This window comes from Perissodus microlepis, chromosome 22 (assembly GCF_051167445.1).
Source record: "Perissodus microlepis isolate ML-2025 ecotype Zambia chromosome 22, ASM5116744v1, whole genome shotgun sequence".
Lineage (NCBI taxonomy): Eukaryota > Metazoa > Chordata > Actinopteri > Cichliformes > Cichlidae > Perissodus > Perissodus microlepis.
This window is the reverse complement of record NC_140481.1, coordinates 14,064,647-14,353,004: the sequence shown is the minus strand read 5'-3', so window position 1 is coordinate 14,353,004 and position 288,358 is coordinate 14,064,647. Positions and strand designations below refer to the sequence as shown.

Sequence of the window (288,358 nt, the reverse complement as noted above, 5' to 3'; positions counted from 1 at the left end):
TTTTTTTCCACAAATACTTAAATTCAGTTCAATTTTATTTTATTTATATAGCACCGATTCAAAAAAGCAGTTGCCTTTATACATGCGCTTTACATTGTAAGGTAAAGACCCTGTAATGAGACGCCCTGTGAGCTAGCACTTGGCGACAGTGGGAAAGAAAAACTCCTTTTTAACAGGAAGAGCCAGGCTCAGGGAGGGGCAGCCGTCTGCTACAACCAGATGGATGGAGAGGAGAAGGAGAGTTTAAAACTAGAAATGTTATCTCAGTGAAAATCTGAGAAGACATTAAAGTCAGGCGGTATGGCAGGAAACAGACATGCATTCAAGATTCAAAGCCTACCATCATTTTTCACGTTCATTTGTTTGCTTTTTTCTTCATGCAGATTCGATCATTTTTTTAGAAGCACGCCAGCTTCAAAGCAATTTCTTCTTTTTAATCCAACAGAAAGAATAAATAAGAAACCAAGGCAGGGCCTGGGGCTATTTCTGATTACAGACAGGTACGAACCTTTTGAGAAATAACAGCAGTTATTTCTCAAAAGGAAGCTGTCTTTTCTTTTTCTCCTTCTGGTAGTGCACTTACTTTAATTTATAGTTAAACTGTGAGTCCCCACCCACGTTATTGTTTTCTTTTTATAGCTGTGATTTATAAATGCAGGCTAAACGATTTGTGTTTCTTTTTCTGACGTTGTTTTCTGACATATGTAGGGTGCCAACATGAGAGTTTACTGCTTTAACGTGAACAGTAAAAGTACGTCAGTGGAAATTTTAAAATAACAGCCAAATTAACATCTAAGCAAGACGTTAATGGAGTAAACATAATGATCTTATACACAAACGATCTGAAAACATTTGAATATGACAGATTCACTGGAGGAAAACTGAGAGTATATATGTTTCTCTCTTTGTGTCTGATGCCAGTTGAGGCCTGTCCTCTCCAGCTGAGAGCTTCTATCTACTCTCAAACCCCTCCAAGGCAGACCGCCTCCACTCTCTCCTCGGGGTTACTCCGGTCACTAAAACAGAGTCATGCTGAAATGAGCTTCAAACAACTTTGTGATAGTAATCAAGGCCCGCTTAAAAAAGATGACTGAAAATAGAAAAAGTAGCAAAAGACTGACTGCAGTGCCGTGAACACCTGGACATTTTCTTTCATAGTTCACACTACACACTATTTCTTCCTCCTGTTGTTTCAGGGCATTGCATTTTTTTTTCACACGTGCCTTTTTTTACCTCAGTATGTTGAGTTGGCAGTAATATACTATTTTTAACAGTCACCTCTTAGTTTCCTGAAGTAAAACAGATGTTAAATATCTCATGTATTTCACAGCAGATAAACAACAAATGAGCTGCATCCTGAGCAGCAAAACTGAAGTTTCGAGTCATTGGTGTGCTGCTTAACCACTCGTTATCACTTGTTACCCAGCTGTCTGCTTTGTTCAGTTTTTCTCCGTCTTTCTTCCTTTGACATTGTCTCTATGACTGCTTGTGCAAGGGGAAGGTTCCCGTTGAGCAATCAAAGTTTACATTTCAAAGCTTTATTTAAGCAAATGAGAAGCAAAAACATCAGACATGTCCTCTTCATCCCACTGCTTCTTCCAAGTCGTGCAACGGACACGTGGAAGAATTTTCTGGTCATTGTGAAGTTTTTTTGGGTTCAGCTGCAGAAGGGGGAAAAAAAGAAAGGCAAAAAGTGGAGTTGACTTTAGAGGAGGGACAAGTGAAGACATTCAGACTCCACCTCAGCATTATGACTGGGTGCAGGACGTCATCTGGTCTTTAAACTGAACTGGGTGAAGAGCGGAGGTGTGGACACACCCTGAAGCTGTAAAAACCATGTTTAAGTATCACAAAAAAGAACCACAGTGGGAGACAAAAGGAGTGACGGCAAATATATGAAAGTATATTTGTGAAGTGATTAACTGAAACATATACAGTGTGTTTAAAGTGCAATGCAGTACAATAAAGCTTAAATGCAAAAATAGAGTGTGTATAATTGAAAATCATTATTTAGTATGATTTCAACACAGCCTGGACTCTGTTGGACAGCTTCATTTCTTTAAGTATTCTTTAGGAATAGATCGCCGGGTTTCATGAAGGACATTTCAAAGCTCCTCTTGGGATCATTGTCATGGTAACAGGATGAAAGCTATTGCCTGTCGGAAGCTTTCCAGATGACATTGCATGGTGGATCAAAATCTGATGGTCTGCATTCATAATTCCATCATTTTTGATGGAAGATCCCCAAAACCCCAACATTTGGCTCAAATACAACCCCGAATCATGACGGAGCCTCCATCGTGTAGAAACTCACTGTTGCACCTCTCTCCTGACCTCCTGTGTATATATTGACGACAAACTGAACTTGTATATGACAAATTATACAAGCCTGGTTCTTAATTTATTTGTCTTTTGGCACAACTTCCTCAGTTTCCTCAAACTTTTTAAGGGCACACACATCATGCTGTGCTATGGAAAGCTTTCTCCTAATAGCGCTTTGTTAGTGCAAAAATACTTTAAAAAAAAAAAAAAAAAATACTGTTTAATTCTTGTCAATATGTTTTATCACTAGCATAGATTTTCATATATTCAATAAAAGAAATGGGAACAAATATATGTTTTTGTTACAAGCTGCTAGAAACAAAGTCCCCAATGATAAATTTAAAATTGGTTCTTTGCTAATTTGTCTGTTATGTGTAGACACAGCATTGGTTCCTCCCTGGTGTTAGGTGCCTTTTTTTCTCCACAGTGTTCGGTGGTTTAAAAAACTAATGGTATTTCAATGAAAATGCTCAGGTATGAGGACTGGCCTGAAAATCAGTGAAACAGCAGCCAATGTCCAGAAGCCTGGAAAGCCTGAAAAATGGCAACAAAGTCTGGTTCTTTCTTAGTAAAATATAGAGAAACAAAGGTTTGCAAAAAGACTTTCCAAGAACACAATTATAATATTATAATGTGTTATAATATAACAAAATTATAATGTTATGTGTATTAGAGAGAGAGAGAGGAAAGAGAAACAAGCCCATACCTGTCATATGTAAACTCTGGAATGACTGGGAGATGATGAGTTGGGACCACCACAATGTTTCAGCACATGCTCTTATCCAATAATGATACTTTAAAACAAGAGCTGTCTGTCAGAGAAAAGTGCAAGACTCAGGAGATGCAGAACAATTGAGCAAACGTCTTAATGTCAGTAATCTGTTAAAATGTGTATATTAGTTTACCATCTGAAGACTGAAAGGCAAACATTTCAGGTTCATTGCTGAAAGTTGAGGTGACTTCAGAGTCACCTCTGGTAGGTCCAACAGTGTGACACAGAGACCCAGGGAATGTTGATCTCCACTCGTGCATATAGCCTAAGTCTAAGGTTGTTTGACCAGCTGTGGTCAACCTGAGTCGTTTCCTGTGTTTCAGCTCTAATTTGAGCATAATTGTCCTATTTTTAATAAATAATCTGTTAAGAGACATAATACATGAGTTTCTTGCATGACAAGGGAAGTTCCGGAGTTAGCTGAGGCTTTGTCTTCTACATCATCAGCAAAAATAAAAGCTTTTCTAAATAAGATACCATGTTTTTGAAATACTTCATAACTTTTGGAAATGATCTTAACAGCCTCCTTCATAAAATGTAGAAAACAAAATATATAGGCCTAAATAAAAAGTCATAGCCATCATCTGATTGGCTCACCTTGGCATGATATCTGGAGACAGAAACAACAGTCTATATTTTTGCAGAAAAGAAAGCAGGAAACAAACAAGCGAAGAAGGTCTGAGTATCATGAACCAGAGACATCAAGAAAGGAATGGGGGGTTTTTTTGGTTTGTTTTTTTAAAAACAGGAGAATTACTTGAGGAAGGGTTGGAAATTTAAGTGAAAAGTGAATAAGAGGCCTGGAAGTAGTGAGGAGGAAAGAAGAGGCTGTAGATTTTAACCAGATGCAGAAGTCAGTGGACATCAGCCAACAGGCATGTACTAATGCTTCAGCTATGTCACGGGCCGCCTGCTCTACCCTTAAACCTCCTCCCTTTCCTTCACTCCCTCTCTCAGTTTTTTTTAACCTCCCTCTCTCTCCTTAACCTCTTTCTCTCAGCTTCTCCAGACTCTTCGTTTTCCCCTCTTCCTCCCCACTCCTCTCTACCATACCAGCAGCCAGTGATTCATACAGAATAAACTGATGTTTGGCAAAGGTGGAAGATGGGCACTCCATGCAATAAACACTGGTCATCATTTTCGTCTAATCTCAATAATAAATAGGGCCACAAATTTAAAGGATGGTGGCTTTGAAAGGCAACAACTGGGTTGATATAATCCGACCTACAGTCTATAACTTTAGTCTAACTGTGAGTTTGAATAGGCGCACAGGGCTGCAATTTGCTATGATGGTGATTTTCCACTGAGCACTCAAGAAACGAGAGCAAGAGACACATAAGGTGGGGGGATCCAGTGAGAAAGACAGAGAGAGTGGGAGGGACTAGACAAAGGAAAGTGGAAAAAAAAACATCTGTAATTCTCAAATGGAATTTCTTCCATCATGAGCCAAACCTCCAAATGCAACCAGCAGAGGAGGTCAACACACACACATGCACTAGCTACATTTGGTAGCTCTAACTGCCTACATACACAATCAGTGCAGACAACTTTGAATGCTTAAATTAGGAAGACACCAAAAATATATAAGTTACTTTTGAAGATGCTTTTTTTATGTTAGACATTAGCAAAAGCTATTCATGCTAAGGACTAAATAGAGAAGATGTTTTCACCTGATGTCCCTTTTCTTTTTTAGAGCGAATAAAGCTTCACCTCATGCAGCATGTGGTATCATCATCAGGCCCGTTGAAATGGCCAGGCCAGCAGGGGGGTACGGACTTTACTAATGACTTTAATGTGGGAAAGACAGCCCCTGCCACTTTAAGACTCATGTGCCCTCCACACAGCTCCATAAGGATGTAATGGGTTCCAGGTGCCGGTGGGAATGCATGGTGGGAACGTACAGGAGTGCATGCACATACAAAGAAACACTGGAAAAAACAAAAAGAACAAGTTCAACACTCACGTAAATTATTATGTGTTAAGTAAATCCAAGTAAATTCACTTTGAGGGCGATTCGATGTGCAAACTAGCACATATTATTGCAGATATTATACAAAAATATGTTTTCTTCCTGCAGTATGAAAAAAGGGGACTTTATTCCATAAAGAGTAATATATTGGAGACTGCACAGGAAACATAAAACACTTCAAGCTGAGCTACAAGCTACTACGGACTCCTAACTGTGCATTCACAGCTAGCTAACATGTTAGCTCTTATTCTTCACTCTTAGCCAGAACGGTGCGATTCATTTCACAGCATAACTACAGCAGAGTGGGATTTATTAATCTAATGTTCTTCCCCAGATTTTCTTTACAGCACATGACAAGGAAAAAACTGATGCTACTCTACTTTCACGTCAGCCTGCGTAGCTTTAAAAGCTGCTCTGTGTGGTAGTGTTGCCCAAACCGCAAACCAGCATGAAGCCAGGTTGTCTGCAAGGACTGTAATAAACATGCTCAGTGAGCCACTAACTTCCAAACAAACTACCTGTACTCACAGCCGCTCAGCAGGAACTCACCTGGGGCTTTCCTGATCCAAGCCACATTTTCACCAATTAGTGAACTCTTTTCATTATTACCCCAGATCCAGTGTTATAAATGGACCTGGGCAGCTGTGGCTCAGTAGGTAGGTAGTCTTCTATGAATGATCCTTGGATCCTCCAACCTGCATGTTGAAGTAGGTGAATGAGGCTGGTAGTAAGAAAGCGCTACGAGTGCTCAAATCGAGTAGAAAAGCACTACATCAGTCCAGGATTTTACTGTTTTATTGACATTGGATGCACTTTTGTTATTATTTTTGCAGGTAGTGCAAGAAGAAGCAACAAGTACAATTTTATCTATTAACACAAACTTATCGTACTCAGTGAAGCAGCTGGGGCTCTCTTGTTAGTGTTACATCAGGTGCAGTCAGGTTTAACTTGCTATAGGTTGGAGAAACTTTATGCTGAGGCATCAGATTGGCCTCCTGCTGTCATGTCAAAAAGATACCACCCTAAAACATCTGTAGAATAAACCCAACCTCAGTCCAAACCTCACATCTCTTAGCTCTGAGACAAACCAGTGGGAATCCATATTAAGCACCAACAACGGAGCTTTAAAGCTGTATCTCTAAGCCTGTATCACAGGATGCAGCAAACTGTTCCTTACAGTTCAGTTTTCCACGTTTTTTTCTCTCCTTTTGTTTGGCTCTGTGCAGTGTTTTCTCTGGACAGCACACCCTAACATTTGGTCTGTGATCCACAATCATGGATCTAGACAAGCTGCGCTGCAGGCAGAGAAGAAAAGACAGCGAGATTATGACAGAGACTGGAGGATCAGGAGGAGGAGGAGGAGGAGAAGTGATGATGTGGAGCTTGAGAAACCAGAATATAGTCAGTGAGGACGAGTTTTACATTTTTAAGAGCGAGAAGGAAAAGGAATGAGCATGCTGCTGTGGGGTGGGGGTGGGGGTGGGGGGGTGTCTTCATTTAGATGTATAATTGAGAAAAATATTTATAAAGTTATAAGTTATGGATACCAGAATGAATTGAAAAGTATTTTTAATTAGTTTTGTTACAAAAAAATTAAATACAAAGTTATTTGCTTGACTTCAATTAAAGCATATCCCACATAGTTGAAATTCACCTCAGAGTTTGTCATTGATTAAGAACTGAATAGCAAGACTTCATCAAAATAATAATGAGCTCACTCCTTACTCTTGTTCATGTATGGTCTGATCTTCCTCTCCATTATCTCAGCTGCAGGCTTCCGCCTTCTGCTACTGGCAGCACAGGGGTCTTAATGTTTAGGCTCCTCCTGCTATGACTAATAAGAGGTCTGGAGAAAATGCCAACATGCCCAGAAACTGCATATTTGCAGCTAACTTCCATAGCTTGTAAAACACATCCCTTACCAAGCAAACATTTTACTAATACTTTGTCATAAAGTTTTAACATTATCACATAGAAGTGAAGTCAGAGCTGTGATGTACATCTAAAGATTCAGTCACACTTAAGTAAAATTGGGACCAGTAGTTGTCTGGTGATTGGAATGAATCCTTTTGCATTTGGCAAACAATTGCAAGTTGTTGCAGGGACCGACGGGTCATGCAAATGTTGGACATGCAATAACTTCTGGATGACCACTTTTGCCTGTTCTCCTGGTGAGAGGCGGCTTGTCTCCAAAGCACGACGGTCTCAGACAGACTGGCAAAGTAACTGCCTTCTAAAATATAAATGTTATCCTGGTTTATGTAGTAAAGCTTGTTCTGATTATGTTAATTAAAAAATAAAACTTAGAAGAACGTGTCTATGCAAAGTAAATAAAGTGTCAAAATTGCCTCCTATTATTTCTACCTTGGGGGGAAAATGCAATTTGAGATAATGATGTTTTATGGAATTAGGTAGTTTTATCCACCGAAAACATGCTGTGTTATTAAGAATGGCTTTTAGCACTAACAGGTTTTTCCTGCTGCTGAGTAGTCTCCCAGCCTCAGCTGAAGTTTTCCTCTGATGCAGCCCTCCTCCCTCTGGCCCAGTCGGTGGAAAAAATGACACAGCAGCAGAATAAAATGCACGAGGTGAAGTTAGTCTCAGGAAGAATTATCAAACGGGGACAAAGAAGATCTCAGAACACAACTTTGATTTTCAGGAGTTGTTCAGAAAACATGCAGCAGTATATCCACTAAACAGACCTCAGAGATTTAGGTACAGCTCAGTCTTTACTCTGACCCAGAGCCATCAGTGTGGAGTTTGCAGTTTGTATGTGCCCAGAGTGTTCATTTACTATTACCTTTACTGCCTAATGCTACAAACCTTAAGTTATAAAGTGTATAAATGTAGATTAGTACCTTAGGTTAAAGCTTCTCTCAGTACTTTATCTGTCCTAAATGATAAACTAGTAGCTTCATGTCTCCTCTTCAAGTTGCTGTTTTATCTTTCTCTTCCAAGGGGACGAGTCAAACATCTAAAGTCAGAAAGCACAGTAAAGGAAGCACTTTCCTGTGACTGTACTTCTTTTTGGCCTCAGGGCCATGTCAGTTTACTACAAAATGGGGAAGTTTAAAAGGCTCTTACCAAGCATCCACCAGGTGTTTTTTTGTGGCAGGTGGAGGTGGCAGAAAGTTCAAGCAGTCGTTTAACCCAGCAAGACAAGGTGCTGCTGTAGTGGCTGACTATGTGTAGACACACCAGATGTTTATGTGACACACTTAATTTCATCACATTAAAGGCTTCAAGGCAACAGTCATTTTTGATATAGTGCTTTTGTAAAAGAGTCCATAGCGTGCGTTTGATATTTAAGCAACACTGGCTTTGAAGCAGCTGTTGTGGATTTCGATTTCTCGGTTTTCATTTGTAGTTTTTAGGTGTTTGCAGTTCATTTGTTATGTGAATAATTAACCAGTTTGTTTGTTTGGGGGTTTTTTTGTTGGTTGGTTTGTTGTTTTTTACATTTTTTTTTTTGTTGTTGTTTTTTGAGAGGGTAAAAGCTCTGTGTGGGGGGCAAAAGTGGATGAAATGGAGTCTCAAAACCAAAGGCTATCACACACTAAGTCATCAGACAACAAATAATGACTGCTCAGCCTTAAACCCAATATTCTCTGCCAAAGGTTAGGATGCAGTTTTCACAGGACTCTGTGCAGTTCCAAAAAATCCTCCCAAAGTTAGACTGTGCAATGTTTAGAGAAACTGCAAAAAAACTGAAGAGCTATATCTCTGACTCCACAACTCTCAGTTAGCATGTTAAATATTCAACCAGAGTCAACCATGAACTCCTCTCCAACAAAGTATTTTTAAAGTCAGTTGTGAGGCCATCTGTCCAACAGGTAAAGCTAAAAGGCCAAAACTGAGTCATGCAGTATCACAATGATCCCAAGCACAGCAGCCAGTCTACATCAGACTGGCTGGAAAAGGAAAGAAACAAGGTGTAAGAATGGCCAAACCTCACCCTGCTTGAAATGCTGTAGTTTAGAGTTGTGCATGAACATATGCCCACAAAGATCAATGAACTGAGACAATATTATAAAGAGGAGTGAACCAAAATTCTTCCAGAACAACTTTTAGAGACCGATAAAGTCATACTAAAAATGATTACTGCTAAAGGTGTTAGCAGCTGCTACAAGCTGTTGAATTATGGGGGGTACTTTTTTTGACACAACTGTATTTCTAATGTATCTTTGGTTATTTTTAAGTTTCCATTCAAGCTGCAATTGCTAATTAGGCAGCATTTTTTATCTTCATCATTTTGCCTTTTAACTCTATAAGATCCAACTGTTTTGTAGCCAATTCTCCTTTCTTCCGATCTGTGAAATCATTCAAGTGCGGAGGAGGTCTGGAGGAGTCGTTTTACGTCCTTGTTGTCACTCTGACTGCAGCAATCGCAAAGTGAAGCCAGGCTCTGAGGTTCCCTTTGACTAAACTCAAAGGCTGCAAATCTGAAAGCTAACGGATTTTTTTTTAATCTTTTTTTTTTATATAAGTGTACAATACCATCACTAAAACCAATTTTTATCAGAGTCACACCACAGCATCTGTCTGCACCTGCAGACTTTCAATTTTGCACTTTTCATTCTGTTCCTTCTGAGACTGAAATGCCACAATTTTCATTTGAAGAAGCAGATGCAGTGAAATGTGCTAAATTACCTTAAATACCTCTTTTGCCTTTCACAAGACATGGTAGGTTTGAGGTCAGGCATGAAGGGGCAGGCATATGTGGTCCTTAAAGAACTTTTGGGTGGGGTTTTTCTTTTCTTCCTAAAGTTTGACCCAGGTCTATTTGACCCTGCAAGAACACCATTTTTAGTGTCCTGAAATCTTAGAGAAGAGAGAAATAAAGAAAAGAAAAGAAAAGAAAAGAAAAGAAAAGAAAAGAAAAGAAAAGAAAAGAAAAGAAAAGAAAAGAAAAGAAAAGAAAAGAAAAACGCTTTATTATTGTGGCATGTGGACCTGGGAGGAAACAACACTTTTCCATACTGGGGGGGAAAAAAAGAACTGCAGATTCCTTCCTCAAGAAAACGCCGCCAGTCGATGTCTATCATACTAAAATAAAACTGCATGAACCAGAGCAATCTGAAAGAGGTGGAGCTAATACGGGGAGCTGATGGGAGGAGTTATAAAAATCTGAGGTCTCTGATTTCCATTGGTGTTAATAGTTTTTTTTCTCTCTCTTTCTTTGAATGTAAAACTCTGTCATTAACTGAACACCAGCACTTTTCAGTTGGTGCTTTGCTAACTGATAAATGCAGTGTTAGTTTTATCCTGCAGTAAACAAGACTCTGTGTTTTGTCTTTATATGCTATGTTTCATTTTTGAAAAGAATGAATATGTCTGGAGATCATTGTCTCTCTTTTCTCTCTGTGTCAGCCTGGGCTTTCAGTGCATTTTCCCAGATGTGTAATGATATATGGCTGTGCTGAACTTGCCCCTACCCAGCCAGAGAGAAAGAGAGAGAGAGAGAGAGAGAGAGAGAGAGAGAGCGCATGTGTGAGGGGGTAGAGAGAAACTCCAGACAGCTGAACTCACTTAGATGTGTTCCTCATGTGTGCTGTAATATGGAAAAGATTTCAGTTCTCTCCCTTCAGCTCACCAAAACTGAGCTCAGCTTAACCCTTTAGCAGCCAGCGCACTCCAACTTCACTGAAGCGGGTTTAGTCTCTGCTTAATGCAAGTCCTTTATAATCAGCGCTATCTATGCCCACTCTGTACTTACCAAGCTACTTGTGCTAATGAATAGCCTGCCATATAAAGTATTTATATGGCAAGCACAACAACGTTGGAAATTTGAACAATATCAAAAGATAAAGTCTTCTTTGAAGAAGAACTAAAGAAAAAATGATGACCTTCTTAATGTATATACACATTTAATCTGACTGGCAGAGCTGTCATGTTTACATAGATAATACCATGTAATCTATCATCTTAATTTTGCATTTTAACATGCTAACATTAGCCATCCTGCAAGATGAGCTATTTCACTGATAGTGATTTGACTGACTAACTGATACTGCATTCCAGACTCAGACAAATGAATAATGTCCATCTTTGACAAAACAAAAATGAAATACTGATATCAGGTTAATAATACACATGATATAATACGATAATAATACTGTAACTATCTGGCTCTAGTAATTATCTGGTTGACAGCCCAACATTGCAGGTAGCAGCAATGTTACCCACCTATAGAGTCTGTAAAAGATGGATGTAGCTATTAGGATATTGCCCATTGTTTTGTTAAGTCCTATTTTCAACCCTTGAGATCAAAGACATTCAGTACAACTACTCAATTTTCAAGATGAGTGTTTTCACCATCACCATCATGCTGTTTTCAAACCAGATGTGATGAGAGAGTGGCCGGTCTACCTGTGAAATCAGATGCTTGTTAAGTAAAACTAACTTGGACAGTTCTCCTTTCTGCTTGACCTGGACTGACAAACTGGACAATGTTCTATTCAGTTTGACACAAGATGAGATCAGATGAGAGGGGAGTTTGCTCATAGACTTCTATAGGACCAGAAGACAGAATGCAGTTTTAAGGGACTCCCAAGCTAGCTTCATTCAGACCGAAAGCTTCACTGCATGGACAAAAGTACTAGGTCACCTGCTCATTTTATCTAGAGAAGCTACAATGACTTGGGAACCCTACCATTCAAAGGCATAACATACATTTTCACTGCTATGCAGATGATAACCAGCTTTATCTATCAAGGATATCAGATAACAAACATCAATTAGTTAAACTGCAGGAATGTCTTAAAGACACGAAGACCTGAGTGACCTCTAATTTCCTGCTTCTCAATTCAGTCCCTGACTCCTCCAGTCTGCATGCCCAAGTATCCTTGAGCAAGATACCCAACCTCTAGTGTGAGTGTGCATTAGAAAATGCTTAACATGGACAAAAAGCATGAATAATTCTGTGATTGGCTGAATGCGACTTACACTAGAAAGCACTTTGAGTGCTTAGCTGAGTAAAAAAGGCACTATACAAGCAATAGTCCATTTACCGTATTTTCTCCATGTGCGAAATTGAAAAATAACTCTGAGAATATACTGCCACTTCATTTTCTTTCTGGTAGTTTCTATCATATTGAACCAAATCTGCACATGCAAAATTTGTGGTTTTTATATATTCACATATGGCTATAAAAATATGTTTAAAATATCCTGCAAATGTCATATACGTTTAATAACTTTGTATCATTCTCACTTTTAAAAAGTAAATGCTATAATGTTACATTAGCTAAGATAGAACTAATTAATAACTGTTTTAGTGCCAAAGCAGACTAGACGATGTTCTCATACAGTAACTGAAACCTTTTGTATTAATAAACTAAAAAAAAAAAAATCCCATGTTTATTTAAACTTCTAAAGAAGAAACTAAATATACTGACATTAACTTGCTTTACTCTTGTATGAGATGGACTTTTTTTTCCCTCCTCTCAAACCACGGCCCAGCTCTATCTAGCAATTAACTGCCTGCCGTGGACTCTGGTGACATTGTGTGGGGATATTTCTGTCACGTTTATTATGCGTTTGCTGACCAGACTGTGAGTCATGTGGACATGCAGGCAAATCTAACCATGTGTTAGTCCCAGCCAAGGGAGGTGCCCTACTTTGATTTTTATCCTCTTGCCTTCTATTTTTTAAGCACTTCTCACATTCCTTCTCATGTCTTCAGCTCTTTCTGTGACAGAAAGTTTTCAGAGGCAGCTGCTTTGTTAAAAAGTCTTTGTTTTTTTATGTGTATTAAGTGAAAGAACCATTCCTTCTGACTCATCTGCTCAACCATACTCACTTGTGTTTCCTGACACATATTTATGCTCTCACACCACCACCACCTCCAAATCCAGCTCTTTGATAACCCCACCTCCTTGTAGTTAAGGTCTAAAATGTCAAGAAATATATTCCAGTGGAAAACAGCCTGCAGATGTGGTAACCTGAGGGAGTGAAGTCAGACAGGGAGGAAGAGACACAAAAGCAGTGGTGGCAGTGAAAGCAGGAGAAAAGAGAGGTAGGAGGGAATACAGCAAAGGACGGAGAAGAAAGGGAAGGAGTGTTAAATATACAGAGACACATCACAAACTTGGCTGAGGTGTTATATAATTTAAAGCACTTGAAGTGTATGACTGCTCCTTGGTCTGTCTGTTACTTCTCCCCACCGCCCCCCGGTTCCTTCCTCTGTTACATTTACAAAGTCAGTCAGCGGGGTTAGTAATGCCAGTGGCTTCAGCATTCTGATATGTGCTCGGGCCTGTCGAGCCAACGGGAGCACTTACAGACTCACGCAAATGTTTGCTGTGAGGAGAACAGTGAAGAAAGCTGCTGCAGACAATAAATGTGGACTTTTTTTGCTAGTTCACGTTGCTGATGTTTGTATGATCTGTGAAGAACATGCAAACATGTTGTCTGGAAGGTCAGAGGCTGTTTCCCGCTGTTACCAAGTCCTGTTCTTGTTGATGCCTACTAATCTCATTAAAACCTTTGAAATGTGCAAGCAAACACTCTTAAATCCCAGAAGACTTTATCTCATTCTTTTAGGTTATGATGGCAGATGTGAAGTTAAAAAATACACACAACAAGTCAAACTTCAATTTAGTTGGATTCAGTTCATTTTTATTTATATAGCACCAAATCACAACAACATTAGCCTCGAAGTGGTTTATATAGTCAGGTAAAGAGGCTATAATAACAGAGCAAAAACAGACATTTCTATTGGTTGATATGGTGCAATCAGCACCCACGATTGGATTTGAAGTGAGATGATGTGACGTTTGAGAACACAACTGTTGTACTTAATACACTGAATTATCCTGTGCATCAGCTGACTTGGGTAAACACTGCTGTGGCCCCAAACACTCAGGTAGGTAGACATATTGCTTCTTTAAAGTTTTACATTTTTAACTGGAAAGTTAATTTTCTAATGGCCTCCAAAGCCTCTGTACCCCTCCATTCATGTTTTAAACTGCTTATCCAACTTAAAGTCTCAGTGTTTTCTAGCTGTTACAGGAGCAAAGTCGAGGTGCACAGGTTGCCGGTCTATCACAGGGCTATGTACAACATTTCTGATCAATTTTATTTTATACAAAATAAAGAAAATGTGCTTTTAAAAGAAAAGTAAAGGATGTGTCTAATTCAGGGTCACGGTGGGTTTGGAAAAAAGGTGCTGCAGACAGTCCCAGCTGTCACAGGGTGAGAGGTGGGGTACACTCTGGACAGGTCACCAGTCTATCAAGTATCAGAGAGGAGAACATGCAAACTCCACATGAAAAGGCCCCAGCTGGCCTCTTTGCTTTGAGGCTACGGTGCTTACCACCCCACCATCATGCCACCCAAGATATTTGTAAGTTAGCCCAAACTTTTGGAAGGTCGGTGCCTTGATCCCTGCCTGCTCAGGTTTCCCGGCTGCATGCCTAACTATCCTTGAGAAGATAGGTGCAGGTTGCTCAAAGCATTCAGTGGAGTGTGAATGTTAAATAAAAAGCACTTAGTTGTACAAAAAAGTGCTTAAACGAATGCGTGAATAAGGCACGTTATATAAAGTGCTTTGATTGCTCAAATCGAGTAGAAAAGCACTATGTAAGAACCAGTCCTTTTACCATCATGGCTTCCCTGTGATTGGGACACTTCTTGAGAGTAGGTTTGGATGATACTCTAATGACATATTGCATGAAAATAGCAAGAAACAAGAAGCAATCAGAGAGCACAAACTTTCAAGGCACCTCACTCTCTGGCCAGGATTTACTTTTTAGGGAATAGTATTGTACTTTTAAACTTACTTTAAATCATGGGCAGTAAAAATAACATATTCTGGGTTCAACTTGAAAGAAAGTAAAAGTGAGATCAGAAGTCAAGTATCACTCCACATTTGGATGCAAACTATATAGTGATATTTAGAATCCACACATACATGTTTCATTTACTAAATGCTGCTAACAGAGACAAAGTCAGTAGAATTTTATCCATAGTTGAAACTTGAACTAAAAACTTGAACGCTCTATCTTATTTGACCTTAAACGAAGAGGTGATATTCTGAATCTCCACATATCACACCCCATGTGTTGTCAAATCAAACAACAGGCATAGGAAATATAGTTTTAAACATAACATCATTATTACTTTGACTTTCAGATCAATCTGTTGGCCTTGGAGGAGAGGTCAGAGGTCAAATGTGACATGACATTTTAAATCTTTCGGTGCGTTCTATACGTTGGCAATGTACATCGGACTTGCAAAAATTATATCTTCTACGCTGTAAGGCTGTTTGTCCGTTTCTGACCAATAATTATTGGCTATTATTAAATGATATCCCTACAAAGTATTTTTCAGAATTCATCAAACTTTTTAAGCTTTATAGCTTAAAAGCTTTTCACCTTTATTCTGTCTGTAAACTTTGTTTCATTTACAGACATAATGACACACACTATCAAAAACATAATCTCCTTGTCCATGGTAATAAAGGGGCATTTAAAATAAATCTGGTTTTCACTTGAGGCCAAATTTTTATATTGTGCTTGCAAAAGTATTCGGCCCCCTTGAACTTTCCCACATTTTGTCACATTACAACCACAAACATGAATCAATTTTATTGGAATTCCACGTGAAAGACCAACACAAAGTGGTGTACACGTGAGAAGTGGAACGAAAATCATACATGATTCCAAACATTTTTTACAAATAAATAACTGAAAAGTGGGGTGTGCGTAATTATTCAGCCCCCTTTGGTCTGAGTGCAGTCAGTTGCCCATAGACATTACCTGATGAGTGCTAATGACTAAATAGAGTGCACCTGTGTGTAATCTAATGTCAGTACAAATACAGCTGCTCTGTGATGGCCTCAGAGTCCGTAGAACGCACCAGACAGGTCAGGGATGAAGTTATTGAGAAATTTAAAGCAGGCTTAGGCTACAAAAAGATTTCCCAAGCCTTGAACATCCCACGGAGCACTGTTCAAGCGATCATTCAGAAATGGAAGGAGGATGGCACAACTGTAAACCTACCAAGACAAGGCCGTCCACCTAAACTCACAGGCCGGACAAGGAGAGCGCTGATCAGAAATGCAGCCAAGAGGCCCATGGTGACTCTGGACGAGCTGCAGAAATCTACAGCTCAGGTGGGGGAATCTGTCCATAGGACAACTATTAGTTGTGCACTGCACAAAGTTGGCCTTTATGGAAGAGTGGCAAGAAGAAAGCCATTGTTAACAGAAAAACCTAAGAAGTCCCGTTTGCAGTTTGCCACAAGCCATGTGGGGGACACAGCAAACATGTGGAAGGTGCTCTGGTCAGATGAGACCAAAATGGAACTTTTTGGCCAAAATGCAAAACGCTATGTGTGGTGGAAAACTAACACTGCACATCACTCTGAACACACCATCCCCACTGTCAAATATGGTGGTGGCAGCATCATGCTCTGGGGGAGCTTCTCTTCAGCAGGGACAGGGAAGCTGGTCAGAGTTGATGGGAAGATGGATGGAGCCAAATACAGGACAATCTTGGAAGAAAACCTCTTGGAGTCTGCAGAAGACTTGAGACTCGGGCGGAGGTTCACCTTCCAGCAGGACGACGACCCTAAACATAAAGCCAGGGCAACAATGGAAAGGTTTAAAACAAAACATATCCATGTGTTAGAATGGCCCAGTCAAAGTCCAGATCTAAATCCAATCGAGAAGATCTGAAAACTGCTGTTCACAAACGCTGTCCATCTAATCTGACTGAGCTGGAGCTGTTTTGCAAAGAAGAATGGGCAAAGATTTCAGTCTCTAGATGTGCAAAGCTGGTAGAGACATATCCTAAAAGACTGGCAGCTGTAATTGCAGCAAAAGGTGGTTCTACAAAGTATTGACTCAGGGGGCTGAATAATTACACACACCCCACTTTTCAGTTATTTATTTGTAAAAAATGTTTGGAATCATGTATGATTTTCGTTCCACTTCTCACGTGTACACCACTTTGTGTTGGTCTTTCACGGGGTAATTCCAATAAAATTGATTCATGTTTGTGGCTGTAATGTGACAAAATGTGGAAAAGGTCAAGGGGGCCAAATACTTTTGCAAGCCACTGTAGCATATTTTGCATTTTCATTATTTACTCCGTTTAATGCAATAGAAAATATCATAAACCTTCAGTGGTTTTTTTTGTTTTGGTTTGATTTGGTGTTTTTTGGAAGATGTCCTTCTGTTTCATGAGTTTACTTCACCTTTCTTATCTGCAAGCATCACTAACAGCTCCACTGGAAACTGGTGGAAATATCTAACTTGGCATTGTCCAAAAGATCAAAACCCCTACAGAGACAGAAAATGTACACAATATTAATTCACTGAACCGCTGCTGGTGTTAAATCATATTTGGACTGACTCTGGTTAGCTCCTCTCATAGTAAAACTTACAAAAAAAAGCCTAGTGAAGAAGAAATTTAGCAGTGGATGATTGGAGGTGTCAGGATATAAGGAAGCTAATGCTTTACTTATTCCAATTATATCGTCCCATTGTTTAAGTCAAAATTCTCTGTTGACCTAGAGCTTTTAGTTCAAGTTCAGCTGAGTTTGATCCGGTTCAGTTTTTCCTTCAATGCTCTTGTGTGCAGAAAACGAAAAAGAAGTGCCTGGAATATACGCTGTAATTTAAAAACCTCAGCCGCCCCTGCATGTCTGCTGGTGTGCATATGTATTGTGTGTGTGTGTGTGTGTAATCAATGTACTGCTTAATTAGTGCTCATATTGCTGTGTATTTCTATCACAGAGGACAGCGTTTACCATCACTCTCTGTTTCCCTTAATCTGAAATGTTATTTGCATCTTTCCTCACAGAGATGACTCTGTCGTGTCTCCCTCTGCTTCAGTGAGTTAAAGAAGTGTGTGTGTGTGTGTGTGTGTGTGTGTGTGTGTGTGTGTGCATTTCTGCATGTGTGTCTGCCGCTCCTCTTTAATTACCGACTCTCTCTTTTTCTCTGCACCGTTGCTAAACTTCCTGCTGGTGTCTGAGTGTGTGGGCAACATGCCAATGACAGTCTTTTCATTTCACAGAATAGGGTGGCATGGTAGTGCAGTGGTTACCCCTGTCTCCTCACAGCAAGTCGGTCCCACGTTTGAATCCTGGACGGCGCATCTCTGCGTGGAGTTTGCTCCGGGTTCTTCCTGCAGTCCAAACACATGCAGTTAGCTGAGAATTCCAACTGACTGTGCGTGTGACACAATCTCATAGCCCCGTGTTGGTGTTCTTACTGCATTATCTTAATAATGTTAGTCCAGGATCAACATTTCAGCTGACCAGTGACGTTGTTGTGAAGTCATAGCTTTGCAATGTGGGTAAAAGATTTATTCGTTTTTTTAAAATGCTTTTGTTTATATAAAACTCTCTTCTGGAACAAATGGTAAACATTTCAAGTGTTTTCTTTATTCATTTATAAAATATAATAAATATGAAGCTTTGTTTGCTGTTAGCCACATTAACTCTGGTGCTGTTTTTCTTGCAGCTTGGGATTCAGTATCTTGAGTACTTTGACCTGCAGACTGGAGCAAACCAACAACCTCTGATAATGCTAGACCTCTCCTCTAGAGCCACCCACAAAAGTATTAGATTTCTATTTAGATCTGGAAGGTCCCTGTTTGATCATCTCCCCATGAATCATGTGTTGCGGCGTGCACAATCGCTAGATTTCATTGTAATTGTATAAGAAACGTCCTTTCGCAGCAGTCGAGCATTAGCATGAGTTTCTGCATAGGTTCCTGTGTTAATATTTTATTTCTGTGGCACTACACATCGCTCCTTTAAAGTCTTGTTGTTGTCATATTTAATAAAAATCCTGTCCTTTGACTCTAATCTACTGTCATGGTGTTTCAGTTTTATAGACTAATGCTGAAATCCCTCTCAGATTTAGTGTGGGATATTTTTATATAACAACCATCCTGCTCAAAACTTTTCTAAGGTGTACATGAATATCTTTCATTTTTTGTCTCCAAGTGTTATCAGGTGGTCTCTATAATCTGGTGTTCTGCAATCAGGAATGCAATAGTTCAATCTTGATGCACAAGATAGCAAATCTTTGCACTAATCTCATTGATCTTGTGCAGTTTTCCTTATCCGCTGGCTGACAGGTAGGCAGCCAACCCTGACACGACAAAATGTACTTACACTTACATCAGGAGTGAAATATGACACACATTGACCAAACCCAGTGAGGAAACTACTGAAACAGCCAATCAGAGTGAGGCACAGCTGGAGAAGTCTGTCTGCAGGCCCGGCTGGCAGCACTGTAGGAGACAGAAGAGGAGCAGAAGATTCAAAATGGCTGAAGATTTTTTCTTTTTTTACACATCTCCAAGAGGAATACATCAAATCTGGCTTGAGTTCAATTCATGTTCAAATTTTGCCACAAAGGCATTTTTGCTCAAATAGGCTTCATTTTACTTGAAAAGTGTTCTCTCAGCTAGTTACCACTGCATAATTTACATGCTGCCCTGCCCGTGACCCTCACAGAGATTTTCTTTTTCTTTTATTTTTATAATCTTCAAATAAATGTTTCCAAAAAATGACATTTTGAAAGCAAATACAATGCATATATTTGCAGGAGTGGCCTGCAAATATGATCAGCTGTTTCTCTTGGAGCATGGCTGTACAGAGAGAAAAAAGGCTGATGATGTGGAGCTTGGGAGCCATCTTTGATTTCCTACGCAGACTGTCTGCTCCTCTCCAGCTACTTGGGATCCTCAGCAAACATGAGAACGTAACTCTGCAGTGAGTGGGAGGCCTGCCATCTTTAAAACATATTTGATCTCTCTTTCTCCCTCTGTCTCTCTACTGCCCCACCTCTTCTTCTTCTTTGCTGTCTTTCTATCTCTGCGGTGTACATTGAATAAATAAAGAGTTAAGGTGAGGTTGTCGGAAGTGTCCAACAGTTACTTTAAAAAAATAAAAAAACACAAATCTGCTGCATAAGGGGAATACGGATAACACGTCGGAGAAGAGGAAAGGAAGAGGCCAGAGGAGTGCACTCTAACAGAACTGTACCAGGATGTAACCTGGTGCGTTCTTAGTATTGCACTGAATGACCAAACAAGCATTTTAATGCACAGACAGAGAGAATGGAGTAGAGTACAGGTATAAAACTCTATCATAAAGCTCATATCTAATAATGTCTAACATAACAAAGATACCCCCTCCCCCTCCACCCACTGGTCTGTGAATTGTGAACTTGTTTAAACCTGGATTTCATGATTGCTTTTGGCCATAGGATAAAGTGTTGTGCACTTTGCTTAATCAAATGGACAGTGAATGTGTGGCATGAGGCAGTGTGAGGGCCACGCTGAGTGTTGTTGGAGTGGCAGTAGAGTAGATGACATGTCTGGTCATGTGGGCAGGTAAGAGCTGCTCAGAGAGGGAGAAAGGGAAAGAGGGGTTGAAACTAGAGTTCTCCTCCTCCTCACACCTGTCTTTTGTCAGCCTGAAGCTGCAGAATAGTGTGTTTGCATTATATGTGAAGCCTGCCACTGACAGGCTTTCGCTGAGTGAATGCTTGAGTGCTTTTGGTTTATTATGAAAACTCTGAGAAGAAAATGGATTTTTTTTGTCAGTTTTACTTTGAAAGGCAATGGAAATTTGAAGTTGAAATGCTTGGTGGGTGTGCAAAAATGAATCATGACGCAAACTTTTTCTTTTTTGGGCAGTGTGACAGCTTGGTAGATGGAAACAACACAAGGGAAAAAAAAGGAAAAGTGAAAACAATGTAAAATGAAGGTATCATACAACTATTTCTCGATAAATCGGTGAGTGTAAAGAGGCAAATAAAACTCCGTTCCAATTAAACTCCAACATGAAAAGATAACACAAAACCCTCTCTCCCTCTAAGTTAAGTTTGTTTCTGTAGAATGCAGCGCAGAAACGAAGGACTCTGATCTAGTTGGTGCCAAATGATGCCCGCCAACGCGCCCCTGAAATGTGCCCATAATTTACGCACAGAAATCTCAAGTTGAATCTCCTGCGCCCGCACCTCTTAGCGCAGAGACAGCACGGATTCCCTGCAGCCCGTAAAAAAAGAGGGGAAAAGTAGGCCTTCATCTCCCTTTTAAACCTCGACGCTGTCCACGTCCTCAAAAAGAATGGATCTAATTAAAACGTTGCACTCGTCATCATCGCCAAAGCGTTGCCAAACGGGTTCTGGTGGAGAGGAGGCAGGGAGATGTAGCACCACATGACTAAGTCTGAGCTGCGGAGGGATGGAAGTTAGATTGGGTTTCTCTTCTCTCATTGGCCGGTGGGCTGACTTTTGACACGCAGACCAGGGACCCTCCTGTCGTATAAATAAGCCTGATGGGACTTTATTATTCTAGCATCACGGCAGCAGGTTTCTGCTAAGTTTGGAGTTACTCGTGTCACCACAACTGTATGTCTGCCTGAAGGTGGTTTAAAAACAGGGGCTCAGCAGCACAAGGAGTCTGCATGTCTGCTTAGACATGCTCAGCTTTGTGGATACCCGGATTCTGTTGCTGCTTGCAGTAACTTCATACCTAGCATCATGTCAATGTAAGTTTGAATATCTGCTCTTTTTTCTTCTGTGATGGATATTTTTTTTTCTTGAGGATCTTGGCTTTTGTTTGGGACTTACATCGAGGTCAAGCCGAAGACAGCTTTAAGCCCTGCTGAATAAAACTCAACGGATTGAGCTCATGCAGAGGATTCTTCACTTTTTCCAAGGACCCAGTTATCATGATTTGATTAGTTTCCGTAAAGGGAAAGAGAGAGAAAGAGAAAAGAAAGTTTTGTTCCTTTAAAAGAGGAACGTCTAGAGGTTTTTTTTTTAGTTGTAATGCATGTGAAGTTAATGAAATGAGTCGAAATGTAGGTTTTCTTTCAGGAATAGGATGAAAAGCTTTTGTTGGGGCGTTGTACACATTGTTCCATCCAGACGTCCAGGGAATGAGCTTTATTATAGGAAACTCTAATGTCTCCCCCTGGTGGTCATGGGTGCAAACATCTACTCGCCACCATCTGCGTTATCTCCAACCCCCATTTATAAAACTAAAGCAGAAATGACACTAAACGATAACACGTTTTCTCTTATAATTACATTTAGATTCTTAAAGTACTTTTTGAGCAGCCTACCTTGCAGTTAATGGCAGTATAGTTCAGCATACATTTAACATACAAGGGTTTATAGATTAAAAGATGATTATACAGGTAACACATCATGACAAATTTGGCATTATTATATTACATGAAATGGGCAAATAAATAGTCTCACATCCCTTTTCAACCGCCAAGTGCGCCACCTCGTGGTCCAGATAGGATATAACGTGTTAGAGTTCACGGGGAGGTCCCAGCTGTGCCAACCTCTAACCGTAACCAGCTGGTCCAGAGTCGTGGAGAGCAGCTGCAACACAGTGCAGAAGAGAGACGCAAAACACAAGGCACCATTATAGAATGAAGTCACCAGTTTTTAAACAACCCTTTAAAAAAAACAGAGAAAAATCACACATTATAATATTTTTGCAGCAAAAGCAGTAAGACAGGAGTAATTAATACATTCTTATCACAAATCATGTAGGTCTTGTCTTCTATGTTGTAGCAGGCCAACTATTCATTTCCCTAGGGCATAAGCGACCTGTCCAGGCTTGCTCGCAGCTGGAGCGTGAACATGTGGAATGCTCCAACAATGACATTCACATTCATTACCGACAGTTTGACAAAGTTTGCTGTGATTCGCAAACTGTGCAGGCATGGCCCTCAGCTACACTTTTAAGAGAGGCTGAGACATGTTATGCAGCGAGTAAAACATGCAGGAAGGATGCTTATTTTAGGCCTGAACAGAAGCGTCTGCTCAGCATTTACAGACACACCCGATCAGCGTAGTGTAAAAAGCCCCCGACTGTGTGACACATTGAAAGAAAAAGAAAAGCACTGTTTGAAAAGTCACTTTTTCTAGTTTTGAATGTACTGACTTGAACACAGTCTCCAGAATTTTTTAAACCTGAAATAACACACTCAGCATTTTAATATGAAGATCTTAGGCAGATTCAACCATGAAGCATTAAGTAGAAGATGAAAACTGCTTTGTTTCTTTTTCAGGTTTTGCCCTAAAATTATTATGTTCTAACGGCGTATTCCCTTTTTCTCTCCCTGCCCCCCTCTTCTGCCTCTCCCTCCTCATCCTCATCTCTACAATGCCACAGTTGCGGTTAGTACACGTGCATGCTACCATGAAAACAACATACCTTAAAGTTTTTTCCGTTTTTCTTCCACAATCTCTGAAACAGCCCGTGAATGAAGGTCTCTGTCGTCTTTTAACCATTCAAGCAATCTGAACTATGGCAGAGGAGTGCCGTTAGGAATTTCAGACCCTGAGCTGAGTTATTTCTTGCAGTTTTCTCCCTTCCTGTCCATGAATAGGTGAGGGTCCTATTGGCTTAAGTTTGTGTCAATGAAAGCTAAAACCACAGGGCTGAGGCACCCATGGGGCCTGGTACAAAGGACCTTTTCTGAGGACAGCAGTGAGGAGCCAGAGAGGGAGGTTTGCCCCTATAACAGCTGGCTTTGGCTCCGTTTGGAGTCTCCCTCTGATCCTGATTTAAGATTGAATTTGGGAATTCTTCTGCTCATAGCTGAGATTGCCTGAAACTAAGCACCCACTGCATTTGGTGTTTACAGCTTCACCACGTCCAGGCACACTGTGCATGGTGTGGTTGTGGTAACGTGATAGCTGTTCCATGGACTAACATGCTCATACTCCTGAGTGATTGTCCAGTCTGGGTTTGGATGTTTCATTTTGTTGCCTCTCAGCATCTCTGATGTGAGCATGTTGACCACATGCACACTGTCCTCCTGAGTTCTCACATTAGTTTATCTGCACGAGCGTGATTGACATGTCACTGTGACAGCACGTCTGCACGCTGCATTATTTTAGAACAATGGCCAGACGTCATTACAGTCACACACAAGAATAGAAGGCAATAATCTGAATGAGTGGGATTGCCAGCTCATTAAATTGTTGCATGGAACCCTGAAAAGACTGAAAAGATCTTCTATTTATCTTAATCGAGGCAATAATGCATAATGTTGGACCTCTGGCTTGTTTGAATTGTGTCTAAGATGCATGAAGCATAGTTTATATTAGGAAAGTTCAAATGCCACCTTCATGATGACTGGTTCAATCACTCAGTTTTTCTGTTTTCTTTTGTTGCCCTTTATTTTTCTTGACTTGCTTATCCTCTGAGGATACAAGAAATCCCAGATTGTTTTAAATTACAGTTTAAGTCCAGGTTGCATGCATCTGGTTTTCAGATCAGAAGCGGTGGCCCGCTTTAGTGTGGGGATAGTTTTGAAATGAAATGCTATTGAAGTAACAAACTGAGGCCATCTGCTCCATGTTTTTGGTCTGACTGAGTGACTTTTGTGCCGCAGGGTCCTGGAGGAGCGAAAGGACCTCGAGGTGACCGGGTAAGCAGATGCAAAACTGCTCTGTCTGTGATAAACACGCTAACATGCCACTGAAGTATTTGATCATTTACACTCATGAGGCATCTTTGGCAACGTTTTTGTCAACATCACCTGACCTGTTAACCTTGGCAGGCCACACCCCTTTGTTTACATTTCCAATGGCACTATTTTTCTTAATTGTAACATATGAGAATGCCTCTGATATCTTTGATACGAAAGTGTGGCAGACTTATTCACTGATTTATTTTTACAATTTAAAATGCCTTAATTTTTTCAAAATAAGAGCTTGCGAGATAAAAACAGACAAGCGTCGCCTCCTTAAATCTCAGCAGCTCATCGTTCAATAATAACAGTGTTTACCAACTCATGTCATCTCTGTTTTACAGGGTCCTCCCGGCCCAAATGGAAAAGATGGTTTACCCGGACTTCCTGGCCCCGCTGGCCCCCCTGGTCCCCCTGGACTTGGAGGAGTAAGTAGAGAATAAACAGCCTGCGTAGATGGTGTTTACTGCAAATGTGCTCTAAATAATGCTGATAAAGCATCTTTGAGGAAAAAATGACAAGCCGTTCATAGGAAACAAACATGAAACCAGCCGTAAAAAGCGTATAGCTTCTTTTATTTTTTTGACCTCTGGTTGCCCCTCTCTGTCTCCTTAATTAACCCTGTAACCTTTGACCTTTTTGTCATTTATCCATTTTGGATCAAGGCGTTTTAAAAAAAGAGATACCACATGCCTGGTTACCACTCATTTTGCTCATTTTGTCTGTGTTTAATCCATAAAGCTGCTCGGTGGTAACTTTAGTGTTTTAAGAAACTCTTCAGGTGAATAAAGCGCATGTTTGCAGTAGTCTGTGGCTGCTGATTGTGAGACAAGTTTGAACTACAGGAACTACTGGAACTGGAAATCTGAATTACTTCAGTCTTAATGCCCTTTTGCTATAGAAAAGTGTTTATTATGCATACATAAGTATTAATCTGTGCTTTCTTCTGTTCAACAGAACTTTGCTGCTCAGTACGATGGTGTAAAAGCCCCTGATCCTGGCCCTGGACCCATGGTGAGGACCCCTCTCTTCATTGCCACACAACAACACTAGCCCATATGTCACAAAAACTAATATTTTTACATATATAATTTGGGATGACTACAGTGCATGGAAAGTTTCGTGTATTTCACGTGTTTAAATTTTGATTTCAGTCACCACAAAATGTTTTAATGACAATCTAACTGAGAGCTGATGATTGATGGTTTACTTCTTTTCTTCTTTTCAGGGTTTGATGGGACCAAGAGGCCCTCCCGGACCTCCTGGAGCTTCTGTAAGTATAAATATGTGCGAAAATTAAACCTATACAACTGTCTTTTTAAAGATTTTTATGACTAAATGCTGCATCTCCTCTCATTCAACAGGGACCTCAGGGACACACAGGACACGCTGGTGAGCCTGGAGAGCCCGGACAGGCCGTAAGATCATCCTCCTAAACATTTACACTTCTTTCAATGTCAATTTAAAAGTTCATCCTGGAGATCTTAATCCTCTGGTTTTCTTTCCCAGGGCGCTGTTGGTCCTCGTGGCCCTCCTGGACCTCCTGGCAAAGCTGGAGAAGATGTACGTACACATTAGTGTAACTACTGTTCAAAATGCAAAATAATTTTTGTTGCCACTCTTCTGTGAATGTTTTGCGAGTGGCTGCAGTAGTTTTTTGTTGTGGCCTAAAGTCTATTTCATTGATTCACAGGGTAACAATGGCAGACCTGGCAAGCCCGGAGACAGAGGTGTCCCCGGCCCTCAGGTAAGAGATTTGCACCACGATAACCACAAATAGATATAAGCAAGAGATGGATTTGCAGATGTGAAGTACTTAATATGTTCTTTGTGTTTGATTTGCAGGGTGCTCGTGGATTCCCTGGAACCCCTGGACTTCCAGGAATGAAGGGACACAGAGTGAGTGCTGATTTTTTTCCCCTCTGCTTTAACTTTACCCGATCCTTTGTGGACACCTGAGAGCTCAAACAAAGTGCTAAAAAGAAGAAAGTGGAGGTGGAGACACACCTGTGCTCCTTAGAAATTGGACTTAAGTTATATAGAGCATCGTAATTACCTCCACAGGGAGTGATTATGGACCTAACCTCCTGAATTCCTAATGGATGCCTTGAAGTTCTTAGCCTGTTAACATAACTGGATTGCAAAAGTGCTTCACGGAAAGGTGTTAGGTATTGAACATTTCCTTCCTATGATGGATGGAGACAGATGCAAAGCTTTCTATAACCCATGTTTGATTTTATAAATAGCTTTTTTAAGACGTTTTTTAATGTCTCCTATAATATAACCCCTGTTGGACTCTTTTCCTTGTTCTGTTTTATCTCTGGAGCAGTGCGCTACAATTTGAATCTATTATCCTTCTCACATGTTGATCTAAACGGTTATATTTATTTATAATTATATAACATTTCTCATATCTTCACCTGCCTTCATCACTGTGCTCCTGTGTTTCAGGGATACACTGGCCTGGATGGACGCAAGGGAGAGCCCGGTGGTGCTGGCCCCAAGGTAAGGCGACAACTAGCTGCTCTATGGATGTATCAAAAAATAAAAACTGTAATTCTTAATAGTTCCCAGTTAATTATTAGTGATAAATTTGAAAATGTTTAGACACATTCCTCATCGTACCATTTTCCCTCCCATAGGGCGAGCCTGGTGCTCATGGAGCTGCTGGAAGCCCTGGACTTGCTGTGAGTTTGAGATTCACCTTTCATGCACAAAAGCTTTAGTAAAGGCATCTGACTTGGATGTTTGTGACTGTTTGCGTCAGTCAGCATCATGTTCATGGGATGATAATGATGCTGTGGTATAAAAACCTGTACAGGTGATAATTGTAGGGAACTGTCTTGCCTTCAGGGAGCTCGTGGTCTTCCTGGTGAGAGAGGCCGCCCCGGCCCTGCTGGCCCTGCTGGTGCTCGTGGTGCTGATGGCAATGTTGGACCTACTGGCCCTGCTGTGAGTACACACACACTTATAACCCCTTTATCGGTGTTAGAGTGAGAAGATACCACTGAGATGCTTTTTCCTGATTGGACTTCAGCCTGTCTTCATATATAAATCACGATGAATACTGTAATGTGCCATCCTGCCAAGTCAGAAAAGGTTCATTCTTAAATTTTGGACTTTATTATGTGTTCCTGCTTTTCCTTTATTCAGGGACCCCTCGGTGCTGCTGGACCCCCAGGATTTCCCGGTGGCCCCGGCCCCAAGGTGAGTGTGATGCCACTTCCTGTTGCCTCTCAGAGAGGTTCACGATTAGGGTGAAAAAAGGCAGTTTTTATTGCTGTATAGGACAAGTACAACCAGTGCCTGCAAGCTCCTGCCCAATCACATATTCTTATATAGTATCCCCCAGGGGAATCAACAATAAGCCCTGAACTATTAATGTTTTTCATTTAAACAGTCATTTTGACTGTTAGTACTGCAAACCAAAACAAATACTTAATGCTGCTTAAGCTGCTTTAACTATAAAACCAACAACCACTAGGTAATATCGGCACACTGTTTGATTGTGGATGTATTTGTGCTGCTGACAGGGAGAGACCGGACCCGTGGGAGCTACTGGCCCATCTGGACCTCAGGGATCTAGAGGCGAGCCCGGACCCAATGGTGCTGTTGGCCCCGTTGGTCCCTCTGTAAGTATACAAGGTTGTTTCCATCAAGGTCACTCTCCGGTCACGTGTAACCACTGTTTCTGTTATCAATCTTTTACTTGACTCTGAGTCCTATAATTTAGTCATGATTTTAGGGAAGATTGGTGTCATGTTAACATGATCAGTTGAAAATGTGTTTTCTTTAAATAAAATGACTTGACTTTTTTTTCTTGTTCTTTCTCTCCAGGGTAACCCTGGTGCTAATGGCCTGAATGGAGCTAAGGGAGCTGCTGTAAGTATCTGACTTGAGCCAAAAGTGCATACAAATTTCCAGGGTCACACCAAGCTATCTTTATTTTGATACGGTTTGATATAATAGGATGCTATGCTGACCTGTTGACCATACCTGTTGTTTAGGGCACCCCTGGTGTTGCCGGAGCTCCTGGCTTCCCTGGACCAAGAGGAGGACCCGGACCACAGGGACCTCAGGGTGCTGCTGGACCTAGAGGCCTGGGTGTGAGTACACAAGAAACAAAATAGCCACCTGGAAACATTCTCTGTCCTTACGCCCCAGTACTGTCATAATTGTTCACAGATGATTGCTCTTTTGATTAACTGTGTCTCTTTATCTGTCTATTTTAGGGAGATCCTGGTGTTCAGGGTATAAAGGGAGATACTGGTCCCAAAGGAGAACCTGTAAGTTTATGTCCTTATCATCATTTAGAATTTGATCCAAATAAATCTGAAAACCTCTCTGTTGCACATTTAATGACCGTTTTGCTATGTTGTTTCCCTCAGGGTAACTCTGGACCTCAGGGAGCCCCTGGACCTCAGGGTGAGGAGGGCAAGAGAGGACCCACTGGTGAGCTTGGTGCTACTGGACTTGCTGGTGCCCGTGGAGCTAGAGTGAGTCCCATCATCTTTAATAGTTTGAGCCATAAATGTACTACAGCCGGAGACATTTTACTGGGATCAGCCATTAATTCTCATTTGACTCCTTTAGGGTGCTCCTGGCAGCCGTGGCATGCCTGGTGGTGAGGGAAGAACTGGCCCTGTTGTAAGTATTCAGTGATTAAAAAAACTCTTTTTTGCTTGAAATACAGGCAACATTAAGTCTCATAATTTGTCTCATCTGCCCTTTTCATAGGGTATGCCTGGTGCCCGTGGTGCTTCTGGTGCTGCTGGACCTCGTGGACCCCCTGGAGATGCTGGCCGTGCTGGTGAGCCTGGCCCAGCTGGTCTCAGGGTGAGCTTTTTACTAAATCCTGTTCTTGAATGGTTGTAATTCACAGTTTCAGGAAGTTACAGAGACACCTCAAAGTGCAAGTGCATATTTGGCAGTTGTAGTTTTAAAAAAAAATATGGAGCTAATATGGAGATGGAAAAAACTCTGAATTTCTAAAGTGAAAGTCTTCATTTCAAGTCTTAATTTTGTAAGAAATTATTAAGTGTTAGATTTACATGAAAACCCTGGATATTCACTGAGAATTTACTTACAAACGTCCATGATTAAAAGAAAAAAAACACAGGGCTTCACCTTACAAGATTATATAAACCTCATAATGTGTAGACGCAGAGTATCATGCCTGCCTGCCTAATCAAGTTGTAGTTGCAAAGTCTTAACTTTCTATGCAAATTTCCATAAGAAAACTTTAATGGAAAATTCATGGCAGCTATTATTGTCCACAGGGTCTCCCAGGAAGCCCTGGAAGCTCCGGACCCCCAGGAAAGGAGGGACCCTCTGTAAGTAAACCTCAATTTTATTTCATCTATTGTTCCTACTGTTTTTTTTACAGTAAATATAATTTCCTTCTGCAATCTTTGTTTGTCGCTCCAGGGTCCTTCTGGACAAGATGGCCGCAGTGGACCTCCAGGCCCAAGTGGACCTAGAGGCCTGTCCGGAAACATTGGTTTCCCTGGACCCAAAGGACCTTCTGTAAGCCTTTTTTTTTTCAAGAATTAAACATGGAACTATATCCTTCTTTGTTTTTCAAGTTAACCTAAATCTGTACTTATTAACTTACTAACTGCTTTTTGTTTTAGGGTGAGCCTGGCAAGCCTGGAGAGAGGGGAGCCACTGGCCCCACTGGACTGAGAGTAAGTCACAAATGTTATAATATATAAAACTTGAATTTAATTTGGTAATGGCTTCAGTAGTTAAAAGGCATCACTCTCTTTATCCTTGTGTCTAGGGAACCCCTGGACCTGATGGCAACAATGGAGCCACTGGTGCTACTGGACCTGCTGTGCGTGATCTTATGTGCAGCGCATGAGTAGATCTTGATGAATAAAAGCCACTGCATCGTCTTTGTCTTCGACTCTGATAACTTGTCTCTTTCTCTCTACAGGGAGGACCTGGTGAGAAGGGAGAGCAGGGACCTTCTGGTGCTCCTGGCTTCCAGGTTTTGATCCATAATTTTCTCTAAATATAGAAAAATGGTGCATGATTTTACAGCCATTTTAAGCTGATTGCTAAAATTTTTGATGCAATTGGAGCTGATGTAGAGTCTTGATATTTTCAGGGTCTGCCTGGACCCGCTGGAACTGCTGGTGAGGCTGGCAAGGCTGGAGACAGAGTAAGTATTTGGAAAACTGTAGTGAAAGCAGCATTATTGAAAGTGAAGTCCATGTCTAACCAAACAAAAATGCCTCTGTAGGGTATTCCAGGAGAGCCAGGACCTGCTGGAGCTGCTGGTGGCAAGGTGAGATCACCTGTCAGTGACATTGTTTTCCAAAACAAATGCAGCAATATAGGATTTTTACACATTAGCAAAGCCTGTCAAAAGTGCATATGTGTCCAGGTCTATGTGCACCAAATGAATCAAGACCCTTTAATATGTTGTAGGCTTTTCAAACCTTTAAATCTATTGCTATAAAAACATACTCAGAATCACATATAGAGAACACAAATTAAAATATGCATGTCTGTTTCTCCAGGGAGAGCGTGGTAACCCTGGTGCTGCTGGATCTGCTGGACCTCAGGGACCAATTGGAGCCCGTGGACCTGCTGGAGCCCCTGGAGCTGATGGTGGCAAGGTAAGACAGTTCTATTTTTACAGAAATTGATGGAACTTCTGAACATATGTCATGAAACCTGACAGTTCATAGACGTTCTCTGGCCTGTCACGGAATGGTCTTTAAAATGCACTTTCACAGCAATTTCCAGCACTGCTTACTGATCAAAATCCCACTGTTTATGCAGTGATAGCTCTGAGAAACTTTAAAAATGAAGAGTTATGTGATAATAAAATCTGTATATAGCTGGAAAATTGAAAACATCAATATTTATGTTGTTCAAATATGAACCCAAGTTTATCCTCTTTGTTTCCAGGGAGAGCCTGGTCCTGCTGGAGCTGCTGGTGCACCTGGACATCAGGGAGCCGGTGGCATGCCCGGAGAGCGTGGAGGTGCTGGTACTCCTGGACCCAAGGGAGAGAAGGTAAAGTTCTAGAAATCTGCCACCAGCAAATAAAATGGGTGTAAATGAGGGAGTATTGTTTCTTTGCTGTTGTGCGTCTTACACCCTCTTCCCCTCTCCCAAGGGAGAGAATGGACACAAAGGCCCTGACGGCAATCCTGGCAGAGATGGTCCCCGTGTAAGTAAAACTCTCCCGTCTTTGTTAGTATGCTTAATGTAAAAACTTTACACATTTATTTCCTCAATTTGAGTGTGTCAGTCAGTGATCTCAGTGTGCTCTCCTCACTTAATCTAGGGTCTGCAAGGACCTGCTGGACCTCCAGGACCCACTGGAGCCAACGGTGATAAGGTAAGTTGATAAAATAGTTGCCATTAAATAAATAATAGAAAGAAACCACCAAATGTAATGTTTTTAGATTTGTTCTATAATGCAAACAAACTTTGTTTGATTGGGGTTTTTTAATATTTAATTCATTTTTACGGTATTTAAAAAATGAATGCCAGCAAAAGTATTGAACATAACTCATCCACTGTAGGACCAGTTACCTTAAATAAAAAGCCATTTGCAGACGTTCACACCACTTTCATAATTTTATTGCTCAGTACCTTTATGTGGGACATCCCACCCCTCTAAAACAGAAATTTTAAGTAGCCAAAACACTGTTATGACTAAAGCTAGAACCTCAACACCGCCATCTAATGGCTATCATGCAAAATAACAGCAATGAGTAACCTGCAATGAAATGTAAGATGACAGTGGTTAACCTAAAAATAATGCAGAAAACAAGTATTCATATTTATTACTGGCATTTAAATATTTATTTAAATCAAAATATATGAATTTGCAAGTATTTTTTAAATTTGTTTTCCTGAGTGTTTGTGTATGTTGTTCTATAAACACAACCAACAGAGCCAAGAGTACAGTAACAAAATTCTTTAAGAATGAAAATGCTGACTATTTAGAGCATTCTTATAATATATTGCATATTGAAGTATATTCCTATTAGCTATCTCGGCTTTCTGCATAATGGAGCGTGACAAGTCAGTGGATGCTTGGAACAACTGTAAGCTAATAAAATGTTTCCTGTTCTCTCTTCCAGGGTGAGGGTGGTTCCTTCGGACCTGCCGGCCCAGCTGGACCTCGTGGACCCTCTGTGAGTAGCTGCTGATCACTCCTTGTTCCACTAGCTTACATTTGCGTTCAAACATCTCATAGCAGAACCTGGCAAAACACAAGCTTCCATCTTTTAGTTTGAACAGTCTTTTTGACCCCACTGCTTGTTGTCCACAGGGCGAACGTGGAGAGGTTGGACCCGCTGGAGGTCCTGGATTCGCTGGCCCCCCTGTAAGTCCATTTTGAAATTCAGTACCCCATTCCCCATGTCATGTTCAATAGATAAAGATTAGCCAATACTTACATACCACAACCACGCTTGCTACAGGGTGCTGATGGTCAACCTGGAGCAAGAGGAGAGCGTGGACCTTCAGGAGGAAAGGGAGAAGTTGGCCCCTCTGGCCTCGCTGGACCTGCTGGACAGTCTGGACCTGCTGTAAGTACCACTTTCACCGGACATATACACACACAAACACGCATCCAGCAAAGCTAAACAAATTGAGAGAGAGATCTAACATGATTTCACTGATTTAGCATTACCAGGCATCTATGAGAGTGTTCACTGTGGGATAAAATCAACAGCTATTTCAAAATACTGTTTATGTTTATAGATTAGAGGTGAGCAGTCTTGATATGACACTGAGTTTGATTTCTTCTTCCGGTATCTAGGGTCCTGCTGGCCCTGGTGGACCTCCTGGTGCTCGTGGAGACAATGGACCTTCTGTGAGTATTCAAACATACAAATAAACAGCTTTACCAGCCACACACGACACTCTCATGAATGCACTCATTAACTCTGTGGGCTTAAAAGCAACCATAGCATGCAGTGAGTAGGAGTTCCAATCAAAGCTGTTAGGAACTTAAAAAAAAAGGCAACATTAAAACATGAGATTAAGCCACTTATCAGTTATTTCTTGTACTGCCCTTTTTAAAATGTTTATATTTTTTAATATAAGCCCAAATAGGAACTAGTTTGTACTAGTGAGTCAATATTGTGTGCATTTGTGTAAATTTATGCACGTAACCGCACAGTATCACTGTTTTAACTTAGCAGACTTTGTCAGCTTTTGATCTGTTCATTTTCCAGTGTTTCCTCTAAATCACTCAAATGTATCTTAATGGTAACACCAAAGGCAATTTTATTCATACAGCACATTTCGCTACATGTAAAATCAATCTGCTTGCCATTAAAGATAAAAACACAAAAAAGCCTTTTATCTTTGGAATGACTTAAGGAAATAAAAACAATAAAACAAATTGTACAAAGACATATAATATAAGTTAGCATGCACACACGCACAAACATACACACTCATACAGTGTAAGTGTAAGCCTGTAAGAGGTTTTTAGTCCATTTTTGAATGTAGGCACAGGTGTAACTGACCTCAGGTCAGGGGTCAGGTTGTTTTTGAAGAGCATCACATTAACTGAAAGCAACCTCGGCACTCATTTATATCTCATTCTGGGACCAGTTAAAAGATTACCTGAGAGGTACGACTGGTTTATAGACACTAAACAAGTCAAAGATGTGTTGGAGGACCAAACCAAAGAGCTTTATGAACTCATAGATTTTAACGGTAATTTCATGTTAAACTCAAAACCAATAAAGTGACTTCAGTATTAGGGTATTATGTTCACATTTGCGTGTACATGTAAGGCTCTGGCTGCTGCATTCTGAACGAATATAAGTAGTTATACTGATAATTCTGATAGTTCTGCAAATAGAGCGTTACAGCAGTCTAACCTGTTTGATATGAATGAATGGATCATATCCTCGAAGTCAGTTTGAGAGAAGTATTTTCTAACTTTTGATCAATTTAGGTGGCAGAAAGCAGTCCTGGTGACCTTATTAACATGACTATCAAAACTGAGATAACTGTCCAAAATAATGCTCAGGGTTCTAACCTGCTCGCTGTGTTTGAGAAAAAGCGGTGATAAATATTAACAGATTTTCCATCTTGAATTTTAGACCAACAACAAATATTTCCATCTAGTTTCTGCTCAGTTCAGAAAGGTTTCTAGACAACCAGCAAATAATGTCATCAAAATCCATCTTATGGATTTGAAGAACTGCTGATTGAATTTTGTATTTGTGCAGATCTAAAACTATGTGTATCGTGTCTTAACTCTCAGCCCATCTACACACACAAACATAGACACAACAAACATTTTGAATGACCTCCGCTTAACCACTGTGTGTGTTTCTGGTCAGGGTCTGACTGGTTTCCCTGGTGCTGCCGGCAGAGTTGGTGCTGCTGGTCCTGTTGTAAGTATGGATTTTGCATTTACTAATAAATTACATTTTAGTAATAACCTCAAACATACAAACTGACTTGACATGACCCCTCGTTCCTTCTCTTCCCCTCTCAGGGTATTGTTGGACCCCCTGGCCCCGCTGGTAACTCTGGTAAGGATGGACCTCGTGGTCCTCGTGGTGATGCTGGTCCCTCTGGTCCTTCTGGAGAGTCCGGAATGATTGGACCATCTGGTCTTGCTGGAGAGAAGGGACCCTCTGGAGAGTCTGGCCCCCCTGTAAGTTATAGCCCTCTTGAAATTGCGGTGCACTGAAACTTTGAGGACACTTTAGTGGCATCCATGCTTATACCGCTGATGTGCATATATAGATCTTAAGAACTGCATCCTCAGCTCTTTAATGTGTGACTGATGATGTATTTTAGGGTCCTCCTGGTGCTCCTGGATCTTCTGGTCCTCTTGGACTTCAGGGATTCGTTGGTCTGCCTGGTTCTAGAGGAGATCGTGGTACACCTGGTGCTGCTGGTGGTGTGGTAAGTAGAAACTAGTTCTGATTATACCACGAAAAAAAATTACCTGTTTGATGAACCACTGAATGTGTATTATCATTCAGAAAGTGTTGGTCACTTCAAACCATGGACAACAAATTTTAAATATGCATGGACAACAGTGCTAGTCCAGACGACAGACCATAATTTCCATTTTGGAGGATGTCTCAGAAAGACCACATGCACTTTTGATAATGGGAAGATCCCTCGTCCCCAAAAGTCTGAACGTACACAGCATCCATGTTATTGGTTGACTATATTTGACCCACTGATTTTCTCTGTGTCATATCCCAGGGAGAGCCTGGTAGAGTTGGACCTGCTGGTCCCCCTGGAGCCCGTGGAGTCCCTGGCAACATTGGCCTGCCTGGTATGACCGGACCCCAGGGAGAGGCTGGACGTGAGGTAAAGACTTGTAACCCCTACTACCGATCTATGAATGATTTATAGAGAGTGCTAAAATAATATAATTGTGTGTTCTGTATTTTCTGTGATATATTTGCTTTAAAAAAATCACATAACATTTTAAAATAGTAAGCCTGTTAAACCTTTATATAAACTTCTCTGTTCTTTACAATCCACAGGGCAACACTGGTAACGATGGACCTCCTGGTCGTCCTGGTGCTGCTGGATTGAAGGTAATGCCCTGTCGTGTACCTTAAGCCATTATCATGCACAGAACACACATATATATATATATATATATATATATACTATGTTTTAACCAACTTCCACCATGACCCACCGTGCTTAGGGAGACCGTGGTGAGCCTGGATCTGCTGGCGCCATGGGACTTGCTGGTGCCCCTGGACCTGCTGGACCCACTGGAGCTGCCGGCAGACCTGGAAACCGTGGAGAGGCTGTAAATATTCTAATCATTAAATTCCCAATATAAGCAAAATTGTTTACTGGGTACTTTTATCTACAATCGTCTGCTTGTTTCACTTTTTTTCCTGTCCCTAGGGCCCATCAGGTTCATCTGGAGCTGTTGGCCCCGCTGGAGCTAGAGGTGCCCCTGTAAGTATAATACACTAGCAAAGCAAATGAAATTACAAAAGGAATGCACCACAATATGTTTAAGCCTGTGTCTTTGTTCAATGTAGGGACCTGCTGGACCTCGTGGTGAGAAGGGAGTTGCTGGAGACAGGGGAGAGAGAGGCATGAAGGGTCTGCGTGGACATCCTGGTCTCCAGGGAATGCCTGGACCTTCTGTGAGTGGCTGCACAGCAGCATAATGCACAAGAACTGTATGAATACTCAGCCCCATTATGCTCATAAACAATGCTTCAATACAGATTCCAGTAGCATTTGCAGGGCAATGTAATCATGGAGAGGAAAGACTTGTTGTCACTAAAATGCCACTGAGTGATGTGTTTTCTTTTACCACAGGGACCTTCCGGTGACACTGGCGCTGCTGGAGCTCATGGACCTTCTGGACCCAGAGTGAGTAGAATCCCAGCAGCTTGCTTATTTTTTTTCTTCTACATGCATCGAAGATCATCTGTGCATGCCCTATTGAAAAGTTTCACCGTTAGTGAGAAATAAGTGTATGTGGCTCCTAGCTCCTAGCCACTCCTACCCACATACACTCCTGCTATTTTTGACAGAGCACCCTTAATTTGTAGATTAATAAAAACACAAATGTTTGACTGTGTGATGTGATTTCTTTAGGGACCTGCTGGACCCCATGGACCCGTTGGTAAGGATGGCAGACCTGGTGGCCATGGTACTATGGGTGCTCCTGGTCCTCGTGGACCCAATGGATACACCGGACCAGTGGTAAGTTGTCCTTTATATCAACAGCTTCATCACCTTCTTAAATACTGCAACTTTTATTTTGCACACTGGACAGTTTAGTGCTATTACAGAACTGTTCTTTACACATCACTCCATTGTCTTATCCATGTTAGGGTCCTCCCGGACCTCCCGGTCTGCCTGGACCTCCCGGCCCTGCTGGTGGTGGATACGATGTCTCCGGAGGATATGATGAGTACAGAGCTGACCAGCCTGCTCTGAGAGCCAAGGACTACGAGGTCGATGCCACCATCAAGTCTCTCAACACTCAGATCGAGAACCTGCTCACCCCTGAGGGATCCAGGAAGAACCCTGCCCGCACCTGCCGTGACATCAAGCTCAGCCACCCTGACTGGAGCAGCGGTAAGCTTGGCTTCAGCTCCTGAAAATAATAGCAAAGTGCCACTGTTACTATGTTCTGAAGCATTTACAGAGGCCATGCGTGTAACTGACCTACTCCAGTTAATGCGACTCTCTGCTTTTCCTGAAGGATTCTACTGGATCGACCCCAACCAGGGCTGCACCAACGATGCCATCAAGGTCTTCTGCGACTTCACCACCCGTGAGACCTGCATCTACGCCCACCCTGAGAGCATCGCCCGCAAGAACTGGTACAGAAGCACCGAGAACAAGAAGCACGTCTGGTTCGGTGAGACCATCAACGGTGGCACTGAGGTGAGAGAGCAGGCAACTTGCTTCATGTGAAATGAAAACAAGCTTAACCTCTACAGGAAACACTCACTGGTTCTTTCCTTCCTGCAGTTCACCTACAACGATGAGACCCTCAGCCCCCAGAGCATGGCCACCCAGCTGGCCTTCATGCGCCTGCTGTCCAACCAGGCCAGCCAGAACATCACCTACCACTGCAAGAACAGCGTTGCCTACATGGACGGTGAGAGCGGCAGCCTGAAGAAGGCCGTGGTACTCCAGGGCTCCAACGATGTGGAGCTGAGAGCTGAGGGCAACAGCCGCTTCACCTTCTCCGTGCTAGAGGACGGCTGCACTGTGAGTAGCATTGCTGTTACGTTTCAGTCTGCTTCGCAGCTTTGTGACTTGTGTTGTTAAACCTCTGCTCCAATACTCAACCTCTCTTTTCCTCCGATTTACACCTGCAGACACACACTGGTGAGTGGAGCAAGACAGTGATCGAGTACAGAACAAATAAACCATCTCGCCTCCCCATCCTCGACATTGCACCTTTGGACATTGGTGGAGCTGATCAGGAGTTTGGTTTGGACATTGGCCCAGTCTGTTTCAAATAAATAGACTCATGATAAATTAACACCGGAAAAAAAAGAGAGGAAGAACGAAAAAAACAAAAACAAAATCTCTGCCCTTCTATCTGTGTTCGTTTTTTTTTTTTTTATACTGAATGCTGATTTCTCTCTGCGCATCCACTTGCTTACGATGGGCAACTATCGGAGAGGACTGAACGGACTGATCGGAGCGTTGGTGCAATGCAAAATAAATACAGCAACCCAAAGGGACGCGGGAATACACCTTGTTGTGGGACATCATGTCATCCTTTTGTAAAAAATAAAAGAAGTGTAATAAAAACGCTGAAAGTATGCATCACTTTGTGGTCTTTGTATATCTTCCAAAGAGGAGGTTTAAAACCACAATTTCCATGAAAAAAGGTTTAAACTACCTCATGCCTGTACCTAAAGAAAATACTATTACCAAAACCTGGGTCCACAACGAGATGTTATGACTTCTAATGCTTCAAGCTTTGTCCCGTATCGGAAGGTGCTCGGTTACTTGAAGCAAAGATCTATGGTGCTAATATGCAGCTGTGGAGCAAACCACTTTTTTAAACTGTATTATTTTGTATTGACCTTTGAGGAGTCTTGCAATCTTCCCCTGATATTCCTCCATTCTAAGCAGGTGGAATGAGTCTAAACCTGATGTCTTGTTTGGGTTTTTATTCTTTTGTTTTCTTTTTTTCTAGATTTTATTTTTCTTTGTTTGTTTTTTTTTCCTTCAGGCTTTTTCACTCTTCCAATCCCACACCCAGTGTTCATTCTGACAGCACATAATTCATCTCGTTCTGAATGGGTTTTTTAAGGCGGCCTCTCTCTCAAAAAATGACACAACAAAGTCTATTGTACCTATTTTGTATATGTGAGATGTTTAAATAAATTGTGAAAATTTCTGAAATAAAGCATGTCCAATGTTCCAAAACACACTACGCAGTGACTTAAGTGCTTTCGTGTTTTAAGGACACCGATGAAGGTGTGTCACTGTACTTTGGTTCTAGTTTGGCTGATGATTTACATATCACTGACTTTAAACATCTTCCTATTGTGGAAGCACAGCAGTGTCCTCGTTCACATCCCCCACCTTTTTTTTTTTTTTTACCTTGCTTTCCAACGGTACATTCAATTTTAATGTACAGTAAATTTCTGTTTACACTGTCCATGCCAATGTGTGATTACTAAAGTGCATTGTTCCTTGTAAATATGCATCCTCTCATGTTGCTTTTTTTCCTTGCATAATACAGCTTTTGCATCCAAATAAATCTCTGTGATTTGGATTCAAGGCTTGCAGTCATGCGTGAACATAGGCATAAGTCAGTCTCAGTTAAGAATACGGCAGTTCTGGAGATAAGTAGGTGTTTCACTCAGGGTGATGGCGTATGAGATCAGCTGCAACACCTTCTGCAACCACTAGAAGGCAGTGTGGCGTGCATTTACGAGAGTATCTGCTTCATGTCCAGTTCATTTAGGCTATGTCCACACGTACACGGGTATTTATGTCCTACGGACACTTCAAATACCTGTAGGTGGCAAGGTTATTATAGTTAACTAAATTTGAGGACGGAAAGAGATCGCAAAAAGAGGGAGAGAGAGACGGGTGAGTCAGCCGAGGACAGTCTGGGCAACTTGGAGGCATTAAGTTGATTGTGAATTCCTCTGTATGCCAAAGTATTCTAGAGTCAAATATGAAGCCATCAGTCTGACATCTGAAGCCTGGCCAAACGTGGGACATAATAAAAGGCCAGTGACCCCCAAAGCACAGAAGCAAATCTACAGCAGAATGGCTGAAAAAGAATTTTTTTTAAAAAAATGTTGTGTTGCAACTGCCCGGTCAAAAGTCCAGACTTCAACCTGACTGAAATGCTGTGGCAGGCATTTAACAGAGCTGCGCACAGAGCTGTGTAGATAATCGTTGGAGCAAAAAGACAACAACAAAAAGCAAACAAAGAAAAAAGAAACAAAAAAAACAAAAACTTAGCTGTGCACAGGGCTGGACTGGGACAAAAAATCGGAAGCGCATTTTGACTAGAGACCGGCCCACCAGGTATTATAGGAAAAACCATAAATCCTTTGAATGAAAACAAACGCTGTTGTCACAGTGATGTACACTGTCTTGTTGGTATATATGTATCTTAAACTTAAACCTACACCATCCTCCCTATTCTGGTATTCTAAACAGTACCCGAAAGTAGACTGCTTGGTCGAGTTAACCTCCTGAACACATGGTGAAAACCTGAAATTAAGACAGAGAAGACTAGAGGTGAGACATGATCATTACTGATTACTGATGACAGATTTAGATATATTTTCATAAACCATTCATTTGCCACATCAATAAACAGCATGGCAGGGCAAAATATTTTTTCTAACATGGCAACCTTTAATAAGTGAAAGGAGATAGACAGACAGGTGAGAAAGAATAAAACTTAATTGACTTTTTGATGGCATTTTACACCCAGTACTGGTACAGAATCTAGAAAATGTGGGAAAATACTGGCATCATATACAGTACTTAGCTACTTCTGAAGAAATTATGATGGGACCCTAAAAAAAATTACTATGTACAATAATGGATTTCTATACATTTTACATCAGATGAAAACATTTGTTGTAAGATTCAGATAATTATTTGTTAAAAGCCAGACATTTTAAATGAGAATAAGAAAGAAAAGTATTTTATTTGTGCCCCCCTTTCCCTGTTAATGCCCTACCTGCCCCCTGGCAAAACTTTGCTAGACCCGCCCCTGCACAGTTACCAGCTGTCAGCTACTTAGAAAAGGATCCTGGTGTTATTTGTGCCTCAGAAACAGTTCATAACTTCCCTTCAACTCATTCATGTCACCTAAAAGGTAAACCTGTTTCTCCATCACCTGTTCAGCTCTGATGATTCAGTAAGGACATCTCCTGGTTTCATCTTCATGTTTCCCTCTCACCAGATAACCAAACCGATATCATGACCAGCAGCTTTTACAGCTGTGGCTCCAGCAAACATCAGCTGATACTAGAAATTAATATTAAATAAATTCTAACAACAGCTGATCAAGCTTAAACGTGCTGCTGTTGTTTAGCGCAACATCCGCCGGTTTCATGTTTCTGACGCAAAGTGGGCGATAAACAAACAAGAGAGAAAAGCCGATCAGCTGATCATTGATCAGTTTCATGATTGAAGTAGAAACAGGAGAGGGAGGGTGAGAGGATGAGAGAAGAAGAGGCAGCTGTGCAGCAAAGACACAGAATAAATCCAGCTTTGTGTCCGGGACAAACTGTGTTCCTTTTCACCTCAATACAAAACGTGTAATATTTTCTCTGAATACGAGAAGATTCTGTTTTTTACGGGACGGTTGGAAACTCTAATAACTAACCTTATAAATAAAATAAGATAAAACAAGTTCAACATCAGTAACATCAAAGCACCCGCCCAGCAGTATATAAACTCCGTCATGCTAGTTAGTACACAGTACAAGTTATTGTAACTGACTGTAAAAAGTCAGCATAACGAAAATAAACTCCACCTAAACTTGGTTTATATCTGACCCAGATAGACTGCAGGTCATAACTTCTTACCTGAAGTTCAGTTCACCGCCTCGGGTCTCTGCTCCTTCTGCCTTTCCGTCATCCACCTGCCAGCGTGTTGCATCTGCTGGCCTCCACCACTTGCTAATGTTACTGAATCTGTGGAAGCTCGGCAATAGCCACCACCAAACAACTGAGTTATTTTTACACATCTCCCAGCATCTGGCCAATCCACCACCTTTCAGTGTTTATACTGTTACGGAAAAAAAACAAAAAACCCATCGGCCCACCGGGCAAATGCCCGGTATGCCCGATGGCCAGTCCAGCTATGGCTGTGCATCAAATTGGCGACCTGTCTGGGACGGCCCACAACTCTGATAAGGATAAGCGGAAGAGAATGGATGGGTGGAAAGAAAAGAAAACTGTTGTTGGGCCAGTTTTGTCTCCTTTGTTGTTCTGTCCATGAGATTCAGAGATAGAAAATGTGCAGTGGAACAAATTCAAAGTGAACCTGAAGCTGCATGTAATACTGTAAATTAAACTTGTGTCATTTTTATCAGATATGATTAAATTCCTGCTTTCATCAATGTAAGGTAAAGGTAATTCAACAACGTTCATAAGCATGTGTGCCTACAGTGGCACACCATTATGTCGCACCTTTGAAATTGTCTGGTTTTCTGCCTGAACTGGCTACATACTCTGAATACATTTACACCTGATCTTCAGTTTCCCCAGAAACCCGAAGAAGATCAGGAGACTCAGATGTAAGATTTAGAAATATTTACCATGTTCTCAGATTCTTTGAAACCTTTCTATTCAGTAGAGAGACCTCTTGTTAAGAACCCTATCACGAGTCACCCAAATTTTACTGAGCTGCCCCCTGATGCTCAGACACCCTGTTATCACCTCATCAAAGTTGTTTTTAACTTGATGATGACAGCAGAACACTCCACCCTGTAGTCATACAATAAAAATAAGATGTTTGAGAATGGAGTGGCACTGAAATTCACTGCTAACAGGAAGCTACGTGTACAAGATAAACCGGCTTCATCTTTATCAGCTACAATTAAAAATCCTGCTTTCATGAGCAGCTAAAGACAATGAAATCATAAATGGCAGGTGGATTCCGTGTTGTTTCTTCTGCCAGTGCAATCCTGCAGCTGCGTTCACACCTTGGATGTTATTAACTTCTTAGTGTTCATGAGTATTGCAGGTGGCCAGATCGATCCAAATATCGATATAATCAATGCCAACGCTGGTATTGCATCAATACTAGCGTGATGGACTTAATACTTTGTTTCTAACCTCTAAGTTCAGTATGTAGCTCACTGAATTGTAGTAAAGTCGCTATTTTTTGGAAATAAAAACATATATTGTGCATATTGGGTATGCTGTGCAAGTCACAGTTATTTAGTGATCATTAATATGTGTTTAGAATTTACTTGATAGGTTAAAAAGTACCTGTAGGAGTATTAGTACTAGCAATACTGGCCCTGTAGTTACTTGGTATCGATCTACAGCAAAATCTGCACTACAGAGCCACTTTGATACTCTCTAATTTAAAAAAAAACAAACAAAACCCTAAACTTGATGTCTGGTTTTTGTTTGAACCCATTACTACTACTTCTTCTTTTACTCTTCCACACAGTCAACTGTGTGTAAAAGTGTGTATAAATAAATGTAACAGGTTTGACACACCTGCACAATCATGGATACATGCAGTTAAGCCGGTTTACTTACATGCAGTGCATGACACCTTAACAGCCCGTCCCTTCACCCTAAACTACAGGTTAATTATTAATTTTTTTTGCAAAGCCACGCCTTCTTCCAACAGCGCAAACTAATAAACCACTGTTTTCAATCTACCTGATGACAGTGCGCCTTTGCTTTCCTAAAAGTTACCATCTCCAAATTCCTGCTTTTGCTTTTGATCATTCCGGCATAAAACTTTTTTTTTCTTTTTTTTCTTCTTTTTTACAGACACCCGAAAGAAACGATTTGCCTCACCATAATATTATTAATAATAATTTTTGTTGACAAATTTAGACCCGCTGGAAGGTCTCCTTGAACCGCACCTGACTCATTAAGCAGCAGTGATGGAGGAGAAGGAGGCGGTGTGCCGGGGAGTGGAGCTGGCATATGGTGAGCTGAGCGGAGCGCCGCCGCCGCGAGACTGCACAGCTGCCTGTTGTCATGGAGGAGCAAAGATGGCGGTCCTGGCCTATAGCCTGGGCAAACGCGAAATAAATCAACATTTTACCATAAAAAACGCGAAACTGATATCGCTGGTTGCTGTTCTTTTACTCCTCGTGTTTCACGCTGCTTCGCGGTATTACGAAGGTGAGTGCTGCTTTTATTTGATCAACTTAATGTGGATGCGGCCACTGGAAACACTTGACATTGCTACTGGTAGCTAGGTAGCTGCTTGCATGTCAGCGCTTTTCTTAGCTACTGGGCTCCGTGCTTTTGTCACGGGATGCTTTCTAGATGTTAAAGTTATCGCCTGAAAACGTGCGTGCCGCAAATAGGTGGTTTCACGCACTAAGTCCACAAAGGAAGCGTGAATTTGACCCGACTTTATCCAGCTGGTTAGCTGCTAACACTGCCAATAGCTGTGTTTACATGTTGCTGACGTTCCTGCTGCAAGAAACGCTTTATTGCTGCTGGAAAAGCCCTGGAAAGGTTCGTGGAAGTGTATTTGATCTGCACCTGGAGACCAATGTCATGTAAATACGCCCGACATGGTGTTTAGCTAGCTTCCTGAATAAATGCACTGTCGGTAAGACTGGCCACAAATTTGCCTGTCGCCCTGCTCACAACTTCAAAAACTCTAGATTTGCTGCTTTGTGATAACATTGTAGCTGCACGTTTCTTTGTTCCAGGGCTGTAACTTGCATATGCATAGTGCACTGGATGTATCAGTAAAGGGTTTGCTCATAAATTGGTTGACAAACAGTGACACGTCCTCAGAGTATAGAGTTGGACTATGAATAAATAAAGCAGTCCCATTTACATGTACGTCGTACCTAGGCTGCTCAGTGTGGACGTCACCCACGAAAAGGTTAGGGAGCAGAGTGTGCTGTGAGCAGCTGCTTTGGCTGAGAATGATGTTGCATGCTGGTCTGCCCACCTTTCATGTTCGCCTGTTTCTGTGGATTGATTCAGCTGCAGATGGCTCCATTCATTTTACGAACAAATGAATAGCTGGAGAGATTTATGCTCGAGCTAGATCGCTGATGGCTTCATTTTGCACTGTGGCCCCTGCCAGAGCCGTGTATTGTATGGTCCTTTTGACAGCACAGAATGAAAAGCCAGGGCACTATTGAGGCAGCAGGTTTCTGTCATAGTCGAGCGAAACTGTGAGTGAAAGCGAGATTTTGTTTGTTTCGCCTCATCAGAAAGTTCTGTGTCTTGCCTCCAGGAGGGGACTCGTGTGAATGGCTGCTGTCCAGAGGACGTTACTTGGGGGAGGATGTATGGCAGCCTTATGGCTGCATGATGCACAAGTACAAAAGAATGTGAGTCACACCACCTCTGAAGTTATTACACTGTATGTTTGGGATAAAGATTTAAATGTGTGGCAGTGATGTTGTGAGTTTTTGTCAGTCACTAAGGGTTTGTGGGTAATTTCAACTAAGGACTTTAGGATAAAAGATCGCTCATTGACAAATAAAGGACAAAAACATTATTCACCTCAGTAAATAAATGTTTTTTTATCTGTGCTTGGCCCTCACCAACCTTTTATGTTTTACAGTGAAGCCAAAACCTGCCTCTCTGAAAAGCGGGTAGCCTTTGTTGGCGATTCGCGAATCAGGCAGCTGTTTTACTCCTTCATCAAAATTATCAACCCTGAACGAAAAGAAGAGGGGATTAAGGTAATAATGAGAAACTGCACTGTTCAAGCCCAGGGTTTTTCTCACAATGGTGATGGTACACGCCAAACAGATCTACAGATATGAGGCACAAAGATATGCTTTAACTCACTCTGCCCATTGCTTCCAGGGAAGTTTATAAACTGACTAAAAATATTTCAACCTCAAAATGGAAGTCTCTCTTCCATCACAGATGTCTCTAAATTCTGACTGATCAAGGCTGCAACCTAAATCTAATTAGAAGAGCAGACTAAGATTCATGCGTACCTATCGTGGCTGCTTTGAAGTCTGTGTGTCTTCCTTGAGAACTTTGACAGTCAGCTCTAATAAATAACCAGACCATCAGGACTAAATAAAAATGCAGTTTGACTAGTCATTCATATTTATGTGGCTTAATTGTGGCTTCTAAAAGCAATAGTTACTTTGCTCCTCCTTACTTCTCTCAAATAATTTAACTTCAGACTATGAATTTTATGTTAGAAAAAATCACCCTGCAGACTTGTCAAATAAATAGTCATTTTTATGAAAAGATGGAAGTACTTTAAAGCTTGATATAGATGGCATTGTGGAAATGCGATGTTTAAAAAGGTTAAAGTCGAGTGGCTTGCACAGAAACTCAACAAGATAAATGAAGCTATGGGATAACCCTATAGCTATACAGTACTAACTGTTTTGGTCTCAAGCTGGGACAAAGCATCACTGACTGTATGTCACACTTCCTCTCTCTGTCCACTTCCTAACATCTGAAGCATGAGGACATTTCCTTTGAAGACAAGAGCTACTCTATTAAAGTGGTGAGCTATTTATTTATATTTATATTCCTGGTTTTAACATGTTCTCGGTTTATGTTTTTTTTCTTCTAAACACTCTGGCACAAGATTTCTTTTCAAACTTCGTCTTTGTGTTTAGGACTTTCTGTGGTACCCCGAGGCAAATAATTCAATGAAGGAACGCTTGATATCATGGACACATGTGAGTAACAGTAGCAAGTGGGGGAAATTGCGAATCAAGTGCCGCTCGTAAACTTAAGTGCGGTGTCCCTTTTGCTTTGCAGGAAGGTTCAGCAAAGCCAGATGTTCTCGTCCTCGGAGCTGCCACGGTAACCTGCGTAAATGCCTGCATGTTTTATATGAGACAAGTGTGACGTGGTGGCTGCCGATAGTTATGTCAGTCCTGACTGTTTATCCATTTACACAGTGGTCCATCAAGTTGCACAGTGGCAGCAGTGAGGCCCTCCAGCAGTACAAAGTCAACTTGACTGCAATTGTGGGGCAGCTGGAGAAGCTGGCTGAGCATGGGGAGGTCTACTGGGTGCTGCAAGGTGTGCTCAGCTTCAGCCACTCACACAATACAAGATCTTTTTATGATCATAGACAGGCTTCTAAAGTATGAGGCATGACTGGAAAATATTAAGACTCATTTGGTGTTAACATACAGAGGAATTAATAGTTTCCAATCCGCACACACGCCTAATAAATTTGCAGCTGTACTTCACATCTGTTTGTTAAACATTTTCCATTTTTAACTTTTTGATTGTTAGAATTTACTTCAAACAACAAACAGGCAAAATAAATAAGGTGCCACACTGACATCTCTGAACCTCCTACTTAGCATTTCGCACTCAATAGTCATTTCCCACGTTGCACAATGGTTGTTCACTTCATGTTTCCATGCATGGACCCTCTTGATTAAACCCCTTCTGCAGATCCAGTAAATGAAGAGGTGTTAAGTGAGAACAGGAAAATGATCACCAACCAGCAGCTGGAGCTGTACAATGAAGCAGCAGTGGATGTGCTCAACAGCAGCAAGCGTAATGGCAGATCTCGGGTCAGACTGGTGGCTGCTTCCCGTCAGGCTGCGCTGGAAACCATCATCAAGTCAGATGATGGTTTGCACCTGCCTGAGAGCACCAGGAGTGTGGTAAGTTAATTAATGAGTGCAGCTTTAGTGTGGTTATTTTATCGGTACCTTGATTAGTACTCACTTCCCCTTCACCTCTCCTTTTAACCATCCTGGCAGGGAGCCATGATCCTCATGAACTCTGTGTGCAACAAAATACTGAGGCCCATCGACGGTTCATGCTGTCAGACGTTACGAGCCCCTAACTTGCTCCAGAAACTGTCGGCTCTTTTCTTCCTTGGCTCAGCCGTGGTCATCATGGTCTTCCACATCCTTGGCAACAATCGCCACCGCCGACACGTGCCCCCTGATGTGGAGAGCCTAGAGGAGAAGAAGCCAGCCACTGCAGCTGTTCCCCCCGGCCCAAAAGCACCTTTTCAGGCTCTCTGCAGGATGGGCGTCATCATGGGCTATTTTTACCTTTGTGACAGGGCAGATGTGTTCATGAAAGAGCAGAAGTTTTACACGCACTCCACGTTCTTCATCCCTCTCATCTACATATTTGTACTGGGAGTGTTTTACAGTGACAACAGCAAGGAGGTGAGACCGTGCTTCTCAGTAAAGTTTTGTTTTTGTATAACAGTCTCTAAATAATCTCACCTTTTTTTTTTTCTTTTTTTTTTCTTTTTTTTTGCTTCCACGCAGGCAAAATTACTCAACCGAGAACAAACAGACGAGTGGAAAGGCTGGATGCAGCTCGTCATCCTCATCTATCACATATCTGGAGCGAGCGCCGTGAGTCCCAATTATGTCTACAAAAATCAGTTTGTGAGTCTCCTGCTGTGTATGCTGATGTCTGAAGAGCCTGATGGTTATTTTTCTGTCTTTCAGTTCATCCCAGTGTACATGCATGTGCGGGTGTTGGTGGCAGCGTACCTATTTCAAACTGGCTATGGACACTTTTCGTTTTTTTGGCTCAAAGGAGACTTTGGACTTTACAGAGTGTGCCAGGTTAGGGGTGCTGTCAGTTATACTTTAACTTTATATTCTTATTGACATTTGTTTCTCAGTCATAGCAGACATCATGCACATGAGGTGTAAAAGAGAAGTTCTGTCCATAAAAAGAAAAACAATTGGACGATTTTCCAGTGCGCTGCTATTTTTGGGGGGGATCACCTCTGCTCTGATTGCATGCATGTGACATCTTTGATGTCTCAGACTTGTGCAAACTTACATCAGCTCTCAAACTTTCAAGTAGTAAAGTACTTTGGTCACCCAAAGACCAAACGGCAGTGAAAGAAACCTCAATGTTCAAGACCAAAGGCGGTGCATAAGGACAACAACATGCATAGAGTTATGCACCATGACCTTTTCCTCTAGATTCAGACTGTGGTATCCTGCAGGAGAACATTCATCACTCATAATCTGCCTGACACGCCACGCATTGAACACTCACCTACACAAAAACAGTCCTTGTCCTCCACTCCACACTGGCTCCCTGTGACTTTAGATCTCGTCACCAAAATAAAACTTAAGTTGAAGTGTTGGTGTTTCCACTCTGTGGTCAAAACTAGGGATTCAGTGACTGAGTGATTTTTAAAAATGGCAGCTGTGACAATAACATTATGATTGTTATTACAGAATAATTTGGGTTCAGATAAATAGTGTGATTTTTGGGTATCTGCTTAGGTGTTTGTGTCATATTCATTCACAGGTGCTTTTCCGTCTGAACTTCCTGGTGTTGGTGCTGTGTGTGGTAATGGACCGACCGTACCAGTTCTATTACTTTGTTCCCTTGGTCACATTCTGGTTTGTTGTCATCTACACCACAATGGCTATGTGGCCTCAGATCCTTCAGAAGACGGCTAACAGTAGGTGTCAAATTACTGACCTTTATATACTCCGCTCAGTCGTGTCCTGCACTGTGTGAATAAATACAGTTGATTAATTCATGTCATAAGAGCAAGCAGCAGGGTTGCGTTTCATATGTCTTCTTTGTTGGACAGGTAGTGGCGTGTGGCATTTTGGGGTCTTGGCAAAGTTACTGGGCCTCCTGATGTTCATCTGCTTTTTTGCCTTTTCACAGGTGGGTCAGCTGAAATCGTTCTTAAGTGTAACTCTACTTTCTTTTAATTGCATATTTAAGTTTAAGAGATGTAAATGGTCACATGTCCTAAGTTGTTCACGCAGCACCATATTGACCACTAAGCTGTGCTATGATTTATTTTATTTATTTTTTAAATCAGATGTTTACTCCATTTTTAAAATGCTACTTGTTTTATGTAATTTCTGTGTTTTGCATTATGACACCAGGGCATTTTTGAGCGCGTCTTCTCTGTGTGGCCCATCTCTAAGCTCTTCGAGCTGAATGGCAGCATCCACGAGTGGTGGTTCAGATGGAAGCTGGACCGATTTGTAAGTCAAATGTGTTTCCTCAAGGTGCAGCCAGGCTTTTGTCCACTTGTGTTACAGATGACAGAACACCCCCCCCTTTTTTTTTTTTTTTTTTAAATAAAATTAGTTACCCAAGTGATAACAAATTTTCTGGCCTTTGCTGTAATCTTTTAATGTGTTGACACTCTTCTGCAGGCGGTGATACATGGCATGTTATTTGCCTTCATCTATCTGGTGCTGCAGAAGCGTCAGGTGCTGTCAGAGGGAAAAGGAGAGACTCTCTTCTCTGCCAAGATTTCCAACTTTCTCCTCTTCCTCTCTGTTGTCTCCTTCATAGTAAGTCTGCATTTCACATATGTTGGGTCTTACCAAAATACCCGTGCTGAGCGTTAGTTCTTTATTTAGATCAGTTATCATCTGTTACATAATTCTTCTAATCTAATGCTAAATATTTATTTTTTAAAATGTAGACTTCTTTCTTTGTATATTTATGTGTATTTATGTGTATACTTATGTGACAAAGCCTTGGAAAGTTCTTGTTGTATTAACTGGAGATTACAGTATCAGCTTGGTAACGTGTGAGTTACCAAAACTTACTGGCTGTTTGGTAAAACGTGGCACTTAAAATCTTCTCCACATAATTCTAGACTTACTCAATATGGGCAAGCAGCTGCAAAACCAAAACCGAGTGCAACGAGATGCATCCCTATATCTCTGTGGTCCAGGTACAGTTTTTATCTGTCCTTATCTTTGTTTCTTTGGCTTTTCACACATGAAGTGTTGGTGCGATCAAGTCTGAAAGTTTCTCTGAGTCCGATTAGTTGTTACTGCTGGAAATCCTGCATTTGATTTTGGGTTAAGAGGTGGCACCTGGAGGTAGGACGGATGACGCTAAGGCCTTAAATGCCTCATTCTCACATTAGCTCAGATGAACAATATACAGAGTTTATGCTAAAAAGCTGGAAGGTTAAAGACTGTTTAATGTCTGAACTGTTTGGGACGTCTGCGCTTTCGCCCACTGTTCTGTGTTGATTGGCTAATTCACATGTTTGCAAACAACCCTGACACCAGGGGTCCGTTCTTCGTACCTCGCTTACTACATCCAACATCAAATGACACATCCAAGATCAAATCATCGCGCCAACTTTGAGCTCGCTATTCCGGTTCTCCGAACACACCTGTTGTTGACGATTAGTACAGCTGGATGAAGTAATGTGAGATCACTGGGTGGCTTAAAAGGGGCTACGCATCGATAGTAGAAACATTGATCGGCAACCCTTTGATTGGTCGGCGAAAATGTCGAAGGAGCGCGCTCAGTATTTTTCGGCAGCAGAGCAAGAACTCTTGATTGAGGGATTTCAGGAGTTTCAAAATTTAATTAAAACGCAAGGGAACACTGCAAAGGCTGCAAAAGCAAGGAGAGAGGGCTGGCAGAAAGTTGCTGACAAATTAAACTCGTAAGTAATTTAATAATAATAATAATGGATTGGATTTATATAGCGCTTTTCAAGGCACCCAAAGCGCTTTACAATGCCACTATTCATTCACTCTCACATTCACACACTGGTGGAGGCAAGCTACGGTTGTAGCCACAGCTGCCCTGGGGCAGACTGACAGAAGCGAGGCTGCCATATCGCGCCATCGGCCCCTCTGGCCAACACCAGTAGGCGGTAGGGTAAATTTATTATATTATATTACATTATATCCTCTTTCACATTAGAGCCACAACAGGACCCACTAGAACATGGGAACAAGTAAAAGTGAAATATAAGAATATTCTACAGAATGGTAATATTTATCACTTATATTGCTTTTAGTCTCTTGAAAAGAGACCCTGAAATAATCTGTTTGTTTGTTTATAACAGCAACCAAGAAAAGGGCAGAGCAAAAAAAGACAGGTGGTGGTCCTGCACCCGCTCGTCAACAAGTTGGTTAAGTAAATAATACCCTCACGGGAAAATCGATATCTCTCTATGAGCACACTGTCGCGCTGAGCTAAAGGATCCTGTCTATCCCGCAATATACGCTGAATTCTGAAAACTCTCCTTATCAATCTTGCACCTTCCGCAATGGGTTGCTCGCGTACAAACGGACAGGACATGGCTGCGACAGACTTCCCAAATCCACCTTCGCTTTTATAGCCGTGGTCTCTCATCTTGATTACACGAAGTAATTTACTATTACTACTCTAAAATATGAATTACATCTGAAATAATCAAATACATGAAATAGAATGATTAATAGTACATTTCCCTTTTTTTAGGAAATGACCTGTATGTATCTGTATGAAATCAATAAAAGAATCAAATACTGCATTATCTTTAGTTACATTGATAATATTTATTTATGGAAAAACAGTGGAAAAATATCGCTGTTGCTTTCGTATAAATGAAGCGGACATACCTGAGTGGCCGCGATCTAATCCTGTTTACATAAAATAAGCCTGCTCCCAAGCAGGTTTACGCTTACGGATCTGTTGCTATGACAGCAAGTCCCGGATGAGCTTCGGAGAACCGAACGATCCAAGATCACGCGAAATCGTCAACAATCAAATCCAGCTAACTTACTTAGCGAGGTACGAAGAACGGACCCCAGAGGCCTGCACTGTGATGTTTCATGCATGTAACTTCAGGGTATATTGCCTCGAGAACCTGCACCGCAAACAAGATTAGAGATCATCAGGTGTGAAATCACTGTCTGCTGATCAATCAGTTCTCTGGAAAATAGCATCACCATTCCTGTGCGCCATCAGTAGAAAGGTCTAAAGTTTTCTAATAGTGTCTAATGTCTTTGCCTTTCTCTGATCAGTAAGAAATATAAATTATTAGAGGCAACTTTTTTATTTTATTTTTTTCTGTTGTCTAATTTAAAATTCATTCTTTTACTTTTATTCTTTACTTGCTCTCAAACATCACTGATGTTGCAGCTGAGAGAATAAAAGCTAAAGGTGTCTTTTAAAGATTCAATCCTGGATTAACTGACTAACTAGCTTTGTGTCTGACTGCTTATCATGCCTCCCAGTGTTAGGCAAAGTGAATCCAGATAATGGAAAGATAACCTGGATATGAGGAGCTATATTCGTAGTATTGGCCCATGTCATCTGAGTCATGAAGTTAAATTTACTACTTAACATGATTTCATGACAGTCTGATATGATTGTGAGACCAAGCCTAATAGCTCACCATGTTATCTACAGTCAATTCACACTGGAAAAGATATGTTTTCTACATATATTGCCACCATTACAATATTTAACCATTCATCTGTTTACACCACTTTAGTGTTTACAGTTCTTCGACATGCTTGGCCTGCTACTTTTTTAGCGATAAGTAGGGCTGTTTGATATAACGATATATATGGGATGACGATATAAAAACGTCTATCGTTTCATTTTATGCTATCGTTTGTTTCGTGGTGTCACAAAATAAACTCTTTATGGCAATATTTTTTCATCGTTTTGATGGTCACTGTAGTGGCTATATTAATTTCTTAAAGTTCTCTCTTTCTCTTATATTTTATATAACCACACTACGGACGGAAAAGCGCCTGTTTTTATGTGTTGTGGTTAGCAACAATGACGGTAAAACCATCGCGTGTCAGCTTGTTTATGTTCCACATAAACCTTTCACAATAAAGCTCAAGATCCTGTTGAGACTTTTCAAAATAAACTGAATCACGTGAAAGAGCAGATTATTTACGGATGAGAAGTAAAAAAGAGCCGCCAGGTGCTAATAAATAGACCTTAGACTCAAACGTTAGAACAGGCTTTTCCCCGCAGCACGCCGTGTAATAAATACTCACAAAGAAAACGGCGGCCGTTACAACTTATGTCTAAAAATGTATAGTTTCATACATCTGTTAAAACACTCGACTCCAGCTACATGACGCGCAGCTGGAAACACTTCCCGCAAGTCGAGATTCACAGAATTTACAGAAAATGTTACACTTTTGTGATTTATATCGTTATCGGACGATAGAATTCTTATATCAGGATATGAGATTTTGGTCATATCGCACAGCCCTAGTGATGAGCATGATTTACCTGTTGTAACATCACGCTTGGATTCCTGAAAATGTCTGTGATCTGTTTTGTGGGCAGATTTTGGCCTTCATTCTCATCAGGAACATTCCTGGCTATGCCCGTTCTATATATAGCTCATTCTTTGCATGGTTTGGAAAGATCTCCTTAGAGGTAAGGTTCTCCTTGCTTTAGAGTCACAGTTAGCAATATAACCCTTAAATAAATCTCCAATCACAAAAGACTAGAGTCTTATGAGAGGTGTTTTTTAAAACCATGCTTTTTGTGTCCCACAGCTTTTCATTTGCCAGTACCACATATGGCTTGCAGCTGACACCAAGGGGATTTTGGTCCTCATCCCAGGAAACCCCTCCCTCAACATTTTGGTTAGCACCTTCATCTTTGTTTGTGTGGCTCATGAGATTTCCCTCATCACCAACGACCTGGCCCAGGTGGTCATCCCCAAAGACAGCATGGCTCTGCTGAAGAGACTGGGGGCCATGGGGATTCTCAGTTTCGTTATACTGCTGGTGTCCAGGGCTGGCCAGCCCACACCTGGCGCCTGATGGACACCTCCTGAGGGGATCTGGGGGAGGGGCGGGAGACCCACTAAGACCCTGCTGAGATTGAAGTGAGGTACAGATGGAAGTCAGGAGGCAGCCTTGTGTTTTAGCTACTGGTGAGACGATGTTGGCAGCGGTGACCCTTGGGAGAACAAAGTCTGTCCGCTGGCCACATTTAGCAGAGTCCGTACTTTTCTGACTGCTGTGAAAGTCACACACTGAAGAAAAGACAAATGCCCAACAGAGAAGGAGTCACTCCTTTAACAGCAAAGTCCAAATTGTGGGAAAGGAGTTTTTAAAAAAAAAAAAAAAAAAAAAAAAAAAAAAACAATGAAATGTTTACAATATCTGGTTTCAGGATTTCGGAAATGCAGAATCTAAAAAAAGAAAGCACGACGTCCTCATTTTAAGACTCATGCCTGCTGCATTTGGCAGCGTCGCGTCTGTTTAGCCAAACGCTGATAATACGTTTTTGTTACATGCAGAACTTCCTGTAAATCGCTTTGGGAGGGATCACCTGGCACACACTCCGTCCATGTTGTGCAGTAGCAGCTGAAGGGGGGATTTCACTCAGGTGGATCCATAACCTGCATATTCAGATAGCTACTCTTTTACAACAAATGCGTTAAATTGTGCTGCATTTTTATCGTCAACATTACGTTGTACAGTATTCCTGGTGACTTCAAACTGCGTCAGATATCTAAATATGAGATATATGGACCAACGACTGGCTCGGATGATCAAAGAGTGACTAGAGTCAGAAAACTTGGAGTGCAATGGTTAATATGTTGGAATATCCTTCGACGTGTTTTTGCTGTGTTTTATTTTTTTTCTTTTGTTTTTTTGTGCATAATTTTGCTGAAAGGCTGTGGTCACCTGCTGTAGCGCTGAAATTCTATGTGACATGTACAGTATTTAATGATTTAAATTAAGTTTATATTTTATACGGTTTTTTGGAGGGAGGGTGGGGCAGGTGGGGGCTGGCTTTGTTTTATTTTATTTTATACTCTGCGACTGCTGTTTGTGACGGAAGTGTTCTATAGACAATTTTGTACCCATCCCAGACCCTCATAGACAATTACCTGATGGTGAGGTTGATCCTTTTAGCCGTCTTGTCTCATCTGTAGCTTACTTCCTAGTCGGTGTATATTTGTACAGTAGTGACAGATTTATTTTATACAGCATTGCTTCAGCAGTAATTTCGGTCTGTTATTGTTTTTTAATGTCCATTGAAACATGCCTCATACCTCTGGCAGAAAGTGTACCAAGTTTCACATGCTGTTCTAAGCAAACTGCTGGGTGACAAATGAAAGGAAAACCTTTGACCTCTGCAGAAAGGGGATGTGGTGGCTCTGAAAGGCTGCAGGGGGCGCTGTAAATCAACTTACAAGTTGTTTTGAATAACCGCCTTTTAAACCAATGATAAAATTTGTCCCTATGGGAGTGGTTTCTCCCACAAGCAATATGACCCCCCCCCCCCCCCCCCCCCCCCCCCTTATAGTCACCTGAGCTCAACCTAACTTACATAGCCTGAGAGATTTTTATTTTTTAACTTTTTTTCCTTTCCTACTGATCTTGGATTTTGCTCCACATACCTCCTTCAAAGTACAAGATGATAGAAATTATGTTTACCCAACGCCTCACTAAGACACTTTATTTATTTTTTTATTTCCATTAAATTGTTACCCATCTGTTTTTCTTGAGCTGCCACAGCCACTGAACTTTGTAGTCAGTGAATGAGTGACTGAAGTGATGTCTTAGTGATGCCTTTTAAACAGACTGTGTGGTGTTTTGTTTTGGGGGGTTTTCCCAGTGGCTTATACCTACGGTACATCTTCAGATGAAGACTTACATCTGTGATGCAGCTGTGATCATAAACTTCCATCTTTTAGGCACTTTGTATGGGGGGCCACAACCACATCATTTAGAAACCACTAGGTAATGCACTGAGTGAGCTGACATTACTGTTAAGGAAAAATGTCGTACATTTCATCAGGCGGTGTCTGTCCCCTTTTGTCCTGGCAAACATGTGAGGGGGAGATGATTTTTATTTTAAGATCTGCTTTTTCCCCCCTTCTATTTACTTGTTGAGGTAATATTCAGCGTTTAACGTTGAGTTTAGCACAGTGCCAGTGCACTTACTCAATGCACTTTTTTTTTCTTTTTCTTTTTTCTTTTTTTGGCTCAATCAAATGTCGTTTGCAGATTTATGACAATATAACGTAAGATGTATTGCAAATGAATTTTTTTTATTTCAGCTGCCATCAGGTAGAAAACATTAAGTCATCCTCTATTCATTTATGGAACAATTTGCGCAAAATGCGCAGCTTTCATCTTTCTTTCTGGTTGTTTGGGTTCTGTTCTCAAACTGAGAGAGCCAAGTAAATGTTTAATTTTTAACCACTCAGCACCTCATTGTACAGATAAGAATGGCATATAGATGTTTCCATTCTCTTTGGTGTGTAAAGTTTACTGATCTGTATGATGGTTTGGGGTTTTTTCTCATCTATTAGTGAACAACCACGATACAGTAAATTTGGTTAATGTATCGGGCCTTAATTGATCTCTTTGGTCATGTAAAAGCAACAACTATTTATACCCCGTGTAGGGCCTCTCTTGAACTATATTACATGTATTAAAAAAAATTGTGATGTCTTAAAAAAAATGTGAAATGTATCCATATTATTTATAAATGCCTTTATTCTGTTGTACATTAAGAATATCTTCATAAAAATGTGCTGTTTTGGCTTCTTTTAGTGGATGGAGTGGGAAGGGGGTGTTTTTTCTTGTTTTCCACTGGGACAGAAAGTTATTTTGAAAGAGTTTATTATCATGTGACACATTGAACAAATGTTCTAACACATGGCGACGAAAGCATTTCAATATAAAACACCCTCACGCCCCGAGAGGTCCGCTGGGCAAAGCAGTATGACATACATATTAATCACACTTTAAACATTTAAACGGATATTCCAAAATATTCTAAGTTATCTTTATAATCGGCTAAGCTCTTCGGGTCTTTTTCACACTCATTAGTCAAGGTGCAAGTGCGCAAGTGGACGATAAAATTTTCACTGCTAACACATGCAGGTTGGCACAAATTTTAGGACAAAGGAAGAGGGGCAGCTGCAACACTGGTGCCTCTGGTCATAAATTCAGAGCTTCAGCCACCTTTCTCTCCTCAGGAATACCATTTACCTGGAACACAGTGAAAGCAACAGCTGAACCACAGAGACGTGACAAAACTTCCAGAAATCTAACAATAAATACAGATGTAAGCAGCAATGCTTGGGATCCAAGAAGACTGCACACACTTTTAGTGCTTATTGTTCGCTGGTAACTGATGCATGCTATTGACAACTTGGACTGACAGTTTGTACCCTGCCTGGTCCCTTCCTACAGTAGCTGACTTGCAAGCATAATAATTTTATGCTCTGTCTAATTTAAAGGCCTGCAAAAGCATCACGCTCCGTTAGTTGCAGGTGTTAAATAGCTTATTAAAGCATGACCTGACATTTAGCAAAATAAAAATGCCTAACTACAATGAGACACTGCGCATCACGGTAGACTGATCATGTTTTGAAGTTTATAACCTCAACTTGAGATTAACAAAGTCCACAGAGGATGCTCACTTAATTTTTAGATAATTGGTCCAAGAATTTCAGAGGAGAAATTAGAATTTTACTCCAGACCATATTCTGTTTGAGATAACTGCAAAAGTTTAAACTTATTATTACAGTGCCACCTATGGATACAGTTCAAACTTTTCACAGATGATGCTCACTTAATTTTTGGACAATTGGTCCAGAATTTCAGAGGGGAAATTAGAATTTTACTTCAGACCACTCTCTCAAGAGTAATGTCTCCTGGATTTTGCAACACAACCATTTTTAGCATGGTGAAATAAATATGGAGAAGATGAAAAATCTGAACATTTACAGTTTTTCCTGCAGCTTCTCTGCTTGGATCCCAAATTATCTCAGCTTTAAATCACGAACAGCCGGCAGCACCTACCTCCAGCCTTCGAAATGTTGACATGACATAGTTATCTCCTTTGTTAGCAGTGAACAGAGAGAGGATTCGGTTAGTGCATCATGCAGCTGATACCCGTGCTCACAGGAGGGCGCTCACACCCCAGCGTCACCATTAGTCGGCTCATGCAGCAGATGATAACGGTGCAGTGATGCAGAAGGAACAGACTGAAGTTATAAGAAACTATGAAGCCAAGTGGTTTTATATGGATTCACATTATTGATGCCAGTATAGTCCAAGAACTGAATTTAGTGAGAAGTAATATAAAGGCAAGCGAATTGTAAGTCATTTTTACTGTGAAGGTGCTTAAACCTTCAGAGGCATGCTTTACTGCATTTGAAGTCCTGATGAACATTCGGCAAGAGAGAGTGTGTTACCAATAGCAGACATCCAGGTATGCTGACTCTATGCTATGAGCTGCTGTTAAACATCTGTCATTTCAAAGAATTCCTGGAAATATACTCCTGACATATGTTCCTGAAAGTTCTAACCATTCAGCTGCTTCATATTACAAGACGGCTGTCTTAAGATTCTCACCTGATGGCCGCTGCTGTGGTATCGTAATCTGGTTTTGCAGATTCCTGAAATCATAAACAACAATATTATGCCAAAGCATGTTATAAAAATGTTTGGGGTTTTTTTTTGTTAGTTTCAAGCCCATTAGGAGAAATCATGGGACAGCTTGAAGCTCTTAAGCTCTAGTTGTACTTTCCAAAGGCCTGACTTGCTTTCTGTAGCTATAGTTGTAAACACCACATAGTTGGAAAGTGTTTGAAACAACATGGCATTGTTCCAACTTTTCCATTTAACACATATAAGCCTCATATCTGCATCTGCTAATGAGTGTGGGCGTATGTGTGGCTGTACTTAGTCATCCATCCGTCTTATGCTTCCCACCAAATCCCTGAACTCACGCCTGTGTCTGCATCAGCGGCATGCTGGTGGTCTCGTAGTTGTCGGGGTGGATGGGTGGAACCACCTCGCCGCTGACTGGGTTGAAGACGGGCAGCGTAGAGAGCGGCCAGGAGATCTCCCTGTTCTTTGACATGCTCCTCAGCTCCTTGGTGGACTTCTGGATGGAGCTGTGGTGAACCAGCTGGATGCTGGAGGAGGGGAGAAGCAGTGAATTTGTATTGCAGCACGTTTCTGTGTCATGGGTAGGGGGTTGTCTCATCAAAGCTTAAGTGATGTGCACTCAAGTTTGTGCATGCACAAACAGAACTATAACATCCAACCTCACCTACTGCTGTTCTTTTTTTCTTTTTTGGGGTTTGTTTTCCATTTGTTTGAATTAAATTTTAGGTGTAATGCTGAGTACATAGTTCTGATAATCCTACAGCTGGTCATTACATTTTTTTCAGCAGCCCACTGAATGAATGGATGCCAATGCCAACGCACGTATGAGCGTATGAATGGACATGAAACAGCCATGAATGACAACATAAATGACCAAAACTGCAAACCAAAAACAGAGGGGGAGGGAACAGAAATAAAATTTAAAAGAAGAACACAGGAGAGGTAAAACACTTACTCTGGTGTTTGCATGTTTCTTTTTTCCCTAGAAACAAAACAAAATGGATGAATTAAATACTAATATTAATAGGTAAAGCAACATCTGCACACAAGTGAATGAATGGATTGTTGGATAAAGACAAGGTGGACATGATGTGGAACACTGAGTGAAAAAATAAAAAGGGGAGAGGAGGCACACGTCTATCCCAGCCTGTAAACGATGGATGAGGATGACTGATCATCCATGTTGTGGCTATGCTTCAAAACATCAAGATGCAGATGACAAGAGTCACAGAGACCCGAGACAAACACTGATGAGGAACTTAACTACTGCATGGTAATGACAAGCTCCAGTTAAAGTCCAGATTTCCACTCTTTTTCAGTTATCCTACAGCTAACTGAGCTTTTCAGGCTTATTTTTGCTGTCTCTCATATGGTTCTCGTACACTTTTGGCTGCTTATTGGGGTATTTGGTGCAAAATTTGCATAGAAATGTTAAGACCGAGCACACTTACACCCCTTCCCGCCTGCAGCACATAGTGTAGCCGAGGATGAAGAAGAGAACTAGCGCCACGGCGGAGGGAACAGCCAGCGTGACGAGGAAGTCGGAAAAGTAGTCCCGGCTTTTCAGAGACTCGGACGGGGGTTTGTATTCCCCGAATTCAGGCAGGATCCCTGTTCCGGGTTCGGGACGTGTAACGTAAACTGGGACTACTTTGTTGATGTCAACCTTAAAAGAAAAAAAACAAAGACATAAAGATCAATTAGAGGTTGCATACTTTCAGTGCATTTTAATGCATTTTTTGTGAATTTGTTGGAACGCATCCTCACCAGAGAAATCTTACACCAGTCGATGTGAAACTGAGCTCGGAACTTCTTGTCACAGCTGATGACGGGCTCCATCTCCTGACTGCAGCGCAGCTGGTTATGTGGGCTTTCCACCTCCCGCAGGCACGACGAGAAGGGAACATCAGCACCGACCATCACATAGACGCTAGAGGAGAGAAGAGAAGAAGAAGATGGAGTCTAATTTTACAAGTTTATGCTGAGGTTTGTAATAATCAAGTGTTCTCTCCTGCTGAGTGCTCTGCTAGACGCTTTCAAGTTCCAGCGTAAATCTTTGATGAACAACTTATGGCAGCTCATGTTGGCTATTCCCATCTGAGTTAAAGGAACTGACAGCATATCGGTGTAGACGGCTACGTGCTTTCATCTAATTTACAGAAAACTGAGGATCCCCAAAGCCCCAATTAAATTAATGTTAACATAATGTGAGTGGGCTGAAAATACTGTTGATTTGTTTGATTTAGAGAGGTGAAGGAGTCACTTATGGAGAGATTTGGCACAGACGAGCTGAACCGAGTAGAGCTAAATCTTATCCTTGAATCCTTGTAAAGGAAAATATGTAAGTAGGGGGTTACTTTAAAAAAAAAAAAAAATCACAAATGTTTTCTGTTTCTGTTCAGATGAGACCCACGTCCAGATCCTCACCCTTCTTTTAAGTTGTTAATAGGTAGCGGCACCCGGCCACCGCGGTCCAGTGCCGAGGTAATGTTGATGGCATTCAGCCGCTCGGGCTGCCAAACGTTCTTCACCGCTCCCAGGAAGTCTCCCAGCACCTCACTGGCCAGCATCTCCTCCACATTCATATTTTTGATGTAGAACTCTGCTTGGTAAGGTAGGGGGAACTCTGTGCATAGAGACAAAGACACAGTCAGAGAGAAAGACTTAAAGAGGTTAAAGGCAGCAGGCTGAGGTAACAGTAGCTGACACTGATTTTTACCAGTCTGTCCACCGGACACTGCTTTGCCTGCGCTGCCTTGTTATGACTCTGCTTCCTTCGGGGGCCAGATGGCAGATGACATCACAGCACAGGGAGAGTGATGTTACATTAGCAGTTTGAACAGCTGCTGAGCGTTCCCCCTGACTCAGTTCATACTGTACTGCCTGTACTGTGATGGGTCAATATGGCAGTGAGCAAATCTACAGAAGCGCAGGTGCAGAGATGCTCTCCACAGCAATACAATGAAAACTCAAACTGAGGTAGGATTGTGTGGGGTTTTCACCATGACTGACTGAAGTGGACACTTCACTAGAACTATACAGTCCTTCAAGTATCCTTTCAAGACATTATGATCTTATTAGGGCTGCCACAAACGATTATTTTGATAGTCGACTAGTTACCGATTATTTTTGCGATTAGTCGACTAATGGACGTACAGCTTATTGCACCAGCATGCATCTGCTCTTATATAACTATCATTAGCTTACAGCTTTAAGTGTTTAAGGTATGTGCTAACTAAAAATAAAGACAAGATGATAGTTTATCAAATTTTAATGAAATTTGCAGATTGTTTCGGTGAAGTTTAATAAACTCCTTGCTATCTAAAATATAACAGGACACTGGAGTATATTCTCGAGCATCTCACATTTCTGATAATCAGTTGTCTGCTTGATGTTTATTCAGCTATGTAAAAAATATAACTTTAATATCAGCCAAACCGATTTACTCAGGAACAAATAAAATACTAAAAAAAAGGCAAACAATAACATTTGTAAGTTATCTAAGTGACCTATATATGTTTAACCTGAGTAGCGAAAGACAGCGGTGAGTTTGAAAACGATTTGCCGGGTGTCCGGTGTTCTCACGGGCTATAGTGAGCCTTGCCCCCGGCTAGCTATCGAGCTAGTGGGTAACAGACATCTCCGAAAACGTCGGAGCGCTTTTGAAAATATGTGGTGTCTTGATAAACTGAACAGATATTTGAGGTTTACACAGCTACATTCTCGCCTGAAAATATGCTAAACGTTTATTTTGTGACCCAGAAAGAACTAGAAAAATTTGCATTTCCTGCGAAAATGCTGTGTGGATGCCTTAACGCTGAAGATGTCTGCTGAAAAAAGCTGAAAAAGTTGAAAAAAAAAAAAAAAAAAAAAAGATTGCCCTGAGCAGGATTCGAACCTGGCACTTCTGGTCTCAAGGCTGCTACTCATCTCACTGCGCCAAACTCTTTCTCATAAAGAAGAGGTGGAGAGACTGACAATTGTGATGAGATGAGCAGAAGCGGCTGAGAATTGTGCTGATAAGAGGTGAAAAGGCTGAAAACTTTGCAGAAAAGAGGTGAATCAGCAGAATTTCTGCTGAAAAGTGGTAAAGAATTAAAAAGTTGCGCTGAAAAGAGATGAATCAGCAGAATTTCTGCTGAAAAGATTTCAATTAGCAGAATTTCTGCTGAAAAGAGTTTTTTCTGAAAACAGCTGAGATTTGTGCTAATAAGAGGTGAAAAGGCTGAAAATTTTTCAGAAGAGGTGAATAAGCAGAATTTGGGCATAAAGGAGGTGAAAATTCTGCTGAAAAGAGTTCAATCAGCAGAATTTCTGCTGAAAAGAGTTTTTTTCTGAAAACAGCAGAAAAAACTGAAAATTTTGCTGAAAAGAGTTCAATCAGCAGAATTTCTGCTGAAAAGAGTTTTTATCTGAAAACAGCAGAAAAAACTGAAAACTTTGCAGAAAAGAGTTCAATCAGCAGAATTTCTGCTGAAAAGAGTTTTTTTCTGAAAACAGCAGAAAAAACTGAAAATTTTGCTGAAAAGAGTTCAATCAGCAGAATTTCTGCTGAAAAGCTTAAAATTCTAATGAAAACAGCAGAAGAGGCTGAGATTTGTGCTGATAAGAGGTGAAAATGCTGAACCAATCAGAGGTACTGCTTCTGTCTGCTTCATCAGGCTGTGTACTTGTATGTATTTCTGCCATAGACTGTTAACAAGAATCTGAGGTCCATATTAGAAAAGCTGCTAAAATCATAAAACTTTGCAGAATTGTAATAAATTATCAATATGAATTACAGGTCTGTGATGGTGTATCAATTTGTAGTGAAAAAAACATGTGGGCCAAGGTGGAATCGAACCCACGAACTTCGGTCTGAAGATCCGTTTCATTACCAATCGCGCCACTGGGAAAGAGAGCAGGAGCCTGGAAAACAGGGTGATGAGCAGTCAGAATTAGATCGCGGTGAGAGGCGAAAATCGCCGTTTTTTGAAGAAACGGCTTCATTTTCGGAGTTTGAAAAATGAGAGGAGGACAGATTTCCACCCCTCAAACAAACGTAATTTATGGCTCAACGGTAAGATGACTGTAAAAACTGCTTCGACCTTGAGTGTCAGCACTGTCTTTAGATGAATTGGCACAAGCCTCATGTCTTAACTTTGCTTTGTTAAGGAGATATGACGATTTGAAAATGCCTCTCATTAGAGAGTTCCAGCTGTGATTTTGAACAAAGTCCCCATTCACTTTCTATGGAGAGTTTTCAGACATTGTGTTGCTCTGAGGCGATTTGATAAAAATCTGTAACTTCCACAACAGTGATAGTGACATTTTCTGAAAGCCAGCAAAAATACCTACGTTTTGATGTATAATTTGTGGAAGTTGAGTGGAAATTCAGCGAGTAGCAAGAAGTTGTTTGGACATGAAGAGAAAATTCGCAAAGTTTCACTGTCCACTCTGAGTTAATTGCATAGCAACCATAGCAACACATGTATTTTCTGAAAAATCACAAAGCTGCAACTGAAAACTTAAAGAGGCATTAAATGAAAACGGTAACAGATATGAAAAAGCTGAATCACACAGGAATAGCCCAATCATTTGAGAACGTTTTAAAGTTTGAATGGAGTTTCTAGGTGAAAGTATGAGGAAGTAGTTAAGTTTCAAAGACAAGCAAGTTTTAGCAGAATTGTGGAAGTTTCCCATTCATTTCAATGGGACAAATTAAAGGAAAAAAGTGTAATATTTAAAAAAGTATAATAGTAATAAACACCAAAAGTCATAGCGCACATTAGCAGAAAGAGCAGAACAGTTTAGAGTTTGAACGGAGAAAATCGGCTGAAAACTGAGGGAGTAGTTAAGTGCCAAAAAGTGTACGGAAGCAACTAGAATAAAATAGTGGAATAAAGAGAAACAGGAACTCAATAGTGTGGCCCTTGAGGGCATCCACACAATAATAACAGTAATATTAAAACTAACTAGCTGCCGCCATTGTTGGAAACTGAGCTGGGCCGCACTATGAATTCTGGGACACAGCTTCTTCTTCTTCTTCGGGGTTTAACGGCAGCTGGCATCCTTGTACATGCAGTGCTGCCATCTTCTGTTTCAGTCCGTTATTACACTCTTAAATCCTACTACTTATTCCTGCGTCTTTTGGGATCTTACAAAGCTTCAAACGACGCGTCGACTATTAAATCAGTCGTCGACGATTTTGATAGTCGACGTAATCGTGACTAGTCGACTAATCGTGGCAGCCCTAGATCTTATCACATAACCTTCATCCGCAGATTTTGACAAGTTGGCATGAAATTGACTTATCTTATTAAAGCTTCAGAACAGCTACTCAGTGCAGTGATGTTACTTTATCGTCTGCTGTATTTACATTCAAAGACCAACGATGAACTTTTGGTTGTGCTTGATAAAAGTAATCAAAGACAACATTTTCTCTTAAGGGAAGCTCATTACACAGTCCAAGTACTGAGTGTGCTTCCAGGATTTAATCAGCGAAGCTGCGCAGTCTGATCTCAGTTTGCTTTAAGCTCTTATGTACAAGTTCCTCTTACCTTCTGCAGCCTTGATGTTTATGACCAAGTTGTGCCGCGCTGTCTCAAAAGTGCGCCTGTTATAGGCAGTAATCTGTAGGACACAGAGGTGAAGGTTTAAGCCCAGATCAGTCCAGCTTATAAGGCAGCAGCTCTCCGGACAAGGCGGAGCTAGATACACGACCCGGGTTCTGTACCCAGCTGAGGCGCCGTTAAACACTTTAAGCCTTTTGGGAAAAGAATTTGTACAGTAGCTTATGGGAAAGCATAACAAGTATAAAGGAATTTAAGTCTAGCATCTCTAAGAGTAACATAGTACTACGTCACTTACAAACACATATGCAAATCAGCTGGGCTCAGTGAAATAAATTCCAACTCATCCTTGGACTAAAACTTGACAGATTTCATTGAATGTTTTAAATTTGCTCAAGACTTTTGGCACAAAAACAAGCAGTCACTTTCCATAGTTGAAATAAGCAGCAGCACAAATTACTTAATCTCCACTCTTTTCACTTTGAAAACAATCCAACCACCCACCTCTATGACAGTGGGCTTGCCAATGTGCTCTGCAGTGGGAGAACCGTAGAGCACTCCGTCACTATGTGGGGTCCTTTGGATATATCGTAGCCAGCCCGGCCTGTCGGGGTAGCCCTTCAGGTTGGTGTTGAAAGTGATCGGATCGTTGCTGGGGTCACCTGCAGACAGAGCAGTGGAACGGTAAGTGGGCCAATAACATTTCGACCACTTTGCTGCATTATGAAATAAGCAGCGCTCTATGGAGTTTATATGCAATCACCACCTCTACAAATGTTTCAGATGTATTTAGATATTCAGATATATTGATGATATACTATACAAACATGATAATAACATGCTTTTGATCACAGTGTGAACGTGACAGCGTTATACCTGATTTTGGGTAAGGAGGAAACTCTCCTTTGAAATACTCCCTCTCCAGAACGTGGACGAACAACACGCCTGCAGACGGGTAGACATTACGGTCTGCGTGCGACCTCGACAGGATGGTGACCACTGAAACACACATTTTAAAGACAACAGAAGTAAGCAGAACATTTCCTGTATGCGTACTATTCATCAATAAAGTGGACCTTGGTGCTTTTTCATATTTTGGTACACACAATAAACACGATGTCCAAATGTTTTTGTGTAGACTGTCATATCTATTTTATTTATAGCCTTAACCACATTTAAACAACAAAAATTGACCCAAAGTCATTTTGAGACAAACGCATTTGAATATATTTAGTTGAAAATGAGCACAAAAAGTCCACTTTAATGTCCTGCCAGCAACAGCAAATGGAAAAAAAGAGAAAATGTTAAACTAGTTTAAACGTGAAATCAATAAGTGTTTGCGGTGATCTATTCTATCCGTTTCTCTTGCCTGGCATCTGCATTCTTGTAAAGGTAGAAGCATTCACTTCCCACAAACGTCAACAAGTGTGAAGAGAAAAACTCAGATTATTGCTCAGACAGACTACAGCTCTGTAAATAAGAGGTGCTTAACAAAACCAGTTAAAGAAAGGAAAAGCGTCTGAGGTACTGTGAGTGAAAGCAGCAGTAATGAGAGTCACTCAGATTGTATGAGTTCTTTTAACGCCCTCCCCCCCACTTGATCTCCATTGTGCTGTCTTTTTAGCCCCTGCTCCGTTTCAAACACAAACATTTAGTCTTTATTTGTGAAGGGCATCACTAGGGAAATGGTAGCCCCTTAACAAAAATTTACACAATGTAAGACCGGGGGTGATTTACCCATTTCTCTCCCTCTCTCTCTCCCTCCTTTTGTGTCTTTCTCTTTCATTACTTCCTCCTCTCTTGCTTCATCTTTTTTTGCTTGTGCACCTCACGGCTTTTTTTTAGCACAGAGTTTTCTTTTTTTCTCTCTCTCGCTCTCTCTTTCCGTTCTCGATTTTTGCCTTCTCTGTGCCACAGTGGGTGGGAACTCAATTTTTAATCACCATGGGAGACTGAGGCCGAGTGTATGAGGAAGAAGAAGAAGAGGGGGAGGAGGGCTTGCAAAGACGGCGGAAGGGAGACTGGACTGGAGATCTGTGCTATGAAGTGCCAGAGAGGGAGAGAGAGGGGGTTTGAACTGTTCTTGCCCGCGGACATGTAACTCCAGACACATTAAGCAACTAGGTAAAAGCCTGGGTAAAGTCTCTATGTACATATGTGCCTTCCCACGGGCAAAGAGTGGCTGGTTTTCCCAAGTTTTACAACCCTTTCTAATCTGCTAATGAACCCAGCATTTTCTATCATTAGCATCATAATATTAAGTACTCTTCTCCTTCTACACTGAACACAGGCTGACTTTCAAGGAGAATGCACTGAAGAGAGTAATATCAGGATTTACATTTTAATTCATGTCAATGAGAAGGGGAAGTGAGCATTAGATGCAGTTAATTAATAAACCCTCAGCATCTACAAGTACACCAGTGAGACACTGCAACTCTAAAGACATAAAACTGTCCCACATGTATGTTAAACCCTCCTACAGCTGTGGTCAGTGACAGAGATGCTGAACTGACCATGTGTCTACAGCCCCCAAGGGCTCAGTCACGGCAAGATACAATCAATAGCATTTAGCGGCTGCTAAATGTGGTGTTAGACGAACAACCTGAGGTCGTATCCACCACATCTCTTTTCAAGAAAACCACCTGGGCATGACTAATCTGTGCGATGGCTCTTCTCACCGCAACCGCTGCACCCATCGCATTAGGATCTGGGTTAGTCTGAGACCAAAAATAAACCATCATTCAGTCTCAGCAGACCGCTTACTCGCTGATGACTTCGGTCGATCCTCAAAGCTGAATGCACGCCCTCGGATTCTATTATGTGACACATTGGGCCTCATTAATTCTCCGCCACACAAAGGACCACTTTCAGACCATGCCGGTCAAGGTCAAATCCTGGCTACGCTGCTTTAGTCCGAGCCCAAAACTGGATGTGCTGTGAACATTTGCAAGAGATTCGGAGATGGGAGACGTAGGACATTCGAACAGCCTCAAGAAAAAACGAAGTGTTTTAACCTACTGATATTAAACCTTTTCATCCAACAACAAAGATTTAGGGATGAAGACAATTTTATTTTTTAGTCAGTGAAGCTTAAGTATGTTTCAATGCAGCAGCTACCACTTATGGCTCAGCCAGTTTAAGTAGAGATCACTAACTAAGCTACACCGAGGATTTGCTAATAGCATCAGATCTGCTTATTTGCAGCAGGATGACTTTCTGCCAGGCCTTCTTGAGTTGATGACCAGCAGCACTTCCACCGTACACCAATACATCACCAATTTAAGGTTAATGGTAAACTGTCCACTGCTTAATAACCCAGCAGTTTCAGTTGGAGGACAAAGGTAGTGAGGCAAGATGTGCATGACAACACATATAAGAAGCTAGATTTTCCCAACAAGAGAAATGTTGCACTACCGTCTATATTCTCTATGAATTGCTTAAAATCATTCAAACACTGCTTTTTAACTTTTTAACCCACATGCCGTCATACCATAGTAGATGCTCGACAGGCCTTAGGGGTGGTGGAAATAACTAACCAACTTTATGATTTTCTGGGCTGACCTTAGACTGGGATAATGTCACGACTGACATTGGATTAGTTAAAAATGCCATTGGCAACGTGAAGAAAAGTAAACCTCCCTCCTTCAATTGGCTCCAGCTAACTGAGGCCTCAAACTAGATGAGAGACAACAGAAGGGTGTCCTTTAGTTCTGTTGAGTCAGCTTCATGTGCACATGTAGTCTGGGTCATGAGGAATGCATGTGCTCCTTTGGTGTTTAGCGGGCAAGCCCAGAAAACAAGGATCGCTACTGTTGTAGTATTCTGCCAACAGAGTCTGAGAATCGACCTGTTCTCAGACATGGAAGTGAAAGTCGCTGCTGGTGTCACAACAAGCAGAAGTCAACGGATAAAGACAAGGGCGGGCAAGAAACCACCGGTTCCATCCTCTCGCGCTCAATAAATGTAAGTAAATAAAAAAATGTATCTACAGTGCTCATTAGCTTTAAATCAGTGCTGCAAAGTATCGACATCACGTTAAGCAGAATAAATATTGCTTTCTGTAATAGTTAATGATTTAGGAGGAATTCTAATTCTAGCAAGGACAAGGTTTAGATGACGTTCAAATTCATTAAAGTGCAGCTACAGCAGAAGAAAGTGGGCCAAGTCTGGGGGACAGCAGACAACTCAAAACAATAATGCCAGTATTAATGGGGAACCAGCTGAGCGTGTCACTGTGTTATGACCGAGGGGAGGGGGAGGGGGACAGCGGGTCAACACATGACGTGCACCACTGCACACACCCACTCACCGTCTCTGGACACGGCTGCTCTCTGCTTCAAGGCCACGGATTGCTCCACACGGACATTTCTCCCGTGTAAAGCGCTGTGTTTCGTGTCATAGGCATGCACAGTGCAAACTACTGGATCAATGGATAAAAGCATGAATGGAACAAGTTTCTTTTTTTTAGCAGCAATTTAAACAACAACACCCAGTTTTTAAAGCACTCTGACAAAAACCTGATTCAGTCTGTTGCACCCGTCCAGCATTAATTAAAGCCTGTTGTCATAGTTATTGTTTTAGAGGAGTTTGAAATATTTTCTAAAATATTAACGTAGGCGTTTTTCACAAAATGTTAAAACCAATCTAGACAAAGTACAAAACAAAATGTAAGCATATTGACTTGACAACAAATACTGCACTACAGACTGCCGCATTTATATAAAGCGGGATCGCCAGGCTGAATTTAATGTGGCTTGTTGGAGAGGTGGAATATGGTCAGAGAAGAAGCCACTAGATTTCAGTGCAGATCCTGACACTATCTTGAAAATTGCACAACAGGACACTAGCCTTTGTAAAGGATTAGCTCTCAGTTTGAAAGCCCTTCCGCTTTCAAACTCAATAGCACTTCTCTATTTATGAGTATTAAGTCTCTGTGTATAAAGCTATAGTGTGTTTTGACTGTGGAGTAAAATATCCCACTCTCTTCATGTTAGTTAACACTATAGTAACAGTGCTGTGAATGGGCCCCTTAATTTTGACGTTTTATCAAAGCCTGAAAAAACAAACTGGTCAACAAGTGTTTTGCTACTGGGATTCTTTTGCCTGCACTTTAACAAATTCTACTTGCTATTTTCCAAATCTGAAAACTGTTTTCATGTGGAATGTCTCATTTCCTTTTTTAGTTATAATATCGCAAGTATTTGACAACTAGAGACAACTGGACTGAAAAGGGCGATGCATTTGGTTTCAAGAAAAGTGAAGCCAAAATTAAGGAAGGTGTTTTTGTCTGTCCTGAAATCCATCAACTGGTGCTTGAGGATGAGTTCAAAAGGAAGCAAGCATGGGAAGCATTCGTCCAGGTTGTTAAGAATTTTCTATTATCCTGATTTTGAGGATAACATGTTGAAATGTACTAGAACGTCACTAAAGACGCACTTGTTACATTCTCATCCTGACAAAATCCACGTGATGTTGTCGGTAAAAATCCTCCCTCTCTTTTTCAATTCTTTCGCCTTTCATAACTACATGGGAATCTGCCCAGCCCGAGACCCACCACCAGTCCCCTCTGAGTGCTTTCCCAAACCGCAGTCTCAGTACATGCTCATGCCATGTGCCATTACCCTGACATATGCCCCGTGGCAGCTGGGACAGGCTGGATGGATGGATATTAAAATTGTCATCATCAGGGTTAAAAAAAAAAAAAGCAAAATAAAGAGCTGGTCTTAAGTTCCCAGTAGCAAAAAGAATGACGTATATATGCAGACCAGTGTTATAGCAGTAAACTGGGCCACTGAGATGACATTATCCATTACTCAGCACTTCTTTTGATAACTAATTGTTATCAAAAGGCACTTTTTAACAACATTTGCTGATTCCAGGCTATCCTGATATGGAAATCTAATGTATATTTTTCTTTTAAGATTGTAACCACAATAATATCTCAGGCTTAGGTCAGTGATTGAACCTTACATCTTTCATGGAGGTGGGACTCATTGCAGAGACTGTATAGGCTATAAGTACCTAATAAAGTGGCAGCTATGAGTGTGCAGACTTTTAGGAGCAGTGTATTGAAATAAACGAACCTATTCCCTACATTAAATTTTGGATAACCTGAGCTGCTAAACTATCAGGAGCTAGGTAATTAGGCATTCATAACACACCTGTTCTACATAAACAGGCCTGCGCTAAGAGGGGAAAAAAGGCTGAAATAACGACCGACAAGAAACACAGCTAGCAAGAGAAACGTTGTTACTAACAGCTGGAAATGTAAGGTACCGTAGAGAACACAATTTGTCACTAAGTGCACTGTGAAAATCCATAACGTGTAACGGTCTAGCTGTCAAATTGGTAGCCATTTTTTCCTCTTGTCTCCTCCTCAGCCTCTTGGAAAAAAAAATGCTCAACGGCAGCGAGCTAACTGGCTAGCTAACTAGCTCGGATACTTCACCGGAGCCGAACCGTTTTCAAAGATGTCGGGATATTTCCGAGTTCAGTCGATACGTACCCGTACCAAGCCATACCGCGACAGCTGCGGCGGACATGGTGCAAATCATCTCCCCGAATCTTTACATTAAACAGGACCGCTTTGTCTAATCGCCACTGGGTTTGACAGCCATAATAATAAGCATCCTGCAGCATTCCTCCCTCCGCCTCCTCCTGCCTTCACTGGAAAACACAGCAGGACCGCTCATTGGCTGAACATCTGGATGGAAAAACATGGTAAAACATGATGAGAATCGGAATATAGGAGCGCCACGCCTTTACCAAATGTTTCTGTGTGATACTCTCGGAGCGGTTAGATTATATCTGGCTGCTTGCAAGGAGTGGCTGCCTCTGTGTGTGTGCTTTGCTGTTTATCTGTCTGCTTCTTGTATTCAGACTGATGGGATTTGTCATAATAAAGCATTCCTCCCACTAAAATCCACAGTTTTTAGTGTTTTGGGGGGTTGATTTATTCTTGGATCAGGACTTGCAAACACAGATACACCCTCTTAAAAACATGCAAGTCACCTCAGCAGTGCTTGACCTCCTGTGCACAGCTGTAAGCAGCAGAGGCATGTTTGGAAAGTCCTGCTCCAATCTGTCCAGCCTCCCCCCCTGTAGAGACAGTCCAAGCAGACAGATGGTCATGTTTTGGCCCCCTTGGCTCCCAATCATATCTACTAAAGGAGCCTTAATTCAACCCCCCCACGCTTCCCTTGATGTCAGCTCCCACTGAGAGGGCACTTTGATATTGCAGAATAGCCTCCTAATTCTGGCTAACATACTAGCAGTGGTCACTGGGATGCTTCTTGATTGATAAATTCGTATTTGTGACTGGTTTCTTGGCTTTCTCAGTGGCGATAAACATGATGCCATCCATCCTCTGTGTTCTGCAGTTCCTGGCTGTTTTCTTCTTCCACCCTCCCCTTTTATCCCCTTAAGATTATTTTTAGGTTGCTTAGCAACATCTTCTCATAGCCAGTGTTTGGACTGGGTATGAATGTATCACAACAACCACTATAGGTCTGTGGATGTACGATGATGCTTAGAAATGGAGGAAAGCGCAGAATTTGTGACTTGGAGAGAAGCTAAGGCTCCAGTGTGTCTAATTTGACACTGACTTAGACTGATTTCTGTCCAATCCGGTTCTTTTTGGCGTAGCAGTGAACATCAGTTTAAATTGTAATTGCCCTCAATTGGCTTGTTTTGAACAGTGGGGGGAAAAATGCAAAATCCTCTCGTCAGCAGTGGTGGGTGTTTAGTAAATGTATGCACTGCACAAGCTCTAATTCTCTGTGTTTCTTGTAATGCCAAAGCATAAGACTTGTTTTTAATGCACTTTCTAAATTCAAAACTGATGTAGGCCTATTGAAAATTCATCTGAAGTGTGAAGTGTCCCAAATCAACTTATAACAGTTCATGTTCTAATCTGCGACTCACATTTGTATTAACCGAGTAAGGTTTGGTTAAATGTTGATTGAACAAGCAAATGTTTTTCCTCAGAAGGCCTCATCCAAATTCGTACACAGCTTGTGCTTTCATAAAGTTAGAAGAAACAATGCCGTCTATTATAACATAACAACAGCAATTATGTAACTTGGTGCTGTTTGTAAAAATAATCACACATTTGGATGTTTACAAAGCTTCCTTTTCTCTAGCGCTTCATCACATGAATTAAGTCCTGTGCTTTCGGTGGGGTCTGTTGACTGTATGCAACCCAGGCAGCTAGTTTTTCTTTTTTTTTACCCTGATCTTCTTTAATGGGGCTTAAAAAATGAATGCTCAGGAATTAATTCAGGAGAGAGACGACTAACTAAAGAGATCATTGCAATTTTAATGTAGTTCCTCATGGTGGATGTGTGAGATGGTGCTCAGAGCTGTTTGATTAAAATGCCCCCTTATACATTTCTCCAGTCAGACTGACTTAAAAGCTGCATGTGTATTTATAGTAATACAAGCGATGGACAAAACAGTTTAAGGGTTTCTTCAAATTCTGCCATCAGACTGAACTTTGAGTGAAATCCAACTTCACTTGTTTTTGTTTGTTTTTTTTTCTCTAAACTTAGCCCCCCAGGTAAACTCCTCAAGGCCACTTTGTGGTCCTCGAACCACATTTTGGAAACCCTTATTTGAACGCGCATCACACAGTCAGAGTGGTCCTTGACCCTCTCTACCCCACCCAAATCCCACTGATGAACCAGTGAAGTTACAGTTGCTGTGTGTTGGTATTTATGCCAGACTGCAGCTCGCTGAAACCCCCTCCGCGCAGCAGATTATCGGACCAAACCATTGCTGCACTTCAGGTTTTAACACCTGTCACATGAGGCTTTACATTCGCAAATCGCCGGCTATCGCTGCAGCTAAGCGAGTTCAGTTTGCCACACTGCAGACGGACATCGGACTCTGCCGTCCTGCAAATGCTGCCACAGTGCAGCTCTCAGTGAGATGAGCTTCCCAAATTGCACCGACACCCCCATTGTGCGACTGGCAGCATCACCCACTGCCTGCAATGCAATGGCGTTATAGCGGCTCTAGTTATGTCCAAACGTTTCTAGTGGCGAGTCCGCTCCGGGCTGGCTTTTTACGAGCTCGGAATAGAAATGTTATTTTCGATAGCTTTTGCAAGCAGACCATCCGCATTTCTCGCAAGTTTCCCCTCTGGATTACAGTTTATGTGTGCGGCGCGTCCAGCGAAGCCGGAGCCATGAATGTAAGTCTGACTCTTTTGTTTTTGTAACAGTGAAGCAACCTCGATGTTATCTGAGGTTAACTTGTGTTTATTTTGCAATTATTGAGAAAGGTTAGAGGTTGATGTCGCGGAAATTTGCAGTTGGAAGAATGTAAATAAATACGCGTGAAACGGTGTCAGAAGGGGGGGAAACCTGAGCTGTCATGTACTGTGCGGTGTGGCTGATGTGCGCCTGTTTGTCTGATCCCACTGACACCGATCCCAATGTTCACAAGCCTTAATTTATATTTCACCTCTCACGTTATCGTCCTCATTATCTTCCTGCGTAAAATCCTCAGAGGGTGCAAAGCACAAGATGATCCCCAAGTTCAGATTAATTATTGTTGTTGTTATTATTTTAACGCAAGCATTTCACATAGGTGTTAACACTGAGCTGCAAGAGTCCAGCATAGTGAATATTAAATACTGAGCCAGGACGTTTAGTTTTCAGGCACCGCTGCTGTTGCTGATGCATCTATAGCATCCAGGCTGCGGGTTACAGCACAACTTAGGTTAATGGATTCTGTGTCCCAGATGGACCTTATTTTTTTATTTAATAATGTATTTTTATCCCAGCTTTACTGTGTCATGTTTCATTTCACTCTCTGTGGCGTGCATTTCCAAAAAGGATTAAACATTAACGGATGTAGGTGTATATTTAACTACTACCAGCCGACTACCCTGCTCTAACCCTGTATTATTGCAAATGTGGGCCTTTCATGTTTCTTTTTTTTCTATTGGATGGTATCAACACACATGGTTGAGTGCATCCAGCAACATTTTTCAGCTTGGGAGCTGACATTTAGAAGCCACAACCATAATGTCAGTTATGGTTTAGAGAGTTGAAGGATGTCTTAGTGTACAAGGGTCACAGCTTCATATGGAAAACAGAGGGTGGGGGAGATAACGGAAAGAGAGCAAGAAAAGAAGAAGGAACCAACCATGTTTCCTAGAGCATAGCACCATTTTAAACAAAAAGAAGCACTAATCAAAGGATTTATTATCTGAGAGGGTTAACAGCGCAGCTCTTCCGTGATGCTAAACACAGCATCTTTGGAGGCCCTTTAGAGTCCGATTGGCTTTTATAACTGCAGTAGTTCTCTTGTACTGAGAGCTTTTACTGCACACATAAGTATCTGTAATTCGTTTTGCCCTCATGTGTCTGAAGAGTGTTGCTGATGGTAAAAATGACTTTTTTCATGCTTTTTAACCATCATTCTGATCATGAAGTTCCACTGATAAAAGGAGGCACTTTGACTCCATGTGGTATTGTGAGCCTGTTTACTCGACAAAACCATTTTTCTATCTTTATAACATCTCCTTTCATCTTTACAGGTATGAATGGGCCTAAAAGAACTATAACAACAGCTGGATCAGACCGAGTGGCACTACTAGTAGAACAAGATACCTCACTTCGGTGCTCTAATGCGGCCAAGGCAATGCTGACATCTCCTCTGAATCCAAAGGCATCATCATGCTGAAAACGGAGGCCTCGGGGGAGAGGACCAGCCTCCGGAGTGCCTCCCCCCACCGTAACGCCTACCGGGCTGAGTTTCAGGCACTCAAGAAGGCCTTTGACCAGCCTCGGCTTGATGGAGACTCAAAGCCCAAAGACCTCGAGCGGGTGAAACAACCGAGGGGACGCCAGTATGGCACACACGTCAGTCGCATTAAGGACATGTTCATGCAAATGGGGTCAGAGAATGCAGCTGCTAAGACTAGGGGTCGTGATGAATCCTCACCACAAAAGCTGGTGAAGCCCACGAACTTCGTCAATAAGGCTGATGGATCAGTGATAAAACTCCAGCATTCCTCATCAGCAGAAAGGATTGGAGGTGCCGGGGCAAAGTTTTCCGAAACCAGAAAGCTATTTGAACAACAGTCACGCGACCAGTCCCAATCACCAGTCTTTCCCTACGGCCGTGATAAAAGGGGTTCCCATGAGCACCTCGATGACTGGCGAGGGGCGAGGTCCAACCGAGGCAGTACAGACTCCTTGGATTCTCTGTGCTCCAGAACAGAGGCATCCTCACCAACTGTCAGCCAACTCAGTGCTGTTTTTGAAAACGCTGACCACCACAACCAGGGAGTTTCATACAGAGGAGTCAGCAGACGAGCCCTCTACTCACCTGACGGATTCCAGCGCCATGGCGGAGACGTCAGTGAGGATGATTCTCTTCGACAATCTCCAGTTCGTGGAACCTACCGGAACAGGATAGGGGGCAAGTTACCCACATCCTCGTCTTCGGAGGACCTCCTGAGCCCGAGTCCTGGAGTAGAGCGCAAACAAGATGCTCCACAAAAGGAAGAAACCCAAGACAAAGCTGGAGAGGCTACAGCGGGAGAAGGACAACGTTTTTCTGGTGCTTCCACCAATGGAAACCAGATTAATGGTTCTTGTGAAGAAGAGGAAAAACCGCAGGACACAACAAAACAAACTGAGGATCTAGGAACCTCCAAATCCTCGAAACCTACACATGGTGCTGTAATTACAAACAAAGCTTTAGAGGATACCACTCACGAGTCGCTGCCGACCACCAGGGAAAGCCAAGAGGACAGAGATGCTTCAAAGGAAGAAAAATCTTCCAAGGACCAGCTGGACGAGCCTGATGAGGAATACACTGGGAATGAGCGGGTGATTTTTAACGCAGATGGGGACGCCTGTTACCAGGGTTGGGGGGAAAGTTGCACGGATCCCGAGGATGACCTCTACGGTGACGATGACGAGGACATCGTCTACGACCCGGGGTCCGATCTGACAGAGATTCCTGGTCTGGCGGAAGAAAACAAAGAGGACATCCCTCCGAAGAGGAAGATTCGCTTCAGCAGTGCTCCTATTACAGTAAGCCGAATGCTGCACAAAAGTGTTGTGAAAGCCGAAATTGTGTAAACACATTTGAACGTAATCCGGCATAAAAGCATTTGTGCAGTGCTTATCAAAAGTACGTTAAAACAACAGAGAGCTAATAGTTTAGAGTATTCAGAGCTTTCTTTTTATGGCCTTGTATTTATAGTTACCACTGAACTACTCTTTGTGGTTAGCTTTGTTGTTTGAACACATGAGGTTCATGAGGTTATGCAAACATGACAAATGACATGACCCTAGTTGACTTTTTTCATTTGGCATTTTCTTCCTTTAGTGTATACTGGGTTAGGTAAAATATCACATTATTGGACGCTATAGGTGTTGAAGGTTGTGGCCATTTTGTGATGCTAGGGTCAAAGCATTTGATGTTCATGAGCACAACATCTATGCATGTGTTAGTCATGCTGGTTCTGCACCCACACAATTTTCACACTGTGTTTGTTTTTTTGTTTTTTTATCTTTCGGAGCCTCTTTGCTCAGGGAGTTGTTTGTGAAACTATGGAGTCTTCACATATCTGTGAAATGCACTGTATATTCAGCACACAGTGGACCCGTAGTGTCTGTATTTGTGTATGTGTGGTTTTGGTTAACCTTGATGTGTTATGCAAGGTTACAGTAGACATAGCTAAAGATTACATGCATTTTTACCATTGATCCCACTCTGCTTTCACAGTGGATAGAATTATAGAAAATCTCGTTTTTGCTAATGGAAAATGGTTATTGTTTCTGTAGACAGTGACTTCTTCTCCAGTAAATAGAATTATCTGTACTATGGTATTTGTTTTATCTGCAGTGGAGAATTTTGCTGTTTTCAGTATTGAGTTGGGCACAATGCAGCCAGTGTTGCTTGTGGATTGGGGAGATGGATTTGGGAGATTATGGAAAATATTTTTCCTTCTTTATCCTCAAGTATTTAGAATCAATTAGCAATGTGGCTTTTGTTACCAGTTTTATCTTCTTAATTCAATTTGTCATACAAATATATATATATTCATATTTTAAGCTTTCTTAAACTCACAGTCATGATTGAGAGATTTAGTTCTTGTATGTAAATCTAACTCAAGCTAATGCAAACATTCCACAGGTTTATAACCACGTTATAATGAACCAGAACAATTAGTCCAGTTATTCTTTGGAGAAAAACGTGATGTTAGCTCACTAATTACCGTGTGCTGTCTCTGAAAAGTTGGTCCTTTTGCTCTTTTCTCTTCTTTCCTCTCAGGTTTCATCACACATGCAAGCATTTCCATGATGGAAATTAATTGAAATTAAAATAATATGATAATAGGTTTATATTTAATTATTATATATATGTGTGTGTGTGAGAAGAAAAAAATGGCATTGCTTTTTTCAACTTGCACTTTCACTAACCAGTAAGTGACGAGTAAATAGAGTAAATACATTAAACAGCTTGTTCTCGTATTCAGGTTGAAGAGGCGTAGAATATGCACTGTTGTTGGCTTTAACTTCAAGGCTTCTGTTTCCCGTGAAAAGGACTGACGCTCATTCATCATATGGAATATTCAAGAGAGAAGCTGCCCCCGACCCCACAAAGACGCACACACACAATTAAACATGCGCCCCTCCCACTTTTCCATCATACGCCCCACCTCCTCTCAGTACACGAGAAACAAACAGCGTTCTGTCTTTTGTTCATCTCTCTGTAAACTGAAAGAGACAAAGCTGTTTTCTCAGCCCCCAGCCCCACACGAGTCCAGCTTGACCCCTGTGGGAGAAGAGGGTCTTACAGCCGTCTAATAATCTAATACATAATGTTCCCTCTATTTGTGTAATACTGCTTAGACCTGCCCATCAAGTCATTTCAATGGACCTGCTTATAAAATCTTTAATTTTTAAAAAAAAAAATCGTCGTAGTAGCTACAGAGAATAGATGACACGCAGTCAATTTTCAGTGTTTGTGAATATGCAGAGTGAGTTAAGAGCAGCTGCAAAAAAGTATATTGTATCAATCTCTGTGAAGCCGGGAAAGCAGGGTCTGTTTTCCAGTTCCGCTTAAGTCCGGAAAAAGGATTTGTGAATTGCCATGAAATTTACACCAGATATTCATGTCTGGCTTTGGATAATGACTTTAGTGATATCCCCGAAAAAGTCTAAGTGTGTTCAGTTGGTGTATTAACAAGTATTCTCAGACGAGTGGTATTCATCCTCAGATTTCTTTTGTATTTTTCATAATGAATAACTTATCATGCTACAATTTTGAGTGCTATAACAGTAAACAAGGCAAACATCATGCCGTTAGCATGAAGTTTGCTGTGTCCACAGTAAGTACCGCCTCACGGAGTTGCCTCCATGGCTGCAAAGTCTAGCTGTTACATCCTCACTGCCCCAGTGAGAAATGGCTGCTTTGAGCTATCCAAGGCGAACACAGTGACCCACAGAAGAAAATCAGGTCTCATGTTCATTGAAGTGTAGGTGGTTTTATCCTTGACGTTCGAAACTGTGGTTGGGTTGTCCAGTCTGCAGACAGACTTCTGTATTAAAGTAGATCCAGTTTTCTAATGCACTAATCCACTGCTGTGTGTTCTTTGCAACTGGTGTCATGTTGAGGATATAATGGAGACATAGGAATGTAACTAAGGTTCTTTTAATTTTTGATGGCTGCCTGGGGGTGACTGATCTCAACCAGTGTTCACTTCACCTTCTTAGTCCTCTCAGGCTTGAAATGTTCAAGCCTTGACTAGATGTAGACCCCAAAAGCTCAAACATATGTTGATTTTTCCTTTTCATGAGTGCATTTTCTTTCCCTGTTTTGTTGAACTGCACCCCATGAGTTCAACAGAAGTCTTTGACCTCTGTGTGCTGTCTGCTTTGTCAGTTTCCTCTTGTTTACCACTCGTCTGAACGAAGGGCGTTTATATCACCTTTTGATGACATTTTTTCTGCCTTTAGAGGAATTGCATTTTCATTACTTGCAACACTGCAATATCCTAATATAACTAAACAGATGTGGTGAGTAGAGCACTAGTTAAATGGCCACTGAAGCATCTGTGTAATCACCCACTCCATTCTGCATGCTGTCTGTTACTGGATCTACATTTTGTCCATTGCTTCTGTACCTCGAGTGGAATGATAGCACAAGTCTGACTCAGAGCTTTAATCTTTACGATGGATGTGTGTCGCTCCTTTTATGTGTTGCAAAAGTGTTTGTAGATGCATTTTTCTGGGTGCCTTTTACCCTATTTTGAAAGATGTATAGTCTACAGCATAAAAAGGATGGTTATGTTCAGTATAAACATCTGTGTGTTTCTTGATGAGCACTATAAATATGGAGCTTTTATTTTATGTTTTCAAAAGGATAAGGCATATACATGAAATAATTGGCGTTCTCTGGCTCATTTGCCTCCAACTGATATGTTCGTACTTGCAGATTAGATCCTTCTGCAAACATTTGGTTGCAAAAACCACCTACACACGTTTTCTCTGCGTACTATTGCCGTGTGCATTTTGCAGGCAAAACCAATTCACACACTCATCTTGTACTTTACTGAAGCATGAAAGAACATAAAGACAAAGTTGCTGATGCTGAAAAACTGAGAAAATACACAACTTACGCTGTCGCGGTGCCATTCATCAGGCATGCAAGGAATTAAGAGAGGGTTATTTCTCTTGAGAATTTTGGAGCTCATTTATCTGCCCTTAATACAGTGCATGACAGTGGAGGCTCCAGACTTTTTGTCACGATGTAATTTCTGCCCTAGTCCTCCCTCGTGTATTTGACAGTTTGTCCAACAATGTTGTTATTCAGACAGATCAACAGAAAACATGCGTAACCCCAAAAACATCCTTATCTAGAGCATCAACTAATGCAGTCTTGTAAGACCATTTCAAATTAGATGGCCTGTTGCCAGGAGCTTTGCTTTCTGACCATGTTTTCTGATAGAGAGGATTACTCTACTTTAGTGCAATCTGTCTTTCTGAGTGATGATATACTGTATGTGTAACAGCATTGCTTGAATTTTGGATCCAGCACTGACATGGATTTAGGAATTTGTAAATACAATTTAAGTCTCAAGTCTCAAGACTTAACCAGCACTGCTACAGCTTAATCTTCCTCAGTATAGTCTTGTGCTTTAGTGGATGTCTTTTTAACCAAAATTCAATTTTTATGATACTGTGGAATTTAGTGGTACCCCTCATTTCTTTATATTTTGCTAGGAAAATGGGAAATATGTGCAGCGACTTTGAAAGACATACATGGAAAGACAGGAGCTTAAACAAAGCTTGAAAGTCAGTATTTGGTCTGACTACTTTTATTCTTCACCATAGCCTGAACTCAGAAAGCTTCTTTCAGTAGTCTTCAAGAATTGACATTCAAAGCTCTTCTGTGGATGCTGGCTGATTTTCTTCCATTCTCAAGATGATCCCACACTGCTGCAATAATGTTGCAGTCTGGGCTCCAGGGATGCTAATTTGTGACTGATAGTGTTCCACTGTGCAGGTATGCTTTTACTGCGCTGGCAGTGTGTTTCAGCGAAGCTTCAGTGAACAGTAGATGGATCAGCTGAAGAGCCAGAAGCTTCTCTCGGGTCCAGCGTCAGGTCTTTACTGGATTTTTCCCCCGTTCTTAAGGACCTGACTTTCAGAAACCGTCATCTGCTTTTTTAGGCCTGACACTTCTTCTTCTCCAGTTTCCCCAGTTTTTTAAGGACACATTGCACATCATGCTGAGATATACAAAGTTTACACCTAACAGCTCTTTGTAATCATTTTGCAAAAATACCATTTTGCACCTGTCAAACTGTTTTATCTTTGACATTTTTCATAGAATCAACTAAAGAAATTTGAACAAATTATTTTGTGACAGGATGCTAATAAAGTGCTTAAAAATACCATTTTAATTTGGTTCTTTGCTAAGCTGTCTGTTATGTGTAGACACAGAACTGGTTCATCCTTTAGGTTGCAGACCTTTTTTAAATCTTGAATGATTCATAGATCCAAATTAAGTGACTTAACCAACAAAAAACATGCTCGGGTACTAGGACTGAACAGAAAATGAGTTAAAAAGCAGCCAATGTCTAAAAACAAAGTTTGAAAGACCTTCAAAAAAGCCTGGAAAATAATTGCTCAACCTCACTTAATACATTAGGAAAAGAAAAGAAAAGAAAATTCTGGCTCCTTGGAAGCAAAATATAAAAAAATGGAGGGTGTCTCAAGTGTTTTGCCCAGTACTTTAAGTTCATTTATTTCCAAAACAGGAATGAGTCAAAGTACAAAAATATAACTGATAATCCAGCTGATGACTGGTACTAAAAGGTTTTCTGGTAGGTCTCTTGTTTCTGTGCACATCTCAGCTGTAGCATGCCTCAGATTTCTTCTTATGCCCTAAACTCTGTTGCATTTCTACGTAGCTGGGTAAAGCTGTAACTAAACCAGAGTTACAAAAATGTTACATGTTACAAAGTATCAAAACCTATATGAAAATATGTATCAAGCAGTGTTTTTTTTACTTATTTTATTCAAACCAAGCTGTCCAGTGAAGTACTGTTTTTCTTTAGCAGTTATGCTGTCAATAGAAAAACAATCATGACTCCCTTCCTCTCTTACCTCTGACAGGAACAACTACTCTTGACTCGGATGTTGGGCATGCGTGTATCTTGTGCGTGCCTGTAGCTTAGTCACTCCATTATTAATGCAGTTGTGTTTTTGTTTGCTTGTTTCGGTGCCACCCGATCCTCCCTGGGGGATGCATTTTTAATGATCCGGGAAAGGCGAGACGTGCCTTGCGGGTTTTTGAGGCTGGTCATTTGCCACACGGCAGACTGTGTCATGAACTATCAACCAACCCCCCACCTACCCAATCTGGCCACGTGCTAATGATATTACCAGTGCGCTGTCAGTTTTTATTGCTGAAAAAAAAAAAAGCTGTAGAGACCACAGCATCTCAGTGACACAATGTTCTCAGCGTTTGCTAAGCTCGTGTTTAGGAAGGTTCAGACCGGCGCACCATCACCATGTGCTTGTTTATAGTGAGTCAGAAACAAGATTGAGATCTGCTGATACAAACAAAATCAACCCTATAAACCATTTTTGTCCCTTTCTAAGATAATTTTAGGGTTCTGTGCTTCATTCACAGCAGTCCAGATCACACAGACTGGTTATTATGATTCGTAGAAATCCAGTCCCACTCTCTGCACAGTCATTATCGCAGTCTAATGAATTACATAGCATAGCAAGTGGGCATGTGCTGTAACAAGCAACATGTTGTGTTACTTCTAATCTCTTCCTCCCTCTCGTTGTATATGATAATATGCACTCGTTTTAAGCTAGTTCTTCTGTCTAGTTTCCCTTTAGGTTTGTCTCCTGTCCTGTAGTTGGCCCTTGACTCAGGTGTTGGTGGGAGTAGCGGCCCCCTGTAGTATTGTGCAGTAGCCGATAGAAAGGAAAAGCAAGCCCGCTGTAGATACAGCAGATGAAAAATCAGCTTTTTAAAACGACAACACAAATCTAAAGTTTTGCCCTCCTGTATGAACAGTGTGTGTGCGTCTGTTTTGTATGCAGAAGCGGTGTCTAAAGTTAAAAAAAGAAACGCTGACTTATGTGATTGTGGCATTCCCTGTCAGTGTCACTTCCCCAGATGAGGGAGGATATATGTCAAGAAGATAGAGAGGCTGGCCTTGAATTGACTGTAAATCCCTGTATGTTCTCACCTCTCTTCATATAGAGTTGTATACTGAATGTTTATGTTTCCTCCTCTCTTTTCTCGCTCCCTGTTCTTCCCATCCCCACCTCTTTATTGCTGTCAGTCTGAGTCTGACATTCATTTATTTCCACCATCAGCGACTGTCTTGTCCCCTCAGTATCCAGACACTTTCTTCAGCACCTGTCAGTTCTCCAGCCTGGCGTCGTGCGAATGTGTCTGTGTGGGTGGCCACAGGTAGAAGTAATGGAATGCAAATACGCTGAGGTGTCGCAGCAGAGAAGACTATGAGTTTTGTGAGTGTGTGTGTGTGTGAGAAAGAAAAAGAGAGAGAGCCAGGCTGTAGTTTATCCACCGCAGGGTTTGTTGGGTTCATGCCACACCAGTAAGAACATTTCTCCTGGGTTTTCCAGCCTCGTCTTGCCCTGGGCAGCGTCCACTGTCTGGAAGACGCAGGGCGGGTGGCAGCATTGGCACCAATTCACCAAAGGCCCAGTTTAATACCATCAGAGGCTTTTCGCCGTGACTGGGCGCCATGCCGTGCCATCTTAGGCAAGGACTCAAACAGCCCTGGAGCAAATTACCCCTAGCATCACCCACTCCTCAGCTTTTTTTTTCCATCTTCTTTTCTTTATTTCTCTATTATTGCCTGTTCACTGTTCAATAGCCTCAGTGTCTGCTGCTGCTCTAAACCATGAATCATATGAGTCATTCGGTTTCTCTCTCTTTCTCGTGGATATAGTCTTTCTTTTTTATTTACTGTGGCTCCAGTCTCAGCATCTTAAAGATTCCAGTCTCAGTATTATCCCTTGGCTGATCTGCGGTCATCATAGGAGCTATTAGGCCAACCCAACAGCTATCCTTACAGACCAGCTGAGGTGGCTGACAGGTATCATTTAGCAGCAAAAACCAATGTCTTGGATGTTGATTGAGTATATATGAACTACCGCCCTTTTCATTAGTGGATGACTCCCTGTCATGTGTGTATGCTTGCGTCTACACATCTGTGTGTGTGCAATGGCCTTTTAATCTAAAGCCTACATGAATACCATTCATATTGTTAGGAATCTGTATTCATGTACTTGCATTTGAATCTGCATAAGCGCTCAAATACAAGGACAGAACGAGGCTCTTCTACTAAGTAAGAGGCCTCAGCTTTATCGCTTTAGATTTCCCAAGCATCTGCAGTGTCCGGGCGTCTGCAGCAGCATCCACAGATGACTGTAAAACCGTATTTCAGAGTCAAAGTATACTCCCTTATCCTGATGCGAGGACAGGAGAAAAGATAACAAGAGTGCCTGCCCAAGCAGAACCGCTGCAGAGTCTGCACATAACCGCCAGTTGTTCTGTTGCTGGAGGTTTGTTAACCGGCAAAATACAGAAACGCGCGTGTGTTTGATTTCACAGGGCGTTGATCAGTGCGTTGTACAGATGAAGGTTAAGTCTAAGAAAAGAGGGGATAAGAGACGTCATTTGATACAGTTAAGAATGATAGATTGTACTTTGCGGTTTGTATTCCAGATCTTAGAGAAGGGATTATATCTGCCTGTGTATTTTATGTTGATGAATGAGTTTGTGGGAGGATAAGCACTGACACTGGGAGAATTGTGAAAGGTGATGTTTTCTGGCTCCGTGGACTATCTTCATACAGACCATTCACATCACCATCAGCAAGCAGCATAACACAGAGTCAAGGAGATTTATAGCTGTTCCAGAATGTAAACTTCTGTCGTGGTTTTTTTGTTTTTGACCCGAGCACGGTGTTAAGCTTGACAGAAACTGCAGGCAGCATAGATGAATATATTTACATGTAAATGGCCGTGTTGTGTTAAAACCTTCAAAAGCTGGCTCCATTTCCAAGGGAGAACCACATGGGGAAACGGTCCCTTATACTTCAGTCTTCCTTTTTTAGTGACTCTCCTTGTGTGAAGCTACTATTTGTCATTACAGTATGATGAGGTCAAAGTCGCAGCCAGTTGGTTAGACTAATGGTAAATGGACTGCTTCTTACACAGCGCGTTCTGCTCAATCTCTCATACACTCAGTCACACACACATTCATGCAATGCTTTTATCTATACCTAAGCACCTCTGCCTGACAACTGGGCAACCCAGGGTTCAGTATCTTACCCAAGGATCCTTGGACACATGGACAGGAGGAGCTGAGATTGATTCAGCCACAGCAGTCCCGAACGACTAATATGGGTAAACATATTGATATCCGTCAAACTATGGCCCCAACAGTTTGTCCCACAGCTGTCAGGCTAGTAGTTGCCAGGTGCATGTCTGGTCTTACTCTCTTGCCACTTTACACCTCCCTAAAGTAATAAAAGCAGCAGGCAGCAGTTCTGCCACCCTGCCAAGGTTAAGCACACTCTCACACGACGGTGTACCAAATCATTCTTTGTGCGCCTTTGAGCCTCTTATCGCTCTACTGGTATTTCAGATCCAAAAGTATTTTTTCCCCAGAACAAAATCCAATTATTGTAGGAGAACAAGAAGATATTATGCATCCTATCTGAGAAGAGAAGTAGCTGGGAGAGAGAATCTTGACCTTTATATTTCAGATAGCCCTTCTACATATTTTATCTGTTCTTAAAGAATTTCTGAGCCTGGAAGCCAGGTGGTGTTTGGACAGGATGGAGATGCATACCGGGGTTTCTGTTTAGAGCCAGATAACCATCGGGTGTCTTTGTTTTGTAGGCAAATGCTTTCTGTTAAATGTTTCAGTCTGTTTCTCTGTTTCTGGTTCACTCTCTTCCTGCCTACCTATTCTTATTTCCCCTGTGCGTGCTGTTTCATTTATCTCATCACTCCTTCCCTCAGTCACCATTATTCTCTATTCCAGCTGCTTCCTATTCAGTTCATCTGCCTCCCAGATGCGTAGAAGTCCCTCGCTTGCCCTTATCTCCATCACTGAGCCTCCGCCCACTCTTCTACGCTTACCTTCCCTCACAGATCCACCCTCATCAGTCCTCATCTTCCCTCATGACCTCATCTTTTCTCTCTCTCTCTGTCAAGTGACTGGCCACATGCTAATGTGTTTGTAGATAGCACACAGTGACTGAGAGAGGCCATTAGATAATGTACTGGCTGCCAATGGCGGCATCGCGTTCAGGACATCCTGGACAGAGCAAGTGCTGGTGTTAGCATTTGTCAGCAGTGTGCATACGTGGGTGTGTTTAATGGGTCTGTGAGTGTGATGGCGTCTGCTACTGATTGCTAAGTGTTTGTGTGTGTCTGATTTGATATGTTGTAATTCTCTGCACAGTCTATACAGTGCATATACTCATGTGTGCGTGTGCTTCTGGGTGCAAGCAAGTGTTAATAATGCAGGGCTGTTGATAACACTGAATGATTGATTACAGGGAGGTCATGCAGATCTCATGCAAGATCTCACAGAGCAAATCCTGGCAGCATCATGCCATCTCAGTGTGCCCTGTCTGTGCGTGCAGCACACTAGCTCTTTAACAGAGTGAGTAACACATCTATATGATGCCTTATTGATGCGGTTTTGTGAATAACTCCAATGATTGAAGTCTAATTAATGGATCCTGTTACATTAATTTTTAATGTCATTTTGTTCTTGAATTTCACCAAAGATCAAGATTCAAAAACCTCCAGTTTATCTTCTGTCCAAAACAACCAATTTAGCTCATCTTCCTTTAAAGCCACCCTCTCTTTAAGCTGTCTTTCTTCTGATTGGCTGCCCCTCACAAACAGAAGCTTTGTTAGCTGGTGGGCAGAGATATCCACTCTCTTTGATGTGAAACTGATCACAGACTGACCTCAGTATTTGAAACTTTGGCCACAATTAATATAAAGAGTGACAGAAAACAGCTAAAGGGTTCACTTCAAGCTAAATCTGAGATTCTATTAATAGCGCCTGGAGTCGGGGTTTGCAGGTGCCTGTTTTGCCGGAGTGAAGCTTATGCCTTCATGCAAGCTTCCCTCTGCACTTACATGCATGTTAATCTACGCGCTTGAACACTTTGCATATTCTTACACCTTTTTCTTCGACACCAGCAGACAGCATTCGGCAGAACACCACACTAAAGTCGTGACAAGAGCGTGCACAGCTCTCTCTCCTCTCCTTTCCTTCCTCCTCGGTGCAGGGAGCCGTGAGAACGCTTGGTTGGGATGAGATTTGAAGTGACAGCTGACTGTTGCAAGGGAGGAGAGGCTCCTCTGAGGACCACACAGCTCAGAGAAAGAGAGAGGCATCCCCGTCCTCAAAGCAATTATGTTTCCTTGCATTACAGTTTATTTGTGGTTGCAGTTGTTTCTTTCATATAAAGACCTTGTTTATCCAAGTGCTGTTAGCTAAAAGTAGTGCCCAATAATTGGGAACACAAAGCTCTTATTTACTCCCTCGCCTAAAGAGCAACCACTGTTGTCAAGAAGAGTAGTATAAATGTATGTAACATTCCCAGGTGTGGCATTGTTAGTGTCGTATGTGCAAAGGCAAAACCTGTTCCTGTGTGAGCCTATTAGTACAGTATGATGTGCCCTTTATAAAGCCTGAATACATTTTTTTAATGCACCTAGTTTATATAATTCTGTGTGTTGTTTTTTTTTTTTTCAGGTGTTTAACACCTACTCCAATGAAGACTATGACCGACGTAATGAGGAGGTGGATCCCGTGGCCTCCTCTGCTGAGTATGAGCTGGAGAAGAGGGTGGAGAAACTGGAGCTCTTCCCTGTGGAGCTAGAGAAAGGTGGGGAAAAAATCTAAGAAAATCCTAATGAAGATGGGATCCTGTCAGCTACTTATCATACCCAACAGACAGAACCACCCACACAGGATGTCTTTGTTTTTTGCTTTCTTCTGTACTTTCCTAATTTCTTTCCTTCACGTTTCCTTCATCCCCTTCCCATAGATCATGCCTTAAAGTTTAAATCTCTCCCACGACCATTAGCAGTATTTTGTTATTTGACTTAGGTTATCCCAAAAAGCAAGGATTGCTTAATTCATCCTAATTCCCCAGACGTGACACTGCATGTTTTCCACTTGTCTTGTTCTGTATTAAAATTCATTTACACCCAGGATCTAAAATACACTGACTTTATGTTGTGGGACACCACAATCTACTCTCTGTTATGTAACACTAACAGCATTTGAATTATTAACACAGGGCAGGGATGAATGAAGGGCATTTCTTCTCCATTTTTGACATTCTTGTAAAAATTGTTTCATGTCTTGGAGGTTGACGTCTCCTTATTCTTTCAGTTAATACTGAACATATTCACATATTCTGTCGTATTCCACAATATGGTTGACATTGTTAACAGAAGTCATTTTGGGTTTGATTGACTGGATCTTTGGACACTTATGAAAATACAGAGAATGACACTTGAAATTTGTGGGATTTTTGTGTTTCCAGATGAAGACGGCCTGGGGATCAGTATCATCGGGATGGGTGTTGGTGCTGATGCAGGCCTGGAGAAACTGGGCATCTTTGTTAAGACTGTCATTGAGGGTGGAGCTGCGGAGAGAGATAGCAGGTGGGTGCTGCTTTCCTGCTGGATATCACACATTTTTTTCAGTCTAAAAGTGGGTCTGGAGACAACAAATAACATGCACGTAGGATTAAACTTGCATATGTTGTGCAAAAAATATATAAATGTAGTCCCTCCACAGGAATAAATTTCCATAGATGTTTTTTCCCCCAGCACCACTCCACCATATTGTCTCGCTCGGTCTTACATGCGCAGTCACACTCTATATCTATCAGATTTAACAGCAGGGGTTCGGATTATATCCACCGAGAGAGGCACAGTCTTACACAGGTCTGTACCTGTGTAGGTGTGTGTGTAGGTGTGACGGAGTCGTTACATTAAATTATATTTCTTTTTCTCTGCAGAGTTTCTCTGCAGAATAGCGCTGATTTTTAAAGTCTCTGTTTCTATTTATGTCCCTGGATGTTTTACAGTATTGCATTATGTGTTTTTGTGCATTATGAAACGTGTAAACAGTGCAGAGTTAGCAATGAGTCAGAGATGGAGGAGATGACAGCTCCTCAGCTGACAGACTGGCCTCTTGAGCTGTCACCTTCCACCTGTTAGTTTGTTTGTGTGGTTCAGGTTCCCCATAAACAGAAACTGCTCCTCACAATGCAGTTTGAAGCTAGTGAGCTCTTCATAGAAAACAAGCCTAATGCAGCAGGGCTGTTTGCACTAGGTGTTTCCTCCTGGGATTTATTCTTATGGCAGAAATTTTGAGGAACATGACAGTGAGATTAGTTAAAATGTAACCAGCAGAGCGACGGAGAAAAGCAGCGGCAGAAAGGAAGCAGCTCCTTCGAAAGTGAGAAAAGTTGATCTGTTCTAAGATGACAGTTTCACTGACTCCAAAAAGCCTAATTTCCCATGGTGAGTGGGAGAAGTGAGAGAAGTTGAAAAGATCAGAGGAACACTGTGCTGAAGCTCGAGTTCACATTTGTGTGACTGTAGAGTTGAGCCTGTTTCTTTTTTTTCTTTAGTGGAAAAAAAAGTTTTTAGTTTAGTTTCATTTTTACAACAATGCTGTAGAAGCTGTTGAGCGTGCTCCTCTGTGTGCTTGTTTAGATTTTTAGCGATGCTTGCAGCGTGGTTGTAGGCATGGCGACAATAAAAACCAACCTCTAATCTAATAGCTGCCTTGAAATGATGTATTCTGAAAAATGTATTTATGGTCACCAAAGAATGAAGTCTGCTTTGTGTTCAGAGCTAATTAACATTAACACATGTGCACTACTGTGTAATGCAAATTTGGTGATCATTACACAGCAGAGGACAGCCACTGTTGCTATTTCATGAATATTTTTAACATCTAGTTTTTGTGATGAGACGCTACATGACAAAAATGTTGTTCATGGACTGTTCAGCTTTGAGATTTGGGGGTTATTTTTGTTTAGTAACATGTCTGCCTTCAGACTCATGTAATGAAATACAATAAAATACAAAAATACACATTTAGGTTGATATTTTACCACTTTACCTGCTGGACATTGATGCAACATTTGCATGTTAAACATGTTTAAAGTGCTTAACATCCATATCTAAACATAAAATCTCAGAACACTTAAAATATTAACAATCTGACTTAATATAAGTGAAGATATTGGTGAAGTTTAATAGTTTCATAGTGATATTTGTAGTTTAGTGGTGAAATGGACATCTGCACTTAATATAAAGACTGAATAAAAGAAAAGAAAAAGGGGGAAAAAAAAAAAGAAATATTCACAAATCAAATATCTTTTTACAGCTGGCTTTAAAACAGCCAGAGTGCCGTGCATATTTAAGTAATGTATTCACATTTACATAACGCTCTTCTATTCTTACTGACCATTCAAACTTTCATTTTAACCATACATACAGCACTTTATGGCCAATTTAGAATCAGCAATTACCCCAACACGCATGTCCTCAGACTGTGGGAGGAAGCCAAAGTACTAAGTTTTTATTATACTTCAAGTGAATGAATGCTTCCAACATTATATTGCATCATTAGTGTCTTTATTAGAGATGGAAACACAGCTGTTCTTTATCGTGAATCTGCAGTTCTGGCTATGGCCTCATGATGGATTTCACAATAGACCATGATCACAGTATTAGAGAAATAAACTGTACACTTGAGATGTTAGTGTCATGGCGGCAAAAAGTAATCAGTAATTTTTGCATGCTCACTTATTCGTGCACACACACACACACACACACACACACACACAGATATACACAGGGAGAGAAGGGAGGAGTCACTATCCAGAATGTGATTTCCTTGAGTCATTACCCTCCCTGCCACAGGGCTCTGTCTTTGCTGAGTCTGACTTAATGGTCTAATGTGCAGGAGCGCATTCACTCTCCGGCAGACAGAATGACTTGGCTGTGGCTTGATGTCTCGCCTGTGTGTGTGAGATAGGGGACATGAGGGTGATAGGATGTGTAATTCGGTGTATGTACATTAACTGACAAGGTCCTTTGTTGGCAGTTTTTTGTCTTTCCTGCTGCCTTTGTTTGGAAGTTGTATACCGACTAGGCTCGACCACATACAGCCACATTTGGATGGTAGCATCTATGAAGGTCAGAGAAGCATCTGGACCGCTGACAGACAACCAGCCTGCTGTCTGTCTACCTGTCAGGCCCACGTGTCTCTATACATCCCTGTGACATCTGTGATTGATGCGTCAGCTGCCACAGACATACTAAATCCTGCTCGGCAGCTGGTGTTATGTTGTAACAGACTGGGAGAAGGAGCTGCAGTTTTATATGAAGCCATCAAACACCTCTTCATTTTGATATTATTGTTGCGGTAAATAAAAAGGAAACCGTGCAGAGGATGCATTTGTAGGTAGCTAGTGTTTTTGACCATTGTTAAATAGTCTTAGCTAGTGTGGCTCTCTCTAGTTTATGAAATTGTAATTGTAGATCACTTGAGAACTCTTTTATCTTTGAGTTTTATTGCTTTTAAATTGAACCTATGGGGATAGTTCATTCATACAAATCAAGAAAAATCGAGTTAAGAGACCTTCATCTCATCTGCCCATTTTATTTGATAAAAATGTGAGAAATGGAGATGGGCCTTCTTGCACTCTGTTTTGGACCAAATTGTCATGAATCTGGGCCATATTGGCCCAGCATTCTTAGTTTTCTTGTATTTTTGTATTTTGTTCCTTATTTATGCCGTGGTTCCTAGGTTCTGTTAAGATGTTCCTTATTTGATTACCCCCTGTGTGCCCCTCTGTGTATCTGTGAGTCCTCATTTCCCCTCCTTGTGTTTCATTCCATGTTTCCCCAGCCCACTATGCCCGTGCTCTCTCTCCTCCTGTCTGCACCTCTGTGTACTTCCTGTTTTACTTTGACAGTCTCCCGTCAGTGTTGTTTACTCCTGCCATGTCTCGTCATGTTTATCTGTGTCAGCTGTGTTCCCCGTGTGCTTCCACTTCCCTTGTTAACCCTCTGTGTATTTATGTCCATGTCTCCCTCAGTTCGGGGTCGCGTTGTCAATGTCTCCTCCCCGAACCTGTGTGCTTCTCTGTGTTCCCTCGGTCCTCTGTTAGTATTCCCAGTTTAGTTCTGTTTCGTTTTAAAGGCCTGCAATAAAGCAGTGATTTTGAGTTCAGTTCCTGTCTCCGTGAGTTTTGCGTTTGGGTCCTCATCTGCCTCCACACAGCCAGTTCATGACAGTACAACGCGACCAGTAATGGACCCAGCAAACTCCCTAAGGAACCGGCAGCGTGCAGACTCCGCCTTCCCTAACGAGAGGAGAAGGCAGGAGGCTCGGCATGCCCGGGAGCGCGCGTCTGCCTTTTATGGGACTCGGTTGGCTCTAGGTGGGCCGCGCAGCCTCCAAACTGCAAACGCTGCTGCCTTTTCCCCACATCGTCCCACGGTGATAAGAGTTGGAGGATTCAGCCTATCGCCTGCCACAACCTTCTCACCTTCCGGTTCACCTCCCCAGTCGCCGCCCACGTCCTGCGCAAAGAAGAGGGTTACTCGGCGGCCGAGGAGAGATTTCGTGCCTCCGACAAGCAGCCTATCTCCGTTGCAGTCCTTTGCGCTCTTCCTGGGACTTCCACGCTCGGAGCTGCACAAGCTCCCTGTCTCTTCAACGCAGCCCGGCCCGTCATCGGCTCAGTCAGCCGACGTCTGAGGTGCCTGCGTCTACAGCCTCGGGAACTCACGGCACAGTTCCCAGGAAAAAACGGCGCTCACGCCGTCGCCACCCTAAAGTTACTGAGCAAACTCCGGTGGTGAGTGAATCTGACTGTTTCTTCCATGCCACTTCCAAGTCGGACCGACTCGGACAATATTCTGATCCTGAGTCCGCAGTTTTTCACGTCTGTAACTCTTCAGAGACGAATAGTAAGTTTGAAAATGACTGTGTCTCCAGGCCTCATAATGTTTCCAAGTTCACCTCTGCACCTATTAAGCATGAGACTGATTTCATTGTCCCCCAAGAGACCGCTGTTCAGGCTGAACTACATAAATCTGACGCTCTAAACCCTGTGTGCGTCATCCCAGAGCCCGTTAACTCTGTGTCTAGTAATTCTGGGTCAGTTAATCCAGAGTCTGCATTACCTACCCTCACGCCCATGTTTGAGAATGACTGTTTTTCCTTTGCTCCTCCCAGGTCAGCAGTAATTAACACACAGACTGATAATCTCACCCTAGAAAAGCAAAAGACTATTTTTGAGTTGCATACTTGTGAACTAAATATTAAAACAAACAGTCCTGAGGTTCCTGTTCCTGCTGAAACCAGAGGGGACCCCCTGGAAACTGACCTGTGTGTCTTCCAACCTTCAAAGGCTGCGCTTTCTGTTCTTCAGGTTGCTTTTGACCCTCTGTCACATTTAGCTTTCCCTGCCTTGTCTGTTAGCTCTGACTCTGTTTCTCCAGGGGTAAAGGATGTTGCTCCTCTCGAGTTAACAATAGCTGACGCGAAGTCTGTTAACTCAGGTTTTGAAAACACTAAGACTGTGCATTCTATCACGGTTGTTAAGGTTAAGGGAAACAAGTTACCGTCCGTCATGAGTAAACTGCTGGGGGAGCTCAGATTGAATATGTCAGAGTTAGTTTCGCACCCAGTTACTTCAGACACTACCTGTGTTAACTCCCCTACTCCCGTACCTGCTGAGTATAAGACTGTGGATGGTGTTTCTTCACTCCTGGGCTATGCTGCTCTCCAACCAGCGTATTTAGAAACTGTCTATAAGAATGCCTCTATTCCTATAACCGCTCCTTCTGGGCCAAGAATTACAGACTCTAACTTTGCTAAGCCTGGATCGTTCTGTACAATGACTGTTTTAAGGACTGCTACTTCTAACATGGACAGCTTAAGAACAGCAGAGTTGCTAAAAGTGGCCTGCCATAAGTCTCTGTTTGCTGACACTGTGTTTGGCTCCACTAACTTGGTTTTCCCAGTGTCTGTTACTGCTCCTGAGCTCAGCTCTCCAACTCCAGTTCCTGTAACCAGGGCAGCGCGGGCCCAGCTTTCCCTTGCTCCCGTATCAGTTCCTCGGGAGAGGGTGGCTGAGGTCCAGCCTGTCCCTGCTTCTGTCCCCAGCCTGGCAAAGGCTCCGTTCATCCCGGCACCCGTACCTGCTCCTCGGGTGGGGTTGATGGACACCCAGCCTTTGCCTGCTTCTGTTCCGGTTCCCTGGGTGAGGTCAGCCGTGACCCTGCCGACTCCTGCACCCGTCTCAGTTCCTCGGGTGGGAGCGGCAGAGGTCCTGCTAGCTCCTGCACCTACACCGGCCCCCAGGGTAAAGGCAGCCAGAGCCCAGCTCGTCCCTGCACCCGTATCTGTTCCTCGGGTGGGGATGGCTGGTGTTCGGCCAGGCCCAGCACCCGTTCCTGTTCCTCGGAGGAGAGCAGCCAAGAGTCAGACACCTGCTCAGTCACAAGTTCAGCTTCCTGCTGATCCGCCATTATCACAACCACAACTACAACTTGTACTTTTGTCCATAGTGCAGTCATTAGCTCAGTTATTAGCCCAGTTCCCTGTTTTGTCACCAGCTCCGTCTCTAGTTCAGTTGTTAGCTCAGTCACCAGCCCAGTTCATAGCTCAGCAACCCATTCAGACACTGCCAACCTCAGCTGGAAGCCTTTGTGAGCTTTCTCCGCCAGCTGAGGACTGCGTGGTACTGACAAACTTTGGACAGACTGTTTGCCCTGCACAGCCCCAGCCGTTGCATCCCAAGCCGACTGCGTGCCCTGTGCAGCTACGGTTAGCGTCCCCTCAGCCAGAAGTCTCTGCACCTGCTGGCTCTGCATCTGTTCCCGCTGGGGGTTCAGGAGGACCTCTCCAGCCGCTCCTCGTCTCCGCTGGGGGTTCAGGGGAACCTCTCCAGCCGCTCCTCGTCTCCGCTGGGGGTTCAGGGGAACCTCTCCAGCCGCTCCTCGTCTCCGCTGGGGGTTCAGGGGAACCTCTCCAGCCGCTCCTCGTCTCCGCTGGCGGCTCTGGTCAGCCCGGCCAGCACCTCCTCGTCTCCGCTGGCGGCTCTGGTCAGCCCGGCCAGCACCTCCTCGTCTCCGCTGGCGGGTCCGAGGGGCCCGTTCAGCCGTTGCCTGGTCCGGCATCGGCTCCAGCTCCGCCTTCGCCCGGTCCGGCCTCTGCATCGGCTTCAGCTTCGCCTTCAACATCGCCTGGTCCAGCGTCGGCCTCGGCTTCAGCTCCGCCCGGTCCGGCCCCTGCATCGCCTTCAGCTCCGCCCGGTCCGGCCTCTGCATCTGTTCCAGCGCCGCCTGGTCCGGCGCCCACCAAGCCTCGACCAGTACGCCCGACGCTTGGGAGCCGCCGCCGTCTCCCACGCGACCGGCCTCCGGACCCGCTCTGTGGCCGCCGCCGTCTCCCATGCGGCCGGCCTCCGGACCCGCTCTGCCGCCACTGCCACTTTTCACGTGGCCGGCCCCCGGAACAGCCGAACTGTGAACTTTTGTGCTGTCGCCCCTCCGGGTTGACCTTCTGACCTCTTTGGACATTTGCCTCCCTGTTTTGAACTGTTTTGTGTATTTGTGGACTCAGTTTTGGTCTCATGCTCCTTGTGTTTCGTTTGGTTTCAGTCCCTCCGTCCTGGTCCCCCGCCTCCCGCCCTGGGTGGGTTGTTTTCCGTTTTCTTGTCTTTTGGTTCTTGAGTTTTGGGCTGTCGGGAGCCAGCCCTTGAGGGGGGGGTGATGTCATGATCCTGGGCCATATTGGCCCAGCATTCTTAGTTTTCTTGTATTTTTGTATTTTGTTCCTTATTTATGCCGTGGTTCCTAGGTTCTGTTAAGATGTTCCTTATTTGATTACCCCCTGTGTGCCCCTCTGTGTATCTGTGAGTCCTCATTTCCCCTCCTTGTGTTTCATTCCATGTTTCCCCAGCCCACTATGCCCGTGCTCTCTCTCCTCCTGTCTGCACCTCTGTGTACTTCCTGTTTTACTTTGACAGTCTCCCGTCAGTGTTGTTTACTCCTGCCATGTCTCGTCATGTTTATCTGTGTCAGCTGTGTTCCCCGTGTGCTTCCACTTCCCTCGTTAACCCTCTGTGTATTTATGTGCATGTCTCCCTCAGTTCGGGGTCGCGTTGTCAATGTCTCCTCCCCGAACCTGTGTGCTTCTCTGTGTTCCCTCGGTCCTCTGTTAGTATTCCCAGTTTAGTTCTGTTTCGTTTTAAAGGCCTGCAATAAAGCAGTGATTTTGAGTTCAGTTCCTGTCTCCGTGAGTTTTGCGTTTGGGTCCTCATCTGCCTCCACACAGCCAGTTCATGACACAAATAAAAAACCAAATTGCTGTTGAAGAAGAGAATAATGTGTCTGTTGTGGCTTCCAGCAATTAATTATTAGCACAGTTCACTGTTTTGTTGAAAATAATGAGAGCTAGTTTTTGTTTTATTTATATGTTGAAGCAGTTACTCAAAATCCAGATTCAAAATCCCTCTGCATCTTTTTTTTCAGTACAAATGTTCATGCAAATTTAAATTGAATATTCAACAAGGCTGTCTGTTTTAAGCAATTTGTTCGCAGTTCCCCTGAATCCTGTATACTCAAGTGTTATCAGGAGTTTCATTTTAGGTCAAGAACTTAGGCGACCTCCCGTCATGTCCAGAGCAGAGCACAAATACCGGATGTATTGTAGCCGAGGGCGAAAGGCGTCCATGTCCCCATTAGCCCTCATAGTTTGTTTTGAGTCTCATCTCCTCTGTCTCCTTGTTACACAGTAGTCTGGAGCTATTGCACTGGAAATTTGTGACCCCAGAAAGTTTTCCGCTGTTGTAGTTCTATAAATTATGTGAACATGAATGATACGCCAGCATGTTCGTGCCTTTGTGCATCTTTTAGCCTTTGGACCACAATCATCTTCGAATGCAGAAGCCCAGCGTGAGGTCATATGTGCATGCAGATTTCAGCTTATATGTAAAAGTAAAACACAGACATTTATTCCTGATGTCTATACTATTGATATATTTTTATTTACTCATGCACAGTTGGTGTTGGAGCACCTATAATTTCATTGTACATGTACAATGACAATAGAGGGCTATTGTGTTCTATTCTATTCATTTATTTTATAATTACATGTTTATTACTTTCTTATCTTAAGTGCTGAAAGATTCTTCTTCTTGCATTTGCCAGAATCAAAGTGAATGACCAGATCGTGGAGGTGGATGGGACCAGTTTGGTGGGCGTCACTCAGAGCTTTGCTGCCTCAGTCCTCAGGAACACATCAGGAGTCGTCCGGTAATACACACATGCAACCATAAATTATAATGCAGTCTAATGCAAAAAAGTATTGGGAACAGGACATAGTAATGCTGGAGTGATAACTCCATTAGAATTCAAATTTTGAGAGTTGAATTGTGAAAATGAGTTGAAACAGTACAGCGGGATTTCAGGAAAGTGTGTCAAGCCGCTGTCAGCTCCAAAATCCACGACTACTATTATACAGTCAGAGTTATTTTACAGCTCCCTAAAAGCTCTAAAGTGTTCTTTATATTTAGTGATGGTCTCACTAGCCGCAGGAAGAGTATCACTGCAGTTAGTCCAGCTATTATGGTGCAAAAGTCCTACTTAGTGTGAGGGACCAAGCAGCCAAAGCAAAGAGGACACAGGCAAAAAAATATCTTCAAAAAGGGTTTTCTTTATTTTAACCCTCAAAGTCCAAAATTAACAAAATTCAAAAACATACTTAGCAGGCCCATAAAAGAGGTCAACTAAATATAACTCTACAAAAAGGAATTTCCAGAAACTTAAACAAAACAAAGTGAGACACAACTTAACTCACAAACTGACCTAATTACAAAGACACATGAGGGTAGCTTTTATAATGATTTGGCCAAACCATTTGAGCACAATAGGGGGGAAAACAAAACACACACTAATATTAACTAAGCACAGAATAACCTAACTAAACCTAAAACACCCCTGCTCCTGGTAAGCCCATGGTTGGTCCTGCTGAGCAGGCATTTTGTTCCCAGAGTCCTCAGCCACGCCTTTTGCCCAGACAGGAAACAGCCACCGCCCAAACCCAGGTAACTCAAAGAAAGAGAAACATAATTAATATAACAAAACATTTTAGAAAAACCACACAATGTTACTATGTGCGCGCCTCATAATACCAGTGTTAGGTTTAGCCAAATGATTAATGAAGAAAACTGCAAAGCAAATTAATAAAGTAAAAAATGGACTAATTTACCCCTGTGTGGCTGATGCCATCACATTAGTGAGAAATACCTTAACATTACATGACGAGCTGTTTTTGACAGGGTCTGCTAACAGCACTGGGAAGCAGAGGAAGTACTCGCACACATAGAGATGTGAAAGAAAAGGCTGCGTTTAGTTGATTCTCGCTCTTGTCTTTCCTGTTTATTGACATGCTTTAGTTTTTATTTCTCTCTCTCTGGATTCTCGCCATTGTGTGTTATTGAGGATGTTCTCCACTCTTTTCATTCTGCCTCTTTTTCACCATTTCTTCTTCAGTCATCTCGGGAGAAGTGTGCGAGTTTATTTTCAGACCTCGACCTTGCTGGTGTAGAGCCCTCCATTCTTTGTCATGGATCTATATTCATATTATGCTTGAACTCACCTGTGGAAAGACAGATAGCTGTGTGGGAAGTACAGTGTCTGATGAAAAGCTGACGGCTGAACAAAGAGATATCCAAAATAATCAAAAGTGTTGGACAGATGATGTTTGCTGAAATAATATTGACAGTGGAGATTTTCCAGGATGTGGCTGTACAGATGAGGCAGCCTTGAAAACGCTGACATCATATATCATCTGTCCACCTCGCAAATATAAATAAATAGTTATGACAAGTCTAAAAACTGAAATACAATGACGTACTTGTAAGATATATAAATGTTGTAGTCCAGTATATGAACATTAAACTCTGACAGTGTTTACAGGAAATATAATGATAAATCTCACTCCTCGCTGTTATTTCTTCCAACAAATTATCACTCCTCCTGCCCTCTCTTCACTGTCACTCTTTCAGTCTTCATCCATCAAGTCTCACTCACTCCACCCCCTCCTCCTCCTCCTGCTCCTCCTCTGTAAATCCTTCCCTCACTCCGTCTGATCACCAGGGGTTTTATGGCCAACTGTCCTACATTTGCCATTTTGCTATATTTACCCCGGCTTCCAGCAGCATATCATCCAGGTTTAGAGGTGATCCCAGGGTCTTTTAAAAACGTGCTGCCAAGACCCCGTCACAGACAGGAAACTGTTCCCAAAATACATGGAACATTGGAAAATGGCTTTAGCACATAATAGATAGCATTAGATAAAAAGAATAAGGACATCTGTGTTTGATCGATTATTTGTTTGTCACAACAATGATTCTTGGAGTTATGCAACCCTGATACACAACTCTCACGCACAAATGCATCAATGCATCAGAATTATTGTCAAGAAGCACTGTTACAACAAACAAATACGAGTTGAGGAAACAAATTAAACAAGGAAACAAGTTAAAAAGTATCATACTATCTATGCCTTTTATCTGTAGCTCATTAAGCGGTCATATCTTCTGTTACTGGAGTGTATTTGAGTTATTTGTATTTGTCCTGGTCGTTGTGTCCTTGGGCAAGACACTTTACCCTACCGCCTACTGGTGTTGGCCAGAGGGGCCGATGGCGCGATATGGCAGCCTCGCTTCTGTCAGTCTGCCCCAGGGCAGCTGTGGCTACAACCGTAGCTTGCCTCCACCAGTGTGTGCATGCGAGAGTGAATGAATAGTGGCATTGTAAAGCGCTTTGGGTGCCTTGAAAAGCGCTATATAAATCCAATCCATTATTATTATTATTATTATTATTATTATTATTATTATTATTATTATTATTGTTTTAGAGTACATCACTTTGATAATGCATCTTGAGCTAATGTAGTTGCTTTATTCTTTGCTGTGGGTCTAATTCTATAACGAGATATAATTTATCAGTACATTTTTATTTAATATTAATATTCTGCTAAATAATGAGTAACTAAAGCTTTAAAATAATGGTCATATAAGTACAGTAACTGCCCCAAACTTTAGTGGAGCAGAAGTTAAAAAGAAGCATTTCAAAGTATTTAATCGAAGTAAATACACATCATAGTTATACTTAAGTGCAGTACTTGAGTAAGTGTATTTTTTGCATTCCACTATCAGACTTAATCATGCTCTAAATTGAACTCAGATTAACTTGCAGTAGATACATTAGATAGCATGTCTCCAACACGGCTGACCAGTCATATCTGGTATGTGTGAACCTGTGCTGACATCCTCAAACGGCTGTCAACCCAGTGCCGCTTAATGCTCAAGACGTGTGTCCTGCATTGCTTCTCCGAGCATCACTTTCTGCATCCTTGCCATGTCTCTATTAATTGGAGTAAATGGAATAAATCAGTGGTGTCTGCAGCTGAGCTGATCCTGCACAGCATCCTGTGTGGCAGTCCCAGATCTTAAGGAGAAACTACGACAGGCTCCCCATGCGTGAGCGGAAAGGCTCTTTTCAGGTCAGCTACTCTTCAGACCTCCCTGCTGTCCAAAGGCTTCCTACAGTAGAGTACTTAGCTTAACCCCTCCAACCCCCCCTTCTTTTTCTACTTACTGTGTGTCCTGGCCCTCAGTTGTTCCTTCACATGTAGATCAAATGCGCCTCTCTGCTGGAGCGTAAGGCTTTCTCTACATCCCCTTTAGAAATATATAAAAGAGCTCTCGGGAGATGAATTCACTTGATTAGACCCCATCTCCGATCCACTCTCGCTCTCTTTTTCTGTTTTCTTCTCTCTCTCTCTCTCTCTCACTCACACACACACACACACACACACAATAGCTCGGGCCACGCACACACACACACACACACACACACAATAGCTCGGGCCACGCTCACACATACACATAGTTACAGGGACCCTGCCGGGTGAGCCACAAAAATCCCCTTACTTGATTGCCCGGCTTCGTTGGTGTTACGAGGAGAATAAATTGGTGATTGCATTATAAATTTTCTTTTGAGTTGCAGAACTATTATTTGCTGTAAGTTTTTACATTTTGAGCAGAAGCGTGATGAGAGAGATGAGCATCTTTTTGCTTTGTTATCCCCTTATTTGTAGCTCTAATTTGTACTCTCAGTGCTCCCTCTCCCTGTAATATAGACAAACACAAATCTATAAGCAATCTTTATCTCCTGCTCTTTGTCATCATCTGCATCTTTAGCTGTATTTTAATGTGATATTTTCTGTGTTTGTTTGCATGCGTAACTGCTGGTCTTCTCTGTTTAGTGTGCTGCCAGCTTAATAACAGGCTGCCTGGCCGAGCTGACTGTCGCCTCACATTATTATGCGTGTCCTGTCTCCCAGCCCTGCCCACTACGTCAGCACATATCGCTGCCATTGCTATGTGGCTGTGGGCCTCTGTTTTGCTCTCTGTGTTACTGTTGTGTTCATTTCTTTGCATAAATACACATCACAACAAGAAAGATGGACAAAAAATGAATTTAAAGTGTTTTCCTCTTCTGTATGAATTTGTAAAAAGGTGCACATCAGGTTACATTATTAGGTTAAATCATAAGTTCCAGAGAGGTTTGTAGTTACGTTGTAGGTTATGATGTAGATGAAGTATAAATCGAGTGTCAGACAAATGTCAAACCCTTTAAAATATTAAAAATTAAAAATATTTGTTTTTGTCAGATGCTACATTTACGATTAAACCCTTTATATCGAGTGTCTAAAGAAAATAAATCTGATAACTCACAGTGTGAAAGGTCGTGGTTTTGTAATTATAATATTCATACTTGTAATTACAAGATTAATTATTTAACAAATTCAAATAGTCATGTGGTAACTAAAGCCGGCTGATATCGGTCCATATTAGTTGCTTGCTGATCTGTTAATATTTAGTAAGTAAAAAAAGACGAGAGAAACACCCTTCAAACGTGTTTTGATGTTTCATTGTTTGTCCACCAGAGGGCGCTGCAACTTCCCTGCTGTGATCCAGGCTTCCATCCATCCAACATCGGCCGACATATCGCAATATCAGCATTTTTAAATCACCAAATATCAATCCTATATCTTTTAGGCTCTACTGTCATGTTGTGTAATCCCGTGCTGGCCGCCTCTGTGTCTGTAGGTCAACAGTGCCTTTTGTTGTCACAGGTTTGTGATCGGCCGGGAGCGTCCAGGTCAGCAGAGTGAGGTGGCCACGCTGATCCAGCAGACCCTGGAGCAGGAAAGGAGACAGAGAGAACTACTAGAGCAGCAGTACGCCCACTATGACGCCGATGATGATGAGGTATTGACCATACGCAACCCTGGCCACTGCCCTGGGTGTCCTCTACAGTGCATTTGAGACTTTGTGAATGATAGTCTGAATATGCAAAGGTGCAGCCAGGGTAAGATGCCAGCCTCTTAATATGAGGAACATTATCTTAATAAATCTCATTATATCTGCATGTATTTGAGGTTCATTTGCTAACACATTTCTCTACATGACACCGTAGTGAGAAAATGAGGCTTCTGGTTGTCACTTAATGCAAATAAGCTCCTTTCTCCTTCCAATGGGCTGGAAGTTATAGCTTATTAGCTTCATAAAACTGAGTGACAGTAGGCTTTGATGCTGACACACAAAACAGCCTCTCTCTCAGCCACACATACTAAGAGGATGCCATGCGAGTGTCGGTCCTCGAAAGCATCACTCAGCATTTCTTTCTCTGATTCTGCTGCTTACTTGCTTGTTTAATCCACCAGACACTGAGCTCAGGGGCCTTCATATCTTTGTGTATGTGTGTGTGTGTTCATGTAGACACTCTTACACTGTGTATACACAAGACATAACACAGTGTAGTAACATAAATCAATACCAAGTGTTTCCTCACTTACATACACAGGAACAGCCGCACTCATGCGTAGATATACATGCAGACAAACACTACCAGACATCTTTCACTGTTTTCATCAGTGCTCTTTGAAGCTTTTCATTTCCCTGCAGACGGTGGATTGAGAGCACTCTTCATGCTTAAGAAACTCTTTTCCAGGCTCTGAATGCTGATACTACATGTCAGCACTGCCTAAGCTCCTACAGAGTGTTAAGGCTCAAATGTAATGTTTCAATGTTGAAAAAGAAAATAAACACTTTAAGGGCTTTTTTTCCTTACAGATCCCCACATGGACATATAAACATAAGAATGGTGATTATATTAAATTTGTTAATCCATACATCGATTAGAGCCTGCTGTAAAATGAATCAAAATCAGCCTCTGTGGAGCACTAAGGCATCCATAACTTGCTGCTGATAGGGTAAACGGTTACAAAAGGATTACAAAGATGTGCGTGGCTGTAAAAAGAGCTCATCAATATTAAAATCTTTATAAATATTAGAAAGAGTCATTGGGTGGTTGGGAGTTATTTCTCAATCTGAGGGCTGCAACAGAGTCTTCAGCTCTTTATTGGTGCTTAGAATCGGATCCCAAGAGGAAGGAGGAGTGCGCCATCATTTAACAACAGACATGCAGCAGACACATGCGTGCCCATCTGTTAACAGTTAAATGGAAGCATAGCCCACAAGTCTTATATTCAACCTTTGGTCCTCTAAATAATCTCATGCAATCTTTGTAATGTTCAACAGAATAAATAATAGTGACAGAAAGACAAATAATTCAGTTATCAAAATTAACAGTATAGTAGTATGTGCTAAAACAATAATAATAATAAGGGTGGAGCTGGAGGGTTACTGTTACAGCAGCCAAAAAATTAAACGCAACATATAAAGTAGAAGAGCTTAGTATTATAAATACATTAATAATGAAAAAATAATAGAATAGCAATAATAATGAAATAAAGCAATAAAGTAATAATAAGTTTACAAAATTGTGCTAAAGATGGAGTTGAATTAAATATAATAGGTTAAGCTTAATGAGTAGAAACATAAATAAAATAAATACAGATGTTGTGGTGTGAGGCAGGAAAGATCTCCTGTATCTGTCAAAACTGCTTCCAGTCAAAGGTGCATCACATGCTGGGCACCCTCAAAAAGGATTGTCTTTATACATTCAGTAGGAGGAAGTTATACTGTGATGATGACGGTGCTCCTGTGTATTTAATGGTCAACTCCACCATCTGTAAATGGTAGCTTAATGTATGTAGATGGTACTGTTTTAACAACCGAGCCTGTTATGGAAATGGGACCATTTGATTGCGATGCATGTGACTGAATCAGGCCTGAGCCCTGCTATCTGGGAGATAGTTGGAGGGATGTGCAGGGAAAGATGAGGAGAAGATGTAGGGCACAGTAATGAGTAGAGATGAGAGCAGAGGCATAGAAGTGTGTAAATGTGCATGTGGAGCGCGGGTACAAAGACAAGTGTACAAATATTTTCTGCATTTCATTACACAACTGATGATGGAAACTCACAGTATAAGCTAATTGTTGCATATCAAGCCTTTATCATTTCTGAATCATATGGAGATTATAAAATGTATTTGTGATGAGAAAGCAAATTTCCAGGGGGTAAAGGTAAAAGTAAACTGCAGATGTTTTCATGGAGCAGCTTCACTGGAAGTGTTCGAGTCTGTTGGTCATCAGCCAAAGACTGAATCAACAAATCCATTTGGGCCCAGTGCTTAATGGTTTTTGCCAATACTCATTATACAGTGTTTTGGGCATCAGAGAAGAGAAAAACTGCCTTGAATACATGCAGTGTAATATAAATGTCAAAACACAAAATAGTTTTCATTTAAGTACTACTAAAAGCTGCAGTAATAAGTTGTTTCCGGTGACTTTCATTAGTCTCTTTATTTCTAAGAAACCCCGGCCTTCTCAGTCGTAGCGTTAGCCCCGCTGCATGCTCATACCTCACTAGTTTTGACATGTGACCTTGTTGCACTTGAGGCAAGATGGTGAGTAATTTTTGAAAAAACACAAACCCCAAAAAGTGACAGATTTTGTCAGCATAACTTATCTGATGGCTTACTTTTAAAGAAATTATAATTTCAGCTCACCAGGCTGTCAAACTGATTTATTTCACACAAAGTTTAGGCATGGTTACCTAAATCTTATGTAACCGGCAGCATTAAAATAGCATTACTTATGTAAAGTAGCAGGTGAAGCGAGGACGGCTTCAACAACATGCTTGAGTTTCGGGTAGTCAGACGAAAGAAGATGGAAAGGATGTAAAAGGTGACAAATACAAGGCTGTAACCACAAGAGCATTGCTGGCGAGACCAAATCTAGGCTTGGGTGTCTTGTGTCTTCTACTTGTAATGAAAAGGAAAGTAAATAAAAGCAACTGCTGTCTGCAGAAATTACTGGCAGGGCAGTTTGATCATAGTTGAATCCAAGGGGGGATGTATCCCCTCCAACATGATTACAGCCTTGGATAATTAAATGTCACAGTTGGAGCCTGACAGGTTATCTGTTTTGTCTGTTTAGGCTATTCTGCAGCCTGTTAACTTCTCACTGGAGGGTGAATGCTAATAGCTGTATTGGCTTCACTGTAGGAATGGCTAACTGCCTGTTCAATTAGTCATTTCACCTCAGATACCACTGCTGTGTTCGCACTGTACTTAAAGTGACATCTGTCACACATTTCACTGGTTTTGTGCGAGTTTGTATAGATATCAACCTTGACTAAAGTTTGTAGAAGTTCTGCTGGCTCTTTCCTGCTGCGCCTGCAGACTTGTGATGACAGCATGCAAATAAATGTCACTTTTACAAGACCCCGGGGACCCTTTACTAATATAAAACCTCTGTCATTTAAAAATGAATGACAGACAGACTGAAAACCAACCTTGGTTGCTTCTATTTATTCTTCATAAATGTGATAACATTAACCATGTGTGCTTTACAGTAAAGATTAAAAAATAGGGTGTGTGCTACTTGGATTTATATTTTGTGCTCTGTTTTAAATATTCATGCAGATAATTGTCTCCACGTGTGATTTTACATTTCCTCCTAAAGCAGACGGGAGAATACGCCACAGACGAGGAGGAGGCAGGAACAACAGTGGCGGGAGGAGAGAAGAGCATCGAAGTGTTTGACTTACCGGAGACGGAGGATATCTTGTCTCCGTCGGAGCTGGACGCCACTAAACTCTACCAGAAGTTCAGAGAGGTAACCTGAAACGCCGCTGAGTCTTGATTACATAACTGATGGGAGCCTACAGCATTTTTCTCTGTCAGTGGTTTGAAGCGTACATTGCAAATACACCCGCAAAGCCACCAGAATTGCTTAGCTACTGAAAAAAGGTAATTAAATTTAACAACAGAAGAGACAAACACAATAGAGCCTCTGCTTAACTTGGCAAAACTATGCTTTTGTTAAGATCTGCGATCCGCTTACCCTCCCTAATTGCTAATCTGAATGATTAGAGGTGTGAACACAAAGTGATGTAAGTCCTCATTACACCTAATTGCCCGTGTTTTTAGTCGAAACTCCCAGAATAAGAATGAGAGTGAACACCATAAAGCTGGTTTTGAACCAGATCTTTGCAGCGCTTCACACACTGGGTTCCTCAGAATAGAAGCTCTCTTTGTTGAACCTCTGCTACCTTCGCTAACAGTGAACTCACTTTGAAGATTACGGCAATGAAACAGAACATAAATTTACTGACAGTTATCTCATTTATGCTTTAATGCTGCTAAAAAGCTGGTAATATCGATCTCGCGCTCCAACACCGTTACCATCATCGCTGTGGCACCACCGGCCTTCCACAATTGCTGTATGACACATTTAACAAATGGCTCCAGCTGCACTGCAGGCACTGCAGTGGATATCGAGTGAAAATATAATGTAATCCCTGGGCTCAGGGTGTGTGCTTTTACTCCATTTTGTCATTTTCTCTGCTTCTTGACCTGTCTCCCATAGTTCAGCTTTTCCCTTTCATTCTTAAACGCCTCTCTGTTTTTGGAGTCTTTTAGGAAGCAGTTGACTATGGAGCTGTCGGGCTTTTGTAAATGACAGAGAGAAAATGTGATGATACAAGATGTTGTTTGAAACAGCAATGATTAATAATTGTGCTATGAAAAAAATTGGCACGACCAAACTTGTGATGGCGTTGCTTTAAAACGGTCCCAGGTCTGCAACCATCTGCAGTCAGCTGTGACTTTAATGATGACAACAAATGGTGATAAGAAACAGTCAGTTTCTGATTGAATTGAGTCGAATGGTTAAAGTTTGCAATTGTTGCAATCTTTCACTGATAATATGATGATTAATTGAGATAAATTGTCACTGTCTACATAGATTGACCCACATTGTAAATCTGTATTTATAATTTAGGCAGCAATTATTTTTGCCCAGTTTTAGTCAAACCTCTTTTAAAAAAGGGGAGGATGACTCTTTATATTTGAAAATGAAAGCTCTGCAAAAATGTAACGCTCTGCAGGTCTAACACAGTCATTATCCCAACATGTACCCACTTTAGTCAGTCATTTCTTTTCCTTTGTTCACTCTTAGACTTGCTGCATCACTGAGCTTTATTCAGCTCACTAGGTCCGAGGATTTCTAGAAGTTGTTAGAAGATGTTATGCAGAAGCAGATTAACTTTTGGACCAAAAAGATTGGAACCTCGAAAGCTACACAGCTACCATTTTTGCACATGCACCAGAGCCCTGAAGTTTTCTTGGAGTTACACAGTAGCCGTGTGTTTAAGAACAAACGTCGAACACAGACTTTTGAACATTAGCTGGTCTTTTTAAACCTGTCAGTCTCCTAATAAATAAGCTGTGTGATGTTGGATTGCACTGACGTGTGAACAGAACAGCTCATATCCTCTTGCATTCACTACTAGTGAGTGTGCATCATGCACTGCCTCCTATCCAGGCAGCTCCCTCTTCTCAGCCTCACAGAGTATTTCCAGCACTGCCACCTACTTCCCGCCGTGTGCGACATGTGAGAAAGGAGAAGTGTGAAAAATATCCTGATGTGATTCTACCAAAATGATTTGAAGTTGTGTGAAAATTTCTTAACTTGCGCTACTGAAACTTCACAGTAACTTTTGGTAAACTTTAAAGTGAATTTTTAAACAGAAGCAGAACTGTTGGTATTGTAACTAATTTCTGCCACTGGAGGTACATCAGCTCATACAGAGATAGTGAATGATTGCAACAAAGAAACACTTTTTCAGTATATACATATGTTTGAAAGCAAATATCAAATTTTTATGATGAAAGAAGAATTTTTCAGGAGGAGTAATTAGAAAAAAGTATGAGTATCAGTATTAGTACTTTAAAAAAGCTCTGCCAGTGCTCTGTGTGTCACGCCTCTACTTTTCTCTCAGAGCTTTCACTTGTTTCCATATCCTGCTCTCTCTCTCTGCATCTCCTCTTCTCCTGTTTATGTCTGCTCAGTCATTATCTAACTTCCTGTCTGCCTCTAATGGACCACCCATATACACTTGTACCTCTAACTAACACCTAAGTTTCTTAGATTTTTTTTTAAAGAGTTTTAACATTGCATTAAAAATGCAAAACGTTATTTCATGTTAGAAAATGTATGACTTTTTTTTCCTTTATGGCTTCTTTAAACTACTTAGCAATTCATGCATCCCTCAGCTTTCCTTGCCTCTCCTCTGAGAGTGCATGTCAGTGCTGGAGCTGGGACGCTGTCAGGGGGAGGACAGAGTCGGCTGCCTCTGTCCATCACGCTGTATCGACGGCACAGAGAGCCTGCTCAGCCATCCATTTGATTATTGACCGCCCTCTCTTTTCTCTCCTGTTTTCTTTTTTTCTCCTCCTCTGCTACCAACAGCTCCAAATCAAACACACGGTGACCGAGGCCGAGATCCAGAAACTGAAAAACAAGGTAAGGGATTAAAACCGTCAGTGGGCAATCAGGCGACTGGTTGTGGGTGTGTTTTGTCAGTGTTCACATGATTTTTAAATCAATGTGGGACTGGGGTCAGGATAGCTGGTGAGCAGCGGTTCAAGCTTGGTGGAAATGATTGGGAGATAGACTTTGGCGTTATAAGCGAGAGATGTTTTACAGAAACAATCCACAGCTAAAATACTTTAAATACACTTTGTACAAATATTGAAGGTTGTATTGTCTCTTTGCATGAAGCACTCAGTGTTGTCAGGGTCTCTGTGAATGCATTTGTGCCTGCATGCATATAAATAACGGTGTTTCATATGCAGTTTGATCAAAGTGGTGCCTATAAAGCTTTTTCCATGACAGTAACGATGTTCCTTGTGATGCAGTTTGTACTCTTAATAAGGCTTTGCTCCAAAAAGGAGGTTTTATTAGCTTTTTTTTGCTGATTTTATAACTGTAGGTTTGATTTTGTCTTACTTTGAGACCTTCAAAACGTCCAACAAGCTCGTTTTTTAACAATTAAAAAACAGTCTATAACTTCTTACTCAATATTGGTTACATATCCTGTTAAAAGTGCCTGTTTTTTGGCATGTGTATATCTGTAATATGTTGTATATGTAGTGTTGGACATTATTGGACAATGCTGATTTTGTCCTGCAGCTGGCATCAGTGGAGCGGGAAAAGCAGCGCTGGGAGAAGGAGAAGAGCCAGCTGAAGGCCAGCATCGAGGAGAACAAGGAAAGGATGTTGAAGCTGGAGAGCTACTGGATCGAGGCGCAGACGCTCTGCCATACCGTCAATGAACACCTGAAGGAGGCCCAGGCCCAGTACCAGGCTCTGGAGAAGAAGTACAACAAAGCCAAGAAGCTCATCAAAGACTTCCAGCAGAAGTGAGTGAACTCTGGTTAAACTGATCACATTGGACCTCTCACTGTGTTTATTTTTGTTGGTCATCAAATCTCAGTTACATTAAGCATTGGACCAATGACAGTGTTTTGGGTTCAACTGCTAAAACAGTTTGAAAATGTAAGTCTGCTGGACACCAGCAGCAACTTAGGTTACTGTAACTAATCATGCACTTTCTAATTAGGGTCATTTATCTGAGTTTACAACATTAGTCAAACTGAAAGAATGCTGAATGTACACAATTTAAAAAAAAAAATCATTGCAATTTATAGTCACATATATGAGGTAACTTCAGTGAGGCTATTTATAGTCTTTTATATGATTATATAAATTATATATGATATTATATGATTATATATGATCTTGCAGGTATTTATGAAGTCACATACTGGCAATCCCAGGTTCGGTTCACTATTTTCACTCAGTTTCAGATTTTAATGTGCTAATGTGTGCTAGCAGTTAATCAGAAATGATTTATGGAAGCTAGTGCATTGGGAAAACTAAAAACTGAACATCCGAGTGATTAAAAATGGGAAGGAGACAAGAATGTCCTAACAAAGTTTCATAGTTTCAAATTCTATGAATATTGCATGTTATGTAAGAAAAAAACATTGATTACTTCTCGAGGGACTGAAATCAGGGCAAAAAAAAGACTTATGTGTGATAAATTTTGTCTAGTTAGCCATACTTCATACAAAATCAGTCTGTTTCCATATGTTACTGTAGCATAACTGAGTCAGAAACCTCTGCCTAGGTGCTTTCATTAAATGTACTCTTCTCAGCTTGCCAAGAGAAGCAACAGCTAAGAGCGAAACCTCACATTTATTATAACACTTCAACTCTTTCAAATGAGTATTTTAGCATTAATCCTACAAACATATGTTTTAATTTAAAAAAAACTTGGATGAATTCCTTTGTTTTTCCTTTTACAGCTACCCTCACTTCTCTCAGTGAACCTGAAAAAGAATATCTACCTCATTTCCATCTGTGAGCTGGACCAACTATCTTTCTTTTAAGCATTATCCCAGTTCAACAGTAAGAACTGTGTTTCCATTTTAATGCAGTGCAGCACTCCCTCCTTTTCTGTGCACTGATTTCAGAACCTCTCCTGCTCATCTTCAGTGTGACTGGATATAATTGGCTGTGCCTCTGCAGGCCAAATGGAAGCAAAGCGGTGAAACAAACTCTCCATGCTGATCTGTACCTTCGGCCTGGGCTGCAGAGGAGAGAGACTGTGTGCCTTTCATTATGCAAACGTCCTCGCGTGCTCTTTCCTCCTTTGACCTGGAAATTGTTTCTGTCTCCCATCACGGAGGTCTTCAGATCCCCTTAAATGCACCTTTAAGGAGAGAGCATCCATCTGGAGGGGCTTAAAGTTCCTTGTGTCTCTCCCTCACATCCTCAGTGGGAGGACTTAAGATGTGATGAAGAAATGAGAAAGGAAAGCAAATAGAGGAGGGTAAAGTAGAGGTAAAAGGAAAAAAAAAGATGTGCGTGTTAACCGGGAACAGTGTGATCGGGGTAGAATGAGTCATTCTGGCATCCTCAAACAGCCTCAACTCCCTTATTACCACAGCTGAGCGAGAGGCAAGGCACTATCACACATGATGAAATGTGCACATGCACATATTATAGCTGTATCTTGTTTCCTGTGTTAACACACATCTTCTCTCCCCCGCCTCCTGTTCCTCCAGAGAGGTGGAGTTCATCCAGAAGGAGGATGCAGAGAGGAGGCGGCTGGAGGAGGCTGAGAAAGCTCACCTGGCTGAGATCCAGGGACTGCAAGTCAGGGTAAGCTATCTTTTTTTTTTTCTATCCACTTTTCATTTTTGCCATAACTGAATAGCTTCCTGCCTTGAGGCTGTTCAGAGTGGGCCTGTAAAATTAAGCTATTTGCCCTTAAATAACATTGAAAATATGCTAATGAGCGACACAGTCTGGCTTTGTGTGAAATTACATTCAAAGCCAATAATCAGCATGGACATAAAGATCTTTAGGAGCACCCTCCTGTGCTTTTTCTGCCACTTGGTGTTTCTTGTGATGTGCTCAGGCCCAGTGGTCACATCTGTTGTAAAACTTGGCATTGATTTCTTTTTCTTTTTTCTTTTCTTCACTTTATAACTTTGATTGCAGAGTGGATGACCTTTCTTACATGTCGTACTGCCTCTGCCGCCTCTTGTTTGTCGTTTCACTCCTTTCAATAAAAAGGAAGTGCGACACAAAGATAATCGTGCTGGTGTGAGGTTTAATCATCAACCTTTAGGCCTTTCTTCACAGCTGAATTGTCAATCAAGCCTTTATTTTTTGCATTCGACACTCATTCCTTTACTGGATTTCAAAGGGTAAATAGTCGAGGGTGGCACAGGTAAGAGTTTTGGAAAACAGTAGACTCTTTATACTCTGATACTCCCTCTGTACAACAACACACAGAGTCTCTGTTTAACTACACTGACATACTGGAACAATTGTACTATATGTTCAGATATTTGTACACACTTGGCCAACCCCTGAAACTGATTTCTAGGTCTGTGCTCCTTTGTGCAGCCCCTCATTCATCAAGGATATGAAACAAGCTATTTTAGGTCCACTACCTAAGCAGACTTTCTTCTGATTGGCTGTCCCTTGTAAACAAAAGGTTTGAGCAGCAGAGAGGTGGGGAGGCTTCTGTGTTTACAGCCAGAGCTGTCACTGCATTCCCTTCCCAATTCATGACTCAGGATTGTTTACTGGAACACCCACTCGATTTGGATTTCCAACGCCGACTATACAATTGAAGATGGTGACAGTCCACATAAACACTGGTAAAACTGTAAAACCTTTCTTTTGTACACTGTTGTGGGCTGCAGTGGCGTATTCCTAGCTAGCTTTCTAAGGAGGAAATCTCTTTTTTCCTTGCTTTTTGTCACCACTGTGGTATTACTGTGGAATGTGATTAACTCAGGAGTTAACTCACTCTGAGCTCCAACATCTTCTGATGTGCCAGAGCTGACCATATTAAGGATGTCCACCCTCAGTGACATCATACAGAGCCAAGTCTAGTAAAACCTGCCTGAAACTGAGAGTTTGGAGTAATTTGAAGCCTGAGCTTTAGCTCATAGGGATTACATGCACAGATGCTGACCTCGTCATTTTAAACTTTTGTCATGTTTAATTTAATTGTAACAGTAAATATATGACTGGAAATAAGAAAAAGAATTACAGGTCCACTTTTTTCAGATCAAGTATAAATGTGTTTTCTGATGATCTTAGCGTGTCACCAATTGTTCCAGCGCTTTAAAGCAGCTGTTTGACAGGTATATGCCTACAGGTGATTGACATCGACCGGTCTGCCCCTCTCTACAGATTGCAACATTAGAGTCGGAGCTAATGCAGCTGATGAAGCAGAACGGTATCCAGGTCAACAACAACAACAGCAGCAGTTCTGAGAGGCTCAGCGCTCAACAGCACAGCCCGAGCCGAGCTGCAACACAAGCCAGAGGTCTGTTTATGTGGGAACTGCCCATTATGGAAAAAGTATAATATCTCTATATGTTGTTGTTCTGCTTTTTGTTTGTTTGTTTTTCTTACCAAGAAGCTCAATGTCATTCACATCTGTAAGAATTTTATTGGAATTTAAAGGTGAACCAAGCAGCTAGCTAACTTAGCTTAGCAGTGGTGTTAATTTATCTTCTGATTAAAACTTTATTTAGTTTTAATCATAATTTACGCATCTAAATTCTTTTAGTTTTAGTCTTTTAAATATCACGAGATTATGATGAGAGATTCTCAACACAGTTTAGCATTTCAGTTTCCTTTACATTAATTGCAAAATGTGTCCGTCTGTCTGCTCTTCTCTTCCTCACAAGTGTTAAAAAATTTGTCCCATTTTCATGCGAAACAGGGAGCATGGGTCCTAGTTGTAGCATAAAAACCAAAAACACAACTTAATAAATTCTGATTGGATCTTGTCTCTCCAGACTATTTCCATCTTGTTTTTGTCCCTGTGCATTAATTTTATTTAGTTATTGTCTTGTTTTCGTTAAAGAAAAAAAGGTTGTCAAAAACTATGATGAAAATCACTGGTCAGTGAAATTAATACTGCTTAGCAGGTGTGGGAGTAGTGGGAGTAAAACCAGAGCTGCCTACCAGTCCCTCTAAAGCTCACTGTCATATATTGGTTTGTTTTGTATGAATCAGTAAAAAACTGATAAATTAAAAAAGAAAAGCAATCATGGTGATTATTTGCCTTCTTTATTTACACTTCATTGATTGAACAAAGATCTAAAAATGCTGGTTAGCACATTTCGCTAGCTCTGGCTAGCCATCGCTCTTATAGCTTTTGTGCTAAGTTAGCTTTTGTAATGAATCTTGCAGTTTAATGATGATTTTGCTTTTAAAGTACATTAAAAAACATTGCATTATCCAGTTCTTTACTGTAAACTCGCACACTCCACTGTAGATAATATGGAAATATCCATTTCATTTTAAAAATCCTCACGCTTGAACCTCTGACTCCAGTTTCACTCTGAACTACTGCAAATAAAAACAAACAACTAATCAGTCCTGAGCCCATCTGTCAGGCTTTGTTCTCCTCAAGTCTTTTTAAGCTCCGCTGGCTTTATTTCAGTGGCTGTAACCGTCAGAACAGTAGAAGAAGCACCATATCTAGTGCAGTTCAGCGACAGGATAGCAGAGTGATTGCATCAGCAGTGAGACGAATGATGCAGCCCATGTATGCTATATTAAAACAAGAGGGGCCAAGGGATACGGCTTGAGCGGGATATAAAGGAGAGAGCACACGTGGGAGGAGAATACAGGGTCTGCTGAAATTATCTTTTTGAAATTTAAGTGATTCAGTCTTTGTTTCATCTGACAGCATCTCCATGCGCACTCAGGGAATGAGGAGAACGATGATAATTGTCTGCCTAATTAGAAGTGTCGCTCATGGGGGAAGTTTGGACATTTTAACTGAGTTGATGGTTTTTTTAATAGATGTGTTTAATGTGGGTGTCGACACAGGGTCAGGGAAAATTAAGAAGTTTAAAATAAGTAAAATTTAAAAAACAAACGTCACGGATGGACAGATGTCATCATGAAGGGATGTGCTCCGGTATACCAAAAGCTGTTTTTGCTCACCATTTCTTGTATGTGTGGGTGTGACTCTAGACACTAAGGAGGGCTCCCCCCACTCACCCAGCAAAATAAAGGGCTACGGAGGAGTTCCCAGAGACAGCATCTGCTCCACAGAAGAGGTTTGTATTAACATGTGTTTCCTTTACTCAGTGAAACCTTAACACAGTTACACGATTTCTTATTTAACAACTGTTGAAACATGAAGCAGACGTGATGCAGACAGATGTGACTTTTAATCAAACGAGCTCCATTATTCTCATTAGCGTACTCTTACATTTAATATGTCTCAGATTTCACCACAGGTTGTTTGGTATGTGCGTGTTTGTGGGCCTTTAACCCCTGTCCATTCCACTTTATTCCTTCTAATGGATTAATTGCCGCTTGTTGCTCTGCCACTTTAATTGAGTGTGTGGTTCTGTCACAACTTATTGTCTCTCCCAGTGTGATAATAACAGCCACAGTCTTTATTTCTGGATGAAAGGCTCGGGTTTGGCTAATGCTGTCACTTAACTCAGCAAGTTCAGATTAGATAAACAACTCGAGAACTGGATCAGAATTGGCAGGAACACAGAAGCTAAGGCACTGTGGCGCTTCCTGGGGAAAAGAGGGCAAGGAATTAGAAATGGTGAAAGTATGTCAAGTGACTTCTGTCAGATTAGTGCGCAGCTCTGGCTGCTCAGATCTCTTATTCTTTGATTGCACTTAATTTCCTCTTCGTTCTGTGGGAGTTCTTTGGAGGTTTTGCTTGTCTTTTCTTTCGCTCTCTCCTTAGTTACATTTCTCACATTTTTATGGCCTCTTAAATTACACTTGATGTTTCTTCTTCTCTCTGCTGTTAGATCTCTGAAGGTCGTGGAAGTCAATCCCACAGCCACTCTGGTCCGTTTCGTAGTGTGGCCTCTTGCGATGGAGGAGTTCCAGCACTTAGGGTCCAGGCCAGTGCAGAGGGCTCCCCTAGAAAAACACTCCACGGTTAGCACTCCTGGATCCTGATAATGCAGAACTCTTTTAAGCTCATCATTTGATGTAAGAGTAATGTCAGTGTGGGGCGTTTCTTATCACAGGTTCTCAGTCTCCGAGCCCCTCTCATAGTTTGGAGGAGCAGAGACCAGCTCTGGACCCTGGGTAAGACAGCAGATGATGCAATGACATGTTAACTTTTTGAGTGAATTGATGCATCGTACATTGTCCAGAGAAATGTCATCAAATGAAGTTGATAAATGAAGTTGTTAATCAAACACAAGGATCACGTATAAAAGAGCAGTGCTGTGTACACTCACTGGGCACCTTATTAGGTACAGCTTACTTGTACTGGGCTGGATGCCCTTTTGGTAAGGTGCTAAAATGTTATGTTCAAGAAACCAGTTAGAAGTGATCTGAGCTTTGTGACATGGTGTCTTATCCTGCTGGAAGCAGCCATCAGTAGATGGGTACACTGTGGTTATAAAAGGATGGACATGGTCAACAACAATACTCGAGTAGGTTGTGGCATTTAAGCGATGCTCAGTTGATGCTAAGGAATCCAAAATATATAAAGAAAATTCCCACACACCATTACGCCACCTGCAGCCTCAACCATTGGTAGAAAGCAGGATGCATCTATGCTTTTTTGCCAAATTCTGAACCCGACATTCAAATGTTGCAGCAGATCATCATTAGTTTCCTGTTCTTAGTTGACAAAAGTGGTACCCAGTGTGGTCTCCTGATGCTGTAAGCTCTAGAGATGGTATTCCAGGAACATCCAAGTTTCTGAAACTCCAGACTACCTGCAGCCACAGCCTACTCTGATGCTCGGTTTGGCTTCAGCAGGTTTTCTTGCCATGCCTAAATACACTGAGTTGCTGCCACGTGATTGGCTGAATACACATTTGTCTTAACAAGCTGTTGAACAGGTGTACCTAAATGAACCAGATGAGCATTTACAAACATGCTGAGCAATGAACACACATGAGCAGATAAAACATGCTGTATTTATTTACAGCTTTTATTGTCTGCAGTTTTAATCAGAATCAGAAATTCTTTATTAATCATGAAAGAAATTATAGGTTACAGCAAGCAGCACGCTAATGGCACATGCGCATTTACAAAGGAACCCTCTGACCGAACTTTACACAAACATCACATTGGGAAGACATGTCATAGGTAAAACTACTGATAGGAAAAAAACAACGAAAATACAAAACATGAGGTGAGAGGAGGAGAAAAAAAACCTCAGACTGAGCTCCTACTGGGAGAACAGTTTGAGAACAGAAAAAAAACACCCCAGCACAAAAAGCACATGACTGTCAATACACCATAAAAATACAAGACAAGCAACTGGGGTGGGTAAGGGTAAGAGAGAGCCGGTGTAGACAGCGCATCCGGTCCTGCAGCATTTCTGCGCTGGACCAGTCGACCCGCCATCTGCCCCGGAGGGGACAAGCATCGAAGGCGTTTGGAAATAGAGGGGGGATGAGTGTGTATCAGTGTATGTGTATGCGTGTGTGTGTCCCAAGTTTAGCTGAGAGAGTGTCCTTCGCCCTGCCAGGCTAAGTAAACAGTCTTCCAGCCGACCCAGGTGGCCTTGCGTAGGGGAGGAACAGTCTAAACACAGTCTGTTCTCAGGGTGAAAATTTGTTTTGTTCAGCTCCAGCCTTGAGACCACAGCTGCCGCCTATATGGTAGCCGCATCAAATGATTGTGGTATTCCTTTAGTTTGAACAACTGCATGTCAATTTTACAGCCGCACTAGCAGTCCAACACTGGTCTCTCAATCTCCCGTTGGAGAGCCGTGAGTTTCTCTATGATTTTATCCAATTTTCGCTCATAGGTCTTAGTCTGAGTTTTCACTGCAGCCTCAAGCTTCTCCAAGATCTTATCCGTGCAGCGTTCAATGAGCCTATTTCGAGAAGTCACAAGTCGTCCCATCGCTTCAATCACAGCGGGCAGCCTTGTGGGGTTTTGAAGAGCCAATTCCGCTTTCTTTAATCTTCGATAAACCAGGGCCAAGCCAGCTCCGATCAGCAAGAACCCTGTTATCATGGTTCCGAAAAGGTAGATGTCTTCAACATCCTCGATCGACAGCCGCGCCAGGCACAGGACCCTCCAGTTATTCCACTCGTCCATCGTGTATCCGGCAGGGAACGTCCCTCCAGGACACTCAGGCTCACCCGAGCCCAGGCTTCTCGTTGAGAAGAGGGTGTCAGTTGCATTCAGGGACCAGTTGATCAAATCCATAATTCCCCTTTTAGGTTTTAGAGAACAGACTGTGAGAGTGTTCCAGGGCAAGAGTAGAAAAGTAGACGAGACTAGACAAGGACACGAGAAGCCAAGCAGGGAAGATAAGGGAAAGGGGGAGGAGAAAAGTGCGACCGCCTTCGTCAGGAGCCAGGAGAGACAATTTAATAACTGATCTTTTATGGAAGTCATTTTGTATGAATAATTACTAAAGGTTCATAGTTAACAAAGCACATGAACAAAAAAATTGCATCACATATGTTACTCAACTCCACTCCACCTCCTCACAGGAAAACCAAAGTGAAGGACAAAGATCCCAGAGCTTCACCTGGAAACAGGTATTACTGTTTGCATTTTCCTTGTCTCTCTCCATCTAATAAACACGAGGATTTTAAATGTTTACTTCACGATGGCTGATTTCGGAACTCCCTGCACCTCTTTCTGTCTCTCAGCTCCACAGAGCCGTCAGCAGAGAACAGTCCAGAGTACCTCAAGGCCAAGGTGTGTGAGGTTTGGTCATTGGTACCTTGGTAAATAGTGATTCTCTCTGAATAATAGTCTGGTTTGCCCTCTGTGGTGCACAATTATACATGCACTTAAAAAAGTATTTTTGGCATCCGTGCAGTTTTTAACAAGTCTGCATTTTCACTGCAGGTTACTGTTCACTTTGTAGCTTTAATGAACTGTGTTGTTTCTGTTGAACAGACTGCACTCACATGGCCACACTTCTTCTCCTATTCACATTATGTGGTATTGTATTCCTTTATGTTTAATAATAACGCTTCAAACAATTGAAATGGAAATAATTTTGTACCCCAAGATGTAATTTGGGGCTTATATAAAAGGAAATTACCTTGCCAAAGCCATAGAAATCCATAATTTGCTTTATAATTGCCCAATTAATTGTGTAACAGTCGATGAAACTCACTTAAAAAAAACACATAATCATTTAGCAAACATGATCTGATTTTAGGTGTTAATTTAACTTTAGCAGAAAAATCTGATCACAGTGTGAATGAGTTCATTTTCTAATGTGTATAAAATCAGTTAAACCTCATCCTGATACAACAAGATTAAAGTTGTAGGAACTTACGTGAAAACTGGCTAATCCTGTGTAATATCAGATGGGGTTACCATAGGATTAAAAAGGAGATTATTTTTGATCCTGCACCAGTTCAGTCCTCTCTCACTCCCAAGACACCCTCAGCTTAAGAAGAGTGCACATGAGAAGATAAATCTTATCAGAACTTCTTCTTAATTATGTTTTTATGGAGCTTTTAGGTAAGGAGTCCTCCCAGAAAGCTGACAGTCTAAGCCTGAGATTAGTCTCACTTTGACCTCAGATGGTACTGAGACTAAAAGGACTGAGTCAAGCTACTGTATGTTATTGAGCATAAGACAAAGCTCTACACTCTTAGCCATATATCACCGAAACTATAAATCTGTGTATTTCAGGCGAAAAAGGGAACGTTTAGTAGTCAAATAAAGTTTCTCTGCAGGGCAGTGTTGTGTCCACGTAAATTCCAGCCAAATTTATAGTTTGCATGCTATTCAAGCATCTTTAAAAAATGACAGATATGCACACACTCCTTCTTGGAGCCTGTCAAACACCTAAAACATAATCTTTGATTTTTTTAAAACAGGGCGATGAAGCACATCAGTTACATTCTGGGAGAAAAAAACTCCATTTTCTTGATTCATTCACTCCCCGTCCACTCTCTCAAGTTAAAAAAATCATTCTTAAATAAATTTGTAACATCTACATCGTGTTGGGCTTCACATAACACTGCACAGAAACATCGATAACAGAGAAGCGTTCCAACTAATCGGCTAAATTCAGCCGCAGAGCCAGTTGGCTCGCCACAAGTCTTACGAACGTGTTGTTGATTTCTTAGGCACCCACTTTGTGCGATGATCTGAGTGCCAGCAGCAGCAGCTCAGTAGAGATCAGCGGTCTGCTCAGTGAAGCCAAGATGTCAGGACGCTCACACACGCTGGTGCTGTCCTCAGATGAGGTACTAAATGTTCCCGAAACTTCTTCGTGGACGTTCAATATGGAAACACAAACCATAAATACAAGCTCATTTATCTTCGCTGGCTCAAATCAGCCCATGCATAAAGTGTGTAATCTTATAGAAAACATCCAGAAAGTTTTTCTTTTTTTCTTTACATTATTGCACGAAAGCTTATCTTGTTTTTACTGCAGAAAAACACTTTTTTTTTATTTGCCAGGTTACCACAGAGGTAGCTTTTTCATTTCTGTTCTGTTAACTACCCAATCATTTTCTGTTGTTTTCTATGCTGCAACATTCAGAGTCTGGATATGATAGATGATGAGGTGAGACTGAGGCTCTTTTAATGCATGCGTGTCTCTGTGTCTGTTGAGCTGTGTGTAAACCATTTGTCTGTGTCTCACTGCTACACATCTTTGGTGAGGAACGATCTTTTTTCTCTTCATGGCCCCCAGAATTTAAGTATTTCTACGTGCTGAATGTAGGCATCAGTGGAATTTTTGATGTTGTTGACTGGGTTTGAGCCCATTATTCATCCAAATTGAGCACTAAAGATGGAGCTGATAGGTTTTTTATCGTACTTCTTTTCCTTGTCATGTATGTTCAGATGCTAGACGAGGGGCAGTTTTCAAAGCAGTACCAGTGGCAGAACTGCAGCATTACCGAATGGACTTCACAGCAAGTGGCCCACTGGCTTATGGGCCTAAACTTAGAACACCATATTCCAGAATTCACTGCCAAAAATATAGATGGAGTGCAGCTGCTTCAGCTGAATAGCGCTGAGCTCAAGGTAACAGAAACCTTTTTGTTATTAAATGCATCTTAATTAGATTCAGAATACAGATCACATCACAATGACCCAGTCAAAGTCCTCAAAGATATCAACGTAATTAAAAGGCTATGCCAGGACCTTAAGAGGGCTGTTTATAAATGAAACCTCCATAAAGAGTAGATAATGAATTCCTTCACAATTATGTGAGAGACTGATACATGTTTTCAGAAAACTATGACTTCATTGCTGCTAAAAGTAGTTCCAAGGGTATAGGCCTAACAATAAAGTGTTTTTATGAGATGAGCATAACTGGTCTGGCAAAAGAAATATAAAGGATTAAAATAATTATACTTATGAAATAAATATAAAACTATTTTTGCTAATTTGTTTCAGGCTCTTGGGGTCACTTCTTCCCAGGATCGAACACTGATCAAGAAGAAGATCAAAGACCTTAAAGTTATGATGGAAAAGGCCAAGAGGAACCAAGAAAAGATGGAGAAACAGCGCGAAAAGCTGCGGAAGAGAGAGCTGGAGCAGCAGCAGAAAGATGCACGTAAAGAAAGTGCGGCGGAGTGAAACGAGCCCCCAGATTACCTCCCGCTTTACTGTAGCACCACATCAAGTAGCATCTCGCAGAACAGAACGTCAGCAGGCCCCACAAACGAACCCCGAGGGACGCCCGCTCAGTAGTTCAGTAGTTCTGAAAGGTGGAGCTCCACACCCAGCTGTCAGTTGTTGTTGAGTGACCTTTTCACCAACCAAATGAAACCAAAAGGATCAGTTGGGTAACAGAATGGTGCCCTTCATTTGCCTCATTTTACACCCATCCTGTGTTTTTAGCCAGAATTTATGGATTCTGTTTTGCTGTTTATAGCTGTAAATTGGTTTTATTTATTCATATCCAGAGTGCGCCTGTGAAAAGTTCATCTCTGTCACCTACCACATCATCTCCAGAGACTTCTCTTACCCATCATAGCACCTTTAGACATAGACATGTACATGTACAGTGATAAATAAGGATGTAGATGATGTGCCATTTCAATAGACTTATGTATATCCTGCTCAAATCTAAAGATCAGCGGAATCTCTTTGTGGCTTTTACGAAGCACATACAGTTCAGGTCTTTGTGTTGGATTACATGAGGCAGTGTTCATCTCCCACCACCAGGTGTCCCCATGCTGCTTACTGTCACTACTGAATAAGGCAACACTGGAACTTCCCTAAAGGAATTAAACTGGAAATTAAAGATTCACCGGAGGAAACGAGCGCTTTGATTTCTTGTAAGAACACTGGAAGTGCAACCACTGTAAATTTGACCTGCGTACTGGCTTACAGTGCCCCTTACCGTATACATGTACCATACTCAAGCCGTTTAAAGTATAAATGATGAAGACATACTAAACTGACTGGACTTGTTCTAATAGAGATTTCAGGTACTGTGTAATTATTACATTTGTAACTTACCTAACCCGAACCACAAAAAACAGAAAAGCTGATAAAAATGAAACTTCTTGCTTAAATGCATAATGTTGCTTTGACTCCCCCTTGTAACCTGCTTTTGACCTCTTTTTATATTCTCTCAGTAACAAAGTAATACCTGCCGCTGCCTTTAGAAATTTCAGCTTAGTAGAATTTTTCCAAACTCTGCCCTCTTCTGTGCAAGCGTCAGGACACATACGATAGACTAAACGACGTCCTCATTCGTGTCATTTTATTATCTCCGATGCTTTGTCATGCAGATTTCTCTGGAATGTCCTGAAAATAACATTTTGTAATGCTGCCATAAAGATGCTTTGTGCGACACCTAAAGTGCAGAAACTGTCCTTAAAGATGATCTCACCTAAAACTTTGATGTTACAGTGGAATTGAACTTTACAGCCAGAATATATTTTGGACTTTATTCTGAAATTGGTTCATCATTGTTGGAACGATTTATTTTAAGATTTCAAAGCTCACCGAGAGACATTTTGCCTGTGTTACTTCTTTATCATTCCCAGGAATTATTTTATAGGTTTACATTAAATGTAGAGACACCACAGCCACCATGAGAGATATACAGGCAGCTGTGATGATATCGTTATCTTAATGACCCTGTCTGGTGTGCTGCTAACAGGCTGAGAAGAATAGATGGGGTATCAGTGCGGGTATACATGATAGTAGATTGTGTTATTATTTATTTATTTCTGTATTTAATGAAGCAATGTACTATTGTTTATGATAACGTAATAAGAGGATTATTAACATTTAATAATTATTTATCCAGAATTGTATGATTACCTACTTTTGCCAAACATGATCAGAAAGTGATTTCAATTCAAATGGCTGTTATCAAATGAAGGATTTAAAGGTCGATATTGCAACGAGAGAAAAAAGTCAGTAGTATAGTCCCATTGTGCTTGTGGTTTTCCTCTTATACCACCATAGTGCTGCTCCCGTGCTACTCTAATAAACTGCTCATGATGTATTCTCATGAAATATTTTGTAACACTTGAATCCTTCTATTAATACCCCTCCACACACACCCTGACAAACCAGTCAGCAGACTCTTTTGTATGTATAGTTAAACACTGAAAGCAATATGCTGTAAGAGTCCTAAAGAAGCCTTGTTTTGTATTGTGTCAATGTGGGTGCGCAGTTTTCCAGAGGGCTGAGGATGCTTAAAGGTCAGACCTGAGCTAAATACGGGACTCCAGATCTTTTCTATGTGCTTGACCGATCTTGCCAGGCGTGATGAAACCATCGTATACATGGGACCTCAGTGCTCCCGGCGGGCAGAGACACAGATGAATCATGTCTGGAAGGTTTTTTCTTTTTATGTATGTAGGGATAGCAAAAAGATATTTGCCACAAACTGCTAGCCATGCTTTCACTTTTAAAAAAGCTGTGCTTATTCTCCTCCTCCTTTTTTTTGTCATTGCCTTGCTGTCACATTCTGAAAACTTTGAAAGGGCAGCTACCTGTCACACTGAATAAAATGTGCAGCCACTGTCCACAGTTTGCTTTTGTTTCTTCTTCTTTTTTCTTCTTCTGCATGTGTCCTATTCAGTCAGACACACACATAAAAATATTAGAGTTGTTTTTTTCTCTCAGGTTCATAAAGCTGATTATTTTTACCACATACACTGATAGAATGGATACAATACAATGCCCTTCTGTCACTGGACACCCCCCAGCACACTAACTGGTCTAGAGTCAGCCAGCTTTAGCTTTCCCATCCCAACCTCTATGCTTTCTATTTATATTCATCCTAATTTCTCTCCAGGACTATTTTCTCCCAGTGACGACGCACTGCTGTCACTTGTTGCCCCTCTTCATCTGCTTTATTTTTGTCTTCTTTCTCCATGCAACTCCTATGGCCGGGCTGATGGAGTTGTTGCAATGGTTGGTATGCTGGAATCCTTCATCGTCAACATTTGTGCGTTGCTTTCCAACATACTCCGTGCTTTATGGACAATATTAGCGTCTAAGCCAGACGATTTGGCAGCGTTAGGGCCTTTGCACAGAGATTTCATGGAGGATTTGAGTCCCAGAAAACTGGCTGAAAAACAGCTGAAGCAACGGTTCCTGGAGGCCTTGCAGACCAACAACGCACAGGAAGTCCTTGAGATTTTACAAACCAGCAAACTAGACATTGACGTTGTGTTGGAGGTGGAAGATCCCAGCATGGTCCTCGCCTCATACAAACAAGGTGCAGGAAAACTGTGTGTATTTGTGAGTGTGTGTGTGTGCTGAGTATAAATGCAGATCATGAGATTTCTCACACTTCTCCATTGTTGGTAAGCAGTCCAGTAAGTTGACCACTAGGTAGTGCAAAACTTCCATAGAACCATAGTACATAGGATGGATTATTGCACACACTTTAATGCAATATATTGGATTGTGTGTGTGTAACTCAAACATTACAAAGCACTTAGATGAAACTGCTGTAATTATGAAGAATTAAAAGTACAAAAACTTTACTGTTGCTGAAAGTTCCTTCCTACTTTTCTGATCTCTTTTAGGATACTGGCTACCCGGCTACAAACTGGAAAAGTCCTGGGCCATGGGTATCCATGTATGTGTAATGTACAATGCTGTGGAGACAGCGCTGGTACTCCTTCAGAAAGGCGCAGCTGTCAATCAGATGCCCAATGGGAAGACGCCTCTGCACGTGGCCTGCGAGGTGTCCAATGGAGACTGTGTGCCCTTGCTTTTGGTTCACGGGGCAAAGGTCAACAGCCTGTCTCTGAGCGGGCACACGCCGCTGCACTACTGCATTACCCGGGAGTCTGTAGAGTGTGCCAAGCAACTTATCCTCAAAGGTGAGAAGGCAAGGGTAGAAGCACAAATACAGTCACTGCAGAAACCACTAAAACAACAACAAAATGTTTTTTTCCCTCTCATGGAGGTGCAAAAGTCAACAAAGCAAGCCACAACAATGAAGAGGACACACCTCTACACACGGCAGCCAGATTCGGTGTTCCGGAGCTGGTGGCTCTCTATTTGGCTCATGGAGCATCTGTGAATGCAGTGAACACTCTGCAGGAGACTCCTCTGATGACTGCAGCCTTCTGGGCTTTTGACACTAAGGAGCAAACCTACAGCCAAGACCATCATCTAGTCTGTCGCCTCCTGCTGGACTATCAAGCTGGTAGATAGGTTTCCTTGACTTTGACTTTAACCCCCCCCCCCCCTTACTTCCACTGCAATGTTTCAGATTTGATTTCTGTTGCAGATCCCAACATTCAGGAGGCGGACCACAAAACAGCTCTTCACAAAGCTGCCTGGAACTGCGATCACGTCCTGATAAAGATGCTGCTGGAGGCTGGGGCAGATTCTCGAGCCATGGACATCAACGGCTGTTCTCCCATTCAGTATCTCCTTAAAGTGACGGAAGTCAGGCTTATGGCCATACCAGACCTCTGCTTTCAGCTGCTGCTCAACTACAATGCAGCACGGATTTACCCACCACAGTTCCACAAGGTAGAGATGATGATGATGTGGGTTTGTGCTGAAATAATCTGCGTTATACTATATGTTTAACCACAAAGTCTGTAATGTTTTGCACAGGTGTTCCAGAACTGCCATGACTACCCCAGAGTTGTAGAAATCTTGGTTAACTCCTATAGCAGTTTAAAACCCACAAGGAAGTGGAGAGCTGCTCTTCCTGATGACTGCTACAAGGTAGAGCTGATAAAGACTGTTTTCTTTAAATACAATACATACACACTGACTGAAATTAAAAAGGAAAAAACGTAATCCTGTGTAAGAAATCTCATTTATAATTTAAAAAATTGTAAAAACTGAAAAGAATGTTAAAAGATGAAATATTTATAGATGAACAAATTCAAAGCTATATGATGTCTCTCAACTGTTAATTAATGTATTGCCCCTTTAAATTCAGCTTACATTAGCTGAATATGACTGAGTGTGCCCTCTAATTGAAGTTAAACAAAAGCATTTGTTTCTTTTTGTCTCCTCAGCGCCATAAAGACTTCTACGACTCCCTGTTTGCTGTTTGCACCGACGCTCCTCGCAGTCTGCTTCACCTCTCCAGATGTGCCATCAGAGCTGCCCTGGGCGGTTTCTGTGACAGAGGAGTAGCACAGCTGCCTCTGCCATTATCCATGAAGAAGTATTTATTACTAGAACCTGAGGGGATACTGTACTGATAGAGACTCTGGTGTTCTGATGTGCAGAATGAGGCCTAATGACCTGAATAGAAACATTTATTAAGTGCCTCTCCGCTAACTGTGGAAATGAAAAGTGGTGCAAGATGTAACATCATCATCATTAACATTTTATTTATTTAAAACACCTCAGAAAGCACAGAAAAAGAACAAAAAAAGGTATTTTTTGTGCTTGCAGGATGAGCCATTTCTGTGTTTTAGTTAATAGCTGCTAACATTCCAGGACAGCTGGCAGGCCGGAGGGGAGATTTGTTAAAATAGCTTTAAGATGCTTTTAGATGTTAAATCCTCCTCATTGGTGTTTTTGTTGTATAGATGGCAATGGTGTGTCTAGTCTGAATCTTAAGGCATAGTGATATATGTACTACATATAAAGGCTTGATAGTGGAGCTAAGGCCTGCCCAAAAAATAACTTCCCTGTAATATATTGTGAGAAAATTCTTACAGAAATTTTGTTTCTTGTAAATAGTGAAAAATATATAAAGTAAGTTCTTTTTTTTCCAACCCAAATGACTCCTAGTGTTGCCTTCTCTCTGTTAGGTCTCTGTCTCTCTGTTAGGTTGTTATTATGAGAACAAACTACCATATTCAGAATTTCTTGCATTCAAAAATAACAACCATTTGGTCTTTTCAAAGATAAGGACCAAATTATGGGGGCGTTAAAAGTTAAATGAGAGCTGTGGATTGACATTTTTGTCTGTATAAAGAGAAGGTGTCCAATTAGAAGGACAGAGCTTCGGACTGCCTGTCGTGACACGGTGCAGCCTGAAAACACAAGCAGCTTCATGATTAATCAGTAGTGCAAATAACACAGCCAAGGTTTCTACAGCGTCTGAACCCACTGAAAGAGGTTATTAGTAGTTAATTTGCTCCATATCAATTTTTGAGGATATAAATGTAGAATATATTGAAAAAATGAAACTAAATGTGACGTCATGCGGGGAGAGATCATTTTAGATATATTGCTATGTTGACACTTTTACTAGCCTGGTGAGTCTGAAATTAATTTTATTAAAAAGAAACAGTTTGATTATCAGCATCTCGTTTCTGCCAACACCCAGAGGAGTCTGAGATAATGGGATCTATAGGTCATTTTTGTAATGACCCAATAAAAGACTAAAAATGAGATGTACGAAGCTCTAGATCACTTACATTAATGACTAAGGTGATGATAACAGAAAAGCAAAAAGAAAGAAGTTTTAAAGCAGTGACAGCATCACTCCCTAACCCTAACCCTTAAATGTTTAATCGACAAATGTGCAAATGTTTGCATTTACTTTATTCTTTAGAGTGACAGAGGGACCTTTAGCCACCCAAAAAGAAGCATCTAAAGTGTCTTTAGTGTGAGTCTCTTTGCTGTAGCTATTTTCCACCTGTCCATGTTGACCAGATTCTCGCTCTATGGACAGCCCATGCAGAGAAGGCTCCAAATCTACCCGGCAACCAGCCTTAATGCGCACTCTCAAACTCATGTTCCACTTTCAGGAGAACAAACACTTGACAAAACCCTCCGGAACAAGTGCTTGTTTTTCCAGTGGACTGCTTGTTGCCAAAAAAAAAAGGAAAACACTGTCTGCAGTGCAAGAAAGCACCCAACAGCCCTCAGATCAGAGATAACTTCTCAAAAAGGAAGAAGAAGAACTTAATATTCTTTTCAGGTTTTACCAGAATGAGCACAGTAAATCCTCTCCTAGAGGAAACTGTTCTGAAAGGTGTCAAGTCTGCCTTTAATCCTTTACAGAACATGGCCCAGTCCTTTCACAACAGCATGCTGTAATGATGTCTGTCTATTTCATCCAGATGCTGAGTCACCGGGAGAAAGACTAATGTACAACAGAGGAAAGAAGTCATTAGACTGAGGCAGACTGGAGGAGACGCTAGAGGAGATAAATGAACTGTCAACCTAATGAAATGTTAAGATTAAAGCTTTGTGTTTGGTATTTTTGTGTCGTCTCTAATGATGCATTATAGAGACACACAAAATGAATATCTGAGGCGAGGAGGAGTCATTTTAAAATATTCAGAAAACCATCTACAAAATATTTATTGTTTGGATAATCATACTTTCAGTACTTGAAAGTGTGATTATAATACTGTGTCAAAGTTTTGAGCCTAAAATAGTTGAGATATTGACACAACAACTTGGTACATCTTGGCATGAAGTGCAGTATATCCTTAAAAATGGGCAGGAAACTGGACAAATCGAGGACAAAAGCAAAAGTAGCACATCTAAAATAAAATTTTAAAAAAATCTAGCTACGGCATTTGAAATTATCTGAAAGTCATGTCCTTAAAAAACAGGAAAAAAATCCAGCAAAGGCCCGACACTGGGAAGCCTCATCAGAAATGGACTCAGTGGAAGGGTGGCTGTCGAGAAGCTATTCTTAAAGAACAGTGAGAAAAGGCAGCGGTCAGCCATGGATTGGCCTCCCCAGCCCAGACATCAGTATTACTGAGGCAGTGTGGGAACAAAAGGCAGCCAACATCCAAAGAAGAGCTTTGATTGTCCTTCAAGAAGCCTGGAGAACTATTCCTTGGCTGCTCCTTCATCCACAAGGGGTCGCCACAGCTGCTTAAAGAAATTACAAGACCGCTTGCCTAAGGGAGCTTCTGCTCAGTAGTGCAGTTGCAAATAAATGAAATGTGAACAAAAGAGCAGAAGCTGTTTATAACCAGTAATTCAGATAGAAAGGTACAGTCATTAAGAACCTTACAGCAGTCTATAGGTCATGTGGAGGTGTCTGTACTGGACCTCTCTTTTGTAATTTTTGGACAACCCAGCATTACCAAACATTACCAAAACTTGCAGCTTGAAATCCATCCATGAATCCTTTTTAGTACCTGCATATCCAGTTCAGTGGAAGGAGGCCTGGAGATTATCCCAGCCATCCTGGGCCACTCCATCTGTGAAGTCTCAAAATTAAACAAGACAGTCGATCTCTTTATGCACCAAAAGTGTCTGCTGCAGCTTTTCAGTACTGGCATGTCAACTTTATAAGTAAACAAACAGTGTCAACAGTAAAAAGGTTAAATCCAGGTGAACTCGTGCCCCAGCATGTTGCACAGTCGAACACGGAACAAGGCTAATATTTGTGCTGTGATATTTGTATTCCCTTGTACTTCTTAACTTTCTATGCCAAGATTCACAGCAGAGATTCAAACCAAGTGTCTGATGTAGCCTTCTGAATTCATATTCTGTAGAGGGAACATTGTTAGGATGACTGAAGGACCAGGACCCGAGTGGCCTAATTCTAAAAATATACCAGTTAGGATTACGTTGGAGAAAAGGTCTTTGCTTTTATTGATCATATACTAAGTCTTACTCTCTCTTATCTTTCAGATCGACCTTGCATAATCCTGTATTTGTATGATGATGGCAGTAAACTGTAAAACAGAACAGAGTGACACAAACAAACAAAGAGAAGCCAAACTAGAAAGGAGCACCGCATTTGTGGGCACACAGAGGAAGCTGCAAAACAAGACAGCCTGTTCTCGGCCTCTATTGGAAGGCGGCCACAGAAAGCCAATGGACTGCGTCTATTATGGCGACTTGCAAACAGCAAAGTTTCCTAAAACGAGCTGTGGAAAAAGAGAAGGGAGACTTTAAGAGGGCGGTAACAAATGGGAGCTGTTTACAGACTGTAAACAGTTTCATTTCTGTTCACCGACTGTTCAAATGAACAACAAAGTGCAGAAGCATGAAGTGGATCTGAAGAAATGATACACTGAGAGGTGACACGAGTTTATTTTTTTAATTTCTACATTCACTGGTCCTCTTAGTGGTGAACCACAGACTCAGTGCAGGGACACTTGGCCTTTGAATGACACTTATAGAGTAAAAGGTGAAAACTACACATCTATGAATTCAAGGGAAAACATCACATAAAGGTTAAAATATTTTCTCAACATTAAGTTCCCAAGACATTTTTCCAAACTTAAAACTAAATGGATTGAATATAAAAGTATGACTGGCAGCTAATGGCTTACATCTTACATAAGGTCCTCTCTCACCTGTTTGTGTTGTTCCTACGTGCCTCCAATACTGACTATCCTGTCAGGCACAGATAACAGGGCGAAGACTTACAGTGTGTTACATAACAGGGAGCTAAAGTACAACTTCCTGCAGAAATTGTACTTCCCATTAAACTTCACACATACTTTAACACTTTAAAATCACTGTAAAGGGAACATTCACAACTATTTTTCATCCATCAGACCAGGCATGATAAATTTCTCCACTCATTCCTCTGCATGACTCGACTTTTCAAACTCCTTTCAGCTTGCATAAAGACACGAGGTACATAATTAGTGACACTGAAAATCCTCCAACACACACAAATGTGGCATCGCAGCAAAAATAATTTCACATTTGCTGTTGTTCACAAAGAAACGCTGAAAGCTGTGTGAATGAAGCAGTGCTGCATATTATAGCTGATCGTTGGAAACAGACTTTGCTCCCTTTGTGTTTATGCGGCAGTCAGCGAACGCGCCCCAATTCCGCTCAAAGACACAAACGCTTCAGTCGGCTGTGGCTGGCCTTTTCTAAAAACAAAAAACAAAAAACAAAACAAAAACGTTTAACCTAATGCACAAACACAAAATACTTGTGATTTTAATAAACCAAACGTCTGGATTGTGAATGATACTAATGTTACATAAACACAAAGAGGACTTTTTTTCTGAGCGTAACCACTGAGGTAAAAAGGAGATTATTAATTGTTCCATTCCCATTAGCAGCACATTTTGTGGGGTGAGCTTATGTTAGGTGACGGCTGGTCTGAAATCAGATTCAGGTTTAGGTTTGTTACTGCTTTCTTCATACCAACAATAAACTTTTGTTTTTTCCGCCCTCCCTCAGGGAGAGAGAAGAGTCCGTGACAAAAATCCAAGTCCAGCAACACGCTGAAAGCATTTTGGTTCCTCCGACATGTGCTCTCTTCTTCTTAATTTTCCTCATTCTCCTTCCTCAGTCTGACATCACCCGCTCGTCTCATACCCGCCGAGCTTCTTTGGATCCTTGCTGGGCATGCACCAGTCATCGGCCTCTGTGGTGGACTGGTAATGCCGCAGGGCCGACTTGTTGAAAACAGGAAGTCTCTCCACAGACTCTGAAGACAGGGCCTAGTGACAGAGCATGGAGGGGAACTCATTACTGGAGTCTAACCACACCCCCGCCCACCCTGCTCTCCTGCCGAGGTCCAAGTGTGTCTAATTAGAACTCAGTAGCCTGTTTAAACCACATCCCTCGATCTCCAGAATGTAACCTTGTAAATTATACTAACAACATATCTGTATTAAATAGTTACTCTGCATCTGCCTCCACTCAGCCTATCCAGTACGTCCGGCTAACAGCATCTTGGCCGTCAACGTTATTTTTTGACATTATGTGTTAAGGTGGAGCTGTTCTCACCTTCAGGTATATGACCGCTGATGTGCCATAACCCTCCATTGAGTAGAGCTGCAGGTCTCCCTGGAAATACTTGGCGTACAGGCGGGAAATGGGCAGGCCATAGCCGAAACCAGCCTGAATAAAGGTCGGGAAAGCAGAAACATAACAAGGTTACACTGTCTTTATTGATTAATCTAAAACTACTGCAACATTTAAAAAAATATCAGTTTCTCTCATGGTTAGAGTTTAAACCAGTGAACCACTGCTGACTGCATTTCACGGTGTAATAAGCTCATTTGCAGCCATGTTTGTTTGTGTAAGTGTCTGGTTAAAACAGGGTGAATTAGACTCAGGTTTACTCCTAATGTCAGGTTCAAAGACAACAGCAAGATTTTACTGAACTTTACTCAAAGACCTTTTTTTCTTCTAAATATTGCACTTTTCTTGGCTAAATTAGAACGTGCTTAACACAAAGACATTGCAAATACTAAAAAACATCAGAATAATCATAAAAGCACCTCCAAAACAAAGAAAAACTAAGAACAATCCAGAATTTTGAAAATTATATTTAAAAAACTCTCATAAAAGCTTGTCAATAAAGGGAATTTTTACTCTATTTTACCCCTTGAAAGCATACTGGGAGTAACCCTTTTCTAAACTGAGTGGTTTCTGTGATATTTCAGGCCTGTTTACAGAACCAAATGACAGGGTTTGCCACAAACGTTAGTGAGGGTGGTCTCTGCCTCTTCAGCTATCCTTGGAAAAAACCCAGTCGTTAAACAGTCTTTATTGATTTGTGCTATCATTAAGGTTTCAGAACCTATCATTAAAGGTACAGGCAAGGTCATCAAATGTTGTCTTTAGCAGAGATTTAACAGACAAAAAACTTTCCATTATAAGTCACTGGACATTTGTAGCCTTCCACAGTTGTGCAGGTCTAACATCACAGGCCCAGTCACCTTTGTTGTCTAGCTGAGACCCAGCAGAGCTCCATTCACCCACATTGAGGTCCACAATTTGAACGATAAAGACACAATTTTCTGTAGTTTTGCCTCTGTGCACCACCACAGTGCAGTTTAAATTAAATTATCGAGATGTCATTGATGTGCAGACTTTCATTCAAGCGGTTCACTAAAACAATTTGCATTAACTGGTTAGGAATTACAGTCATTTTCATACATAGTATTGCATTATAAGAGGCCTAAATTAAGTGGATAAAGCTGTTTAATTTTAAACATAAGAAATGCTTTTAAAACTCCTCTGTAGTCAATGACAGCCTGAAGTCTTGAAGCCATGAACATCACTAAATGCTGTGTTTCTTTCCTTGAGATCCTTATTGCTGCTTTTTCAGTTGCTTGTTTTTTCTTTTTGGTCTCTCTGCCTTCAGTTTTTGACTTCAGTAATTATAAAGCATGCTCTGCTGGACTGAGATCAGGTGACTGACTTGGCCATTGAAGAATATCCAATTTCTTTGGCCTGAGAAACTCTTTGGTTGCTTTTTGCAGTCACTTCATCAATAAATGCTAGTGACCCAGTTACACTGGCGGCCACAGATTCCTATGCTATGACATTCCTTCCACCATGTCTGACAGATAATATGCTATACTTCGGAATATGAGCCGTCTCTTCCTCTCCATACACGTCATGTTGATCTTGGTTTCATCTGTCCAAAGATTTGTTTAAAAGAACTGAGAAGGCCTTTTTTAATAGATATTTTCTGGCAAAATCTAATCTGGTCTTTCTGTTCTTGAGTTTAAACACCAGTTTGCACCTTGTTGTAAACCCTGAGTATTTCAATTCAATTCAATTTTATTTATATAGCGCCAAAGCACAACAAAAGTCGCCTCGAGGCAATATCATGAAGATATGTTAATTGTAGACTTTAATGTGTATAAAAATGGGTATAATTTTATTCTAAAATTGTTGTTAACCTCCATTAATTAAAGCTGAAAGTCTACACTTCAATCACATCCTGACTGTTTGATTTTTAAATCCGCAGTTTTGATGTACACAGGCAAAACTGCAAAAATTTTGTCACTGTTCAACTACCTATGGACTTAACTATATTTAGAAAATGACAGTGGGACAAGGATAGAGCTTTGATGAACACCACAATTTCAACAGGCAAAAACTGGCCACAGTACAGGTTCTGTTTCAGTGGCAGGAACAGAGGTAAGGTATTTTTTTAGTTTGTTTAATGAAAAACAAGAATGTTGTACTCTTAAATATACATTTATTAGTGTTTAATTGCATCTTCCAATAAATTGTTGGATTCTTAGACTTCTTAATCCATTAAACATACATAGAAGAAAGCACCAGTTTTTGATGCCACCATGTTCCCCCACCATCTTGAATACAGTGGCCAAGATGGAGAACACCTTTCCAACTAATCACGTTTGATGTATGTGGCTAGAGACTGAATAAATTTCCACCTCAGCCTCTTCCTCCTTACTTCCGGCACCACTTCCTGAACTGAAGTCAGGGCTCTAACACACAAACATTTGCATAAACATGCTCATTTATTCCAGATATTGTTGCAGCTACTTACTGTCAGCACATTATTAGACATGTAGCCCTCCTGTCTCCAGACAGCAGACAATGTTATAACAGCTGATTTATAGCTGATTATAATCTCATATTATGACAGCAAATGTTAGGCTTGAGTGTCCTAAAAATCTCACTTTTCCTCAGATAAACAGTTTGATTAAATTCTCACATTGAGTTTATTTGCTAAATCTAACAATGTTAGATCCACTTCAAGAAACGTTTCACTGATGCTGGCTAATAGCTGCTAACAGAGACTAACAGCAGCTAACTGAGATTAACATAATAAATCGCAGTACTCACAAAAAAGGTCAAGATATCCTGAAAAACTCATTGAGTTTTGTGGGAATTTATAGGGCATCTTCAGAATAAATAGCTAGGGACACCGAGCATACTGACAGCTGAGCTAAACAGCAGACTAACAGCCTGCATCACTTGCTGCAAATGAACAGCAGTCAGAGTTCCTACAATAGCCACCATAGCTTCAACCCCACCACCTTCAACTTTAGGAGGAGGGGCAGTGCTACTGAGTTTTACTAGTAAGATTTGCACCTTTAAGGACAAAAAAAAGCCTAAAAGCAAGTGTGACAGTGTTAGTCTCACCAGAGGGGCATTACGACCATTGTCTACGCGGACTGGACTGGGAGCTGTGGAGTACATGTAGCTGAAGAGACGTTCAATCTTCCTTAGAGGGACTCCGCCTCCTCTGTCAGACATCTAAAAATAAAACACAAGCATTCTGCATTTACAAGAGTTCTCTTAGTGTTTTGCCTGTGAACTCTTTATCATTTAAACATAATCTAAGAGTGTGGTACTTTGCGTATCAAGTCTGCAGGTTAGTTGTATTTATGGTATATACCCAGAGCAGACTTAGAACAAAGTACAACACGTACAGTGCTGCCTGGAGCTTAAATGTTCCAGCCTATCATTACGCATTGTATCCTCATTTACCTTGATAGTGAGATCCTCAGTGCCCAGTGAAACACGAACTTTGATCAAGGGCAACGTCGTGCTCGTCTCGTGCGTCTCTACTGTAGCTCTCATGGCATTCTGATAGAGAACACGTAGTCAGAAAAACAAGTGAGGAGACGCATGAGGAACAGCAATAAATGTCCTGTTTTTAATAGTGCGTGTTTAATACTGTACCTTGAAGAGCTCAAAGAGCATATGGTAGAGATGTGATGGCACATATACAATTTGGATGGGCTGGCCAGGGTTTTTGGCTGTGAAACATTTCAAAACATTGACCACAAGAAAACCCAAAAAACACTTTTTAAATGTATTATAATAGTCACAGATATTTAACCAGGGTCTTAAAAGGTGTGCAGCTGGTCTCTTGAATCTCTTCCTTGATAGATTAAACTCTATTTGATCAACTCTCACCATATCATGTAACAGAACAGGTGTATCTATATCATCTATATATTTAAAGAGCAGTTTCTTTTTCTGTTTTAACAGTTTTACGTAATACAATTTTTTAAGAAGGAAAAAAAACGGCATACAGCTATCTTTACTATGTAGATATGAATGTTATGGTTCAAGTTTGGGAACCTCTAGTGTCGAGGTTTTGGCAGAGCCAGCAGACAGGAAACAGATATCTTCAGTATAAAACTAACAAAGATTATGTTCAGGAGAACAGCAGGGCCTTGTTCCAAAAAGCGTCTATCCAAAAACTTTGGCACCTTGAGAGTTCATTCTATCAATTCTTGGTATGTCCACTCTGAGTTAAATACATGCATAAGTAGAAGAAGAAAGCCAACAACGAGGGTGCTTCGGTATCAGGATTTGCAACAAGTAATGAGCAGAGCCTTTCTTATCCAAATTGTGCCGCAGAGTTAGAAAAACTGAGACTACAGATTTTATTCTGAGCTGAATATAACCCTGTGACATAACTCCTGTCTCCGTCCTTATATATTAATGACAGAATGATTGTAAAGGTGAAGCTAAAGGTGTCTACAAATCCCAATAAATCGCTGCAACTTTTTCTCATTTTCCTAGCAAAATATAAAGAAATGATGGATGGCTCAAGACTTTTGCACAGCACATTTTGACTATCTGCAGTCTGCATTCAAAAGTCCACAACAATCCTAAAGTCATTACACTCAAATGTACTCACAAATATTTACCTAATCAGCAGGTATTTTTTCCATCATTTGGCCCGAGTAGGCCAAGTCAAATGATTGTTCATCCTAAGGCTTGATACAGATTTGTTCATTTAAACATGGATTACAACAGTAACATGCAAGCAATGCTTTAGCACCTTCATGGAGTCACAGTGTTATAAAGATGTGACCTGCTGATTTTATTCTGAGCTGATAATAAATCCGCGAGGTCCAGTGATCCCTGTTTCTACGCTCATGACAGCTTGATTATAAAACTGTCAAACATGCGTAAACAGCAAACATGCAACTGGGATTTCAGTGTTTGTGAAGATGTAAACTTCTGCAAGTGACCACATTCTTATACATGTTCTAGTATCAGCCGTACATTTGAGGAACTGAGTGTCAAAAGGCGACTTCAGCTGCAGCAGAAGGGGAGGAGTCAAAGATAAGAAAACTTGCCAGTGATCGTGATTGGTTAACAAAGCCTGTCACCCTGGTAACTAACTTAGAGTAACTTTCAGTTAGTTCTGTTTCTGGAACAGGAAACCCAGCAAAACTTTCCTCTCACAGATGGCAACGAGCAGAAAATCCAAGCAGCGCTACATCCTGAATTATAAAGTAAACCTTATTTTTTTAAAACACTTACAATTGACTTCTGTGATCTTCATATCTGGAGAGGTCAGGTAGTACTGCTCACACAGCATCTTCGAGGTTTCGTAGGCATCTGCAAAGTGAATCAAAACGTGACGTTCTCAGCGTCAGAAACTGTTACCACAACAAAAAAAGCCCAGACCTGCACATCCTGAAATAACAAGGGTATAGAAGCCCTCGCTCTTGTTCTCACAGTGATCATATGTGCACACGCACTATAACAACACAACACCGCTTACACACACTATGTGTGTTGACTCAAAACATCAGAGGTCAAAAGGTCACGAAGCTGTATGTACAGACGAGTGGTGGAAAACAGATAACACACAGCGTGCATGGGCGTGAGTGTGTGTGCATAGCTATGAGAAACATCATTATTTACCTTTTATTACTTCCACAACGTCACAGGTGGGGTCAATGCTGCCAATATGCTTGGGATGGGCCGGATTTACACTGCCGTCAAATATCAATGCTAAAGAAGACATATTAAAAAAGAAATATATATATATGAGAGGCTCATCTATGATACATACACAGTATACATGCTTGTTCAGCTGGAAATAAAGCCAGACTCATTAAATAGTCAGTGTGACAGCAGTGCTACACCGCTGTAAAACTGTTGTTATCAGGTTGGGCCTTAATTATGCCATACTGGTTAAAGATGTAGTAGCCAACACTAGTTGTGGAAGTCCATAATCAGCACATTGTAATTCAGGTTTTCCTCCCCTTTGCAAAAGCAGGGTCTGAATCTTTTTCTGCTACTGCAGCTTTTAAAAAATGCTCTTAAAAATACACAAGAACACAACTTGGTGCTGAATCAGCTCATCAAGTGTAACTTAAAGCTTTTGGTTTTACTTCCACTTAACCTTCTTTTTTATTTTAGTTCTTTTTGTCTTAACTTCTAGTGATGTACACTAGCCTGGCTAAATAAGTACTGCCAGCTTCCTTGGAAATTTAGATCTCTAACAGAGCTTCAGCTGTAAAAGCTGATTCCCTTTGATTTGTTTAGCATTGACCAACAATACAGAATGTAAAGGAAGTCAATGGGCTCAATAGTATTTCTTACGGTGTTGTCAACACCTATAGAATGTCTGGTATGAATCTTTGTGACTTTTCACCTGTGATCTGATTTAATTTGCACACAATAACAGTTAACTCCAAGCAAACGGGAACGTGTCACTACAAATTACAAGACAGAACATTCAGTCTGCTTATTGGAGCAACTGAAATAAATACAGAAGGAAGATTTCTGTGCTCTGGACTATCGGAGAACACTGAGAATTTACGTTCATTTGACAGCTAGCTGCTTGCCTGTACAGACCTTTGCACATGTATTATACCTTGCTGCATCCCAGAATGCAAAGCTTACATGGCTACAGGAAGTTTTTTAGCTCACATTCACACCATAAATGAAATGTACTGCTGTTCATTAGGAACCAGACTGAGACCAGCACCTGAGTGCGATTACAGTGTTCACACCATACTAAACCTGGCAGGTGTGAAAACACCCTTAAACCTCATTTATTTCACTTTTATTTACATGAAAACTTCAGAGGGCTCCTTTAATGACATGAACTATGAATGATAACAACTGTGTGGATTAACTCACAGTTAATCACAGGTAACTATACTGACTGTGCTGGTTCATGAGCATGCGTGTGGAGATGCGGCTCATGTAGAAGCGGTCCAGGAAGTACTGAACGTTCTGGTTGGTGACGGGGTCCACGCCGAAAGCCTCCTTGTACTCCACCACCCCCTGAGCCATGGTGGGCACCACGTTGTTATGCCGGTTCCTGATGTTTACTAGAGTCTGTGTAAAGCTGGAGACAACAACATGATAAATGCATGAATATGTGAAGGGACACGATGATTGTGAGAGTTACTGCACATCAGCATAGAGAGCACATCACATAGGTTAGCCATATAAGAAATCAGCTGTAGAAGTGTGCTATTATAAATGCAATTAGTAACTTTAAGGAACTGCTTTGAGTGAAGCAATTTCAAACAGATGGCACCTGACAAAAAGTCAAAGCAAACATCAGACGGTGAATGCACTGAATGAATAAACCAGGTAAACAACTTGAGATTAAACGTCCATTGTCCCACTTTTTCTTACACAATGATGCCTTGGTTTTAGTTTTCAAATTCCAATGCATTCATTTTGCTCCTCCCTTAAAATCTAGTTCACTCCCTGCCCGACCGGGGTATGTTTAGTTCAGCTCGAGCAGATATGACAAAAATGAGACATCATATCTGCTCGATGCAATGCGGGGTATTTGTGATTTAATGTGAGCATGAATAGCGGAACCGTATCAGGGATTCAGACAACTGCACTACTGATTAATTAACGTGTCATTACACAGATGTTGAATTAGCATTGGCCATCACTCGCCTAATAAATAATTTGATTTGTAACACACACAAAAAGCCTGGCAGAGACATTTGTTTACAGTTAGTACACATATAGTGAATAGTTTCTGCATAAGACTTACTTTTTCAGGACATCCTTATCGTCTGGATCTTTTTCTAAAAAGTCTATGAGCTCCAACAAACTCTGAGAATACCTGATGGACACAAAAGAATAGATTTTAAAGCAGCACAGTTTAATTTATCACAAATCAACAGGGCAAGAAAGGCAATATATATTGAAAAAGAAGCATGTGAAAGAAGCTACTCTGGGCAGAATTTTGCTGTAGCTGTTGGAATATGACATAACAACATCCTCTCTTTAAATAAAAGATGATTGTTGTTGGTCTAGACCAGTGAATGAGGAAGTGCTGAGCTCATCGAGTCATGCTCTCTTGCGCCGCCTCACTGCACAAAAACTGGGTGAAAGGTAACCAGCAGTGTAGCTTCAACTCAACACACTGAGCGTGTCCCTCAACTGACCTTCCGGGCCCTCCACACTCTGCAAACAGACATCCTGTAATAGACGTTTTATGCAACTTTGCCCACAAATGCCAAAGCCTCATGTGTCTTGACTCGTCAACACCAATAACAAACAACAGATTGATGATTTTTGCAAGAAAAGCTCAGTGGAAAAAGGACGTTACTGTCCATGAGGTACATGGCCAAATATAGTTGCTGCTGTGACTTCTATTTAAGAGTGGGGTTGTTGCCTGGGCTTGGTAAGTTATACATCATCAACATGGATAGCGTACCATTTGCAGTGTGTGATGCTGCTTTGGTGGAAAAGCAAACTGCTATTTTAGTTTTTGAGAAAAGCTGGCTGAGCTCTTCAATCATGCAAACAAACAAGGCTGACTAGCCAACATCTGTAGTGTTTGCTTTGTGATGCATACAGTAAAATCTAGAGGCAGAACACACGACAGTAAAACTCCAGTAAATGGGGCCTTTTCCACTACAGGAACCAGTGCATTCCCACCACAAGGACTAGAGCTTTCTATAAGTTCAGGAACTCTAGAGGGCTAAACATGCCAAAGTGGTAACAAAGCACTTTATTTTAGCCACCATTTGAATGAAGGACATTTACAGAAGGAAGTGAACCACACCTGGCCCAACCTCTTTAGAGTAGGAGCAAAAGTTTCAGCTGCTTTGGTCAAAGACATAGCTACAGTATGATAACAATAAAGAGATCACAGCTGTTCTTCTCAAAGTCAACGTTCTAAAAAAAACAACATGGTTATGAGTTCTCCTACACTTTGAAATCGGAGTGTGCACATGGGTTCACGCGATAAGTAGCATGCATTCCTCAAAAGTCAAAAACAGGTGCTGCTTCCTCACAGAGCACCGCTGAAGCGAGACCAGGCATATGCGTTAATAATTAAGTCATAAAGCCCCATTGGGACAACACAACCATGTGAAACAGGGACTGGCTGTCTTATCTAATCCAGAACAGATCATAAAACATGTTCCCAGATCAGGTGCCAAGCGAGTGCACAGAAATCCTCTGGCTGAGAAAAGAAGAGATTTGGTGCACATCTAAAGTTAACAGTCACACAACCTAAGGTGCAGTTTAGCAAAACTACAGGATGGCTGTATGTGTGAAGTTACTGTAGATATGCAGATGCTGTAATGTGTGGGAAGTAATATTATGAGGTGGTAAGCAGAGGGCGTGAGTGCCCTGCATGCTTTGAATGACCAGTTGGACAGTGCAGGAATCTGGGATTCATAAATATGATTTTTGTTGCTGTGCATCTGAATTTCTTACCAGCTGGTGAGGAGCCTCAGTGATGGAGTGCCGAGGAGTTTGTCAGGGAGGAAATCAATTTCCTTCATGATGTTGGCCAATCTGACAGGAAGCTCCTGGCGGAGGAACACAAAGGAGGTCTTCTCACATGCATTGGCCGAGCCTGCAGTCACATGACAGCCAACATCAGGGAGAAGAAGAAGAAAAAACACTGAGCAAGCACAAAAACATGACCTCTGTGTCATCTTTGTGGGCATATGCTTCTTTCGGGCAGTTTGTTTCGCACCTGAACTGAACTCTGACCTACGATTAAAATCTGGAAGTGTACCACTACCACAGACACACATACAAACACAAAAATAAATAAATAAATAAATAAATAAAATAAAATAAAAACAACAACAATTTGCTCTAGTTCACTTACCAAAGTCGATGAACTGCTTCATAGACAGGGGAGATGGAGAAAACTTAGAAAACCTATCCACTTGTTTCGGTATCCCAGCCACAAAGTTGGTTTTCAGCAAAAACTGAGCGAACTTCATTTTTCCCCTCTCCCCTTTTCAGACCCCAACTCAGAAACAAACAGTCCTTTCTCTCTTCAGCACGGCCCAGTTTGACGACTCTCAGCTAGCTCGGTGTCATACCTCTGAAGAACTTCGAGGAAACTATGGGTTCCCCGGTGTTACTGTTCTCTAGCAGCGTCTTTGCATTTTACAGGCTGCTTTGTGCCCCTCAAATTCAACTTCTGTGCTGTGCTACGTGTGTTGTTGACTGTAGACGGGGAAGGGAGGGGGGGGGGGGGGGGTGCAGAGAATGACATCAGAAACAACCAATCAGAACCCGTGTTGTCCTCACTTTGGGTGGAGTCATTTTAGCATCGAGGGATGCTAAACGTGCTCTACGTGCATCCCCTACCGGCGAAGTCTCTGAACTACTTATCTGATTTAAACTTCTTTTTTTATCCTTAGAGTAAAAAAACCGACTGATTACGTACATATATATGGATGAAACCCTCAAATATCCAAACCACAAATTAAATCCTCTTTATTTGTTAAAGTTATGCGTCCGAAATGCTGAATAATTCCTGTTCACCTTTTAGATCTAACCGTTTAAAACGCACTTCTCAATCTTGACCACACGATGGCGGCGTTCGCAGTTGTGGTCAAATAAGGTGGGATTTCAACCCCTCTTCCTTCTCAGCATCATCCTGCTCTGTCTTCCTAGGGATGTATCGGCGTGCCGTGCACCTGTTCCATCTGTTGTTTGAAATGCCCCGTTTTAACCCGTTTTGTCAGTAACCACACGAAAAGGCTTAACCGACCTCTTCGGTGGTACCACGGCGGCTTTGATACGGTGCCATTTGGACAGCGGTGGAGGATGTGTTGATTTGTCTTTCCCGAGGTGCAGCAGTGAGACAGCATCTTTGCCGGTGACACATCGTTATCACAACGAGTGGACGAGGAGGTACGAGTGAAACAATAACACTATTCGCTGTACGGTTGTTTTCGGTAAATTAGGCCCCTTTTGTGTTGTTAAATGTCATTGTAACGCTGATGACAAGGCCTTAAAGGCGTCGACGTTTGTATAAATGCTGTCACATTTGCAATTAGCTAGCAGCGAATGCCTTAATGGCGATAGCCGCCAATGGAGCACAGTAATTTTTGCTTTTCTTCCTGTTGCATATGTAGTTATGTTTTTTATCTTTTCTGTTATGACTCTGTATGTGTCAGCTCTGTTGTGCTAATGTGTGAGAAGATAAAACGACCTACACACGCGCAGATAGGCTTAATTATGTGCGTAACACTCAGGTTTGGTGATAGTTTTGAACCTCTGCCTATACACTCACAAACCATTTCATTAGGTACAGCTTCCTAATACCACGTTTGACCCAATTTTGCCTTCAGAGCTACCTTAATTCTTTATGACATACATTCAGTAAGAGATTCAGAGATTTTGATCCATATAGATATGATAGCATCTCACATTTCCTGCACATTTGTCGGCTGCACATCCATAATGGGAATCTCATGTTCCGCCACATCCCAAAGATGCTCTATTGGGTTGGGATCTGGTGATTGTGGAGGGGATTTGAGTACAGTGAACTCATTGTTATTTTCAACAAAGCAGTTTGAGATGATTTGAGGTTTGTGCCTCGGCATGTTATCCTGCAGGGAGCAGCCATCAAAAAGCTGATCATGCCCATCATAAAAGAATGGGCAAGGACAGCAACAATACACCAGCACACTAAATGATGATCAGCTGGTAGTAAGGGGCCCAAAGTATGCCAAAAAATATCTCGAACACTATTGCGCCACCATTGTCAGCCTGAACTGTTGATACGAGGCAGGGTGGATCTATAGTTTCATGTTGTTTAACCCAAAGTCTGATCCTACAATCCGAATGTCACAGCAAAAATCAAAATTTGTCAGACCAGGTAATAATGCTTTGTTCAACTTTGATCTTAGCTGACTGGAGCGCCACCTTGGTGTGGTCTGCTGCCGGTGTGGTCATCAACAAGGCACTTTCTCCCTGAGAACTGCTGCCCACTGGATATTTTTTCAGAAAGTTTTCTGTAAACCCCAGAGATGGTTTTGTGGGAAAATCCCAATAGATCAGCAGTTTCTGAAATACTGAGTCCAGCCCGTCTGGCATCAGTTACTATGCCCTGTTCAAACTGTCTGAAATTGCCTTTTTTCCCTATTCTGATGCTCAGTTTGAAATGCAGAGGGTCATTTTGACCATGTCTGAATGAAACTGAACTGATGGTATGTAATTGGCTGATTAGATATTTGTGTTGATGAGCAGTTGAGCAGATGTACCTAATAAATTGGCCAGTCACTTATATATTGTTGCTACCGCGTGCAACAGCTAATACAGGCATCAAATTAGCAGCCTGTAGCAGGCTCATAGTTAGATGAGCTCAACCAGTAGATCACATGGTGCAGCTCTAAGGGATGAGTTAAACTAAATGAAAGAATTAGAATAGGAGAGCACAATTATACAAAGGTTTTAAGAAAGCTTTGTTTTGTTAAGCCATGGCTTTAGAACTGCACACATGGATGCCCCCATTGGTTTGACTTGGCATAGGTGGGTGGGGCAAGCATCAAATAGGAAGTTGATCCTGAAAAGCATAGGCTGAGTTAATTTACACAAGGCAAAGCTGGTTTTTCTCAAAAGGTAATAAAATTGTTACAGGAATTATGCTTTAAATACCATTGAGAGCTATAGAAATGTGATGTACTACTGCAACAAAACAGCACTCAGAATGTGGTAATAACATGTTTATATCTTTGAAATTAAGCCCATTCACCCAGCTGTGTTTGGGTAAAGAATAATGAAAAAATTAAATAAATCCATTTTCAACCTTGTAATAGAGAACCATTGTGTATGTTCTCTGTACTTCACTCTGCCAAGATTGCTCTCTTCTCAGTATTGACCCACTTATCCCAGACACCTGGAGCTTCTACAGCTCAGACTGGGCCACTTCCCAGGTGGCATCCACTAGTAGCGTAAGGTGGGTTCTTTGAAGAGCCCCACTTGGCTCAGTAAGGGTGGCAGCTGTTCCATGACACAAGAAATATATATAAAATATATGTATTTGATATTCATATTTGGTTATGCTAACCGATATTGTTTTGGCTTTCAAGTCAAAAATCCAGTTTTGGACTTAAAAATACGTCAAAACTTTATATAAGCTTTTTTTTTTTTTTTTGTCATTGACTGATACAGATTTATAGCTGCCACACAGGAGATTTTCTAAATCAGTGCTTAATAGAATCATATGTAGTTCATTCTTGTTTGGTCATCTTACTTTAAGCCCCGCAGGACACCATGTCGGACAAAAGCGACCTAAAAGCTGAGCTCGAGCGCAAGAAGCAGCGCCTTGCCCAGATCAGGGAGGAGAAGAAGAGGAAGGAGGAGGAGAGGAAGAAGAAAGAGGTAAGGAAAAAAGTGAGTAAATTCCCACCATCGTCACTCATTTTGTATGTTTTCCTTTTTTGTGTGCGGTTGACTGATTTTTTGTCAGGCTGTGACACACGAACAGCATCTATGCATGTGCACAAGGTCGGTGTTTTAAGTATGGATCAAAATGTGCATGCAGCTGCATGTCTTAATCTATGATGTTTGAGCAGTGAAGCTGTTCTTTGAGTTATGATGGATAAACTGGTGGTTTTTTTTTAACTTATCTGGAGCAGACAGAAAGCCAGCAGAAGACAGAAGCGACCCCAGAAGATTCAGATTTAGATCGCAAGCGTAGGGAGACTGAGGCCCTGCTGCAGAGTATTGGGATCTCACCAGAGCCTCCACTAGGTATGCAGTATTGTAATAAATGAATACTAAAATGTTCTTTGACTCTTTTCACTAAAATGTTTACTAGAACATTTACACCAGAGAATAGCTTTTTTGTTCAAAAACTACACTAACCTTCATTATTACAGCCAAAAACCCTCCATGCATCAGGCTAAGATGCACACAATCACCAGCTATGTGTTTAATTTGTTGTCTCCCTTTGATTATCTTCTCTGTTCTGAAATTTGGTAGAAATAATTGATCAGAAGTAATCAAACAATTTCTAATGGACCCATTTGAGTTTACAAATGAGTGTTGCTTTCCTTTTATGATAAATCATCAAATATCAGAGCAGGTTAAATCCTCAGGGTCACTTGAAATGAGCTTTTGGAAGATCACTGTTCTCTAGTGGTCTTAAATTGTAATAACACCCCCTACACCTCAAAACTGGGTCACTTCAAGTGTCTTCAAAAGCTGCTGAACATAAATAGATAATAATGAGTATAAAGCTGATAGTCTTTTTATTTTAGATCTTTTTTTTAATTTGTCAATGACATGCAGCTTATAATGTAACATTTTTTATTATTTTTCAGTCCCGACTCCTGTGTCCCCCTCCAAATCAGTAAGCACACCCAGTGAGACGGGGAGCCAGGACTCGGCCGATGGAGGAGCAGCAGGCAGGTGGGCCAAAATCAAACACTGTATGCCGAGCTGTAATTCCAGAAGCCTTAGTTCATCACATTTGTTCAAATCAATACATTTCTGAGGGTGAACACAAATTCATCAAACATTTTTCACCTTCTCATATCAAACAAAAATTACATTTTAAGCACACGGCTCAAAAAAATTAAAGGAACTCTTTTTAATCAGAGTCAGTTAAACTTGTGGGATATTGATTGTGTCAGTTAAGTAGCGGAGGGGGGTGTTAACCAGTTTCAGTTGCTTTGGTGTTCATGAAATGAACAACAGGTGCACTAGAGGGGCAACAATGAGACATCTCCCAAAACAGGAAAGGTTTTACAGGTGGAGGCCACAGGTGTTTTTGTCATCTTTTGTTTTTTCACTAGTTTTGCATTTGCCTAGGGTCAGTGTCATTACTGGTAGGATGAGGTGATACCTGGAGGTTGCACAAGTAGTCCAACCTCTCCAGAATGGCACATCAATACGTGCATTGCCAGAAGATTTGCTATGTGTCCCAACACAGTCTTGAGAGCAGTGTCGTATGAAGTCCTTAAACCATCAGCAGGACCAGTATCTGCCCCTTTGTGCAAATTGGAATAGGATGAGGACTGCCAGCAGGCCACTGGTGTGAATGTCAGCCATGCATGCAAGCACGCTGGAGCTATACACACAACTGAGAAGCATTTTAAGTTACTGCGGTGATGGACTAGCCTGCCACATCATTTTTCACTTTGAGTTTTGAGCGTTTATCATTTTCATTTCCATCAAATGAAATGGCATCCTTTGGTTTCTAACATTATTCAGTCCATATCATTATAAATATCCAGCTTAATTTCCCCCCCCCTCTGAGATCTGATGTGCTTTAAAAGTGTTCCTTTAATTCTTTTCGACCAGTGCATCCGACCAGGAGACACTTGAAAACCACGACAGAAGTTTTTATCCTCACATGTTTGGTTCTCTTTGAGAACTATACAACAGATTGTATAGTTGTGCACCGATGTAGGGCTTCTTGAAGACTTAACATCTTAAAAGGATAATAATTTTAAAAGGCTTTTGGCTGTGGGTGTTTATGGTTCATATGACTTATTTTCTTTCTTTCCTTGTGAATGGCACAACAGGTTTAGGTAAGGATGAATGTTCCTAGTGGTGAGGTTAGGATTTGAATTTGGTGTCTTTCATTTGTCATGGCATCCAGTGCTTTGATGACCACTTTACAGCTTTTCCTTTCATGTCTTTCCTGTAGAATAAATCCAGATATAAGCTGTTGAAAGCACGAACCATAGTGGAAAACCTTTAGAAAGCAGCCACAGTGAGCCAATAAAACTAGCTCTTGTATGAAGCAATGGACATGAACCATATGTTTGTCTCAAAGTGGCTCATTTGAGCATAAGTGACAAAATATAAGCATTTCCCCATCCATAGGCTGCAATCACAGCGCTCGTTCATCATACATGCTCAGGCTACTGCAGGATTTACTTTTACGCCTGTTCATTCATTACTCACCCAGACACGTGCTGGAGCTCTCTGAGTTCTGCACATGGCGGCTCTGGTGAATGCTGTTGAGACACGAGTGGTCATCAAGCGCTTTCCATTGCTTTTTAACGACAGCTGACTGTGAGGATGATGTGTGAGTGATGCCTTCAGGGGTCATTAGTGATGTGATGTTCTGGTACAGCCAGGGGTGGAATTGGGGCTACAGAACATGCAAAAGTTTGTATTAGACAGAAATTGCCTTATGTAGGATTTTTCATCTCTTTTTAGCTTTTACAAATTGGATTTTACAAATTGGTGAGTTAGTGTCAATTCCTGGAATGATTTCTTTTTCTTTTTTTTTTACCCCCAAATCCACCCTGAATGATGGCATGCCATTTTGAGCTCTCCATTTGTGGTTGTGTATGTGTGTGTCCCTTCTTAGGTCAGGTTTCTCTAAAAACAAGTCCCAAGCACAGACCTCAAGGTAAGCATTTTCATGTTAAACACAGGAATCCCCCTACCCCTACCCCAACCCCCCACACCCTCTCACCTCTCTTTGGCTGAGGTTACCCTCATAGGGAGATTAAACCCACAGTGTTGTCAGTTGTCTTATTTTTGTGTCCTCAATGTGATTTATAGGATCAAAACAGTGCAGTGCCCCTGCTTCTCTGTTCAGCTTTCCTCCACTCTTTGCTGGTGTTCTCATCTGAAGCTTACCTGTCTCCTCTAATACTGGGGTGAAAGATTTCTGCTCTCATGAGCTGAACCACAGAAGTCATTTCAATCTTCAGAGAATTGCCAGTGCTGCTTAAAGTGTCATCCCCGTTACTGTAAAACAGCCGGCCTGTCAGGCTAAAGAAATGCCTTGCCACTCTCACCTGGCGCTTTGTAGCGCAAGCTGAATGTTAACGGGTGTGCTCGCTGTCCCTGAAGGTATCATCAAGAAGTGTAGTGAAGGCTGGAAGCATTATCCTTTTATGGCTGCCAGAGCTCAGCCAAGCTGCCACAGAACTCCTCGGGTTTCTGCAGCAACTTTTTGACTCTTAAATCCCCAAAAAGAATCTCAGCATTGAGCTCAGGGATGTATTCAATATTGATGATGTGTAGAAAGTACACTGTCATCATGTATGTGAACCACAGCAATTTTCAAACCCTTATTTTTTCCATTAAATTATGTGCTGCGTGTGTGTGTGTGTGTGTATGTTACATGATTTCCATGTATTATTTGGCACTAATTCAAATGTGAAACACTGAATTTTACATAAATATGTTTAGAATAACTGCACAGTGAGAGCAGCCCTTTAGTTTTAAATAAAAACACCATGTGAGCCTGAACTTCGACATACCCAGAATACCTTTCTGTTATCTAGATTCACTTACCATCACATTTTCGATCAGGATAAAAGGTCAAATGCCCCTGGTTATCAACTTGCTATGTTAACCCAGAATTTCCGCTGCACGCTTACATGAAAGGAGTGACTGCATCTGACCAATCACAAACATGCATTAATGTACTGTCATGGATTTTATAAACAAAAACCCTGCACAATTAGAAAAGTATGACGATGTTAAACACATAATGCAGACTGAAAGTAACACAGCTGCTACAGATAAAGAAACATTGTGGGGGAGTCTGTTTGGAAATGCACTGTACTGCAGTTTAGTATTAAAAGCATTGTATGAATGTGTGGGTGCTTTAAGTGCTCAATAAGCCTGGAGGAGAGCTGTTGTATTAATAAAGTTGAGCCTTTTTGAATCCAGGAAAGAAAGCCAGCAAAAATACAGACTCTACCATTAAGACATGAAAGGATTTAGTTGTTACAATCAAATATTTCATTAAATGGTTAAAAGACAGTTTTTTTCAGCTGTAACCTCGGTGATGTTTAACAGTAAAGAATGAATCTAAAAACAGAATTCAAACATTAGTCTACCTGTAAATTTGATAGGTCAGTAAGTAAAAATAAATTCCCTGATTTAGGCTCATAATGCTTACAGAACAATAACATTGTTAACATTGTTTGCAGCCAACAAGAAAAAAATCAAGAAATAAAATTGTGTCTAAGAATCTCTGTTGATCACTGATGACTTCAGATGTTATTAGAAAAACTTCATTAGACTTTACTGCTGAGAGAACTTCTGATAATGGTGACGCTGTTTCCTTGAGAGCTGATTGGTCAGTGGGCGGTGATTTCATAGCTGTTGATCTCTAATTTAGACCATAACCAACTCTGGAGCAGGTTAGATTTGCAGCAGGGATTTACCCCAGGAAGAAGTGTACCATGTTTGCAGTACTGAACCCCCAGAATTAAACCTGAAGTTACCTGGATGAGACCACAACCTGCTTTGTAGTACAGGCTTCAAGTCAGTCATGCTACAGATGTATATGTCACTGGACACATATATGTTTGTTTTAGCTGGATGTAGTGTACATAGAAATATTTCTGCAGTCACTAGGACATCAAATAGCTTTTCCACTGATATAAATCAATCTTTTTCTACCACAACGACTTGTAAGCAGAGATCTTTAAAATAACAGAGCACATTGATGTTTAGTGAAATATAATATATCTGCCTCATCTCCTTTATCTGTTTAAATTATTTCCAGTGCCATTTTTACATGAAAATCAATGGGAGTTCCTGTGATAGGCTATTATAAATAAGTGGTGTCAGTGCATAAGATTGTGCGCACATTCATGTGCTAATGTCTGTTTGTGCACGACATGTGTGTTTTAGTGTTTTTGTATTTGTTATAAGGTGTTTGTTTGTAAACATGCATGTCCTCTCTTGCCCTCCCCCTCCCCCTGTTGGTGATATCAGGACACTGCAGTGGGACACAGACCCCTCTGTGCTGCAGCTGCAGGCTGATTCTGAGCTCGGGTACAGCTTTTTCCTCTCCTCTTGTTCACTATTAAAACATTTTTATAAAAATCAACTGCAAAACATCCTATTTGGCACCGCATGTCATACTGAAAAACCTCTCGACTTTAAGTAATAAAATATTTAATGGTTTAATGTAATTTGTTACTTGAAACTTTGGCGTTTGAAATGAAAAATGATGCCCTGTTTGATCGACAGCTTGGATTTATTCACAGTAGATCAGGAGCTAATGAGAACGTCTTCTCTGCCATCCAGGCGCAGGATGCAGAGATTGGGGGCCTCTAAGATCACACAAGTAGACTTCCTACCCAAAGAGGTCGTCTCTTACAGCAAGGAGACTCAGACACCCACCTGCACCCTGTCTGAAGGTGAATATTTATGTGTGTTTGTGTGTGTATGTGTTCACAAGTGAGCATTTTTAGAGCCTTTTTGGATGCTAAAGAAGAAATACAGTGATTGCTGTTTTTGAATGTGACAACGATTTAGTTACCCAGGTCTAAGCCTGCAAAGCATGGAGCTTATAGATCTTACAAAGGGAGAAGACAGATCATGCTTTGGACTTCTCGTTATATGTGGAAACAGGCTGATATAATTCACCCAAGATTACTTGATAGATGAGGGGCAATTTCAGTGTGTATATTATATGGCATACAAATGCATATCTGTGAAAGCATGACACTGTTTAAATAATACGTGCTCATTAAAGTTTAATATTCCTGATCAGGAAAGCTGTAAGTCCAGTGTGCTTTAGCTTGGAGGAAATTGGTGAAAAAGTGTGTTTTTGTGCATCTGTGTTTTAATGGGTGTGAGTTCTACATGTGAAAAACGTGAAGGTATGTGTGCATACCTGTGAAAATGTATACATGTAAGTGGGAGCTGGCGTGCTGAGTTGCAGCTACTAAACAGATCCATGTGGTTAAAATTTAGCTTTACTAGTGCAGTGTGGATTTTGTGGAACATCGATGGGTGCAAGCGAACGGCTTATAGATTTGAGTTCATTCTAATGGAGAAGGAATTGAATTGAGATTAGGGTTGAGGACAGTTTGAGTTTTTGCATAATTTCACTTAGGTTTTGTGTTTGAAAAATGAAGATTTTCCATTAGGACATTACAAATGCACACAAATACTTGTGTAGCCACAACTTTAGAGGATACTACAACGTCTTACTATAATATCCTGGAGATAGGTTTAATCGTAACCACAACATGTCGTCATCTTAAAATGTAGGGATTTATATGAGGACTTGCTTTCTCATAAGGAAAACAGATTTAAGTCCCCCACAATGTGAGTAATACCTGGTACACACACACACACGCACACACACAGCCTGGCACACATGCACACAACCCCTATCATCTTCTCTGTCTTCCTTCTTCTTGTTGCCAAGACAGCTGGCAGCCATGTGACTGTGAAGGGGTTGTACTTCCTGCTTCCTGTCATTATAATAGATGGTCTGGTGTGGAATCCACTGCCCCCACCCTCCACCAGCAACAACCATGCACATACACACGTCTGTACCGATCAGCATCCAAATGGCCTGCTTCAACCCCCCCCACCCCTACTCCACCCCCCCACCCCCATTTCCTTGACAGACCCAGGAATAGATCATTTATTCAACAAGTGCACACATATGTGTGCTGGGAGACATCTACTCACACACACATACACATGTTCCTACAAGTATACTTAATGGAATTTATCGTGGTCATGTTTGCTCGCGCATACAAGGTCTCGACAAACAAACGTGCAACTGCTGTAAAATGTGCAAGACAGATATGGTAGTTAAAGAGATAAGGACTCGGCAATTAAGCAGGCAAACAAATAAACACGCAGCAGTTACTATATGCAGGTCAAGTAGTCTGTGTACACATAAACAAATAGTCGCAGTGTGACTGGTTAGCGCCCGCAGCAGTACTATATGTCTGTCCATTTAGGTTTGTTTGTTTTCAGCTTCCAAGAGCATGCTCAGGAGGTCTCTTTGTGTGTTTGTGTGTGCACGCATATGAACATCTGGGAACCAGAGCAGAGCTGTGTTGGTCTGCGGGGAGGTGACCTTGGCCTCAGGAGACCCTTCCTTTGCAGACTGCCACAAAGCTTGTGTGTCTATAGAAAGGGGGGAAAGAGGGTAGATGGTAACACCTGCCTGCATTTCTGCCTGTGTGTTTATTCAGGCTTGTTCCTTTCTGTTGATTACCTAACCCAGCTTGCAGCATACGTTTCATTTTAGGTCGCATCTACGGATAGTTAAGCTGCGATTTCAAATTTCAGTAAAAATGTTACATGGTTTATTTTCAATAAAAGTTTATTGAACCTAAAAGTGTGACATTTAGGACTTCTTGCACCCTCAAGAAGTAAATATAAAAAAAGGCATCACTGATCCTCAAAGAGGTCGTGTGTCCAGTACATAGAAATGTGTGTTTGTGTTAAATCTGCTTCAAGGAATTCGAGCAATGATCTCAGCTTGTAGCCCTTGGTGTTCTCGTGCAGCTGCACTAGCAAATATTCACTATTTCTACTGTCCAAAGGCCTGTTTGTATTGAGTGGATCAGGATTGATATTGCTTGGGTCTTCCTGTGGTAACAGGCTGGTATTCATATTTCCTTAGTAATCTTTGAGTTACTCACATTCTTAGTTTTAAGTTCTTCTGAAATTAAATAGTTTTTTCTCTGTTCTTGAAGTCTGATGTGACTATGGTGGCATCCCCATAGATCCTGAGTCTTTCAGCAGTAATTCTGACTAATGAAACATGTCTTGTCAGAACCATCTGATTGAATCAGTGCGAGGATTAGTATTAAACTTATTAATTTGATAATTCCTTTTCTTTTGTGAATTTACTATTTGATTCATAAAAGCAAGAGGTGTCGTCACATTAAAACTATAACACTGATCTTTTTTGTTTTTATGTTTTTTGCCCGAGTGCGTTATTGTAATTGCTTTAAATAATTGACAGATGAGTCAGGAAGTTTCTCATGGCATCTTTTCCTCGAACTCCTGACCCCTCGTGCTCTCTTATCTGTCCTTGTGCCCAGAGTGGCTGGCTATGCGCGTTTGTGTGGGTGTGACGTGAGCGTGTGTTGAAGCCCGAGTGCAGTTTCATGAAATTGGATTTGATGTGACGTTGCGTGCAGCTTGTACACAGGAGTTTGTGTTAAAGTGCCCATGTAGTTTGTGTGTGTGACTCTCATTTAAACCAGTTAATTTTAAGGCTTTTCATTTCCGAGACCAATTTGCGTCTACGTAATTGTAATGCGTCGCTCCCTGTGAATGTTATTTTCCCATTGGCTGCTCACTGATCTGGTCTGTACCGAGTGCCCATTGTGCCAGGCAATCGGATTAGCCCCAGTCACGATTGGTTCCAGCTATTTGCTGCTTTTCTAATGCGTATGAATGGACACGCTTGTTGTGACGGATAGATGCTTTGTTTAAGGTCATAGCAGAGAAATAAACCAAGGTCTACTGTGGTGTGTGTGATAGTAGACTGGCCTACTAAGGTCAAACAAAGTACTCGGTTCAGTTATGTCTGTGTTGTAAGACCAATAATTTTCTATATATTTAACATGAACTGTAAAACAAAGCAAAAGAAAAGAACTGCGGTAAAAGAAAATGAACTCTAAACTGCTGTTCTTATTTACACATGCATAACATATCCATGTATAAATAAAAATGTCAAGGGACAAGCATGGCAAACCAAATCTTCACACTCAGATACATTTTGTATTTATCAATTCAAACGATATAACAAACCAAACACTGCATAGTTTACAAAATCTTTTAGATCAAAAATTCCAAATTGGTCTCCGACCTTTTCACGTTTTTTCCTTTCTCCTTAAGTGCACATATAATTCTTCCTAGTGGAAGGTTACAACATTTGGTCCATGAGTTTTTCCCCCCAAACTGAGGCTTATTATCGATTGTATTTTTTTTATTACTAGTACACGCCCATGTTACAGTATTTTCTGGTCCGCTTGTGCTGTTGTAAAACTGATATATTTAATTACATTGATTAAGAGAAATTGGAGCGAATGAAAAATATTGATGTTGCTTACATAAAAAAAGAGACAAATATGGTTGTGATTGTATGTTTCCATGCAGCAAAATGCATTTCCATCTTTGTATGATTAATGAACCACTTCAGCTAAATTGTCTAAAACAAGAGTGCACTGTGATCAACCAGACAGTGCGCACTCCCATTAAATGTACTGAATTTTTTTTTAATATATGCCAATAAAAGAGGATTTTTTAAATTTACCTTTCATCATGTTACAAATTTACACGCATGTGTTTACCTATTCATGTCCCCTTTAATTGCTTGGTTGGAAGTTGAGAAAAGCCCACTCGCCTGTAGTCGCTTGTAGTTTCCAAACGTAATTCACTTACTCTGGTCTCTAGTCCCCACATTCTCCCATTGTGGACGCTTCAGATGTACCTGTGTGCCAAGTTTGGTTATCCTGATTGTGTAGGAGGAGTTTGTGGGCAAGTTAAAAGAGTTTGTGAAGTGAATATATAAGCTCAGAGAGGATGTTAATGGGTGCAAGGCCTAAAGTAAGACATTAACTGGAAATTAAGAAAAAATACCCATAATTCTTCACCTTCTTTGAGATACAACACTTCCAATCTCCTCAAGTCTAACAAAAAAAGGAAAGAGAAGCGAAAAGGTGAGATTTCACATAGGTGTAGTAAACTCTGGACACCCTTTCTGTCTCCCTCTTTTGCTTTTCCCCTTCATCCCCTCTCCGGACCAGCCAGCACCGCTCTGTAATGAACAAAGCAAATGCCAGTACTTTGACAGCCACACTTAAGTCCGCTGAACCCAGTCTGGGGATAGCTATCACTACGTATATGTGCTTACTTGAGATCTTGGCAAGATAAGGAAAGGTCAAAGCGATTGAAGGCATTTTGCACATGCGGATGTGCACGTATACAAGCGCGCAGGTTTGCATGAGAGTAGTGTGAGCCTTACACCCAGTTTGTAGTAAATTGGCTTTGCTCAGTGGAGCCTTAAAAGACCCATAATAGGTCACAGTGGAAAAGCAGAGCGAAAGAGAGAGAGAGAGTGAAAAAAGGTGAAGAGAAATTCATGGCCACTAGCAAATAAGCAGGAATAGAAGAGAGACAGAAATGGAGGCGAAGCGGCAGGGGCCGTCGAGGGACGACGAAGCACTTCTGACATTAAAGCAGTAATTGTTTGCAGTGAACCAGAAACAGGCCCTCAGAAATACAACTCTTTGAGTATTTGTGTATAATTTGATATTGCAACTTTGGAAAACCCCCTTCTCAGGGTTACAAGTTCATGGGGTCAAGAGTGTACATCATCTTAATGTTTACACGCCCGTATGAAAAAAAACTAGGGGTACACAAATCTCTCTCTCTCCCGCCTCTGTAATATTTTCTGGCCCATTAGCTCTCAGGCTCTGTACAGCTTGAGTGTATAACTGGTCAGAAATTTACTCCTCAGGTCCATTTGGTGGGCCGGTAATGGCTTTTAATTGCAAGAGAAACCTCATGTCCAGATACTAATCTGAAAATACTGAGTGTGTGTGTGTGCGTGTGTGTGCTGTTGTTTTTTCCACACAAGCATTCAGACTCATAAATGTAAACACAGCATACACTGGAATAAACAAACAAAAAACAGACAGCCACGAAATGCACACATACGAACGGCACGCATGCACACATGTCACTCGAGCTCCACATAATCCCGTAATAGAGCAGTTAAGAAACCAAGCTCCAAATTTATTAAATGATCCTGACCACTGGCAGCACACTGGTCCAATTAGAGTGTTTACTTTGGTGTGTTTTTTTTCCACAAACTCCTAAATGTATTAAATATGGTTCAACAGGTCCTGAACTTTAGATATTTATCAACAGTTTTACAACAGATGTCTTTTGGGATTTTATCCAGTCCAATCCTGGATTTTAAATCGGCCGAATTACTGGAATCCAGGTCTGACACTCATTACTATAAGAGTTGAAAAGGTTATTGCGCTAGTTTATTGAAGTTCTTGCATTACACACATGACAGAGACACACTAGTATGGGACTGGTTTTATTTATTTATGTATTTATTCAGTGTGGGTCCAGAGTTGGTATGTGTTACTGCTGAACTTTGATAATAGTAACTGTAGAACTGAGAATAATGCCTTAATATTGTCTTTGTTACCAAGCATGTGTCTACAAGTTAGAAAATATCAGAAACATGAGATTTCTTTTCTAGTCATGTTTATTTTTTCTTTAATCAGATATTTACTGATTAAATATTGTTTTTCATTTTTTTTGATCAGGCAAAATCCAGGGCCTTTTATTAAAGCCATACTTCACATTTGAGAAGAAGAAATGGTATTGAAGAAAGTTTTTACTAAAAAAAAGTCAAAGAATACCCAGCCACGTGCTCTGTGTGGAGTATTTTCTTCTATATCTTTTATTTCTTTAAAAAATGTTTACATAGATAATGCACAGATTGGAGAATATGTATGTTACTGGTCACAGCATTACGATCGCTCACCGGTGACGTAAATAATGTGCATTCATTTACAAAAGTGCTGAGATAAGCTAGCTGTTACATTCAGCTTGTTCAATGAAAGGAAAACAGGCAGGTGTGAAGACAAAAGTAAAACAGGCTGAAGTTGATATTACCAGAAAATGACAGCCAGACGCCTTAAACTGTGCATACACACAGGGGTAGAAATGTGGATCTGCATACTTTTCAGCAGATTTTTAAAGCAGATTTTATAAATTTCAGTCATAGTGAAGTTGCATGCACGTGACCAATCCTTATGTCCTGTCCTGTCTTTTGCCACGAATGGCTTTAGATACACCATTAAATATTCATCTGCATACTCAAATGCTCTTCGTATCACGTGGTCCTGGAAGCACGACTAGATCAAAAACTACTGGATGAAAAAGGTAATAAACTCTGTTGTTGGCACTGGCATTCGCCTCCAGCATGCCAGAGCAGCTATCCATCAGTTTAAGAAGCCTCATAAAACGTAACACACGTTGATTTATGTTTGTGTGTGTGTGTGTGTGTGCGTGTGTGAACAGAAAAAGAAAATTATAATGTTAAGAAATGCAAGCTCTGTGAAACTGCCTCTTTATGATGATAAATTCTTCCCCTGCCTTATATTTCATCCCCACTTCTCTACTTTGAGCCTGATTGGCTCTAAAAAAAAACTCCACTCAAGTATCTGTGAGGTACACACTTTCCTACTGCACTTTATGCCTTTTGAAAAACCAATTTATGTGTAAGGGAGCTTCCATAGTGACCATGCTGTGACTGAAGGAGGATCATGGGGCATTTGCTGCAGCATATGCAGTCTGTCCCTCTGCCCTCCAACTGCCAAACAAAAAAGAAAGAAATGGTCTGCTGCTAAAATCTTATGGCCAGGTACATCTCAGCATGTTAGCATGTATGTGTGGACACAGATGTGGACATTACGGTGATATCTGTAGATGATTTGAAGAAAAATAAAAGGCATAACTTATGTAAAAAAAAAAAAAAATGAAGGTAAAGTTAAAATATTAACAGTCTACAAAAAGAATTGTACCAGAGCATAGGAAAACAACAATAACACAGTTATTTACAAAATAATCACGTGCATAATTGACGCGATATTGTTAATTTTTTTTTTTTTTAAATATCAGTAACTACACGGTTGACATGCCAATCAAAAGTGGATGTAAAGTTCTGGTTCATCAGTGTGTATGTCAGCTGTGGGAGAAAATGAAGCATGTTGGAGTTTTGAGAGTGTAGCGGATGCGCTTTTATCCAGGAGGTTAAAGTCAACAATAGAATCACTGCTTGTAAAATCTAAATTAACAGCATTATTTTCTTATTGGCACATTTTAAATAATAGTGCTTTTGCTTTGTCCAGTTTCTACTACTGATCGTTAGCAGGGAAAGTATTGCTGCATTAGCCAGAGGCTCACACCAGATACTCACAATTCATGTACTTGAAGTTTCCTCTGCCAACCTATCCTGCGCCCTTCATTAGGATTTCACACAGTCCAGTGATTCAAATAAAAACAGTGAATATAACACACTCCCACTCTATATGAAACTGACACGACTGATGGGTTTGTGGGCCGTCTTCAAGGTCCTGGAGAGAGGAATGTGATTGCACGAGTGTGTATTTTGCATGGCTAGGCACTTGTGTGTTTTCTGTATGTATGTGCACATGAATGTGTGTGTACCCAGCCACATATGGAAGTATTTGTCTCATACATTGTTGTTCCAGCCAGGCGGCTACAACAGGCTGAACAGAGCAGAGGGTGTGTGTGTTTTTTGTGAAGGCACAATTTGTGTAGTGATCAACCACAGTGAGCGCACACGGAGGACCCTGGACAAAATGTACTTTGAATTAGTTTTGCTCAAAAGTACATCGAAGACGTGCCTTTTTGCGATTGTTGACTTCTGGACTTTTAAAAGAGTGACTGCCTTCAGGTAGCAGTTTCTCGTGATGCTGTTTAAACCAAGTGTGTTTCACATAGACGCACACACAGAAGATCAGATCGGGGTTATGCTATTATGATCTCTCCCAGTGTTTTCCCTGCAGACACACTTAATTGCCCAACGCTTCTCACTTTCTGTCTTTATAAAACAAGTCTGAGTTTGGCTTTCATCGTCATCGCCCTCCAAAGGGCACAGCCTTCACTCCTGTTTCACTCGCAAAATTGATGCTGGGTCCCAGGCAGTTTCTGTCGAAATGGTCGTGGCAGTCAAAACTGAGAAAAAAAGTCTTGATATTAGAGAAAAATAATGTCTTTCGGTGTGTGTAAGGTATTCCAAGTGAGTCACAGATGATTGCAATTTTCCCCTATGACCACCGTATAATAAGGTACATGAACCCCTTCTTCATCTCCCTCCCTCTGGCTTTCTCCCTCTCTTAGGTAAAATGGCCATCATCCAAAATAATATCTGCCATCTGATGAGTGCTCGAGATGAGTAGGAATGTTTAGTTTCACGTTTCCCCGTTTTCTCTTTTCAACTTTTTTTTTTTCATCTGCATTGTGTTGAACATGACTTTTTGACATGCACGCCCTACGCTCCCTCCTCTTCTTGAGGTTTTCTTTTTTTTATACACATGTAAAACAAAAGTGGGTCTTTAACATTTTCTTGGGTGGTCCTCTCAGAGGTTTTCATTTGATAGAGTAGCAGTTCACTGCCACAGCTATCTTCCAGAAAGCTGCTCTCAGTAATTGTTTAGAAAGAATTTTTTTGTCAACACTTTCCGTTGCAAGTCTGAGCCTTTTGACTGCTTTATACTTTAGGTCAAAGCTTTAGGTGCCTTCCTCAGATTATTGTGGTTGGCTTTAAAATCCATTTCTGCCGCAGTTGCGACTGATTGAGGCCTTTTAATTTTTTTTAGATCATACAGCTTGACAGCTGATTGAAGTGAAATTCATAACCCCTGCTGCTTTTGTTTGGCTGCAGTTTGTCATGCAATTCTGTGTTTCTCCAGCAGGGAGCACTCTTGGCACATAGACTTCTGCTCCATCAGTCTCACCAACCAAATGTGACAACCCCCCCCCCACCCTTTTTTTTTTTTTTTTTAAGAAATGGGTATCAAATGATATTGAATGATTAATAATTAATCACAAATATGTGTAGGATATGTGTTGCTAAATTAACGAGCTATTTCACATTAGACTGCGTGACGTTGTGGTCTTTGCTACAAATCAAGGTTGCTTATGTGACCGCGTTGCTGAGGTGTAGTGCAAACTTTTGTCTTTTTAGCAGAAGGGAGTCAATCTTTAGTGAGCTACTAAGAAAATGGTTATCCCATGTTTTTTTCCTCCATCATTATATCAAATCAAACACCACTTTATATGTGTGTGTTTGTGGCATCAGAGCCACACCAAAAAACATAGATGCAGACAGCACTTTCTCTGAGTGACACAAATACCAGCTCAGATGACGCGTCGAAAAGCAAGTCGATGCCACAGCAGCAATTTTTATTTTTATTTTTTTTATGTAAGACATTTTCTTTCTGTTGGTCTCGCTCTCCTTGACTGGGTTTTTGACAGTTTGGAAAGTTTGAAGTCATGGGTTTTAATCAGAACCTTGCGGTGGGGCTCAGAGCATGGCATGGCGTGGCATGATGGCTCATTTTAAAGATGTGGGTCTGGGTCGCGGCCAGACTTGGGTGGCATTGCTAGAAAGAATGGGGGAGGGCGAGTGGGACAGGGAGAGAGAGAGAAAGAGATGGAGGGAGAATCTACCAGCCCACAGCGCACAGCGAAGTTAGCCACAGACCTCCAAAAGGCCTGTATGGGCTGCATTAATGAAAGCGGATTATGTGTGGGCATGCATGTGTTCATACGGTGTAGACTTGGGTGTACACAGGCTTAGACACACACACACACACACACACACACACACACACACACACACACACACACATACACAATGTTTGATCAGTGTGGGGAAGTGTGGTGAAGAGATGAATTAATCTAAATCATGCTGCGGGTTTTAGCTTTAGCAGTTTTACATCAGGCCCTGCTGCTAATGTGTGGGTATGTGGGGAATATTTACTTACTCACCCCTACTGTGCCAATCATGACTTAATGAACTATGATGAATTTTAAACATTACTTTATATTAAAATAAATTAATACCCCCTACCTAAAAAATGAAAAAAGAATCAAATTGCCAGAGTTTGGAGGACTTTTTATGCAGTTTCACTAAAATGCAAGTATTCTACAAATAATTACTACTTGCAACTGTAGAGATTGTGTTCATGCCATGCGTTTTTTTGGGTTTTTTTTGTTTTGGACAGTGTGTCACGTCTGTCTCGATCACTGAGATTTCTGCGCAGGTTGGACTTGCCCTCTCACCTCTGAGAAAAAGATCTGTTCGACTTTCCTACATGGCTGGCTCTAAACCATCAATTTTCTTTCCAACCTGACTAACAGAGGTCCCTAAAATGTTAGCGGTGATTCTCTGCGCTCAGAAAGAGAGTTTTATGTCCAGCTGAGTATTAACAACAACAACATAAAAGAAAACAACTTTCTGATCTTCTTTAGGTTGCGCAGACAGTTCACAGAGACACTCGGTGTGACAAGTCCATCTGTAAAAAAACATTTAAAGTATTGTAGGATGGTGTGTGTGTGGTCTTTTATACTCTTTACATGAATTTTGACCTTTTATTCATTTGAAAGCTGTGTGATTATTGCTGACTTGTAAAATCAATGTGGTTCGATTATTGTTTTTCTTCTTTTCTTTTAATGGGCGTGGGCTGTTCTTAAATATCAAGGATTGCATTACTGGAGGCAGGACTCATAAAAGTTAAAGAATTCCCCCCGGTGTCTCAGGTTGATATCCAAAGAGGTGATGTGGTTGCAGTTTGAATGTGTGTGACAATAAGAAGGTTGGAGTTTGACTTGTTCTGAGTGAAGTTAGTGGATAGGAGTGTGTGTGCGTGTGTGTGTGTGTGTGTGTGTGTGTGTGTGTGTGTGTGTGTGTGTGTGTGCGCGTGTGTCGTGCCAGGGCCACATTAGAGGAGCCTTTTAAGTCTTGTTGACCTCCTCCTACTCCTCTGCATAGTGCTTGTGTTGTGGTCTGCTCCACAGCCAATCCACCAGAACGTCTGTGAAGTCTATATGTGTATGTGTGCGTGTGTGTGTGTATCCATATAAATAATGTGTATATGATGTTGTAGGGTTATTCCCAGCCCGTGAGATGCCCCCCTCCTCAAAATCTCGCCGGATTTCTCTTTTGTGTCCTCCTCCCTGCTTCCGCCGCCTCTCCTCTCTCATATCAGTATCTCTCCTTCTTTGTGATTAACACAATGAAGAACTCTAAAAAAATTATGAGCTCTGTCAACTTTGATGGTGTGTGACTCAGCCGAGTAGTCACCTCCATACTGACGTGACAAGTGTGAAGCTCTGCCCCAATAATGGCAGCTGATGACAAACTTGGGGTCTAGTCACAGCTCTTTGATAACTATGCCAATTCCTCCAAGCACGTGCGAACACATTTCAGCAAACTAGCACTTAAAGTTTTGGGTTCAGAATAAAAGTTTGGCTAACGCTTCGATCCTTCACCAAAGAGCGCGTGCTGACACATCACGGCCGTGACGCCACACCGTTCGCGCTTTATGTAGCAGCTGAAGGGAAGCGGAAGACGGCGTACATCATGTTTTATATGCTGTCAGTATCTTTCTCTCCACATGCTCAATAGTTGCTGCCTACTGTGAAGTAATACACAATGGTTAAGCTAATGAAACTCTCAGCAGTAGCTCAGCCTTCATTAAGACTATGTTTTCTTTATTCTACAAACAAATCAGCACATTACTCTCACCTGAACTATTTCACTCGTCTGCTGGTCCATAAAAGCAATAATGATGCGTGTGCCGGCTAACAAGAGCCTCATGCACTGAAAATAAGACAAAGTGTTTATTAGTCCCGGTACAGTAGCTACTTACCATACATTTAGTAGCTAGCTCCAGATTTGTCTATATAAGTCTATGTGCAGGAAAAGGTGAAAATAAGCATATCATGTTAGGGTGTAAACATACAGATGTTTTGCTGCGTGGATACAGAAAATGTGAAATAAGCAAAAGGGAAAAGATGTTTTATTGTATGTGATATTTTCTGTGCTTTCCCTTGTGTAAATGATCTACAATATTAATATAGAAGGATTTTGTTCTATGACACAGAATCCATCTATAGAGTGCCACTGTAATCCATATATGGTTCACAACTGTTAACTATCGCTGGTGCTTAATTTAACAAATTATTTCTCTATAAAAGCATCAGATACTGGTTACATTATCTGTAATGGGAATATTTTCGGTTGTCTTGGTCTCTGAATGATTGTAGCATATGTACGTACACTCCAAAAAATATTTATGGCTAAAATGCTGCCTTTAAGTAATTTGATTACATGTAAATCTTCCATGTAATCTTGTTACATAAGTACAATGCAAAATGTGAAATTTAATAAAATCTAAAGATTACTTATTTGAATAAATAAACCTCTGATTTTATGTAATTCAGATGCATTTTATTCAGAATTATTGCTTCTTTATGTATGTGCCCTGTCTCCTCCTTAACTGGTGGGTCAAGTTTTTTTTACAAACATCTTCTTACATACAGCGATTATTAACTTCTAAATATTTTTAAAAAAACATTGGTGCTGACTCCCAATCCTTTTGAGTTTCCTGTTCATCATCCGCCTGCGAATGTACGTTATGGTCACCAAAATTTGTAGCCACGATGGAATTTTGTTCAACTTATCACTAAATACTAAATTAATCAAAGTCAGAATAATTTCTGTTGATTAAAATGCAAGTAACAAGTTGGTGATTGCATAAAAGTCATCTTTTTAAGAAAGCATCACATTTAGTCAAACATTTGTGTGTACGGCCACACAGATGTTTGACTCGTGGACTTTGTGAGGGTGAAAATAGGAAAGAAATTCTCTCTTAACTTTTTTGTTTGCGTTATCTTAAAAGTATAGCTGAAGTCCCAGCACACTGATTTTTGTCCTTATAAAATCAAAAGAGTGAGTTGTTCCTGACTCGTGTTTAGTCCTCGTACTACGAGTGTTAGCAGCTCTATTCAGATTCTCACTATACATATGCTTCATATTTACTGGGAAATAGTGTTTACACATTTTCTGTCCTGACACTAATTCTGATATCAAAGCACTCCTTTTCCCCCCGTTTAAAAATCTGTCTGATATGTCTTCAGATAAATTAATGGAATATGTTTTATATCCAGTAACAGATTTTTTATTGCTGTTAAAACTGAATGATGACAGCAATAGCTGCTTGAGGGGTTAATATTAGCTGTTTTGGCATTTTATAGGTGACACCCAATCTTTCCAACTTGCTAAGCTGAAGCACATTTCTGTGTTTCTTACAGTCACATTTTATACATCTGCTCTTGTGGGTAGAGTGCATACCTCTGCCAGTGTGTGTGTGTCTGCGTTAACAAACACTTTTACACATTTGTGCGCGCGCGTGTACGTTGTTTCTATGCCTGCACCGTGAAGCTGAGAGCCTGCATACCTGCTGGGCTGCTCTGAATTGACTGGGCCTGGTCAGCATGTGAAAGCAGCCAGTGGAAGATTGAGGCAACCAGATGCGGAGGCCCCAGGCTACAGAGGATATCATTACCCCGGGTGTGTAGCCGGCCAAAACGGGAGCCCCCAAGCAGAGTTTCATCAAGGTGGACCCCCGTCTGCAGTGAGGGGGAGGATACCGGTTAACCGTCGTCCTGCAGCGAGGAGCGGTATTAAGCGGCAGGTGGAAAGAGAAAGCATCCCGTGACTGGAATGAGGTGGAAACAAGAAAGTGTGCAGGATACTTGCAGGGTAGCATGCAGACACACTCACACTGTGAAAGATTGTCTCTTTTCATTTCCCTTCCCTGCTTACTTTGCTGTGCCGCAGGAAAACCGAGCAGTGCCTCTCTGCTTGTACTCGTGAACATTTTTACATAAAGTTTTAGATTACCATTTACCACAGTATAGGTTTTGTTTTAGCCTGGGCGCACGCAGAAACACATCTCTGAAAATTTCCATTTAAAGGAAATAGTAGGGATATTTTTGGTGCGTACTGTTACAGAACAACTTGATGCATGGTCGTTGGCAAAGACATCAGCAGTATCTTCGGACGGGAATTGGACCGTCTCCCCTCAGTGAGGTAACCCATAGACCATGAATCACGCTGCCTTGCTCCACAGTCTTGTGGTCCCGGGGGTTGACAGTTTGACCGCTCCTCGATGTGGTTTCTTTCTGCTTTCCTTACGCTCCTCCCATCCCCATTACCGCACATTCCAACCACCGGACCGGTCACATAAGGTCAAGAAAATAGAGTAGAATAGAAGTTGTGTGTAATATACCTTCCTGTTTTCTTTTTTCTTTTTTAACTTCTTTTACATCCTGTAGCTTTTCTCATTAATGACTTCAGTTTGGAGGAAACAATGACAGCCCAAAAAAAACAACACTTGGGAGAAATCAAGCTTCACAAACTGAGTCATGGAGGAAGAGACAAAAGGACCTGGGGAAAAAAAAGGGTATCCCTGTTTGTAGCGTGTCTGTTTTGGCAGCTCAGACATGGAGCTAGTCTGGCAGTCTGCCTGTCTGGTTCTTTCTGGTCTCTCTTCCATACTGGTGGGTCACTGGTGTTTGGATCAGTACAGCTGGCTGTTAACCACCAACTTGGCTGGAGCCTCACCACTATGTATTTGATATAGCGTAGTCATTTATTATATAAACACAGTATGAAAATTAAAGTCATATATCAAAAACGTTTACTTGGAAGTGAAAAGAAAAGAAAACACAAGGACTGGTAGGGAAGGATCTTCTGGGAATACAGTGAATAGAATAAGGCAGGACATTATTGTAATAGCATCAGTATAATCAGTGGAGTGGTCCACCAGTCGCAATTGTATTCGTAGCAGCGAGTTCATCAAAAGCTTAGGCGAGCCCCAGTGACAAATGGACAGTTCATCTGGTGCAAGAGCAGCCCTCGAGCGAGTGGTTTTAACAGTGCCCCAGGCCATACTCTAGCTGAGTTAAACACACCCTGACATGTGTATGCGTGTGTGTTTCTGTGTGTGTGAGAGAGAGAGATGACATGTCTGAGAGTGTGATGTAGTCACTTCCTCCCACTGGACTGAGCAACTGTTGTCAGTTTGACCCTGCCAGTTAACCCCTCACCACCCCTGGCACTGTGGGCGAGGGCCCGGGTGTGTGTGTGTTTGAGAGAGAGTGAAAGACAGATTGTATGTGTGTGTAGCGTGTGTGTTAGCGGACCACAGGTGTCTGGTGGCCGTGTCAGGGTGTTAAGAGGTCTTCAGAGAGGCCCCCCGACTCTCAGCATCTGTTTCAGAGGGAGGGAGCAGCAGAAAAGAGGAGGAGAGGTTGGTGAGGGTTAGCAACACATAGCCCGAGGGGTGGTGGGGCAGTAGCTGACAAGCAGGTGCCTATGTTGACAGTAACCCTTCATACTTGAACCTCAAATGCGCACACACACACACACACACACACACACACACACACACACACACACACACACACACACACACACACACACACACACACACACACACACTTCAAGTCAAGTGTAATTGCAGAGACTGATTGGAGGGAATGCAGAGGGAATCCCCTTTTACACAGACACGCATGCACACACATATATCACAGGATCTCTTTGCATGGGGTCAAAGGTGAGGGAAAGAGGGGAGAGCACACAAAACTCTCACATTTCCTGCCAAGTCTGTGTGCGTTTGTGATTTTGGTGCACAGTAACCAAGCTGCCCACACAGATGTGCATGCAGGACAGTAGAGATGGACACGAGCTTCTGGCCGTTACTTACTACGCAACTGTAAGGGAAGTTGCGTGGCATTGGAATTCGTGTGTTTTCTAAAAAACAAAGTGCGTGTGTTTGTAAATGAAACCCATTTGGTCTGAAGGTTAGTCAGTCAGGTGTACCGGTGCATGTCTGGGAATGATTATTTTGGTAAGGAGGAGGGGGGAGGCAGCACGTAGCGGGAGGTCGAAGAAAATTGGAACAGCTGTTGATTAACATGAGTGCTCTCTGTCTCTCTCTCTCTCTTCTTTTTTTTTTTTTTACTCTCCCTCAGTAGAGGAAGAAGAAGAAGATGAAGAGTTGATGGAAACGAAGCCGGGGCCAGAGTCGGAGCAACAGGATGAGGACGAGAACAGGGAAACCAAAGAAGGTAAAACGAGTTTAGCAAAAAAAAAAACAAACATTCATTTAATGCAGCCCCAAAATAAACTCCCATTCTTTTTCTCATGTGTGTGACACCCTTCTCAGGTCAGTGGGTGGATCAGATAGGAGGGTGGGGGCAGGTTTCAGCATATCAGGACCATGGCATCTTGGGGTCAGCACTGATTAAAAACCTGTCACTTGACCCCGTTCGTCTTCAAAGTGAAGAGGAATGGAGAAGTGTGTGTACGTGTATGCATGTGCCCGTGTGTGTAAGTCCTAGAAAAAAGACCTGGTTCAAACACAAGCCATGATGGACATATTCATATTCTGAATATGCGTGACTGTAGCAAGTGTGAGTCAAACACACACAGATAGGCAGATGCACCCACGCACGCACTCGTAAACACACAGTCATCCGTCTCCTCTCCATCCTGGCCTATTACAAGGTCTGGCCTTTGATCTCTGCCACTCGATTCACTGGGTCTTTTCTGACAACTCGTAAGAAATACAAAGAGATGGAGAGGGATCAAAGTCAAGAGGCAGGGTAAAGGTCGGTGTGTGTGTGTTTGTGTGTGTGTTAGTGTGAGTAAAATCGCGTGTGTGCTTGGGGACAGTGACTTCAAAAAGTGGACGCCGTGCTGTGCAGCCATTACGTTCAAAGGGAGGCGGGTCGCTCACAGGGCTTTGTTATTCTGTTGTTTATGAAGTTCTTGCTCTACATTTTTTTGTGTGTTTTTTACTAGGAATGATGCATTAGGAACTGTTTGTAGTTTATTACGTCCTGCATGCAATTCTGGTTTTGATAGAGATGGAGAGAATGCTAATCTTGTCTAATGTCATAGCCACATGTTGATTCTTTTGCAAGTAGTAGTAGAAGCAGAGTACAGTGTTTGTGTGGATATAGTTGGATACACTAGCTGTTAATTCATATAGTGCGTAAGAGGGGGGAATAATTAAAGGAAAAATGGTTAAGGTGTGGGGTCACTACATGCTGCCACAACAGCTTCAGTGCACCTTGACATTGATTCTACAAGTCTTCCATTGGTTTGACAGGTGGGACTGGCCATAGCATAGACCTATAAATCAAGGGTTCAAACATAAGGCATGGGGGCCAGAATCAGCCCCCAGTGGACAGCTTTGGAACATGTGAAGAAAGCTGTAAATTTATGGACTTTACCTGTATTTTAATATGTTTTACAGCTCTATCTTTACTGAAAAAGACCATCTACATGACTTTTCATGCTACACTAAAGTGATTATAGGCAGTAAAAAAAACATCAAATGACAGTGAAAAACCAGCAACAAAAACTTTCTGTTTTATAATTACAGGGTTTTTTTTACAGTCTATTAAGACATCCTAAGGATCAAATGTGTAATTAAACTTCTTTAGAATCACAGAAAGGGGAGTTTCACTGGTTCGACCCACTTAATAAAAATGGGCTGATCTGCCCTATGATGTAAAATGAGTTTGACATCTCTGCTATAAATCATTTTTGCTCACTCAGTGACGACTTCATCCTGAAAGAGACCATTCAGAGGAACTTTGTATTGATGTGCAGTAACCCTTTCCAGAACCACTGGATGCTCTCTCTGTAGAGGTCAAGCAATCAGCCCTGTACCCCTGTCTTAGTGTACAACCATTATCCTTTCACTGTCTTTAGTCATTAACTCACTGGAGACTATTTCTCTTGTCATCTTTTTCGTATTTGCATTAGAAACAGCAGATTAACAGCCTGTCTCCATGGGCAGTTTTTCTTTTTTTTGCACTGGAAGCATCGATGACCGTAGTTTCAGAGTGCTTTCTTCACAACTTGTTTCTGCTAGGTTAAAAAAAACGTATTTTTATTCAAAGTTCGGTCATAACTGATTTGGATTTGATCGCAACTGATTGGATCAACCCAATAGAGCACTTTGCTCTCAGGCTGCAGGTTTACTTCTGGTTCCTAGGATATTTAAAAGTAGAATGAGAGGGTTGGACATTTTAACATTTTGTTTTTTTGATGCTTGCCTCATGTGAGATGTTTCAAGTAAAAGTCCAGCTTTTGTCACTTCCACAATAGCTTGATTGGGCAGCTCCAAAGGTTGCCCCTTACTGGCCTATTATTTGCAGTGTTGGCATTATAACTCCAATTCCTTCTTGATTTTGCTTGGTTGTGTGAGACAAGCAGTATCGTGTAGCACAGCAATGTTGCAAAAGCTGATTGATGTTCAACTGGGAGCACTGTGGGCACAGTGGGGAGGTGGGGGGGAAAGGGGGGGAACTGTGCTCTGAGGATTTTTTTTTGCGGTGAAGACTTTGAGCACTGTCAGTATTCAATTTCATAGGATTTGAGTAGGAAATCAGTCCTACCAGTGCCCAAAATGCTGTCTGTGAAACATATCCTAAAATGTTTCCTCCCCCCTCTCCTAACATTTTAGGAACGCAACAAAATTGCTTTGTCAGTATTTTTTTAACATCTTTACCAGGTTCTACCCTCTACTGTCAGGGGAAATCCTGAGAAAACACAATTTGGGCTTAAGGAAAGTGTTTCAAACCTTGCCGTTATTTTCTATTACAACAACATTGTGTGCGAAGTGTGGCCTACAAGTCTCACATGTCTCTGTGTGTTTATATGTTTATGTTGATACTTCTTCCAACAGGCTCATTTCCAGTGCTGCGGGAGCTGACCGAGGAGGAGAGGCAACAAATCCTGCACTCCTCTGAGTTTCAGAGTTTTTTTGACTGCAGCATCCGAGTGATGGAGCGAGCTCTGGCTGAAGACAGCGACATCTTCTTCGATTACAGTGGCCGAGACCTTGACGACAAAGAGGGGTGAGCAGGAAGGAGGCAAATGGGAGCATGAGGTTGGACAGAGCATTGGGTCAGGATTTATTTACAATTCAGTTTTTATTTCCATTTTACTAAACCTCCCAGCTTTTGTTCATGCCTTTAAACAAGCCTGGTGTATGCCCACTGAGTCACTGCAGTTTCAGTGACATTGTGGCTTTTGTTCTTCCAAATACTTGTCTTCGTAGTGATGTCACACTCTCAGAGGGTTTAAAAAAAGCTCCTAATAACTGACAAAAATCTCAGCTTAAAGAGCCATCCGAAGGGTAGCCTCTAAATGGTCATGTGGCAAGGACTCCAGACCATTACAGACTACAGGACCACCAAACCCTCCCCTGCATCCTCTGATGTCTCCTTCCTCAACAAGCTCAACAATTTTTATGCTCGTTTTGAGCGAGGGAACCCAACAATTACAACCAAAGCAGACATGACTCCAGACCACCAACCTCTGACTCTCTCCCCCACCGATGTAGGAGCGGTGCTGAGCAGGATCAATGTCCACAAGGCTGCAGGTCCTGATGGCGTTCCCGGGCGTGTTCTCAGAGCGTGTTCTGGGGAGCTTGCAGGAGTGCTGACAGACATATTCAACCTGTCCTTGGCCCACGCTGTGGTACCGGCCTGCTTCAAATCCACCTCCATCGTCCCGATACCCAAAAACTCCAACCCATCTAGCCTCAATGACTACCGCCCAGTAGCACTCACCCCCATCATCACTAAGTGTTTAGAGCAGCTGGTCCTAGCACACTTCAAATCCTGTCTCCCCCCCACCCTGGACCCCCACCAATTCGCATACCGCCAGAACAGGATTACAGAGGATGCAGTCTCCATCGCACTGCACTCTGTCCTCTCACACCTGGACAACAACAACACCTACGCCAGAATGCTGTTTATAGACTTCAGTTCAGCATTCAATACAATCCTCCCCTCACAACTCATCAGGAAACTGACAGACCTGGGCATCAGTTCCCTCATGTGCAAATGGTTACTGGACTTCCTGACCAACCGCCCCCAACATGTCCGGCTGGATAACCGCTGCTCATCTACAATCACAATGAACACCGGTGTACCACAAGGCTGTGTGATGAGCCCTTTCCTCTACTCCCTCTTCACCCACGACTGCAGACCTGCTGATGGTTCTAACACCATCATTAAGTTTGCAGATGACACCACGGTGATTGGCCTCATCAGTGACAACGATGAGGCCGCCTACAGGGAGGAGGTGGATCGTCTGGCTGAGTGGTGCGACACAAACAACCTGCTGCTTAACACCGAGAAGACCAAGGAGCTCATCGTGGACTACAGGAGGAATGCTGACCCACATCCACCCATCTACATTAAGGGGACGGCTGTGGAGCGTGTGAGCAGCTTCAAGTTCCTGGGAGACCACATCTCCGAGGATCTCATCTCAACTGCTCCAAGCTGGTCAAGAAGGCTCACCAGCGCCTCTTCTTCTTGAGGACTCTGAGGAAGAACCACCTGTCCTCAGACATCCTGGTGAACTTCTATCGCTGCACCATCGAGAGCATCCTGACCAACTGTATAACAGTCTGGTACGGGAACTGCTCTGCCTCGGACCGGAAGGCGTTGCAGAGGGTCGTGAAAACTGCCCAAGGCATCGCCGGAGCACCACTTCCTGCCATAAAAGACATCTACAGGAAGCGGTGTCTGAAAAGGGCTGGGAAAATCATCAAAGACCCCAGTCACCCATCACATGGACTCTTCACCCTCCTGCCCTCTGGGAGGCGCTACAGGAGCCTCCGGACTAAGACCACCAGGTACCGGAACAGCTTCTTCCCCACAGCTGTCAGACTCCTGAACTCTGCCTCTTGACATCTGACCCACGTTAACACATGGACTGGACATACACACACCCACAACCACCTACACACACAATGGACAACTGTACCCTCAAACACACTATAATAACATGGACTGAACCACCACTCACAACCACTAGCACTTTATATAGCCTCTGTAGAAATTATCCACATATCTCACTGATCTTAACCGCACTACTGTATAATTCTGTGTAAATAATCATTCTGTACAATACGATAATTTTTAAATCTACAACTGTTTATAAGCTGCATAGTTCACATTTCTGTATAGCTGTATATCTCATATTTCTGTATAGTTTTTTTATTTCATATTCTGTATAGTTTTTCATATTTATATCCTGTTCATAGCCTGTACATAGCTTGTACTCACTACAGCCTGTACATACTTATAGTATAGTTATAGCATATTCATAACATACTTCATACCGTGTACATTATAACATACCATAATAGACCCATTTCTCTATATTATTGCTAATATATATTTGTAATATATCTGTATTATGGTTAAAGCACTTCTGGATGGATGCAAACTTCATTTCGTTGCCTTGTACCTGTGACATGTGCAATGACAATAAAGTTGAATTCTATTCTATTCTATTCTAAATGGAGGTGTTGGTCGAAGTTGTAAGAGTCATAAGTGCAAAGCTGTTTTAGTATACTGCTCTGCTATTATAGAAGAATGCTGCTTTTACTGACTCACTTCAACTTTGACCACTGCAGCCACAGAGAAACATGAAGCCTGTGGTCAAATAGAGATTAAGTCTAAAACAGGCCATGGCTCAGTGCTCAACATCAGCCCTCCTTTTTTATTCTTTTCTCAAGGACGTGCTTTGAAAGTGTAACAACCTACATTTCACTACCTTTTTTCATTACATACAGCCTCACATAGTACTGCAGACAATACAGATATCATCCACATACTGGTGGGCATAACGCGTGGTAATTTACGCTCCAGGTTTGTCCAGGTGATGAGTCAGCTTTAAGTTTTAAAATGACTCTTTTACATTAATTGTTGCTATGAAGTTTTGTTTTTTTCCCCCTTGATGTTATAAATCAAGCTCACACTTTACCCTTAAAGCAATGTACTTTTGTCTCTACCTAAAACCTGAAACTCACTTGCCACTTAGTGCATGTCAAGCCAAGATGACTAAACGGGAAGCTGCAGCCATCAAGGTCCGTGGGAAGTTAAACTGACAGGTTTCCATAAATGAGCCTGTGAAATTATTAACAGCTGTCTGCAGGTACCTTTTTCTACAGATTGCTCAGGTTATCTCAGCCAGTCTGCAGACATCCCACTGTGGAAGCTCCCAGTCTGGATTTAACTCCAGACATTACTGTGATGTTTCCCACTATCATGATGTGTTTTTCATTCATTCAAAGTTCAATTTTAATAAGATATGTTTTTAAATTCTGTAACTGGATCATGGTTTGTTAAATTAATCATTAACTGTCCAAACTGACCAAAGAAATCTTAATTATGATTTTTGTTAGAATTTTGTAGCCGTGCCACTCCAATAAGAGACTTCTTACAACTGGAGAGCTGCCCTTGTAGAGTTGATATTAGATATATGGACAGAAGTATTGAGCCCCATCTCTTAATCACTGAATTCAGGCGTTTTTAGTGTCAGTGTCACACATGTATAAAATCAAGCACCTAACCATACAGACTCTTATTTGTTGGTTGTTCTAAAGAGCTCACTTTTTATGTAATAGGATGCCAACTCATCAGCTTGGCGACCCCGCTTCAAACTTCCAGATTAACATTAACATCAGCACAGAAATTGGGTACCGGGAGCTTCATGGCATGGGTTTGAATGGCCGAACAACCCTAAAATTATTGTGCCACTCATAGCCAGTCCAACACATCTTCATTTATGTTGGTTTCTTTTTCTCTTTAAAACTTTTGTGAACGTTATAAAATGAATGTTTGTCTTGGTTCTAATGCAACTTACACTTTTAGTAAAACAGTACACATGGTACAGTTCAAAAGGGCATTTAATCAATTAATAGTCCCAGCTTTAAAATAGTGGCTGTGCCAGCAGAAAATAAGTTGCTCCCCTTTCACCCTAGTTACTATGGTGTGTACGTTTTGGTAAAGCCCAGACTAGGAGTTACTTTGCCAGTGATCACAAATGACTTCATCAGAATGAAGTCAGTGTTTTAGTTGGCAGGTACTTATTAACTCTGGCAAGGATTTTGCTATTGGAACCAAGCTGAGTTGAAGCAACCTTTGACCTTTCTCTCCACTGTCCTCTTCCAGAGACTTGGGCAGTGGCTCCAGTCTGTCCTTCAGTAGGCTCTTCTATGACGAGCACTGGTCAAAACATCGTGTGATCACCTGCCTTGACTGGTCCCCTCAGGTTAGGCCTGAAACTTTTCCAAACAGTAAAAGATTTGCCAAGAATGAACCATGTCTCTGTTGGTATTTTTTTATTCATATCGTTCTGTGGATGTTTCCCATCTTGTAAGCCTTTCCTTTCTCTCTCAGTATCCTGAGTTGCTGGTTGCCTCCTATAACAATAATGAGGATGCTCCACACGAACCAGACGGTGTTGCTCTGGTGTGGAACATCAAGTTTAAAAAGGCCACCCCAGAGTACATCTTTCACTGTCAGGTACGTCACACATACACTTGCCAAGCCTCACATCTATTTCCAGAACTATTGGATGCCAGTCGTTGATGTCAGACGTCTGCAGGTTAAGTTTTGCCACTTCTGTCTTAAATGTCTGGATGGTTATTTCCAAGTATTCTAACCCAGAAAAGTCATGTTAAACAAAAGAGGTCCTCTTATGTCTTTCTTTTGAGTTTCTTTGTTTTGAGTTTTTTTAATATATTTATGAATTCAACTTTATGTCCATCGAGTAATCTACAGCTTTTACTTCTTTACGCAATAATGGTTGGAATGTTGTGAGATTAAACTAAATATATATTTACACTACCACTAGAGGGTTATTGTAAGCGTCAGAAAGTGGGATTTTCCAGGATGTACTCTCTGGCTTTTAACTGACAAATCATTAGCAAAGGGGCCTGGCAGTCAGACCTCGTTACATTTGTTTAAAAAAACCCAAGATGGTGGTGGTGAGAACACTCATTTCACGGCTTCGATATGGGACTTAATGAACCTCTTGACGGTGGCACGTCCAGCTTTTGTTCTGGCCATGAGTCAGGCAAAGCATGAATGTGGGTTGCAAAGTGGCTTGCAGATGTGCAGCAGTCCTAGGAAGGATAAAGCAGTTTAGTGTACTCTGTGTGAAATTTGGCAGTTGTATGGATTTCAGCTGATGAGGGCTGAAAATGACATCAGCTGACCTGCTGTCATTGCAGTTGTACTTGACTTTATGTATTGCCTGAACTGAGACTGTGCTCAGTTTTTTTTTTTCGGAAATGAAACTAATTTATGCTTGTGATGTTAATTGCAAATAAAAATAATACATTTTAGGAGGGAGAATTGGAGATGGAAGGAGGTGGAACGATTGACTGTGGGGACCTTCACAGCTCCCACAGGGCCACATAGAGATGTGTCAGTAGTAAAATGATGTGGCCTACCACTTCCTAATCCAGCACTGAGTGTGTTAGCCCACCCAGGCTGTGCTCTATTTTGAGGTGAAATCTTCCTTATGCACATTACAGTAAAAGCAGACATACATCTGTAATAGTATAAATGCTATAAGCGGTCACCTTTCTGTTTAAAGTGATGTCAGACATGAACGCGCACACTCTCACATTCAAGGTTTATTAAAAACTTAAAGCAAAAGAAACAAACAGAGCAACGTAGTCCTTCATACCACACACTGTGTGCAAATATTTCAACATGAAGTCTAGTTCTGTAATGGATTTTTGAAGCACTCCATTCTTTTACTGCACCATAATTTATTCTGCTGCTCAAATTCATGCGGTTGTACGGACAGATTGCAGCTATGCATCTCGTAGCTCTGCGATTCTGTAGATTTTTCCATGTGGCTCTCGGACGTTGTCTGACTTTATTAACAGCGTGCGGTTTCTGAGCATGCTGATCTGCAAGTTGTCGGCACTGAGCAGTAGATGTTTGGGAACAGGGATATTTGTGTAAGCAGCAAATAAAATGCTATGTGTATTAAAAGGAGCAATAAAACTGTAAAAGTTAAAGTGAGTACAGTGACGGGAACACACTGAATAGCACTGAAAAACTGGGAAATTTCACTTTGCATCAGAAACAGACAAAAAACTTCTACAAACAGTGTTGACTTGTCCACACGGAGCGATTTGTTTTATCTGAGCCTTTACTGGAAAGCTGTGCATTACACAACATGATGCTGATGGAGAAAAGAAAACAACTGAGAGCAAATAAAAACATTAAAGTGCCCCCACCCACCAAATTTCACCACCACACCTCGTGTCTTACATGACATGTTCAAGGAAGGATGAACAGTGGCAGATTAAGTGGCGATAAAGTAAGAAAGAAACCATTTAACGTCAGCGTTTACTTCTCACGTCACTGTTGGATCCGGATAAAACAAAGGGGGAGAAAGTAGAAGAAAAGTCAGGGGACTGCTTGCTTTTCTCACTCGCTTTTTCTCTGCGGTGTCTTTTGCAAACAGAGTCGCTACTCTAGTTAGCTACGTGTCAGATGGCTTTTAATATGTGAGCATGCTCTGCTCTTTAACCCACCAAAACCACAGGGCCCAGCACCTCTTCCCCTTTCTTTCTCCGCTTTCTCGTTTTCTGGTCACCTTTCACCTCCCATCTTTAGCTAGAGTAACAGAGAGGCCACACTCTTGCAGTGCACACATGCTGTAGGTTGGGTTGGTGAACACTGCTGCTGTTGGCAGTCAGTGTTTGGCAACACTTAGCCGGTTTTTGTTTTTGCAGACAGAAGCTGCTGTCGTTTGATGAATGGATAGGCAGATGAATACTGTATATGTGTATGCCCGTGTTTGTATGTTTGCTGTACGCATGTGTAACGACCATGGTGTTTATGTGTGCGTGTGTGTGTGTAGGATACAAAAGAATGACAGGGCAGGCTGGTATTTGAGTGTTTGGGTTTGTGGTTGAGGCTGGATCCAGCAGGGGCTTTATTGTAAAAAGTAGTGGGTTATGGGAGGCTTCATATTTCAGATGGGGTTTCAGTGAGGTCAAGCTCATTGGCCACTTTATTAGGTACACCTGTGAACTCTAAGTAGCTCCGCCCTTAAGTGAACTATTAAAACAGCTTCTGTTTGTTTTTTGTTGTTGTTTGATGTCAGATTAAACTTTATTACTGAAATTGCTTTAGTTCATGTACAGTATGTCAACGTAAACACTTCTATAAACATTTTAAATGTAGTGGAATCTATTCTACCACCACACTCCGCTATGAACGTAAACATAAAGTTGAAATATATCTTTTCAGCATCCATGATCTTTTTCAACAAACACCAAAAGTGAAGCTTTGTAAAAGTGGAACTTGTGGTAATACACAGATAGCAATACATTTCATGGGTTATCTATTAAAGTGGATAATCATTGTTTTTTGATTTTAAAGGAATATGACGTTATAAAGTGTCAAAATACAATATTTCATGCTTTTCTTTTGGGCGGAATCTCAGTTCTTTTCAGTGCCGTTTTATTAGCATCAGGACAAATTAACACTACAGACTGGTGGCAGATTTATTTAGAAATATGCATAGTATCAGCTATGTGTTGCTAGAACAACTTTAATGCACTGGTTTTGGCATTGATTGAAGTCTCCAGTGCTCTGCTTGAGGGAAGAAGCACTATTCTTCCAAATGATAATCCCTCATTTACTGTTTTGATTAAGGTATGGAATAAAATTAGGCTGATCATGTTAATCTACAAAAAAAAAATCCTAAAAAAACAGTAATATTCCAGCAGCTGGGGCGCCAAAATAATACCAGAAAATAACTTTCACATGAAATACGGTTTCAGTAATGACAATACAGTTTGTTGCCCTAATTTTACATGGGATTTTGCCTTTTTCAAGTGCTTTTAAACATTAAATTAGGAACATTTTAATGTTATTAAACAATGAAATTACCTATAAACAAGGTCAATGAATCCAGCAATATGAATAATAATACTTCAATGTACAGAAATATACAGTTAACAGTTAGTTTAAATAATAAAGGATTGCATTCATATCGCGCTCTTTGAGACCCTCAACGCGTTTTACAATTCCACTTCCACAATTCCCCTCTGGCCATCACCAGTAGGTGGTGAAGTGTCTTGCCCAAGGACACAACGACCGAGAGTGTCCGAGCCAGGGCTCGAACCGGCAACCTTCTGATTACAAGGCGAATTGCCAACTCTTGAGCCACGATCGCCCTAAATAACAATAATAATAATTATTATTTGATGTAAAAAAAGTTTATAAGAATCATATATTTTTCCATAGCATTACATTTGAATTTAACAGTTCAATCTTTCAAATAACGGACAAATATTTGTGAAATTATGATACATTTGTGAATGTATTTTAACAATAATACATTTAAAAAACAAGAAAATTGTGTTTTATTACATTTACAGTGATTTTACGTTAATTTACATTTGAAATGTAAAATCAGAGTCTATGGTGTGTTAGTTAGAGCAGGGCCCAAGAGCAGACATAGGCAAGGAGACGTGACATGACTTAACAAAAGGCGAGCCTTTATTATGGCTGATGACAGAAGGCAAAAACAAAAGCTAAGACGAGTGCAGGCAAGACAACTAAACTGGAAAACAGACTAAGAAAAACCTACGAAACTGTGATAAAGCTATGAAACTTCAAGAACTAATTCTATGACTGTGACTATGAGAACTGTGACAACTATGACGAGACATAACTGGGAAGGTTACACAGACGACGCGACACAGACTGAATGAAACACAGAGACTAAATACAGGGAGTGCAGAATTATTAGGCAAGTTGTATTTTTGAGGAATAATTTTATTATTGAACAACAACCATGTTCTCAATGAACCCAAAAAACTCATTAATATCAAAGCTGAATGTTTTTGGAAGTAGTTTTTAGTTTGTTTTTAGTTTTAGCTATTTTAGGGGGATATCTGTGTGTGCAGGTGACTATTACTGTGCATAATTATTAGGCAACTTAACAAAAAACAAATATATACCCATTTCAATTATTTATTTTTACCAGTGAAACCAATATAACACCTCCACATTCACAAATATACATTTCTGACATTCAAAGACAAAACAAAAACAAATCAGCGACCAATATAGCCACCTTTCTTTGCAAGGACACTCAAAAGCCTGCCATCCATGGATTCTGTCAGTGTTTTGATCTGTTCACCATCAACATTGCGTGCAGCAGCAACCACAGCCTCCCAGACACTGTTCAGAGAGGTGTACTGTTTTCCCTCCTTGTAAATCTCACATTTGATGATGGACCACAGGTTCTCAATGGGGTTCACATCAGGTGAACAAGGTGGCCATGTCATTAGTTTTTCTTCTTTTATACCCTTTCTTGCCAGCCACGCTGTGGAGTACTTGGATGCGTGTGATGGAGCATTGTCCTGCATGAAAATCATGTTTTTCTTGAAGGATGCAGACTTCTTCCTGTACCACTGCTTGAAGAAGGTGTCTTCCAGAAACTGGCAGTAGGACTGGGAGTTGAGCTTGACTCCATCCTCAACCCGAAAAGGCCCCACAAGCTCATCTTTGATGATACCAGCCCAAACCAGTACTCCACCTCCACCTTGCTGGCGTCTGAGTCAGACTGGAGCTCTCTGCCCTTTACCAATCCAGCCACGGGCCCATCCATCTGGCCCATCAAGACTCACTCTCATTTCATCAGTCCATAAAACCTTAGAAAAATCAGTCTTGAGATATTTCAGCTTGTGTGTCTTGTTCAGTGGTGGTCGTCTTTCAGCCTTTCTTACCTTGGCCATGTCTCTGAGTATTGCACACCTTGTGCTTTTGGGCACTCCAGTGATGTTGCAGCTCTGAAATATGGCCAAACTGGTGACAAGTGGCATGTTGGCAGCTGCACGCTTGACTTTTCTCAGTTCATGGGCAGTTATTTTGCGCCTTGGTTTTTCCACACGCTTCTTGCGACCCTGTTGACTATTTTGAATGAAACGCTTGATTGTTCGATGATCACGCTTCAGAAGCTTTGCAATTTTGAGACTGCTGCATCCCTCTGCAAGATATCTCACTATTTTTGACTTTTCTGAGCCTGTCAAGTCCTTCTTTTGACCCATTTTGCCAAAGGAAAGGAAGTTGCCTAATAATTATGCACACCTGATATAGGGTGTTGATGTCATTAGACCACACCCCTTCTCATTACAGAGATGCACATCACCTAATATGCTTAATTGGTAGTAGGCTTTCGAGCCTATACAGCTTGGAGTAAGACAACATGCATGAAGAGGATGATGTGGACAAAATACTCATTTGCCTAATAATTCTGCACTCCCTGTACACATAAGGGATGATCAAGGGACGTGGCCACACATGGGAGCACAGCTGACACACATGAACCTAATGACAGGACAGGGGAAGTGAAACTAAATACAATGAACAAAGAACAGAGGACTCTTTCAAAATAAAACAGGAAACATGATGAGACAGACCAAACAACATGGGTTGACAACATGAGACATGGAACACAAAGGGTAAACAAGACTAAGATCCAGGGGAAGGGGAAATGAGGAGATCCAATAAACAGAACTAAGGCTGAACAACTTAGGGGTGTAAGAGAGCTAGACGAGCTTAACCCAAACAACAAATGACAAAACACAAAGACTCAAGTTCTAACTGATAACGCAAAAACAACTTAACATTTCCCCATACTAAACAGAAATACACAATATATAATGAACTCAAAATGCTGGGTCACAGACCCAGCCATGACAGTCCAGTCCTGATTCGTTGTTGGTCTCTGTTCTTGATGTGCTGGTGTTGTGAAGGATACTTCCCAGTTTGATTCTGGGAGGAGTCTTAGTGTCACATTGGGCAATGCACTCAGGGAACCATGCACAAATATTTTTGGCAGTGTGCAGCAATGCTGTAATATTGCATTCTAATGAAATACTTGTATGTGTAATAAACAGATGTCACAGGAATGTCAAGGATTTGTTTTCATTTTCTGTTTCTTCTTGCTTTGCTGCTGCGTGACCGCTTTTTTAACTCTTCTATCACAGCTATTCACAGCTTCCTTGGTTCTTAAGTACACCTTTATTTTTTGAATGTATTTATCTAGTGCCGCTTACTGTTTTTCCAAGCACTTTTTCCAATAAAGAATAATTTAACTGTGGTACTAACTAGCTGTGCTATTGTTTCGCTTTTTCATGATTTTAACATGAAACTGAATTTTTTCTGATGTTTTAAAACCCTGTTTACAGAAAGAGACTGTGGAAATTGGGAAATGAAACAAATGAATAAATATTAACTCTTGTTTTTATAATTGTCAAAACCCGAAGTCACAGTGAAAAACAAAGTCTGACATTTTACACTTTGTCCCAGTTCTTTGGAAGTGTGGTTTTTGTCGTTTGTTCTGGTTTGTGTTTTTCAGCACACAATATGCTGAAAAACACAAGTCATCAAGTTATCAAGTTATCAAACTCTGCTTTGGTCAAGAAAGTGAATAAACTGTATATGAAACGAAACAGCGTAGTGGGGATCGGTTAACGTAGTTTCATGACCTCACTTTAGGAGCCACTGATCTATGTAGCTCCTCAGGAAAGGGTCCGCCTCTTCTGGGGATTCTGGTACCAGTGTGCTCTCCCCTCACGACGCCTGTCCCAGCAGTTGGACCCTTCATCACCCCTTCCCAGTTGGGTCCAATCTTGTAACTTCACACCAGCCTCTCAAGTGGGCAAAGTCATACCACATTAAAGAGACCGTTTGACTTAAAGCCTCTGCTGAACCCCCCCAAACCACGAGACTCCCTGTAACAACCCCTGCCGCTACTGTCATATCCCATTGCACTCAGTCATATTTTTATTAATATCTCGCTGCCTAGCGTTCGTTCTTGAGTCTCTGGCACTTCCAGAAAGGTTGGGTAAGAGAAGTGGGGGAGGCAAAGAGGAGAGAAGGAGGGAGGGCAAGGGTAGAGGGAGTAGGAATGAGAGGAATATGTAACAGCATTATTCATTGTCTTTGAGTGAGTTTGAACCCATGTGCAGCTATACTGGTGAACAAAATTGCTCAGAAGGCTTAGCAGACAGTGTGCCAGTATTTGACATCGACCGACCAACAGTGTCTGTGTGGAGAGTTTAAAAGTTTTTCCCAGTGTGATTACATGTCAGTAGATGGAGTTTCATCTCTCAGAAAGTAAGTGTTGAATTTTATGGAAAATTTGTTTATCCTGTACCACTTTAACGGCATCGATTAGAACTTAATCCTTTCAGCCGTTCTCATAAATACCTTAAAAAAAACCTCAGATGTCAACATCAATAAACATTACACCAGCATTGGCCAAGTGAATATAGGAGCCTAGCAAACAAACAAGATATGGAAAATAAAGGAAAACCAGCTCTAGCAGGCAAAGAAAGGCCTGTTTGTGTTCCCAGAGCCGCCTCCTGATGCTTTCGCTCAATTCTTTGCCTGATGAAATGGAGACTCTGGCTTGGTATTCCTCTCTCCCTGCCAGAAACCACAGAGTGACAAAATCTGTGGGGTGTCATAAACGAGTGAAGCCAGGGGGAGAAAGGGAGGAGAAAGGTGGTTGCGAAGCCGGGATGCAACCAAAGACAGTCGGATCCATCTGGTCCTGATAAGGCAGAGTGGAAAACAGATGAGTGTGGTGAGGCAGATGGTGGGTTGGGGGGGGAGTGGGATGAGGCTAGAGAGTGGATCTGTTTGGGAGGATATACTGCCTAGCGTGCCATATCAGGCCCCCTCCCCGTTTCTCCTCAACCTAGCGCTCTCACTTCATTCCTGCCTACCCGAGTGGACTTGAGCAACAGTTTGTTGCCTGAGGAAAGAACAAAAGAGAGGCGGAGGCAACAAAAGAAAGACTGTTTGCCCCTCTGTAGCTTTCTTTCTTCTTATGTCATTCCTTTACACATCTCTAATCCCTTGCTGGGTGCCATCTTTCATCACGGTGTACCCTGTGTGTATTATCCTATACAGAACACTTCCTATTGATACAATAAAGGCTGCCAGAAACACTTAGCCTTGGGAGACTGTGTGTGATATGGTAGATGATACATGTGTGCAGAACCTGCCTGAAGAAAGAAATGAAACCTGCTGTTCTTACTGCCACAGTATCTCCCTGTAAAACTTCCCCACTTTATCTCAAGCATAATATAATGTACCAAAGTGACTTTTGCTGCTGTCTTTTCTTCCGGGAGACATAACTCCCTAAATCCTGTCCATCTGGATTAGCACGAGATGACGCAGAAGGTGTCTGACCTGCTCTGCATGTGAGATGAAAACCACCCAAAGAGCCACTCTGCATTTGGAAATGAAATGTCAGGCTTTGAAGCAACAGCAGTGATATGGAGATGCAGTCCCACTGCTTCTATAAAAAACATAGAAGACATGAACTGCATTTATATTAGATTTAAAGAAAAAAATATCTCTCTTTATCTATCTCTCGATCTATCTAGATAGCTAGATAGACTGCCTAATGGGAAGGCAACAGTAATTCAGATAACCGCCTGCTACAACCAGGGTATGCAGAAGACCATCTCGAACAGCTTCAACTCTTCTACGAAGGCTTTTCACAAGGTTTAGGAGTGTTTATGGGAATTTTTGACTGTTATAGAAGTGCATTTGTGGGGTCAGATACTGATGTTGGACGAGAAGGTCTGGCTCGCAGTCTCTGCTCTAATGTGTTCTATTGGGTTGAGGTCACGACTCTGTGCAGGCCAGTCAAGTTCTTCCACACAAAACTCACTCATTCACGTCTTTATGTACCTTCGGGGACATTCCCAAACCGTTCTCACAAAGTTGGAACATGAAGTTGTCCAAAATGTCTGGATTATCTGAAGCATTAAGAGTTCCTTTCACTGGAACTAAGGGGCTGAGCCCAAATCTCCAAAAATAACCCCACACCATAATCTCCTCTTCACCAAACTTCAAACTTCAGACAGTGCAGTCAGAAAAGTACTGTTCTCTGGCAACCTCCAAACCCAGACCCATCCATTGGATTGCCAGACAAAGAAGCGTGACTCATCGCTCTAGCAAGAACATCTTCCCTACTCTAGAGTCCCGTGATGTTGTGCTTTACATCAGCGTACCCCAACCCCCGGGCCTCGGACCGGTACCGGTACGTGAGAGTTGAGGCTCAGGTGTGAAATGTATGGTTTTCAGGGTTTTTATCGGTTTTCAGCGTTATTTTGTTATCGTTTTTGTCGTTAACTCGGTTTTCCTGGGTCTTTTCACGTGTGTTATGAATAAATCTTCTTTTTTTCGGTACCGGTACTAGTTTTATTTTGTTGTATTTATCCGCGACAACCTTAAAGGCCGGTCCATGAAAATATTGTCGGGCATAAACCGGTCCGTGGCGCAAAAAAGGTTGGGGACCGCTGCTTTACATCACTGCATCCAACGCTTTACATTGTGCTTGGTTTGGATGCAGCTGCATGGCCATAAAACTCTCTGTGCCATGAAGCTCTCTGTGCACTGTTCTTGAGCTAATCTGAAGGCCAGATGAAGTTTGGAGATCTGTAGCGACCGAATCTGCAGAAGGATGGTGACTTCTGACCATTATGTGGCTCAGCGTCCGCTGAACACGGTCCTTGATTTTATGTGGCCTACCACCATGTGGCCGGCGTTCACAATCACTTCCACTTTGTTATAATAACACTAACAGTTGACTGTGGAATATTTAGTAATGAGGAAATTTCACAACTGGACTTGCACAGGTGGCATCCTATCACGGTACCATGCTGGAATTCACTGAGCTCATTCATTCACAAATGTTTATAGAAGCAGTCTGCATGCCTAGGTGCTTGACTTTATACACCTGTGGCCAAAGAAGTGATTGGAACACCTGAATTCAATGATTTAGATTGTGTGAGTGAATATTTATGATAATAAAATGTAGCTAGACACTTCTAGTTTCATTGTTTGTCTTTGGTTTCCTGTGGCAAATGACTTCCATCACTCACTCATGTTGCTTGGTCGAGCAGTTCAGAAGCTGCAACCTACAGACTTCCAGTTCTGCACAGCCACATTTTGAACAGACGCAATCACTCACAGAAATTCTGTGACTGTATCCGCATAGCTGTCCTCTTTTCAAAACAGTAACTTGATATTTGCATGCATGTGACACCATTTGGTGACATCTGTAAATTGTCCCTACAAACCATTACACGAGTTACACTCTCCCAGAACGAGCTCTAAGTTTCCCAAAACTTGAGACCGTTAATGCAGTACTAGATTGATACGTCCGCTTTTATGCAGTCATGTTTAAACACTGAAATATTTTCCTTTAACATATGCAAAACACATGTTTTGAGTCTCGATGGCAAAGATTCAAAAAAATGAATAAAAAGTAGACAGAATTACAGAAAGATTACAGAAATCCAGCCAAAACATAACCATGCTTCCCATAATTCAAATATATAAAGTCAGACATTAATTTCCTCCGACTTTGAAATCGAGATTCCATCAACGAGTTCACATTTAGCTTAAATCATAAACTTGCTTATACTGTAGCACGCAGCAAATTGATCTTATTTCAACGCCTAATTACATGCAGTAGATTTAAAACGGATACAAGTTTCAAACTTGTGCTGATGTGACATTTGATTAGCAGAATTTAGGGAGAACGACTTTAATCTTAAGCCCAAGTTGCTGCTGGCAGCCGCCTCATAGTGCGTTACTGGGACAAAGCGGGGCTAATTTTCAGTAGCTCTTTCACTAAGCCTGACAGCACATGAGGGGAATGATGGCATAACCTGTGGTTTCTCAAAGAGGGGATTCAGAGTTTAGTCGGGAATTTTCCTCTTAAGATGGGAACACTGATAGGGCTTACGATTGAAAGTAACATATGGATCAAATAGAGGAGTTCCTTGATTTGATTTAGTTTCTCTTTGTCATTACTCATGTGGGGTAGAGATGTTTATTTAGGGTGTTGACGGCACTGATGTTTTACGTTTGTGTCTGTATATTCTTGTGGAATTACATGTTAATTTTTTAATTTTTGTTGGCGGAAATAATAAAAGAAGCTTTGGTCTTTACTAGAAAGATGTGAATTTAATGAGATTGCTTATATTTTAATCCACCTTGACAAAGATACTAAAACCTCAGATGAGCAATGCTTTTATGAGGCAGGTTAGCTGTTCCCCCTGCTTGCGCTCAAACTGTCAAACCTTTCTTCATAGAAGAAGAAATCAGATCCAAGAGTTCTTACATTGTTTGGAGTTTTGAGACAGATGGTTGTGGGGGTGGAACCATGTGCATGTTAAGCGGATGTGTGTGGGTTTGTGTGCGGAGATGACAAAGGGTGCAGGACTATGGTTTATTAGCCCACTGATGGAGTCTGATGGAGGGGGAACAGACCTCAAACAGCAGCCTGTGAGACGACCACAGAGGGTAAAGGTCACCGAGAAACTCTGGGTCATTAGAGTGATCACAGCCAAGAAACAAACCTCCGCGTGCTTGAGAATAGCTGCCTTTTCAGCACAAAAACATAATTCCAGACATTTTTTTCTCTTTTTTGATGATTTGTTAACACACAAGCACATGATTGTATATTGCTTAATCCAGCGTGTAACATGTCATACAGTGCACCAGTGATCTTTTATTAATCAGGCAGCTTTAGATGTTCCTGGACGAGCTGTCAAGTCTTGCTTAGTAATTCATGCTAATAAGCCTCTAGCCTCGATCCCCTTTTTGTCGGACTGTGTAAATAAACTTTTCAGATCGAGCCTTCATGCCAGCTGACAAGCACCTTTAGTTTTTACCACCAGAGTTTCGTTTATTTTGAGTCTAGACATCTGAAGTGACTCCCGAGCCGTGCCGCTGGAAGCCGTGACTCCTCAGAAGTAACAGAAAAGAGAAATAAAAGAGCGTGAAGTGTTTTCTTTGCCTTTGGTTTGTTTTCCAGTCTCCTTTCAAAATGAACTGGGGTTTGGAGTTGGCTGCTTCGCACATGGTGTGGTGGAAGGGATGGGGAGAGAGGGAGAAGTAAAAAAAGAAGTGAAAAATAAGCACATTTTACTACTGCAGACGTAGTGGGATCTTTCTACGCTATAAACAAAATACATTCAATTAGTGTTTTTCACTATGATACCTTTACTACTGTATATTTACTTGGCACATGGAGTCTATGACATGCCTCTCTCATCATTTTTCTATTATCAGAAATTTTAATTTGTAAAAAAAATCAAACATGTAGAGACTTAAGAGTTATAATGAGAGTCCAAGGTACAAACCAGGTATAACCATCATGGTTAATGCACCTTTATCTAGATTCAAGTCAGCAATATAAGATAAGGAACAGTTAGCGTACTTTGTTGTTTTTTTTTACCACTTATAGACGTTATTTTTGCTGCTACAACCTGGCAGATGTTCACGATAGTCATAAATAGGTATAAATAAAGCCAAAACTCCTGCAGGCTGAGCCAGCCTAACTGACATTATGAGTACTTTCTATTGTTTAGCATTTACCTTTATCCCATAATTACTGCTTGTGGCCACGGTGGCTGCTGTTTAGCTAAACTTAACATAGTTTCGCTTGAAGCAGTTGTCACCTTTTTAAGGCATTATAACAGTCTCTGTTGTACAAACTTGGGTTAGAAATTTCGGCCTTATATTGTTCTCGGTTGAACAATACCCAACAAATTCCTTTGTGGTTTATTTTTTTAGGGATTATTGATATTATTAATATGATCATTATAAATTAAACTGTGTTGTAGATGTATCCTAGGTCGTGCCTTGTTAACGCAGTGATGAGTTTTGGAGGATTCTGATAGAGTTTTGTCTCCACGCAGTCTATGAGCTGCTGTTTCAACAGCAAAACATCTGACATACAGTTTTCATGAACACTAAAACTGTCACCAGCGCTCCTTCCTACAAATCTACGATTGCATGAGGCAACGATCCATTTGCGAAATGCACCCTCCATGTTGTTCTAGCTTTACTGTTTTTAGTTGTGATTTGTGTTTGTGAGCTTTGCTCTGTTGGCTCTGTCGTGCCTGTGAATTATTTCCCTCTCAACAGGACTATGCTTTTTTTTACTGGTTCTGATGAATCTGTCAGTGAATCACACCAGTTAACCTCCTGTAGCGCTATGCTGCAGGATGCTGAAATAATTTTCCCATAACTCAGAAGCGCAGATGCTTCAGTGGCTCTGGGTCAGGGGGAGCTAGCTGTTGCACGCAGAAGCCCTTATGGGATGCGCACCGAAGAGGAACCAAAACTCAATAAACACAGCGTCGGGGGGGGGGGGGGTAGTTCAAGGGTGCGCTTGTCATGACGGAGCCTACGGTGAGCGCTCCAGTGGCTGCTGGGGTTTTGATGCTGTAATGTGAAACGGCTGGGGAGGGAAGGAGGACCACAATTCCCTCTTTGTCTGGTCTCCACCCCAGCGTCACCCCATTCTCGTCTCCTCGGCGGACCTTCACAGTGCCCACACTCGTCATCTGTGTCCCCACGTATGCCACCCATCACGATGTCTTGATTGCTCGCACTTACTCGCACCCAGTCAAGTGTTACCATTTTGAGTTCATATCTTTTCCTCTGGGCTTTTCTACCATCTGCATTCAGTTCATAATAATGTCAGTTACATAAAATAACACCAGCATTGAATCTGAGTAATGCGTCCTAATTCTCCTCTCTCGTTTTCTCTCCTTAGTCTCCGGTGGTGTCTGTGGGCTTTGCCAGGTTTCATCCCAACCTGGTGGTGGGGGGGACGTACTCAGGACAGATAGTCCTGTGGGATAATCGCAGTCATCGCCGGACCCCTGTCCAGAGGACCCCTCTGTCTGCTGCTGCACACACTGTAAGGATGATTTAAACTGTCAGTATGATACATTTATCATACAGTATGTAAAGGTTTATCTCTGCTTTACAATTAGAATTGTGATATTAACAGCAATAACGTCTGCAGGAGATTACACAGTAAGGAAAGTAATAAATAGTTTTCCTGCGATGACACATCATTATTAAAACCTGGAAGGCAGAACAAGGCTTTCCTTCAGGCTTTCAGACCAAAATTAGTGCCACCGTGTGCAGTGGATTTATGTTTTTTTGTGTAGCGGCCTTCAGATGGGGTCAAGTTGGCAATTACATGCAATCTGTGATAAATCAGCAAGCATCGCAGATCTGCTGCCATGTGCATTCATAATCTTTTCCCCGAGTATGATGATCCTGACACAAACAGCTAAGAGTGATAAGCTAGGTCGTTTTAGCTAATTAGCACTCACTATTGCTTTGTAAACTGTGATCTTCTTGTTCTTCACCTCCTAAATGAAAGACCTGAGATCCAAATTACATATAGCTGTCTGTTAAAAGTGTATTATTGTACACTCTTATCCTGACGGCAGTGCAACAAAGAGCATTGACAACAAGAAACTGCTAAAATGGATCTCCAGCAGGGACGTAATTGTTCTCTAGTGATTAAAATATTGCAGTGGATTCTGTATGTGGATCAAAAGTGCCCAATTTCCATTAATCTTCTTTTGAGAGGTCATTTAAATGTTCTTTGATTGAAAATTAATTTTAGTGGAGGGTTGTTGGAACAGTGTTTTGCTCTTCAGAGCTCTGTGTGAGTCACGTGACTGAAAACTAAATTGTTAATTTGGTTAAAAGTGTTGAAATACACTTAGGCCAACATGGGGGAAAAAAGCAGATAAACACTGTTTTAATCCAAAAATTCAGACGTATGAATATGATAAAAAGATTTTGATTGCACCAATTACACTGAATGATTTTTACATGATAATCTGTATTCTAGGGCCTGTCTGCACAGTCGTACTCAAGACATAACTGAAAGAGCAGCTCAGTTCAGCTATAGCAAATTACTGTTGAATATAAACTAACGATATCTTAAGAACCCAGCTTGTTTATAATCACAGCTACAGTAGACACACACATTGTTACATGCCATCCATACTGTAGCTTTAAAGGGGCTGCGGGCTCTAATAATGAGGCTGCCACTCTCCCGTTAGTGGGTACAGCATGCTAGCATGGTGCTGATTGCTGAATGGATTCTTTGTGCGACCTGGCGCACAAATCAATTACTGCTCAGTAATGATATAATGGCTTCACACACTCGTGGATTTGAACAGCAGCACATGTCTGAAACGTAGGGTGATTTAAAAGGACGAATGCACACTGGCATGTGAGCTGTCTGCATCTCTTGGCCCCAAAAAGCATCTAATGACATCATGTGCTAAAGGGGAAAAAACATGTGATCGTTACAGGACAATGTTTATTCGTTTCATAAATAGTGGAATATCACAATTCATGACATAGTGATGCTGCTGACAGCCTGCCACAATTAGGACTGTTTCAGCTATTTATTGTACAAGAGAAATTGTTATGCTTCAGTTCAAAGTAGGGCTGCCACAAACGATTATTTTGATAGTCGACTAGTCACCGATTATTTTTGCGATTAGTCGACTAATCAGATCATCATCCATTGGACGTAAAAGTACAGCTTATTGCACCAGCATGCATCTGCTTTTATATAACTATCATTAGCTTACATCTTTAAGTGTTTAAGGTATGTGCTAACTAAAAATAAAGACAAGATGATAGTTTGTTAAATTTTAATGAAATTTGCAGATTGTTTCGGTGAAGTTTAATAAACTCCTTGCTATCTAAAATATAACAGGACACCGGAGTATATTCTCGAGCATCTCACACTTCTGATAATCAGTTGTCTGCTTGACGTTTATTCAGCTGTGTAAAAACTATAACTTTAATCTCAGCCAAACCGATTTACTCAGGAACAAATAAAATATTAAAGAAGCCAAACAATAACATTTTTAAGTTATCTAAATGACTTATATATCATGTTTAACCTGAGTAGCGAAAGACGGCGGTGGGTTTGAAAACGATTTGCCGGGCTCTAGTGAGCCTTGCCCCCGGCTAGCTATCGAGCTAGTGGGTAACAGACGTCTCCGAAAACGTCGGAGCGCTTTTGAAAATATGTGGTGTCTTGATAAACTGAGCAGATATTTGAGGTTTACACAGCTACATTCTCGCCTGAAAATATGTTAAACGTTTATTTTGTGACCCAGAAAGAATAATAACAGTAATATTAAAACTAACTAGCCGTTGTTGGAAACTGAGCTGGGCCGCGCTATGAATTCTGGGACAGAGCTACTTCTTCTTCGGGGTTTAACGGCAGCTGGCATCCTTGTACATGCAGTGCTGCCATCTTCTGTTTCAGTCCGTTATTACACTCTTAAATCCTACTACTTATCCCTGCGTCTTTTGGGATCTTACAAAGCTTCAAACGACGCGTCGACTATTAAATCAGTCGTCGACGATTTTGATAGACGACGTAATCGTGACTAGTCGACTACTCGTGGCAGCCCTAGTTCAAAGAGGCTAATAATTAAGAACTATAATGTGATCACAATGTATTATCCTAAAGGATGTTGTTGTAATTATACTACAGTTGATAACAGCTTTTTTTGTATTGCGCACGGGTAAATCTTCACCCAAATCCATTTGTTTGTCTCTGCGTATGATCGTGTGTGTGTTTGTCTAGCACCCAGTGTACTGCGTGAATGTGGTCGGCACACAGAACGCCAACAACCTGATCACCGTGTCCACAGATGGCAGGATGTGCTCCTGGAGTCTGGACATGCTCTCCCAGCCTCAGGTACACAAAACTCTTACCGCACATCAGTGAAGCAGTCCACACAACCTGCCAGCAGCATTTAAAAAAAAGAAACAAGGACTTTTTTTCACTCGCTAATGCTGTTTTTTTGTCGTAAAAATGCAGGTTTATGCTATATCCACTCTAATATAATGTGTGTAGGAGACCATGGAACTGGTGTACAATAAATCCAAACCCGTGGCAGTGACATGCATGGCCTTCCCCACGGGAGACGTTAACAACTATGTGGTCGGGAGCGAGGAGGGCACTGTGTACACTGCATCCAGACATGGCAGGTTGGTTAATGAAACATGTATTCTAAAACACAGATATGCATTAAAGTTCACCAAAAGTCTGCTGAATATGAAACAGTGCTCATATAATTTACAATTATAGAATATTAGAATTATAACATTACCAAAGTTTAAGAGGATGATTGTCCCTAAATTAGATTACATTTAAGTAACTTAAAATGTGATTACAAATGAAGTTCTCCCTCTTTTGGAGGGAATTTTGGGCTAATGGTCTCAGTTCCAGATGTTACCTTGTGCATTTTCCCTCTCCAGTAAGGCAGGTATCTGTGAGATGTTCGAGGGCCACCAGGGGCCCGTCACAGGCATCAGCTGTCACAGCGCGGTGGGCACCGTCGACTTTTCCCACCTCTTTATCACATCCTCGTTCGACTGGACCGTCAAACTCTGGAGCACCAAGGTACAATGTGGGAGGTGTGTGTTAGTGTGTGTGTGTGTGTGTGAGGGAGAGAGAGAGAGGGGATGTGGAGAAAGAAAGGTTGTGCGGGGGGTTGATTGTGACCTCCAAGAGGTTTTTAAGCAGATCCTGAGAGGGAGAGAGAATGAACTAGTGAAGAGAGAAGGTTGAGTAGAGAAGGTCTCGTACAACTTGTGTGTCTCTCTACATATATGTCTGAATAAGCTGTTATTGTGCGTATATGGGTACTCTGTGTGTGTGCGTTTGTAGGGAAAGTATTCACTGCTAACTACAGACTGTATATAAGGATGGTTTTAGCCTCCAGAGCTAATAACATAGAAAATCTGCAGTCTATGAGCTCACTTCATTTATAACTTCATTTATGAGTTTATGTTCTAATTTGTACTTTTAGCTCTTATGTTAATATAACATAGTGTTGATTTGGTAAATTATGCCCCCGATGTAGAGTCAAAATGTGTGATAAATTGGGATACGTTTTAGGAAGACCTACTTTGTGATACTGTACGATCGTGTATTATCACTGTGTCTCAGACAGAGCCACCACTCGCTGTTCACCTCCAGCTTCAAAACATCAAATTGGGGATGATCAAAGTGTTCAGGTCAAACAAGAAGCAGCCTCTGGAGGCGAAACATGATCCCAACACAGAAGTGGAAAAAATTGCAGTTCCTTTAGGTGCCACTCGAGGCGTGCTCCAAAAGGGACTCCATTCCCATAGATTTCACATTTAAGATATAGAGACTCGACCTGAGTAATGGAGTTTGTGTAACTGAGTACATCTCCATTGATATGACTACTGCCTACCACGGTGAGTCTTGGAACCAGACCTTTTCACTGTGTCTGTGCACTGTTGATGAGTTTTGGATTATCTGATGGATGTTCTATGATACAGCAAATCAAAATGAATTTATGCATCTGTTTTGTTGAGTAAAATGATCTGCTTTAATTAGGCTAATACAAAGCAATAATTAGCTTATAGACAATTTGCTGCTCTGAACCATTCAGGTGTTAATACAGTGTTACAATCTTCAACTGGTGTATATCTCACCCCAAGCCCACCCAAGAGCTACATCTCTACAGTTGAGACCAAAGTGAATATGTTTGGTATTAAAACCAAACATAGCATATCAGCACAAACATCTCATACCAACAGTCAAGGACGGTGGTGGAGGCATGATTTAGGCTGGGCACCTTGCAGTCATTCATTCGACCATGAAGTCCTTTGTGTACCAAAGTATTCTAGAGTCAAATATGAGGCCGTCTGTCTGACAGTACTGCAGCTACACCAAAATCAAGGTATTGCAATGGCCCAAAGTCCAGATGTCCACCTGATTGAATCCTATGGGCTCAAAATGTGGTCATAAATATTTTGTACTTGTAAAAAAGATTTGTATGTGTAAAAAAGAATTTGTGTGTGCGTAAAAAAGATTTGTGTGTGGACTTAGCCCAAAAAAAACCCTGCAAGTTACAAGTACGAATTTTGACCCTATTTTTCTTCCTTTCATCTGATTGGTCGATGTCATGTCAATCACAAATGTAACAATCCAATCAGAGAACAGATGGGTTTGGCTGTCGGAGGGGCGCTTTTTTGAACTGCAGGTCCTTGAAGGGTAATACAGTTTGAAGCTGGAGGATCTCTATATAAATATCCGATAGCAGCTAGGTCCCCTAACTTTCAGCAGCTGTTAAAAGGATAAAGTTGTGCTATATCAGTGGTTAGAAATACCATTATTACTTTAGGATTAGTTTAACACAAAGTCAGGGCTGACCTGGGACCATTGCTGTGAGTCACAGTGCGCAGCATAAAAGTCCTTTCACATCGGACGCAGGATGTGCTGCTAATGCTAACTGCTAACTAAAAGCAAAGGATCCAGAATTTGTTACGCTGGCTGCTGGGCTCTGTGGGTTTTTGCAGCAGCTCTACCTGTACTAGATGCACCTGCTCCTTGTCTTTTCTATCTCTGACTTTATGTCCTCTACAAGAGTTTGTTTTTTTTTGCTGGTTCTTCAAATGTTCAATAAAAACATGTATGCTAATTCATAACGAAGAAAGCTTTGTAATGAAGACTGTCATTTCCAAAACACTGCCCGCCCCCACCCCGCGGTCCGCAGCGCTGTTGAAAAGGCTGTGGAAGTCCCTATATTAAACACGTAGACCTGTGACACAAAAATCACCAAACTCGGACGACCACAGACTGTTTTCCTTCGTGGTGATGAAGGAAAACGCTGGGTTGGCATGTAAAAGGGCATTTATTCCCTTCAAAGACCTGCAGTTCAAAAAAAGCGCCCCTCCGACAGCCAAACCCATCTGTTCTCTGATTGGATTGTTACCTTTGTGATTGACATGACATTGACCAATCAGATGAAAGGAAGAAAAATAGGGTCAAAATTCGTACTTGTAACTTGCAGGGGTTTTCTGGGCTAAGTCCACACACAAATCTTTTTTACGCACACACAAATCTTTTTTACACATACAAATCTTTTTTACACACACACAAATTCTTTTTACACATACAAATCTTTTTTACGCACACACAAATCTTTTTTACACATACAAATCTTTTTTACGCACACACAAATCTTTTTTACACATACAAATCTTTTTTACAAGTACAAAATATTTATGACCACATTTTGAGCCCATAGAATCCCTGCAAACCTCAATTAACTGAAGCAACACCATAAAGAAGGATGGGCCAGAATTCCTCCATAATGATGTGAGAGACTGATAAAGTCACACAGAAAACAATTAGTCCAAATTATTGCTGTTAAAGGTGGTTCTACTGAATTATGGATGTAGTCCTATGAAAACTTTCTTCTTCAGAAAACCGCATGTGCGCCTGTGCATTGCACCGGTAGGGTTTATGGATGTAACCACTTGTTAAGCTAATGTTAGCTGCTAACATTACCTCTGGCTTTGAAAAAACAGCATGGCAGCAACCAAAACACTAACATTGAAGCTTTAAAATACAGAGTCCAAAACCAGTGGGTGACATCGCTGTGCCTGCATCCATCTTATATATACAGTCTGTGTTAATCATCAGTAACCATCATCATTATTATTATTACCTGGTTTCAGCCTGTCAAGCAATTTCCTCTTAGGCTGTGCTCTGTTTCTAGTAAGAGCCAGTTAACCTGCTCTTTCTTTGGAGACAGCAGGTGAACCACTAGTATTACAGATGTCAGATGTCTACACTGCTTCAGAGAAATGTGTGCCTCCAATGGCAAAAGTCACAAGAGCAGAAACAGCTCCACACACGATTCTTAGCTTAGTTCAATTAATAAGACCTATTATAAGTGTAATTATAGTTAGTTAATCTTCCAGTAGTCCATTATTTAAATGAAACTACAAATACTTGCACTTACAAAGAGACTGTCAGCTGTTGTTCAAGTTTCCGTAGAAATATTTTGCTGAGAGACAGCGTAGGATCTGTTTTTTTTTTATTTAAGGCTTGTTGCACCTCATCTGACAAGTGTGTGTGTGTGTTTTTCTGGTTTGTCCTGGGTGTACATGTGTGAAAGTCCCTTGTTTGTATGTGTGGGTGTCCCTCCTACTCAACTATCACTGCAAAACACAAATGCACTGATGGGATAGTGCTGGCTGCTGTCTGCAGGCACACTTAGTGAACCTAAGTCAGACCCACTCTAAAGGTGGGCGCTCCTCCTCTCGCTGGTTTTGAGTGACCTCATCCTCTCAGTGCTGTTGTTCTCCTTTCAAACCAGTGTTATGAATTCCATTTGGCAGCATTTCAGAAGCGGTAAAAAGCAAACAGCCACTATTTCTGTCAGAGTAAGGCTGGTGAATAAAAATAAATAAATAAATAAAAATCTTGGCTAATACAGTGAAAGGACACTTCTGTGGTGGTGAAACAGAAGTTTTGGCTTAGGTGTATATGACATATTGCACAGAAAGGTGTAGGAAATGGATACTCATGTAGTAACCACAGGGTAAATGGAACAATTAGCTCAACAAGTAGAATTTAAATATGATTATGATCTGAGTGGCTTGAATAGAATAGAATAGAATAGAATAGAAAACTTTATTTGTCAATTTCTTCAAATGTACTTGCCATACAAAGGAATTGAAATTACGTTTCACACTGTCCCATGCGTAGACATTGACAACAATAAAGTGCAGATGCACAACAAAAAACAGCCCTAACAATAAGGTAATATTGAATAGGGACCTAAAAATAAATAAATGAATAAAATAAAGTGTTCCAACAGTGTTCTCTGGAAAATAGTATACTAGTCTACTATATAATAATATAAATATAAATAATGCTAAAAGAAATACTAAAAATATGTAGCAGCAGGTGTGTGCAATTGCAATGCAGAGGTAGTTGTTTCCAGTCAGGAATGTTTTCCAGTTCTTGGTTCAGAGAGTGTTTTCTTGTTGGAGAGTGTGGGGGGGTGGGAGGGGTAGAGTCCAGTCTGTCTTCCTATACTTCTGCCAATCTGGTGATTCTGCTGGCGAGGAGCCGGGGCTTGATTAGAAACAGTAAAGCTGTAGAAATGTACAATGTATAAATTTGAGGGTATGAATAATTAAAACTGCTAATGGTCAAAAATGAACATAAGGTTACATTAGCTAGCTAAAGTTATCGCTAGTAGTAGAAGTACTGGAACTAATGGGTGAGTTGGGATGTCATTCACTAACAATGAAGCCAGAAACATGATGGATAATAGCTTAATTAGCTAGCTAGAATTATGATTATGAATGATTGTTGGAAATTGTTATCTTAGGCAATATTTCTGGCTACTAGCTTATGGCTAGTGACTGAAATTGCTAGCTGATTGTATAAATAGTAGAGACAGCTAGCAAATTGTTACAGTTGCCTGTAATTTGCATGGAAGACACCAACTTCTCTACAAACACTCGCAATCCAAAGCTGTTTGCAACCAATTTCACTTCTCACTAACCAGTCAGGGAATATATGTTTTTCCTTAATGACCAGTGGTTGCCAGGGCATCACAGACTGGTTGTTTACGTGACCTTAGCTGATAAATGGCTTGCTGAATGTAATCACAAAAAGCGGTAAGGTGAGAGTAGTCAAGGTCAGCATTAAAATGAAAAGTTTTAAACGTGTGTGTGTGTTCCTGATGAAGGCTATCTGAGGCCTGAACGATCCAAGAGATTAAAAGAAGATTGATATTAGGAATATGAATTAAAGCTGAGGTGCAAATAACAAAAGAAAATGTGACAATCAGTTTTTACTATTAATCAGTTAATGGTTTATAGTAAAAATTGATGCTAATTTTGAATTATAGAGGTTATCATGATACATACATGCATAGGGTGATATAGTGTACAGCCCAAAATCAGAGGCATACCTCCTTGGTGTAGTAAAAATACATAATTCATATTGCATATCAGCTTTATGCAGGATCCAGTTACAGTTTTCATTCTTGGCTGTGACAGCCAATAAAACACTCTGATGAGTTTTAGCCCATGTTAGCATGCAGCCAGTCCATAAGTCTTGTGCAGCGGGTCCCGTGACACATATTAAAACATTTCTGTGGATTTTCATCAGAAGAGTGTGTTATTTTTCAGGATTTGGGAATTCCCTTTCCTTTGAGGGTCACCACAGGAATGTGTGTCTGTCTCTTATCCCACATAACCCATATTTGTGTGTGGGCAGGAGGAGTGTGCGTGTGTGTGTGTAAATACAGACACACCACACATGCCTCATGGTACACCTTAAGCAAGCTGCCTTTGCTTGCCTAAAATCCCCTCGAGGTTTGCCTTCAGCCCTCCAATCATAAGCATCACAAACTGTTTTGAACACACGAGCGCATGCACGTTTGCAGCGAATTTCCTCTGCATTCACGTGCGTTTGCCCTCACGGTTCAAAAAGGCCGTCCTACAGACGTCTGCGTATGTTTTTACACTCAGCGGTGCAAATATTGTGGTTAGTGAAACCATTCTGAGTCGGCCAGAGTGTGAAGATGTCGCGACGGCTAGGAGTGGGTTTATGATTGTGCATAACTTGAACCATCTTGCACGCTTGACCCCAAAACCAGCATCTATGAAATGATTGGATGGAGCACAATTACTCCACTGTTGCTGTTCTTAAGAAGGTAATCAAAGGCCTGCGTCTCTGTCGGGTCAGATGATTGTTAGCGAGCGTTTATAATATTTCAGGTGAACATCTGTAGATACACTGACTCGTCACTTCATTAGTTACAGCTTGTTACCACCAGGTTTGACCCCCTTTTACCTTCAAAACTGTCTTAATTCTTTGTGGCATTGATTCAAAACACTGCTGGAAACGCCCTGAGACATTTTGGTCTATACTGACATGACAGCACCACGCAGTTACGGCAAATTTGTGTCTGCACATCCATGATATGAATCTCCCATGTCACCACATCCCAAAGGTCTTTTGAGTGCAGCGTTAAGTTCAAGCTTTGCGACACGGGGCATTATCCTGCTGGAAGCAGCCATAAGAAGCTTGTACTCTGTGGTTATAAAGGGACAGACATGGTTAGCAATGGTAGGATGCAGCATTTTGAAAGATGCGCAGTTGGTAGTAAGGGGCCCAAATTGTGCCTGAACCTTTGATACAAGCCAGGATGGATCCATGTTTTAATTCTTGCACCGATTTTTTTAACCCTACCATCCGAATTTCAAAGCAGGAATCAAGACTCATCAGAGCAGGCAACAGTTTCCTGTTCTTAGCTGACAGGAGAGGCACCTGATGTGCTCTTCTGCTGCTGTAGCCCATCTGCTACAGAGTACTACAGCAGTTCCAGGTGTTCAGAGATGCTTTTCTCCCTACCTTGGTTGTAGCGATCGTTCCTTCCTATCAGCTCAAAGCAGTCTGGCCATTCTCCACTGACCACTGCCATCAACAAGCCATTTTCACTCACAGAACTGCTGCTCACTGAATACTTTCTTTTTTTCAGACCATCCTCTGCAAACCCAGTTGAGACAGTTGTGCTCACTTTGAATTTTAGCAGGTCATCTTGACCATGACAAGGTCAAGCGTATGTCAGGAGAAAAAACGTTCTGGTTGGGATCTTGCAGCACAGCGCATGAAGGAAGAATTTCTCATGTAAGGACAGTATCTCCATTCCCTTGGGGCGCATGTTTATTAAAACTATCAAACTAGTGCGATTTTTGAGATGCAAATGCAGCGAGGATAGAAGCGGTGAAATTATATGACTGGCTGCTGCTGAGATGAGTGTTTTGGATCCCTATGGATGGCTGCGTGATGAGATGTTTTCTGAGAGACCGGCTTCCTCCTTGACATTTTGATTTCCGAGACAGTTAATGCAATTTGATATTTTATTATTAATGCCAAGGTGGTGCCTGCATTTTTGGCAACGATATCCAAATGATTTAATGCTTAACTTGCATTAGGCTCTCATTTTTTGTCATTGCTTCACTGTGATGCTAAATATTAGTGCCCAGTTTTTCAGTGTTGGTTTTCAGGCTTGTCAAGGCTCTGCAGCTTTTCAGCACAGAAAAGATAATGACATCCAGTTACTTCATGTGTGGCGCCACAAGGATTAAGCTTCATTTAAAGATTAGTTTAAAGACTTATTCACCTAAATTATTTTCCTTAAAATTGGTAGATATAGACAAAATAGTAGTTTACATTATGAGTACCCAGTATAATACCGAGAGGGCTTTATTCATCTTATTTTGTCTTCCAGGTTTATTCATTACTTTGAGTCACGGCCAAATGACACATAGGACAAATTTCAGAAAGTTACCTTGAATGGGAAACAGAGGTGTTTTGCTTCAAGACTGATTATCTCGATAAAATCACATGCGCAGTGTAACCGGCTGTCATAAAACCCCCAAAATGGGAACAAGTAAGAGAGCGAGAGAGAACATAAACAGGTACGACTTCGATCGAACGCTGGAACTGCGAGATGGAGAAAAATGACCTCTGCTGTCATCCTGCCGGCTGGAAAACAGGTTCAATCGAGCCTTGAAATTGGCTTGGCTCAGTTTGTTTGTGTTTGTGTGCGAGTGTATGTGAGTGCGCGCTCTCTGCCGTAGAGTGAGGGAGTAAAGGTGATGGAGAGAAAGGAGCAGGAATGAGAGAGAAAGGGAGAGACTGCATTCTTTCATTTGCTGTTCTAGCCAGCCTGTCTCCTCTCTTCCACTCCTCCCACTCTACCTGCAAGGAATGAAGTTTGTATGCTTCTTGAATCTTAACAGTCAGCTTGGGAAAAGGTTTTTTTTAACACACATACACACATATTAAGCTGTACTGACCCTATGTAGGAACATGGGGTTTGTATTACATATCTCAGTTTTTGATCAGCAAACTTCTGCAACACTGACAAGATCGTGACCTTTTTTATATCATAGAAAGGTGTGGGAACCTGTCTGGTGTGGGAATTTGTTCTGTGCCCGAGTATATTTGACCCCCAAAGTCCAGTTTGTTTGACTAGTATAGTGTCTGTGTATGATGCTTGGACACAGCTAATTGTGCTGAGCCCAGGCCCGCTCGATGAAGTGGACTTTGGGCATATACTGTCACATCATAATGAAGTGCGTGTTGGAAAAACGGACGGAGGAGTTGAGATGCTTCTTTACGTTAAGGATGAAGGAAAGACAGTAAAGAGGAAATTACTGAGAGTTAAAGAGCGTACTGGCAGCACGTTCATGGAGAGGGAGAGGCATTTGTGATCAGGCATGGACTGAGACAACTGCCCCTAGTGTGAGTAAACTGCAGCACAAGCAGTAGCCTTCACCAACTGGTCTTTCTCCCAGAGGTTAGTGTAGTTCAAGGTCAAAGTTCAATCAGCTCTCATTGTAGGCAGCTGTGCATTGTCCTGCATAGTGCAGTGCATGCACCACAAAACCAAACATGCACAGTAAGGGAGGACGCCGGTGCGAGAGCTGTACTCATTTTCCTGACTGCATTTGTTCTCTGACCTCTGACTTTGTCACGAGGACTTTATGGAGACGCAACGTCACAAACACATAATTGTTTAGGTCAGTATAATGGGATGAGTTTGTCCACCAGACGAGGAATGACAGATTTGTTTCGGAAGTGTAAAACGATGCCTCTGAGCACATAAATAACATAGATCTCTCTGTTAGATTTAGTTTCAGTGTTAAATAGTTGGTTTAAACCATTATCAGTCAGGTTCTCCTTGCACACATGCAAGGACACACACACACAAACACACACCTTCCTGTGCACCATTGTCCATCCCTCCTTCTCCTCCTATTTTTCTGTCTCTGTTTCTCTCTCACAGCTGTTGTGTTGAGGTTACAGTACACCTTGTGGAGAGGCCTTCTCTTTCATCTCTCCCAGCGGTTTTATGGCGCTGTGTGAATGTGCTAGGCTTTTTAATTAGGCTCTGCACCCAGACAGGCCCCAAGGCTGAGGCAGCGCCACTCTGTCTGAAGCTCACTCACTCCCTCTCTCCATTCCTTTTCCCTCTCTCTCTGGTATGTCATCCGCTGTAATCCGTCGCTCTCCGCGTTTTCTCTGCTTCTTCTTCTTTTTTTTTTTCACACCATGTCACTCATACACACTCGCATAGATATCCTGTTTTTTTCCTCCTCTCTTTCAGCACAACAAGCCTCTGTACTCGTTTGAAGACAACGCCGATTATGTGTATGATGTCATGTGGTCGCCCGTGCACCCTGCCATGTTTGCTGCCGTGGATGGCATGGGCCGCCTGGACCTGTGGAACCTCAACAATGACACTGAGGTGTGTGCATACTCTGTATGTGTGTGCGTCTGTGTGTGAATGTAGCTAATACAGGCCGTGATGGGTGTGGTTTGTGTGTCATCTCTTTGTGTGTTGATGTGCGTGTGTTTGGTGTCCTCAGGGCCTGTTGCTGGGCCTCAGCCCGAACCACACAACCAAACATCCAAGACTTTTCCCTCCCATCAACCCCTCCACCACCAGTCCCTCCACATCCCTCCCAACACACACACAATTCCAGATTCCCCCGTGGGCGTTTCCCACAGACCTTGCTTTAAATCAGACTTTGACATCTCCTTATCCCAGCTCCCACCCAGCCATCCCGCTAACATTTCTACAACCTCTCTCCAATGTTCAGGGAACCTCAGGACCCCACAAACCCTGTCCCATCATCCTCCCACACAGTGTCCCTTCGAAGGGGAACACAGATGTGCCGGAGACCATGAGCAAAGCCCCAGCCCTCAGTCCACAGTTCCATGAAAATAATAATAATGATAAAAAAAAAGAAACTTCAGACCAGGGGTTGAGTTTCGCAAGGCTGTGGGGCAAGCAGTTATTTTAAGACGAGTGCATTTAAGGCCACTGGAGGACATGTCATAGTATTAAACAGTTTGCAGACAGTGTTATACAGTGAGCAAAATAAAAACACAGCTTATTTTTCTTTTAAAGGTCGCACACACTTACAAAAAGTGGAATCAGGGTTTTTTTTGTTTTGTTTTAACACACATGTACAAAAAGATACAGTGTAAAAGTAGGGATGCATTGACTGAAATTCTGGGCCAATATTGCCATTGATGTTTACAGTGCTTATGGTTGGGATATATTCTGGTACAGGTAAAGTGCAGATTAAAGTCCCACCTGAGGTCTGTTTTCTTACCCCTCCCAGTTATGTGCATAATCCTAGCTCCGATGTCTGCTATAGGACAAACATGTATTAGTCAGCCAACAAAGATCAAAAACATTAAATCTTTATTTCTCAGGAAGATGCTGTAAAACTTTTTGAAAGGAATCCGATAGGTCAGTGAGTCAGTGAAGCTCACTTCTGAATGATGACAATGATTCGGAGATGAGCTGTTGAGGATATGCCAAAGTGTTGGTAGCGCTGCTGTTAGCTTGATTCTGATGCTTGAGGGAATGTAATCAAACTGTTTATTAGAGGGAAAGTGTGATTTCTAGGACACTTCAGCCTAACATTAGCTGGGATGTTAGCTATAATGTTAGCTTATAACCAGCTATTGTTGTTGTCAGCTGTCCGGAGATGGGAGGGTCGCATGTGTAATCTGCTGACAATAAGTAACCGGGAAAATGTCAGGAATAAATCAGCCTATTTATGCACGTTTTTGTGTGTTAGAGTTCAGGAGATGAGGCTTGAGATGTTGGTAGCGTTGTCTCTTTCCTTTCCCTCCTTCTCTGATAATAAACCATACGTATGATCCTTCGAATCTTTGCTCTGAAGACGCAGGCACAAATTCAAATGTCCTTCCATGGACACGAATAGCCACGACTACTTTTTCTCCACAGCCTCCACATATGGAGTCCATGTATGTGGCCAGTCTCTAGCCACATATTTATAACACTGTTAGTCAAAAGGGAGATGTCCTTCCCAGCTACTGTATTCAAATATGGTGGGGGAACATGGCGGTTTCCACAAACCGCAAACCCACTCCTATGTATTTTTAATGGATTAATTATACATTTCTGAGCATTAGTTTGTTGGAAGATGTAATTACAAACTATTCAGTGTATATTTCAGAGTACAGTGTCCCTTTTTCCTTATTATGTAACATCGCAAATTTACTGACTGTACCTTTAATCTAAGCTAACTGTCATGGCTGCAGCCTCATATTTAATGGACAGATGAGCATCAAACTGTCGGGCTAAGAAGCAGAATCCACATTTCTTAAAATCATACTTTGTTACAACTCTGGGAGCAGAGTGGGCACCAAACCTTTGATCACTCGGGTAAAAGTAGAGATAAAAGGATCCTCCTTTCTCCTTCTCTTTTGGTTTCCATGGAGACACCACCTGCAGATACTCTCCATCCTCTCTCATAATGTTCTTTCGCTCTCAGCGTCTCATTTTCTTCAGTCTACGTACATAAATAAAATTGGATTTGGTGTCGCATCTCTTCATCTGCTAAGCCCGTCACTCTCAGCCACTGGGTCCATCGGTAGCTGAGAGTCCTCCCTCCCTCTGCAGCGCAGATGACAAGTTTCCCAGGGTTCCCTCAACAGCAGCCTTTTCACAGACAGAGGAAGAGTTCATTATCGGCGGCCTAACTCGACTAACAATGTGCTTTATGAGAAACATTTGCTCAGACACACACACACACACAGGCGGATGTATCGAACACATGCGCACACACTGCCTCGCGCGCAGTCTAATAGCAACAGGCTTCCATTGTTACCGTCATATTAAAAACACACAGGCATAACGACATTAACAGAGCTTGCGCGGTGCGCCTGGTTCTCATTTCCAGTGCGCACACGTACGCGCACGCATGCACAACCAATTTAGAGCGCTCAGTTCGGATCCACTCGTGCAGCATGCGGTTAGCGCTGCTTTTAAATACGCAGAAGCTCTGTGTGTGAGGCGACATGATGCCAAGGCCTCTGTCTCCACCGGTGACATATGTCAGACTCGCCTGCCGCATGTCAGGAGCAGTTCATGTAGACTGTGCACGTGGCTTCAGGGGGTTCTGAAGGTGCAGCGTGAGCACTGCTGTTCACCCACAACAGCAAAGTGAGTTATTACACTGTAAATATCCTGTTGTGTCTACAAGTTGTAATTTGAAAGCTTTGTTTTTCTTACCGTCTCATATAGCTGGATAAAGTGGCCCTTTATAAATAGTAAATTTGCTAAATTAGACCATAATGGTATAATGCTTCCATTTTCCAATAAACTATAAAGGGAATAGTTTAAACAGCGATTATGGTCGTAAAAAATGAGGGCCGAGAGGCATGATTTATGCTTAAATGTTTACTTCACTGTATTTTCCTTTAAAATCAAAGGAATATGAGAGGAATTTAAGACTAAATTACAAAGTCACTCATTGACTTTTTTTTTCTTTTTTGAGGAATAAAATTCCCAAACAAACAGCAGCTGTAACAGAAGCTGTTTGTTAAGTCCTCTGTTTAACACTCACGTTTCCATATTGCTGTTTATTTGTTTCCTGTTGGTTCGGCCTGTTCCTTACCACAAAAGCACGATCCGATATCCCCGTGCTGGTGTCGATCCTGGATCATCAAAACTAACGTTGGTCCAAAGTTCAACATTGCAACTGACCAATCACATTGTGATGTCAGAGTTCACCAGCACACCAAACCCTCACCCTAACCGCAATCATATCCTAACCTGACCTTAACCACCTCCTTTTTTAAAAGATTTTTTCCTGAGTGAACATCGGGAGGTTTTGGTCGCTTGCAGTGTTGAACCTGGAGCAGCATTAATTTTGATGATCAGGAACATAACCAAGACCAACTCGGGGATAGCAGACACACCTACGTGTTTACACACCACATTTTACACTCAGTTATCCGTGAACTGTTTGATTTGTTGTTTAATGGTGTGGGTTTGTTTGAACTCTTTGCCTGCCAGGTACCCACTGCCAGCGTAACCATTGAGGGAGCTTCAGCACTCAACAGAGTCCGCTGGTCATCAGGAGGGAAGGAGGTGGCTGTGGGCGACTCGGAGGGTCGAGTTTGGATCTACGATACAGGAGAGGTACTCGAATTAACTGTATAGCTGACATGTGCTTACACGTTACTTAATTAATACATTAATAGAATATTTATGGCAACCTAAAAAAAGTGCAGGATAATGATTACAGAGTAATAATCGTAGCATTTCCAGAAATATTACACTCGGTTGTTTCTCATATGATGTTAATATTTTGGCAGTGTGCTCCAGGCTTTTACAAAAAGTCTGATGAGTTCATTTTTTTTAATTCACTTTGAGTGCCGTGGTGCATGGAGCCAGGAGTTCTCGTGGGTTTAGTTTTCAAACAGTCAAGATTTAATTACCGCCTAGGTGCCAAAAGCTTGAGTGAGCTGCAATGACCAAAGTTTATTGGCACATAGAGCGATTTTTTAGTGCCTGAAATTTAACTTACTGATCTTTTTAAATGGATAATAGTTAAAGCTCATCACAAACACCTCTTTTTCACTTTAATTCTAAACAAAAACCCATCATGTGGTGAAAAAACTTACGTTAATCATCCTTTTATAAATATATACTTGCTTATGCTGTGATTCATGTGTGTTTGATCCACTGACATTATTGTGTAACAGTAGAAATAAGGTTGTTTTTTTTTTCAGTAAAACCTGCACATACAAATAATTCATCTATTTAGGTCTCGTTCTTCAGTGTATAAAGCCCCCACTAGGTTCATCTGAGTGAAAAGAAACATTCACACTCTCAGGATGTCTCTGCGACCTTCAAACCAAAAAGTTGATTTTGGAGATAAAACTGACGTTTACATCAGATCAGTGTTTAGAACACAAGACGGCATTAAATGTGCCATTAAAACTATATACATTGGAAATACTGAGCTAATGACATTGAATCAAAAATCCTTTCTTTGCCTGTTCTCTGGAAATTTGAGTACTTTCCAAATTCCTGTGCACTGTCTGCAAACCTGAGAGTGGAAGATGAGACGATGATTCAGTAAAACATTGATCAGCTGATCAGCTGAACTTAAGAGGTGCTCTGTAGCGCAGCCATGAGTCGCATTTGGTAAGTTAGCATGAAGTCTGTGTTTAGTCCTTGTACTTTTTATGGGACTCTACTGTAGACAGACAAAGATTTGATGTAGCCTGGACTTGACCTCAGTGAACACCTGAGTCATGTGTAGCCACTCATTTCAGCAAGGCGTTACCAATGGGTGACATCACAGTAGCTCCGCCCATCTTTTGTTCTCTGTTTCTACAAATTGAGTCACTGAAGTGAAATTCATGGTTCCACATTTGTGTCAGATTAGTGAATAATTAGCAACCAATTAACACATTTCCTTGAACTGGATGAGAACAATATGAGAGTACAGATAGAAGAAAGAGGAACACAGTGGACAGTTTTCATTGTTTTACACACTTGATGTGTAAAACACACCTATTCTTATTACGGTCGTTCCCAACGGCTGGAATTTCTTGGTTTTTCAAATTTTTTGTATGCAAATAAACAGATCTGCATTTTTTGACAGGGACACTCTGAACACAAAAGTGTGTTCAGTGTGTTATTTGTCACACGACAAGTTTGCATTTGAAGCTAAGCTAAGCTTAGCGAAGCTAAACGACCAGAGCAGTCAACAGTACTGGTTACTCTGCGTATTCTGGACGCTGCCCCCTTGTGAATGTACACAGCAACAACATTGGATCCCTGTAGGACCAGTGCACAAACACGCCTTTAACCATCCCTCATTTAGTTTATGTTTTTAAGGAGGCAGAGGCCAGTGTTAGTAAATCTACCCATCATTTTAAAAACAAACAGTTTAGATGGTTAAAATCCTGCTTGGCGATGTGTGGTCCTGCAAGCTCCACCCACAAAGAAAGCAGCAACCCGTAAGCAACCATAAGCAGGGGGGTGAGGGGTTAAATAATTTCCCTAGACCTTTATTTAGATCTTTCTCCCTGCTTTGTTAAACCCCCCCAAAAAGGTTCCTGCAGTGGAAATGTTTGATATTTTTGTGCCCCATCTCTTTCATGTGAAACGGCCTCCACGTGACACTGCTGTCACCACAAAGCGGCCAGCCCGTGCCCGTATGTTCTCTCATGTTTAGAGAGCTCTGGTTAGGATCCCATGTGAGTGCAGCCTAGCCTAGCCGCTCGGCTAATTTTAGCATCTTTTTTTTTTGTTGTGTGGTAAACTGGAGAGGGGCTGAGCTGGTGGACTCCATGCTGAGTTCATGGCAACCATGAGAGTCATCAATAAGAGCGAGCGGGGCTGAAAGGTTTTATGACTCCAACAAGCTAAGAGTGAGTGTGTGTGTGTGTGTGTGTGTGTGTGTGTGTGTGTGTGTGTGTGTGTGTGTGTGTGTGTGTGTGTGTATTGTGGGTATTAAAGTCACTACAAACTCCCCCATACAGCTATAACTGGGAACAGCATGTGAAAAAAAGAGATGCCAGCAGTTTCATCCAGAGAGCTGTGGTCCTGGGACTTAGAGCAGCCCTTTAGAGTTTTCCAGTGCAGTAAAATACCAAATACTGTTATTTCTGTTTTATTTTACTGAGTACAAATTAGAAAAAACTGTGTCATCAGAGATTAGAGCAGTTTTTATTAGGACCTTACTGGTATTGCTCTGTTTTTCCAGATCATGTTCCTCAGCATGAAGCATTTTGAAGCTGCTGCTGTTTAAAAACTTGACATCAGCCCAGCCGGCCGTGTTTCTGGGCCTCTTGTCTTGCTGCTAACGCTGAAGTCACTCAGGCACCAAGTACACGACGATCTGCCACAGCCCCCCGCTGTGGCCAGCCCAGCCCCTTGGGGGGTGGTTCAAAATGGCTGCCTCCCTCTTCCTGGTTCCCGATTAATTACAGCCTGGGCAGGCAAAGCGGTTGCAGGCATCTTGGGTGGCGACTTCAGTCCCACTCACTCTGACTCCTGCTGTGCACAACTCTAGCAAGACACTTTATGAGGAATAAAACACAGTTTGACATCTCATACTGGCCTCATGTTCTCTTATCAAACACCAAAGTGAACCTGTGACGCTCATAGTTCTGTTCTGAATGCTTATACAAACACAGGCTTCAGACTGCTCTGAATACTCTGTTTGCAATGATTATTTTTACCTTTTTGGTCAGTATGATGCTGATGTGGTGATGTCACGGCTTTGGCTGTGAGTACAGAAGCGTTGCTATCATAGATCAGCATCATAGGCCGTGCTTCCAGTGACAGTATCTGATTGACCAATTTGATGTCTCAGCAGCAATTAAATGAACTATCAATGTAATTATGGAAAACATTTATGGCCCCGAATATTGAATCCATGTGATTTAATTGATGACTTTGCCTTTAGAGCTCGGATGTGAATTTCTTTGCTACTAGGAAGAATTAGTGATCGCATTGATTTTCTGGGAACTACTTTGGCTCATAAAGCAGTTGCACAGGTTGCCTGGTGTGAGGAGCCTTTCTGCAAATAACCACACAGGTCGTCTCAGACTGACTGCAGTGACTCTGAGCGAGTGACAGGTTGTTAATAATAATTGTCTTACTTTAGATCGCCAACACGTTTATATAAGCTTGCACTGATGACTGCAACTCCTCTCTTTGCAGTAGGGGACTCGACTCAACTGGTTGCCAGCTGGTTGTATTGTGGTTCTATTCCTATATAAAAGCAAGGTTGCTGAGCTCTTGTGTCACGTTGTAGTTAAATTAAGCCCTGCATCAACTACGTCAATGTTTGTGGAGGAATTGGTTTCAGATCTGTGGGGTTGTGGGTGCAGGCTGAATGTGAGAAGTTAATGTGAACTGCTGTGTATGTGCAGAGCAATAGCTTTGTAAATTTTTTGCAGACGGCACCTGACAGCAAGTGGTTGCCGAGCTGGTTAAAGGTCGATCTGTGGTCATCTCTGGCTCCATCACAACCGATGAGCAGATGTCACCTGTCCAGTGTTAAAACAACTGAGGAGAATATGAAAGCTTCTCAGACACCGAAACACCGAACATCTGTTTACCATACTTACAGACACGCGGTTAAACTCTGGAAAATGATCACGGAGAACAACTGCTTTATCTCATGTTGCTTGTTCATGCTAAAAGTAATCTGCCAGGAATTTATGGGATTTTATGACATCGTTTTTCCTTGTGGAAAAATCTGGAACCGGGAGAAGCGTTGATTCTCTGTGGGAGTCCTCTATGTTGGCACGGCCGCTGTTCCAGCATCAGTACCAGGATCTGATGTCAGCACAGACAGATTTATTGCTCATTTCCTTCCGTTATTAAGTCATGCTGTGGTACCCGTATAGTGATGTACGTGATTTCCCTCACACCGTGTACCTGTGTGGTTTTTACAGCTTTCGGTGGCCCACACGGACGACTGGGCGCGCTTTGCCCGTACGCTGATGGAGATTCGTGCTAACCGTGCTGACGGCGAGGAGGAGGGGCCTATGGAGCTGGCTTCATAGAAAAGAAAGACTCCAAAACCAAAGTGGGCGGATCCAGAGACCTGGTGTGCTTCTGCTGGTGTCACTGTAGCATGTGCTTCTCACTCACTTTGGGTTTTGTTTCTCCACGTTTATGTTCCTCTCTTGTTTGTTTGTTTTTTATTGTACTTTTGCATTTCTAAAATCAAATTGTACCGATTTGTTGTTATTTATTTGTCCAACGACTTCAGTTGATGCGTCGCTTGCAACTCGTGAGCCTCCAGTATATAAAGAGCAGCAGTCTGTTAGCCTTATGGAGGTGTGTGTACTGTAACAATGCTTCGCACTACTGTAAAAAAAATAATGATAATGGAGCAGGTTTCATAGACTAGTCATGTTTCGTTTACATGTTCACTTTATGTTGTGCTTCTTTTTGTCTGTATTAAGCCTGCATGCAACGCATTCCCAAAATATTCCAGATGCAGAAATGTGGGGTTAACATGGAGCGAGGTTATCACACATGGAGCTGCTTTATGTCAGTGTTCGAGTCGATGCGTCAGAAGCTGAATCGAGTGGTCCTCTGTACTCAGTGAGAGCTTCAACTGTATATTATTTAATGAACTGTGACGATTAATAAGAGGTATATTGTAATTCAGAGTGATTGCTGTTCAGCCTGCTAATGTTGACTATTAAAGCAGAGCCCGGGAGCCGCTGTGTTGCTTTCATTTCCACCTCCAACCAGGAAGTAGTACTGCAAATAAAACCTCCACCGTACTTACTAATACAAGTGTCTCTTTACTCCGACCACACATGTTGCTGCCATACGTTCAGTAAGGCACAATTATTACACACCACATGTAGCTCCTACAGTCTCTGCACCGTACAAGTTTAAATACAGAGCCATGACACACGCACTCCTTCATATATTTCCACATCTGCATACATTTAGACCTGAACCCAAACATCTTGACAGCGGTGAACATTATGTACGGTCGCAACGTTAACGCTGCACCTTTTACATTCAAAACTCCTTTCTTTGGTCGTATTCTTCTGGATTCATTCGACCATAAATCGACACACAGCTGAAAAGAGCAACTCAATCAAAACAGACGCACACATATGAAAATATGTCTGGATTTCTAATATATACAGAAGTGCCACATTTACTGTATTTTTTGTGTGTGGCTGGTTTTATGATCATGTGATTAATGTGCTTTTGGTTATAAAGCAACACAAAAGGAAGACACTGGAAAAAGCTGCAACAGTAAGTAGCCACCAATATTTAAAGAAAGTGTTCAAGTGTATTTGTGCAAGCCCTTCTGCTGCTGTGTGCATACTGTGTACGAGTTTGGAGTGTAAACTAGTATAACACAACACTGTGAAACAAACACTGCGTGAGCCCTGTAGCAATTACACACTTTGCTAATCGGTGAGATCGCATATAGATGCTGTTATACAATAATTAGAACAAAATAACTTCAAATACTGTGAAAACTAAATGGACCTGATAGTTTCTCGGTGCTTTATGTATGAAAAACACTTCAGCTCCCCCCTTCAAACGCACACACACACCCACCCACACCCGTGGAGGTTCAGGGGGCGCTCACGTTGGAAGGGGCCGCTGCCGTCGGCACCGTGTAGCGTGGGAGATGGAGTCCAAACTTGCTCTCGATGCCAGCGAATGTGGCCACGGCCAACCTGAAGCCTCCGATGTGGTCGGGGTTGGGCGCCGGCAGGCTGATCCGAGACTTGGGGGTGGGCTCGGAGCCAGCCGGCTTTCTGTGGTGTGTGGAGAGAGAGATGGAGGAGAAAGTGAGGGACATGATGAGAGAGAGAGGAGCAAAAAAAGAGGTAGAGACGAGGAGAAGGGAGGGAACTGTTCAACAACATAAACACTGCAAACTGTTAACGCACAGGGGTTTTATTATCATCATTACTAAATCTTAAATTAATATTATCATTCGAAACGCTGTTCGCCACAGAAATAAACAATCTTAATAGAAAATCAAAAGCGGAACGGCTCAACGGTTCTCCCTGAGAGCAGAACTAAATCAAATCCCTCAAAGATTTCACGCCGCGCTCTGTGAATCGCTGCCAACACAGACAGCAAGAAAAGGATCTGCTCGGGTCCAAACCGCAGCGAGTTTTCACTGGATCTGCAGCTGATTTTGTGTCGCTGTGAGCGAGCGGGGAGAGAGGGCGCTACATGGAAAACGAATGAGCCGTCCGACCGATGCGTGCATGTGCATCGCGGTGTCTGCTGTCCATTAAAAGGAGACAACCCAAGTTCCCCGACGGGGTTTAGAGTGAAGGAGTGAATTATTCTTGACAGTGACCTTCATGAGGGGAGGATGAGGCTCTTTGAGTCCCAGGAGTGGGGAAACGACACGCTGAGGTCAAATGGGTGCTTACAAAACCTGTGTATTTGAGGAAACTGTCGACTGTCAGAGGGTCTGTGTGACATCACTGTGTGCTTGCATTCAGGAAGAAAAAGGCTTGTTATTGTTTCTGTGCAGTTGAAACAGTTGAAGATACTTACTGTCCTCCAAAGTCGATATAAAACCAGCGCTGCAGGAGTTCATAGGTCACCAGTGTCACCCCAAACTGAGGCGAAGAACGAAACACTCGAGCTGCAGCGGAGAAATGTGTTTATTTTAATTAATAAAGACGCAATTTACACAAACGCAGAACCAGATTGGTCAGTTGGTTTGGCTGAAATCATCTCTGAGACGCAAGGAGAGTGAAAGTGTCTGTTTATGCTTTATGTCTTATGATCAAATCAATGTAAATCTATTACAAAAATTGTGTTGTAATTGTGTTTGACTCCATGAGCGTACCTCCAGCTCCTTTCCAGAAAGCGCGGGGCCCCTCTTCTCTGAGAATCTTCCAGAAGCAGTCCATCAGGCCGCTGTAGGTGGTCTGGCCAGCACGCGCCGCCACCTGTAACCGTGTCTTGATCACGTCTGCCGGGGTCACCAGAGAGGCGGCCGGCATGCCTGCAGAAAGAACTCGAGAGCTTTCTAAAAGGTCGAAACGTGTTTGATTCTAAACAGAGCACACAAAATCCAAAATCAGGCCCAAACAAATGAGATGATGTGCAGAAAGCAGCCATCAGCGATTGATTGAAATCTTGCATATCTTTGAAACCGCATCTCATCGAGTGGATTTTTAGCCGTCTTTGTTCCCCTTTCTGAAACACGTCATCTTGGATCTTTACCATCTTGCAGTATGTCTGCAGCATACATACAGTATACACAAGTAGGGGCCAGCTCCTATCACTTCACCATCAACCAATCCAGGCCATTATTTAATCTCTACCTTTTTTCTTCCTTTCCTCTCTCTCCCACTTTTCCTACAGCCGTTTGAAAGAGGCCAGACAATGGACGGTAATGAGAGAAATGCACACTGTGCCCCGTGTGCCGCTCAAAGTGACTGGCTGACTGAAGGGAGTGACTGCAAGGCCCCCACTCCAGCCACTTCACTCATGAATGGGCCCAATCATTGATGGCTCGGTCATTACCATCAACTGCCCTCTTGACGATTTACTCTGACTTCTTGGTTTTTGTAACGGCAAAACGAGCTATTCAGCAAGCCTGATCAACTCGGCATTAGGTAGCCGACTGGCACCCAGTGGAGACTGACCACCTGCACTGAACTGAGGAGAGGAGCGGAGAGGAGAGGAGGGGAGGGGAGCAGGCAAGACGTCTGAATACATATATATATATATATACATATCTACACACACATAAAACTGACTATCCTGAGACCTTTAATTCAGAGAAAGGTAAACTTTAAACTTTTAAAATCATTTGACAGAATAAAAAGAGTCTTGATATACAGATGCTGAAACAGAACTTTATCCAAAATTTTAAAAAAGATAAACCATGATGACAGCATCTTTATCTCTACAAAATGTAATCAAACCAAATCCCCCACACAGTATGGGATCGACATGAAAAGTGCATAGAAACAGCAGAGGTGTAGCTACAGGGGGCCCCAGCCCTCCCTGAAATTTTATTACCTGCTACTAGGGATGTTCAAGAAACCATACTGCCATGTTTTATGGAAAGAAAACAAAAACAAACAAAAAAATCATTGCAAATCAACTATATAATGTTATATAATATAAAGTCTGCAAAGTTTAACTGTTTAAGTTTTGAAAAACATGACTGGTTTTATATTCACATTCACTAAATCCTGAAACCTGACCCCGAAAGGATCAGTGAGACACTGCTCTTCACTTTTACAGTCATAACTAGACTGGATTTTGAGAGCAGCTGAATCTTGTGCTTTACTTTGCAGCCGTGTCTGCTAAAGCATTACTTCTGGAATTAGAAGAACACCCTGCTCCCAAACCAAATATCCCACCAGCTGTGATCTGGTTCTTGGTCCCTTCTGTGCCATCTCACTTAAAAAAAGAAATCTGCAAGCATTAGTGACAGACAGAGCTCATGGGCTGCAAAACAACAACAAACGCAAAGAAGTATTTTTGCGTAGCTGCACACATGAGCAACAGGATAAAGGACGTGAAGCAGGAAAACAAGAAAACTGCAGTGGACTTCTCTAACCTCAAGACCTGTGGCTGTGTGCTACTTATGTAAAACGGGAATGTTTCCAAGCTTTAAAAGTCACGAGAAAAATCATTATATTTGCAAGTGCTTTAGCTATCTACAGTAACTTGCTAACATATCTAACAACTGTGGGAGCTAAAAGAATCTCCTGACATAAAAACATGAATAATTTTCACCAACTAAAAGCAACTTTAGGCCTTAGTCACATACTGTGTGCCTGACTGTTTTCTCTGTCTTTGTTTTGAGACAATGACGCCTCACACTTTCTCTTCATTTCCTTCCTCTGGAAGAATCAGCGTAGTTTCCAAATATTTGAAATGATCTTCACCTTATTTACTTAGTCTTAATGGCTCAGTCAGACTAGAGTAAAAATAAACCTTGGTTAGAAAAAAAAAATTAGTTGTAGCAACCAGCTGACTGCAAGACAAGACAGGTGGGAGGCAACCTGTCTCCAAACCACGCAGCCTGACTCAGACTGACTGCAGTCACTGTCAGGTAGATGGGCAAATGTTTGCAAATAACTGCTGCCAGATTGCCAACAACACGTTGCAATCAATCTGAGTCAGGCTGGGTTGATAAGTGCAAATCATCTGCACTGTGTCTCTTTGCAGTAGGGGACTCAAGCCAACTGGTTGCAAACAAATTTGTAAATTTCTGTTTTAATTCTCTGAGGTTCTGGGTGGAGTCTGAATGTAATTAGTCGGTGTGCCTTTATATGTAAGCAGACAGCAACAGATTTGCTAATTTTGCTACATTTGTCACAGTTAATTGCCGTATTATCACAGAGAGACAACCTGCCAACTTGACTCCAATCAAGAGCAAACTGAGAGCAGGCTGACTCTGTCTTATCGATGTTGATGCACCAAAGTGGCTTTTGAGACGGCGCTGACTGTGAGCGTTTGCCGACCTGGTGTCCAAAGCAAGGTTCAAGTTAAACATTCAATTTTCTGCCGGGAAACAATTAATATTCCCGCCATATTTCACAGTGACAAAACAAGCGAGTGGATATTTCTTACACCCCCGCAGCTCGGCCAAAAATTCCCTCCCTCCAATATTTATCCCATTCGGAGCTAATGCGAGCTGGAGATGTCCACGCTACATTCTTCACAGACCAGAGTAATGCCTAGCTAAATAATGCTGTACAAACTGAGCGTGTAATTCAATTTCCTGTGCTGACTGTAAAACACTAATTGCCAGAATGCTGCAACCGCTGATAAATATATGTGAAAGAAGGATGATAAATGCGTCAAAGTAATGAAAAAAATAAAGAAGTCATGAGGCTCGTTTCAGTCTGTGAGCCGTGGCTGCCAGTCTTGCGGTGAGAAAGTAAAAGTTGGAAGCGAGGCAGGATTTATGATTTTTTTCCATGTTGCCTTGCGTCAAAAAGAGAGTGCTGCTGACACATCTCTGAGGATTCAAAATAAATAGTCAGCCGTTCATGCCAATGCTGTAAAGCTTTTGAACTTGGCAGGGCTGTTATTAAGGATAAATCAAATATTTAAGCCTTTCTTTGGTTAAATCATATTTTTATGCAATGGATAAAGCTCTTAAATCATAACTGATTGTTTTGCTGTTCCAGTTCTCCTACAGGCAGGACGGGACTGTTCACCCTGCTTCTTTAACAGAGCAGTACGCGCGACCATCTTTGTGCATGTGTGTGCACGTGTGCGTGTACAGTATATGACGACTGGAAAGCCTTCATGCCGGCCCGGTTGGCTGGCAACCGAGGCGCTTCCCTACAGCACAGCTCCAGAAACCCCAGTCCCCAATCACTGAGCTCTAATTAGCAGCTACCGCCATGGAGCCTGCGGTCAAAGGCTGCCTGGCTCCCAAACTCCGAGCTCTGCTACTGTTACTGCGGGCTCGCGGACGTCTGAAGCAAGAGCAGAGCGAAACCTGCTCTCGCACTTTGTTCGAAACGGCCAAAGATTTTATTTCATAAATGTCAGGGCTGTGCACGTCGCATCGGGGGCAAAGCTTTTAGCCTTTCGGGCTCGCTTGGAATGGTCAGTCACTTTACAAGCCAAAGCACTGGTTTTCAAGCCAGGGGCAAACACTAAAAGGCTAAGCTATTAAAATGCAACATGGGACTGTGTAGACTAAACAAATGACCTGCAGAGAACTTGCATAAAACATACCATCTGAGACCCAAACAGTAATGGGTAATGGCAGGTAATAAAAATGTATGCTGTACTGTAACAGGGCCAGTTATAATGGTGGTGTAACAAGGAGCGATCCAACAGTGCTGTTTTACTACTTTACAGAAACTGCAGTACATATTTATACAATATAAATATATACACTCACCAGCCAATTTATTAGGTACACTTACATAGCCATTTTCTAGATTCCCACACACACAGCACTTTAGCTGCACACCCTCACACTCTGATGCACACAATGATGGCTGCCATCTTGCCCGTGGATACCTCAACACGCACAGTAGTTGAATGTACTTTCACCTCCTGGAGGACCCAGGGGTCAAACCACTGACCTTACGTTAAGTAGATGACTCTACGGCTTAGAGTCAACAAGGTGCTGGAAATAGTTTCACCACATCCCAAAGGTGCTCTGGTGGCTCGAGATCTGGTGGCTGTGGAGGTCATTTGAGTACAGTGAACTCACTGCAATGTTCAATAAACCAGTTTGAGATGATCTGAGCTTTGTGACATGGTGTGTTATCCTGCTGGAAGCAGCCTGAGAATATGTATGTACACTGTAGTTGTAAAGTGATAGGATCGCTCAGGTAGGCTGTGGTGTTTAAACAACGCTGAACTGCCACTAAGGCGACTAAGATGTGCCAAAAATATTCCCCACACTATTAAATCAACACCAGCAGCACGGACTGTTAGAAAGCTGCATAGATCCATGCTTTCATGCTGCTTATGCCAAATTCTGACCCTACAGTCTGAATGTCATAACAGAAATCAAAGCTCATCAAACCAGGCAACCTTTTTTGAATCATATAGCATACACGTGTGTATGTGTGTAATATGTAATCACATTGTATATTGTCCTATTGATAGGAGTGGCACACAGTGTGGTTATTTATCTGCATACTTTGAGTTGTCGTCACATTCCTATCAGCTGAAAACGGTCTGTCCCTCCTCCTTTGACCTCTGACATCAACAAGATATTCTCACCCAGAAAACTGACGCTCACTGGATATTTACTCTTTTTCAGACCATCCTTGTAAAAGAGAGGGCTGTGTGAGAAAATCCCTGCAGATCAGCAGTTTCTGAAACACTCATGCTCAATCTGAACTTCAGCAGGTCATCTTGACCATTTTTACATGTGTGCATGCATAAAATGTGTGCCAGTAAGTGCTTACTATGCAATACATATACATATAGGGGATGGACGTACTTTACCTGCCAGAGCTCCGGCAAACAGCATCCTGGCTGGCCCTATTCTTCCATCCTCCTCAGTGAGGTAAGCCTTGGTGTGGGCGTAGCAAGGGAAGTAGATAGCCGAGAAGGGGATGTCCCGCAGAAAACAAGCCTTGGAACCCTAAAAAGAAAGTTAGCGGGATACTTTGGGTCAAAACACTGGGTTAAAAGTTGAGCTCCCAGAAGGAGAAAACAAAGACAAGAATAAACACAAAGGGGAGCAAAGAAAGATTAATGAAGCTCAGGGGATTTAAACCTTGATTTCTGGCTGAGTTCTCTGAAAATAAATTTCAATTTCTAGCCACAAAATTAAACAATCTGTTCCTGAATCACATATCCAAGCATCAACTGATGTTACCACCGTTTAAGCTACTTCCAAAAGACCCCTGCAACTCATGAGGCAGAATGAAATGTGGGCCGAAAACATGGCAGAAAAATCATGTCTCTCCATATGCAAACGATCAGTGCTCTCAGCGGCAGGTGAGGGGGCGGCTCCAAACGCAAAGCTATGAAAAAAAAAAAAAAAACCCAAAGCAGAGGAAGGCAGACTGGCTGGCGAAGATGGATCCTTGTCTGCGACTGTAAACAGCACTATATCATCAAGCCTATAGAGTTTCCTGCTGTACTTTAAACCTGCTGGCTCACTGCCAGCTTTTTGACACAGCAGCTACAGTCAACAGAAGGCGTTTAAAGACCTCGCCAGAGTCTCCCTGTTTTGGACAGGCTTCATTTAACTCCCATGGGATAATCCTTTGGTTCCTCCCTGACACATACACACATACATACAGAGGATTGGCAGATACCTGGGCTATCTCTTTCCCTCTTTTTTTCCTCTGGCACTGCTTGTTTGCCTGTCCCTCCTGGCCGAGGCCCATGTGGCTGCTGAAAGCCTCGAGATCCTATCGAGGCAGGACAGACAAGCAGCGTCACAGGGACTGGGGATGAGAAGTTTTAAAAGCAGGTTTAAGGTGTTCAGTTGGGTAATGCACTGGTGGACCAGAGACAATGAGCCGCTTTACAGTAGTCCTTTAATACTGAGATGAAAATTAAATTATTATTTTAATACAAAAATAGAGCCCGACCAGTATATGGATCAACAGATTATCGGTTGATATCATCAGTATTGTCGATAAAGGTATTTACAACAACTGATAAATGGAAATTTTTTTTAAAAAGATGAGGAAATAACACCATCCAACAATTTAACGAGTGGTGATGTTGCATAGTTTCTCCATCAGGGGGCACTCTACAACTTTCCTGTTGACAACACACATGCGCACACAAACTTGTAACCATAAAGGAACTTTATTTTTAAATTCAAGTGTTATAATATTTTAGTGCTGACTACACCTAACAAATGTCAGGGAAACAGGATTTTGAAATCTCCAAATATCGGTCCTAAAAATCTGATATCGGTTAGATTCTAACACGAAATCCAAAGCTCTTACGTTACTTGCAGGTAACGTGATACACAGTAACTTCACATACATGAAACATTATCTGGTTCGATATCCCTACAGTGACAGCTTCTCCCACGGATGAATGGTGGCGCTAGAGCGTTAGTAACCATACCAACTGGTAGCTCCACCAGCTGAGGGTGAGCATCAGGATAATTACCCTGACAAAGGCAGCTCTGTGCCTGGGTGCAGCCCCTCCGGAGCCAGCCCGTCTGGGGCTTGCAGGCTGGAGCGCGTCTCCTCCCCACCTCTCCTCCACCACCACGACCATCGCCGCCAACACTGCTACTGCTTTCTCAATGCACTTTGTCTCCTCTCTGTGCACCGGGAGACGAATGCAATTAAGTATGTGCACGAGCATGAACACATACATGCACTGGCACTGCTAACACAGCGTTTGGCGGCATTTTCACAAACAGGTGAATGGAGACAGCAGCTATGTGTGGACACACACTTCACGGTCATAAATTACCACCCAAACACGGTGACAGGTAGACAGAGACGTGAGGAGGCTCCACGGTCTTTTACAGCCTCGTTAACAGAACCCAAAGGTTTGTTTGCAAGTTGCCACAGCAGCAGACACACATGGACCAATCACTAAAATAAATGAAAGGAATATTAAAGTAATAGTCTAGTGCAATAAATAATCAGCAGACATATCTGAAAAATAGTTTACTACCTGGAATTTAAGGACAGACATGCTGCCACACACCAAAACAAAAAAAAGTGTCATCTTATTTAAGTAAAACATGACTAATTAATGTAACCACAGGTATTAGATTGACATTTTCACAGTTGATTGCGTTTACAGTTGAGGTAGAATCTCTCCCACCAAGCTCCATTAGGACTTATTTATGTAACTCAATTAGACATGCTCTGTTTCACCCCCGGGACTAATGTCCCTGTCAAGCCAGTTAAGCTGCTAATGTTAGCGTTAGCCACAGCTCATTCACTGGTTCCCCCCAGCTCTTTCTGCTAACATCTCACTGCTTCAAACAGACCAGGGTTAGAAGTCCAAATATTTACAGGAATAGTAATTATTGAAAAAACAGGACATACTCTTTGTAATACAACAAAGATTGCTAAATTAGCAACAAGTTATATGCTCAAATAGTACACTATAATTTTTAGCCTTGCGCCACTGAAAAATACCAATTATGGCAATTAAGGTTAAATACAGCTTTTAGCATAAATTGTGCCGTTTGTGGTTCTCAAACAGACCACAATGAATTGTCAAATTAAATGATAGCTGATGTGGGGTAAGGTAATGCGTATAATTGAACAACAGTTAATAGAAAAATCACATATGATTTAGTCACAACATTATTAAGGAACAATAGATTGTTGTGAAGTTGCAAGGCCAATCAAAAGAGAAAAGACAATCTAGGAGCAAAGAAAAACAAATCAGCCCGAGTTTGTGTCTCTTTCAACTGCATCTGAAGACGTACGAGTTTTAAATTAACAAAAAAAAAAAAAAAAAGCTGAATATCATCCCTTCTCTGTCTTGGGAATGATCTCGTGTCTTGTGTCATAATGAACTTACAGATCATTTCTCCAGTCTACACACCGGCTTCAGACGATTATTCAAAGGCAGGAGTTATAAAGTGGGAACAATTGTAGTAAGTTTGAGTGCGACAGACTGACATAAAACCGTGACTTTCAGATTCTCCTCCCGAGCTAACAGACGACTGTACACACATACTGTAGGCAGCTCCAGTGTTTCCAGTCCACATAAACTACACCGTAACCTTAAATGTGTCCTCAGCAACATTCACTCGAGGGCTTTGAAGAGCTTACTGTAGTAAAGAACTTACACCAGAATTCTCATGGAAACTTTTCATGGACAAAGACCCAAGTAAGAATATTTTGATCATTTAGATTTTAGTGTGGACCTGAATTAATGACCCTAATCTTAAGTATTTAAAAAAAAAAAAAAAAGCTCCATATGAGGACCATCAAACAAAATATATACTAACTACACCTTCACCTCTCATCACAGAAGTGTTTCCCACCTTGTAAAGCCCAAAGAAGCCCAGGTCCCTGATGACCGACAGAGCGCTGACCCTCGGCCCCGTGGTGATCTCTCCTGCCACCTGCAGACGGATCTTTACTATCTCCAGAGGGTTTGTGAAGATCACCTGGGATCCTCCAGCCTGGAGGAACACATAAAAAACACAAACAAAGTGAACTTCAGAAAAAGGGAAACCCTCACTTTAATCGCTGCAAATTAAACCCAATTTCAATGACGGCTTTATCTGTGCTTTAACGTGAGAATTCAAGTGTTGCTCCAGATCCACTTAAGCGATTTCATTTCAACATAACGTGCTGAAATAAAAATCATTATGAGACAAAACTGCTACAATTATCTGGCTTATGATGTAATTTTAGCAATGTTGCAGCCTCAGCAACCGACTTCAAAACAAACACAGAGAGAGGAGGAGAGTACCAGGAATATCCAGCTGATGCATGCGAGTCTGTCAGCTGTTTGTCTTCATCACCCAGACCCTGCGGGGACTCCGACTTCTCTTTTTCTCCCTAACCTCTCGTTTCACATCCTCCTCCAAACCTGTACTTGTGATGGTGGGCGGGGGGGGGGGGGGGGGGGGGGGGGGGCACCACCACAGCAAGTTCAGGCTGGCTTCTGTGTCTTTTTGTGGTCAGCAGTGCTTTTAAGTGTATAAGAGGTAGCTGCTGTGAAGGAGTTGGGGCAAGACAAATGGTTAGCTGTGCAGTGGGGGGAGCATGGCAGCATTTCCAGGACGCTTTGAGAGACTGGGAAATGGAGACAAGATTTTTATTTATTTTCCTTTTTACCCCCTTTCACCAATTCTCTGACTCTCTCCCCGTTTCTTGCTTTGACCTGCTCTCAAAATGATCTCTCTCATCTTGTCCAATATCGTCCTCCTCTGCCAACGGTTGCCAGTGGTTACCGAATCTACACGCAAAAGGGCGGCACATCGCAATTAGATAGCAATCGGTTGCCATGGCGCCACTTCTGTCTTAAATAGGCCTGGTCTGTTTGTTGTTGTTTCTCTCCCTTTCTCCCCCTCCTTCGTTTTGCATCGTTATGAATGATGGATTGTGCTCGTCACCTCTTGCCTTACGGGAAGCTGCAATCTGCAAACGTGAGCACCGTTTTTTGCTTTGAGTCCCCCGGCTTTAAGCATTACCACGTACTGCTTAAGAGGAGGGAGGGAGGGAGGACAGACAGAGAGATTATAATCGTCTCATTGAAGGTGTGTGTGCAGCTGCTTTTTTTAAACAACACAAAGAATAATGGGCTACAGCTTCCCTTCCAGACCAAGAGAGCGAGAGAGAGAGGGCTGTGAATAGCAAGAGGGCTGCTGCATCTCACAGCTAACTCTTTATGACTTGTTTTATGGAAATAACCTAGTTGATTACATGCTGGCTAATAGCGCAAGCATTAAGAGGCTATTGGCCCCGGCCCTTAGCAGTGCTGGCTGCTTCAATTGGATTCAAATGAGACTGGAGATGGAGGAGACAGAGATGTTGTTTATTCGAAATGGGTAAACAACAACACTGTTCAGAGAGATGAGCTGACAATTAGATCTGACAACATGAGATAAAAAGGAGTGGTTGAGGGGATTTTTTTGGTGCTGTTGAACCACCCCAGAGTCCTGCATAACTCTGGAGGGCATGAGGGGCAGGAAAAAAAGAGTGAAATGCACAGAAAATAGTGAGTCAGACAAATAAACAAAAGGCGCTAATGAGAGAGAGAAGAGGAGCAGTCAAAACAAGAGAAGTGAAGGAAAGGTCAAGACTGAGGCAGAGAGGTTGAGGGTTGTGATTATGGAGTGACAGCGTCGGCAGTCCTCTGATGATTCCCAGGTAATTACAAGGCAAGGTGATCCTCGGAAACCTGGGACGTCAGCACCTTATGCACGGATCGCAGCTCTTTGGCCGTGTGTGTGTGCTGGAAAAGGAGCTTAGTAAAAGTTTGAGGACCCGCCCACCATCAACCCTACACACGTATGCCGACCACGCACTTACACAGGAGATTAGCACCAGCTAAAAAAACCCCACAAAAACACAAAAAGAAAAAAAAAGAAAAAAAGTAACCACCATCTATAAATGATAATCACGGTTTCATTTGTGGCCGGGGCGTGCGCATGTTAGATTCACTGATAATGTTTCATAACTCACGTCAGACCTGAATAAGAAACTCATTAAAAACCACAAACGCAAACTGTAACACATTCACAATGAATGGGAACAAACAACCCCGCTCCTCCTGTCAGCAATGACCCAGCAAGTATTTCGTGTAACTTAAGTCCTGAAACGCAGGCCAGTTACTGCCAGATAAGCATCCACCCAGCTCGGTAAACGGAGCATGCCATTCTTACCAAATAATCATTAGAAACTGGCAAACCCGCACCGGAGCTTAATGGTGCTGAGCCGCAGGTTTAAGGACAGAAAAGAGGAGGAGGAGGAGAAGGAGCATGAGAGGTGAGAAGAGAAAGAAAAGGGACCTAAAAACCAACACTTTGGGGCAGATAAAGATACTGACATATGAAAAGTTTTCTTCACAGAAAGCAAACATATCTTCTCTTTTTCTTTCTCGCTTCTCCTTTTTTTCATCTTTACAGACTGTGAATCTGAGGCCGACATCGTGGTCCAAACCAACACTTTCACAGCTACCAAATGATATAAACAGATTTCATGTGCTGTGGCTGGAGCCTCGCTAAAACAGGGTTCAGGGAGGTTTGACGTCTGTGTGTGAGTGTGAGAGCGTGTGTGTGTGTGCGTGAGGTCAAAACGGAAAAGTGAGGACACTTTTTCACCCCTCTTCAAAGAAATGTTTGAGGGTTTGAACTCGTTTTTTAGGGTTAAGATTAGGTTCAGCGCTATGTTAAAGTTAGGGTAACGAACTGATTTGTTAAGGTTAGCATAAGGGGCTAGGGACGGCAACAGGTCCTCATAAAGATAGCCATACATGTGTGTGTAAGTGTCTGTGTGTGTGAGTGTGCATGTGTGTAGATAAAGTGGCAGGCAGAGTGCAGTGCCAGCACTAACACCGGGGCCTCAGCCAGGATGAAAGGAGCTGTCACGACGGCTCACAGAGGAAAAGAGGAAAAATCCATCCATCCACACTCCTCTCCTCTACATTTATCCTCCTCCCCTCTCTCTGCGACTTTTATGGTTCTGCTTTTAAATTCATACGAGTTATTATTATTATTATTTTTTTTAAAGGCAACCACTATTCTTCACACCCAGGACACCACAGAGCACGTCCTAAGTATATTTACTTTGCTGTATGTTTTCCATTTCTCTCTCTCACAAAAGAAAATCGCCATCCAGAATGTAAGTTACAGCAAATGTAGTGTGCCATAACATTTCTTAAACATATTCCCAGAACTAATAAGGTCAATTGAATGTGCCTGAGTGGAGCTAAACCCATAATGACTTGTGTATCCTGAAATACTTTGCTTTAGTGATCGACATCAAAAGAGGGTTCAATGAAAGACCTTCTTTCATTTGGCCTGGCTAAAGCTGCCAGCCTTGTAGGACCGAGTGTGTGTGTAAGAAAGAGTGTGAGTGTGTGTGAGTGTGTGTGTGTGTGTGTGTACATGCATTGGGGGGTAAGTAGGGTGGGGCAGGGGTTAGACTTTGACAGGTCAGTGATCAAAACCCATGATTGGAGGGGGAGCAGGTAACAAACTGAGTAAGGGGGGACTCAGGTATCAGCAGCTGTCAATCTTTGTGTGTGCGTGTGCTTGTAGTAGTCCTCATGCACACACACCTCTCTGAGCATGCACAGTGTGTGTGTGTTTGCTCTTTCGAGTGTACAGGTTCCATCAACAAATAGCAACCCCTGGACTCCAAAACAAGTCCATGTCTGTCTGCTCAACTGTCAGCATAGTTAAGACATGCTGCACATACTGCACACACTGCCTGAGTGCTGTGCAGCATCACTCCAACACAGTGCACTCTGGAAAGGCAGAGGGTGCACACCGAAATATGTATTTTGACTGTATTTGATTATGCTCATAATATTTTCTTAAAAACGACTCGGCCTTTTGTGTCTTTTCAGTAAAAAGGGAGTAAAAAGCTCTTTTTTTTTTCTTTTTATTTCTGCAACAGCAACGAAAAAAGAGCCAGTACAGAAAAGAGCAGGCATCAGTGGCAGCGATTTAGTCAGATCATAAAAGAATGAGCTATGGTCGATGTGGGATGCAAAGCAGCTGTAAGCAGACTAAAGCAACTTCAATAGCATGTCTATATGTAAATTGCTAATTGGATGTGCAAAATGGTCAGCTGAGGCATCAGATGGCAGCTTTTAATAGTTTTTGATATATTCAAAGGCTGTATCACATGGTGTGTGCACATTCCCAGGTGAACTACCAAAGCTCAAACAGCTCCTTGATATAGCACCCAAAATCTGTTCAAGCAGTTGCATCTGACCTTCACTTAACCAACAAGCAAACAAAGGCGTTCTCACATAGAAATACAACAAATGTAACAGCTACTTACACATCCACCAGCCAGGATCTCAGCGGCAAGCGGGACTGTACCGTCCTTCTGTCTGGTCTTTCCACGCACAAAATCATTCACCTAGAGACACAAAATGTATGGTTTAGAACATAAGCAATAATCAGCGGACACAGTTGTAGCCATATGTTTTTAGACGGTGACAATGAGTTTGTCAAGTTGCCTCTATACATGACCACAGTGGTTTATAAATCAAACAGTCAACATGTAATAAAAGTCCTGACTTTCAGCTTTAATTCATAGGGTTAATCCAAAAATTAACCAATTTTTTGGATTAACTGATCAGTTTTGCAGCGTTTGGCTGAACTTGAGCAGAGAGTACCGCCCTGTACACTTCACCATTCATCCTGCTGCTTCTATCAGCAGTCACTTCATCTGTCAACACAAGTGACCGGCTCCAATGGCCATGCCACAACATTGCCATCATCGTGTTTTACAGACGATATCTTATGCTTCGGACTATGAGCTTTTTTAACATAATGATGGCTTCCCTCCCTTTTTGGACCTCATACTGGGTGTTTTAGTGAACTACTACCAAATACAAGTTCAACACTTGAAATCAACTCTACTTAATTTGTCATGAAATATTGAGGGAGCAGACCTCAACTAGTCCTTGTCAGTCAACTGATTTGTAAATAAAATCTGAAACAGTGAAACTTCTCCAGTTACTTTTCAACCTCTGAAAATGAGGAGTATGTATAAAAATGACTGCAATTCCTGAACAGTTTAAACAACATTTCGTTAAACTCCTTGAATTAAAGCCGAATGTCTGTACTTTTTACATCTTGCTTGATTTGAAATCCACCGTGATCGTGTACAGAAAGTGTCTCACTCTCCAAATACTTATGGACATAAATGTACTGACACATGCTTCAATGATGGTGTATGCCACTTAGCGTACCACAAATGTTACACTGCATGCTGTAAATGCTCCTCTGACTGACAGTTTACAAATGCAGAAAAACAGGAAGGTTAAGGAAGTAGCTATGTGTTTGTAACTATGTATCTAATTGTTTGCTTCATAAAACAATCTAAAACTCATACAATAATTTAAAGGGATTAAAGACCCTTGTGAATCTCTGCCTGAGTGAATCTGAGTGCATGTGTCTGCATGGGCTCTAACACAGTTACTTACTGTGAGCTTTATGGCTTTCTCGGGCGCCACACCCAGTAGCTGTGGTACCAGACCTATCATTAGGAAACGACAAGATGATTAGAAAAAAAGACTGCCGTGGTACCCCCACTCTCACACACACACACACACACATACATATATATATACATATACCACTTCCCCACGTTCCACATCAATGTGTGGCTTCCCGCTGCATGCGCCCGACCGTGCAAGATCCCCCAGACGCTAATGAAATCTATTGATGTGGAGTGTGGGGACATCAGAGTAGAAAAAAGACAGCGAGATAGAGAGAAGAGGATGAAGGGGCAAAGAGAAAATGAAGTGAGTGAAACTGCTTCCCAGAATAGGAAAAAAGGGCAGTGTAGAAATCAAAGCCACCAAAAGTTTACGCAGACCTCAATTACAACCCAGAGTCGGGTAAAAATAAACAAAAATAATCACAACGGAGCACAATGAAACTTGGCCCCCTACCCAGTCCCAAGGCACGAATCACTCACGCTCAACCATTTGTTCAAAGTAGCACACGCACTTCATAATCGAGTCCTTTGTGTGTAGTGAGGCCAAACATACACACACAAACAACCACACACACAATCATATACCCAATTTGGAAGTTGCAAGTTTTGGCTAGCCTGAAAAAGAGAAAAATCAGCAGACATGTGTTCATGAAAACAGAATATACACAACAGGTTTGTTATCGAATATTTTGACAAAGTCTTCTCCATCGTGTTTCTTTCGTGTGCTGTCCCAGCATCGCACCGTAAAGCAGTTTTGGGCCGTTAATTCTCTTCTCTTCCTTCTGAAGAATGTTTCAACAGAGATGGCCCTTTCAACTTACATTACATAACTACAGTTTAGGTGCCAGGATACCTGTCTCGCCTTCTACCTGGAGCCAGACCTGTCTGCGTCTGTCACTTCACTCTTCATAGCCTTTGTTTCCCACAGAAATTCAAGCATTCAAGTTTCCTCTCACGAAACCTAGTTCTGTCAATCAAAATCGTAGGATTTTTTTTTTTAAAGCCCCACCGTCATTCCAGGAGACCTCTTTTCAATCCTCCTTTAATCTGACCCCAACAATGCAGACACTCTAACCGCAGTTTCTGAAGGCAGGGCAGGTAGTCATTACTGGTGTCGTGCCCTGGTATGTACGTACCTGCATGCCCAAGTAGTCCCCTGTATGCCTACATACTTGTGTGTCTGTAATGTGTTTGCACCGGTGTGTAGGTCTAGACGTGCGACATCACTACATCGTGACACAGGCCTCAAGGTATGTGGCTTTGCATGTGATGTTCATTGTGCTGCTCTGAAAGTCCCCAGCCAGCCGGTAATCACTTCAAAGAAGCCAGGTCAACAGAGAGGTGAACTCACACCGCCCTCCTGTCCACCCTACACTTTTCTTCTCTCATCTTCTCTCGATTCCCTTCTCTTTCATTGTTCCTACTACTCGATTCTTCTTTGTACTCCCTCATCTCAGCCCCTCCTTTACTTTAAAAACCTGTTTTGTAGATTTGACCGCCAGTGAGTTGTTTTCCCTGAAAACCTATAGTTTTGAGGAAGGATTCGATTTACTTTAGTGTTGACTAAATGTAAAGAGCTGTTTGTTAAAACCACATAAAGTTTTATTTAAAATACTGATAAAAGTTATGTGGAAAGTGCCTGTGATACATTTTAGTGAATGCATATGAGAGGTTCTCAACAAAGGAGCAACTTCCTGAGATGAAAAATGAAGCCAAAAATTGTCATTTCCAGCTGGCTCCAAAAACAAGTCAATCTTCATAGACTTGCATGAAAAAATACCCATCTTAACAGTATTAAAACGCATGAACAAAACAATAAAAACCAGATTTGGGATGAATGTTGCACAGTGCAGGTCGGTGTTGGATTAATCCCGACTCCTCTAGTCTGCATAAAATACTGAACCCTGCGCGCCCCCCAACGCATCCATCAGAGTGTGTGTCGGTATGTGAATGTCAGGACCATTTTTGTGAGGTTTTGATATTTTTTTGGTCTATTACACTTTCAGTACTTACAGTAGTTCACAGATGTTTATTGTCATCAAAGAAATCATCCAAATATGCTAACTTCTGGCTCTAAAAGAAAAACGGGGGTCAAAATGCTAACTTTGAGGCTTCAAAATGTCGAGTCCAATAACCACTGTGTCATGCCATCTTTTATAGTCTGTAGCCTTTAACATCTGACTCACCCCCACAGCTTCTGTCAGAAACCTTCTCAACACTTAGTTTCAAACTCTCAGGATTTCTGTAACTTTGGTTCAATATTAAGTTCGTGTCTTTGTTTGTGTTTGTGTATATGTCAAGTATGAATAAATAACACTGGAGGTTCGCGTGTTCTCTAGATGTATGCTGACCTCGGTAAAGTCCGAAGAAGCCCTCGTAGCGCACCACCTTCTTGAAGCAGTCGAAGCTGTTCTTGTACATGAGCTCTCCCACCAGTGACCCGCTGCTCCTCTGGTTCTGCATGCGTGTCTTCACCAGATCAATGGGGTACACTGCTGTTGCACCCACAGCTGCAGAGAGCGAGACACATTTATTTAGATGCTGAGTGTTTTTATGAAACAGATTTTTTATTTACAGTAGGTCTTATGACCACTACTGTTTCTCTCCCCATGGAAAACTGAGTGACTCACAATAACATGCTATCACGATCATCCACAATACCCATTATTCCATGGCACATATTCCAAGACAATAAGGAATTATGTATTTACACTCACCGACCACTTCATTAGGTACACCTGTTCGAATGTTAATACATTAATGCAAACATGAGAAGAATTTAATCCTGTACACAGACATGGTGAATGGGGAAGGAAGGTGATTTAAGTGACTTTGAGTGCAGCATGGGTGTTGATGCCGGACGTGCTGGTCAGAGTGTTTCACAAATTGGAATTGTTAAAGTGGATCTCTAGTGTTTACAGAGAATGGTCAGAAAATGAGAAAATCTCCAGTGAGTGGCAGTTCTATGAACTAAAATGCCTTGTTGATACCAGAGGTAATAGGAGAATGGCGAGACTGCTGATAGGTAACAGTAACAAACAAGGTATGCAGAAGAGCATCTCTGAATGCACAACATGTCCAGCCTTGAAGCAGATGGACTGCAGGAGCAGAAGACCACACCAGGTATCGATTCTGTGAGCAAAGGAGAGGAATTCACACAGGCTCATCAAAGTTGGACAATAGAAGATTGGAAAAGTGTTGCCGGCTCCAATAAGTCTCGATTTCTGCTGTCTCCTGACGTGCTGTAATATTTCAGGGTGCTGGTGGTGGTTTAATAGTCTGGGGGATATTTTCTTGGCACACTTTGGGCCCCTTTAGTACCAGTTGAGCATGGTTTAAATGCCATAGCCTACCTGACTTCTGTTGCTGATCACAGTATACCAATCTTCTGATGGCTGCTCCCAGCGGGATAACACACCATGTCACAAAGCTCACATCATCTCAAACCGTTTTCTTGAACATGGCAATGACAGTTCACTGTCTCCACATCAATGGCCTCCCCATCCACCTCAATCCAATAGGGCACTTTTACGATGTGGGGGGAACAGAAGATCCACATCATGAACAGCAACTGTGTGATTCTGTCATGTCAAAATCTCTGAGGAATGTTTGCAGCAGCTTGCTGAATCTGTGCCATGAAGAATTAAGGCAGTTGTGAAGGCAAAAAGGGGGACAAAGCAGTACTTGCTAGGTGTACCCAAATGATGTAGCCGCTGAGTGCATTTGCAGCACTGTGTAGACCACCTGCATCTTTTAATATATATGTTTTTAATTTTTGGTTCTATGGTATTGGTAATAGTCTCAAGAGTTGCAATACAATATTTTGCCCCACTTTACTTACCTTAACCAGCATCTGTAACCCTTTCCTGTGTTTCACAACATCAAACGGAAACACTGATAAAGTGCTACACACATAGGCTAACATATGTTTATATAACTCATGAGGAATAACTTGTACAAAGTGTAACTACAGACACAGACTAGTTTGTTTCCAAGTACAAAAATATAGTGGCTTTCATTGAGACTACAGTAATTATTAAGTAGAAAGATCTGTGATCTGTTTTAACAGCATAGTCTCTAAAATAATCTCAGTAAAGAACACGCAGAGCCTCATACATGTATACAAAAAGATTAAGTGGTGCATACAAATTTTTTTAAGCGAAATTGTCTCAATCACCAGTGAGCTTGGAAGACTGGAGGGAAGTTCATAAACGAATTCATAAAAGGCTCGCTGTAAAACAGACTAGAAAAGACTTGCTTGACTTAACAAATATCATGTTTTAATCTTAATGATAGTGTTTAAATAAATGTCATGTCATAACTGAAAGTTGTGCACAAAAGAGTGGAACAGGTGATCTTATAAAGAAGTTGTGGCTTATATCAGTAATCAAAATCTCACTATCAAACGTCATATTTCACTTAGCAATTTAATAAAGCCGACAAAAATCTTTTTCAGTACTGACTCTGTTCATTTTTATTATTGTGGGGGGGGGGGGGAGAATTAAAAAAACAAAACAAAAACTACCTGCACTGTCAGATCCCACTATAGAAAGGTGAAAAAAATGTTTTGGTAATTTGTGTGAAATGACCCTTTAAGAGCAGAAACGGAGGAGGAGGAGGAGGAGGAAGGGGAAGTCTTTGGGAATAATGTTAATAAAGATGTGTTGTGAGTTGTAGTGTCTTCAGCCTGTCACGCGGACACAAACAAAAAGAACCGACCCAAGGCGACAGGCTTAATTAGAGAGAGACCGAGAAAGAGGAAGAAGGGATGATGGACCCATACCTCCTTATTAAGCTGTCTCCCTTGGGAAAGGAGGAGGAGGAGAAGGGAGGAATGAAGGAAGGGAGGAGGAAAAACAGTGGGGTGTCTGGAGCCAAACACAAGACCTGGGCACCACCCTTCACCCCCACCGTCACGTCTGTCTTCTCATCACTCACAAAGGTACAAAAGAACGCACAAGAGGGTTTTCCCATGGCACCCAGAGAGGCATGAGACAGGACAGAGCTAGACTGAGCGAGTGTAGGAGAGAGACTGAGCGAGAACAAGGAAGAGAGGGAACACTTCTCTTTAAGCAGGAGAGTGACTGTTGCTCTTGTAAGGAAAGGGCAATAGAGGGGCCATTGTCCATTCTCTCTCACCCTTTTCTTATGAGGACAGCACAGGGCGGGGGGTGGTAGGTAGCCAGGCAAGCAGGTAGGTGGATGGATGGGTGGGTGGTGGGGTGAAGGTATGTAGGGAGCCAATGGGGCGTGACTCTTACCCCCTGCTACTGAGCCAAGAGTGAATCTGTAGATCGACTCTGCCACCTGGATAAGGATGGGGCGGGAGCCGTCGCTGCCCGAGTGCTGCCCGCGCGCAGGAGAAGAGACAATTAAGACGTTAGTAAGGAAGTGAGACAGGAGCTGAAGATGAGAGCTTGCAGTACATACACCTGACAGGACAGCACACTTTAATCCTGATTCTTGTAAAACCCTGTATGCCACACACCTATTTCCACCCAGAATCCCACGCAAGTAAATCCGTCTGACAGTCTAGCACAGTTACATTTGTATACAGTACAACATTCATTTAATAAAATAATGCTCAGGAGAAATAGAAATGGATGAGCATAACGTCATTAATTACAAAGTATCCCATAAAGATATTAAGTCTCATCCTAATAATGTTTTAGTATTTTTCTGATATTAATTGTTTAGATTATGATAAAGGTGAAAAACTTGTCAAACTTTAACTGGAGGATGTTTAGCTTTAAACAAATAAAATTACAAGCATGATTATCAAAAAAATTACTTGCCAAGCATAATTTGTTGAACTGATGTCATGCTGCGCAAAGGTCTTGAGAAAAAGTCACCCTTGATTTTGTTCCATTTTGTTTCCATTGGGACTTTCTTGTAATTTTTAAAGTGCTTTTAGCTGTAGTTCTCCGGGCTCTCTAAAGTTTTTCTTTGGACAATTGTTGCTTTTTCACTCATTTTCAGTCCATGCCTTGTACCTGACATTTTTCAGAGGAATCTTTTGTGTTTCTTAACACCCGTGATAAACGAGGGAACACTGTATATTATATTTCCCATCCAAATGTCTTCCAAAGTCTACCTTGACTCAAAAAATAACAACCCCCCCCCAAAAAAAACCCAAAACAGTATGCATATATGAGTATACATAAAAAGGTATGATCATCAGATCAACATATGATCTGTTAACATATCTGATACAAAGTCTGTTACTCCCTTAGATTAACTTGAATCACAAAGGTGTATTCAGTGCCACCTGAAAAAGACCTTTGTGATCATTAAAGTGCTATATAAATAAACGATGATGATGATGATGATGATTATCACTTCACCATGCAAAGAACAGAGGAATGGTAACAGCCACACTCCCCCATTCACCTGAGGTACCTGTTGCCTTGGCTGGTCTCCTGAGCCCTGACCACTAGACCCTGTTTGGGGGGTGGCTGCTTTTGTAGGGTTGTAGCTTTGCGTTTGTGCGTGTGTGTGTGTGTGTGCGCATGCGCAGTGAGAAGGGAAGAGGTGGGGGAGTCTCAGCTGGAACACGTCCGCCTGTCAAACTGTACCCATGCTCCCTTCACATATCCTGCTCTTCTACTTCATGAGAAATGAGAGAGAGAGCTCCAGTTAACTGAGGGCCAGCCCCTGAGTCCAAACCACAAGGGCCTAAAGTGGCTCATTGTGGTGGGACTGGCGTCTGTGCAGTGCTGGGCCCCTTTGCTTTCTCCCCTTTGGCCCAAGCCTGCTCCAGTATGGCCTGGCCAAGCCTCTACTGTAGTGCTGGAACCCACCAGGCAACACAGCCCTGACCAAACAGCTGGAGAAAGAAAACAGTCTTCTGCTCATCCATCTGTACGTCCTTCTTGATTTTCTTTGTTACAAATTGCTCTTATTATCCAGCTACTATAGTCAACATGAAGTATGTTTGACATTCATTAGCTCTTGAGGATGGCTCTGCTTGTCTTTATTTCCATGGATTTCTTGATTTTTGTGCGTTTGTTTTTCAAGATGTCAACCGCATGCCAGGGAGAGGCATAGCGGTGTTTTCTCTGAAGAAAGTCTTTTAAGGTTCAATTCAATGATGGGAAATTACTTAAAACTTGGTGGGAACAACTGAAAGGGAGTAGGACTGATGAGTACGGGCCAACTTTCCATTTTTATACCTGACTAAACTTAGTTGGATCTGTTACTCCTGCATTTCACTTCTATGCTTGTTTTGGTGGATTATTTACATGCAGGAGCTATCATTAACCTAAAATTGTAAATCTTCTTTATCTTTGCAGTCACATTTAGCCTAAGAGAATGTATCAAAAGGGAAAGGAGCTGCCAGTGTGGAAGAGGAAACCAAACACATCAACAAGTCTTCATATTCTCTACCTGTCTCTGGACTTCAGCCAAGTTGTAGGGCAGGGCGCCTTCCTCCAGCGGAGCAATCTTCTCAATGTCCGCTAAACCAACACGTCTGGTGGAGACAGAGAAAGAGACAGAGAGTGAGAAGGTTCAAGTAACTCTCAGAGGATTATAACAATCCACCCATGTATCACCGAGCTCAAGCAAACCCATCAGTCTGAAGTTACTCAGAGTTTAAAGACAACATCGTTTCAGATGAAAATATTGTGGCATTCACAAATCCGGACCTGTGCTTGGCATGACAGCGTTGGATAACCGACCAATAGAAAGTGATGACTCATGCTTCCTTTATCACTTCATCCAAGTATAACAAAGATATTTAATCTTTTCATGTCTCTCTATTGCATCTCTTTGACGGTCACAGAATTCCCAGGCTCAGGGAACTGGGAACGCCAAATCCCCCCCCTCCCCATCTCGTCTGTATATTGGGACTATTATCTCTCACATCTCCAATCAAGGGGAGTGGAGCTACTGGGCTATTAAAGTATCCCATTGCCCAGAAATAATAATCAGGTGGTTTCTCAGGCCGGGGTTAGAAATTATGAGCGTACTGGTCGGGCCGCGAGGCAGATGCAAAGGAAGTGGGGGAATGTGAGACATATACAGTTGTTTTGTGCCACGGATTACAGGGACTGAAACTGCTCCTCTTTTTTTTCTTTAGAATAAATGGGAGTTTGGTTTAGGTTCAGACTGAAAGAAGATTCCCTGGCACTGGATACATGTCTGACTCTTTTGATCCACTGCAGAGAAGTTTGACAGAGTGCTCGTCTCTCTGAGGTATGGACCCCAGGGCAAAATTTTCCCTTCAGGGTGGCAAGTTTGGAATAGTCTTAGACTGCACAAGTACTTGACTAGCTCAGCAGAGGCAACCTGGCTAAAGTATTAATTCAATTGCGTCTTCTATACTGGTTTAATACAGCTCAAAATCACCAAATATTTTCTGCTTTCTTGTGAAATAAACATGAAAGAAAGTACACAAGCCAGTAGTGTCTATCTAAAATAATTCAGTTTGAACACCAGCCACCTAAGAAGTATGTCATTTTCTACTTTTACTTTACTTTCTACACAACTTCTTTTAATATTAAGAAGTTCTTTTTCATATGATCATCTTACCCACGAGGCTCCGACAGGTCAGCCAGCTGAAAAAGGATGTCGACCTCCATGGGCGTCACCTGGCCGAACCTTTGAGCTGCCACGATAAACTCCTCTGCAGGAAAAGGCAGATTTTCCATCATGTTTTCACTAATAAAATATTTAAATATATGTAGAAGTATTTAAAACTTGATACATAGCCTCTGCCTATCTCTGTCCGGGTCACATGTAACAATCAAGAGCCAAGATGGTGTCCCCTTGGCCAGGAAATATACTGTGTCACTTTTGTAGTGCATTTCTGGCAAACTCTAAAGGGAAGCACTGTAATCACAAACTTGAACCCACAACTGGCTTGTTTCAATGTAAATAATCAGGGAGGGAGAGCTGCTCGTCTCCCTCCACTTTGCCTCCAGCCGTTAAATGGACTGTACTTATAAAGCGCTTTCTTAGTCAGTCACTCATGCTTCATTCACACACACACACACACACACACACACACACACACACACACACACACACACACACACACACATACACAAACAAGCAGTTTTTTCTAACATTCAGACTCCGATGGATGCATTTGGGACAAGTCTGGGTTCAGTAACTTCCCGAAGGACACTTCAACATGCAGACTAGGGGAGTTGGGGATTAGACCACCAACTTTCTGATTAGTAGACAATCTAATCCACCTCCTGAGCCACAGCCATCAGGCTAGACGGCTTCCCCTCTTTGAGCTAAGTTCGCTGGAGTTTTCTTCCTGTTAAAAGGGTGTTTTTCCTTCCCACTGTCGCCAAGTTGTTGTTCAATTCAATTCAATTTTATTTATATAGCATAAAATCACAACTACAATTGCCTCAAGCCAGTTTAGATTGTAAGCTTAAGACCCTACAATTATACAAAGAAAACAGAGAAAACCCCAACAATCATAAGACCTCCTTTGAGCAACAACTTGGCGACAGTGGGAAGTGCTTTCGTTTAACAGAAAGAAACCTTCAGTAGAACCAGGCTTGAGTAGGGGCGGTCATCTGCCGCGACTGGTTGGGGTTAGGGGAAGAAGACAGGACAAAGATTTGCTGTGGAAGAGAGCCAGAGATTAATAATAACTAATGATTAAATGCAGAGTGATGTATACACATAGGTGGTTATTTGATTGTTGGGGTTTCTCTCATATTTTAGTGGGATCTTTACCTTACAGTCTAAAGCACCTTGAAGCAACTGTTGCTGTAATTTGACTCTATAGAAATAAAATCTAACTGAATTCTAAACATCTGAGATAACAGTTCAAAAGACACAATCACAGAGGAGTCTTAAGATGTGAATCGACAGGTAAATAAAGAGCGGAGCTTTGAGGCACAGTTCCGCTTTCACCTTCAGTGTACAACATTACATCAACATCACCGAAGACAGCACCCCAATCTGCCTGTCCACTTCGCTCTCCTAAATATCTTTACTTGTAAGCAAGTTCAGAGATTCTTCACCCACCCTACTCTTAAGACAACAGCTCTCCCTTAATGCTGTGTTCACACCACTGCTCAGGATGTGATCTTCAGTAGAAACATGGAGCTATAAGCTCACGTCCTACTTGTTCTTTTAGCAGTGCAATGATGTGGTGTAGCAGTCACAAAGTGTTTATAGTGTGAATGTAGCAATTTGTTATTTTTCTGGCTGACAAATATCATAGATAATGAAAGCTTCTTTCATCAGATTGTTATACCAGATATACCCATCATGGTCCAACCCTCACAGGCTTTTGTCTCCTCCCAGTCTCGGACCAGGACTCTTTCACATGTTAGACCAATATTTTAACCACTAAGATATTATCAGTGCAGAAAGAGATTGGACTGAATGACTCGAGGCAACACAGACATCACATCTCACAGCAGAATTTGATAGTTGTTTCTTTTAAATAAAAGGCTGAAATGGATGTGTTGTTAAACGATAAACACTGGACTTTGCTGCAGTGCATTATCCCTTTGTTGCTCTTGTCACTACAGAACACATACACCAAAAATAAAGTGGGTCCTCGAACTCCTCGTCTCCCTGACGAGGAGTTGGAGTTATCCGAGTTATTGTCAGTGGCTGCGTTAATGTTATGGCTCCATATGATGGATTTTTCCTTCAACTTCTGTCACTCACGGCAGCTTCCCTCTGCGAGTTGGTTGTGAGTTAAGAGTACAATGTGTCAAAGCACGCTGAAGAAATTAAAATAAAGAAATACGGCCATGGAGAGTTATGACTTTAAGACCTCTTTGAGGCAGCTTTAGCATGTCGTAACTTAAGACCTGCTCTATTGTTAAATGAAAAAGGAACAGGTTGACTGTAGGCAGGCTTACAGTGGAGGAGTCACCATTGTTTGACCTGCTTTATTCAAAGAGCAGCAGGCTGGGGTTGTGACAAAGTCGTCCTACACTGGAGCCATTCACCCCACAGAGGCTCAGCTTACCCCCGAGGCATGCTCTCTCTTTCCCCCCCTCTCTTTCTCTATCACATACACACACATCTATGAGTAAAAGCAGGTAATGCCAACAAGCATGTGAGGCAGAATAGTTACACAAGAATAAATAATTTAGGGGGGGGGAAAAGAACAATGCTGGGAAGTAGATGGTGAAAACCCTAGGAAAGCATTTACCAACTTTATATTACTGCTTGATATTTAAAGAAAAACTCCTACTATCCCTTGCTAAGATAATCTTGGATGCCATAAATAGGCACGACACTGCTTTTTAATGGTAGCGTCAGCGTGCTAACATTTTCAAAATTACAAAGCATCACAAAGCAGGTTTGTTCGTCACGCTCACCGTCTGAGTTTATCACGTCAGCGTGGTCACATCTGATAGTTACCACCGAGGGAAAAATAAAAGTCATGGAATCACCAAAGTGGTTAAAGTTTAAAGGGATGAATGTTTGCACTGAAAACTCACAGCGATCCACAGTGAACTTGACTCAAAACCAAAAATGTCAAACGCAAATGTCAATGATAGCGCTGAGGAAAAGTCAGGGGAACACCTAAGTCATTATCTAAATCTGAACCACGAGTGTTTCCATAAAATTTCATGCCAATCAGCTTAATAGTAAACAGGTCTCAAACCATGAGGACATGGGATGTCTGCGCAAAAGATTTTTTGAGTCATCTCAGTCTGGACTGATTGGTGGCAGACAAAAAAGGTCAAAAATCTGATCGCAACAATTTACCTTTTAGATCTGTTGTTAGTAAGAGCCAGACATCTCTCCTCAGCTTAGGACATGTAACATTGCTGGCTTCACTGGCCTGTTAAACTGATTTATTCTGCTGTTTAGACAGAAGGTCACTTTTACTATTACGGCTTCATTCAAACACTCCCATGACAATAAGCCAAAGTACTTACATAATGTTATGTGTAAGACACCCAGCCGATATTAGAATATCAGTGTTAAGAAAATTACACTGATAATTACAGAAGTCGCATCATCCAAACATACTTTAGTAAACTGATGAGACAATAATTAAAGACTAGCCCATAAACTGTTACTCTCTGTGATCCTTCATCTGTATGAGATCAAGTATGCAGAGTGATTTGCTGCTAGATCCTGACTTACATGTCAGGTATAATTAATTATAAGTAATTAATGAAGTTACTAATGCTGCGCCTTGTGCTTAAATGTAACTCTGTGACATAAGAACGGCTTATGAGTGGCTCACGTTGCTGTTTCATGCCACATGAATACAATGAACTCACAACAAACTAACCAAAGTCAAAAAAATTAGAAGTCTTGTTAATCCGATCTGTCAAAGACTGTCATTGTAGCAAAGATAAAGATTTCAACATCTAATAAATAAACTGTAGAGCAAAGTGGACAAGAGAAAAACTCGGGATGTAAAACTATGCTTGCTGACTTTAAAGAGGTCAGTGTGCTCCTACAGAAACTAAAGGCACTCTGTAATGTTCATGGACAGATGTTTGTGCCAAAGCGAGAACACTTCAGACATTTTGCTGTGTGCAGAAAATGTCTGTTCAGCCATTTTTACCCGAACGGGCAGCTTCGAGCCTTCTATGACATTAGTTTGGGTAGCATGTGACTGTGAGACAGACAGAAAGCAGGTGTCTAATGAAAAAAACCTTTTTAGCCCTGCATTATAAATACACAGGGCATTGACCAAAAAAATAGAAGAGACACGATGGCAGTCTCAATCTTGTAAATGCCAATGTGTTAATGTGCCTGCATGCACTCATTCTTGTGCAAAGTTAAAAATCACACACAACTGTTACCGGGCCGGACCAGCAGGATTGTAAGTTTGGACTTTCACGCAAAAAGAGGCTAGGCTTTAAAAAAAGCCAACATGATGCCATCACATTAATGAAAAGGAGCGTATGTCTGAAAGGGCCTAAAGGTACACAGTCATGACTTGTTCTGTGGCAGTGCACTGCTAGCCCAAAAAAGTGCATCTCCTATATAGGTCCCCTGTTTGCATACGCCCAAATATACGCGTACAGCTTTGTGAGCACTGTAATGGTGTCTCTGCAAAACAGTGGCCTTGTTGCACATCAGGAATCAATCAGGATTATTACACATGTGTGCATGCTTGGCTGTGTTAATGCATTTTAATGCTTGAGCGTTATGTGAGAAATGCTAGAGAAGCGTGTGTTGCGACATGTACACAATCTTGATACATGCAGATGTGTGTGCGCTATTTGTGTGGAGCTGAGCATTCGCAGTCCCCAAGGAGGCCTTAATGACTTCGGGAGTGGAGAGTAGATAGGCGGTGGCCGTGAAGGCCTGGCTGGCTGCGGGCTACCCTGGGTCGAGCCAAGCCCAGGCCTTCGTGTACCCTTGGTGGGAACAGTTTGTAGAGTGTACGGGCTTTTGGTCTGGGTCGGGTACAGTCCACACCCCTGATAAGGCTTCAGATAGCATCATAAGGCTCCGTTAGTGGCCTGGAGCCATGTGGAGAGAGGTCAGAATGGTTTCTTAAAGACAACTAGAGCTCAAGAAGGAGTCAAAAAGAAAAAGATGGCGAAAGGGAGAAAGACACTGAAAGCCATTAGCCCTGCCAAGTACTGAAGAAAGGAATGAGAGACAGCAAGTGGGGCAAACAAGGGAGAGAGATTTAAAGGAACTAACTAATGGAGACAGAATGATACATATAAAATAAGTTATGAGAAATACAACAGTATGTTTTTTTTTCAATAAAGAAAAGTGTCTTTTTTCATTATCCTGTAGCTTTGCATATTTGCTTTACAGTAATGTAGACTGTGGAGTTAGTATTAAGCATATAAATGTCACTGGATCTACAGGGTTAAACAACACAGACTCAAAAGCAAGGAGCAGAATTTTACCCACTTTTATTCTTTGTTTTTCAAATGAAATTAAGTTTTTCCTGTGTTCCTCAGATCACTGCCAGGATATGTAATAGACAAGACAGGCACCGTCGGGGACTGTGGGCATGCAGTACGTGTGCTGGGTTGAATCCAGCATGCCCATTTAAATGCCACTGGGAAGGAAGTAACCCAAACAAAAACAAGTCTCCAAGCCCTGTACAACGCACATAAGACATACCTATCTGGAAAGCACATTACTGTGCATGTGGTGCATACTTACATTTGTTTTGTGACTGTGGTCTGTATTACATAAATGTGAATCTGCTTTTTTTGCCATCTCAGTTATAATAGGTATGTGTTATATATACAGGGAGGGGAGTGGGAAGTTCTCCCCGGGTACCTTTGGTGACTTCCACATCTCGGCGGTGGCCAGCCAGAGTGCTGTAGATCTTTCTAATCAGCTCCATATTGTTGAGCAGCGAGTTGAAGCCGTTGAAGTAGGAGAAGCTGACCTGATGAGACGTGCTACCCCCTGCAACCTGGGCAAGAAAGAAGAGGGGTACTTTAACAAGCAACCAAATAAGAAAAATAAACTTCAACACAGCCGTGCATCTGGATGTTACTGTTATGAAAATACACACAGCGTAAAACATGGTGGCTAATTAGCTGCGTTCCCCTCTAGCATTTCTCCACAGGGAGAAGCAAACTTGTTTCACCCGCTACTTTTTCCATCACATGATGCGCACTCTAAGGGAGTTTAATTAACTTTCTTTATGAGATGGAGGAAGTGGTAAAAGAAAAGAAAATAGAAAAAAAAGGTAACAGATTAAAAATAGATGCCGGGCTCTAGAGGACATTCCAGGCTGTCCACAACCTCTTTTACGCGAACCACGATCCCATCTTTATTAAATGAGGCTCTCAGAGGCTTAGAGGAGCAGCTCTAAATGCTGTATGTTTAAAAAAATATATGAGTTCAAGTATGACTACTGTGGGGTACTGTTGAGTTAGAAGATCACTGCGACTGTGCTGGCCTGAAGGGTTAAGTGAGGAGAAAATGTTGAGCTTCCGTTCACTAGATGGCACTGTTTGCTTTACAGATGCATTCAGAGAGGTCGCCTGCTGCTCAACATGGTTGCAACAAGGGAGGGAAGCTCTGGCTTAGGTGAAACTGCTCTAGCAAGGGAGACACTTTTGCATCTGTTCATATCTGTGAGTGTACAGACATGGATCTTCCCACAGTGGAGAGAGGAGAATGGTATTTTGGTGAAAAAGAGTGAGGCGCTAATCAATTACCATGTTTGGTGAGTGAATTAAAGGTTGCCGTCTCACTGCCTATGCTCTGCCATGATACCGCCTTTAATGTGTCTGCAGTGTTTATGAGGTTTTGTGATACATGTGTGCGTATGTGTGTGTGTGTGTGTACGTGTGGGAGCGCGCGTGCATGAGAGTTTACTAACAGCACACCAAGATGTCTGGTCGGTGAGGTAAACACAGCAGAGAAAATGACAGAGTCTACAAGGTGTTTATGAAATGGGGCAAGACATGGACGCAGACACAAGACGCACACGCGCGCAACGAAAACACTAACACGCAGAAAGAAAAGACAAGAGGCAAAAAAAAGACAAACATCTCAGAGTTCAAAACAAACAGAGAGCCCGCACAGGCGCACAAACACACACGCGCGCGCGCACAGGCAGAGATGATGGACTGTAAAGCTCCAGTCTCCATCTATCTCTTTCTTCCCCATTCAGCTCTCCTGCTTGGCTTTGACACTGCCAGAGAGGTTAGACTTAATGACATGTTGGGAGGGAGAGAGAGAGACACGGGGAAGGGAGGGAGGGGGGAAGGGAGAGATAGAGGGGCGGCTGAGAGAGAGGAAAGAAAAAAGGAAAGGAGGGAGGAAGAGAGAAAGAGAGCAAGGGACAGATGAGAGGTAGCAGGGGAAAAAAAGGTAAAGGGGAAGAAGAATGAGAGATGGCCAGAAGAGGAAAAGAGAAAGCCACAGTGTTTGGTTTGTGGGGCTGTGAGAAAAGAGAGAAGGAAAAAAAGCACAAGAAATAAGTGGTGAGATAGAGGAAAAGAATGTTGACTTTACCTCTTTTATGGAGAATACAGTAATGACAGGCTGCTTTGGCTTGCTTGCTGACTTCAGCAACCAAATCATCATATAGTGCATATGAGCTGACAATACCGTGCATGCTTATGCATCCAAAGTGTGCATCATTGCACATTTGGAATTTATCACGACATTTAGAATGACTTATTTAAAGATATGCATACATGAATAATCTACGAATGAGAAAAAAATGCATTGTGGTGGATAAAAAAAGCCTAATTTTTCCAATTGGTGGTGCTAAGGAACACCTGATGCATCCAACCTTTTATTGTTTTAACATATCATGACTGAGGATAGTTTCCAAGAGACACCAGTGACTTGCTATTTTTAACCAACCTGACTTTGTGGCTCTTGTGGACGACAGTAAAACAAATAGATGAGAAAACCACAGAGCCAAAAAAAAGGAAAAAAAGAAAAACCCACCGCCACGAGGCATTCCTCTACGAAGGGTGTGAGCATGTGCGGCCGAATGGTAACCATGATGTCCCTGAAGTCCAGCGCTGAGATGGAGCCGCTGTGGGCTTGGTCACGCTGGATGAAAGCCTGTCGCGCGTGTTCCAACTGCATCTCCTGCAGAATGGAGAGGTGAGGAGGAAGGAGGGGAGGCAAGTGCGTACACTAAATTGATATTATTGTGCACATATGTGGGTCAGACACCTCTTTGAGTTGCCTTTATAAATTAAAAATCCACATAAACACTTATGCATAATGACACACCATTTGCTTTCATGGGCCCCCACAGTGCCATCTGCCCCCCACCCCCTCCATCACTACTCTCAGTGCCAGTGTTTAGCCAGGCTTTAGCCTCGTCTCCTCTCCCCCAGCACAGGGGCTTGCCTACTGTGAGGCGTCGCTTGGGCTTTTCACACTCTCCCTAAACCCACATTAAATCCACTTGAGGGAGAAACATACAAACACACACACACTGGGGCAAGACAGCTAATCGCCCAACTGCTCACTTTGTCTCTCTTCATGCACACACACACAAACACACAATAGGTCCAGAGGGACAACAGCAGGCTGTGGTGGGGACAGATCCCACAAGGCCTTTGAAAATTAGCAGCCATTATCAGTACCTGCAACCACAAGTCTACAGAGAGAGGCTGTAAACAAACCGCTGACATCAATGCTTCCTCTATCTATCAGCAAAAGACAGGGATTTCAGGCCAATAAAAAAACAAAAAGAACAGCAAGATAAAGCTAGCTGGTGAGCGTCTGACTCACCTGCGGTGTATGAAGGCCAAAAAAAGAAAAAGACAATGAGCCTGATGTATTTTTGTGCATGAGGTTTCTGACACATTACAAGACCTCAGGAAAGTGCATATGTAGGGAATGCATGGGGTTATTTTGGTGCTCAAAAAGGGGTTTTAGTCAGAGCCAAAAGAAAAATCAACAGCGTCTTAAAATGAGTTTTCAGCTTGTTTTAATTGGAGTTTTATTTACTCATAGACAAAAGGTATTTTTGCTTATCAAATATATTAAAAATGATACAGAAAAAAATCATAGATTTACTGTTAAATAACAAAGCTGAACACTTTACTGTGTATGGGTTAATTACCGTCTCATCCCACCAAAACTGGTCAGTTTTCTAATAAAGCTGAACATGTTCACAGTGTCAAGATCCTAACACATGCCTTTTGTTCATATTATGCATAATAACTGCTAAGAAAAAAATAAGACAGCTGAGTAACCAATAATAAAAATACACATTTCAGCTGCAGAGCTACATATATGTAAAGAAACAATCAAACTGAAGTGTCAAATTAATTTTCTTGATATTTACTTGAATATTATAAAATTAAGAAAGATTTTTGAATTACATTTCTTAAAGTATTAGGACTGGCTAACAATATTTGTACAGCAAGAAAGTAAAAATTAAGATTTAAATAAATGAATATCATTTTTTTTTAAAGTCATGTTGGACAAAACATATGGAGGCTGATTAAATCTTGAACATGCACGTTATTCAGCTGATTGATTCAGATGTTATTGTTGTTAAGAGAACTCTTTAAAAAAGGTATAACCACAACACAAAAACCTATGAGACTATGACTTATTGTTGTGTTGAATTTTTGAGTGATATTTCGCTGACAGCATAACCGATCGAACTCTAAAATCGAGGCGCCCGAGAGAAACGACTGGGGAAGAGTGACATTTACACAAAGCTGAGTGGAGACCGGAGGGGAGTAAGAATAGACATTGCAACAAAAGAGCTACATTTGCAAAAAAAAAAAAAAAAAAAAAAAAAAGAAGAAGAAGAGGAAGAAGAAGAAGAAAAAAAGCAGTAAATGTAGCAGGCATGTGTCAGTATCACCTATGAGCACAGCAGGGGCTCTGGAGAGTGCATAAGTGAGTGGAAAGCAAGGAAATGAAGAGAGATTGACACATGTAAACACTTCCAAAGTAAATAAGGTGAGATATTTTAGTGTCAGCATCCTGAGTGTCGTGACTCACTTCTTTGGTCGGTTGTGAGTAGGTCAAAACACTTTGGTAAGACATAAACTGGGAAGAGAAAAAGATTTGGGGAGGGGGAGGGGAGCTGAATATCTACAATCAAAACAAAAACAAAACAAAAAAACAAACGGGGGAAGCGTTTCGTTTTGCAAGCATGACTGTGTGTCTCTTAACATCGCAGGAAACACTGATCTGTGCATTTGTGTCCATCTGTACATGAAAGAAGAAGAAGACAAAAATTAGATCCCATTTCTCTTCAGTCCCGAGTCTGAAAAGCCACACGCCAACCACACAGAGCAACAAACAACTGCGGTGCAGGCAATGGAGAAGTTTATAGTCTCGGCCTCCTAAAATCTTAACTTGTAACTGTGCGAGTGTTTCTGGGACGTGGTTTTTATTTGGGAGGGGAGCAAGGGAGGCAGGAGACATAAAGCTAGGGGCTTAAGACACCCAGGGAGAGACTGTCAAGGCATTCTTAGTAGCTTTAATTGCCCTTGGACAAGAATAAAAACATATGACAACCCACCTCTGTTTGTTTTTAATGGCTGGGATTCCTTTTTCAAAAGTTAAACAATAGAAATGAGCAGAGTGGGATTGCTCCTCTCTCATTCCCCAAGCAAGCTTCTAAACGGCACCAAAAACTGTAAAGTTATCAAAGTTTTCGAAGGAAGAAGCACAACGGTCCATTTAAACGTGTGCCAGTGATGTTAAGGGCTGCCCACTGATTCTTGGTCGAGTCAAACATATAATTGGGGCTTTTAAAAATCTGAGTAATGCCAACAATTCACTTTTTGAGTGCTTAGGAAAGAAGTGGGACATGTGGTGTCCCCTTCACGTAATTCAAGCCCTTTACTTGCCAGAATTTATAATATGAGCTACTATGTGCCACTTCTCTGGACATCGGCAATACCGCTGCCAGGGACAACAGCACGCTGACAGTGCGAGCCGAGCCTTGGCCGGCGTCCATGTGTGAGACGGGAAAAATGCATGTAATTGGTGAGAATCTCTGGCTTCCATCAAGACAGTAATTGGCCAGAGAGAGCCCTTGTGAGAAATATGCGGCGCAAACGTTTTCCCCGATAATCCCATCTTGTGAGCATCTGGCAGTGGCGTGGTTACAATGGCAGAAAAACACAATAAACACATGCATGTATGGCAGGAAGAGGTGGAGGGAATAAAGGATGAGAACTTTTTTTTTGGGGGGGGGGGGGGGGACAAGGGTGGGTGGGAATGGATGTTAGGGAATTAGAGAAATACACAATACGATGTGTGGGTTGGTGTTCCCAACTTTGAGAACTTTTATAGTTGCACAGTGTACTTTGGGATTAAATTTAACTGTCTCTCTATTAATAAGTGTGTTGTAACATAACAGCATAACAGCAAACTGAAAGTATGATGCAATTGCACAGATTTTAATTTTGGGTCAAGAAATCCTGTTATTTATAACTGTAGCTGACAACATACAAATAACGCAGTGTGCAAATATTGCTGGAGGCTTAATACTACAAGTCACAGTTATAATAAAAAAGAAAAACATGATTAAAAACCAACATGACAAATATGTACTGTGGATTTTTACAAGTATCAGCAGACCAGCAGAAAAGCTGTAACACAAACTTCACTTTCTTCTGTCGTTTATTAAGGCATTTATCAAAAGCTATGAAAAATGATCAAACGCAGACAGCATGAGCAGGAAACGTGCATTTCATAGTTGAGCAATGAGTGCGGCTGGCTGCGAGCCTGCTGCTGTGAGGAGCTGGAAACCACTGACTGAGTGACTGGGAGAGAACTGGGCATGCTGTCAATGCAAAGTACAGCATCTACTGGCCGCAACGCCACACAGCTGCACTCCCGCGCGCACACAGGCAAAAACAAGCATACGCAAATACGCAAACACTGAAGTAAACACGAGGCATGCGTGCTGATGCTTACACATACAGTACAGTAGAGACAGTGTGAGATAAGGACAGATTCCGTACGTGGAACTGTAGTTATGCAGAGACACTGCTATGCGCTTACAACAATGTCCCAATATCCATCTGCTGCTGCCCGCTGTGTTTAAGCCATCTGGTCCAAGTTAAGTGTAATATAAAAAGCTCATTCAGATACATGGTGAGTGTGGATGCAAACTTGGCACGGCTCAGGCCCTCCCTCTCTCCCACCAGCTCCACCACCTCTCCCCTGCTTAGGCCCGATTTAAGTCTAGACATCATATTGGAAAATGGCTCACACGCCACAAATACACTAGAAATATTCCAACTGTACTACACTATTTATGGAGGCCGAAATGTGTCTCTACCTGCTTCAGAATAGGCGGAATGGAGTAATGCTACGTGCATGTCAGCTAATGGAAAACAAATGCAGAAAATGTCCCAAAAGCATAACCTCAGTGTTTCATTAACGACTAATCTGGACAATGTGGAGGACTGTGCCGGAGAGGGATAGAACCAGTAAAAAAAAAACAAAAAAACCCTTAAAACATGTGACTGTGTGTTAGTGTGTCCAAGCACTGACAAAAAAATACAGTTACATGATGACAGGAGTATAAGACAAAGTGTACATGTGCATAAATCAGTTGGTGCAGATTTATTGCCTACTCTTTGATGGAAACAACACAGTTAGACAAAAAAGGGAAAACACAATATAAAGAATGTGATTTCATATCAGCCAAGCAGACAAAGAGAGCAGGAGCTCGGCATGAAACCTACCAGGAGGAACTGGGTGAACTCTCCGTAGCTGAGCTGCTTGTTCCTCTTGGTGCCAAAGTGCAGTCGTATAAACTCACAGTCCCAGTTGAAGGGGATGTGCTGGTGGATGGTCGTCTGGCCAAAAACCTGCTTCACATCCTCTACAGAGGAGACAATAAATGAGATAAAACATTATTTGTAATATTATTTATTTCCTCCATTAACAAGATGCAATAAGTTGATCCTGCAGACCATTGATATTACAATAACAATGCTATTTGTCATCATTAGTATATTGTTAATTAACCTTTGCAAGTGCTCAGGCCAAAGTTACTTCTAACTATATTCTGTTGATTAGGTCCATCTGTAACTATAGCAACTCCACGGAGTAGTGGTGAACAAATTCACCCCTTTGTGTATTTCTAGTGCTGGCCCCGAGCCCAAAGATCTGTGCCAAAACAAATATGTGGATCTACCCACTGTGGTGACCTCTTGGGAAATAAGGGAGAAGCTGATAGTGTGTGGGTTCATCTGTGAATATGTGTCATTTTCTAACAGCTCATATTTTACTGGTGGAATCCTAAATGCTGCAAAAGCTATCACATAAATGTAGGAGTTAAAAAATTTCTCACTCAAGTTTCTCACTCATACATAACAGAATATTGGAGGCATTATAACAGACACGGCACTCCAAGAATCCCAAACTGAGAGCTACAGGAGACGTCTGAAATAGCAAAGATGGTAGTAGATGTTTAATTTGCGAAAACTGCATGTTTGTGCAAAGTTTTCACATCTGACTGCTGAGTGTAAACATGCAGTTATGTCCTGGTGTCCACTGAAAGAAAAGTCAAGTAAATACAGAGAAATTTCAACCTAATGTGCGCTAACTGTTGCATGTTCCAGATGACAATAAAGTAGTTCTTCTACTTCTTCAAAATAACTGCCCATACAAGTTTCAGTATGGCTGCCAAGAGGCGAGACTCGCTCTAGAATAACTTTGATAACATGGAAGCACTTAAGCACAAGTGCCTTCGACTTTTAAAGAAACTTGGTAAATGAACCTTGCTCTGCTGCCCTATTGACTTCTTGTAAAACAGAGACTATTTAAACAAAATGCAGCAACCAGCAAGGCAAAGCAAAAGCAAACCAGCTTTTCCTCGAACCTTTAACAATTACAGATCGCATCGCACTTTTAAGGCTAATGGCCGTGCGTTGTATGAGGCCTCCATTAAATAAAAATCCATCCACGGTTTCTTCCTGTTCAGGTTTTTAGTTTGCTCTAATTAAGACCTCAAATCTGAATGCTGCAAAGTCGTGTGAGTCAAGCCTTAACAAATAGCATGTGTTTCCTGACTTCTGGTTAACATTAGTAATTATTTGATTTCCCCCCCTCCAAAATAAATAAAGAAATAAAATAAAAAATGTGCAATTGTTGCTGACAAAATGTCAACGTCAATCTCGCGAATACAATTCTGCTCTGATTGAGACTTAAGTTCCCCTAAATCAGTGGTGAATGACACATGGCAGAACTTGTTCGAGCTGTGTAGGCTCTGTATTGAGAAGGAAAGGCTTTTCTTCTCACTTATGTTCCTCTGCCTGAACCCTCTAAGCCTCTGCAGCCAGTGGAGTGGAGAGACACTGAACATGAGTCCTAAATTACAGCCTTACTAAAGAAACAAAAACAAACCAATAGAGCGACCTGTTTCTTATTACCAAACAGGCTGCGCTGAAGGAGTGGAGAAAGGAAAAAGGAGGAAAGAAACTATTTTTTTTTCCTTTTTTCTTTTTTTTTACAGAAAGGGAGGGAAATAGAGAGTGAGTGAGTGAGAGAGAGGGAGAGAAAAGAAAGGTAATATTTACTTCAGCCCAGCATTACCTTCTGAAGGAAGACAGCTTGTGTGTGTGTGTATGTGTGTGTTTCTTTACACTTTAATGAGGCAATAAATATACAGCCTTTAATTCTTTAAAGGACAGGCCGCTCCCGAGTGTGACGTTTATATTATCAGCTTTTATAGACCTGTCAACACTCAGACCTCTTTAAGTCTTTTTTTCCCTCCCCACCTTTCTTCTTCTTCTTCTTCTTCTGTTTTTTTGTCTTTCTGGCGGAGCTACAACTGCATTTATACGCTATGTTACGTTGCAGTTTTTATGAAGTCGACTTTCCAGCAAATTATGCATTTATATTTTTTACGTGCTACAAATTCTGAGCAATGCGCCGCCCTTGTACTTAACACAAAACTGCTCGGGTTATTATCGAATAATAATAAAAAAAAATAAAAATGGCCTGACAGAAAAACTAAATGAAATTTGGAAAAAAAAACAGAAATCGGACTACAGACATTTATTACACGGGGAAAACAAACAGGGCTTTAATGCGGCACGAGCTGCAGTTATGAATGCTTTTAATAGGTAATAAAAGAAAGGAGTTCTTATTTCTGTGCCTGGCTTGGTGAGGCTGTTTAATCAAATGAGTGGCATGAATAGTGAAAAAGAGAGCAGGAGTAAAAAAAAAAAGAAGAAAAAAATCTGCAATGTGTCACAATAAAGCAACTTTGACAAGCCTATAATCTCAGCCACCAGTTATTTGCTTTTCTTGGTGAACACGGTCGCCCGATGCAAGTGGCAGACGCTGCAGCCAGTGTTTATGCGTTGCACGATGTGTGTTATGTTTTTCGTACAATTTTCCACTCGTACGCAAGTCTCATAACTCGCAAGTTTTGGGATATTCATTAACCTTTGGGAGACGCAGAAAAACAGCAGACCTTTTAATTGCCACCAAGACAACGTCACTCTAATTGATCCTTTTAAATATGAAAATTTACATATGTGCATATATAATCACCCGCAATGATCTTGCACCCTGTCGACAGCAACAATTAAAATGAAATTCACTTACTCTTCCCCTGTTTGCGAGCGGGATGTGTGCACTGCATTTCAAATCAAGCCTAATGTGCCAACACCTCGCACACCTACAGAAGGCTGGCATTAGACTTGTTTAAATCAATTAGGCAAATGTGAAATGAGCAACGAGTACAAATGTCTTCCCTTTTCACCTACGAGCTTCCAGGCATCACAGTAATGGTGCCAATCATGCACACACACACACGCACACACACACACAGAGCCACCCACCCCCCTCCTCCATCTTCATCTGCATCCCGTAGTTTCCGCCAAACCTCTCCAACGCCAACCCTAACCTCATTTCTGCAGATAAGCTACCAGACCACGTACAGTATTTTTGTTTGTGGATGCAGCTCTAACAGAACAGACAAGTTGAGGTCAGACTCCCCCCCACCCAACCCTCCACTCCCCGCACCTCCACATAAACAAAGGAGGACTGCACGAAAACTTCTTCAGGGCACATTTAAGAGGAGAACGCTGCCTGAATAAGTCTTTGGTAAATGTCAGCGAATGAGGTTCAGTGTTCAGACCTGAACTTTGTCTCACTTTACATAATAACATTATTGCTACGATTCAATAAACCGTCACTTCTATTAAGACGGTGTCCTGATTAGTTTTGTGAGCTGGTATCATCCTCAGCATGATACAAACGCACAACCTGAGGAAACTGCAACATTAGAAAGAGTAGAAAAGGTTTTCCCAGTGTTTTTTTTTTTTTGTCTCTCCAGATTTTGTTTTACTTGAACTAAGAACACATGTGTCGAGCAAATGACTTACCTGACAATATACAACAAAGACAACGATGCTTTTCTCATGATTGAAACTGCGATACGTATGATAAGAATATCAATACCATAACAGGAACAGTTTAAAATGAGCACAAAATACACGTCTGTACCAGAAGTGATCATAACTTTCTGAGCTTTTTACTTTGAGCACTGAATCAGTATACACTTTTAAAGTTTATCACAATATCGACTACATGCATCAGAATCAGGATCAGAATTATGTTTAATAAAAATAAAATATGTTTAATAAAAAAACTGTGGCACGGAAATTGATTGTCTGGCATTTACATCAGATTTGCACAGTAGATGCATCTGTGCAAACTTAACTACAGCTAAAGGTTAACTTATAAATCAGAGTTACTTACCAAAAGTGGCAATCCCAATGCCCGTTTTATCAAACAGCAGGAAGGCAACCATAAAAAGTGAGTCTGGGGCACACAGCACCGATTCAAATGCTACAAACTCCTGAAAGGAGATCAAGCTAGGAGAGAGAAGGACAGAGGGAAAGAGGATAAGTAGGTCTGTAACAGACGGTTAAATGCTGCCATTTGAGCTGATTCATTACTGTGGTACGTTGTGTTTCAGGTTCCCTGTATAAATACTTCATCGGCTACGCATGTGATCATTGAGTCTTTGATATTCAATTAGCCATGTAATACATAATAAAGACTTAAGCGTAAATTACACTAATGAAATGAAATATTAAATAAAATAATTAAAAAAAACAAGTGATTTTAACACAGCATTAAACTGTAGACACCGTCATAATTACTGCCACACAGTAGCAAACCAGCACACTTGGACAACCTATCAATCTGCGCAACACGTAATTCAAGCAGCCTTTTATCCTTTTAGTCTGTTATTCCATATGTAATGTAATAAAATCATCGAGTGTGACAGCAAGAAAATAAAACATTTTTAAAAGCTCAGTGTGTGTTCCCGGTCTGCGCTGGCAGCTAACACTGAGAGGGCCAACTTTACACCACACAAAAAAGGCTTAAAATAGGACGTTTCACATGCAGAGTGTGCCATTTTAAACAAGCAGACAGGTGTGCAGGGGCTTGGGAGCCAGTTAAGGACGTAAGTCAATTCAACATAAATTTAATATAAGATGAGGCCATTATGTGAAAGCCAACAGGAGCCATGGCGAAAAACGAGAAAATGAAGGGTGAACTTTGTTTGCCACAACACTATGACACGAGCTGAAAGTCTAGTTTTCCTATTACAGCACTTCATCTCTTTGTCACTGTTTTCCTAGAAGCCTCAATAGAGGTACACACGTCCACATGTACCATCAGCAAGCAAAAAAATAAACACAAAAACACTGCCTATGTGTGAGCCCACTGAGAGCCCCCTCAGGAAAGTCCCACTGTGGAGAACTGGTCCACGCAGTCTAGCCTTTATATAGGCCCTGGTTCACAGTTGCCCTAAGTCCATTATGAATTTCACAAATGGATCTGATAATTATAGGAAGGGTCAGCGTTAATGAGCAGTCCCCGAGCATCCATCTATTAAACCCATTTCAATTTCCGAGGGGGAGTGTGGCAAGGAAGGAGGGGGGGCAGTGATTGCATTTTCCTTGTTGTTGTAATTAATTATGTTACTGATGAAATTTAGAGGTGTTTGTTTGGCCTCAGAGTTTAGGTTTCAGGCTTGTGTGCATTTAAATATACACAAAGTATAGGTTTATAACCAGAAAAAGACTGCAGTATAGAAGACTGGAGGAGGAGGCATCGACAGAAGGTAGTGCTTTAGGAACTTATTCTTAAACATGAATCGCAGAGATCTTTCATAAAGCAGCGCTTAGATAAACGCTTTATAGTCTTTTGAATGCAGTCTTCAAAACTACTTTTTCTCCCTTCCAACATTCGTGAAAAACCCAACGAGGCAAAGCGGCAGCGACAAAAGACACAGATTAATACCTGCTTTCAATAAAAACCCAGAAATACATTTCGAAAGATAGCATCGATACATTTCGAGAAAGGCATTGTGTGTGTGCTGGAAAGGGAGCCGCTCAAGAACAAAGGGAAGTGTGGAGAGGGGATAAAAGTGAGCGTACGGTTTCTCCTCAGTGGCAACTGAAATCAGCTGTCATTGTTTCAAAGGCAAGGCTAATTGTTTTATTAACTAAGCAGGTAGTTCTTAAGAGCAGGTCCCCGCTGATGGTAAGTAGGTGGAAGGGGGCACAAAAGCTCACTGCAGAGTCCGGGGATCTACTGTTAAAAACAAGGCTAATACCCTCGCAGCTCACACTGCTGGAATACTCGCAAACTCTCCAACACCTCGCCGATCCTGTGCGACACGTGCACAGCACACTCGCAGGTTAATAAAAGGAGTTTAAGCAAGCACAGCCTCAAAGACTCACAGAGAATTGCTGTTTTGAGATGGAAACAAGGGAAAATGTCAGCTATGTGTTTTTGGAGTTTTTTTCACACGCATCAATTTGCATGCACGCTGGTCATCCCGTCTGTGTTTTCCCAGACATGGATAATCAGGATATTAGTGCAACCGAGAGGGCCGTTGATCAAGAAAGGGATTGGACCACGAGGGTGGGAGGGGGTGGGGAGGGGTCCAGACAAGATCCAGGGGGCATCTCCGTAAAGCGCACTGAAAAACATTCCACATGCTCATAAGCATTTACACACAACTCTGCAGCCAGGGATGAAGCTTATGATGGTTGATTAGCAAGCGCCATGACGGCTGCAAAATGATTACCATGAGGGGAAAAAAAGGGGGGGGGAGGGTTGCATCATTTTTTGCTATGCAGACTCAAACCCTGACGAGACCGCTCAATAATCAAATCAACCAACAGCATCTACCAACCATCAACTGCTATGGCATGTGTCCAGGGCTACCCCATCCGTGTTTGCAGGCTGGGATGAACCGCGGAAGACGGGGCTAATGTGATACTCCTCATTTGCTTACTTTACTCCATGGGATTTGTTAAATCCTTTAAACAGCAATATTTATGGGATGTATTACATGACAAAGGCTCGCATGTGTTTCTATGGATGACAGCTGAATGACACTTTTGTCATGATGCCAATTCAAAGCAGTTTAATCTGTCTCCGATATGCCTGTCTGACATTACAACTATATTCCATATATATATGTTTATCTCATCTTCATCACCCAGCTTTTACTTCTGTCTTCTCTCAGCAGGCATTTAAATACACAACAAATATACAAAAAAAACCCAGGCTTCGAAATACTGTTTACAAGTAACATAAATGCATGGTGTTGCTGTGGCCCGGCTGATAGAAAGACAGCTCTCCTTCGTTGATAGTAGTGGGGGAGAGGGGCCTAGAGGGGCTTCAATAATCCCCTGTCCCTGGCATCTTGGCACCGTTACTGACAGCCTTCCACCCACCTAGAGAACACTTGCACACAGACACACCCCAAAAACCCCACATACACACACACGCAGGTAAGCGGTATGTGTTCGGCTTCTAGGAGTGGACACCCACCAGTCCAAGTCCAGAATGCTCGCAGCCTCTGGAAGACTGCTATTTTCCCAGCACGCTCCCTTAACAAAGTTTTTTCTTTTTTTTTCCAAGCCTCCAGGAGTCTATGGGTGGAAGTGTTTTTTTTTCACACTTGAACAGATGCTTCTATCAAAATATCAGGGGGAAGAAGGAATGGATAGAAAGGTAGGGAGTCGGAAAGAGGCGAATGAAATAGAGGGAGCTTGGAGTGCATTGTAGTATGTGAGTGCAAAGAGAGCGTGATGATCAGATAGGAGGAATGTGCGAAAAGTCAAACAAGAAAAAGAGAGGACATAAATAAGTTGACTGAAAGAAGAAAATCTTTAAACCGTCTTCTAGGCCTGTGTGTCAGGTCCCTGGAAATTGAGGCATCTCCACCCTCCAAAGCCCTGTTTCTGTTTCGCTCTCTCTTGATCTATCTATCTATCTGTCTCTCTGTCTCACGGGGACGGCGAGAATAAGAGGGAGAAAAGTGATTTCCACATAACAGATTGTTAGGACTGTCACTATATCCCCTGATTTACACAGTCACAGAGGGGGAGACAGACAAATGTATTTTCACTGTTTACATTGCTCCCCCCCCATTCCACAAACATTGAGCCACTCAGATACACACTCACACACACATTGGCGTCTAAGTAAAATTTCTCTCGCACAACACAAAAGTAAGCGAGCGTGCCACCTCCCATCCGACCCCCTGCTAAATCTATTATCCCCACACTCATCTTGCTGAAATGGAGTCCTACCTGGCAAAAACAGCAGCAGGCGCACTAGCTGCAAATACGCTGCACCTCATATACCGACCGAAACGTATTGTTCGCGATCGTATTTGCATGAGATCGGGCATGCTGGATGAAAATCCAGCCGCTAAAGTGGCTTGTTTTGTCTTGCTCCTTGTTCTTTTCTGGAGCTTTGCACGGCTGAGTGCTTAAAAAGAAAAAACAAAAAAAACGACGCAATTCTGTTTTCATGCTACAGGCGACGGCCCCGAGGCTGTCGCATCTCTACTTATTGTGTTTCTTCTGTGTTTGTGAGGTCTGCAGAATAATCATCCGGTCTCTTTTGCCTCATCAACTCGTTTGTCTGTTAAAGTTCAGGAAGAAAATAACACATCACAATGCACAGGCCTGTACAGCGACTATACGAAAAGAAAGTGAATCGCATCTAAACTAAGTCTAAACAATATTTGGAAGAAAAAAAAAAATTTTTTCTTTTAAAAATGACTCTTTTTCCTGTTTTGCCCCCATATCATTTCCATTCTCTTCCACAAAACCAAAATGAGGTTTAGATACAAAGCCTGGGCCATGGGTTCCTAATAGATTTACCCTGATGCCACGGCCACCATTTATCCTGCTCCAAAGCTGCACAATGCAACTGAGTGCTCCTGAATAGCATGGGCAATTACAGTGCATGTGTGATTTTTTTTCTCTCTCTGTGTATGTGTGTGCGTGCGTGCGTGCGTGTGAGAGAGAGCATGCACGTTGCTCTCTCTTTTTCCAATTCCAAAAACCCCCACTACTCACATCTCACTGTCCTCTGTAAGTGCAGACACACACACACACACACACACACACACACCTTAAAGCAGATGTAATAACATGAAACTACACAGCCATGTGCACTTTGCTCTTTGTAGAAGCCCAGGTGGTTACCATGGCAATGTGGGCCTTTTTTTTTTTAAATCTTTTTTGACTTACCCTAACATTTTATTACCCATCATTATGTATCATTAAATACATACATATTAATGTAAAAAACAGGGGTGATGGGGATGGGAGGGGGGAGGCGTAAATGTGAAATTAGGGGTGTATCTACAAAAAAGCCAACACCTGACAGGGGCCTTGGTGGTTTTGATGTCTCATTGCTATATAATTCATGTATGAACGTCCCCCTGTGCATTTCTTACACCAAAGGATTAAGTCATAGGTTTGTTTATAAAATGCAAAGTAACACTAGGAGGCTAGTCACACAAGATCAAAGGGATACATAATCCATGTACTAATAGCTTTAATAAGAGTCTATCATGAGCTTACCTCCTAGCAGGTGGCTTAATATTAATAAGGCTGAATACATTTGTGGTTCAAATAGGAAGTTCAGCCCGAAATCAAATGCACATATTTTCCTGCAGCCTGAAGAGCAATTCATCTATCTAGTCCGTTTAGTTGTGGGATTAAATACAATGGACCTAAATGGCACAATAAACGAATAAATCAAATGAAATGATTAAAAACATGCAGCAGCAATGTCTCTTTTCCCGAAATAATAACCAGGTTGATCAAAAAAATGCAAAACTTTGCTGTGAGCAAGAACTATTTTCTTTCTCCAGTCTTGATCCACCAACCAAAAGAAGCGTGCATCTAGCCGATGTCTGATTTAGGCTTCTGTGTTGAATCTACGCAACACCTACAACACAGCCTACGCAAGTGGTCAACGCAGTTGCCAACACACTATTTCGCGAGGAGTTTCTCACTTCAGTTTCATCCATTCTCTTCCAGCTAGTTCGAAACATGGCAGTAAGAGGAGCTGGAAATGCACAGGAGGAATCAATGGTACCAAACAGGCCTATCAGAGTCGCTGAGGCCTGCATTAGCATGACGTGTAGCTACATTTCTAAGGTTGTGCATGTAGGGCTTTAGAAAAGTTTGTGGTCATGACGTACTTATGGCATAAACTTAACACAGAGGTATTAATCCACTGTTATTCTACAGAGTGATATTGATGACATGTTGTGATTAAGCAGAATAAAAGTAGTTCTTCCATGCTTTGGGCACCACGAGGAAAGTGATATTTAGTTCTAATATATTCAAGAGAAAACAGACTTCCTATTTTTGCTATCATCAAAACTAGCTACCCCAAAAAGAGTCTAGACCAGGGGTCCCCAATCCCAGTCCACGAGGGCCGGTGTCCCTGCAGGTTTTAGATGTGTCCTTGATCCATCACAGCTGATTTAAATGGATAAATTACCTCCTCAACATGTCTTGAAGTTCTCCAGAGGCCTGGTAATGAACTAATCATGTGATTCAGGTGTGCTGACCCAGGGTGAGATCTAAAACCTGCAGGGACACCGGCCCTCATGGACTGGGATTGGGGACCCCTGGTCTAGAGTAAGGGTGTCAAACATAAGGTCCAGAAGCCAGAATCAACCTGGCAAAGACTCCAGTCTGGCCCACTAGATAGATTTGGCAAATAAGAAGGGCATACATTTTGGACTTTTATTTGTATTTTAATAGGCTTTGCTGCTTCTCCTATTAATGAAATTGAAATTACATCTTTTTCTTATATTAAAACATCTCAGTCAAATGTGTAATTAAACTTCTGGTGACTTCTAAGATCAAAGTAGGGTGTATGTGGCCCATCATGTAATCTCTGGTTTAGAGCCCTTCAGCAAGATAAAAATATCCACATTTGTGAAATATTTTTGCACTGATGATGATAAGCCTTATGAGATACTCATTTTCTGGACTTATATTTTCATTTCCCTTACATCGATCAGGTCACGTTTGACACACCGCTACACTTTCAATATCATTTAAGTACCCTTCTAGAATTGTCTACAAAACCCTACATATGTGAAATTTTCATTGCCTAAAAGATAAATGGTACACTGACCCATCTTTCTTCTGGTCCACCACTCCAGCCAGCAGATTTGTGGCCTCATTGGTCAGCAGAATGTCCGTGTGAGCATGGAGGAAACGGCTCACAAAGTCCTGCGCCGACATGAAGTATTCCTCATTCTTCTTGACGCTGGCATACTGTAAAACAGAACATTTTTTATAAAAAGATAAAAATAAAGACACAAGGCTGAGCTTTAGAAATTCATAAAAAAAAGAAAAGAAAAGAAGCCTAAATCGAAAGATGGGAGAAAACCTTCTTTGATACTAGGCAAACTCAAAAAAGAGAACAAAACATATAAGTCAAATCCCACCTTTTCAAAAATGGCTTTCAACTCAGTGGGGTCGGCCCTCCTAGGCAGAACTGCCTGCAAAATGATGAGAGAATGTTTTGTGAATAGCCATACCAAACCTATATCATCATCTGAGCCGGTCCTGGTGAGTCACATTGTAGAACAATGTTTTTTTTCTTTTTGGCTACTGGCTTGTAAACAAAGCTTTGTCTGTCTGCAACCACCTCTTACACACTGGAATGCTTTTAATCACATACCTGTGATCACATATTGTACAGTCAAGGTTTCTTTATTAGCTTTTTATGTTATTTTTATTGTTTTAGACAATATTTCTTAGGGCAAGGATGTCAAACTCATTTTACATGGTGGGCCACTTTGATCTTAAGTGGGCCGGAGCAGTGAAACTCCCCTTTCACTCAGTGTAAAGAAGTTTAACTACACATTTAGCTGTGAAGTCTTAATATAAGAAAAATACTTCATTTCAACAGTATTTCTTAGTTTTTCTAGGGGATAAAGAAATACTGCTGTAAGAAATGAAAGAAATGTGTCAGCGTGACTTAAATTGTAACAACTGAATTTGTAAAATTACAGAAAAATGAAAAGTGATATAAAAATAATATCAGACTGTTTTTTAGTGTAGACGATTGCAAAATAAATAAATAAATCTACAGTAAAAAACAGGCAATTTTCTGTCATTTAATTCTATATCTATTACTTATGTACGGTGGTGTAGTATGAATATCCAGAGGTAAAGTTTTCATAAATAAGAGAAGCAGCAAAACTTAATAAAATACAAATAAAAGTCCAAAATATGTGCCTTTCTTCTGATTTGCCAAAGCTGTCTAGTGGGCCAGATTGGAGTCTTTGCCGGGCTGATTCTGGCCTCTGGACCTTATATTTGACATCCCTGTCTAAAGGGAAAGAATTATATATGTTGTCTATAGGTTTCTACATTTAGTTAAAGCCTCTGGAAAAAGTTTGTGAAACCTTTAGAAGAAACGTCCGTACCTCCCGTCTCAGATAAGAGCTACACACAGCTGTAGGTGATGATGATGGTGTCAAAAAACATGTTAGAAGTTTCCTCCGCTCTGCGGGAACTTCTGCACCCGGTGGGGCGTTCATAACAGAAACGCCACAACTTGTAGCATGATGCTATCCAAGGTTACCGGTGACTACAACCGACTTTTTATTAAGTAAGGTGGAGAAGAGGCCTGGGAGGAACAAGGTGGAGTTAGAAAAAGGAAAGGAAAAAAGAGGGGTGGAGGAAGCGATAGCATCATTGCTGCGTTTTACATCACTGTGGAAACACCACTTCATTCAGCTTATAATAAAAAATGCTGCTAGCCAAATATTCACCAACTAGCTAGGTCTCAATGTCATTACCGTGTGGTCAGTGTTAAACTCTAGCACATCCTATTAGCTGGCTAACCGGCAGTTAGCGAGCCCTCCTCCGGGCAAACGTCATGACAGGCGGAGGGCTTCGGGCCGCACACCCCCTGCACCGGGCACACATCACCGACAAGGCGACAGCGCCTGCCAGCAACACGGGGAGGTGACGTGGGAAAAATAAGCAGCTGCTTACCTTTGTTGCCATGCTAAAGCGAGCTCACTGTCAGATAGTCCTGTTCACTTCCTCCTGCGTGACGGCGTTCCCATGGAGATTACGCGCCGGTGCAGTGCCAAAGGAAGGTGAAAGAGGATCAACCGCGCACGTGGTGCGGGCCGTGGAAGGTCGGGTTATTTTTTTTTTGTTGTTTTTTTTCTTCAAATTGTATTTGTTTTATTTTTTATTTTATGCATTTACAGAGAGAAAGTTCTCTTGTTGGTACTCTGTCTTGTATTAATCTATTACACACTCCCAAGATGCATAGGATGCATAAGGCATAGGATGGAGCACAAGGCCCTGATAATATGTGCATGTACTTTGGATACCTAAGGAGTCTAAATATTTGTTTTGCCACTTTGCAAAGAAGACATTCACTATAAAATCAGTTTAGGCTCTGTCCCAGACACTAAGGTGTCACACGCTAAGCTCATTTTAAAGTTACAACTCAAAATAATCATCCATTCCTTTATAATCCTTATCCAATAAAACTTAACACACTTATTTTGACCTTTTGGCTCATATACAAACATGCATACGTACACTCACTATCAGAATTTGTTTGCCACCAGCATAGCTGTATGTAAAGAAATAGTCACATCATCATAGGTATATTGTGATGATTTCTTGTCATTTTTCTGTAAAACACATTGGAAAACTTGGAAAAGCTTTAATATGAAACATAATCATGTTTGTGTGGGCTTATTCTTACACGCGCCGACTATCTATTGTACTGAGCAACAGAGATCTGTAGACATCAGTGTGAAAGCCTCAGTTCCTTCCTCCAGCCTTTTCTTTCCTTGCAGCAAATGGTTCCTATACTTTATATCCAGCTTTTCCAGCCCATCTGTGTCTTGTGCCAGGAGGGAAAAGGTACAGAGAGAATTTCATGACTACAAAAGCAAAGGTTAACATTACTCACAGCATAAAAACAATTTAAAAGGGAGCAAAAGGGCTCTAATGGCCCGACAGTCTTCAAAGAAAATGTATTTTGCGCTCAAAATAATTCATAGCTTTTTGCTGGTGGCTTTTCAGCTTCCCGGAGACCCAGCATGAACCACTGTATTTTTCCCAGCAGGCTCTCTGCTCCTCGCAAAATGGCCTTCACCAGGGCATACCTTGCATCCCCTCCAAATATTGACAGCACCGGGTCCATCGCTTATTGGAAAAATGGCTGTAAGTAATGTTTTATCAGCCGATGCAATCTCCACACCTGTATTTTCTCCTGTCATATGACAATATTTGACAAGATTAATGATTTGATCCAGTGACTTATTTCCCATCACTGTCAGTCTGCTGCAAACAGCTCGCTTGCTTGTGGCATTTAGTAAAAAAAAGCATGTAGTAGCATTTTCATTTGTATTATTCATGAACTGCAAAGTTTGTATGAGATGTGCAAACTAGTGTGTAGCAGCTTAGACATGAAACTCGTGATTTTTTTAACAAGGTAATTCCTTTAAAAAAAAATCCCACTGGGCGAAATTACTTTGCTTGTCAAGCCTTGTAGAAAGGAAACCAACAATGATTGTGCCAACCACCAAAAAAGCAAGCGGGTTAAAAATAAACCTTGCAACCTTTGAACTTCCACGGCTTGAGGGGTCTCCTGCCCACGTCCCCGAGGACCCACGTGTCCTGACAGCTTGAGCGATGAGTGGCGGACGGCTGTCTCAATCCGCCTCCTCCTATTTTTAACCCACACTAAACACAGAGCTTCGAAAATAGGCTCGAGCTCTAAACAAATGATTAATAGGGCACTTAGGGTCTCCCCACTGACCCGTGTGTCCCTATTAACAGCCAATAACACAGGCCCTTTGGGGTCAAAAGGTTTAAAGACTTTCTAATAAAAGTAACAGAGACATGGGGATGTGTTTTGGAGGAGAAAAAGTTTTGTCTCAGTTTGAAATGCTGACAAGTTAATAATCCCTTCTCAAATGGCCCCACCGCAGTAAAATGGCCAGTTTGTTCTTACTTTTTATTGCTATCATCTGTCAGTCACTCACATCTTTTTTTCTGCCTCTTCTTAAGTGGACTGAAAGAGCTAAAACAGCTTTACAGTAATGTTCTTGCTGGGGCTTTATTCTCCTTCCCCACTCTTTCTTTTCTTTTTTGGATGAATGTGAATTCTTATTGTAGTTTTAGGAAGGAAATGCCTAATGGATTCCCAAAGACGTATTCATGACATGGTAATGAGATTCAAATTTGTAAGACGTTTTTACCTGAAAAAAAAGAGGAGTGTGGTTGTGGCAGTGGCTTTGTCCTGTTTTCCACAGCCAAAGAATGCAATTTTTCTGTCACTCTCACTATTCCTAATGCCATTTTGAAATGTATGTGATGAAGATACAAAACCAAAGAGAGCTTAAAAGTGGAAACATCATAGTAACGCACTGATGTGTCGCTTGTCATAACTGGGTTTCCTAGGGTTGATGTAGAGCACGGGTCAGTGGTAAGTTATATCCTGAAAATGTAATGCTTCAAATTGTTATCATTGTACTCGTATATTTTTATCAGTAATGAAAATATACGAGCAGAAGAAGAATATAAGAAATGTTTCTGGCAGGTAGATGTTCCAGCGTGAAAGAGATATTTTACAGGATTTTACAACCTCAGAAAATTATTTCTTCATGTAAAAAATATCAGAGTACTCTGCTGTATAATATGGATAGCTTTTGGTTGCCATTGTATTTTTACTCTTTTTATACTACTGTAGTTTATTTCCAAATGAATTAGGTTATTTGCTCTAATTACTTTAAAATGTATTCAAATGCTGTACTTCTGTGTCTGTAAAAACACAATTCCCTGTGCTGAACACAAGCTGAGTCTAAATCTGGATGTCCTAACCCATTTTTTCTGGATTCAGTTTCTTGTCTTTCTTTAACTGTGACCGGATATAGACTCTTATAAGTAAATACGTTTATTTAGATAGCGCCTTTCAGGAACAAAGGTTACAAAGTGCTTTATAATATAAAATAAGATAAAGGAATTAAAACATAATATAAGGAAGCCTTCAAAGGTGGATCTGAAGCTTTTTCTACTCCTTGTACTCCACTGTAGCAGTAATGGCGCTGTAGTCAACATTTTCAGCAACATCAGCTGTGGCCAGGTGTAATTAATTGCCACAGGCGTTTGGTCATGGCGGCCGGTTGCTAGCTAAACCGTCTGTGTGATGTGTTTTCACTATGGTAAACACATCACAGAACCACAACAATCCGTTTAAATAAAACATGTCTGAAATAAATAACACAATTCAGCTAAATTAATAATTTAAAACACTGAAATTTCCACAAGTCTTTGTCCTTGCCTGCACTGAATATTTTACATAATCTGTACAATCTCCTTGGAATGCAATACATTTTTACAGAAAAGTTTCATTTCTGTACAATTACTGTTATTCAGTACTGAATGAGATTTAATACAGCATTGTTTTGTGTGACTTAGCTGAAAATGAGTATACTGTAATCTTTTTTCTACATAATTGTACAAGATTTTCTGCTATGCCGGGGGAGTTTGTTACACACTGTACACCTAATGCATCCAATATCAGTGAACTGAAAATATTTGATGCCATAAAAAACGGGTTGAAAATTAGCCATAGGTTAATGTTGCTAAATCTAAATAAGTTCTTTCTTAATAGTAATAAAGGAGAAGAAAGGTGTTGGTACAGTGAACTAATGCTAATGTAATGTGCTCATGTTTATGTGTTGCATTTGCAATAAGAACAAATACATTTGGTGGCATTTTATTTCTTTATTTTTCTTTTCGCTAAACTTCCATTATTTTATTCTACTTATTACCTCATTGTACTGACATGTGTGTTTGTGTATCTGGTAATCCAAAAAAAAAAAGCAATTTAAAACATATTAGTAAGTCACAACATTACCTCACCACCAGAGAAGATCCTGAATACATCCAGAGATGCACAGAGATGTTATCTATAGTATTTTCATATGATTTGGGTTTTTTTTTAATTCATTGAGGAAGGTATAAAGGTAAAAGAGTACCACTGTTACACATTAGTACAAAGGTAGAACAAGCCTCTGATACTGCAAAGTGAAAATGTTGTTTATATAAAGGCTGGATTGAAAATGTCGGAAAGTCAAATAGGAAATATGGTTTTGTCTGTCTGTTTGTTTTTTAATGAGTTACTGTATCGATGAGGGACAGAAAGAAGAGCCCTTCAGGCTCATGTTGTAACACACCAAACCACTTTTTAAATGTACAGATGATTTTAATTTAAATTTTTTAATTTTGGCAAATTCATGTTGGCAAAATCTGATTGCATATTGATAACTGTGTATCCCTGACCTAACTTAAATCTTAATTCTTCCAATATAATAGTTTCTAAAATGGTTTCAGTTGATATTCTCAGTTTATCTTGCTCAAGGACACAACAGCACAATGGCTGCAAAACCTGTAACCACTTGATAATAACCGCCGCACTTCCGCTATAATTGTTTCCCCTGAGAACCAAAAAGATGCCAGAGACTTTTCTTTTGTGCTCAATATTTGTAAAAAATACAAACTCGGATATGAAACAAATTGCTCTGTGGAGGGGAAAAAAACATGCAAACTGGGAATGAGTATCGCAAGCCACAGAGCAGACTGTGCTCGCATACTGTGACATGACTCAGTCAAATCTGTTTTACATAAAGGACAAGAGAGTGGTGAGGGGAAAAAATAGTGGAGCCATTCCTAGGAAATCAGCCACAGTTTAATATGTTTTACATACAAGACAGAAAATGTGTTTTGTAGGTTTATCTTCACTGTCACTTCCATAAAAAAGTGCTAATACATAGAACAGCAAATGCATCCTTTGTTTATCAATCATATAGGGCCTATTAGCAAAATAATAGACTCTGTGCATACTCTGCTGCTGGACTAACAACAAAAACAGTTTGTCTTATAATCTACTTACTTTACACCAATCAGGTTGTCAAAGACTATTCTTAATCATCATACATAACATGCGCTGCATTAAAGTGGCATTCTTGTAAACACCATATCTGTAATAGTGTGTGACAAGCCGCCTTTGTTTACACCATAATAACTGGGTGTTTGAATAACTTCTCAGTGACTTTAAGTAACCAGCCAGACTCACTCTGCTTCCATTCAGCTGTGCAGGCTGTTAACCTGAGCTGACGTTTGGCTTGGAGTGGACTGTGGAAAGTTATATATCGAACAGTAGGGCTGACTGGACTTCTCAATCATTTCACCTGCGGTCTTGAGTAATGGGAGTGCTCTCCTTGCACACACGCTTAAGATATAATGTGTGTCTGCTTGCCTCATTTGGCAAATCTTGACTTCATAAACATGTGAAACACGTAAAGTTCACGCCCACGCGCACTCGGAGACATTTATTTGAAGCTTCACACTCTCTACTCTCTGTCATGAAATTTCCCTGAACCTCAGGGCGGGCTGTCTTCACTGTAGCTTCTGAATGAATCTGTTTAGTATCTTTCAGTTCACATGAAGCGCTACACTAACCATGCTTCAGGGCATCTGGGATGGGCTAGGGGCCTGGCATAGCAGGGGAAAAGGGTGCATGGGAACTTTGAGATGGTCCAGACAGGCTAGTCAGCAGGCTTGAGCTCCTCTCTTTCACAACAACAATAAGGAGCCACTTTGGAGCACGCTCAGACCCTGCAACCTGAGAGGGCACAGGGGTCCTCAAGGATGCCTGGGCTGGGATAAATGAACCCAGATGCTTCCCACAAAAGCAGAGCAACCAAGCCGCGGGAAGTAGGCTTGTAGAAAAAAAAAGAAGACCTTTCTCTGTTTTTTTTTTTAACTTCTTCTCCCCATAGTTGAGGTGGTTGTCGGTCAGATTCCTGTGCTTTCTCATAACCACAGATCACAGAGGCCTCCGTGCGAGGAGCATTGTGGGAAATTATCAGAGGGCCATTTGTCTTTGAAGGAGAATGAGAGCAGCAGCAAATCTTTAAGTCCTTTCCTGTTCCTCTTCCTGTCAAGCTGCCACCTGGACTGAAGGAGGAGGGAGTGAGAGAGTGACGGTGCCATTTGTCTAAATGACTTAATTGAAGTTCAAGTTGGCGCAGGAAGTTTTAGAATGCAACATGAATGGTGCGATTGAATGTTTTTGAATTATTTATTTGCGAGCTTGCTTTTTATCTTTTATCTGAGATGCCGAACTCTCGCTCAGCTGTTGGTTCCCATTTGAGATATAATACCTGTCTCATTTTCGTTTAAAGGAGCCGTTTCTAATAGCTTTTTTCTTTCTTTCGATCAATACCCTTCTGATGTCTGTATTATAAAATGAAGGTACAGCTAGCAGCCACTTATGTTAGCTCAAAGGTTGAAATCAGGGGCAAAGGTGACAAGTTTTGTCTAGTAGCATGAACATCCTGGAGCCTCCACTGTTTTGCTAAGCTTGATTAATAGCAGCCCCATGCTCTATGTTGCCACTTACGACATAGACCTCAGCAGATGTGACAGCACAGGGATGATACTTCTCTAGCTTGCTCATTATATTAATATAATAGCTATATTCTATTAATTCTGCATTTTTTTTTACAGCTTCTGCTTCATTTTGGTAAATGCAACTGTTGTTCATGATTTGTTGAGTCTAATATTAACAGCTCAGTTTTACATATCACTCACAGATTTATCAGTACACAAGGATAAATGCAAACAGCAACGCTGTTCACTATGGTGGGGATTTATTGCAGCTCTATACATGCTTTAACCTGACAGCTAATATGTCAGGGTAGGGAGAGAATAATGTCTTACTATGATAATCGCAGCATAAATATGTATAGGTCTGTATGTGCCCTTTCTCCTCCCTAGCAGGTCGGCTAGTCAGAACGAAACTTTGCAGGAGCATCGTCACACATACGGCAGTTATATGTTTTTCTTTGGATTTTTACACATATTATGTTCATTTCGTCATCCCCCTGTAAATGCGATGCTATGTACTCTGTTTTATCTGTCAGGTTTAACATACAGCAACAATACCTAACTTAAATTTGTTTCTGTGATGGATCTTTTGATTCAGTCATCGCTAAATATAGGACGAAGATTTGAAAATCGTTGCAGGCCTGACAATAAACCCCTGTGGGGCAGGTTTTTTTTTGCGGGTCATTCTAATAGAATTAAACTGAAACTACAATATACTTAGCTACACTAGCTAAATATATATTCCCTCTCAAATACACTATAACAGGGAGTTACTAAAAATGTAATTTAATCTGTATTCACATATCTGTCAAATAACTAAGCAACCCTAACCTCAATCAGAGTGGGTGGTGTAATAAAAAAATAATAAAATGAACTTCATGAAAAAACCGGACTGCAGATATGTTCTTTAATGCAGTAGCGCTTCAAAGTGTATTTTCCACTGCAGACTGCAGCGATGCGGTTCTCACCAGGGATCCCGGGAGTAGCCTGTGTCACAACTAATCTGCCAGGCTCCCCTGATGCCATCCAGACGCCCCATCCCGAAACACACACCGCTTCTTTGTTTGCTTCACTTGTGGTTTAGGCGCTTTACTTTCCACTAAGTTGGATGCGCACTAACACGTATGCAGATGCATGCAGGCTTACACGGGCACACACTTTAAATAGGTATTTGGATACACACTCAAGCGTATTACTGTACACTCCACCGCACAACCACACACCTAAATTCACAAACCACCCCCTGTCTGGACTAGATGAAGCAGCGAAGAATAAACGACAAATTTCCTATTTCATTTCACTAAGCCCTGCCTGCTTTAGCTCACTCCTAAGTTGCCTTGCCATGTCGGAAGAGCAAGAGTTAAATTGGAGAGGACTACATTTCCTGAAATGAAATGACTGTCAACTCAACTTTGCTCGTTCATCTAAGAAGAGTGCAAGAAAAATGCCCCAGTCCTTCCATTCTGCTTTTGCACGGCGAGCAACAAACACGGTTTGAAAAATGAAAGGCAGCCTCGGTAGAAGTCATCGCTCTCAAATGAATCACGAAAGAAAGTTGCGTTGTTTGTCCATCTTTGATCTCAAAGTAGCGAGCCAGCAGCATGTAGCGCCTGTATATGTCATCAGGACCATTAGGAAGTGCTGACATCTATCTGATTAGGATGACAAGGCATTAAGCACCTGTGTGTGCGTGCGTTCATGCGCCTCCAAATGTAAATCGCATCTGCTGTCGAAAGTGTCCGTGTGCTCGCATTAATGTGATTTCCACGCATTTCACTTTTCACGTGTGCATTATTTTGAGTGTCTGTGGAATCGAGTGTGCATCTTTGTTCTTCTTCAACATCTGTGAGTACGTGCGAGGATGAGAGAGTGCATGCCTGCATGGTGTGCTGGCTGCCTTGTCCTGCCTTGAGGGGAGATAAATGGCTGAGTGTTGTTGTTGTCCAGAGAGCAGACACTCAGACAGCCGCTCACACATGATTAATTGTTTCCTTGTTGGGCCTGGGACCAGTCGACTGAGGCTGGTCCAAGGCCTCCCACCCAGTATTTCCAGACGTGTTTTTGTGTGTGTGTGTTGTGTGTGTGTGCATATGCAAGTGAGAGAGAGGCAGAGGGAAAGAGGGGTGATGAAATGCAAAGACACTAAAGAACAAGAGAGAATGTTATGTCCTATTTTATGAGTTTGTCTGTCACTGTGCTCTCTCTTGAAACATGTGCTATTGTTTTGGAGGCGGCCGCGCAGTGAAGTGGTGAGGTTGTTCTGGTTGAATGTGGTGAACATGATCGATGTGATTTGAAGGCTTGAATTTGTCCTGCACCCTTTTTATGTTCCCGTCATCTGGATTGTGCAACTTTGAGGGTCTTTAATGGACTTTTTCCTGCAATTGTTTCCCGCTGTCGTGCGGCTATAATGCAGATACGGGGACATGTAATTTACCGTGCTCTAATGACTCGATCCAACTCAAGGAAGCTCCACGAATCATGGCTGCACATCGATTTCTCATAGGTCAACACTACTCAGGTTGATCTACAGTGATGCTGGGTTTCATGGGAGTGCATGAGTGAGCCTGATGATTGATTAATTACAATTATCAGAGGCCTGATAATTCACCACAGATGATTATAACATCAAGTGTGCTTTATTGCTCTGGTGGAAAAAGCCTCTCTGGTGCCTAAATTGTTCCCCCTGTTAATTTCCTCTTCCTTCACTGTCCAGTGCTTTTAAGTGCAGCAGGACAGGTGGATGGCTGAGCCAGTGTGTTCAAATATTGAAGGCTTGGGAGGGGACAGAGCAAAAATCTGGGAGTAAAAATAGAAAACAAACTCCCTAATTGCCAGGTATCATGGGCATACGGGAAGGAAACTCAGCAGGGGGTGTTGTTGCCACAGACGTCACAGTTAAAAACACGCTGCCATCCGCAAGGCAATTCAGCTCAGTTGCACATTATGGTTTAATGATGGCATAGGGATGACTCACATGCAACACTGATTCACTTTACATTAGACACTTAATCACAGCAGCTATTATCCCCACTTTGTGTTGATAGAAGTACCGAATACCACAAGACTTGCATTCAAAAGATGTGAAACATTTACTCGCTGAGAGTTACCAGTTGAGTTATGTGTGTTATTGCAGGTGTGGGAGGGTTGCCGGCTACTGTCAGCCTTTCTTATTTAGGGCCATGCTGCAAAGCTGGAGAAGCAGCCAAGTCTTTCTTTCATCTGTCATTGCAGTCTCCAAGGCAGGCCCTGGTCCACGCGAAAAGAGATGATTTTTTTGCTGTATGTAATTTTAAATGAATTGATTGTTAGATTTTGGGGAAAACATGTAAAAGTCACAAATCTTTACCATTTTTTTTAATTACTACTCTGTTTTGGAGAAATCTAAAAGACTGTGTAGAATTCGACCACTAGGTGCAATGGACACAAAAGGGTTTTGTCTAAAAACTGCTGATGTATTTACTACAAATAAATTATTAGAGTCTGGGAAACACTTGACCGAAGAAGCCCTAATATGATTCGATTTTACAGTAAGATTTGTATTTTTTTTTCACAGTCAATTATTTTTTTTGAACCTTCACCAAAAGTGGCACGGATAATCTTCAGACCAAGTTGCTGGTTTAACTTTTTAAACCTGTTTTATTATGGGAAATCCAAATCGGATGGAAAGGTGTTACACAGGAACTTTGAGGTAATAATCTCGTCAACCATTTTTAGTACTGACACTTTAGAGTGTAAAGAAAAGATGCACGTATTTTCATGAAGGTGAAGCTGGTGTGGAATTGCCTTAAACCTGGATTCTTTCTAATGGTGGGCAGCTCCTCTGGTTAACAAAAGTCTGGCTGCATTGAAGACCATGGGCAAATGACTTTATAGTCTAAATCTCTAGTTATACATTATATTTCACAATATTATATAGATATTAATGATCCCTATTATATTAAAAAAGAAAAGTAAAGTAGGGTATTTTTCAGATTGGGCCTACTTTATGATTGATTAGCTACTCCTGTGAGTGCAGAGCTTTGATTTAGCAGTCAAATCCTCACTTTTCACTTAAAAAACAAAACAACACAAAAAATAGTCCCTCTTTTATATACATGCAATATATGATTGACACCAAACTTTATTTTAGGAGTTGAACCCTTCTCTGACGTAACAAAGTGTAATTTGTACATTTATGAAACAGAAAATTCGTATTTTTCCTGGACCTGCTTAAAGCTACATTTGACATAATCAGATCAAGTTGCCTTAGCGACTATACCCTGCTGAATTGCTTGGCCCGCTCATCGCTGCTTGAAACGACACATTTATAGAATTGAGTTGGATGACTGAATAAAGTACTAATGGTTTTGCCTCAGACGCCTATCACATAACTATTCCATTCAACTTACAAATTAACTGTTACAAAAAATGTTCACGTTTAGTGAAAGAAATCTTTAGAAGCTTCAGTGGAACTAGTCAAACTCTGATTGTGAATACTATGATTAACCCTTTCCACTCACCTTAACAAAGTGGAAACAAAGAAAAAGACTAGACGAATATAAGATTCTTTCATTAACGCATCCATTAATGTGCAATTTAAAGATTGCTTAAAAACTGCAGGGGTAGATTGGCTGCTAAGCAAGGCTTTTAGCAACATATTTGCAAACCTGTTTATCAGGTGTTATCTTTTTCCTCCAGTATTATAAGCTTTGATACCAATTTGTTACACTTCTTAATAATGAAGCATCAAAAAAGGTAGAACAAGATAGTCATTAATTCGTTTTCTCACCTACTAGCCTTAAGTAGCCAGCGTGCAGTTACTGCAGTTTGGTTTTTATCATGTTTATGTAATGAAATAAAGATGCTATAAAGCTATATAATAGTCTTAACTCCACTTTGGCCAAATAGTTGAAGGTCAGAGTTTGTGGGGGATCTGTATGCTAGCTATCCTTAAAGTTTATCACCTTTGTAAAATTATCCATGCATGTGTCAAAGGCCTATGAGATGGATCATAGTCATAAAGTGCAGGACCAAACCGGGCCACTCCTAATCTGTTCTGACATCAAACCAAAGTCTGGTGTTTTCATAAGAGTAACGTTAAACTGAAACATACCCATCTATTGCTTTTGGTGTGCCAACATGTCAGATCAGGTTAAAATCTGGACAGATTTAAGTGACAGTGAGGCCATGGCGTGATCCCACACCGCCTGAACTCTCCAGTGTCATGTTCCCGTGCTTGGACGAGTTTTGCACGTTTTGAGCTGGGCTGTGATGGTACTCATAAAAATTCATAGGGTCAAAGAGAAAAAAACTTGAAATGTGGCCAGATACTGTATCTGGTATTTCTATGTGTAGTGGAGGGAAATATTTCCACATTAGGTGGTCCCTTCAGTAACGTTTATGAAATTTTGGGTCAACCTGTCAAGTTAAACTGCTCCTTACTGTTGTAATTCTTAGAGATCTGTTGGCTGATGTTTATTTTTTTTTAATAATTTGGCTTTTGCGGCCTCAGTTTCATAAGGTATAGCAAAATCTGCACTGATAGATCAGCATCAAGACATTGTATGACACACATCCACAAAGCTAAAAGACAAGTTATCAAAAGGAAAGCATGGATTTAAATGTGATTTCTCATATTTGTCCATTAAAAATAAAGCTACAGCAAGTTTAGTTTCTTAGTTTAAGGCTGTAAACAGTAAACAGCAGGAAAACATAATTAGCAATTTTACTGGACGTATAGTGCCAGATTATTTTTGGCTGGAGTCTCTTCTGGTTGCCAAACAACTGCTGAGAGCCAAGAAATAGTCCAAGACACATTCCACTCCTGAAACAGCAAAATGCTGAGTTTAAACTATGTTCTTTTGAAACATTGTTAAGATATAACATGCTTATTAGTGAGCTTTGCAGGTGCCTCTGCTTGGATTTTATGATAAAATCATAAAACCACTTTTTGCACCAAGATAAGCAAACCTGCTGCTTGGTATGAGAGTTGTATAAATATTGTAATCTAATTCTCTTCCAATAAGAACATAAAGTTATTTCCACAAATATTTAACTTTTGGTTTAACACAACAATCTTTTCTTCTTTTTTTTTCAGTCCTCGGTGTGAAGACAGCACAGATGCAAAAGTCGAGGGGAATTCTGTTTTCCAGCTGACTCGGCCCTATTCTTATCCTATTCTTTTAATGCTATTCGCTGTCTTCTAACACAGTGCGTTATTACGACCTTGCAGCAGAAGTGAATCCATGAAGAAGATCTCGCTTATTCTTGTCTTTTCTTATGTACAGATACATATATATGCTTAATCATTTTTATTTTCATTACACGTCATGTTAGTGATTATAATGTGCCTTGAGGCAACTGTTGTTGTGATTTGGAGCTACATAAATTGATCCACAGTAGAAATTCCGAGTTTCTTCAGATCTCATAGAGAGTGGGAAAACCATTCTGGACAACTGGGGATCACTTTGATGAGGATGAATGGAGCTGAAAAAGTAGCTCGTGGTCAGTCCATACTGCTTAATTGAGGCAGTTAGGGTAGAATAGACTTAAAAGCCCAAGTCCTCCTTGACACTGATGACGGTCCTATAAGGGACCCTCAGTAGGGCCCTCAGGTCTTTTGATAGGGCACTCGCCAGCGTCCTTTGGGGTTGTTTCACCCCCCACAAAAAACAGGCAGCCCTTTGTCACTGAGAGGAGGGGGGTCTTGAGGGTTGCTACTCATTATTATTTTCTAAAGTAATTATACCTTATTATCTGTGTTTACTTTAGCGGGGGTGTGAGCATACAGGTGTGGGCCATTCTGCAATGGGTTGGCATTCTCAGTGGTGAGCGCACCCCCGAGTGTCTTTTTTTTTGTGTATTTTTTTTAACACACACCCCGCCATCTTTACTTGGAGGTTTTTTGGGGGGTTTAGTAGTAGTTTTGTAGCCCCACTGCTAATTTCAGCCCAACAAAAGAAACATGCAATTAGGGCTATTATAGTAGCAGCTGCATGCTTCCTAGCTGTGCAGTGACAGCTTCGTCTTCACCCCGGCTGGTTAGTGAAGGGAGCGAAGAGAGGAGTGCAGGGCCTGTAGCAGTGGGAGAGAGAGAGAGCTGGAATGGTCACAGTAGCCTCCGGTGTCTGCAGAAAAGCGAGGAAAATATACCCTGGGAGGCTGGTGTGTTTCTTCAGTGTAGACACAGCGGGGACTCTCGCCCACAGACTTGTGGGCCTTGAGAACAATGGATCTGCCATCTCACAACATGAAGCGTTATGAAATAGTCCTCACCACAGTTCCATTGGCTGCTCTCTTGCATGTGGTCTCAGAACTGCGTGGGCTGAGGGAAAACAATTTGCAGATAAGGGGAAAAAAAGCTTTACGAAGAATCTAGGCATTGGAAAAGACTGTTCGCAAAATTCTGTTCGCAGAATTTCTTGCATTCGGTTGTTGGTTTGAATCTCTTTAAAGTATTAGCCTAGTCCTTATGAGGATATCCATATAAAGAAGCAAAGACAGTAATGGTCTTTTACAGTTCAGAAGATTTCAAACGCAATCCTTTCAAGCAGATTGTTATTCACTTCTACCCCACATCAGTCAATATCAGCCACAGTGTCAAGGTGAATCATGTGGGTCACAAAGGAACAACAACAACAAAAATTAAAAAAAAAAATGCTAGCGCAAATTAAAGTCGTGATTAAAAAAGATCAAAGAGGAACCAGAACAGAGACGCTGAAAAGCCTGATGATCTGTGTGAGGTTGAATATCGAGGGCCCACGGAGGCCCTCTCACCGCGCCAAACACAAGGGACCAATCTTACGCTCTCAGCACAAACAAAATGGTCACAAGTCCTCCTCTGTTGCTCTCACTTACCGATTTTCTCACTTCACTGACTTCCCAGCCCTTAGAATAATCATGTGGCCCAGGGCCCTTATGGGCATAAACAGATTGGGGCATCCCGCATGTTTGAGTCCAAGCTTATGGAACATGATACCTTTCTTTATTTCCTGCAGAGGGTGCTAGAAAAATAACAATCTTCACAATACTTTAGAATACTTACTTCAGTAATAAGTCTTGTACTGTTAATAAACAATTAAATAATAATTACTGATGTTTACTGACTGACTTCCACTTATTTGGTAAACAGACCTGGGAACAATATCCGGAAGGCTGATTTGTGGTTGTAACCGATGTTTGTGAGAGATTGCTTCATTTATAGAGCGTGTAATGAGGCAGTAGTGGGATAAATAAAGAGCACCTTTGTGTAGCTCTGAGATGCAAGGAGCTTCGTTAAAACAGCAGCATATGGTGTCAGGAATGATAACGAGCTCACTGATCAATAATGAAACCTCCCCTACAAAACGACAATTCTTTCGTTTGAAAATTACTCGCAAATGTATAACGCTGTGCATTAAAGACGTATACGCGCCAATTGTTTCTGACACAATACATAATTTAAGTATGTTTTATATTACCCAACCTAATGACATAATTAGATACCAATTATAAGAATTTATTAGTGATGGTTGAACTGATCTGTACCATAAATAATCAGCGCTATTCCAGTTTTAATATTAAAAGTCTGTAAGCATTTAAATTTGTGTGTAAGCATCTGTAATTTAGAAGTGTTCGGTTATAAGATTTATAATGTAACTATTTCGTCCATACTTGAGTGGTATTAGATAAAAGAATAACAACGTCCAAATCTGTTTAGGTGAAATTTAAAGCTTTCATTAATGATAAACTTAAGAATGAAAAAAAAAATCTATCAATCCGATAGAAATTTGCTATCTTAAAGGTGGTGGAAGGTGGAGATGGGGACGTCATCGTGACGGAGAAAATTTGTTTTCAATTTTCTTCTGTAAAAAAAAATGTTTTTTACATAACTGTCCCCCAAACCATGAAACTGATGAAATTCACAAATCTGTGACTTCAGTCCCAGAGGCGCTCTGTCCATTACCTGCAAGTCATGTGATCTTTTTTTTTTTTTTCGAGGGGCGGAGGATTCTTGGAGACTTCTTTTGGAATCAAACATATCTCATTACTCAAACCATATTTGCTTAGACTAACCAGCACTGGAAAAGATGGTAGTGGTTAGAAGCACTTGTATTTAATTTTACTTACACTGGAATCTTTGATTTCAAATATTTTTCTTTCTGGAGGACTCGGAAAGCTCTTTAGATCTTGGCACCACATGCTTTTTTATTGTAAAGAAAATATCTCTGGTTCAAAAAATACAAAAGAAAACTGCAATGAGAAGTCTAATCTTTAGCCCTTAATCTGGAAACTGTAATTCTAGTTTTATGAATCTGAAAGTGTGATAAATTAAGCAGTTTACTTTTTTTTTGGGGCGTGTGACCTTTGACTTGTATGATCATGCTTTTCTAATAGGGGCTGCTTCAAATCAGACCGAATAATTGCTTCAAAAAAGCCAACAATTTCCATGGAATGCAATTTTTTTCCGCAGACATGAAAAATATTTTTCTAATGTGTCCTGTTTTTATCATTCATCCAGGCTCAGAGATAATTTGTGTGTCATTACACACATTTAAGATCTTTAAGAGTATGTGAACGTCATGTGAGTCTCCCCTTATAAATTGCTTAACTTTTTGAGGTTGTTGTGTATATTAAAAGGACAAAATAGCCACTACACTGATCTAATAAATATATGTTAAGGGAATAACGTTACACAGAGTACAGAAAAAATGTATGTAAATACAGTGCTTGTGTAAATGTTTCCAAGTTACTTTCCACTCGTGGAGGAGGATGGATATTGTTTTCAGGATGAAAGCGGCTCTTGCAGCCTCAGTCTTACTGGCATCCATTTCACCTCATTAGGACCCTGGGACCGAGAGTCGACAAAACACTGAGAGAAATCATTTTGCCGGGGGAGTGTGGCGGGGATAAATTGGCCTCTGGTTCAGTACAAGAGTCCCCGCTGTGCCAAGCGGAAGAGAAGGGCCTGGCTGGCAGTAGGGGCAGGCCCAGGCAAGGCAAGCTGGGAGGCCCCATGCTGAGACCCCCTCCCTGTCTCTGACAAACACGGCAGTGGATAATCTCTCCTTCAGGGACTCAGCCCAGCGCTGTGGGGCTGAGAGGGAAGGGGGCTGTTATACAGCACAGTGCAAAGGAACTGCCTCTGTATGTGTGTAGCATGCACCACAAGCGCACTTACACTTGTTTGCATTGTGTGTACTTCCACCGTGCACAGCCTATGCAGCTCTATTTTTTTCCTCATGCACACTTTGTTCGCTCTTCCTCTATCGTGCAGACATCGCTTTGACAGTTTCAATAAACAGAGCCTTTCATAAAATATTTTCTTTTAAAAAGTACAGTTGAAGCAAAATGATACCGAATATCCGTTGAGTACTTGAACCTGAGTAAGATCATGCAAAATTCATGCAGTCCAAAATAAATGCACAAAGTGTCAGAGGGCAATAACAAGCTGCCCATTACAGGTAGATTGTGTTGACTTGGCAGGTGTGCTTCTGAGGAGATCAACAGTTCTTACAAAGACTGTAATTTGCAGTTATTTTAGCCAAACCCTGAGTCATCTTCTATACCAACTAGAAAAATGGATTTTAGTGCATGTACAAAATAAGAGCTGCCCAAGGACAAGCCGAAACCAAAGAACCCCAGCTGAATGTTTGCTCAAGCATCACTGTTGGCCACTGGCTTTTCTTCCTCGATTAAAGGGACTACAGTTATTACAGCCTATTGAATTTCAGCAATATTTTAATGATTACTCAAAACCAACTGGTTTCTTCAGGCTGAGGAGCTAGGACCAGTCTACAGATTGCATTACACACAAATATAAAATTAACACAAATGTAATGCAGAAATTATCTTTAACTGTCACCTAAACATTTGTAGCATAAACATTAAAGGAAAAACACTCAAAGGAACACTTTCTTCCAAACACTTTACTTCCATCAACTTCAATTATAAAAAAGGGCAACAAATTAACATCTTCTGAGCTCTTCTTGCAGTATGTGGTCAGCCAGTAATTTTCAATTATAAATGTCCATATCCAATGTCTCCGAATACTGAAAGGCCTTGTCAGCCACTATGACGTCTCCATCTTGTAACCATGTTTTTCAAGCTCCGCTCTGCAGGGAGGAAAAGAAAAATAGAAAGATCAAGTCAGCAGAGATGATTACAGGTGGGTGGTTGAGGCATAAGTACCCTCTGCTATTGATTGTAAGAACCATTAGGAGATGAGAAGAAAAAAAAAATATAAATACTGCATAATGCATGCAGCTATGGATTTGATGATTACATATATAGACATATAGCAGCAGTGGCCTTTAACAATAATGATATCTTTAAGAAACAACTTAATAGTATGGCTATCGTAATTGGCCTAAATAAAACAATAGCATATAACTGTCTAAAGGGTACTCAAATAAAAACAAAGCAGCCATTTATCTATCAGCGGATACTGATTGCTCACAGATTTGCCAACTCCATTACATTTCTACTAAACTCAACATACCTAAGGTACTTTTGCACGTTACAAATGTTGTTTGTCTGTTGTGTTTTAGAGGCATTTATATTTTTCTACACATGTGAAGAAGGTCTAAAGTCTAAAAACTTAATTTAACTTTTGTTTCCTAAAAATTCACACCTTTCAGATTATTGTGCCAAAAGCATTCATTTTTTTCCTCTGTTTATTTTCTGTGGATTTTGAACTTGAAGATGTTAAACTGTGGCCATTGTTTAAAATGCCTGTGGTTTAGAAACAATGCTAATAGATAAACAGTGACTTGGAGCATGTTTGTAAACGATTAAACATCTGACAGAAACTCCACTAGGTTTACAAGTAACCGCTGATCGACCACAATGCGTGTAATGTTATTCCGACAGGCACCACGGAAAAGTTTCCAGCGTCACCAGGGGGGCAAATTTCACCAGCTGTCCGATTCCCTTATTTTTCTCGACAGCCAAGAGATTTAATGGACGAGGTTTTGGGCCAAAGTAGCGCACTGTTTATTTGCAGTTTATGCATCAGAAATTGCTCAATGATCTACATTTTTCTGACACAGTTTTGAGAAATATTTGCAGAAAGAGAAGTTAAGATAACAAACACGGGAAATATTAGCAAGTCCTATTGTTTATGATCAGGTATTGCTTGGCTATTTGCACACAGCCGGCTTGCCAAACATGTGAGATCGATATAAACCAGGTGAATGGTGTTTAACATAAAGGTGTGGTTTGAAATGAACTGGCTTTTTTCCTGCGCACTCTTAATTTAGGCAGGCATTTGAAGCAAAATAAAAAAAAAGCAGTTACAAAAATGTACCCCTGCTTTTAGAGCAACAGAAATTCAAATGTTAACACGTCAATGACCTACAAACGCAGAGCAGATGACTGAATTATTAAATATGAAACATCTGTGGATCAAATGTGAGTTTGTTCCATTTAAAATAAATAAAAAGATTGTGTCCCACATGTGCTAAAACAGAAAGATGATTTTCATTCAAAAACGGAGAGTATTTTTGTTGCTTCACCCTAAACTCGATCAAATAAATGTAAGCATAAAGATGGAGATATAGTATGACATTAAGGCAAGAAAGTAGATAGTAAGGACTTCATAAACTGTCACAGAAAGTCAAAGAAATATGCAAAAACGATTCTGATTATGCAAACGTCTTTGTTTGTCATCGGACAGTTTTTCATTAGCTTTTAAGTGATTTGTGAGATTTAAAAAAAAAAAAAAGAGTTTTAGATAATGAACAATTTCTGACTGATCAGATTACCTCAGCTGATTTGAGAAATCATCTTCTACGTTATCATCGTCCCAGTTGTCTTCCCAAACATGAGCGTCTTCGTCTTCATCCAGCCCTGTCCAGTCTGGGAAACATTATTACAGCTGTAAGCTTGCAATAAAACCTTAATATGAAAGTATCTGCTCACCAGTTCTGAATACTTTAGCTTGTTGGTTTAGCTACATTGGCGGTGTAAGACAATTACTTCAAGTATACATAATATTTAAACAGCTAAGCGCAGTCAGTAAGTAAATTTTAGTGGTGAATTAAACTACTGGGAGCTCGGTGAAGTGGTGTGTTTGGTTAAATCGGAACAATTGTGGCGTTTTTCTTCCAGCTAGCTCGCTAGCTAATGCTAAAGCTAATAGGCTAGGCTAGCTGAGTCACTGCAGCAGGACACAGCAAAGAAAAACGTAACGGACTCCAACAGATAATGAATAGGGAAACAAGAACAACAACACCTCAGATAACATGTGAACTACTCACCCTCGGCTGGGAATTCTTCAAACTCATCATCCTCCTCCAGCAAGCCCAGATCTACGGTCTGCTTCTTGTCTGACATGTTAGCTCCGTCGGTGTGTTGCTGTTTGTTAATGAAGCCTCTTCACGCAGGAATTGTGGGAAGTTAAAGTTGATCGAGCCGGTTGCGGCTGCGCGAAGTGCACGCATGGATGGCATGATGACTGCACAGGGGAGCGCAAGAGGAACTGTGAGCCACAGCAAAGCGAGGTAAGGCAGGTTTACTCAAGAAACACTCGATGTCATTAAATTCAATGTGATTTACAAACGCACACACAGGCAGTTAAGAACCAGCTCTCTGCCCTCAAATAGAAAGCAAAGACCAGTGCAGTAAGACACACAGAAACAGGTAGATATATCCGATGACATTTTTCTAACAGGTTTAATTAAAGTAGTGAGTAACCTGTTTAAGATAAATAAACGAAGTATTTTAAGGAAAATCCTTAATTTCAAGTTTGAACGCTTTTTGTTTTGTCTTCTTATCACACTAAGAGTAAATATAGTTCTTCAAATTTGATTTTTACCATTACCAGTACCTATCCAGTATTACAGGTACAGCTTCATCAGCTCTGTTAACATGTTTGCTGTGCAGAAAAAAATGTCCAAAATAAGTTTTGGTGTAAAGAATATTTATTTCACATTGTTATTCATTTCAGTCACAGTGACACTTTATTCCCTGCAAAGTGGTTCATGTGTTGGGGAATATTGCTTATGTATTTAGGATGCTCATCCATCCATTCATTTCCCTCCTCCTATCAGGGTACTGGCTCTACTTCTGAGTATTGTTATTATGGTTTTTTATTATTATTATTAATGGCCTGTTATTTTTTTCAGACAGTACATTTTACTTAAAGGTGTGAGGAGCATGTTCTCTGCACGTGTCTCCTGGCTTGTAGAAGGTGTGTTTTATTATGACTCTTGTATTACTGCTTTCTTTACTCTTTAAAATTCATTTATTATTAATTGATTTATTATAAGCCAGTGTACTCCTAGCACTCAACCCAAACCCTAATGAATGGAATGAGCTGTGTGAAGATGGGTATCCAACATAAAATGTTTTCAAAAAAACACCAAGGATGAGATTTGCCTTGGGACTGAGCAGCATGGACAGGATTAGAAATGAATACATCAGAAAGAGACATGTGCAGAGGACGGATAGTGGATATACTGGACAAAGGGTGTTGAATATAGCTGCCAGACAGGAGGAAAACCCCAGAGATGATCCATGGACATGGTGAAGGAAGAGATACAGAGGGTTGGTGAGACAGAGGAGGATGTCAGGGATAGAGATGGAGCCGGGTGATCCGCTGTGGCAACCCTAAAAGGAACAGCTGGAAGAAAAAAAAGAAGTTTTGGTATGCTGTTTATGTTTCAGCACATTTCACAATATAAAAACATTTTAAAGCAGAATGCAGAAAGCAGAATGCTTGAGGTAACTCTGAAATGGCTTCACATAGTTTGCATGCAACATTTTTTTTCAGTATAACTCTTAACATTTGCTTTATATCTGTATTTTCCAACCCCCCAAATATCAGCGATACCATCAGTCCCAAAAATCAAATATTTTAGAAATCTTGTTTTTCCTCTTTCTTGAATTCCTCCCTGCATGCTTCCCTCTCTCCCAGAAACACATTTCGCTTCCAGGCCACCACAAAAGCCCTCTTTCCTCAAAACATATGCACTCAAGTCACTCAAATTTTGTCAAAGATTTTTCATTTGGGAACAAATGCACATTGTAACCCATGCGGCCCGCTCAAATAATGATGCAGCAGCCACAGCTTAGGATGTATTTTAGATAAACGAGAGCGCACATTTACCACAAAACCACTTGTACCACAATGAAAATTGCTCTCCAGCTGTCATATGTTGACAGATGGAACAAACCTCAACTTAAGCTCTGCGCACTTATTCTATTTTCAAATTATTTTGTAATCATCCTAAGCCTTTACACATGACAATGCCACAATACTCAGAGGAAAGAGGAATAAGACACTGGCAAGTGTAGGAAGCTAATGCTGTTTGTTTAAATAGTTTCCCACCAGTTAGTAGTAAAAATGCATTCATAAAAAACAAGTTGTAGGTGCTGAAAAAGAAAACATCAAGCCCGCACACACGACGAGAACAAGGTCAGTAACATTTAACCACTACTGTCACGTGAAATAACGAACAGAAGGACTTTCTTATTTATCCTGGTAGTGCTGGAACTCGTTTTTTTTTATTTTTATTACCAATCAGCTAAAAATTGTTAAAACATCCATCCACCTATCCGTTTTCTGCTGCTTATCTGAGTGTTGGTTGTGAGGGAAAAGAGACACCCAGATCTCTGTCTCCCCAGCCAAGTCTTCCAGGGGGACACCAAGGCTTACCCAAGCCAACCAAGACCAATGTTCCCTCTAAGCTGCACGCGTGCGCAATTGCGCACTGTTGGCACGGTCTCTGCGCACAGAAAACCTGCGTTGCGCACAAAAAAAAAAAATCTAACCTGTACTGAAATTAAAATTAAAACTTTAACAATTCTGTTTTGCAGTGTTAGTCAGTAAGTGACTGGCTGCTCCCGTATGGGATTAGAACGATGCCACTTTATCCCATAGTCCAGCCAATGATGCGATTCACATTCGTATATACGCAGCCAATCAACGTCGTTGAAAGGCTATGACAGCGTCCTTATGTGCCAAGTCGACACCGTGTTTTAGCTAGCAAAGCGGCGTGGCTGATGTGGAGTGAAGCCACGTTAATGACAACGTGTACAACCATTGGAGATGTGAGCAGGACAGACGGAACAATTGACGGAAAAAGTGTGGACTTTATACCAGTTTTTAAATTGTGTTGATAGGCCACGTAAAACCAGAGTTATGATAAAAATATTTGCAATGTTTGGTTTTCTTCCTGAATACTATCGTTGTTTATATTTACTGCAGGAAGAAACGGTAAAAACTGCGTTTTATAAGGAAAACGCTTGAAAGCACTCTCCACCTGTGAGCAAAAACAACACCAACCCCCTCCCGTCTCCCCCTTCCCTATTGGTGGAAAAATGTACCATGTGGACCAATCGAAACATGATATGGCAACATGGCATTTAGTTGTTTAGGAAGGAGGGAAGTTTTAGGAGTGACGGCAGTGTTTTGAGATGTGAGAGATTTGCAAGTTTAGCACAAATCTTGTGTAGTTAAAGTGTAGTGTAGTCAATAGTTTTGTTGTGTGTGTCAGAACAATGAGGCGACTGCTGAATGTTACAGGTGTCACAGGAGTGACACATCTCCTGTTGTCAGGCCTGCAGGTATCAGGCTGTTGTTCTCCTTTATCTCATAGTGGACAGAAATTGTTTTTTGGAGTGGCACAAATAATTTGTGTGACATCAGATTTGATGCAGAACAGCTGATTGTTCTGTAAATAGTTTGAAATGTGTATTTTTAAAAAACCGCCTTGGCTGCATTTTTAGGTAAACAGCTGCAAGAATCTTTGTTGTTTGCATAACTTAGTTACTTTTTTGAAGAAGTAACTATATAATTAATTGCCCAACATTGGTCATTATTTACTGTATTTTGCAGACAGAGAGTTACAGGACTCTCTCCCAGACCACAGACTCATACTCATCATAAAAGTCAGAGCTTTATATATATATAAAAAAGAAAGTTGTGTTTTCAAAATTGGAGTTTAACTAATTTTTACTTCCAATAGTGTTAACATACTACACAGGTCATGAACAAGATTCTTTTTTACATTTTCATTGTAAGTGGGCTAAAGCAGTTAATTAAAAGTAGTCTAACATAAATGTAAATGCTGTAATTTGATTATTTTAATAAACCATGTAACTTGGATGCTGGCGTGACCACAGTGCACACGTCTGATGTCGCTCACAGTGGTCCAAGGGACCGCTCAGGGAGTTTGTGTGTTCACTCAGACACATGAAAAATTAGAGGGAACATTGACCAAGACTCTCTCCAGTGTGTCCTAGTTCTATCTCGAGGCCTCCTCCCTGTTGAACATCTTCAAAATGGCTTACCTCTGAGACATCTTTGTCACATGCCTGAAGCAAACCCATGCCAGTCTGTATGCCCTAGAGATCCCAGGAGCTATATTATCAGGAGGAACTTGTCCCTGGCAGAGTCTTCTAATGTAAGTAAGGTAATTCCTCAGCTAAGTGCCAGACCAAGAGTGATTCAGAAGATCTCTGTGGACTGAAAATGTATGGAGCATGTTGCCTTGCCCAGACTGGGGTTGAACCTTGTCCAGGGGAGTGTTTGTCAGGCAGTGTCTGGTGGCCTGGCTTTAGCTCATGGGATTGGGTCGAGCTCAGGCCTGAGGACTAACGAGGTCTGGGCCAGGGTATGGGTCTGGCGCTGCTCAGTCAAAGCCTTTGACTTTGGCAGACCGATCCTTGGTTGCTGAAACCGGTTCTTGTTAAAATTTGCTGCACAGAAAATTACCTGTTTGGAAATTCCTGAGCCCAAAGCCCAATTTACAAGCATGTAAGAAAAAAGAAAAGCTGCCAATCATCATATTTGAACTAACAGATCTTGACATTTGTGCTAGAAGTAATAAATTCCTAAATTATAAAAACAGCTGCAAGAAACCTGTTCCACGATAGAATCTGAGTAATATTTCTACAAAAAGTTTGTGTCCCCATGCTTATTTTAAATACCTAGAAGATTGATGGATCAAATTTACTTCAGCTACAATCAGCGAATGAAGACACAGGTTCATTCACCTTTCAGTTATAGAGCACTCTGAGCTGCTCTCCCTGAGGTATACTGGATTCTGGCTTCCGTGTCACTCAATCTCAGGTGCAGGTGAAGTCCTGGGAAGTGGCCACAGCGTCCGCCCAGCATACCTGAGACTGCAGTTACAGCGAGCCTGGCGCCTAAAGTCTCTGTGTTCAGGAAAAATGGGAGGAGGTGGGGTTGTGGGGGGTCATAGAAGGGAGACACAGCGTGGCCTCCCCAGACAGACTCCACCACGACTTGTGTCTGAGTAGCAGCATCACATTTCTGTCCTTTCACAAAGCCCTCTGGGAAAGGACAGGTCGGCAGCCGCTATAAGCACACTGAAAGAGACAGAGCAGACAGAGGAAGACTCTAGCTGAAGCCTGCCCTTCTAGTCTGACATTCTGCTCCCTCCCTTCACCAGTGCTCCCTGATTCTTTATTACAGGCTTGGCTTATGATATGGCCTTTAGGCACTGCATAGTGAAAGGTGTGTGGATGGAAACAGATGGAGATTTACAAGAAAAGAGCAATATGCATGTTACCAAATAATCCAGATCACCTCCTGAAGATAACACGCATGATCTATTTTTCCAGCATGTCAAAGAAAGTGACAGAACTTTCTTTGACATGCTGGCTGACGGCTGTGGAGATAACCAGCTGGTGGTACTTGCTTTACCTGTGGATACTTTGTCTAGAGCACCCCTTCCTTGCAAGTATACTTCATATTGTGACTTTTCCTTACCTTAAAGTGGAGACTTCCTGCAGTGCCACTCAAAACGGAGTGAGTACATATCTTAGAAACTGAAGCTGTCTTTGAGTTTGTGGATATGTGGAGCATTAGTGCAAATATTATCTTAAGGAAATACCGTGAGACATGTAAGGAGGTGATCATCATGGATTAAAGAGACTTAACCAACCAATTAATCAGGCAAATCCCCCCAAAACCTATCAATTCAAAAAAAAAAGAAAAAAAATTGTAAGCGTTGCTCTGAGGAAATCTCCACAGAAAGCAATATGCTTCCAGGATATGTCTGTCAAGATCCTGTATTAAATTTAATCCCAGCCAGTAAGTAAGTCTACTCCATTGTGCGTTGTGTGGAAACCCCATCTCTCTGTTCATATAAATACTTACATCAAGTAGAGAGCAGTGAAAATTCATTATTTCATGCATAAACTTGGTAATAAAACCAATTAAACGCTCACAGGTGTCAAATATGGATAAAAGTGAAAAACAAAGGACCTTTTTTTAATGTGAGATTTGTTTTACAAACCCATTTTCTGGCGGGCTCATTCAGTGAGATGTCTGTCATTGCGAATTTAAGTTTCATATTTTCCCCCCTGTCTGTCTTGAAAAGCTCTGTCATCTTGGGCTTGAGGTACAGTTTGCCAAGAGGCTAATGGCCCTTTATGACAGTACAATCTGATGCCT

At 41.5% G+C, this 288,358-nt stretch overlaps 9 protein-coding genes across 40 annotated transcripts; 5 read left to right on the top strand and 4 right to left on the bottom strand.

Annotated features, from left to right (window-relative positions):
* The first annotated feature begins 21,378 nt into the window (after nucleotides 1-21,378).
* col1a2 (collagen, type I, alpha 2) lies at nucleotides 21,379-39,788 on the top strand. Its single transcript, XM_084919016.1, has 50 exons — nucleotides 21,379-21,584; nucleotides 22,382-22,383; nucleotides 24,459-24,494; nucleotides 24,881-24,964; nucleotides 25,494-25,550; nucleotides 25,765-25,809; nucleotides 25,901-25,954; nucleotides 26,046-26,099; nucleotides 26,230-26,283; nucleotides 26,382-26,435; nucleotides 26,988-27,041; nucleotides 27,179-27,223; nucleotides 27,390-27,488; nucleotides 27,690-27,743; nucleotides 28,070-28,168; nucleotides 28,374-28,418; nucleotides 28,544-28,642; nucleotides 28,769-28,822; nucleotides 28,925-29,032; nucleotides 29,130-29,183; nucleotides 29,274-29,372; nucleotides 29,816-29,869; nucleotides 29,964-30,062; nucleotides 30,170-30,223; nucleotides 30,319-30,372; nucleotides 30,475-30,528; nucleotides 30,649-30,702; nucleotides 30,784-30,828; nucleotides 31,064-31,162; nucleotides 31,458-31,565; nucleotides 31,669-31,722; nucleotides 31,840-31,893; nucleotides 32,645-32,698; nucleotides 32,836-32,889; nucleotides 32,987-33,094; nucleotides 33,328-33,381; nucleotides 34,871-34,924; nucleotides 35,029-35,190; nucleotides 35,337-35,444; nucleotides 35,754-35,861; nucleotides 36,041-36,094; nucleotides 36,211-36,318; nucleotides 36,420-36,473; nucleotides 36,560-36,667; nucleotides 36,846-36,899; nucleotides 37,128-37,235; nucleotides 37,367-37,613; nucleotides 37,741-37,925; nucleotides 38,013-38,255; nucleotides 38,366-39,788. The coding sequence occupies exons 1-50, from the start codon at nucleotides 21,515-21,517 to the stop codon at nucleotides 38,510-38,512; spliced, it is 4,059 nt and encodes a 1,352-aa protein (XP_084775142.1). The 5' UTR covers nucleotides 21,379-21,514; the 3' UTR covers nucleotides 38,513-39,788.
* Nucleotides 39,789-44,044: 4,256 nt separating this feature from the next.
* casd1 (CAS1 domain sialic acid O acetyltransferase 1) lies at nucleotides 44,045-55,041 on the top strand. Its single transcript, XM_084919006.1, has 18 exons — nucleotides 44,045-44,359; nucleotides 45,441-45,537; nucleotides 45,774-45,894; nucleotides 46,641-46,685; nucleotides 46,801-46,863; nucleotides 46,946-46,990; nucleotides 47,089-47,212; nucleotides 47,597-47,811; nucleotides 47,911-48,330; nucleotides 48,436-48,525; nucleotides 48,622-48,741; nucleotides 49,445-49,605; nucleotides 49,741-49,816; nucleotides 50,044-50,145; nucleotides 50,320-50,460; nucleotides 50,772-50,849; nucleotides 54,224-54,316; nucleotides 54,439-55,041. The coding sequence occupies exons 1-18, from the start codon at nucleotides 44,116-44,118 to the stop codon at nucleotides 54,706-54,708; spliced, it is 2,505 nt and encodes an 834-aa protein (XP_084775132.1). The 5' UTR covers nucleotides 44,045-44,115; the 3' UTR covers nucleotides 54,709-55,041.
* Nucleotides 55,042-57,514: 2,473 nt separating this feature from the next.
* sgce (sarcoglycan, epsilon) lies at nucleotides 57,515-72,480 on the bottom strand. 5 transcript variants are annotated; one of them, XM_084919010.1, is made up of 13 exons: nucleotides 72,370-72,470; nucleotides 70,174-70,281; nucleotides 66,741-66,863; nucleotides 66,369-66,526; nucleotides 65,853-65,925; nucleotides 61,741-61,939; nucleotides 61,081-61,243; nucleotides 60,765-60,979; nucleotides 60,269-60,295; nucleotides 59,652-59,840; nucleotides 59,275-59,318; nucleotides 58,720-58,757; nucleotides 57,515-57,903 (listed from the first exon to the last, which is right to left on the bottom strand). In XM_084919010.1, exons 1-13 carry the CDS (start codon nucleotides 72,416-72,418, stop codon nucleotides 57,853-57,855), a joined length of 1,437 nt encoding a protein of 478 aa, XP_084775136.1. In that variant the 5' UTR covers nucleotides 72,419-72,470; the 3' UTR covers nucleotides 57,515-57,852. The 5 variants fall into 5 exon arrangements, with proteins under 5 accessions (XP_084775136.1, XP_084775135.1, XP_084775139.1 ...); XM_084919009.1 differs by having other exon boundaries at nucleotides 70,174-70,284; nucleotides 72,370-72,460; XM_084919013.1 differs by lacking the exon at nucleotides 70,174-70,281 and having other exon boundaries at nucleotides 72,370-72,480.
* A 15-nt stretch (nucleotides 72,481-72,495) lies between these two features.
* Nucleotides 72,496-125,351, top strand: ppp1r9a (protein phosphatase 1, regulatory subunit 9A). Of its 5 annotated transcripts, none has more exons than XM_084919002.1 (20): nucleotides 72,496-72,584; nucleotides 76,411-77,917; nucleotides 89,184-89,316; nucleotides 89,983-90,103; nucleotides 98,693-98,797; nucleotides 103,692-103,827; nucleotides 107,491-107,643; nucleotides 110,281-110,334; nucleotides 111,004-111,233; nucleotides 112,944-113,040; nucleotides 114,592-114,727; nucleotides 116,395-116,480; nucleotides 117,201-117,333; nucleotides 117,426-117,486; nucleotides 119,868-119,915; nucleotides 120,030-120,078; nucleotides 121,473-121,592; nucleotides 121,892-121,915; nucleotides 122,197-122,379; nucleotides 122,755-125,351. In XM_084919002.1, the coding sequence occupies exons 2-20, from the start codon at nucleotides 76,550-76,552 to the stop codon at nucleotides 122,935-122,937; spliced, it is 3,420 nt and encodes a 1,139-aa protein (XP_084775128.1). In that variant the 5' UTR covers nucleotides 72,496-72,584; nucleotides 76,411-76,549; the 3' UTR covers nucleotides 122,938-125,351. The 5 variants fall into 5 exon arrangements, with proteins under 5 accessions (XP_084775128.1, XP_084775131.1, XP_084775129.1 ...); XM_084919003.1 differs by lacking the exon at nucleotides 72,496-72,584 and adding an exon at nucleotides 74,575-75,057 and having other exon boundaries at nucleotides 107,494-107,643; XM_084919001.1 differs by lacking the exon at nucleotides 72,496-72,584 and adding an exon at nucleotides 74,577-75,057.
* Nucleotides 125,352-125,455: 104 nt separating this feature from the next.
* Nucleotides 125,456-129,063, top strand: asb4 (ankyrin repeat and SOCS box containing 4). The gene is made up of 6 exons (XM_084919008.1): nucleotides 125,456-126,049; nucleotides 126,363-126,662; nucleotides 126,749-126,991; nucleotides 127,076-127,323; nucleotides 127,411-127,524; nucleotides 127,824-129,063. Exons 1-6 carry the CDS (start codon nucleotides 125,506-125,508, stop codon nucleotides 128,010-128,012), a joined length of 1,638 nt encoding a protein of 545 aa, XP_084775134.1. The 5' UTR covers nucleotides 125,456-125,505; the 3' UTR covers nucleotides 128,013-129,063.
* Nucleotides 129,064-131,756: 2,693 nt separating this feature from the next.
* On the bottom strand, nucleotides 131,757-143,656 carry pdk4 (pyruvate dehydrogenase kinase, isozyme 4). 2 transcript variants are annotated; one of them, XM_084919014.1, is made up of 12 exons: nucleotides 143,291-143,656; nucleotides 142,888-143,029; nucleotides 141,209-141,280; nucleotides 140,352-140,536; nucleotides 139,099-139,188; nucleotides 138,712-138,789; nucleotides 137,110-137,186; nucleotides 136,915-137,013; nucleotides 136,567-136,680; nucleotides 133,441-133,554; nucleotides 133,027-133,151; nucleotides 131,757-132,572 (listed from the first exon to the last, which is right to left on the bottom strand). In XM_084919014.1, the coding sequence occupies exons 1-12, from the start codon at nucleotides 143,406-143,408 to the stop codon at nucleotides 132,497-132,499; spliced, it is 1,290 nt and encodes a 429-aa protein (XP_084775140.1). In that variant the 5' UTR covers nucleotides 143,409-143,656; the 3' UTR covers nucleotides 131,757-132,496. The 2 variants fall into 2 exon arrangements, with proteins under 2 accessions (XP_084775140.1, XP_084775141.1); XM_084919015.1 differs by having other exon boundaries at nucleotides 131,757-133,151.
* A 377-nt stretch (nucleotides 143,657-144,033) lies between these two features.
* On the top strand, nucleotides 144,034-212,442 carry dync1i1a (dynein cytoplasmic 1 intermediate chain 1a). 18 transcript variants are annotated; one of them, XM_084919727.1, is made up of 20 exons: nucleotides 144,034-144,330; nucleotides 146,317-146,380; nucleotides 146,684-146,817; nucleotides 147,060-147,177; nucleotides 147,750-147,837; nucleotides 149,599-149,625; nucleotides 149,753-149,794; nucleotides 152,128-152,187; nucleotides 152,443-152,555; nucleotides 168,781-168,876; nucleotides 171,510-171,681; nucleotides 175,798-175,897; nucleotides 176,026-176,151; nucleotides 190,271-190,417; nucleotides 193,139-193,252; nucleotides 193,412-193,545; nucleotides 193,816-193,960; nucleotides 203,523-203,663; nucleotides 207,258-207,383; nucleotides 211,667-212,442. In XM_084919727.1, the coding sequence occupies exons 3-20, from the start codon at nucleotides 146,698-146,700 to the stop codon at nucleotides 211,775-211,777; spliced, it is 1,980 nt and encodes a 659-aa protein (XP_084775853.1). In that variant the 5' UTR covers nucleotides 144,034-144,330; nucleotides 146,317-146,380; nucleotides 146,684-146,697; the 3' UTR covers nucleotides 211,778-212,442. The 18 variants fall into 18 exon arrangements, with proteins under 18 accessions (XP_084775853.1, XP_084775852.1, XP_084775851.1 ...); XM_084919726.1 differs by having other exon boundaries at nucleotides 146,297-146,380; XM_084919725.1 differs by having other exon boundaries at nucleotides 146,281-146,380.
* Nucleotides 197,998-262,647, bottom strand: slc25a13 (solute carrier family 25 member 13). 6 transcript variants are annotated; one of them, XM_084919722.1, is made up of 19 exons: nucleotides 262,540-262,647; nucleotides 260,979-261,032; nucleotides 260,663-260,805; nucleotides 253,934-254,049; nucleotides 249,901-250,040; nucleotides 245,162-245,308; nucleotides 243,023-243,161; nucleotides 237,347-237,440; nucleotides 236,201-236,285; nucleotides 234,076-234,160; nucleotides 231,166-231,324; nucleotides 228,798-228,850; nucleotides 227,645-227,725; nucleotides 223,165-223,305; nucleotides 220,499-220,594; nucleotides 219,678-219,816; nucleotides 214,573-214,731; nucleotides 214,275-214,365; nucleotides 197,998-213,514 (listed from the first exon to the last, which is right to left on the bottom strand). In XM_084919722.1, exons 1-19 carry the CDS (start codon nucleotides 262,549-262,551, stop codon nucleotides 213,328-213,330), a joined length of 2,121 nt encoding a protein of 706 aa, XP_084775848.1. In that variant the 5' UTR covers nucleotides 262,552-262,647; the 3' UTR covers nucleotides 197,998-213,327. The 6 variants fall into 6 exon arrangements, with proteins under 6 accessions (XP_084775848.1, XP_084775844.1, XP_084775845.1 ...); XM_084919718.1 differs by lacking the exons at nucleotides 220,499-220,594; nucleotides 262,540-262,647 and adding an exon at nucleotides 261,966-262,506 and having other exon boundaries at nucleotides 197,998-198,483; nucleotides 213,343-213,514; XM_084919719.1 differs by lacking the exon at nucleotides 220,499-220,594.
* Nucleotides 262,648-279,845: 17,198 nt separating this feature from the next.
* Nucleotides 279,846-282,327, bottom strand: sem1 (SEM1 26S proteasome subunit). Its single transcript, XM_084920038.1, has 3 exons — nucleotides 282,192-282,327; nucleotides 281,697-281,790; nucleotides 279,846-280,046 (listed from the first exon to the last, which is right to left on the bottom strand). The coding sequence occupies exons 1-3, from the start codon at nucleotides 282,265-282,267 to the stop codon at nucleotides 280,004-280,006; spliced, it is 213 nt and encodes a 70-aa protein (XP_084776164.1). The 5' UTR covers nucleotides 282,268-282,327; the 3' UTR covers nucleotides 279,846-280,003.
* Nucleotides 282,328-288,358: the final 6,031 nt, after the last annotated feature.

Excerpts from the sequence above, each read along its gene's own strand:
- col1a2 (XM_084919016.1), top strand. The coding sequence starts at position 21,515 with ATGCTCAGCTTTGTGGATACCCGGATTCTGTTGCTGCTTGCAGTAACT. Across the intron at positions 31,163-31,457 it reads CTGGAGCTGATGGTGGCAAG|GGAGAGCCTGGTCCTGCTGG; the intron begins GTAAGACAGTTC and ends CTTTGTTTCCAG. Across the intron at positions 32,699-32,835 it reads CTGGACCTCGTGGACCCTCT|GGCGAACGTGGAGAGGTTGG; the intron begins GTGAGTAGCTGC and ends TGTTGTCCACAG.
- casd1 (XM_084919006.1), top strand. The coding sequence starts at position 44,116 with ATGGAGGAGAAGGAGGCGGTGTGCCGGGGAGTGGAGCTGGCATATGGT. Across the intron at positions 47,213-47,596 it reads GGTCTACTGGGTGCTGCAAG|ATCCAGTAAATGAAGAGGTG; the intron begins GTGTGCTCAGCT and ends CCCCTTCTGCAG. Across the intron at positions 49,817-50,043 it reads GCTTTTTTGCCTTTTCACAG|GGCATTTTTGAGCGCGTCTT; the intron begins GTGGGTCAGCTG and ends TTATGACACCAG.
- sgce (XM_084919009.1), bottom strand. The coding sequence starts at position 72,418 with ATGATTTGCACCATGTCCGCCGCAGCTGTCGCGGTATGGCTTGGTACG. Across the intron at positions 65,926-66,368 it reads GCAAGCCCACTGTCATAGAG|ATTACTGCCTATAACAGGCG; the intron begins GTGGGTGGTTGG and ends TGTGTCCTACAG. Across the intron at positions 61,940-65,852 it reads AAACATCAAGGCTGCAGAAG|AGTTCCCCCTACCTTACCAA; the intron begins GTAAGAGGAACT and ends CTCTATGCACAG.
- ppp1r9a (XM_084919002.1), top strand. The coding sequence starts at position 76,550 with ATGCTGAAAACGGAGGCCTCGGGGGAGAGGACCAGCCTCCGGAGTGCC. Across the intron at positions 103,828-107,490 it reads ATGACGCCGATGATGATGAG|CAGACGGGAGAATACGCCAC; the intron begins GTATTGACCATA and ends TTCCTCCTAAAG. Across the intron at positions 110,335-111,003 it reads TCCAGAAACTGAAAAACAAG|CTGGCATCAGTGGAGCGGGA; the intron begins GTAAGGGATTAA and ends TTTGTCCTGCAG.
- asb4 (XM_084919008.1), top strand. The coding sequence starts at position 125,506 with ATGCCCTTCTGTCACTGGACACCCCCCAGCACACTAACTGGTCTAGAG. Across the intron at positions 126,050-126,362 it reads CCTCGCCTCATACAAACAAG|GATACTGGCTACCCGGCTAC; the intron begins GTGCAGGAAAAC and ends GATCTCTTTTAG. Across the intron at positions 126,992-127,075 it reads CCTGCTGGACTATCAAGCTG|ATCCCAACATTCAGGAGGCG; the intron begins GTAGATAGGTTT and ends TTTCTGTTGCAG.
- pdk4 (XM_084919014.1), bottom strand. The coding sequence starts at position 143,408 with ATGAAGTTCGCTCAGTTTTTGCTGAAAACCAACTTTGTGGCTGGGATA. Across the intron at positions 139,189-140,351 it reads CATGCTCATGAACCAGCACA|CATTGATATTTGACGGCAGT; the intron begins GTCAGTATAGTT and ends TGTCTTCTTTAG. Across the intron at positions 133,152-133,440 it reads CAGCGGTCATATACCTGAAG|GCCCTGTCTTCAGAGTCTGT; the intron begins GTGAGAACAGCT and ends CTCTGTCACTAG.
- dync1i1a (XM_084919727.1), top strand. The coding sequence starts at position 146,698 with ATGTCGGACAAAAGCGACCTAAAAGCTGAGCTCGAGCGCAAGAAGCAG. Across the intron at positions 147,178-147,749 it reads CTCACCAGAGCCTCCACTAG|TCCCGACTCCTGTGTCCCCC; the intron begins GTATGCAGTATT and ends ATTATTTTTCAG. Across the intron at positions 152,188-152,442 it reads CAGGCTGATTCTGAGCTCGG|GCGCAGGATGCAGAGATTGG; the intron begins GTACAGCTTTTT and ends TCTGCCATCCAG.
- slc25a13 (XM_084919718.1), bottom strand. The coding sequence starts at position 262,079 with ATGAACGCCCCACCGGGTGCAGAAGTTCCCGCAGAGCGGAGGAAACTT. Across the intron at positions 231,325-234,075 it reads TCTTGGCTCAGTAGCAGGGG|CTGTGGGTGCAACAGCAGTG; the intron begins GTAAGAGTCACG and ends CGCTCTCTGCAG. Across the intron at positions 214,366-214,572 it reads TTTCTGGAAAGGAGCTGGAG|CTCGAGTGTTTCGTTCTTCG; the intron begins GTACGCTCATGG and ends TCTCCGCTGCAG.
- sem1 (XM_084920038.1), bottom strand. The coding sequence starts at position 282,267 with ATGTCAGACAAGAAGCAGACCGTAGATCTGGGCTTGCTGGAGGAGGAT. Across the intron at positions 281,791-282,191 it reads TGAAGAATTCCCAGCCGAGG|ACTGGACAGGGCTGGATGAA; the intron begins GTGAGTAGTTCA and ends AATGTTTCCCAG. Across the intron at positions 280,047-281,696 it reads GATTTCTCAAATCAGCTGAG|AGCGGAGCTTGAAAAACATG; the intron begins GTAATCTGATCA and ends TCCTCCCTGCAG.